This window comes from Budorcas taxicolor, chromosome 10, assembly GCF_023091745.1.
Source record: "Budorcas taxicolor isolate Tak-1 chromosome 10, Takin1.1, whole genome shotgun sequence".
Lineage (NCBI taxonomy): Eukaryota > Metazoa > Chordata > Mammalia > Artiodactyla > Bovidae > Budorcas > Budorcas taxicolor.
The window spans coordinates 73,849,647-74,138,004 of NC_068919.1; the positions used below are offsets into that span (position 1 = coordinate 73,849,647).

General features: G+C 39.7%; 2 protein-coding genes across 3 annotated transcripts; both read right to left on the bottom strand.

Annotated features, from left to right (window-relative positions):
- Positions 1-11,217: 11,217 nt before the first annotated feature.
- On the bottom strand, positions 11,218-163,486 carry PPP2R5E (protein phosphatase 2 regulatory subunit B'epsilon). The gene is made up of 14 exons (XM_052646303.1): positions 163,246-163,486; positions 160,899-161,062; positions 81,172-81,368; positions 50,965-51,066; positions 43,887-43,979; positions 27,215-27,345; positions 27,003-27,062; positions 25,561-25,669; positions 24,050-24,103; positions 23,896-23,946; positions 22,115-22,234; positions 18,864-18,991; positions 16,693-16,794; positions 11,218-11,754 (listed from the first exon to the last, which is right to left on the bottom strand). The coding sequence occupies exons 2-14, from the start codon at positions 161,053-161,055 to the stop codon at positions 11,655-11,657; spliced, it is 1,404 nt and encodes a 467-aa protein (XP_052502263.1). The 5' UTR covers positions 161,056-161,062; positions 163,246-163,486; the 3' UTR covers positions 11,218-11,654.
- A 44,992-nt stretch (positions 163,487-208,478) lies between these two features.
- WDR89 (WD repeat domain 89) lies at positions 208,479-256,596 on the bottom strand. Of its 2 annotated transcripts, none has more exons than XM_052647106.1 (3): positions 256,549-256,596; positions 237,934-238,058; positions 208,479-209,777 (listed from the first exon to the last, which is right to left on the bottom strand). In XM_052647106.1, the coding sequence occupies exon 3, from the start codon at positions 209,745-209,747 to the stop codon at positions 208,587-208,589; it is 1,161 nt and encodes a 386-aa protein (XP_052503066.1). In that variant the 5' UTR covers positions 209,748-209,777; positions 237,934-238,058; positions 256,549-256,596; the 3' UTR covers positions 208,479-208,586. The 2 variants fall into 2 exon arrangements, with proteins under 2 accessions (XP_052503066.1, XP_052503067.1); XM_052647107.1 differs by having other exon boundaries at positions 237,994-238,058; positions 256,549-256,584.
- Positions 256,597-288,358: the final 31,762 nt, after the last annotated feature.

The following is a 288,358-nucleotide window of genomic DNA, read 5'->3' on the forward strand; positions in this document are numbered from 1 at the left end:
GAGTGCAGGGCAGCCACAGCCATTGGAAAGTGAGGGTAATATCACAGAAAGGACAGCACTAGAGAGGAGAAGCCAAAATTTTGTGTGCATAACCTAACCCAAATCTATGACCAACACCTGACCCTCACACGCAGGAAACAAACTCCAGAGAAGGATAAAACAACTGAACAATGATATGAGCTACTTACCAAGAGATGGAGTTTGCAGAGTCCCACCAAATTAGTTTTTGCTACAACTAATTAATACTCTTCAGAGAAATATTACACAATCCAGAGTTCCCAAAACATAATATTTAAAGTATCCAAGAAAAAATTCAAATTTACTCAACATACTAAGGACCAGAAAAATGTGACAAATTCTCAAGAAAAAGACCATTAAGAGAGACAAGTTCCAGATATTGGAATTTGCACAAAGAATCTTATGATAGCTATGATAATGATATACAATGATATTAAGGAAAACATACAGTGAATGAAAAGACAGACATCTCAACAAAGGAATAGACTCCAGAAAATGAACCATGAGAAAATTCTAAAACTAAAAAATATAGTATCTAAAATAAAAATATTTGTTACATGAGCATAACAGTTAATAGAGATGACAGAGGAAAAAGAACTTGAGGAAGATCAATATATTATCAATTTAAAAAGCATTGAAAAAAGATATATTTTTTAAATGAACAGAACATCGACTAGGATGACTATAGATAAATCAACAGAAAACAACTAGCATTAACAATGAGGTAAAGAAATTAGAACCCCCATGCATTGCTCAAGGAGTGTAAATTAGTGCAGCTACTGTAGAAAAAAAGTCTGACAGTTCCTCAGAAAATTAATCATAGCATTACCATATGACCCAGAAATTTCACTCCAACCTTATTTACTGAAAGGAACAAAAACTCATAATGATCACTCATCACAGCACTATTCACAATAGCCAAAAGTTGAAAACAACCTAAATATCAATAAATTGATAATAAATAAAATGTGGTCTATCATACAATGAAATATGCAGCAATAAAAAGGAAAGAAGTACTGATATATACAACATGAACTTCAAAAGGAATATGCCAAGTGAGAGAAGCCAGACAAAAAGGTTACACATTATATGACTCCATTTATGTGAAATATCCAGAACAGGCAAATGCATAAAGACTGAAGGCTAATTTGTGGTTAACAGGTGTTGGGAGGGAGGAATGGGAAGTGGTTACCTCAAGATTATGGGGTTTTCTTTTGGGATGGTGAAAATATTTGGAATGATATAGAAAAGAAAGCTGTACAATATCTTTAATGTACAAAATGTCAGTGAATAGTATATTTTTAAATGGCCAATTTTAAAAAGTAAATAAAATGATTAAATTTATGTGAATTATATCTCAATAAAAAGATAATTAATAAAAAATGAACAGTACCTGTGATATATGATACTATAACAAAGATTTAAGTACCTGTAATTAGTGTTCCAGAAGAAAGAAAGAGAACAGAACAGAAAAAAATCTGAAAAATAATGACCAAAATATTTACCAAATCTGGTAATAGGTAAATACGGAGAGATTTAAGCAGCTCAGTGATCTCCAAGCATGATAAATATGAAGCAAAACATGAGGCACATCAGAAGCAAACAGAAAACAAAAGATAAAGGAAAATTTGAAAATAGCCAGAGATGTGCACAAAAAAATAATCCAAGATGAATCATGAGCCTAAACATAAAAGCAAAAATTATAAAGCTTTCATAGGGGATATATAAAAGAGTATAATTTGGACTGGCAGGGAGGGAGGAAAGGAAGTAGGAAGAGAGAAAGATTTCATAGGACATAAGAAACAGTAATCATAAAAGAAAAAAAGTTAAATTATATCTCATTGATATTTACATCTTTTGCTCATTAGGTATGGAGAAAATATTCACAAAACATATATCTGGCAAAGAATTATTATCCAAGAAACATAAAGATACCCTACAATTCAATAATAAAAAGGTCAACAACACAATAAAGCAAAATGGGCAAAAATTTGAACAGACACTTCACAAAAGAAGATATACAAATTGCCAAAAACACATGAAAAAGGTGTTTAATATAACTGGTCATCAGGAGGATACAAATGAGAACCTCAATAAAATATCTTTATATGCATTCACCAGAATGGCTAAAACTATTTAAAGTGACACCACTACATGTTGGCAAGAATGTGGTGCAACTGGAATTCTCATACCTTGTTGTTTAGAGTGTGAAATGTCATATCCACTGTGGAAAATGGCTTAGGAGCATTTTTTATTATTGAGGTAAAATGCACATAAAATTAAATTTACCATTTTGATCATTTTTACATGTACAGGTCATTTGTACACTTTAGTGTGCAACCATCACCACCACCCATCCTCTTAACTCTTTTCATCTTTTAATGCTGGAACTCTATACTTATTAGAAGATAACCCCCATTCTTTCCTCCTCTCAGCCACTGGCAACAACCATTACACTTTCTGTCTTTATGGTTTGGACTCATCTAAGTACATCATTTAAGTGGAATCAAATACTGTTTGCCTTTGTGTGACCAGCTTATTTTCATTTAATATAATGTTCTCAAGGTTCATCTATGATGTATCATCTTTCAGAATTTCCTTCCTTTTTGAGGCTGAATAATATTCCATGTGGGGCTTCCCTGATAGCTCAGAGGTTAAAACGTCTGCCTGTAATGCAGGAGGCCTGGGTTCGATCCCTGGGTCAGGAAGATCCCCTGGAGAAGGAAATGGCAACCCACTCCAGTATTCTTGCCTGGAGAATCCCATGGATGGAGGAGCCTGGTGGGCTACAGTCCACGATATCGCAAAGAGTCGGACACGACTGAGCAACTTCACTTTAATATTCCATGTATATGCCACATTTTGTTCATCCACCCATCTGCTGGTGGGCACTTGCGTTGCTTCCACATTTCAGCTATTGTGAATAATGATGGGTGTAAAAATAACTCTTTGAAGCCCTGCTTTCATTTCTTTGGGGTATATACTCAGAAGGGCAATTGTCAGATCATATATTTTTATTTTTAATATTTTGAAGAACTTCCATACTGTTTCCAAAGCAGCTGTATCATTTTACATTCCCATCAATAGTGCACAAATGACCCAGTTTCTCCACATCCTTGCCAGCTCTTGTTTTCTGGTTTTCCGATAGCAGCCATCCTTATCGGTATGAGGAGGTATACCTCACTGAAGTTTTGATTTGCAGTTTCCTAATGATTAGCAATGTTGAGTATCTTTTTATGTGCTTGTTGGCCAGTTATTATCTTCTTTGGAGAAATATCTATTTAAATCCTTGCCCATTTTTGAATTGGGCTGTTTAAGTTTTTTGTCATTGAGTTTTTTAAAGTTCCCCATATATTCTTGATGTTAAACCTTTTACAGACATATAATATGCAAATATTTTCTCCCATTCATGAGTTGCCTTTTTACTCTGTGGATAGTATCTTAGGATGCACAGATTTTTAAAATTTCATGAAGTCTAATTCATCTATTTTTTGTTACCTGTGCCTTTGATGTTATGTCCAAGAAGTCATGTCAAATATTGTACAATGTTGTACAATGAAACTTTTGTCCTATGTTTCTTTCCAAGAGTTTTATTATTTTGGGTCTTACATTTAGGTCCTTGATTCATTTTGAGGTTATTTTTGTATATAGTGTTAGATAAGGACCCAACTTCATTCTTCAAAGTGTGGATATCCAGTTTTCACAGCACTGTTCTTTGAAAACACTTTCCTTTCTTCATCAAATGGTCTTGGCAACCTTGTCAAAAATCTTTTGACCATATATGAGTTTCTCCTGGGTTCTCTATTTTATCCCATTGGCCTGTATAGCTTTATGCCAAAACCACCACACTGTTTTGATTAATGTAACTTTATAGTAAGTTTTAAAATCAGAAAATGTGTCCTTCAGTTTTGTTCTTTTTCAAAATCGTTTTGACAATTCATGCTCCCTTGAGAGTCCATATAAATTTTAGAATGGATTTTTTTTTAATTTCTGCAAAAAATCCTTTTATCAATCAATTGGGATTTTGATAATGATTACATTTTCTGTAGATTACTGCAGCAGCATGGACATCTTGCCAATAATAAGTAATCCAATCAATAAACATGAAATATGTTCCCATTTATGTCTTAATTTCTTTCAGCAATGTTTTGTAGTTTTCATTGTACAAGTCTTTCACCATTAATTACTAAGAATTTTATTCTTTTTGATGCTAATAGTATATGGAATTGTTTTTGCAATTTCCTTTTCAGTTTGTTCATTGTATAGAGATGAAACTGATTTTGGTGTGTTGACTTTGTATTCTGCTACTTTATTAGTTGCAACAACTTTTTGTGGAGTCTTTAGTTTTCTACATGTAACATCATACCACCTGCAAACAAATTTACTTCTTTATTTCCAATTTGGATGCTTTTCCTTTTCCTTGTCTAATTGCTCTGATAGAACTTCCAGCACTATGTTGAATATAAGTAGTGAAAAAGCGTGTATCCTCACCTTCTTCCTGATCTTAGATGAAAAGCTTTCAGTCTTTCACCATTGAATACAATGTTATGGACTTTTCACATGTGGCTTTTACAACATTGAGGTAATTGCCTTCTATTTTGTTGAGTGTTTATCATGAAAGGGTGTTGAATTTTCTCAAATGCTTTTTCTGCATAAGTTGAGATGACTATGTTGGGTTTTTTTCCCTTCATTTTGATGATGTGGTACATTACATTGACTCATTTTTCTATGTTGAACCATCCTTGCATTCCAGGAATAAATCCCATCTAGTTATGGAGAATAATGCTTTTAATATGCTGCTGAATCTGTTTGCTAGCAATTTGCTGGATATTTTTGTATCGATGTCTATAAGGGATATTGGTCTTTACTTTCTTATAGCATGTTTTTGGTATCAGGGTTATACTGACCTGATAGAAATGGGTTAGGAAGTGTTCCCTCCTCTTTGATTTCTTGTAAACATTTGAGAGGCATTGGTATTAATTCTTCTTTAAATGTTTGGTAGAATTCATTAGTGAAGCCACCTGGGCCAAGATCTTTGTTGGGAGATTTTTGATTACCAATGCAATCTTCTCACTAATTATGTCTATTCAGATTTTCTATTTCATGGTGATTGAATCACTTCATCTAGACTACCCAATTCTTTTTTTTTTTTTTGGCAAACAAATGTTCACAGTGCTCTTGTGTTTTATTTTATAGAATCAGCAAAGATATCTCCACTTTCATTTCTGATTTTTAGTAATTTGAGTCTTCTTTTATTTAGTCCATCTGGTTAAAGGTTTGTTAATTTTGCTGGTTTTTTCAAAGTACCAACTTCTGGTTTCATTTTTCTCTGTTGTTTTTCTATTCTCTACTTTATTTCTGCTTAATAATCTATATTACTTCCATTCTTCTGCTGTGGGTTTAACTTTTGGGTTTAATAAAGTATTCATCAAACATAGTATTTTTCAGGTTACCATGTGTCACACTTTATGCTATTTTACATACACTGCCTAATAGAATATAACAACACTGAAAAATAAGTACCACTTTACAAATGAATTTGAGGCTTAGCTCAGTTTTCCCGAAGTCACACCGCTGATAAATGTCAGAAGCCAAATGATCCCAGGGGCCTCTGTCTTCCAAGTCCCTGGTCATCTTGGGCGACACTGGCTGAAGACACCTTGCCTTAGGACAAAGGGGGCCGTGACTGATATCCATCTGGTTCCGAGGCCCCATATCATCCGGTAGCAGCAAAATCTGACGCAAATCGTATAACTCAGACTGTGAACAAAATTAAATGAGACAATAAAGAGGTAGAAAATGGGAAAACGGAGGATGGGCAAAACTCTGGACAGAGGTAATCCATTAACATTGGTCCAGTCAATCGATGAATGTACATGACTTTTAATGGTCTTTTTGGTACGAGGAGTAGCATATAGGTATTCAATGTGTTTCTTAAAAATCTTCCTTCTCAAGAATATACAATGAACATGTATCATAATCAGAAACAAGCAAATTTTAATTCCCCTAATCCCACAGTCTTGGTCAGCTATTCCATACTTTTCCATACTTAGTCTCGGCTAAAACAAACAAAATCTGGATTATACATTTGTTTTGCTTCATTATAAGACAGAAAGCAATGTTATAGAAAAGGTTAGATATTCCATGGAAATCAACTCATATTTCTATGAACCCTAAAATTGTTTGTTACAAGTTTCTTCTTGGTAAGTGACTTACCAAGGTGATCTTCAGATGTAAAACTGTCATGCTTGGAAACACAAAACTACTGAATGTACAAGGATTTTCTTTCCCCTCCCAACTTAGTTTAACTGAACATGAAACATTAACTAGTTAGCTCTACATGGTTCCAAGTCTAATTAGCCAGAGAGAGTAAACCACACCTAAATCAAATGCTTTACAAGGAAAGTATCCCATGGCTGGCTACAGATGACATTCCTCTCATCACATAGCAATAGGGCCCACATCCACTGCACTTGTATCTGAGCAGACTTTGTCACTGAGCAACAGAATATGACAGAAATCATGCTGTGACAGCTTCTGGGCCCAGGTTTTAAAGAATTGGCAGCATCCACCTCCCGTCGATTAAAACGCTCGTTCCTAGTTTTCATACTTTGAGGAAGTAAAGGAAGGCACCCCCATACGGAGGTCTGTGTCAAGAAGAACTGAGGTCTCTGGCTGAACCCCAAGTCAACAGCCAGCACCGACTGGCCAGCCATGCAAGTGAGCCATGTTGGAAGGGAGTGCTCCTGTCCCCCTTGACAAACCCAAGCTGACACTCGAATAGCAAAGACAAGAATTCTTGCCAAGTCCCGCCCACATCATACATTTGTGAACAAAATAAATAACTTCGATTTTGCCACGAAGTTTTGGGGTATTTGCATATCCAGCAATAGACCCTGAAGCCCACCCTAATTACAAACTGATTTTCTCAAGTTGAAAGCCTGAACATACCAACCTGTCTCACATTTATATTGATCAAATCTACCATTCGTATGGTTCAAAAAGGTCACAGAGGTCAGAAACAGATGAACAAACACACATAGCCAGGCGCCTGAGAACTCTTCACTGCTTCTTTATTAGGACGCACCCACAGTACAGGACCTCTCACACATCTGTCAAAGGGAAAGGTTACATTTTCCTTTGGGAGTACCTTCATTTTTGTTTCTGTTACCACTCTGAAGAAGGTAAATCATTTCCAAAGAAAGACATTTTAAACTCCAAGTGTTGTTTTAAGATTCAGCTTGCATTTTGTTGTGTTTGAAAAGGAAGTAGCATATTTTAGCTAGTGCCAGAAGATTCTTTTGTGGCCTTTTAACTTTCATGTGGATCAGAAGTCTTCACTGTCTGGTTGAATCAGTCTATAATTTCCATATGCAAATTTTCATATAAAAAATGTTTCATTTTTTTACCTCTACCCACAAACAGATGCTGTTTAAAAAAACACACACACAACTAAATTTAAAACCAGTCATGAACCACAGCATTTCTAACAGGGAAAATGAACTTTTGCTGCCCTCTCCTGCTAAAACAATGAAATACTAAAACACCAAAAGATGTATGAAGCTAAAGCGAAATCCTCAAACCAAAAGCAATGGACATGTCATTCTCATTATACCTCAATCAAAAATCAGACAACAACCAGAAAATGTATTGGTAATATTTATATTTGAAAGTTCCCCATTGATACATGAGGTCTGGATTACAACTTATATACAATAAGTGATTTCCAAAAACGTAAAGAAAAGAGAAGGGAAAGAAGGAAAGACGGGGGAGGGAAGGGAAAGAGTGGAAAAGGAAACCTATATCCATAGACGTCATAATCTGGGATGTTTATTTCCAAGAGAGATGCTACTGCTGCAGTCGTGCACAATAAGCAGCACAAATGAACATTCCACTAGATTAAGATTTGCTCAGCTTTCTCTCAAGATGCACCATCCTTTTCGAGTTTCAAAATTAAACACTGAGAAATATAAAATGCGTTCCCAATATAGCTACTACAAAAATTCTTTGTGGCTCATTCCTTAACTCCACTCAGAGAAGCAGCTGAGCCAGAATATAAAAATAAAAATATTGATGTGCAAATAAAATATCACTGATCATGTCTGGTGCCACCTTTTTTGTTCTAGGTGACTGTCATTTGTCATAACATCGGTAATAGCATCAAAAGAGAGAATCTCTTTATTTCTTGGGCCAGGTCAGTGCATCCAATTGAAGGGAAAAAAAACAATACAGAAAGGGGGAAAAAAAACCCACCTCTGAACACTTAAAAATGCCAATAACATCCATACATCTTCCCTTTCCCACCCACCACCCCCCAGTCCCGACAAAAAAATAAAAAAGCTTTTAAAGCTCTAAATATACTTTTTTTTTTTCTTTCCATAGTGTGATTGAGCCTAGGGCTATACATTTAAGTATAGCAGGTGCAATTATAAGCAATTCCTGGCTCCGCACCCTGGACTGTCCCACGCATAGAAGGAGGTACAAAATAAATTAAACCCTTCCATTTAGGCAAGTGAGCCCAAGATGAAGGAGTATAACCCTGCTTGTGAGTATCCAGAGGCATTGAGGATAGTACTTATATCTCACTTTTTTTATTTTTTATTTTATTTTATAAAAAACATGTTAGGGAGAGCAAAATATAATAAAATTTCAAAGGACGAAAACTAAACACTGAGGGAAAACTGGGGACACTTGCACAATGAGAAAAGGAATGCATGCTTGATTCAAAGTATGAGATGGGTCAGTTCACTCACATGGTTGTTCTAGGCCCACAACCTAAGGCCTCAGCATCCTTCTAAACCACAGGGTTTTGTTTTCATTTTTTGTTTTTCTTCCAAAGACACTCTTAATCCTACCCCTGAAACCAATATGGTAGGGATAAGGTTGGAGTGATCATCACTCACTAACTACAATATCTGCTATTTTAAAAATATATTTATATATAGTTCTGGAAATTAGGAAGCAAACAAAATATAACACAGAGATGCATTTGTCACAATTAACTCGAGTTGCAGCAACAGCAGAAATGTGGGAAAGGACAAAGAGAGAGGGCTGCTGCAAATGCAGCAAGTACGTCCTTAAATATGTCACATAGTGCAACAGTCAGGTTACCTCAGTTCCTCTGCGTCACTGGATACAACATGAACAGATGTCACATTGTCACTTCTGGTTAAAATAGAAAAGACAGTGTTTCTTCTCAGAAGTTGCCCAATGAATTTTAGACATATATCTATAATAGCTTCTTTAAATATGTCTAAAATTTGGCTTTATTCTTCTCAGTTTGGAATGCTCAACATACGAAATTGACATCAAGGGTATCGGTACAGCTTTCACCTTAACTCTGAGGACAGGGTAAGGTGCAATAAAGAATCCTGGTCTTTCTCATTTCAAATGACTGCATTTCATTCTAACGGGCAGAGATATAGTTCATAAACCTGTGACCTTGATAGCAAACAAAAGTTCATATTATCAAAATTAAATATAAAGCAAAGTCAAAACTCATGGGCTAAAATCAAAAGGGCTGAAGGAGATGGTTTGTTACAAATTTATTTTTATCTTTAGCATTTGAATTTGCACCTTTGCTCCAGCACTTTTAAAGTAAATTCTTTCATCTTTGGCAGCCTCTGCCAGCTTTACATTGAATCCCCATTAAAGTTCTTTAAAAAAAAAAGAAAATCTATTAATTCCACTAAACCATGTTGTGTTTGATATTGCATATGACTCTTTTACTGCTGTTTCTTTTTCAGAATTAACAATGCCAAGTTTTGTTTTTGTTTTACAAAATTATTGAGATGACAATGTCCATAATTGGCTGACTTTTTATGCACAAACTGTGACCTGATAATCCTGAAACACTTGATAGGGGAGAAAGGTCAGCGGCTTCTTTTTTTTCCCTTTTTTCTTATAAAGAATAAAACTGCATATTCTATCTTATATTTTAAATGGAAGGAATAAAATATACAAGCCCATACTGATACCATATTTCTATTAAGAGCAACAACAGTTCATATGTTCCTGTTTGTTACTATCACAATTCAACACATGAACGCAGAATCAGCTCCATATCACGAATACTGCTGGAAGGGATGGTTTAGGATTATCAACTCACTGCTGCCATGTCCATAACAAGCAAAAGCATCCTGGAAATAAATCCCAAAACACATATCTTTCAGTACATGATAATGCAACTGCATTAGGTTAAGTACACAATGTACACAAGTTTTATCAGCATTTTAACTCCCCAAGATGTAAGATTCCTCTTTCAAATACAAAGCAGAGAGCCAGTAAGATATATCTATAATACAGCCCTAGATTTTGGTTTTTTTTTTTTGTTTTCTTAAACAATTTGGTCACAATGCACCTTTGATATAAAAGCATTTTTAAACTTTATTATTAACACTCAGGACATTAGGAATTTCCAGATTTTTTCAGTAGCATTTGTAGAACCACTTTTGGTAACAAATACAGTAGTTAGGAATACGCATCCAATTCAGAATGCATAATAATGTTTATCCTGAATCCTTTCTGGCTAAAAACAGGGCTGGCGCTGTGATGGGATACAGAACGAGAATCTACAAAAAAACACTGTAATATGTTTGTTTGTTTTCCCCAGAGGCTACATCCTCTTTTTGCTGGAATACTTTATAAATACATATTAAAAAGTAAGGCAACAACTCCAAACAGTCCAAGCTGTTTGCTCAACTCTATTCCCAATTAGATTCACAATCCTGGCAATCAATTTCATGGCTGCACTGTTCAGTGTTTGTCTTTATTTCCAAATGGTCCGAAAGGATGTCTCCTGACATTTTAAAAACATCTCTGGTTTGTGTGTTCAATGATGTACATAACTAATACTGGTCAGGTACTGAACCCTAGCTTGTCCCAGCGCCTGTTTTCAAAGGATTCAAGACATTGATCTGGATTCACCATAAACTCAGGCATGAATCCAAAATTCCCTTCCCTACTATGTTTATCACCTGTTCTCTTTTACTCCTAATTTTAAAACTAAAGGAGTACCAGGACTACCTGGTTACTGGAAAGATGTTCATTCCAGTAAACAAAACTTTTAACACGGGACCTTTATAATTCATAGCCCCATTCCACATTCAACTCATGAAGATGTGCAAAAGGAAAAGATGTCAAATTACAGTCAAGTTATCCAGAGGAGGATGTTATACAAACTTATAAGGAAATGACAGTCTTTTTTTTTTTCCTTCCTTTACTATAAATACATTTAACAGCTTAGCAGAAAGACAAGCTAAATTTAAGATTGTTCACATTTGAAAATTGTTTCATACTCTCTGCTAATGATAAATAAGGAACTCCCAATAATGGAATCTTAATATAGCAATTTCATCAACAGACCTCTGAAGACTGCTTTTTTTTTTTAAAAGAGGGTTAGAACAATAATTACGTTTGCCAAGTTCTGAGAAGTCCATCTACTGTCCAAACTTTGGATTGAAGTCCTTATTTTTTTTTTTCCTTTACTTAGAGACAGGTATATACAGTGCTGTTGTAATAATGAAACAAATGTGAAATCTACTGTAAAGTTGCACAATACAGAAAACTGTTGCTCCATCTTCTACTACATAAATGTGTGACTCCACAGGTTAGTAATGTTGTTGTCGTTATTTTCGTTAAGTTGGAATTATTCCATCACGTCTAAGACCTCTCTTTAACTCCAGATCCTCCAGTTTTTTCCACAATTCTTCACGTTCCTTTTCTTTCTTTTTCTCACTAGGGGAAAAAAAAAATAGAATATAAGGTAAACAACTGAGAAAGTTTAAAAAGATTATCCAACTATAACTGCCCCTTGGACATACTTTAACCCAGTCTTTTAAATATCTCTGAAAACTCTGGCATTAAACTTGTAGGTGTTTCATCTTTTGGGTTTTCTGCTCTTTTTTTTTCCTTGACACATATGTAGAAACAACACAGAGTAGGAAATGACAAGAATATTTTAAGATTTCATTTCACATTAATATTCCTTTACACTTAGCTTAATAAGAAAGATTAACTTCAAAATACCAAGAAAAAAAAAAAGACCAACATTTTTAAGTATCTGTTACCCTAAATCCAATGGCATGTTTACTTTGGGTCTAGTTCAAATCTGATTTTTTTTTTTCTCTCTTTGAGTAGTTTCTCAAATGGGTTGCTAGAGATGACACTGATATAGAGAACATAGTAAGTCAAGAAAACATACTTCCTCTTTAATTACAGCCCATTTTTTCTATATTATATGTATGTAAAGTCTTTAGCAGAATCTTGTTCTTAAAAGTATCAAACCACAGAAACCAAATTATGAATTTTATACCTATATATAAAATTAAACATCCTTTCTTCTATAATTTCAGTTTTAATTCTCAACAGAACTTTGTTAGTATTATCAGTTATTAAATTTTTAATGTTCCAAGCCTTCGAATTTGGCTCAATATCAATTTGTGACTTACAGACTTCAGATTTCACTGTTTGGTTAAAATTTTCCCAAAAATTAGATGTTCAAAATAGGGTAAATGAATTTTATTTTGCCAAGGACATTTTTAGATTACCATACTTTTATAAAAGAAAAGATGTTAACTTTAATATCAATGAAGTAGTAAGTATGCAACCCAGGAATACATGGGTACACTATAAATTCATATTTATTAAAAATAACTCACTACACTGTCCCTAGTTTCTTCATGTTGTGATGAACCAGTAAACTGCACACCTGATAATATTTGTGAATCCATAAATTCAGATAATTCCTAAAAACAGTGGCTCTACTTCACTTGGGAAGAATTTGACTTCACTTAGCAAGACTTTTGTACTTCACTGTAGTACAGTATATTTATTCAGGGAAGGAAATCCACATAAGTGAAATATATATATAATTCCACTGCCTTATATTTTTTAAGTCATTACCAATTTTTTTAAGTTGTACTGATTGTCTACAGCAACAGAAATTAATCTTCATCCCCCCCACCAAAATACCTCTAGAAATATCTAAAGACTTTTACATCCCCATTCCATCATTTTATAATTAGTATTTTGGCAATTTAAGCCATTCACTGCAACTAGTTTTAACTGGCTCAAATACATTTGATACAATATGAATTTTAGTAGGCATAATAGTTTTTTAAACAACTACCTACTTGGTAACTTTGACCCTGAAAAGTTTTATTTATAGGGCAATAATTCTCCAACCATTATGGATCCTAGGTATCTAACTGCAAAGCAAAACTGTTTGGTAAATTATCACTTTTGGTTTCTCAGTACAATCTGGGGATTAACAGTAGGTCTGTCTAGAGATTCATTATCTATTTATTATTGGCTGCGCTGGGTCCTCGCTGCCGCGCAGGCTTTTCTCTAGCCGTGGTGAGCGGGGGCCACTCTTGGTTGTGGTGGAACAGGCTTCCCAGCGCAGTGGCAGAGCACAGGCTCCAGGCACCTGGGCTTCAGCAGATTCAGTGTGTGGGTTCAGTCACTGTGATTCGGGCTCTAGAGGGCTGGCTCAGCAGTTATGGCACACGGGCGTAGTTGCTCTGCAGGATGCGGGCTCTTCCCAGACCAGGGATCAAACAGGTTTCCCTTGCACTGCAAGGCAGATTCTTAAACAATGGACTCCCAGGGAAGCCCAACATTAGGTCTAAATAAATGTTATCATAGAATACTGATTTGAAAGTAAATTCTGCTGATCCTGCTGAGTTTCAATGCATATTGATCTTTTTACTTGGAAGAGGAGGAAGATAGTAAGCAAGGGCTTCAGAGACTTTATTCAACTAAAAAACAGCTTCAATATATGTTAGGTTCTTATTGCCCTAATTTGCAGTTTAAATGAAGAGCGGACATGATTAAACACTCATAATCTTGTTACTGAGGCATTTCACCAGTCTCTGATCAAGAGTTGTATAGCAATCAATGCAGTCTACCCTATGGGGCTTTTCTTCCAGGTAAACTTTTTGCTGAGTTATCATACATCTTTTATACTGACAGCTTTATCTTCAAAAACCCTAAATATTTCCGATATAGCTTCTGTCACCCCTATTCTTTCCCACTTTTCTCTCTCCCTGTAGGTGGCAGTTTAAAACTTCACTACGCTGTCATACTAGGGATAATGTCAAACTCCCTGTTACAATTTCACAGAGCACTAATGTTGACACATGTATCCGTCAGTGTTAGTTACTTATTCCACCCACCATTTTCAGATTTGTAATACTTTAAAAATGTTGATCTGAACTGCAACAGTTACTAACTTCTTGCCTTCTAGAAATAAATCTTTTCATTTCTCATTGGGACTCTTTGTGACCCATGCACTCACTGTAGCCCACCAGGTTCCTCTGTCCATGGGGATTCTCCAGCTAGGAATACTGGAGTGGGTTGCCATTCCCTCCGCCAGGGGACTCCTCCCAACCCAAGGATCAAACCCAGGTCTCCCACACTGCAGGCAGATTCTTTACCATCTGAGCCACCAGAGAAGCTCTTGTCGGACAATACCAAATAAATCTCTTTAGTCTCTTTTTCTCTTCCTATATCCACGGAAAAACTAGTATATCCATCTACTAAGTATACTCTTGTATTGCTCATTAGACAAAATACTAGTTTTTGAATAATCCTTCTGTCATAAAGAAAGTCCACTAACTATAAATCACTTTAAAACACCAGACTGTCATAGTCAGCTTCATAGTGTTTATTTGCACTTTATTATCTTTTCCAAGAGTCTGACCTATTTAGTTTAAATGATAAATGATCATAAAACAGTTTTGAAATTCAATAAAAATGAATGAAATTAATTCAAATGATTTGAATATTTTAGAAATAGGTCTTCAGTAGTCTTAATGGATTTCTACAGATTTAATTCTTATTCAACTAGGAAAATAAAAATGGGTTTTTAGTTACTATAAAAAGAAGGATATTATGTACAATGCACTCCTTACTGGTATATCACAGTATGAAAATTTGCCCTGTATTTCCTTCACTTAAATAACATTTTTTAAAGATTTTAAGTTTGAAACATGGAGGGTTATTATAAATTTAATGATTTGAAACAACTACAAATATAGTAAATTAACAGTTAAGTCTGGTACAACATATCCAATAACTGATTTTTACCTCAACGTGGTATTAAAAAAAAACTCAAGTCTCTTCTCTCTATTATTAAATACTTTTCGTATTCCATAAAGTTGCTCTGGTAATTTTTTTAAAAATCACTATGATGATCCTCTGTCCCCTGCCACCAAACCTTTCCCTTCATTGCTACTTTTATCTAAAATCCAAGTAACATATTAAAAGTCAGGAAAAGGTGCAAGGGAACCACAGACAGTCTTTCTCAGGAGGTTTAGCCAGGTCCTGAGTATGAACACTGGGATCCTTCAAAGTCTATGGTTTTATAATATACACAAAGTTGACATTTTCTTCTGGATGAGAAAAGTCAACCCAGTGGTTCAACTACTAACTAGCTCTCCAGACTTTCCTCAACCTCTCCAAGTACATCAAGTCAGGGTCTGAGTATTTGTGTGCCCCCCAAATTCACATGTTGACATCCTAAACCCCAGAGGTGATGGTATTAGTAGGTGGGGCCTTTGGGGGTGATTAGGTCATGAGGGTGGAGCCCTCATGAATGGGATTAGTGCTTTTATAAAAGAGACCCCACAGAGATCCCTTGCCCCATCCACCTTGCGAAGACACAGTGACAAGGTACCAGATCTGAATCAGAAAGAGGGCCTTCATCCAACTATGGTGGGGCCATGCTCTTGGGTTTCTGGATTCCAGAACATTTGTGTTGTTTGGAAGCTACCCACAAGATACCTATAATGTGGTGTAGCAGCCCACACAGACTAAGACACATCTTTTGGAAAGGTGAATATACTGAACGAGAAATAACAAAATTGAAGAATCACGTAAATGAAATCAAGAAAGACCCATGAAACCAGAAGCATTTACTATAATGAGTTCAACTGGTTTCTGCTCCCTTTTGACCTTAAATGTATCAAGATTTGCATAATACTCTTTATCTCCTTGTTCTTTGCACTGCCCTCTAAATCACGGGAATGTGCTGAGTTCTAGTATAGAAAGTTAAGTTCTAGGTCAAAGAGCTAAAGAAAAACCCATGCCCCATCTCTCTTGCTCCTGGTAGTAGTTAGTAGTTTGTCGCTCAGTCGTGTCCGACTCTTTGGGACCCCATGGGCTGTAGCCCACCAGGCTCCTCCCTCCATGGGATTCTCCAGGCAAGAGTACTGGAGAGGGTTGCCATTTCCTTCTCCAGGGGATCTTCTCGACCCAGGGATTGAACCCGGGTCTCCCGCATTCCAGGCAGACACTTTAACCTCTGAGCCACCAGGGAAGCTGCTGGAGTGAAGGACAAATCAGCCCCATTCTAGGTCAGAATGGGAGTGAATCCAGATGGCTATCAACCTGATGACCCCCTTATGTGGGCCTGAAATACCAGTTATGAGGCAGGCTTCTAACCTGGACACAGAAGAGAAACATTAGGAAAGGAAAGGAGGAAAGCAGCCTTTACCAAAATGACACTTTGTTACCCAGTGGCACACTAATAAAGACACAGCTAATGCATATGCGAAAATGAATATGGAAATAAATAAAATTGTGCTGCTTAGGATTTCAGGTACAAAGAGGCAAATTCAGCAAAGAGCAAAGATTTTATGCAGAGCTGACAAAAAAGCTTTAAAAAGTTACCGCTGACGATCTGACTTGTATGTGGCTGTCAGCTCATCAAACATGGTGCTGTTCATTTCCATAAACGCCTTCAACACATTGTACACTAACGCCACAATAGCCCTGGAAGCAGAGAGAGGAAGGAACGTGTTGGTCAGTCCTATGTAACGGGTTGCTGCCCGAAGAAAATGGATGTACAACCTTTACCTGAGTGAGCTGCTCACACTGCCTAGTTGCCATCCCTTTTTTAGTTGGAACAACTAGAAATGACCTACAATTCATTTCCACATGAAGAGAGCTACATTCTTTAGACAAGAGATCTTTCTGAGGGGTTGGCAGGATTAGAAAAAGAAAATCTAATTTTGCCCTTCTAATCACTGGTACCCAGAATAGACTTGCCTATGGGCACTTGTTAATTTCAATGAATAAAAAGGCAACTATAAAGCAACTTCACCCTAAAAATGAACACTTGTGGCAGGACCAACCTTTGAGACCTGAATTTGCATAGAATTTTATTTCTAAAGTGATAAAATACATAATTCATCAAAATCAAAGGCTGTTTCCATGGTAACAAATTTTATATATCTATAATTCATATTCAAAGATGATACCAAGCCCCCCCACCCCGTAAGTTGGGCAGCTTAATATGAGTTACATTTCTAGTAGTGATTTGCATCAGTCCTCCTGCTGCCTCAACGCACAGGCTGAAGGTAACTGGCTAGCTGGTGATGGCTGCTATCAGCGGATGGAACACTAAACAGCTCAAGAGCCAAATGGCTGCCCATGCTTATCAAGTCTAAGAATAAGCTCTTGGCAATGTGAGGACTCTGCCATGACAAGCTGAGTATCTTCAGACTAGAATCTAAATAACACTTCCCTGTGCAAAACTATACAACATTTCTTCCATTTTGCGTGTTTTCCAACACCAGTGAAAAAGGCATTCCTTGGGTTTGAAGTTTCTAAAACATTTATAAGTGGATTTACTGTATTGCTTCTGCCCTGTGTTCATTAAAAGAGAAACTTCAGCTGTCTCTTGTTGAAAAGAAAGACCTTCTCAGATATGACAGTGAGGGAACTGTGATGGAGAAAAGGCAAATACAGTCTGCTTAGCGGTTAAGGACACGTGCTAGAACCACTCTAGGTTCTCAAGAGGCTACTTACATAATGAGATTTAACTGTTTGCCAGCTCTTTTATTTGTATAAGCTTTAGTCACAAATTTGACAAATGTGAAAAGTGAGAAATATGATATTTTACAGTTGTATGCAAAACTCGTAGACAAACATACTATGGAAATACTGAATTATATTTCATTTTTAATGCCACATTTAGTTTTCTATGTCATAGAGAAACATGTAAAGTCATTCAAATACAAAATGCTTTAACTTTCATAAAACTAGATGATAAAAAACATTCAAAAATGTTTTTTCCCTCTACAAAACATGTATAATGACTGAGTAGTTGGTTTGTAAAAAATGGATTTTGCTAAAATGCAAATCAATTCAGACCACTTCCCTTCCTACAGCTCTCTAGTGTTTCCTTAGTATTTACTTGGTGAAGACTCACGTGGGCACTACTCTACTTTCTGACCCAGTCTTCCAGCAAACTTCTCAAATGACCATGTGCTTCAGCCCTCCCAAATTCACAGGCCTCAGAACACGACAGGTGCTTCTTACCTTTTGTGCCTTTTTAGGTGACGGGTAAATCCACTATCTGAATGGACTAACCCCCATCCCATCCACTTGCCCAATTCTTTTAAGATTCAGTAAGAGCATCATCACCCCATCAATATAATACAAATCTCTCTACTTGATCCAGAGCATCCCCAGAAGATCTTAGCAATATTCAAAGACAGGTTGAGATGCCCTCAAATAAACAGATACGTGAACACAACAACACTTAAAACACTGGTTTATAAAAAATCTGTTTCCTTGTGGGTCTCCCCAACCAGTCAGTGAATTTCTAAAATGTAGACATTTTACCTTTTCACACGCGTTATCTTCAGCAGCACGCACAACATCTGACACACAGCATGCATACAAGACATTTTATCAAGCAGAAGAGACGAAGGAGGGAGAAAGGCCTAAGGAGAGAGGGAGTGGGGAGAGAGCGGGGAGGAAGGAAGGAAGGAAGAGGAGGAGGGGAGGAGGGAGGGAGGAGGAAAGAAGGGGAGAGGGAAACTGTGAAAACCTACGGATTCCAATGTTCTTTTGAAATCCTATAAAGACTGGAAAACATGATGGGAAGGATGACGTTAGAGTTTTCTTCTATCAAACTCATGATGTATTCATTATTCCAATAATAGAGTGCCCTTTCTGCCACCTTTGAGAAAAGGAAAAAGAAAATGTTAACAGAGAGAAAAAGACAAAGATAAAACAAAATTATAACCTCTTCCAAAAAAGTATTAAGACTATTTTAGTATCATTCAAACAAGTATAAAATTAAGTATTAATCACACTTTACATTTTTGTGGGTTTAAAATCTTTCACAAAGTTCCAAACTGGTTAATCAATTTGGGAAAGAAAAAGATCTGCTACCTGCTTATTTTTATTCTCCTTTTAACACATTTATTCTCCTGATTCCACATTTTCCCTACATAGCTCACAAGCATCAGACACCTTCACCCTGCTTCTAAATGCCATGCTGTTTCCCCGTCACTTTAATTCCCTTCCTGGCTCACCTCTTTCATCCCACACACTTCAGATCAACCACAGGGCCCAGCATGCAGCTGGCCTTCAGTCAATAGCTGCTGTAGAAAGCGCAGCTGCCCATCCCTGAAGAGCAGGCACATTTGCTAAACACCTCCTTTGGCCAGAGACTGTGCCCAGCCTGCAGGCAGAATGTGTCATCCTTACCACCACCCAAGGAGTGGGTACCACTGTACAAACGAGGGCACTGGGGTTCAGAGAGATGGGGAACCTGGCTACAGTCACACTGCTTGTCAGTGATAAACTGAGACATGAGTCTAGTGCCCAGACTCCTTCCAGAGTTCATTTCTGGTCCCCTCCTTTGACCTGGGTAAGCCAGGAGGAAGGCACTCAGTTGGACTTAGGGCTGTATGTACATGCACTTGCTATCTCAGATCTCTTTTTCCTGACTGCCACATTTACCAACTGAATCTCTGAATTCAAAGGAATGCTTAAGAAAACCTAAAAAATCTAAAAAGCAATCTAAGATAACAATAATAATTCAAGTAAACCAAAGTCTCAAAAGAAAAAAAACAAAACCCAAAAAAACACTAAAAACTCTAAGAGCAGTTATATGGGGAAAGGGAAAGAGTTGCTTCTTTCATTTATACCAATTAAGAAATTATGCTTCATTTAAATACATTTAATAAATCTGTCCCCACCCCCTGCACAAAATTCATTTGCTGAAGCCCTAACCTCTAGTGTGAGTGCATCTGGAGATAGGAGGTAATTAAGGTTAAATGAGGTCATACGGGTGAGGTCCTAATCAGATAGGCTTGGTGACCTTGTATGAAGAGGAAGCGAGAGATTTGCTTCTTTCCTCAAGCATGCAGCAAGGAAAGGCCATGCAAAGACACAGTGAGAAGATGTACAAGCCAGAAAGGACCCTCCCAGCAGCAGACCATGCTGGCACTCTGATCTCAGACTTCCAGCCTACAGAACTATGAGAAAGCAATTCCTATCGTTTAAGCCACACAGACATATGTGTGCTCAAGTCATGTCCAACTCTTGGTGACGCCACGGACTGTAGCCTGCCAGGCTCCTCTGTCCACAGGATTTTCTAGGCAAAAATACTGGAGTGGGTTGCTATACCCATCTCCAGAGGGATCTTCCCAACCCAGGGATCAAACCCATGTCTCTTGCATCTCCTGCATTGACAGGTGGATTCTTTACCACTAGCGCCACCTGGGAAGCGCTATGGAAGTCTGCTGTGGTCTAAATGTTTGTGTCCTCTAAAACTCCTACATTGAGATCCTAACCGCCAAAGATGATGGAATTAGTGCCTTTTCAGAGAGACCCCCAAGAGCTCCCTAGCCCCTTCTACTACGTGAGGATATCACCCAAACATGCTGCCACCCTGATCTCAGACTGCCAGCCCCTGGGACTCTGAGAAAAGTTTTCTGTTGTTTATAAGCCACCCAGTCTGTGGTATTTTGTTAAGTGGTCCTAAGACACAGACCCAGTGGACTAAGACACCCTGTCTCCCGTTGATGCTTCTGAGCGTCACTTGAGTCTAGGTCTTCCTGATACCGCTCACTTGGAAAGAGACTCTGGCTCCTTGCCCTCCACTACCCCAAACACATAATAAAAACTGAAAAATAAGGTAAACAATCCAAGTTTTTGAGCACCACGGACCATGTGTAATACGTAAAACATCTACAGAGGGTCCTGCATTTTCAAAGAAATCCAGACATGTGTCATGTCATCTGAATGTGATGCCTCATAGAACGGTTTCTTTTTTCCCTTGGCTCTGCGGTACAACTGCAAGGTTCTCATTAGATTTACTGACTTGATATACTAAAGATGTCTTTAGGTCAAAAATTAGACCAGCAGCAGCCAGTGTCTCTAACTATGCAGGATAATAACAGCTCAGAGGGAAGCCTACCATCAAGTCCATCATGCTAGCGGTGGGGCTTTGCGCTGCCAACTGCAATCTGAACAATCTCTTCCAATCAAAAGGCAGTATATAAACAGTCAATTCTCTAGGTCTGTGATCTGGACCTTTGATGAGACAGCCAAATTAGAAACCCTAATGCGTTTCACCCTGGACCGCCTTCTTCTCTCCAGTGTGGGTTCCACAGCACAACTTAAATGGCCCCAGTGGAGAAAAGGGTTGCCCAGGCTCACCTTCCCTGTAATCTCTCAGAGTGGCCACAAGGAGGCAGACTGGTGCCACAGAAGGTCACAGGTTTTCACAAGAAGCTATGCCATGTGACTCCTCACTCCCTCTTAGGAACTTCAACAGATCCTTTTCTGAACTTCCTTTTTCTCATCTAGAAAGTGGAGCGGGGGAGTCTCATAGGATAATCTGAAGTTCAGGAGTAATGTATGTGAAACATCTAACACAGTAAAGAAGGTCAGCATTCTTTTTTTCTCTTAAGCTTTATTCACCATTCTCTCTTACACACCATAGGAGCCCTACCTGTCCACCTCTTATTCAGCCATTTTATATGAGACAAGTTCTTGTACCACTCTGAAGGTCAGTGTTTACATCTGTAAAAATCATAATGCCCTGCCTGCAGAGTGGTCATGAGAATTCAAGCTACTAGACAAAATGCACCATCACAGTGGATGTCGTGTAGCAAGAGTTCAAGATGAAGGTGGTGATTATCAAAAGTATGATTATCGTGTGAAAAAAGAGCGAATAACAACATTAGGTAGCTCGTATCCATTACATTTCTTCCAACAGAAATAAAACTTGACCAAAATAATACATGTTGTACAAGCCACTCTGGCTCGTGCCCTCTTTTTAACTAACCTGAAAATGGGGGCTAGACACACACTTGGCGATTTGTTTAAACAAAGGTTCTTGGATTTTAACAAATTGCGAAGGTTCAATCACATCCAGTATTTCTTCCAGCTCCCCAAGGAACATGACCTAGAAGTAACATGCAAAACACCAAGTGTCAGGTGCTTGATTAAAAAATCTATATGGACAATGAGGAAAACGAGAGTTTTGCATGGTTTTAATACAGTGAAAATTTATGCATAAAATTGAACATGAACAAATCAGAATTTAACTTATGTTAGATGTTTATTTCATAAGAAATTCACCAGAGGGTACTTGTTAAGAACAAATTTCCTAGAGCATTGAAGATGTGATTCTATTTACTTTGGAAAAAATACTCTACGTGCTACATCTATTACATAAAGCAGGGGGTACTTACACACTGCAGCAGGGCCCTGCCTGGGAACGGGACTGTCCCAGTGGGGCTTGCCTCCCCTCCTCCATATTTTTAAAACGGTGGGCGAGTGGCCCTCTTGCATGATGGACAAAGTCCACTGCGGCACATGCAGATATTTGCCAAACATTTACAGCCCCATGCTATGAGCTAGGTGCTCCTCTAGGAGACACCGGTTCACAGAACATATGAAGTCAGAGACACACCAGTGAGCAGATTTAGTCACAGACAGATGCCACGTTAAACTCCTCAGCACACACTGACCCATTCTCCACGCTTACCCGTACATATATACACACTCGCTCGCTATTGAGCACAACAAATCTTGTTGCCTCAGTACCCTGTGCTTCCCAAACCAGAGCTTTTAGATCACAAAATGGAGCCAAATCAATAGTACAGTTACTTGTTTTAAATATAATGGAAAACTGACAGAGAAATAAAAACCATTTTCCTATTTAGGTATGAAGAAATGACTGCCTAGAAAAATATTAAGTATGCAATTAAAATATGAAAAATGATCTTTTTGTATCTTAAGATGCATCTGGGTAGCAATGGCTAGTTTAATTTTACCTAACAGGTATTAAGAAATTAGAAGAGTTTCCGAAAATGTGTAAAGGAGGGCTTTGGCAAACTGAAGCTGATTTGAGAAGGAGGGTGTTTCCATCAAAAAGTGAAATATAGTTGAGCCTTACCATTTGTTAAGAAACATTCTGAATTTCTTCTAAAACACTCTCCAAATAGAAAACCAACTGCTGACCTTTGTTTCCGGGCCGTTTTCCACATGGTTTCTAACCTTTCAGAAAAGGTGGTATAGATCTGGTGCTCAGCTAGGCTCACTTCGCAAAGAGACTCGCTTCCGCCACAACCTCACACTGCACGTGCCCAGTGAGGTCTTGGCAAAAGTACAAATGATTATAAATCAGAGATTTCCAGGGCCACTTGTGAACAGCTGAAACTAAAGGTCTGCGATATATTTTAAGATTGTGCATAGTAAGATCTCACCCACATGATGCTTTAAAGTGGGTATCTGGGCAGGTTGCATCTATCAACAGTGACAGCAAAACCTCCATCCTCTGTAGGTGGTCACTAGGAAGCAGACATCAGTGAGCAGACCAGGATAAAAGCCCAGGCTGCAGGAATCGGGGGGGAGGGCTCTGGCCTAATCACCTAAACTCAGCATACCCAGGAAGGCTACTTAACCCCTAAACATCAATTTCATAACTAGTAAAATGAGAATATTTACAGTCCTGCCTTATTCTGAGTTACCGTGAGGATTAGCTAAGATAATGCCTCTTTACAGATGCCTATTATCTCAGTGCTCTAGTAAGCTATTAACACACTGACACTGAACACTTACCTCTTTTTGACTACATGTTTTGGGCCAAAATTTCATTAATCCCCTAATAACCTAAAATGAAAAGAAAAAAAACAAATTGCACTTCATTTTTCTTATATACTCCATGAAAAGTGGTTTTTCTGAAGTTTTTCAAAATTGCAGAAAAAATACTTACTGGTTCTGTGAGTGAAGGATCTTTCTCCAGAAATTGTACTATACAATATGCCAGCTGGAAAAACAAGCAAAGACAAGACAAAATTAGAAATTCTACATGCTCAGGGCTCAAAGATGTATTATTAAAAAGCCCTAAAAAGCTTCCAGAGTCTGGTTTTAATAACTTCACATTCAATTCATTTAAAAAATAAAATACATATAAAGGAAAATTAGAAGCTACTTTTTCAAGCCAAAGATTGACACTAATAAGGCAGCAGGGAAATTTTTTTAAAAAGAATGTTGGGACATGAAGTAGTCAGTTAATGAAAAGCAGAGGTGAAATACCACATCCAGTATATTCTGAAAGTATCTCATCTACACAGAGTTTGAGCTACATCTCATGGGTTTCTTTTCTCTTTGCTGGAACATTAACAATATGGGATTTTACGGTGGTTCCAGAAAAGTCCTATCTGAGAAGCAGGCACTTAACTGAAAACATTGCTGACCACCCGAAATGGCACATGCAAGTTGAAATAGTTTCATGGAAAGATTAAAAAGGTTGTACCTGCCATGGATAGAACCCTGAATAAACACGAAGAGTTCTACATCTGATGCTAACTCACCAAGATAAGAACTGTTTTTTAATGATCATGAAGTGTGATATCCTATTTCAAAAACTCAAGGCAAGATCAGCAAAGGGGCTCGGAAAGATTCTTGGACAAGAAATTCACTCTTGTGAAACAACATTTTGATGGTGTTCTAAATTAGAAGCATATGGGCTAATTTTTCCTCGAAACACACTATTTCACATTTAAAGAGGAACACTACTGTGAAAGATGTGTTACATTTTTATGAAAACTCAAAACATTCCCATTACAGGGAGGGGGCATGTCAGAGGTTTGAAATGCTAAAACTAAAATGCCATGATATCATGTATCTACCTCCTAGTGACATGCTTACCATGTAAGGCAGTGTTAGCAGGGAAATTAGAATGAGGGGGACTAGACAGGGTATGCTTTTAAAGTAATGGAGGCTAAAGTGAAAATACTGATTGATTTGTTTTCTTGAGAGTGTTATTTGTATGGAGGTGAGAAAAAAAACGGTGAATGACCTAGAAGAGGGGGTAAAAGGGGCAAGGACAGACTTGTAACGCAAGATGAGGATGGGCTAAAAGATTTGAGAATATTCCAGAATGATTACATACCTCCAAATGTCTAAATCTGAAAAGCCCATCTCCATGTTTATCACATGCAACCCACTGAATATATGATTATGAACTTGGGCAACTATCTAAGTTCTCTCTGTAAAATGAGATGATTAAGCAACTGCTGTTCCCACTTAAGAAATAATTCCCAATAATTCCCATGATTCTCCTACACACAGGCAAATATATACACATTTTATTTGCTTTGGGGAATATTTTTAGCTTTCACAAGCCTTTTGTTTGTTTAAATTAAGTAAATAACAAGAACAACAAAACACTGGGTTTACAAACTTTATTTTGCTTCCAAAAGTAGTTGGACAAAATCCTACCTGGGCATGGAAGAGTGATAAGCTCCTGACGGTGTGTAAAGGAATCAACACTTTCACCAGGAACTGTTTGTGTTCTGCCTTAAGAGGCAAAGCAAAGCCATTGATAATACTGGGAAGAGGAAAAGAGACAGCAATTCATGATGTTATTACCACAACAAGCTAAACTGAGATGCTGTTCTTATGATATCAGGCTATATCCAAATCAGTTTATGTTTGATCCAGAACAAACCAAAACCCACCCCAGTGGCATTCAAGTCCTCTCAGTTGCTTGAAAGAATATCTTTAAGTAGAAAGAGAATTTAAAAGAAAGAAATCTGCTTCTGATCTCCCAGCAAAGGCTCTTGAGCTCTTACACTTAGATACATAGTTCCCAAAAGCTTTTGTATCAAAACTCTTTATTTTTCCTTCCCCCTTATCGTTCCCCAAATAATCGCTGACCTGGTTCACTGATGACCCTTTCCATTTCCAGACAGCGTTTCTTTCTATCCCTGAAATCTGCTCATGCGAAGAATACCCCAGGGTATAAAGCCCACCCATGGGAAGTCCTAAAGGGAACCAAGTGACTCCACCTTCTCTCTCTCCTCATATTAGGAGGAGAGACTAAGTAATCACATTGTCCAGCTACATTAGACTCCCTTGTGTGTGGAAACCCAACAACAGCTGTCTCTCCCCAATTCATTTCACTACTCCGGGCAGCAGCCGTTCAAGAAATACACCTGGTACATGGACCCTTTGAAAATGGCAATCTTTCTAATTTTTCTAAAATAATGTATTTATTTGTTTTTGGCTGTGCTGGGTCTCCCTTGCTGTGTGCGGGATTTCTCCAGTCGCAGTAAGCGGGGGCTGCTCTTGGCGGCAGTGCCTGGGCTTCTCTTTGTGGCGGCTTCTCCTGTTGCGGAACACAGGCTCTAGGGTGTGCAGGCTTCAGCACTTGTGGCATGGGGGCTCAGCAGTTGCAGCCTGTGGGCTCTACAGCGTGGGCTCAGGAGTTGTGGCCCACAGGCTTTAGTTGCTCGCACCACGTGAAATCTTCCCAGGCCTGATCAAACCTACGTCTCCTTCACTGGCAGGCAGATTCTTACCCACTGTGCCACCAGGGATGTCCCTCTAGTTTATCATAAACCTGCTTTCAAAAATTATGGCAGAGAAACGAAACTGATAAGAAAAACATGTTTGAGTAACTGGTCTGACGGTGATTAGATGAATAATGATTCAACTGTTGGCTCTTTCTGTCATTCCAAAATAATCAGCAATGCATAATTATGAAAGAAGGGGAACACAAAACTAGGTTTTGTAGAGTCAGTTGGGAAACATGCTATAAGCACAATTGAGACCTGATGTACATACAGTAAGATCTGGGGCAGCGGCTCCCCGTGCCATCTGACCCTAACCATCACAACAACACTCACCTGAGATTAGCAATGAGCTGAAAATGTGCTTACCTTCCTAATATTTCCAGCAGTTCAGCTACACCATTGAAGTGTTCTGTTTCATAAACAAACCTAAAAAGAGAGAGGAAAGAAAAGGGGAGGGAAGGGGAGAAGAGGAGAGGAAAGAGAAGGAAAAAAAGAAAAAGTATGCTATGTTCAAATATTTGAGGTTTACTTAATACTTCTATAAAACCATCAACTTTGCTTCTCCTCCCTCCACTTACCTTAGAAAAATATTGTTAATCTGTTTTCGGATAAATGCTCTAAGACCAAGAAACTTGCCATAAATTCTGTGTAAGACTGTTTTTAAGTAGTCCCGTTCCCGAGGGTCTTCGCTGTCAAACAGCTCCAAAAGCTGTTGTAAAAAAAAATAGTGTAGCTGTCAAAGTGGTTTCAGCAAAGGATTTAGAAATTCTGCCACTTGTTATTTAAAATCTCTTCCTTCCTTCTTCAAAACATTATTAAAAATCTATTACGTGACAAGCACAGCGCTATTCTCTAGGAATGCAGGGATAAGTAAGTCAGACAAGGGGCTCATACTCTATAGAGAAGGGATGCACAAAAAGAACAATAATCAGAACAGTAATTATAATATTAGGTAACACACATATAGCACTTAGTATGGTCAGCAGGCAATTTTCTAAATAACCTACTTACATTAATACTCTTTATAAGGTAGTCTTATTCCCATTTTAAAGAAGAGGAAATTGGAGCACAAAGATGAGAAGTGGTAGAACTAAAATTTGAACCCAAGCAGTCGGGACCCTAGAGTCCATTATTTCAATCACCACACTTTTGTGGCATAAGCCATTCACTGAACTTATGTTTGAAAGATACAGCTAGGCTTTCAGCTCTCCCAGAGCATACAAGTAAACTGAGATACCCTAAACCAAAGCAAACATCAAAAAGTTCCCCAAAACACTGGCAACACTCTCTTCTAAGATCCTGGATCTTACTACATGGGTATGTTCACTTTATAAATACTCACTGGTGTGAACATTTATGATTTCCGTATGTATGTTATACATGAATAACATTTTTCAAGCTTCCAATCATTTATAATCTAAAGACAATAACTGAATGCTGATAAGATCACATCTTATCAGAATTGAAAACATATGCCAACACAAAAACCTGCACATGAATGTCCACTGCAGCACCATTCATGACAGCCAAAAAGTAAAGTAACCCAAATACCCATCAACTGCTACAAAGTGTGCCACAGTGGAACATTATGCAGGCATGAAAAGGGATAACGTACTGAAATACATCACCACATGGACATGCCTCTCAGACATCATGCCAAGCAAAAAAAGCCAGACACAAAAAGCCCACATAGTGTATGATTTCACTGAAATATCCAGAGTAGGCAAATCCGTAGAGACAGAAAGTATTTGAGGAGTGACCACTAATGAGTATGGCATTTGTTTTTGAAATGATAGAAAGTGTTCTGCAATTATATGACAGTGATGATTAAACTCTGTAGAATATATTGAACATTAAATTATAAACTTTAAAAGGCTGAATTTTACAGTATATGAATCATATTTCAGTAAGACTGCTTTCTTTTTTTTTTTTTTTAATGATAATAGGAAGGTTCCTCTACCTGAAGAACAAACTTGGAGACTGGTTTGAATTTTAATTCTTCATACCTTCATTATCATTGCAATAAAACAGAACTCATAGTTCTAATGTTAACTTTATAGCAAAACATTTCATGAGCGTATAGACACCATACAAATGAATGCAGACTACCCAATTACCAAAAAAAAAAAGCTGTCAAGACACACTTAAACATGATTTCAGGTGATTAAAGACTGAGGCTGGGATTGACAGCAGAAGAACTTGGTGGGCAGTAATCAAATAAATTATCTACTTTTGTCTGAACAAAAGACAGAGTTACAGGGCAAAAAACCATAAACTGAAGAACAGTCTTCAAAACTGAGCAGTGAGATAGACAAAATTTTTGACTGTACAATGTCATCTGTCCATCCATTCAAAAATTGAATACTTCAAATGAGCATGTCGCCAGCCACTGGGCACAGTGTCAGGGACAAAATGATGAGCAATACAGACACTACTTTTACAGAACCTAGTGTAATGAGGAATACATGGCAAGTGACTCAGGATACTAGATAAATACACAGCAGCAACATCTACTCGAGTTGAGAGAAGTGGAGCGATCAGGTAAGACTTCTACACGAAATGACATCCATGTAAAAATTAGGAGCCAGAGGTGAAGAAAGTGTTCATGGCAGATTCAACAGTACATACCTTCGCCTGCAGCCTATCCAAATAGAAGATGTGGTTAAAATACCTGCCATCTCTCTGCTTACTTAGTCATACAATCAACCAGTCAGTCAATCAACCAATCTCTGTATATACCAGGGACCATGACCATCTCCTTTGCTGGGTGCATGCACACGTGCACACACACACACACACACACACACCAACAAACCTGGAGCCCACAGGAAAGCAATGAGAAAGTCAACTACACATTTCCACAGGAAACAGTAAAAGAAAGATGTGAGCCCTATGGGCAAAAAAGGCCCCATGGGTTGGTTATTTCTTACCTCTACCTGCAGAAAATGACAGATTTCTAACTGACCCATTCCATTCCGTGTTAACAGAAATAAGTAACCTTTGAGTTCTATTTTTCAATTTGGTTTCTATTTTTAAGTGTTGCAAAAAGGCTTAATGAGTAATTTGTAACTAACACAGAAGAAGGTTTGAGGGGGTGTAATGCTAGCAAAACTTGAATCAACCATGCTTATGTACTGTTCATCTTAAGAGTTTGATGAACATATAATAATTAAACAAAAATTACTTAACTAACGCGTTTTCATTGGCTTCCCTGGTGGCTCAGAGGTTAAAGCATCTGCCTGCAATGCAGGAGACCCAGGTTCAATCCCTGGGTCGGGAAGACCCCTGGAGAAGGAAATGGCGCCCCACTCCAGTATTCTTGCCTGGAGAATCCCATGGATGGAGGAGCCTGGTGGGCTATAGTCCACGGGGTCGCAAAGAGTCGGACACGACTGAGTGACTTCACTTCAATGCGTTTTCATTAGGCCCTCAAAGAAAATGTATTACCAGGCACCTAACCTGAGCCAGTCTTAAAGGCACAAATAATATATATATACTATGTTCTTTGAGAAAGATGAATTGTAGTATACAAACTACTTTTCTGCAGCGCTACGGAACACACTCAATGATTTCATGATATAGGAGGCAAAAGAAAAGGTAGAATCGTGTGTAGGCCCAAAAAGAAGGGAGTGGGATAAGTTTTAATTTCCCAAACCAAGTAATATTTGTGTGCATAGTCATATATAACTTCCAAATACTCCCCACATAAAAAAGCTATGAAAAATATAATCCAGTATCTGTAAATGCCTAGGTAGACTGTGCTCTCTACAATGTAACAGGCAACTTGTTGTCAAAGAAATGAAGCTGGAGAGTTTCCAAGGTGATTACAGAGCAAAGACAGACCTGTCAACATGCTGTCTCCCACTTTATAAAACCAGTGCCCAGTGACTTAGCCCAACAAACTCCTTTGAACCTCATCATAAATCTACAGTGAAACGTAAAGGACAAATTGCAAAAGGTAGTCAGGGTCTGTCAGTTAGACTAGAGGGGTTGAACCTCTGTCTTCTTAAACACTCCCTGAAATGAGAGTAAAGGAATAAAAATGCAAGAAATCCACGGGGCAGAGAGGAGTGGGGAGCAGATCAGACAAATCTGCACACCTCTCAAGGATGGAAAGTGGATGGCAAGAGGTAACTATCTTAGATTTCCTCTTTCTCCACTCTGCTAAGTGTTTTTCCATTCTGCCAGCAGGGAGGGAAGCCAACAAGAAGCAAGCCAGTTCACACCAGAGAACCCTTAAAAGGCATAAGAACTGAAGGCACCAGATATATTTGATGGCAAGGTTGTGAGGAGCTAGAAACAGGAGAACTGATTGAAAGTTTGGAGGAAGTGTAACAAGATCTCCCAGATCCTCTGTCCCATGCAGTTTACTGAAGATTTACAGTCAATGCCTGGAGAGAATAAATGAGCAAGTCTAGTCTTAAGGACATCAGATATAGGCTGAAGTAAAACACTTATTAAAAACAATGGGATTTAATAAAATTCTGCATGCTGAAGAGTGTTACCTTTGCCAGGCCCTTCCCTGACTAAGCTCTCAGTTCTGACTGAGGCAGGAGGTTAGAAAGTTCCTTATGAGGGAAATGGACAGTCCCAAGAGGAAACAGCTACAGATATACTAATATCTGAAGGTTTCTTATCTGAAGGTTTCTCAATTAAATGGCAAGGCCTCTCCCCAAATTGCCAAGTGTTTTCTACTTATGCATGTGTGTACACATGCACACACACACAGAGATACAGATTCTAAGAGGTCTTTTTTTAAAAACTAACGTGTTAATTATGAATATAGGGCTTCCCTGGTGGTTCAGTCATAAAGAACCTGCCTCCCAACGCAGGAGACGCAGCTTTGATCTCTGGGTTGGGAAGATCCCCTGCAGAAGGAAATGACAACCCAGTCCAGTATTCTTTCCTAGGAAATCCTATGGACAGAGGAGCCTGGTGGGCCACAGTCCACAAGGTCACAAAAGAGTTGGACACGACTTAGCAGCTAAACAACAACTACGAATATAGTCTAAGATCACCAAAGATTCTAACATAAAAGATACAGAACCCCCCCCCAAAAATCATAAAGAATCCAGAGGAAACAGCACAAGAGTGGAAAAAACTGAAAATAAAAGAATCTGCAACATCCTCAAAATAAACAAATCCACTAGATCTTTGAAACAAAAACAGAATGCTATTACAGATGAATATTCAGGAGATAAAATAGCATGCTTAGAAATTCACAGGTCTGGCGCATTAAAGTGAGCAAATCTAGCTTGAAAGTATAACCAAATGATAGAGTATACAGAAGAAAGAAGATAAGAAAACCAGCAGATCAAAATGTCAATCAAGTTATGTGGGCAGAATAAAGACATTTTCAGAGAAGTGGATATCGAAAAATGTACATCCCATCCATGCTTTCCTCGGAAGCACCTAGAGGATGTAGCCACCAAAATGAATGGAAATGCAGCAAGTAAAGACACAGTCAGAAAGGGGCAAAGGCAAGCCCCAGGATGGCCACGGTGGACACAGCCGAAAGTGCCACCTAGAGCAGGATGACTTGGGCTCCGGGAAGGCGGCCTCCAAGGAAAACACAAAGACAAAAGACTAGATACCAGTGTGGGCCAGATTAAGAGCTGTGTGACACTCTCACAGAACTGACGGGTGAACTAGTGACCACTACAAAAGGAAGCAGGCAAGTGAAAAATCACTAATTCTAGGGGGTTAAAAAAAACCCTACAAGAAAACAAACGTCATTATGGCATACTGTGTGCCTCTGCTCTGAACAACATGTACACAGTCCTGTTGTTTGACTGTAAAACACTACAATTTGATTTAATTAAATTTTCTGACTGTACTGGAAAGATGGACAGGAGGGAGATATAGAGGGAGACATGTAACAGCTTACAGTAGGAACAGATTTTAAACAATCAAGAAACAACATTAAGAACGCTATTCTGAAGTACTGAGGTACATACGAGGAAACAGCTACTTGAACGTGGTTACTTCCAGGGAATGAGACTTTAGGTTGGGGAAGGATCAGGCAGGAGTTACTATTTTTCTTTATAAAATGTGTGAGCAAAAGACTTGAAACAAAAAGCCATTATCCTCTTCTCCAATAAAGAAGCAACTGCCCAGCTCTATTTCATGTAAAGAAAGAGTATAATCAATGAAATTAGTATTCTAAATGTTTCAAACCTAACTAAAATCAGATCTCTACATGTTAGGCTTTACTTAAGCTATTCTGCTACGTTGTTATTTGGAAGAAAAGCTATGACAAACCTAAACAGCATATTAAAAAGCAGAGACATTACTCTGCCAACAAATGTCTGTATAGTCAAAGCTATGGTTTTTCCAGTAGTCATGTAGAGATGTGAGAGTTGGACCATAAAGAAGGCTGAACGCAGAAGAACCTATGCTTTTGAGCTGTTGTGATGGACTCCAAGGAGAGTCCTTTGAACTACAAGGAGATCAAGCCAATCAATCCTAAAGAAAATCAACCCTGAATATTCATTAGAAGGACTGATGTTGAAGCTGAAACTCTAATACTTTGGCCACCTGATGCAAAGAGCCGATTCATTAGGAAAGACCCTGATGCTGGGAAAGATTGAAGGCAGGAGAAGAAGGGGAAGATAGAGGATGAGATGGTTGGATGGCATCACTGACTCAATGGACATGAGTTTGAGCAAGCTCCAGGAGACGGTGAAGGACAGGGAAGCCTGCTGTGCTGCAGTCCATGGGGTCGCAAGGAGTCTGACATGACTGAGTGACTAAACAACAAATTCTGCTACATGAAAAAATACTATCTTCCTAATACCTTCACCTCGATCAAGTAAAAATGCACCTGGAGAAAAGAGCCAAGAACCAAGAAACAAGAGCCAGCGGCAGCCTGACTCCCATGTATCATAACTCAAGAGGACCAACATATGAAATGGACTAACTATGGGGCAGTCAGTGTGCAAGTACAGTGAGCACAAGCTTACATTATAAGCTTATAGCAATTCTGACTTCAGGAACTTTGTAACTCAGTACAAAAATTTCAAAGATATAAGTCATACAAACATGAACAACTCCACCGAGTCACATGCTTTTATTTTCCTCATTTCAGCACTTTTCCTACAAAGTAGAGAAGCCCATTCTTTCTCCCTCAAGCGTTTATCCTGACTCAAGAAAACCCTGCGATTTAACATTTTAAGACAATCAATCTGGTGGGCATCTCAAGAAAGAGTGGCTATGCTACATAATGATGCACTTAGTGGGACACAGGCAGGGACTAGCTACATAATTTGTGGGCCCAGCGCAAATTGAAAATGCCTTACTCCTTGCTCAAGAAGTGTTAAGAATTTCAAGACAAGAACAGCAAAGCATTAAACCATGAACAAGTGCCTTCTAAGCACAGGGCCCTCTGCCCCAGCATGAGCTGCATCCCCACCAAGCTGGCTTTGGATGCAGGAGTCAGAACAGTAAAACCCTTTTTTTAGGTTTCTGAGTTACAGGTTGGACAGATGAGATACGGTAATTTACTGTTCATTGGTAATGGCTATCTGATAAAATTTCTGGTAGAAATAAATAAACTCTCAAGTTTTATTTGCTAAAGACTCTGAGAGATAAATGTAAACATTTTGACACACTCAAGGAACTTGTTTAGAAAATAGTTCTTTGTATTAGGGCTGAGATTCAAGGTTTGTGAATTTTATTTCATGTTAGAATCTAAAATTTTTTCACAAGTTGGTTTTATGTTGTGTCCAATTTGTCTTCAGTTTTTAAAACACAATAACAACAGGTCACTATCAAGGACAGGCTGGGAGATTTGCATAATTTGCATGAAAATTACAGCACCTTTCAGCTAAATATAACTGCACATGTGAGGAACAAGTTATTAGCCAGCCATCTCCAAAAGTACATATGTTTATGGAGATACCTGAATAGTATGTCTCTTAGCAACCACTGACTACTTTTCAGACTTGCAGAGTGGTTGAAAGCAGTCTTTAGAAATTCACTACTCAATTCCTGCCACAATAACCCACCCAGTGAAATAATTCAGGGTTTGGTGATTCATTTTTGGTCTTGGGGGTGGGAAGGGTCATAAACGAACCATTTGCCCAACTAACGCAGGTAAAATTTATCTTTATTGGGAACAGACAAGGTTGTTTCATAAGTCTAGGCAAGCCCACACACTTATAGCTTAAAAAGTTGCCTAAGTCGAAAATCAACATTACCCTGGAAACAAGTGCACCATGTAATCAATCGACTATCTTTGAAGTCTCTGACAGCTTCCTTATGTAAAGATTTAGATTAAGTACATAACAAATGCTAAAGGTTATGTACACCTAGATTTAACAAAAATTAGTATGAAATTTAAGCTAGTTAATATGTCATTCTGAGTATGTCAAGGCTATATATTGTCACTGTTTATTTAACCTCTATACAGAGTACATAATGCAAAATGTAAGGCTGGATGAATCACAGGCTGGACTCAAGACTGCCAGGAGAGATATCAACAACCTCAGATATGCAGATGATACCGTTCTAATGGCAGAAAGCAAAGAGGAACTAAGAGCCACTCTGAAGGAAGGTGAAAGAGGAGAGTGAAAAAGCTGGTTTAAAACAACATGAAAAAAACCTAAGATCATGGCATATTGTCCTATCACTTTATGGCAAACAGATGAGGAAAAAATGGAAATAGTAGCAGATTTTATTTTCTTGGACTGCAAAATCACTGTGGACAGTCACTGCAGTCATGAAATTAAGATACCTGCTTCTTGGAAGAAAATCTGTGACAAGCCTTGACAGCGTATTTAAAAACAGAAACATCACTTTGTCGACAAAGATGCACAGAGTCAAAGCTGTGGTTTTTCTAGTAGCCATTTATAGGTGTGAGAATTGAACCACAAAGCAGATTGAGTGCCAAAGAATGGATGCTTTCGAGTTATGGTACTGGGGAAGACTCTTGAGAGTCCCTTGAACAGCAAGATCAAACCAGTCAGTCCTAAAGGAAAGCAACCCTGAATATTCACTGGAAGGACTGGTGCTGAAGCCGAAGCTCCAACACTTTGGCTACCAGATTTGAAGAGCTGACTCATTAGAAAAGACCTTGATGCTGGGAAAGATTGAGGGTATGAGAAGGGGGCAACAGAGGATGAGGCGGTTGGATGGCATCACTGATGCAATGGACGTCAGTCTAAGCAAACTCCGGGAAATAGTAAAGGAAAGCCTGGCGTGCAGCAGTCCACAGGGTCACAAAGAGTTGGACACAACTTAGCGACTGAACAAGTCCATTATGAAATAAAAGAACAGCAGATCCTTCAAAGGTACAAGTCACAGATACTTCTGACTGGCCCATTAAAAAATCTAGACTTCCAGGTTTTCCTAAAAAAAAATCAAAAGAATCTAGCAATACTTGACCCACTTAGCAATTAGCCAGCAGTTGACCAGAGTGGACTGGCAGCAGGGTCCAAGCTCTCGGGGTCACCACTGTTTCCATCAACTCCTCTCTGTCAAACCGTGACTACTACATTCTATATCACTTGTCTGGCCTCTATGAAGATTTGAATGTGCTTTCCCTGGTTCTCACATACTAAAAAGTACACGTTCCTGGCACCAAACAGTTACTTCTAACACTGACTGGAAGAAATCAGCTGGTGAAGTGGAAATGATAAGAATTCAAGGACAAGAGACCATATTAAACATCTTAAAAAAAAAAAAAAAAAAAACACCAACAGCCAAAGAAGAATCACACAAGTAGAGTCCAGAGGGCTTTTTGATTTTTCAGATTGGTAAAAGTTAAATCTCAAAAAACTGGTAACATGCTAGGTAAGACATCACAAATTACTATATAACTCTGGGGACTGAGGCTGTTCTAGAAAATAATCACAAAGAAACTTCTCAAAACAAGAGGTGATCCTAACAAAACAGTAGTGACAGCAGCAGTGTAACGTTTACTGTATAGTTACAGTGCTCAGAAATTGTTCCCCATACTTACACATGAATATACTTTTTAAATCTACACAACAACCTTTTAATTGCTATCTTATGGATATTTTGGATCTACTTTCCAGGGGAGGAAATTGAGGCACAGAGCAGTTATATAATTTGCCCAAGGTCAGACACTAGAAAATGGCAAAGCCTGCATCCAAACCTCTTCATACAGTTAGCCACTAATCTATTTTGCTTCCTGCTGAGGAATTATCAATTAAAAAAGAGTTACTGAAAGAGGCTTTTGAGGAAACACAGGAAGCTTTCCACTGAAATTCAGACTTTAAAAGGACATACACAGAAGATAAAAGGATGGACACATAAAAAATGTTAAGTGTAAAAGAATGGCCCAGTCTTATAAAAGTAGCCTTAGGAAAGTTAATACACAGAATCAGCTGACATTTATGAAAAATGCAAGGCAACAAAATGAGAATGTAGTTGCAATGGAAATATTTTGACTCTTCTTATTAATTACAACATACATGTTCATACTTTAAAATGAAAAAATAGAGAAATACCAAAATTAAAAAGTAAAGATCATCATACATAATCTGACACCCTAAGAGATAATTAACAAAAATGTACTGTATCTCCTTTCACACTTTTTATTGCACAGACAAATCATCTTTTCTCTAAAATAACAGACTCAGGTTCACAATATTTTACTGTTCCACACTGTGCATATTCCACTTAAAAACAGATCCTGTGTAACTCTATCTCATTCTTTTTACTCAGTGATCTGTATTTTGTTAAATGAATGTCCACAGTTTATTCAATTGACCCCCTACTGAGGAACTTTCAAACTGTTTCCAATCTTCTAATAATCATTAACAATGATGCATTCACTATCCCTGTATATTTTGCTTTGTGTACATATCTATTTCTCATGGAACTGCTCAGTCACAATCTGCATCAAGAGAATACCATCAGATCTCCTCTTCATGGCACCCCACTCCAGTACTCTTGCCTGGAAAATCCCATGGACGGAGGAGCCTGGTAGGCGGCAGTCCATGGGGTCGCAAAGAGTCGGACATGACTGAGCGACTTCCCTTTCACTTTTCACTTTCATGCATTGGAGAAGGAAATGGCAACCCACTCCAGTATTCTTGCCTGGAGAATCCCAGGGACAGAGGAGCCTGGTGGGCTGCCATCTATGGGGTTGCTCAGAGTCGGACACAACTGAAGCAACTTAGCAGTAACAGGTACCTATCTATTCATTTGTGCATTTTTATGAGTTTTATGGCATACAGGGGATCTTCCCAACTCAGGGATCGAACCCAAGTCTCCCACATTGCAGCTGGATTCTTTACCATCTGAGCCACCAGGGAAGCCCTAACAAGAAAAAGTCTTTTCTACCCAAATCTCTATTATATTCTAGTCTCCTGTACCCATACCATACTTTTATAATTAATATACCTTTATAGTATGTTTTCAGAGAAGGCGATGGCATCCCACTCCAGTACTCTTGCCTGGAAAATCCTATGGACGGAAAAGCCTGGTAGGCTACAGTCTATGGGGTCACGAAAAGTCAGACAAGACTGAGCGACCTCACTTTCACTTTTCACTTTCCTGCATTGGAGAAGGAAATGGCAACCCACTCCAGTGTTCTTGCCTGGAGAATTCCAGGGACGGCGGAGCCTGGTGGGCTGTCATCTATGGGGTCGCACAGAGTTGGACACGACTGAAGCGAGTTAGCAGTAGCAGTAGCATAGTATTTTTAATGTCTAATAAAGTATCATTAATTTCCTTTTTCAAAAGTGTTTTATTTCATGAACTCTGAAATTTTCAAGTAAAGAAACTACTGAAATTTGGGGCTTCCCAGGTGGTGCTAGTGGTAAAGAACCCACCTGCCAATGCAGAATGCATAAGAGATGTGGGTTTGAACTCTGGGTTGGGAAGATCCCTTGGAGGAGGGCATGGTAACCCACTGCAGTATTCTTGCCTGGAGAATCCCATGGACAGACAAGCCTGGTAGGCTACAGTCCATAGGGTCGCACAGAATCAGACACTACTGAAGTGTGTGTGTACACACACACACACACTGAAATTTTAATTAGAAGTGCACTAAATGTGCAGATTAATCTGTAGATTCTATGGACATTTTTTTGATGGCAAGCCTTCCCACCTTGGAATGTTACATTTCTGCATTTATACAAGGCTTCTTTATAAATTTTTATTATAAGTTTCTCATAAATTTTTAAATTATTTCAAAAGGTGGAAATTATAAAACTAATATTAGAATCAAGAAAAATAAGATATTCTGCCAATGTGGACAGGTAATATAATGAGGATGTGAAAAGAGGAATTCATACTTAATGAGCAAATATTAGGCCTCCTATATGATACTAGCAGACATTTATGTAAGTCACATTATTTTAGCATCATAACAGCCTGCTACTTTGTTTTAACTTGCTATAAGAGAGACGACTGTTATTGTCACTTTACTGAAGAAAATACAGGCTCAGAACAGTCAATAATCTGCCCAAGTTTTCAGTACCTATTTAAGATTGAAGGTAAGGAGCCTGTGTTCGTATCTGTAGTGCCAATACAATTAAGAAAATCTAACAGCTGTCAATTTGGGGTATATTCTATTTTACCGAATAGTATCTCACTTATTCCATTATCCCTATGTCATGAATGAGGAAATCCATGCTTGGTAGCAAGTATATTAACTTGCTGAAAGTTACATTGCAAGTAGGCAGAAAAGCCAGGGTTTGAATACAGTTTCTTCTTATGCCACAGTCATATTCTCAGCTCCTAAAATATAAGTAGATACACAGGAGAGTCAGGGTTCAAATCCAGAGCTTTCTAGCTTTCTTTCCATTACATCATGCTAAAATAGCCCAATTCTTATTTTGCTTTAGGGGATGGAGGAATCAGACTGTAAAGAATCGAGCTAGCTACTACCAAATGTATAAATCTTGTAACTAGAATAAATTATGTTTAACTGAATAAAAAAGTTTTGCATTAAGATCACCAAAACTCTCTGAGATCTATGAGAATTCACAGAGAATAAGATATCTGCTCAAAGAAAAGGAATAAGGTAAGTGTCATTCTGATTTGCAAAAGGGAAAAAATTCCCATGTCACAAGAGAAACACACTAGAACCAGGCTGCACCATGCAAGTCCGTGGGGTAGAGAAAAGCGAGGGTGTGCAAAATGAATAAGCTGACAACAGAGCACAGACGTACAAAGGACCTGCCAGTTCAAGAACGGTTAAGGCTTGGTGGTCAGAGGAAGAGGTAAGGAGGGTGGGACAGGGGATAACAGGACAGAATCTCAGCAATAATGTCTCAAACTCCAAAAGGCTCACCATTGCCAGAAGGTCCCAGGTTGGGGCCAAAGGTCAAAGGAAGGAATGTCAGAAGCAGGTAGACGGTGAGTCCCTTCTCCGAGAAGGTGCTGGGCAAACTTAGGGAAGGAAAAGGAACGGGAGGCCAATTGTACAGGTTACCAACATGAATGAACAGGGTAATATGGAAGATGGAAGCTGATAGAATGACAGCTCATCTCTAACATGATGCAATGGTTTGAGTCACATGACTACGTTCAAATACCACTCAGTGGTGACGTTTGATCAGGGATCAAACCCGGGCCCTCAGCAATGAGAGCTCAGGAGTCCCAAACACTGGACCGCCAGAGAATTCCAGCTTTCCTTTTTATGATAAAGTTCCAAGGCCCACAGAGGAGGGGAATCCTGTAAACATGAAGTCCTGGCTTTTACCATTGCATCGGATGAAATCTCTCTCTGACTCTCTTTATAAACAAAAATTTGGAATCAGAGGAGGAGGAAATTCTACTGTCGATTTCTAACTGGCTCAAGGATGGAATTCAAAGACTGCTGATTAATGAATCTGTGCTAAAATAAAGGGAAGTTGCTAAAGGCACGCCACAGGCTTCTATCCTCCATCCTGCCTAGTTTAACAATTTTAATCAGTGGCTTTAATGAAGCCAATAGCTAGCATATTTAGAAAGTCACAAATGTGATACAGATGGAAGGCAGAGTGAAAACGGTTGATGACAGAATCAAGACCCAGAAAGACTTCAGAAGGCTGGGGAGATAAGATATTCCCTAGGAATATATGTCAGATCCTATATCAAGATAGAAAAGCTAACTGCAAAACGAACAAGAACCAGGGAAAATGAAAATGGGCTTATGACAAAATGCATGAAACTAAATTGGAAGTCAGTCAATTATGGCTGTGGTGGGGGCGGCAGGGAGAATGATAGGGAAAACGGATAGTTAAGGAGTTTGGACACTGCTATATTTAAAATGGATAACCAACAAGGACCTACTGTATAACACATGGAACTCTCTGCTCAATGCTATGTGGCTGCCTGGATGGGAGGGGGGTTTGGGGAGAATGGATACATGTATATGTATGACTGAGTCACTTCACTGTCCACCTGAACTATCACAACATTGTTAACTGGCTATATCCCAATATAAAAAAAGTTAAAAAAAAAAAAGTCAGTTAAGACCATAAGCTTATCAACCTAAATTAACAGTGTCATAGAACAGCAAGAAGAGCTAATGAGAGGACTCCTTTAAGAACCCTAGCATCCAGACAAGGAATGCAGACCCCGACTCTAAGTTCCATTGGACTGACCGAGCTCAGAGCTCTGTGTTCAGATATAGATGTCATCCTTAAAGACAAATGGACACATGTCGAAGACTTCAAAAACTAACAAATGAGACAGATACTAAGGACTCAGTCTAGAGCAGAGAACGCACACTGACAGCTGGAAGGCTAGATCCACGAGGCAGATGGCTTTAATTCACTCTGAATAGGATTTTAAAGCTATCAGAAAATTTCACCAAAAAAACAAATTGGGGAGAAAACAATTTCTCTTGGAAAAAAACATTATTTAGCAAGAACTGATGAAAGAGGTATAGTCAAAGCTCCCTTCAGTAACAGCTGGTCTGCCTCCTATTGTCTGAAGCCTACAAGCATCTGAGTTGTAACTGCTGCTTTAGAGAAAAAGTGGTGAGGGGTAAATACAAAAGCTGTGTTCTAGGACCTCAAAGGTTATGCCTGGGCTAGTGATACACTAAAGGACTCTAAAATAAGGCCAAAGGCATATGAGGTATAGGGAGATTCAACATAAAAAACAACTTTCTAACAAAAAGGGAAGAACCTGCCTAAGTATGTGGCCCTTCCTCACTGAAAAAGAGCAGGCAGAGGTTACCCCTCATCAGGGTCTCAAAGGAAACTGATTCAATGGATAAAGAACTAGAAGAGACAAACCAAAATGTCCCTTCCAAGTCTGGGTTTTTTTGATGTTTTAATTTTAGGAGCTTTATTATCATCAGTATCATCGACCACGGAGAGCACACTGACTGGGCCCTGCGTGTTTTCCATGTAAGTAAAGCACTGACTTTCATAGTAAGATTGCAGGATTTACTGTTTCCATGTCAACTAAACACAGTGTCTACTGCTGAATAATTATCTGATCCTCTTGGGCACTTTAATTCACCATAAATATAAGAGAACCTTATCATTTCGTCAGTGTTGAGAGATGGGGGCTACTCCTGCCTTGAAGTCATTCCAAGTTATAGTGAAGGGACTCACAGGGAGGCATCATGGTGTAAGAGACAGAAACCTGAATAGAACATGTGTGTGGGAAATCTGGTTGCCTTTTTTAGACCTCAGATTTATTTATCTACAAAATGGGCATAAAACGTAGCCATATCTGCTTTAGATTATTATATATATCAAATTAAATAATGCATATAAAGGTGCTCTGACAACTATACAGTGCTGTAGAAATGCAAGGACTTTCCAATACAAACACAGATCTGTTACGTTTTGTTTTTTTGTTCTGCCTGAAATGCATTTTACCTCTTTGGGATAAGGACCTGGACCAATCTACCTATTGCCCAGTGAACCATCAATCTGCTTAGTTATCTACCTCTCTAAATATCAAATGCTGGGAAAGACTGAAGGCAGGAGCAGAAGGGGGCGACAGAGGACAAAATGGTTGGATGGCATCACCAACTTAATGGACATGAGATTGAGCGGGCTCTGGGAGATGGTGAAGGAGAGGGAAGCCTGGCATGCTGCAGTCCATGGGGTGAGAGAGTTGGACACGACTGAACAACAAATATCAAATCTCACTTTTCCAAAACTGCTCAGCCTCATATGTCCAGAATTCTAAAGGTGTTAACTTCAGAAAGGGGAATGAGGTCATTACTTGAGTCATCAACCTTTATCCAGTAAGACACAGAAGATCAATTTCCTGCCAAAGAAATGTTTTATATTTGAAGTTCTGCATATTGACTCACTGCTGCTGCTGCTGCTGCCGCTGCTAAGTCGCTTCAGTCATGTCCGACTCTGTGCGACCCCACAGACGGCAGCCCACCAGGCTCCCTGTCCCTGGGATTCTCCAGGCAAGAACACTGGAGTGGGTTGCCATTTCCTTCTGCAATGCAGGAAAGTGAAAAGTGAAAGTGAAGTCACTCAGTCGTGTCCGACTCTTCTTGACCTCATAGACTGTAGCCTACCAGGCTCCTCCGCCCATGGGATTTTCCAGGCAAGAGTACTGGAGTGGGGTGCCATTGCTTTCTCCAATATTGACTCACTAGGAGATACTTATTTTTTTCTACATAAGGCATCTCATTAATCACTTAGAGAGAAGCAAGCTACAATAATCCATACACCAGTTGGCTCAAGTATCCATTTTTACAGATGACTGTCAACAAGAGCACCATGAACGTACTTCAGGTCTGGAGTAAACAGATATGATCCATAATTATAAAATGTAAAATGACATTCAAGAAAAATATGTAGGAAGTTCCAAACAGATAGGTGACAGTTAATCTCTTCATGGGAATCTTAAGTGTTAACCTGTGCTACTTCCTAGCTATGAAAGCTTACTAGTACCCTGACTTTGATTACTTATTAAAGCTTACTTATGCTCTAGACCATGCCTACTCAGTTTTAACAGATGCATGAAATAGTTTAAAATCCTTATGCAAATAGAAGTTTTCAAATTATATAAAGAGTCACAAACTAGAGTTATATAAGTGAAATTCCTTTATAATTACATTTTAAGAAAGAAAATTGCAGGGATTTAGGCATTAGCATCTCCTGTTGTTTAAAATGTAATTTCCAGTACAATAAATTAAAGAGGTACCTGTTACTTTTAATGGGCAATAATAAATTTATGTATATATATTTGTTTATGGGTTGATATAACTGTCACCATAAGATTTTTTAACAAACATCTACAGCAAATGAAATAAAGTGTTATCAACTGAAAAACAAATACATACAATGACAAGAATACACTTACCTGTAATACAAATTTCTGATCTATGTATTTTTTGGCAATGCTGGGTTGGAATTCTTGGCTTTCCAAAAACCGTATGAAAAACTCATATACAAGCTGCAAGAAATGGATTATTGTTAATTTCAGACTATAATTCACTGAGAACAGTATTAAAAACCATAAAAAGCTCTAATACTAAAACTGACAGGGGTTTAGTGTGTTTTAGTATCAATCAACTAGCAGTGCTAGCCTTTCTTGCAGCTCACAGTTGCTGTTATGATTTTTAGCTTTTTAAATTTATAATCTGAAACACAGCCTAAGAAAGCAAATAAAAACCTCCCCAAATCCAATCATTCAGAGTTAACCACTGTTAACATTTTAATGTATAAAACTATCGATTTTTTATAGCTCTATAACATATCAATGTACTATAAATATATGTATGTATGTATATACATACACACACACACATATATAAAATATAGTTTTAAAACTATTTGTACCATTTAAACAATATATTGTGGTCAATTTGTGCCAACAATATCTACGCCACCATTCTTAGTAGCCAGAAACATAGTCCACTATAGATAATTTATAATAAATAATTCCATTATTCATAATTACTTTAACCAATACCCTCTGCTTAGACATGTAAATAGTTCTTAAATTACTACTCTATTAAATTACACCACAATGTACCTTATATAACATATATCAGTGTGCACTTGTTAAATTATTTCATGAGAAAATATTTCTAAAGGGGAATTGTTAGATCAAAAGATATCCAAACATGTCAGGATTATCAACATTCATTACCAATTTCTTTTCAGAAAGTTTACAGAAATTTAAGCTCCTCTAGCAACAACAATATATAAGAGCGTGTCAGGATGTTCTCATCTGCAAAGAGTTAAGAATATTCTCATCCACAGAGTCAACCTCAAATAACTTCTGATAAACAGCGTGGGATCACTGTTCACACGCTTTACAAAATAAACCTATGTTAAAGTATACATTAAATCCTGGTGTAGCACATATACCACAGTATGTTAAAACCAGAACTTTCAAGAGACAGATACTGGGTTGAAAACCTAGCTCTACTCCTTACTGTGTAACCCTAGTCTGTTGTTTCAACTGCACAATGCAAATGATAATCCCTAAGATTAAATGTGATAATATATACATAAAGCCCCTGCACAGTGGCTAACACATACTACTACCGTCATTACTGCTTAAAACAGGATTCTCAAACTTTTTAGTCTCACCCTTTTATAATGAAAAATGACTGAAGACTCTAAAACGCTTTTGTTTACATGAGATATAGAAGTAGAAATAAATACAGAAATTTTAATATCTTTTTATCTATTTTATAAATGTATAATCATAAAATTATATTTTAATATATTTATTACTCAGAATAAAACACATCACATGTTAACATAACTAATATATTTTTGTGAAAAACTTTACTTTTCAAAAAAGTTACTATGAAAAGGAATATTGTTTTTTGTTTTTATAAATCTCTTTAATGACATATTAGAAGACAGATTCTTATCTATCTTCAAGCTGTTAGAATATGTTGCTTTGGTTAAAGTATATCAAGAAAATCGAGCTATACACAAACCTACTGCTGTGAAAAAGAGAGAGTACTTTCACAGTTTTTTGTTTTACATAATTGTGGATACTCTTTGATACTATACCAGAATGACAGTCATTTCTTAAAGCTGCATTTAAGAATCTGAAACCATATCAACAAATTTTTCACACTGTTACACTAAATTCCAATCATCAATCTTGCACTTTGGATGATATTTACCCATGCATGGTTACTTAACATCATTCATTGGTCAACTGGAAAACATTAGTTCACTGAGTTACTGCAAAATGTTGACACATTTTATTATACAGTATCAATAAAAGTCCTTAATATCTCCATTAATATCTCCAAGGAATTAACATTCCTTAATATCTTCAATTTTTTTTTAAGTCTTTAAGCTTTGGGGAGCTATAAAGCTCAAGGTGACAAACAAAGGACAGATACAAATTTTCCAAAGGACAGACACAAGATTTCCAAAATCCTAATTCTAAATTTTGCTTGAATGCTCTAATTTTATTAGTGGGAAAACAATTGTTTTCTTTGTTTGTTTCACAGAAAACATTTACTAAATACCCAAGTCGGAACAACCACAGTTTGTCAAGTATTCTTTCAGGTAAAAACGATACTTTATGAATAGTTACTTTAACTTGCAGCTCAGACAATCACACAAATGCTTGATTCAGCAGGCTTTATGCATACTTTCCATTTCACCATGAAGAATCTTATTTTTAATGTGTACTCAAAGGTCCAGATTTAATAAAATTAATAATTTTTGCTGCTCTTCAAGGACATTCTTAATTGAAATTGGATTTTTTAAAATTCTAAGTGCATGGCAGTAGAGAAGGCAACTACTAAGTCAGTTTGACATTTGATTTGTGCTAGTAAGGAAACCACCATCGCTTTTACAAATATTAGGGCAAATGCCAACACAGTAAAAAGAGAGAATAAAGCAGTATTATTATAAAACTAATTTTGACTTTGCAGGCCACTGAAAATCTTATCTCAGGATCCCCCTAATGGTCTGCAGATACCACTAAACTAAATGTGTCACATAGGGATCTTGTGACTTTAGACTCTAACGTAACACTTACATCAGCATTTTACGTTTTACATTTACATTAGTATTTTAATTTTCTATTAAATTCTGTTTTGCTCTCTGAAAGTCTAGATTCAGAAAAACTTCCTCCCTATAATCTGAACACTGCCAAGTCGTACTTCTAGTCATACCAATGCCCGAGTTCAAACATGCCCTGGAAGAATTGTTCTTTTCTTCAATATACTAATCTGTCAACTTATAGTTTTACCAATAGTTTTACATCGGCATTATTCAAATAACTCATGAAAGAGGGTTTCAACTCTCTTTTGACTCCCACAGAATGGAGAGATTTCCATCTTCCAGGCCTGACTTGTGGGCTGGCAGGGCTTTCTGGTGGGATTGGCAAAGTGTCCTCTCCCTTCTTGAAAGCAGCTATGGTTTAAAAAAGTTTGGTGGAAATACTTCAGACACATTTATTAATAAGCATAAATGCTCTCTTTTTTTTACCAATTTTACCTCAGAATCAAAAATCTTCCTTGAGTTTCTAAAGGAAAAGACTAGGGACTGGGGAGAATAAATTACTTTTCAAGGTCACGTAAGTGAATTCTCCAAGGAACGTAGAAAGTGAAGTCGCTCAGTCGTGCCCGATTCTTTGCGATTCCATGGACTGTAGTCTACCAGGCTTCTCCGTCCATGGGATTTTCCAGGCAAGAGTACTGGAGTGGGTTGCCATTTCCTTCTCCAGGGGATCTTCCTGACCCAGGGATCAAACCCAGGTCTCCTGCATTGCAGGCAGATGCTTTACCCTTAAGTATTCCAGATTTTCAGTCTCAAGTGTAAAACATTACAAATAACCCCTTAATTGTAAATGGAAGTCCTACAAAATCATATTCTACTAGAAATATAGACCAAATTTCAAAAAATATGCAAAGAATAACCATGGTAACCATGGGATGCCAGATACCAATTGTTATTGGTATCTTTTAAAAGATACTGTTGAAAACATCAAACAAAACATATAGGGTAGATTTAACATTTTTTCTTATTTTTAAATATCCTCAAAGATTCATAATTTGTTATGAGTAATACTGTATAAGCCAAAATTAAAATCCAAGTGTGATGGAGCAGACAATTAGTGAAAGCAATGAACACAGCCAACCACCCAACAACCACAGTGTAATTTTACTGGTGGTGCAGAGGTTAAAGCATCTGCCTGCAATGTGGGAGACTTGGGTTCGATCCCTGGGTCGGGAAGATCCCCTGGAGAAGGAAATGGCAACCCACTCCAGTATTCTTGCCTGGAGAATCCCATGGACGGAGGAGCTTGGTGGGCTACAGTCCACGTGTCGCAAAGAGTCGGACATGACTGAGTGACTTCACTTTCACTTTCTACTATTGTCAGAGATTTGGTAATAAACACTGTTCTGAGTGAACTCTGGGAGTTGGTGATGGACAGGGAGGCCTGGCGTGCTGCAATTCATGGGGTCGCAAAGAGTCGGACACGACTGAGCGACTGAACTGAACTGAACTGAACTGAACTGAACTTCCTGTGTTTTGCTTCCCTGGTGGCTCAGACGGTAAAGCGTCTGCCTGCAATGTGTGAGACCTGGGTTCGATCCCTGGGTCAGGAAGATCCTCTGGAGAAGAAAATGGGAACCCACTCCAGTACTCTTGCCTGGAAAATTCCACGGACAGAGGTGCCTGGTAGGCTACAGTCCAAGGGATTGCAAAGAGTTGGACACAACTGAGCAACTTCACTGTGTTTCCTTGTAAAATGTGGTCCAAAAGCAGCAGCACACTGCAAATGCTGGAGTTACGAAAAAGTGAAAAGGTTGAAGAACATGCAGTTTGGGTTAGCAAAAATCAGTTGTCTGATCAATCATAAAGTAAGATGTTGAATAGTAGTGATGGATCACTGCAACAAGAGAGACCCATCATGGACAGAAAGGGAGATTTCTGAAACATCCATCTAGGGTCTTTCAGTGTGACTGATTCATGGAGTCAGAATGCACAAAGAAAACAGAATTCATGAGACAAGTCAGGAACCAGTACAAAGGCATCCAGAAAGCCAAAGAGAGTGAAGGCAAGAGTGCCTACTGACTTGACCTTTGCTATGAATGAAGGTTGCTTCGTGAATTTTAAGAGGTTTCTTTTTCTTTTTTAAATTTTATTGGGGTATAATTTATTTACCATGTTGTGTTAGTTTGAGGTGTATAGCAAGATGATACAGATGTTACATATATAACATATATATGTTACATATACAGATATACATATACATACATTCACTCTTTTTTAGAATCTTTTCTCATGTAAGTTTCTTTGTGTGTTTGTGTGTGCTCAGTTGTGTCTGACTCTCTGTGGTCCTTTGGATTATAGCCCATCAGGCTCCTCTGTCCCTGGGATTTCCCAGGCAAGAATACTGGAGTGGGCTGCCATTTCCTTCTCCAGGGGATCTTCCTAATCCAGGGATTGAACCCAAGTCTCCAGCATTAGCAGGCAGATTCTTTATGACTGAGCCTTCGGGGAACCTGATCCAGTCTAAGTCATGTTTCCCCCTGAGCTAAAGAAGGGCTGAGAGGACTACAGGCTGAAACATGTGTCAACAGAGATGAAACCAGACTGTTCTGGAACACAGTTTGCTACTTTAGCTCTCCAAGGACACAGATTTCAGCATCAGTCTTCACTGTTGCTTTGGTTTTAAGAGTTTCAGATGAACTAATGGTTAATGCTTCTGTACTAATGACACGGTGTAAGCTTGACATTTGTGGTGGTGGAATTCAGCTTAATAGCTTTAGAAATTAATTTAGTCCCACGTTTTATAGAGTCATTAAGCTTAGGAAGGATTAACTGAAATACTGAGTTAAACTTTATCATACTTTAGGGGAAATTTATATCTATGGCGATCATAATTTAGAGTATTCAAAAGCTCTTGCAAATGGTAAAAATGGTCTACTGTCTCTTCTTCAGAATGTAGACTAGACAAAAGTTGAAGCTCTGAAGGCATTTCCCTCCTTGTCTTTTCTACTACACGATGAAGGACTTTTCTGAGAAAATTATCTTTTTGTTTAATTTGTTTTTTAAATTTCTTCCAGACGATATTGCACCTCTGTGACCTGATGCCAAGCATGAAGAATAAGACATGACAAAACACTCATCCATTCAAGAGTTATTGGGTTTTTTTTTTTTTTGGTCACAATCTGGGATCCACCACGAAAAGCACAAATAGTCTCCCAAATTTCTTAGACTGCAGAAAGTATGTCTGGCACCTTAAGAAAAAAAAAAAAAATCAAGCATCTAAGATGATTAAATCAACTATAGGGTTTTAACTAATTTACTCCACTTGGCAATCATAGCAGGAATATATATGTATGACATGCCTAGGTGAGAGCTGAGAAAACACAGCCCTGAAAGCTCTCCATATAACTAGGCGAAAGAGCATTACATATATATCTGCAGCAACCTTGAGCTGCCAAAGCAGGACAGGGAAAGTTGCAAATGTATGTCAAAAATTCTGAAGCAGGGAAAAAAATAAACCCTTAGAATATCTCTAGGCCTTCTCTCCCTGCTACAGTTTTCTGCCCTTCAGAAAGTCAACCAGTAACCATAAGCACACTGCTACAAAGACACAGTGGCTTCTGCCTCGGGTTAAAATGTACAAGGTCATATTTCTTCTCCATCATTCCCTCCCTCCTTACTAGCTGTTACCCAGCCTTGGAGAACAACCTAACTGAATGGAAAAACTGGCCTTAAGGTTCACTGTACTCACATTTCCTCATTTTATTCATTTGAGAACGTCTGGTCTTGAAAGAAGGCAGCCAGGGAAGGAGGATGGTGAAGGGCTGGTGTGGATAACTCAACACAGTATAAATGGGCTTAATGCTGGGAAAGAAGATGCAGGGATGGTCCTCATCTGTCCTGGCACATGAGGGCAATTGGAAACATGGCCTTCTCAGTGCAACAGAGCAAAATTGGCCTTCACACAAGCTTTTTCTCAGCTATTGCTCCTCCTTACGACACCGTGAAACAGCTAATGCAATTTGTTTTTGTCCTTCCAGGCTAAAGAAATGCATTCGTGGTTATCATGAAGACAGGCATTCAAAGTCCCCAGGGTACCTAACTGCTGAAAATGAGGTATGTACTCTGTGACCTAATCACATCTAACTAATATTAACGTGAAATAGTTCTGTTCTTGTTTGAGGCTCTAGCGGGAAGATCACAAACACTAATAAAAACTGCTGGCTGAGTGTGCAACCCAGGAGGGGCCACCCTAAAGCATTATAATACTTATTATTTTATTCTTTTGGCATCCAATTATCAAGAGTAAGAAACATAAAAAGCATTCTCCAGCTTTCCAGTAATGTACTCTTAATCTGATTTCTTGGTGAATAAAGGCTGTCAAAGAATTCCCATGCTAATGAGCTCATGGATTAATGGATCTTTCTTTTAGAACAAATGTTAGCTCAAAGTACCTGTAAGTGTGGCCACGATGCCTCAAGGGTAGGTTCATCTTCTTCTGGATCAAATTCATTGCTGTCACTAGGAGGAAGAGTTCTGAATATATTGCAAGATACCTAAAAATAAACAAGTAGCAGAGTTAGCTGGAATGGAATCACCTCCTTGGCAGCCTTACACAAGGTCTTTGCGGCCAGCCAAAAGGAACCCAGATGACAAGAACACCACCAAAGTGGAAGGAGACCCAGCTTTGAGGCCAGGACCAGCTCCAAGAAAAGCTGGGAAATAGAGCAGTACCTTCCACCCTCTTGAACAGTATTCCTAGTGCTTACAATGCTATCTCCACCCCAGGCCCCTGTGATTTTATGCCTTCCATCAAAGCTTGTGCTTCATTTACTTTCCAGTCAAGCAAGCTTCTCATTAATCAATTTACACTAAAATACAAATAACTGCTAATGGGCTTCACGTATTTCCCTTCTCAGGCTTATTCACAACTTGCGGGTTTACAGTCACACTAATGGTAAATTTCAGGCATTTACAGAAAGCAAATCGGAAAAAATGTTTCAGAACCTAGAGTCCTTACAATCATATCTAATCTGCTCTCAGCTGGTTTGTAAAATAGTAACAATGACCAGGGTAAGGTATCTGTGATACAAACTTCTATATACCAGGTATTCCTTTACCATAGGAAATTTCCAAATTAAATCCTGGAGGCTCAAAGAACGGCCATGAGTTGACAACTGTTGAAAGTGGGCCATGAAGAGATAGGAATTCATTATACTATTCTACTATTTCTGCACATAATCCAAGATTTCTATGGTAAAATGCTTATTTTTTTTTAAATGCTGCTGCTACTATTTTGCAATGACCTTCCCAGGGTTCCTTCCAATTTCTGTTTCTTGTTCTATTACTTACCTATCCTCTCCTAATGACTCAAATGCATCCTCAGATTTAAAAAATAAAGCAGGGGTGGGGAGGGAATTCACTGGTGGTCCAACTGTTTGGACTCTGAGCTTTCACTACAGAGCACAAGGGTACAATAGTTGTTTGGGCAACTAAGATCTTGGAGCCTTAGGGCCAACAAACAAACAAACACAAAAGAAACAAAGCAGGGATGGGTAGATATTGTACCAGAAGCCTTTGCTGAACTTTCTATATAATATAGAAAATACTAGACTATTATAATATGTTGTTCCGAAAGAGGGAAAAAGGCTCACATAATCTGAATGTGTTTACTCATTCAACAAATAATTGTTAAGTGCTCATTACAAATATACATTGTTCTGGGCACTGGGACAATAGAAGTGAATGAAGTAGATAAAAATCTGTGCCCTCAGGAGTTTATACTCTAGTTTAAAGTCACAATTATCCCTATTTTCTAGATATGGTTGGACTTCCCTGGTGGATCAGATGGTAAAGCGTCTGCCTACAATGTGGGAGACCGGGGTTCCATCCCTGGGTCTGGAAGATCCCCTGGAGAAGGAAATGGCAACCCACTCCAGTATTCTTGCCTGGAAAATCCCATGGACAGAAGAGCCTGGTAGGCTACAGTCTGTGGGGTCACAAAGAGTCGGACACGACTGAATGACTTTCTTTCTTCTTTCTTCTAGATATGGTTCCTGAACTCAGATGTGTAAGCTATAGAAAGACTTGGTTTTACTCTAAGTGCAGTGGGAAGCCATTAGTGGATCTTAAACAGAAAAAGGATACAGTTCAATTTTTACTTTTAAAACAATCCCTCTGGCAGCTACGTATAGAACAGACAGGAAGGGGGCAAGTTAGAAGCCTATGAAAGAGGCAAGACATGACGATGGCTAGCAGAGAAGACAGAAATAGACTGATTCAAATATATTCTGGAGGTAGTATTTGCTGCTGGCTTGGAAGTATGGGGTAAACGAAAGGAAAGACTAGAGAATGAGTCATAGATGTAAGGTCATTTATCCAAGATGAAAACGACTGGGAAAGGGAAATGTTTCCTTTGTTTGCTGGCTTTAGTGGGGACATCCAGAGATCCAGTTAGAAATATGTTAAAAGAGCAATATCCAGGAGCCAACCAGACACGTGAACCTGTAACCTCAGAGGCAGACAGGTCAGGACTGGAGATCTATACAGACTCATCAGCAAGTAAAGATACTTGAAACCATGGGATTAAGAGATCTTCTTGAAAGGAATAAATAGAAAAAAGGGAAAGGACCCTCAGATTCCCAACATTTAGAAACCAGACATGGGTGTGAGGGAGACAAGAAAGACAAATGGAAAGGAGTGGGAAGTAGGAGAAAAAAAAAGATTTGAGTTTGAGGATCTTAAGAGCTAGGAGAAAAGAGTGTCTTAAGGAAAAAAAGATGACCAAACAGCAAATGCTGCTTAAGGAGGACCAAGATCCTCCTCTAGAGCAGAATCTACTGGATTCAGAAGCCCTATAAAGTGCGTACTATCATTACCCTCAATCTGCCATTGAGGAAACAGAAGCACAGGTGTTGAAAGCTGAGGTTATCGTTAGTAACCAGCAGTTATGACTGAACCCAAGCTGTCAGGCTCCACCCCAGTGTTCTAAAAAAGTGGGTAGACCAACTCTTTTGCTCTTCTTTAGCTTAAATGACTGAAAAATAAAATTATCATTCTAGAATATTTTTGCAGTGACTAACTACAGCATGTATAGCACACACAGTTACTTTACTTTCATCCCTTCTAATGATTATTAGAAATTATGTTTACAAAGAAACCAGTGACTTTAGTTACTTGCTTTCGAATCTTCATTCAACTACGGGTTTATTGCAGAAGCTGAGTTTTCCTCTCACCTACGTCATTCATATTTATTGTACTCTGTAACAAGTTTTATTTTCCTTCCCACAAGATGCAAAAGTAAAACACAGAAGGAAAGAAAACTACATTCCAGTAAAAATTAATTTGTAAAAAGAAAGAGAAAGGAGAGAGAAAAGAAACACACTTTCTGTAGTTTAAAAAAAAAAAAAAAAAACCTGGGTAAAAAGACACAGAAACTTCTGTTCCTCTGTATTCTTTGACATTCAAACTCTTTCATGGTGAGGAAATATTGGGCTGCAGCAAATATTTGTTTACATATTTGTCTCTTCCCACTAATTAGGAATATGCAATGTCATATTCACATTTGTTTTCTTGGCACATATGAGTCTTCCAATAAATGCTCACAAAATAAAGTTTTGGATATATAATACAACTGTATGTTTTTGCTTTAACCAAATTTCAATTTAAATTTTTGAGTGATTTAAATAAGCCTAGGTTATTTAACCTAAGATGTTTAGCTTTGCACAGTGTTCTAAGCCTCTCTTTTGGTCAAAGCTTCATCTCTCAATTATTGTCACATCAAAACAATGCTGAATTGTGTAAGCAATCCAAACAGCAAAGAGTACTAAAGGCATGTACATGTCACTTAGTCACACAATGCCACTTCTTTAGATCTGCTTTCCTTACAATGCTTTACTTAGTACTCCTAAACATTCACCATGAGTAATGAGGAAGCAAGGATCTATTGGACTGGACAATTAATAGCCAACTCAACTAATTAAGTAGCTGTCTAGAACAAATGGAAAGAATGTCAAAGCAAATCAAGTCAGCCTTTCACTCTGCCTGGCACATCATAGTTGCTTAATAAAAATGTCATGACTGAATGAACCATTGTTCCCATCCTTGAGAATCTATCCTAAGAAACTAATCTAAGACAAGACTGAAAAAACTATTTAAAGTAGTCATTTGCAACATTCTCCAAAAAGTATAAAACTGGAAATAACCTTTAAGTCCAACATTAGAGAAGCATGTCAATTCAGTAGAACACTGCACAAGATTAAAGACAATCACTATATTGAAGCACAAAGAGAAGTCAGAAATACAGACTTGGGGGAAAGATGATGTGACCATAAGGAAAGTGAAAGTCGCTCAGTCGTGTCCTGTTCTTTGCAACCACATAGACTACACAGTCCATGGAATTCTCCAGACCAGAATACTGGAGTGGGTAGCCTTTCCCTGCTCCAGAGGATCTTCCCAACCCAGGGATGGAACCCAAGTCTCCTGCACTGCAGGAGAATTCTTTACCCACTGAGCCACAAGGGAAGCCCCAAAATACTGGAGTGGGTAGCCTATCTCTTCTCCAGCGGATCTTCCCAACCTAGGAATTGAACTGGGGTCTCCTGCATTACAGGTGGATTCTTTACCAACTGAGCTATAATGCTGTCAACTATAACTATACAGATAAGAGCAGATACGGATAACTCAAATGGTGCTAATAATAAAGAATCTGTCTGCCAATGCAGGAGGTACAAGAGACATAGGTTCCATTTCTGGACCAGGAAGATTGCCTGGAGGAGGAATGGCAACCCACTCCAGTATTCTTGCCTGGAGAATCTCGTGGACAAAGGAGCTTGGCAGGCTACAGTCCATGGGGTTAAAAAGAGTCGGAAACGACTGATTACACAGCACAACAACTAAAAAGAAGTTAAGAAAAGCTGTATTAAAGCAAGAGGAATATGGATGAAACTCAGTAGCTGCTGTTCATCCTCTTGGGATACACCAAGTAAGTTCTAAATGTATAAAAAGCCCAAGTTAGAGACATGTGGTATGTGCATTATGCCTTTAATTTCAAGATAAAAACAAGCTCTTGAATTTGAAAAAGATTATGATTGTCAGGAGAGTTAAAAATCAGAGCCTCTCACAATGTCTAGGATCTACCTCATGTATGAATGGTTGAAGGACTGAATGAATGGACCAGGTGAACTATACAGCTGAGCTGCAAAATCATGAGTTTAAAACTGGGCCATCCTTGGATGAAAGTGAGGAGGACAGTTCTCTAAATTCCTGAAGTCTTAGCCAGCACTGCATATGTGTTGAGTCCAACTTGGGAAAAGACCCAGTTGCCTTCATCATATTTCCAAAAGACTTTCAAACTCTAAAATGGTTAAAAACCACTGTTCAAAATAATAAATATGCTTCCATTAAATCTTCCTTTATCATGGCAGTAACTTCTGATTTACACACCAGGTTTTAAAAGGATTATTAAGTAGGTAACAATTAAATAGGTACCTAACAGAAGCTTTGTCAACAAAGGTCCGTCTAGTCAAGGCTATGGGTTTTCCAGCAGTTATGTATGCATGTGAGAGTTGGACTATAAAGAAAGCTGAGCACCGAAGAATTGATGCTTTTGAACTGTGGTGTTGGAGAAGACTCTTGGGAATCCCTTGGACGGCAAGGAGATCCAACCAGTCCATCCTAAAGATCAGTCCTGAGTGTTCACTGGAAGGATGGATGTTGAAGCTGAAACTCCAATTACTTGGCCACCTGATGCGAAGAGCTGACTCATTTGAAAAGACCCTGATGCTGGGAAAGATTGAGGACAGGAGGAGAAGGAGACGACAGAGGATGAGATGGTTGGATGGCATCACTGACTCAATGGACATGAGTTTGGGTGAACTCTGGGAGTTGGTAATGGACAGGGAGGCCTGGTGTGCTGTGGTTCGTAGGCCCACAAAGAGTTAGACATGACTGAGTGACTGAACTGAACTGAACAGAAGCAGAAGATATTAAGAAGAGGTGGCAAGAATACATAGAAGAACTGTACAAAAAAGATCTTCACGACCCAGATAATCATGACGGTATGATCACTCACCTAGTGCCAGACATCCTGGAATGCAAAGTCAACTGGGCCTTAGGAAGCATCACTATGAACAAAGCTAGCAGAGGTGATGGAATTCCAGTTGAGCTATTTCAGATCCTGAAAGATGATGCTGTGAAAGTGCTGCACTCAATATGCCAGCAAATTTGGAAAACTCAGCAGTGGCCACAGGACTGGAAAAGGTCAGTTTTTATCCCAATCCCAAAGAAAGGCAATGCCAAAGAATGCTCAAACTACCACACAATTGCACTCATCTCACACACTAGTAAAGTAATGCTCAAAATCCTCCAAACCAGGCTTCAATAGGACATGAACTGTGAACTTCCAGATGTTCAAGCTGGTTTTAGAAAAGGCAGAGGAACCAGAGATCAAATCGGCAACACCCACTGGATAATCGAAAAAGCAAGAGAGTTCCAAAAAACCATCCACCTCTGCTTTATTGACTATGCCAAAGCCTTTGACTGTGTGGATCACAACAAACTGGTAAATTCTTCAAGAGATGGGAATACCAGACCATCTGACCTGCCTCTTGAGAAATATGTATGCAGGTCAGGAAGCAACAGTTAAAACCGGACATGGAACAACAAACTGGTTCCAAATCAAGAAAGCAGTATGTCAAGGCTGTATACTGTCACCCTGCTTATTTAACTTATATGCAGAGTACATCGTGAGAAACGTTGGCTAGGTGAAGCAAAAACTGAATTGAGGCTGCCAGGAGAAATATTAATAACCTCAGATATGCAGATGACACCACCCTTACGGCAGAAAGCAAAGAACTAAAGAGCCTCTTGATGAAAGTGAAAGAGGACTCAACATTCAGAAAACTAAGATCATGGCATCTGGTTCCATCACTTCATGGCAAATAGATGGGGAAACAGTGGAAACAGTGACAGACTTTATGTTGGGGGCGGGGGGGCCGGCGGCTCCAAAATCACTGCAGATGGTGACTGCAGCCTTGAAATTAAAAGACACTTCCTCCTTGGAAGAAAAGTTATGACCAACCTATACAGCATATTAAAAAGGAGAGACATTACTTGGCCAACAAAGGTCTGTCTGGTCAAAACTATGGTTTTTCTAGTAGTCATGTATGGATGTGAGAGTTGGACCATAAAGAAAGCTGAGTGCCAAAGAATTGATGCTTTTGAACTGTGGTGTTGGAGAAGACTCTTGAGAGTCCCTTGGACTGCAAGGAGATCAAACCACTCCATCCTAAAGAAAATCAGTCCTGAATGTTCATTGGAAGAACTGATGTTGAAGCTGAAACTCCAATACTTGGGCCACCTGATGAGAAGAGCTGAGTCATTTGAAAAGACCCTGATGCTGGGAAAGATTAAAGAGGGGAGCAGAAGGGAACGACAGAGGATTAGATGGTTGGATGGCATCACTGACTCAATGGACATTAGTTTGAGTAAACTCCAAGAGTTGGTGATCAACACGGAGGCCTGGCGACACGACTGAGCGACTGAACTGAACTGAACTGGCGGTTGCATGCTTATGCAAATGTATCGTGACCACAACTAGCCACCAGCATCAGCCCTCACTGCATAGAAATTTTTAAAGCATCTATGTAGCTAGATTAAAATGCATCCAGGTATTTATAAAGTCACAAACTGTCACTATTAATACATTTAAATGTATGAGGTTCTAGCCCTAAGCCTTCTGTTTTATTTCTTTCATAATGAATTATCAGAAATGAACAAAAGTTTTTAAAGTATACTATCTCTATTTTATTTTAATCTATACTGGGGTCAATGCAACAAAAAAATTAAGAAACAAGTGTTTTTGAGGTAAGTCTAATTCATTTTCATTTCAACAATATTAAAATAAACACTGAAAGTTGGACCAAACTAAAGGCTTTGAAGGCACTGGCCTGGTCTCTAGAAGGCAGTGATAAGGACAGAAAGCAAAGCTGGGAATGAGAGAAACAGGCATTAAATCCGGATGTTAAAATTTCTCCTCAAAGACAGAAAACCTAGGGTAGGTGATTCCACTGAGATGCTTTTAGAATCAGATCTTGTTAGAGACCAGTAAGGTGACAGAATTCCAGCTGAGCTATTTAAAGTCCTAAAGGATGATGCTGTTAAAGTGCTGCACTCAACATGCAACAAATTTGGAAACTCACCAGTGGCCACAGTACTGGAAAAGGTCAGTTTTCATTCCAATTCCAAAGAAGGGTAGTGCCAAAGCATGTTCAAACTACCAGACAATTGCACTCATTTCTCATGCTAGCAAAGTTAGATTCAAAATTCTTCAAGCTAGGCTTCAGCAGAACATCAACCGAGAACGTCTAGATGTACAAGCTGGGTTTAGAAAAGGGAGAGGAACCAGAGATCAAATTGCCAACATTTGCTGGTTCATAGAGAAAGCAAGGGAATTCCAGAAAAACATCTACTTCTGCTTCATTGACTACGCTAAAGCCTTTGACTGTGTGGATCACAACAAACTGTGGAGAATTCTTAAAAAGATGGGAATACAAGACCATCTCATCTGTCTCTTGAGAAACCTGTATGCAGGTCAAGAAGCAACACTTAGAAACTTACATGGAACAGATAAGTGGTTCAAAATGGGGAAAGGAACACAACAAAGCTGTATATTGTCACTTTGTTTATTTAACTTAACACACCGAGTACATCATGTGAAATGCCGGGAGAAATATCAGTAACCTCAGATGTGCAGATGATACTACTCAAAGAGCAAAAAGTAAAGAGGAATTAAGGAGCCTCTTGATGAAGGTGAAAAGAGGAGAGTGAGAACGCTGGTTCAAAACTCAACATTAGAAAAACTAAGATCATGGCATCCAGTCTCATTACTTCATGGCAAACAGATGGGGGAAAAGTACAAGCAGTGACAGATTTTATTTTCTTGGGTTCCAAAATCACTGCGGACAGTAACTACAGCCACGAAATTAAAAGATGACTGCTCCTTGGAAGGAAAGCAATGGCAAACCTAGACAGTGTATTAAAAAAGCAGAGACATCACTTGGCCAGCAAAGGTCTGTATAGTAAAAGAAGCTACAGCTTTTCTAGTAGTCATAAACAGATGTGAGAGCTGGACCATCAAGAAGGCTGAGCTTAGAAGAATTCATGCCTTCAAACCATGGTGTTAAAAAAGACCCCTGAGAGTCCCATGAACTGCAAGGAGATCAAACCGGTCAGTACTAAAGGAAATCAACCCTGAATATTCATTGGAAAGACTGATGCTGAAGCTGAAGCTCCAATACTTTGGCTATCTGATACAAAGAGCCAACTCACTGGAAAAGACCCTGATGCTGGGAATGATTGAAAGCAAAAGGAGAAGAGGGCAGCAGAGGATGAAAGACTGGATAGCATCCCCGACTCAATGGACATCAGTTTGAGCAAATTCCAGGAGAAAGTGAAGGACACAGAAGCCTGGCGTACTGTAGTCCATAGGTTCGCAAATAGTCGGACATGACTGAGCAACGTAACAGCAACAAAAAAATCCAGTTCCACTGTAAGAAATCAGAAAAGTGAGGTCCTAAGAGTTCGCGAGTTTTTCAAGGTAAAAGTGCCATGATCTGTCAGAGGGTTCTTGGGGTTCTTTGTTTGACATCTCACCTCTACCACCGCCCCTGACGACCATGTATGGACCTGCCTTCTTTACATCTTTCTTCCCTAATTCCCCTCACCAGTTTTTGTTTGTTTACCATTTTTATTACTCTGTTTTCCCATCACCCCCTTCTTAGGTTTCTGGTCTGCCAGTGGCCCTCAATGACATGCACGGACTCTTTTTCTGAGAGCATTCAGACTCAAGCTGATGCCCTTACCCGGCACTAACACAGAAATAAAGCAAGCTCTGCATCCCTGATGTCGGGTTCACAGCCCCATCATTAAACACCTGGATGACTCCAAGTTTCCTCTCTGGTGTTCCTGCTCCTCACATCCCTTCTCACCTTGCCCAGTTAGCTTCTGAGTCCCTCTAGGGCTCTTTACTCATTTCTGAAAGCATGGGCGTGTGTGGTAAGTCGTTCAGTGGTGTCCAATTCATTATGACCCTATGGACTACAGCCCACCAGGCTCCTCTGTCCATGGCATTCTCCAGGCAAGAATGCTGGAGTCGGTTGACATTCCCTTCACCAGAGCATCTTCCTGACCCAGGGATTGAAGCGGGGTCTCCTGCTTTGCAGGCAGATTCTTTACCACTGAGCCACCTGGGAATCCCTAATTTCTGAATGCCTAGAACCTAATATAGAAAAAATGGAAACAAATAGGGTTTCCAGATAAAATATAGGTTACCAGTTAAGTCTGAGTTTCACATAAACAGTTTTTTGGTCAAATATATCCCACACACTACATGGGGACTAAAAAAGGTTATTCACTGTTTATCTGAAATTCAAATTGAAGTAGGTGCCCTGTATTTTTATTTCCTAAATCCAACAACCTTAAAATAATACTAATGTTAATTAAGAATCTCTACCAGTTACAACTCAGTAGCAACTCAAACTGGCACTGTAACACACTGGGGAAGAGGATGAAAGCAGGAGATGCCAGGCAAGGCCTAGGACCCGACAGCAGCTTGCTTGGAGGGACTGGCTGCTCTCTTATTTTTTCAGTTCTTTGGTTTCTTGCTGATTGCTGTTAACTTCAGTATAAAGAAATAAAGTTAGAAGTCTTGACCAAATGTGAAAGAGAAGACTAAAATGTTTCTAAGTACATAGCCCATCTAGCAAAATAAGTGTTAAGGCATATTTTCATCAGTTTCTGATTAAACAACTTATTTCATTTTAACCTGCAATATTAAAATACAACTACTAGCATTTTAAATAATTTATTAAATTACTGCAGGAAAACTCAATATCCTCAATCTCTTTCTCTCCATAGAAACTACTAACTTTACACCATGGTTTTTGTTGACATCTTGCTATTGTTATTGCTTAAGGAAAATAACTAGCCTAGCATAAAAGAACAGAATGTGGACACACCTAGTAACTACTCACTAAATATCTCCCAGTATTAATAATGAACAAAACAGAAGGTAAGGATAATACAGTTGAGTACTGCTCAAAAAAAAACAAACACCTATTTAACTTGAACGAATATTAAAAAGTACTTTTTAAATGTATTAAAGGAGTACTTTTTATTTCCTTTGGTTATATATTTGTTAGCACTATTAATATTTAAGGCCTGGGAAAACCAGGCATGTAATGTGATCAGGGACAGTTCTACCACAGTATAACAAGGTAACTTCAATTATCTTCCCTGTGCTTTAAAATAATACTTTCTAAATGATTAAGTGTCATCTTTCTTCGATAAAAGCAGGTAAGCTAATTAACATCAGAAAGGTTTCTCCCCCTTTCATCTGTGAAACTGTAGTTTCAAATACTTATGCAATACTAGCTATAAATACAAAAAAATGACATCGTAACTATAAAATAAATTTTCTTGGGATTACATCTAAGAAGTAAGTTTTCTAATAAAAAAGAGCTATATGAATGATGTTAAGCAGAGAACATTCAAGCAAAATTCAAAACGCCATTATTCCTCTGGCACTCCTCTAGCAAAATTTGTATCAAGACCTCACGTAAGTAACAATTTCAATAATATCCCTGAGGTTTTTATCCAGTTCTTCATTTATCATTCCATAATCTATCATGTATTAAAAAGAAACAAATGGTTTAATCGAGTATTTATAAGCAGAGGCAGGACCCAGGAAACTCAATGTTGAAACTAGGTCATTATGCATTATTCTCATAGTATTCTGTGGTAGCCCAAAAGATATATCTAAACAGATATACTAAAACTAAATTTTGAAAGAAAATTCATAGTAGTTCATCAACATCTGCCATAGATGCAACTTTTAAAAATAATCACATCCAAAATATAAATGTAAACTGAAATAAAACGTACTTTAAATCTATAAATCAGACATTTGAACAGAGAAGACTGATTTCCAAACATACTAGAATTTGTATTAAACATTCAAACTGTAAGAAATGAAATTCTAACAAAATTTGCTTAGGTACACCTTGCTATGCTATATAATTTTTGTAACATGAAAGTAACAACATATACATATATAATGTCAAGTTACTTTTGGTAACACCAAATTTAAGAATTCTTAGTGATCCCAATTATAAAGAACCTTCCAAACCTGACTCTCAGCCCCTTTTAATTACAGATAAATAAAAACAAAGGGGGAAATCCCAAAGCCTTTGTAATTATGCTCAAGGAAACTGCAGAAGATAAACTAACTGATGCTCTGATTAGGAAACAAATGGCAACATCTTAAACTTTCAATTAGCACTTAATTTAATTCACTGGCAATCCCTTCAATCAATGTTTTGAAAGGCAAACTATGTCTTTTAATTATAATAAATCTCCTGTAGTCTCTACTTCAGACTAGGTACAAATTTCCTTTTTAAACCTCACTGTCTACATGAATGGACAAGGCTATTTAAAACTTACATCTAACTCATGGAATCATTAAAATCTTATTCTAACATAAAGACAAGTCCTTAGCACTAATTCTAAAGAGGAGAAATTTAATTAAATCAGTATAACAACTTCTTAGATTATGAGCCATCCACTACAGGTGTCATTTTATTTTCTAATATATTAAATATGGTAAGTGTCAATGAAATTAGAAGTTTCAGACAAGTATTTCCACAACTTATCATTCCAGACATGCTCACTAGAATATGATTCCCTGAACCAAAACCACCTCCACACAGATCACAAGCACAGGTCTTAGCAACACAATAAGGACTGAAATACTGTGATACATAGGTGTATCAAGCTATTCCAGTAAGGTTGTTCACATTTTTATCAGAAAATCATCTTTGTGGACAAAGCTCTATACCTTTCAGAACACATTCACCAAACCAGAACCAAGACAGAGAGCATTGTTTCCATGTGACTAAGAAATATGCCCGTGAGACAGTTGTGCAGTTTGTTTTACAAGATCCAGAAATCTAAAAGAGGATTTAAAAGATTTCTAAAGTCAACGATTACAACCTAATTATTGTTACCCATTCACCATCATATTTTAAATCTGTATTAATAGGGCTTTCTAGGACACAGCAGCTATTTTATTAAAACTGATTTCTGAAATGAGGCAGAAAGAACATTTTTAAATGATAAAAAAAATTTAAAAAGCAGCTTAGCAATCAGTTGAAGAAAGAGAGTAACAAATAACAAAACAACAAAAGGAAGCTTAAAAACTTATACTGCCCAATTCGAGTTTTTTAATACATAGCCAAATTCAAAAGATTAGAGTAATAGAAATCTTAGGCATTTTCCTAACTCACAAGGATACCAACATTTCTACATATCAATATTTCCTTAATCAAGTTTTCCTTTCAAAATCTACTAGGTACACACACTATTCAGATTACACAGACTAGGGGGAAAAAAAACAACCTGTTTTCACTGATGTTATTACTGCTGCTGCTGGTGGTGGCAGTAACTGATAACTGTTATGATCAACAGATATAACTGGATTTTTCTGAAAATAATTTGACCCCTTTAGACGATCGGTTTCTAGAAGAATCAGAGCACTGACAATTGTATAGGAAGAAAGGAACCTGTCCATGAGAGATCAAGGACAGACAGTCAACAGAACTTGAATACAGATCAAATACAAGTACCAGGTACAGTTTTGAGGAACAACATCAACACTTAGCCACAAGGAGACAAAAGGGAGAAAGTGTGTGAAGGACAGGCCGTTGCTTTTTTGCTCCACTCTGCCTGACCTACGCTCATCAGAAGACTGAGAAGACCAGTGGCAGGAAAAGAGACTTGGAGGGTAGGGGGGTGCAAGGGAAAGAGGAAGACATCTGAACTAAACCCCTCCGTGTACATTTACATAAAGTTCAAAATCTTGGAAAACTAACCTGAAGAGAGGATTTAAACCCACAAAATTGGTGCTCTTACTCAGCATCGCACCCAGTCGTATTAAAATGGGAGACCTGTATAAGAGGACGGCACTGGGCAGTGGGCTTCTTCCCCCACAGTGAGACTGGCTGGGCTACTTCCTTACCACAGCCATCCTTCCACCCACCCAGGAACGCTCCTTTTATTGGTGCCTTTGGATCTTTTCTCTCAGGCTTATCTAAGTCTCCAGAGAAGAAGCATCCACCTCCAGAATAATGGCATAAAGGAACTGGGAGCTGAGTGGGGAAGAGGGTTAAGGATCTTTTCACTCACACTTCCCTGCTTTCAGAAAGGTACTGCTGCTTGGAACCAATGCCCCTGAGTTCAGATTCCTTCCAGTTTAGCCTCTCCAGAGTCTTCTGCTGCGGGTTGGGAGGAGCAGTCATCTGGCTGCCTGGTTTGGGAGAAGCAGTTCCAGCTATATCTTACACAGACGGTCCACCAAGTCTGTTTTCACCCCGAGCACCCTTACTTTGAAAAGTACCTTTCTGCACCTTCTGGAGTTAATGCAGTGTGAGCTGGCAATTTCCAAACTATCGTTGCTATGGACCAGAATTCAGCTTTCTCTAATCAGCCTTGGTGGTGATCACCAGGTCATTTGCTTTATGGTTTCCAAAATGTTGATTCTGAGATCTCTCCGTTTCACTTTTTTCCTGTGGGTTTTATTTCCTTTTAGTAATTTCTGTGTGGTTTCAGAGATAAAGGAAGCAGACGTGTTCAGTTCAGTCACTCAGTCGTGTCTGACTCTTTGAGACCCCATGAATTGCAGCACACCAGGCCTCCCTGTTCATCACCAACTCCCCGAGTTCACTCAAACTCATGTCCATCGAGTTGGTGATGCTATCCAGCCATCTCATCCTCTGTCATCCCCTTCTCCTCCTGCCCACAATCCTTCCCAGCATCAGGGTCTTTTCCAATGAGTCAACTCTTCGCATGAGGTGGCTGAAGTATTGGAGTTTCAGCTTCTGCATCAGTCCTTCCAAAGAACATCCAGGATTGATCTCCTTTAGAATGGACTGGTTAGATCTCCTGCAGTCCAAGGAACTCTCAAGAGTCTTCTCCAACACCACAGTTCAAAAGCATCAATTCTTCAGCACTCAGCATCCTTCACAGTCCAACTCTCACATCCATACATGACCACAGGAAAAACCATAGCCTTGACGAGACGGACCTTAGTCGGCGAAGTAATGTCTCTGCTTTTGAATATGCTATCTAGGTTGGTCATAACTTTTCTTCCAAGGAGTAAGCGTTTTTAATTTCATGGCTGCAGTCACCATCTGCAGTGATTTTGGAGCCCAGAAAAATAAAGTCTGACACTGTTTCCACTGTTTCTCCATCTATTTGCCATGAAGTGATGGGACCAGATGCCATGATCTTAGTTTCTGAATGTTGAGCTTTAAGCCAACTTTTTCACTCTCCTCTTTCACTTTCATCAAGAGGCTCTTATTTCCTCTTCACTTTCTGCCATAAGAGTGGTGTCATCTGCATATCTGAGGTTATTGATATTTCTCCCGGCAATCTTGATTCCAGCTTGTGCTTCTTCCAGCCCAGTGTTTCTCATGATGTACTCTGCATATGTGCATGTGTTCAATTCCTGCTATTTACTCAAAAGTTAGCCATCATTTCCTACAAAATTATTTCTTCCATTCTTCAATAACTTCTGCAAATTCAAGTAATTTCCTTAGGCTAATACATCAACCCTCCATTAGTGGGAAAGAATCCAGTAGAAGGTCAAGAAAATTAAATGGCACCTGCTCTGACCTCAGCCAAAGAAAAGTGAGAGATCCCCCCACATCAAGTTTGCTTTCTCAGAATTAGCACCAATTGCAGTAAAAGGTCTCAGTGTGAAGCAGAACAGAAAGCAAAGTACATTCTGGGTCTTGGAATATTAAATAGAGAAGTCAATGAATGCCTCAAAGTCATCAATTTCACCCAAGGAACAAGTACACACATCTCAAAAGAGAGATCATCACTAAATCTCAAGGTGGAGCAAAGCTGAATCCTCAGCAGGAAGTTCCCGTCTCAGTTTTCTGTCACCTTCTCTCTGTGATTTCTGTTTCCAAGGCACTAGGATATCCTTAACTCCATTATTTCCAACTGTATACGAAGCAGTTCTCAGTAGATCTCAAATTCACTCCAGTCAAAAACAATCACATCCTCCACTTCCCCATAAAAGAGAATTCTCCTTTCACCTTCCTCATTCTAACTCTTGAGAATTTTCTTTAACTCTTCCTCTTCGTTATCTGCCTTTATGCAACTTATCGAGAAGTCATTTTAGTTATTCCTTCATAATGTCTCTTGGAGTTAATGGTGGTGTTACTTCTCATAGTGGAAATGTGCAAGCAGTTTAAATGTCTTCCAAATGGGAAAACAGCTAAGTAAACAATGGTATATCTACAAGATGGAGTATGAGGCAGACATTAGACTGATGTTTTTAAAAGATATTTAACTACATGAAAGCATGCTTGCATCATAATTCTAAAGAAAAATTTTAATAGAAATTATATATATAGTAAGATTAGAAAAAAATTTAACAAGGGAAAACATGAGAGGAAACAGGAAATTTTCCTTAGTGACAGCAATGTTCTAGATTTGGGGTTAAGGTTACTGAGTAAATAGAATTGTTAAATTCACTGAACATTCACTGCCTAAGCTCTATTCTTAAAATTATATTCCATATATCTTAAAAAAATTAAGGGAAAAATCTTATTTAAAAAAAACTGATAGGAGGAAACTGGCCAAAATGTTGGCAATGACTGAATTTAAATAATGAACTATAGATCATTTTTCCCTCTGGTTTCTGAACTTTCTTTGATGAGCACAGAAAAAAAATAGGGACGATGGGGAGTTTCTTTACATGCTCTTCTCTAGTTCCTCTTCGTTTGCCACCATCGGACAGGACTGGGACAACAGTCCTCTGCCACTGGCCATCGTGGGCTGAATCGGCCCACCGAGAAGCCACACAAAGGAGCTGGCAGGAAGCTTTCCTTGTGGGGTAGGAGAAAGAAAAATCAGTATATCATTTACATTTCACCTCCTATTCAAAAACCTTAGCAACTTCCTGCTTGCTATCCATGAGATTAAGCCTACTCTCCTCTGCTTAGCCTGCCAAGACCTCTGTAATCTAGAGCCATCCCTACGGCTCCATCTCATTTCCTACAAATTCCAACCATGCACCCTTCACTCCCATTAGGCTTCTATTTCAAGACTAGACTTTGCTCAAAAAGGCAACTTTTTACCTGCTGACATGCTGACAATAATGTCAAATTTATTCTCTCTAGAGTCTATTATCCCCACATGAACCATCACAGGGAAATATTTCCCACAGAGAGACAACTATATTGCACCAGTCTCCAAAATTGGAAATGTAGCAGTGAATCCAAAAGTGAAGATTGTTGATATTAAATCTTGGAATCCAAAAATAGAGGTGTAAACACTGCAATAGTCATGGTGCTTGCTGTGTATAAATACAGAGCAGGCTGTCTTGCTGTTGGCAGTCGAACGCTCACACCCCACACTCAGGCTCACCCTGTGACACCAGGTTTTCACTACGTTTCATTCATTCTGCATGGACTGCAGGTCCTAACATCCCAGAAAGTTATTAAAACTGCTAAGTTAAGTGATTCCAGTAAGAATCACAGTGCCCAAGTTGATAAACAATAACAACATGGGGCTTTTTTTAGAACACATATAGTCTTTTAACATCTGCTTTCAACGATTTACTTTCAAAATCAGCCAGTGCTAAAGGAATAATTAAACCTCTTGAATTTTGAATTAAAAAAACACACAAAATACTGGAGGCTCCTAAGGGGGCATTTCTGGCTACTGTGTTCTTACATAAAATTACTGAAGATAAACAGGAAATTGCCCAAACTGTCACTGCCCCTTACTCTGTGTCTGTGTGTAATTCTCTTGTCTCTGTGACCCTTCATTAGTAAAATAAAGCCCTGAGCTAGAGGGTGAGCAGTGAAAACAAAACACACCTGACCTACCTCTGACCAGAGATGAACATCACTCTTTACCAGATACTACTCTCCATAATAAACTGAGTAAGATACGCCACTCCAGCCAGGCAGCCCCCCTCACCAGCCACACAGAGGCGTGCCAGCCTCGTCTCGGAGCGGGAGGCAAAAGTGTGCATGTAAGTTCCTCAGAAAAAAAACAAGAGAGGGTTCTAGGGGCACTGTCTACCAACCCTTTTAGCTTCCATTTAAAATGTGCTCTTAAAGACCACTGCCTTCCAATTATTTTATCCTTCAAATTACTACGCTTGCTTTCCAGAATAGGGCATAAGAGACACCCCGCGTTGTTCCTGACAATACAAAACTCCATTTTCTAGCACCTTACTTACTGTCTAAATTTTTCTAACTTCTCAGAGAAAAATCCAAAAGTCCCACAAAAGAAAGAGGCTGGGGTTATTCCAGAATGTTCTACCCTATTCTCATAAAAGGCTTAACTTCTTCAGGAAGGGAAAATCCATGGTATGCTCATGTAAGCACCTGCCCAGCCCCCCTACTCTGTTTTTAACCTACATTTCTGGAGGGCCAGGAAATATCATACTCTCCAAAATACCTTGCTTGTCCATTTTATGAAAAAATAAACTTGCTCTCCAACTTACCAGATAGTTATGCCCAGTCCTATTTCTACATCCTCTCTTCTCTGTGTCACCCCTGCCCGCCTCTCCTGGCATTGCTCTTCCCTGAATTCTGCCTCAGGCTCTGCTCTTTCCCTTAGTTCCTCCTCCACTGACAGGCTAACCCCCACCACTTCTCTATTCATCACTGTAACCACATAGAATAACGTCCCTTATCTTCCCATCACTTTTCAGAGGCAACTTTCTCTGCAGAAGTCACTAGATAGGATATTTCTTGTTTTCATCTACAGATCAAGTTTGGCTTTTACTATTGGTCAGAGGCCAGCTCCCTTTTGGAAAGGACCTGCTCATTGTTTTCTTGCCAAATTCTTGCCTCAAGCATCACTGTCTCTCAGAATTCCACATGGAAGACACTCATTTTCTCCACTTTTTCCTGCTAATAATGCACTGCTTCGGTGTAATCGGCGTTTCCCTTAGAGAATCAACCAATAAACCCCTCTCTCTCATTTCTGTCCTCCTTCAGTAAAGAGAAGTCTGGGCCATAGAAACTAACATCGATTGAGTTGCTCTGCTAGAGGTAAGGACCCACTTAAATATACGACCAGCAGGACTTTCCAATCATTTTGTCATCCATTTTCTTGGCAGGTTTTTCCAGAAGTATTGCTTACACAACTAACCATATTTTCAGTTTCTAGGTTAAATTACAAGGTGGGATAAAAGAGAAATCAAAACTTGAATGCTGTACTGTAACTTATCCTACAGACTCTGCTGCCAGCCTGGGGGCAAGGAGGGAGGAGACAGAAGAGGAATATTCTCATCTCAGTGAAATCATAGTATTGGATAGTTCAGCGCTAAACAAGTCACAGCTGTCAAACCATTTTAAGTATATTGAAAACTCTCAACAATCTGTGAAGCAGTTAAGCCAGAGGGACTACAGCTTGTAAATGAAGCTAACAGCAATCATGAGTAGCTCACTGCTTCCTAAGTTAAAACCTGCTCCTCAGAATGTTTAAATTAAACTAAACCCATTGAAATCCCTATCAGATATGTTAAGAGACAATGTTTGCAGAAGAGAAGTGGTAAATTATTAATACAGTGTGGATAAGTAATATCAGAAAAAAATGTTATATAGGTGAACTAAGGACAGTACATACATATGTATATATTGTGTTGGCCAAAAAGTTTGTTCAGGTTTTTCCTATGACGTTATGGAAAAATTCAAGCAAACGTTTTGGACAACCTAATATAATTATATAGACATGGGCACTTGCAGATTTACAGGGCCATATCCCATCCCAAAAAACAGACTTGAAAATAAGATTTCCCAGAGAGAATTAAAGTTTAAAATCAATAGTCAAAGATGTGAAAAGCCACCTTAATGACACAAAGAGCTTTCATGCTAGCAAGACTTCATTGTAACCAAAAAACTGATTAATCCATTCAAAGAAAAAAGTAAGTCTAACAGAGGTGGCAAAAGTAGTACCATAAATGATAACAATAGTCACATCACAATAACTTTATAAAGTTACAGTGCGTAACGATCTTAGGATGAAGATTCAGCTAAGATCACACAGCTAAGTAAGTAGCCCAGGTTATTCCGTCTATATCACTGACCCAGGAAGGACCACAAATAGGCAGGCTGTACAATTATAAGTAATCGTAAATACTTCCAAGGATTAGGGGCCATAGAGATGAAAGGACATTTAAATATCTAACTTCCTAGCTCTAAATCCAGGCTAACCAAGCAATTTCAGGATCCCCTGGTTGCGGATATGGCCCTCGTTTCTAATGAGGAGAGAGGGGGAGGACTGCCATGCAGGCAGCACATGAACTTAGGGGATATGACCAACTCAAGGACTGTGGTTTGGGTGGAACAGAGGAGAGTTCGGAACTACAAAGCTTTCCTCCTGAGCCCCTCCTCACTCCCAATGATCACTTGTCTACTGGGAGGCAGTGGTCGGGCAGGGGAAAAAAATTAATTTGAGAATAACAAAGGCAACGTAGTTATTACACAGGGTAGTGAGGTTTGGGGTGAGGGGTGGAGAGGGAGTAAAAAGGAATGTTCCTTAAGCAAAAAATGAACATTTAACCCCAGAGCTTATTATTTGGTAAAATAACAAGCAAGGAAAAGGTTCCAGGGAAAGCATCAAAGCTTATTACTTAAGTAGAGGGGTTCAAGGAAAATGACACAGTACTGAGGCAAGAGTCCGAGTTTAGAGATTTTAGTCTCCATTCCTATTAGAAAGACTGATCCCAGGAGAGTATTACAGCACAGCAGTCAAGAGGATGAGCTCTGTAGCCAGACTGGGTTCAATTCTCAGTCCTGACAGTTACCCAGATGAGTAGCTTCAGGAAAGTTTCTTAACCTCTCTCTACTTCCTTTGCATCATCTATAAAATAACACGTAATAATAATATAACACATAATACAACAGGGTTGTTGTGAAAACTTAATTTACTCACACAGTATTTGCAGCAGACAATTATGCTGCTAACACTGGAATTGTACAGGTGCTGGTCATCTTTCATTAGTACACATCTTTATGAAGAACCACTAAGGATTAAGTAATTCAAACACAATTCTTAACTGTGAAACCATTATAAAAACCAACAAAAACTGACACAAGAGAAAACAAAAAACCTGAATAGGTCACATATGTTTTTTAAAACTTGAAGGGGTGGGGGAAGGATGGATTAGGAGTTTGGGACTCAAGGACTTTGGGACTGGCAGATACAAACTTATATAGAATGGATAAGCAACAAGGTCCTACTGTATAGCACAGGGGGCTATATTTAATATCCTATGATAAACCATCATGGAAAAGAATATGAAAATAATGTGTATATATATATTCATCTATTCATAATTGATGTTTATATAGAGAGATACATATAATTACTATCAGTAGAAATTAACAGAACATTATAAATCAACTATACTTCAATACAATATATTTTTTAAAACAATGAATTCACTGCCAGAAACCTTCCCATGGAGAAAACTCTAGGCCCAGATGGTTTCACTGGTGAAATCATTCTAACAATTTCATCTTCATCTTTAGTTACTGCCATAAATAGGAAGACCCTGCTCCCCTCTAATCTCATCCTATATTTTAGGGAGCAGCACCTAGCAGAGCACTGCACATGTGAAAATTGAGCTTAAACCATTCTGGAGTCAGACTATGTCTCCAAATTTAACCAACAACTACAGATCTTCTCCCACAAAAACAGGCAAAACACACAAAATTCTGTGCTCAACATCAAGAGGTCCACTGACCCCCACGAAAATATTCAATGGACACACAAACATGCTAAACAACACTATTAAATGAGCATTAACAGATGCAGCACAGAGTGACAGCTTAATAACAGGACAGAGTGCCTGCCTGCCAGTTTCTCTACCCTCTGATACATTACAAACGCTAACAATCTACTCCTAACCTTGAGCAGTGATTTCTTCCTGATCTCATTCTAAAAATATCTTTTGGCAATCTTCATCATCATAACCTTACAGTCTTTACAAAATAACAAGAAATTCTTTTTTTAAAATGTTTAATTGTGGTGAAAGTCCACAAGGTTTATTATATTACACATAATATAAAACAAACTATTTTAACCATATTTAACACTTCAGTGGCACTAGTACATTCACAATGTCGCACAACTCTCACCATCATCCATCTCCGGAGTTTTTCACATTCCTCAACTGAAACTCTGACCCCATGAAACAGTAACTGCCCATCCCCCTTGCCCATTCCCACACCACCCCCTCAGGCCCCCTGGCTTCTACTTTCTGACTCTATGAATTTGACTATTCTAGGTACCTCGTGATAAGTGGTATCAACAGTTATCTGTCTGCACCTACTGTATACTCATGGAGAAGGAAACGGCAGCCCACTCCAGTATTCTTGCCTGGGGAATTCCATGCACAGACCAGGTGGAGGGCTGCAGTCCATGGGGTCGCAAAGAGTCGGACATGACTTAGTGACTAAACCACCACCACTGTATATTCAAAGTACCAATGAATCATTACCTTCTAATTTACTAGGTCCTATCTTTTAGACTTCTCCTATCCTTAAACATTTCCCAGTAAATTCATCACTTCCTAAATGCCTTTCCCAGATGTTACTCAATTCTCCTCCATTATTTATATTTCTAATCATGGTGGGCTGCCGTCTATGGGGTCGCACAGAGTTGCACAGGACTGAAGCAACTTAGCAGCAGCAAGCAACCCCACCTCCCCTATCCCACCACACCCAATGGCTCACACCTATAGATCTTATCTCCTCTGGGTCTAAAGAGTCACCTCCAAGACAAATCCAGCCAGGATGTAGAGCTAAATCTTCCTGCATCTTCAGATGCAGGAAGATGAAAAATGGAAATTTCATGCTCCCTCTGGTAGTTATCATTCCCAAGGCTACTTTTAGATGGCTGGTATTTTATGAAAAGAAATCTCCCACGGTTCAGCCTAGAGAGGATGCAGTGAACTTAACAAAGCACCCGTAAGAGTCCATGTAGGGAGACCCTCAGGTCTTTAAATTGCGCACTTCATATTTTTCCACAAAACTGTTTTAGTCTATTAAGAGGCTAACCAGAGCAGTGATTTCCAGTTAAATCATAGAACATATAAAAGATAAAAATAGGGACTTTTCTGGTGGTCCAGTAGTTAAGAATCCACCTGCCAGGGCAGGGGACACAGTTCAATCCCTGGTCCAAGGAGATACCACGTGCTGCAGAGCAACTAAGCCATGAGCCACAGCTCCTGACCTACAGGGCTCTAAAGCCCAAGAGTCACAGCTACGAGGCCACATGCTGCAGCGGAAGCCCGTGCAACCCGGAGCCCACGCTCTCCAGCAAGAGACGCTCCTGCAAGGAGGTGCCCAGGCACCACGACAAGAGCGGGCCCTGCTGGTCACAACCAGAGAAAACCCACAGCAACGAAGACCCAACAGGGCCAAAGAAAACACAGAGCACTTCGATAACGAAGTAACAGGGCGTAATTTCAGAGTGGGCAAAACAAACCAAATGTGTGGACAAGAAACAATATAAAGGACTCAAGTAGAAGAAGAAAATGTTGTGTTTTATCTTAAAATTACATTCACTTTGGCAAACCATGTATTCTATAATTTGAGACAGATATTTAACCAAAATGAAGCAGAAGTGGAGCAGACTCTAAAATCAAGAAAAGCCAAAATATATAGAGAAAATATGAAAATAATAACAATAAATGACCAATGAGATAAAACATCCTTCACTCAGGAAAGAAGGGATAGGATTTTTACTCTAATGAGGTTAGTACACCCAAGATCCCACTACTGTGTGTGCAATCATTATCCACAGCCATCACTTCAACTTCCTGACACTTCACATACAACCCACTAGCTCCCCCTGAACCACTGCACCGAAGCACAATGATTCTCTGCTATCACCTGGGGTCCCAGCATTGTTCTTTTTCTCCCCTGCCCTACGCTCAAGCTGATAATTATGAATAACCATCTCTAACCTTCCCATCAATGACTCCTCTAACCTCAAAGATAATATATCAAAACTCAACTCAGCTTCCATCCAAAACCTGCTGCTAATCCTGCTGTACCTTTCTCAAATAGCAGCTCCATAGACTACCTGTTTTCCAAAGCTATCCGAGATTCCCTTCTCTCTCTCTAAACATCAATGTAAACGCTAAGTGGCTTCAGTTTTACCTCGTAATGAGGGTGGTGTGCACCTGCACTGGGGCTTCACTGAAGCACATGGACTTCTATTGTGGAGAACAGGTTCTACAGCACACGGGCTCGGTCGCTGCAGCAGTGGGTGGGCTTCTATAGCTGCAGCACACTGGCGCGCTAGTTGCACTGCATGGGCTTAGCTGCCCTGCAGCATGCGAGATCTTAGTTCCCCAACCAGGGACCAAACCCATGTCTTCAGCACTGGAAGGCAGATTATTAACCACTGGACCATTATGACTTTTAAATGCCATCCTTGCCTCCCCTGCTTGATGAAAGTGAAAGAGAAGAGTGAAAAAGTTGGCTTAAAGCTCAACATTCAGAAAACGAAGATCATGGCATCTGGTCCCATCACTTCATGGCAAATAGATGGGGAAACAGTGGAAACACTGACAGACTATTTTTGGGGGCTCCAAAATCACTGCAGATGGTGACTGCAGCCTTGAAATTAAAAGACGCTTGCTCCTTGGAAGAAAAGTTATGACCAACCTATACAGCATATTAAAAAGCATTACTTTGTCAACAAAGGTCCGTCTAGTTAAGGCTATGGCTTTTCCAGTAATCATGTATGGATGTGAGAGATGGACTGTAAAGAAAGCTGAGCGCCAAAGAATTGATGCTTTCGAACTGTGGTGTTGGAGAAGACTCTTGAGAGTTCCTTAGACTGCAAGGGGATCAAATCAGTCCATCCTAAAGGAAAATCAGTCCTGAATATTCACTGGAAGGACTGATGTTGAAGCTGAAACTCCAATACTTTGGCCACCTGATGCAAAGAACTGACTCATTTGAAAAGACCTTGATGCTGGGAAAGATTGAAGACGGGAGGAGAAAGGAACAGAGGATGAGATGGTTGAATGACATCACTGACTGAATGGACATGAGCTTGAGGAAACTCTGGGAATTGGTGATGGACAGGGAGGTCTGGCCTGCTGCAATCCATGGGATCGCAAAGAGTTGGAGACGACTGAGCAATTGAACTGAACTTTCCTCCCCTTCTCTACTTCCTCCCTGTCCTTGGTTCAGGACCTCTAAAACTTCTCTCATACAACAAGCCCCTAATCAATTCTTCTCTGCCTTCTCTCCAATCCACCTGGCCCACTGCCACTAGAATACAAAACTGACCGTCTCACTCCCCTGTTCATAACTTTTCAATGGTTACCTACTATCTGTAGATAAACCAGAGGTTCTTTCAGGTCCTTCTGGTCCATACCTACATCTTCAACTGCCACCATTCACCTCTTCTCACTCCCCAGCCCCCCTCCCCACACACACACACACACAACGCTACAACAACACAGCACTGTTTGTGTTCCTCTGACTATATCATGTGGTTTGGGAATGCCTTTGTATCACGTAATTCTCTTTTTCATTTCAACATTATTTCAACCACTGGAAAATATGTTTCACTGTTTTCGATAGTTGGGCTTTCCTCACTTTGTAAAGCCATCCCTGACCTTCCTACCTTCCCCCTTTCTCTCTGCTCCTTTGTTGCCTTCTACAAACTTCTATTAAAAATGGATGACATATTATTTGCTCACATGGGTGCCCTTTCTACCAGACTTTGACAGAGCAAGGCCCTGTCTTTTTTTAATCATTAAAATGTGAAGGTGTGGCTCTAAACCACTCAACAAATATTACCTGGGGCTAATTAAAACAATGCCTTCACCCGTAAGATTTCCTCTCATATTTGAACTATTTCCCAGAGATGGTTTTGAAAAGGAAGATGTATGAATACAAAGAGTATAAAAGACAGAGTTTAAGTCTGAATAAAAAAATTAACCCAAGATTACTTATTGTTCAGTGGGCAAGTCATGTCCGACCCTTTGAGAGAGCTAGAAATGCTAAGAAATTTCTCAAATGGATGCATGGCAACAGAACCAGAAAAAAAACATGAGCATAAATGTGGTAAAAATACTGCCTCAAGGACAGAAGCCTGACACTTGAAATGATACAAGCAAGGCAATATGTGCCAAAGCCTAAGGAACTAACAGTCCTGGTTCTCGTTCTTCCATCAGATATGACCCCATGAGAAAGAAAAACATGGAAGAAACCACTGACAGAATAGAAGCAACTACTCTGGACAATATTCGGTAAACTTTAAGGATGGCAGGATCCATTCTAAATTTCTTAAAATGTGTTGGTAGTTTTTGGAGCTGGATGGACATGAGAGACCACCACCAACTCCCTTCATTTACAAGGGGAGAAATGGGGCTTAGAGGAGCTTACCCAAGTCTCACAGTAGTTAAGTGGAAGATAAGAAATGAGGACAGTGGCTTCTACTTTATCTGGGGCTATTCAAGTTACATGCTACATTGTTTTATTTTGTTTACACATGAAGAGTCATTTTTCTTTCTTAATTCTAACAGTCTTTAGACTTTATTTAAATGTTAGAAATGGGTTCCCCAACTCCTAGATTACTTGCATCTGCCACTCTTTTCTTACCCTAACAGGAATAGCAGCTCTCAGAACAGTCCCATCAGGCTTTGGTGATAATGCTGACAACAGATAATGCTATCTTAAGTCATCAGTCACACTCGTTTGTAAAACCCAGCTATCAACTTCACTGATATTTCATTAAAAGTACCACCATTTCTCTCAATCCTTCTGAAGCAATTTCATTTTACAGTAATAAGAAAGAGGAACAGGTGGGGACAGTGACTATTCAACAGGCAGGATTGGAATGAGAGAATCTGAGGACCAGAGGCAGTGGGATAGAATACATCTAGCCAAGAGAGCAAACAGGAACTCTGGGCTCCTCCAATGCTTATAAAGTCAAGTGCCTAATAATGAAACCATCCAAGTATAGTAATAGTATTAGTGACTAAACGCTGGCCGTGTGTTAGGGACTATTGTTGTTGTTCAGTCAGTAAGTCATGTTTGAGTCTTTGCAACCCCATGGACTGCAGCCCACCAGGCTCCTCTGTCCATGGGATTTCCCAGGCACGAATACTGGAGTGGGTTGCCATGTCCTTCTCCAGGGATCTTTCCAATCCAGGGATGAAACCCCGTCTTCTACAGTGGATGTGGATTCTTTACCATTGAGCCACTGGGGAAGCCCTTTAGGGATTATACCAAGAGCTTCACATACGTCATCTCCAATCCTCACAAAATAACCAAAAGGTAGGTAAAATACAGATGACGAAAATAAGCAGTAATAGCACCAGGATTTCTACACACGAGGGGCTCACAGGTGGCAAAATGGAAGGGAATAGAAGATAAGGAGGGACTTAGTTCCAACCCTTCTTATAGAGGTAAATCCCTGTTTACTAGATTGTATGTGTATCTGAGGTGGTGAGAACCTTGATGTACAAACAAAGCATAACAATTTTCCTTAGTGGACTATTTATGGAGCAGGGTGGGAGGGACTGTAGCCACTCTTCCCTCCATCCTACCCATCTCTTGGCACCTCATGTAAACTGAGGACATTAGAGATGGAGGGCTCGGTCCAAGGTGATGCAGCAAGTCAGTGAGCCAAGAGCTGGCATTTGAACTCAAGTTTGTGTGGTTTCAAAGCCCTTTCTCTTTCTACTCTACCATACTACTTCCTTCTCTGTAAATCCCAGACTAAAATTAGTAGCAATTTCACAAATCACAAGATGTGAAAAATAAATTACACCTCCAAGAACCCTAAACTATCATCTAGAAAGTCAATTATCTAACGCCCTAGAATAGCAGGCATGCTACAGATTCAATACTTCCTAAAACAGGACTTAAGTACTTTTTAAGGTATACATTCAGAAGCAAATGACAGAAGTCATTTTTTTGTTTTTTTTACATTTTTTTGTTGAGGTTTGAGGGTTGTGGTGGTGGCGGGGGGCGGGTGGCGCGGCACAGATGGATGGTAAAAGAGAAGAGAAAATGGTCTCTCCTTTGAGATTCAAGCTGCTTTAGGACCAAGATGATTCACAGGAATGAATGAAATTTTTTAATTATGCCACATACTGGGTTTAAAACTGGATATAACCCAATAAATCCAATATCTTCATCATAATTTGAGAGCATGAAATGCCCATATTTTAAGAGGGAATACGTTTTCATTCACTCATTCAACAATCTCCAGGTAGGCCTGGACTAGGATATTACAGAGGTCACAGGGATGTTCCTAACATAGTTCCTGCTTAGGAGTACTCAGCAGTCCCCAGTCTTTATGGCCAGGGACCAGTTTCATGGAAAACTATTTTTCCATGGACTAGAGGGCGAGGGGGGCGGGGATTGTTTCAAGATGATTCAATTACATTACATTTATTGTGCACTTTATTTCTAATCTAATGCTGCTGCTGATCTGACAGGAGGTACCAGTCTGTGGTCCAGAGGCCAGGGACCCCTACAAGTACTTATAATCTAAATAGAAAAATCAAATAAATGTTTGAAAGGATTAAAGAGCAGCCAATAAACAAATTCTAAAGGCTGGGTTGTCAAGAAGTAGTAGAACTGAAGGAAGGAGAAAACACTGGACTTTTCAGGAACCAGTGGTAGCACTTTAAGCCAGCTCTTGAAAGCAAGCGTGGGGAACCATATTAGAGGAGGGGGCCAGGGAATTCACAAAAGTCCAGGAAGAGGGGAAAAGACAGGCTATTAGAGAACAAATCCACAAATACATAGATGTTCTCACACAAGGGCAAACTGAAATGCGTACAAAGATATTCACGTGGTTATGGTTAAACACATTATGGCACATCCACACAATGAAATGCAGCTATAAAAATGAATGAGGCAGGTTGGTATGTACTGATGTACTTACGTAAGCGAAGAAAGCAAGATACAGAGAGTGTGTATAGTATGCTACCATTTGTGTGTTTACAAAAGATAATATTTATACATATAGGCTTGGATATGCTTCAGTATTCACAGACTAGCCATGGAAAGATGCAGAAGAACGTTATAAACAGTGGATAACTCTGTTGGCTGAGAACACAGGTAGGTTAAAACCAAGGGACTATGCTCTGAAGAAGCAGGTGGACTAAAGAAGATCCTAGTATCAGGGTAAGAGGGCTGGAGAACAGGTCAACTCTAGAGCCAAGGTTTCTCACCAGTGGCATTACTGACATTTGAGGCCAGATAATTCTTTGTTACGGGGGCTGTCCTGTGCATTTTAGGAGGTTTAATAGCATTCTTGGCCTCTACCCCTTAGATGCTGGTAGCACCCCCCCTCCCAACCCTGATTGCAGCTCCCAAAAATGTCTCCAACGCCAAGGTGCCCTGGCAGGGAAAATCACCCCTGGTTGAGAACCACTGCTCAAGAGCCACAATGTAAACATGTAAACAGTTAATGTACAAAACACTGTTTTACATTCCTGTAAATAAATAAATGCAATAGACACTCCAATATGAATCTGAGGACTATACTGGACACTGTTTTGAAATGACCTTCATATATGTGTCACAGTTTCTCAAGCTGTGATAATTCAGGTCCCTTCCCAAATCTGAAAACTACTCATTTTTAACCAAAACTACTCCATCTCAGATGTTTCTTTTCTGCATTTGTTGAATATGAGTGATACAAGTTACACAAAAAGACCAAGTACATTTTCAGCAGTACACAGAGGGTGAGCCAGATCCCCAGTGGGCTTCCCAATGATGCAACAACCCCCTCAGATCTCTTCAGCATAATTTCAGGAGTTAGTAGACCAGCACCACCACCTCCAAATAGCTTATGCTCTCTAGACCCAAGATGTTCTAGGAGGCCAAGAAAGGCAACCCTCTCACAAAAATCTAACAGCAGACTGTATTTTGGCTCAGCTTTTGAAAATCTAATATAATTATTGATACAATAAGAACATATTTCTTATACTAATAATGTTTCTTCTCATAACTCTTTAACGACCACACAAAGTACAAGAAGCTGTTCAAAAATAATGAAAGACATCACTCCTGACTGTAAGATTATGAAGTGAATGATCAGTTTATAAAGCCAAGAGAGGCTTTATCTAGGTTCTACATATCACAATTTCGTTAAGTTTAAAGCCATTTCTAATATACAATGAATGGCGGGGGGGGGGGGGGGGGGGGGGGGGTGTGGGGAATCAAGGCATCCAACAGGCTTGTATATTTTTCGAACACAGATCTAAAACTTTTGTTGATTCTCCTGTGTCTTTTCTTTTCCCAATACCAGAAATCCAGTAACACTCTGGCAATCTTGGTTTCGTATTTTGAAGTCAATGATTCCTCCAATATTGTTGTAGGTGAAAAGTTCTGGATTTCATTCTCATGAAATCATGCTCTTCAGATTCTAGTATTGTGCCGACTACTGGTGCTTAGCTCTCAGGAGGTTGACTCTCATTTGTGGAGGTGACCTCCTGTGACCTGACTCTGCAGTAAATACACCTGTGCGTCCTTATGGAAGGTGCTTACATGTGTCCGCGGCGAAAAAAAGAAACTCACCATTCTAACTACTTCAGGGTAAGTCTGCTCTGTCAAACAGCCTCTGCTTATTGTAATGTAGTCCACCAGTTCATTAAGAGTGGAGCGCTTGTATTCTTTCATTTTAAGATCAGATAGCGTGTCCATGAAGTCAAAAATGACACAGCACTGCTGAAGTTTCTTTAGGAACAGTTCAGGCTGCTCTGAGGATGGAACGTCTAAGAAAAAAAAAGGAAATGGTGTAAGTCTGTCATCAATTTCTAGGTAACAGGAATTCTCTGTGAAAGTTAACTTCAAAAGCAAGCTCAAAAAAATAAGAATTTGCATGACAACAGTGTTCTTTTAAAACAGTTACACATGGACAGGAGGAGACACCACATCCATTACTGCAGAGACCTTGTCTTCAGAACCTGCAGGTTCCAACACAATGGGCAGCATTTGCTATTCCGCCACCAGAGACCAACCAAGATCCCAGAGCCCTTAGAGCGGGGAAGCAGATTTTAACCAAAAACATCCCAATGTCTACACTCTTAAGCCAAAAACACTGAAAAAGGTCAAACGTTCCATTATAAGGTAGACACAGACGTTTTCACTGTTGGTTTAAATTAATTTTACTAAAAAAATTTCAAAGCAGAAATGTCAGTTGATTCACTTTAATTTCACGCTGACATCCTTGGTATTTAAGGCAACTGTTGTTGAGTGTTTATATTTTTTGTTTTGTTTTGGCTTGGTATCTGTGAAGCTTTCTTGTCAAAGACACTCAAAAGATCAACAGAATGAAGCAATATAGACTCTCTCAAAAAGGGCACATCCATAATAGGACAATGCAAGCAAACTCTACCTAAACCTAGGCTCTCCTAGGCTCTCCCTCTTGACCCACCTTCTTCTCTTACAGGGGTGAAAACCACTAACATGTTCATTAATGTGTTTAAACATCTGTTCTTTTCCTACAAACAGCAGGTCAGACATTTGGTTTGGTGTCACTAAAAAATATGTAGAAATTTTATACTAAATTCCCCAGCTAGAATGGAAACCTGACCCAGAGTTGGACTTGAAAGACACCAACATTTAATGGTAAATAGTTCATCCCACTTCTATCTACTTTCCACTACTTTATTCCACCAAACTGGAGCTTCTCTGGAAAGGCAATGATATTATGACAAGAGAACTTCTGCTGCCTTCATCCAAGGCGATTAAATCATAATCCTAAGAATACTCTGAGGTAAGCAGGTGGCATCATTATTATTATTCTCCATTTTTCACAAAGAAAATTAGAGACAATCATGGAGGTTCCACAATGAAGAGTTGTGAAGCTAGGCACAGCACCCGAGTCTCTAACCATACTCCCATCTTTCCTCTGTACGATTCAAGAAGGACTCGAACAATGTTTGTCCAGTCACTTGCAACCACCCTCAGTTGCCAATCTCCCAGGAAATGCACTACAACGGCCTCGCAGCACAGGCCACCTGATTCCTGGAGGTAAATGCGAAGACTAACAGCACCCATCTTACACAGTCACCAGCAGCCCCAGCAGAGGGTGGACAGAGCTAGACTGCTCGTCACAGGATCTACTTGGTCCCTCCTCCCATGCCCCCTCTCCTCCTCACAACCCACAACCCAAGTGCCAGCCCATGTACCCGGGACCTCATGGATCATTGCCCCCAAAACTGATGTCAACTTTAGGTGAAGCGTAACGGTATCTGAAAGTATCACATTTCTCTACCGGATGTAAGGGAACAAGAAATAGCTGATCATTTTTAAAGGTATACAGCACCACTGCTATTCTCAGCAAAAACAAGTTACATATTTAGAAAGTATTCTCAACCAGTTGCCCCTCTCACCACCACTCCCCAAAGTCCCCCCAAAAGTCTAACATATTCACTTAAAGTGAAGTCGCTCAGTCGTGTCCGACTCTTTGCAACCCATGGACTGTAGCCCACCAAGCTCCTCCATCCATGGGATTCTTCAGGCAAGAATACTGGAGTGGGTTGCCATTTCGTTCTCCAGGGGATCTTCCCAACCCAGGGATCGAACCCATGTCTCCCACATTGCAGGCAGACGCTTTAACCTCTGCGCCACCAGGGAAGCCACGTCAAAGAATTTGAATTAAACCATGAGATGTCTTATTCTATTCTCTTAAACTTAATCACTTTCAAAACATCTAAGCTTTATAAGGACTAAATTAGACAAACCAAGCATTCTCTTTAATTGCTATCTCCTTCAGGTGTTTATATAAACAAACAAAAACTAAACAAGGCTGCTTATCAACATGACTCTATATCCTTAACCAATGGCTAATTAAATGAACAATACCATCATGGCTAATTACTGAAGTCTTCTAAGTTCTAAATCAGATCCCACACCTCAAAGTGGAAGAGGAGTTTTGACGGTGCACAGAGAACAAGAAAAAGCTTATTAATGTATTAAAGTCTTCAGGACAAATTTTAATGAATCCTATTTTTGATACAATAATTTTGATAAAGCTTAAAAACCAGGCCATGTACAAGGAGAACTCCTTAACTCAGCACATATGAATTGTAAAAGCATGTATAAATGACAGTTTTTCCTCCAAAAAGCAAATCATCATTTAACAATGATTATTCTTTGTGGTCAGTGCAATGATACTCAAATAATTCACATTTGGCTATTTATAAAAATACAGGCAGTTAACATTTAGTCCTCTTTCTTAATTTTAAACAACTGAAATTTATTCTCTTTTAATCCAAATTGCTATAATGTCAAAGACAAATGTGAAGCAGGCTATTCAGCTGCCCAATAATGATAATAGCTCACATTTATTGACCACTATTGGATACAAGTACAGGGTAATATTCTAAGCATTTTACATGTTTTATATCTCACTTAGTCCCAACAACAACCCTATGCAATAGGTACTATTTCCCACTTAATAGATGAGAAAACCAAGACACAATGAGATTCAGTGACCTCCGCAGAGTCTTAGAGCTAATCAGCAGTGGAGAAAGGATTCAAACTCAAGCTAACTGACTCCAGGGCCTGAACTCTTCACTCTGTGCAACAATCAAACTCAATGAAATGCTGGAATAATACCATATTCCACAGAGAGGGTATGCACAAAGAGAAAAGAGGAAGAACACAGAAAGAAAACAACGAATTAATTTCCAACATGCCCTCAATATAAAGTATGATGCTGAACCCCTCTAGCCCATTTCCCAGAGATTAACACATACAGCAACAAGCTATGTTTATCCTTTATCACAGACTAAATTCCTCTAAAATAACCTCTTTCCTCTAAATTTAAGAACTTAAATAATCAAGACTGAAGAAACAAAGGAGAGTCAAGACAAAGAAAAAAGGGGAATGGTGTCCTCAAAGAACCAATCCCATTATAACAATATTTAAAAACTGTGTTTTCATTTGTGCTGAAGGATGCCCTAACTCACAACGGTCCAAGCATAGGGCTCTTCGTTCGGCACTCAGACTGCCCCACATGGCTGTGCTGCTCCTACCCCCCTGCCCTCATCCTCCCTAGTTCCAGCGGGATATAAGAGTAGAGTGTGAAACGGTGGGACTGGCCAGGATCTGAAATGAAACACTGAGTCGTGCAGACGGTTCCAGTGATGTAAGTTTAATGCCTACAGAACCAGTCCCAGACGCAGATACAAATATTCTTTTCTAAAGAAACGTGTAAAAAAAGGATCAGGTACTAGGCCATAAAGAAAACCTCATAAATGACAAAAAGAAGAAATCAGACAAGCAGTACATTTTGGCCACATGCAGTAACACTAGATTTTAACAACTCAAAACTACCCACCTCCCAAATTGAAACATTCAGTAACATAGATGAAGAAAAAAAAAAATTATAGACATTTCAAAATAAATGTAAACTAGAAAAACTAAGGGTCACTGCAGAGTCCCAAAGCACACCAGGCAGTGGATGCTTGTGTCGTCTCTCTTCCAGTGGAAACCTCTGTCCTGCACAGACTGTCCCTACCCCCAGGAGAGGGATTCCATAAAATCATAACCATAAATAATGAAAAATCAGTAAGCAGTTATATAATACCATGAAGGTCATTAGCACAACAACCCATCCATCCAATGTTGGTATCTGTTTGAAGGGAAGAGTTAACTGATCTAATGATCTTAGCTTGATAAGATTTCATAAGGTCAGATTCCACTATTCTGGAACAACTTGTAGAATTTAAGCTGATTTCCAGAATATGTTCCTCACCCAAGAAGATAATGACCAGTTAAATGGTCGATCTTGACACTTGCATTTCTAACTGCAGTGTTCTTGTCTTTCCTTTTCAGCATTAAGTCTTTTTCTCACATATGCTTTTTTCTATCACCATCTCTCAGCATCCTATCAATTTTCATTAGTAAGTTGAAATGATTACTCTCACCTCCAAGGTGTTCATACCCAAAGAATTTTAAAATTTACAAGCCCCAAAGTATTGGGAAAACAGGCACAGAATTCAACAGTAGAGAAAGGATGTAAGTTCAGAATAAGAGCCAAAGATTCTCCTTATATCTAAAGAATAGTCAATGGGTGTCACACACACTTAGTTATACATGTAATACACGCATGCACACACACACACACACACACACACACTACTCACCCTCATTATGATTTCAAGGGATGGATGTTTATTATTTGTTTATAAATGGAAGAACACTCTTTCCTCCCTAATCAAGAGCTTCCATTATTCCACCCCTTCTAAAGTCTGGGACACAGAATCATGGACCCAATATCAGCCCATCTTCTCTGAGGGACTGACTCAATTCTGGACTCTGCAAACAAAAAAGCAGCAAAGGCAGGAGAAATGAAACATGAGCTCAGTGTCCTTTGGGTTTGGTACTCTGGGATGCCAGTTAAACGAAACTGTTGAAAATCACTGCAACTTGCAAATAAATATGCCAACTGAGTAAATAAAGCCCACATCATTAAATTCATTAGCCACAATATCACAGGAAGAAAGCAGATTGGTTTTTAGAAAATAAAATAAAATAAGAGATGTGGGCTGATAATGCATTTACACATAAGCTGTTTAAATGTATGTAGATAAATATTTCCATAAAATGGTCATGTTTGTATTGGAAGTTAAGCAGTAACATTGTTTGAGCTCCTAATGAATAATATTTATAATCAGTTATGTCCATTCAAAAGATCTGGGGAAAAAAATTCTAAATTAACAATGCTTTCACCTGAAAACACCCTAAGCTATTACTCCTTTAGCCCTTTTACATCTATTTCCCCAACTTGAAAAACAAGAACAACAAAATTGGAAGTACTCAGCATGTCAATGTGATCTCTGATCCCTCCACCTCCTCCTTTAGAACTTTCCCTAAGGCAAATACATCCCCATCCAAGTATGCTATCAGTCCCTTACACGTGACCCTTCAAAGCTTCAACAAAGTCACAGCATTGTATCTGTATGGGTATATGAGAATATATTTACAGAAAACTAGTCTCAGAGCACTGAGAAGAGCTTGCCTGAGCGTTGAAGACTAAAGTGCGGTTTGTTGGCAGATGTGGTAAAATACCTAAAGTAACTGTTAGTCTCTCAGTCATGTCCAACTCTTTGTGACTGCATGAGCTGTCGCCTGCCAGGTTCCTCTGTCCGTGGGATCTTCCAGACAAGAATACTGGAGTGGGTAGCCACTTCCTTCTCCAGGTTTCTTCCCAACCCAGGGATCAAACCCAGGTCTCCTGCAGTGCAAGCAGATTCTTTACTACTGAGCCACCAGGGAAGCCCCCACTTTTGTCATACCTACTTCAAAAACAAACCTAAAACGAATCCTATTTTATTCATGGAACTATGCTTCTATTAGGAACTGCTTTTGATACTTGAAAAAAAAAAATCAGATATAGCCAACAATATTTCATCAAAATAAGACCACTATAAATCCTTATAATGAACCAAATGATAAAAGTAGGCTTCATGTCCTATAAACTGAACCCAAGCATACCATGTTGGTGTCAACAAGACAGTCCCATATAAATAAGCAAATAAGAAACTGATGTGAGCTAAAATAAGTATTAAGTATCTGACCATCCCAATTACTTTATTACTGTGTTCCAAGCAGGGGCTCCAAAAATGTTTATTGTTGATGATGCTTCCACTACAAGGTATTTATATGTTATAAAAGTGTCTCATGTGATTTCAATGTGTGACCACAGCTGAAGACCACTGTTTTTAAAGTAATCACTTTAAAATCCTTCTTTCATCTCCTTCACCTTTGAAATTTGCCCTCAGTTTATTTAAAGCTAACAGTAAAAACGTTTGGTTTTTAACCAAAGGTCCCTGGCAACACCTACAACAGTGCAAGTATTCCTTCTTGCCCCTGGCTATAAATACGTGAATGTAGAGTTGGCTGCTTTCAGAACTCTTCACAATCTATTAGGAAGGTCGAAAAACACTTTGCTGATTATTAGCACACACCTTTTTTTAGCTTCAAAAACACAGAACTACTACACCAATAAAAAAACAGTAACAAAAGACGACCAAGGTGTTAAGTATTAAACAACAAACTGAAAGGCAGTTAAGACCAGTACTGATACTTTAAGGTTAAAAGAATGATGACAATGATAAGGAACATTTACTATCGCAAAGCACTGTACTAAGCTCTTGACACACATTATCCTATTTAATCCCTAGAATATCTTATGAATGGCCACTATTAATATCCCAGTTTTTCAGATGGAAAAAAAAAGCACAAAAAAACAAAAAATAGAGCCTAGACAGCTAAGTCACCTCCCAACATCACCCACTACTAAGGGTTGTAGCTAGTATCCAAACCTAGATAGTCTTAATCCAGCGCACACACCAATAGCAATGACGATGACTGGGATTAAGAAAAGCAATTCACCACCACCACCACCACCACTGGCGCAATGGGTGAACTATCATGACTGCTTATTTGTTTAAGAAAAGTATCTAAAAGTAAAGGAAAATCTGATACACTTTTCTACAAGTATTTTTAAAACTTTAACATAAGCGAACAATGGCAGGTGGATAAGTTTTAAATAATAATAAATTAATTATTCTTCCAAATTTGGACAATCAACATGTGTTATTACTCTTTCATGGATCTCTCCAGTTATCCTTTCCCCAAAGCTGACAAATATACATGCTAGTTTATAAGCAATACCCAGAGGTCTCCACTAATGCAGAAAAGTGGCCTCAGCACCAAAACCACAGGATTCAGGGCTACCATATTGTTTCAACACTGTGTTCTAATCAGAATAAATGGGAAACACACACGTGCACCCACACATACAAAACTTCTAATAAATATGTTTCCAATTCTTCACAGTTCTCCCTCATGCTTGACCTTCTAATGCACTGAAACTTGTCAGGACAAGAAAAATAAAACATTTAAAAATTCCTAGTTACGGATGTAGACTACGTTTCTGTCACCAAACTTATTCACAGGGTAGAAGGCACCACAGCCTCTGACTAACACAGTCTCTCTACTATCAGTCCATTACCATTTGCAGAGATGAGACTAGGAAAATAGGAACCAAGGCCTTTTCAATAAAAAGAATTCCTGAAGCATGCTGGGCTATGTCAAAAAAATGAAATAAGAGCTGCAAGAATTATAGAATGTTCTAAAGTATCCCTGACAGTGGCTCCCTCTGAAGATTTTACCAGTAAAATTATTAAAAAGAAGAGGTTGACTTTCTTTTATTTCAGGAAAAGACACTAAAATAATAACTAGACATCACTTATTTCCACTATAATTTCCTAAAATGAAAGGACCTTTAAGGATAGAAAAAGAAGAGAAAGCTCAAACTTAGAATCAAAAATAATCCTTCCTCAAAAAGGAGGGTGGCAATTCTCCACACATACGTACACACATGCATACACATCTGCACATGTGCGAGCGCACACACACGCACATACACACACACGCGCGCGCACACACACACACACACACACACACACACACACAGAGTCATGTATTCTCTCTCAATCTGCTTTCCCCTCTACTTGTTTTTTCATTTTGCCCAGTACCAGCAACAACTCTTCCACTGGTCGTCCACGTTTGGGAACCTCTGGGCCACATCACTTCTTTGTTCCAACATTTCTCTAGTAGCATGGATAACAGTCTCAGCTGTAATGACAGTACTAATTTCAATTGTATTTAGATGGTTGTAAACGCTGAGAAGATAATCATACACCCTGCATGAGTATAGGAGTATCTCACTTTATAGCAGCCATGAAGTCCTGAAATCCCATAACATAAAAATCCCCCATAAAACTTTATATATATAACTCCATTCAAGGACTTGCCACATTACATTAGGACCGCTTTTTTTTTTCCAAGCCAATGAATCATGTGTTTTGTTCCTCTTTTAATGCCCCCCAAAAGAAGTTTCTGGAACATGATAGGTACATAATAAATGCAGGTTGACTTTATCAACCGAATCTTATTTTCCTCTACTTTCAAAGGTAAACTACAGCTTTATTCCTCTAGAAAAAAATTATACTGAAGAGAGGAAAGTTTAATATATTAATAGAATAAATTATTTCCTAATATTTTAATAATACCAAGTCACAAAATGCAAATTTTAAAACTAAAATGGAACAAGTATAATAAGTCAGACAGAAAAAGACATATTGGAGGTTACCACTTACATGTGAAATCTAAAAAAGTCAAACTCAAAGAAACAGAAACGAATGGTGGTTACCAGAGGTGAAGGGGTGGAGGAAATGGAGAGATGATGGTCAAAAAGTATTAACTTCTAGTTATAAGATAAACAGGTTTTGGGGATCTGAAGTACAGCATGGTGTAACACTAAATAAGGATATATTATATACTTGAAAGTTGCTAAAAGAACAGATCTTAAATGTTCTCACCATAAAAAAGAAATGGTAATTATGTGACCAGATGAGGTGTTAGCTAACACCACGGTGGTAATCAGTTTGCAAAATATAAGTGTAGAAAAATCAACATACCATACACATTAAACTTACACAATGTTATACATCAATTATATCTCAAGAAAACTAGAAATAAATACAATTTTAAAACTAGGCTGGTTTTGAATGACACAATATTTATGAATTAAAAAAAAAAAGTACAGCTTACTTGACAAAGACCTAAGTTCTTTGAACCATCTGCCCCTATTACTATCCAAAATGATTAAGTGTCACTTTCTAACACTTTCTTCAAAAAAAAAAAAATCTGGCTGACTTTTAAAATCAAACAGAATGGTTCATCTTCACAGAGGAGAGGAAAATACAACAGAAAAAAATATTCAAAATGAAGATGAATGCATGAAACTAATGAAGTAGTATTATTTGGAATGCCCTTCATAGCAAGCATAAATCTAGTAATCTTGTCAAGTATATCATTAATAAATGAAAAGTGGGAGATCTGGTGCAAATGTCAGGCTTTGCATTCATTCTCCAAATATTCACTGAACACTCACTGAGGTCCAAACACTGCAGGGATATCACAAGGAGGAAAAGTGACAAAAATCCCTTCTCTCACAGAGCTTTACATACTAGAAGGAGGAGACAAAATAACTGCAACTAAAAATAATAAACACATTGTATGGTATATGCTGGAGACAGGCAGAATATGTAGGACAAGGGGGATGAGGCCTGTTGGGTTGGAGAGTATGATTTTAAGTGGAATGTTTATCTGGAAGATGCTCTCTGCTGTGCTTAGTTTCTCAGTCATGTCCAACTCTTTGCTACCCCATGGATTGTAGCCCACCAGGCGTGGTTTTTTCCAGTAGTCATGTATGGATGTGAGAGCTGGACCATAAAGAAAGCTGAGCACTGAAGAACTGATGCTTTTGAACTGTTGGAGAACACTTGAGAGTCCCTTGGATGGCAAGGAGATCAAACCATTCAATCCTAAAGGAAATCAATCCTGAATATTCCTTGCAAGGACTGATGTGAAGCTCCAATACTTTGGCCACCTGATGCAAAGAACTGATTCACTGGAAAAGACCCTGATGCTGGGAAACATTGAAGGCAGGAGGAGGAGACACAGGGGATGAGATAGTTGGATAGCATCACTGACTCAACGGACACCAGTTTGAGCAAGCTCCCGGAGTTTGGACTCTCCAAAGGACAGGGAGATTTTTCCAATGGACAGGGAAGCCTGGCATGCTGCAGGCCATGGGGTCACAAAGAGTTGGACATGACTGAGCAACTTAACTGAGACTCCTCTGTCCATGGGATTCTCCAGGCAAGAATACTACAGTGGGCTGCCATGCCCTCCTCCAGGAGATCTTTCCAACCCTGGTATTGAACCCAGGTGTTGCACATTGCAGGCAGATTATTTACCGTCTGAGCCACCTGGAAGATGGATTTTGAGCAAATACTTGAAGATGAGGTAATCAGCGAGTATCTGAGGGGCAAGTGCCTAAGCAGAGGGATAATAAACCCAGGGGACCATGGAAGCAGGGAGTGCAGGTGAATCTGAGTATCAATCAGCAAGGAGGCAAACAAGGCTGGAGCCTGAGTGGAAAGTGGGGTGATGGGTCAGAAGAGTAAGGAATGAGGGGCTGCAGGAGATCATGTCGGGCCTTGAAAAACACAGTAAGGACTTTGGCCTTGACTCCAGTCCCTGGAGTAGGAAATGGCAACCCACTCCAGTATCCCTGCCTGGAGAATCTCATGGACAGAGGAGCCTGGCGGGCCACAGTCCATGGGGTCACAAAGAGTCAGACACAGCTGAGCATGCACACAAGGCTTCCAGTTCTGAAGTGCAATCACTCTTTTATAGTTTATAAAAGACACTGGACAAGCCACTTACTTTCTGAGCATTAGTCTCCTTATCTGTAAAATGTATTGCATAGGGTGGAGAGAGGAGTAAATGAATTAAGTGTCCTGTAGGCTGTTCAGTCCTTTCCAAAAGCACTTTCAAAAAGTTACCATTTACTTCACAAACGTCGTATCTACAGCATACAGTATCGAATAAATTCAACATTTAAAATCCTATTAAAACTATCTTCTGTATAGAAGGGCTTACATTTGCTTTTTTGGCTCATCTTCATTAATATTTTAAAAACATATACCAAATACATTCTGAAGTGCTTTCAGAAACATTAATTTTTGAAATTTTATTCTAATAATATCATACTTCAATTAAATAAAGGCTGTCTCTTTAAAACCCTAAGATAACAATAATTTGTCTTTTCTATATTTGGATTTTAAGGAGTAAATCATGAAAATCATACTCTGATAAAAAGTAACTAATAGAACAAACTTCCGGGATATGTCCAAGAGTCAGCACTGTTGATGCCCAAATTTCAGCCAGGTTCAAATATATGAGCAACAAAAATCTTCTAGAAGACTATTTTCATTTATTCCATGATTATAAAGTAAGAAATAAATTAATGGGATTATAGCTTTTTTCAACAAGCACTTACCCTTCAGCTGGCCCTCCCCCACCAAAAGAAAAAAAAATGCATTACTTCAAGTATTCAGTTAATTGAGCACCACCACCCCCCACCTCTTCCCTAGGGATTACTTCTACAAGGGATAAAAAATGGCCTATCTACTTTCCATTTGTTTTGAGGATTAACATCAGTGGGAATCAGTTCAGAATGAGATGAACCTCAGCTATTTTAATGGTATGATATGAAGTTAAAAACAAATTAAATAGATAGACATCACATTAATATCAATTAAGCCCATGTCTGCTATTTAACCACCATTTCCTCTATTTCACAACTTACAGCTGACACCAAAGACATCATTAAACTTGAAAAAAAAAAAAAGATTTAAAATACGAAAAAAGAATCAATCCAATGTTGCAATGCCAGCTTAGAGATGCTATTTCTGAACCTCAGCTGGGAGTTTTAAATATGAGACCTTAAGCTCCTGAGAGTGACACAGGACTGAGAGTACAGTGAAATGACCTCTAATCCCAAGAGTAATAAAGAGTGTATATGCATAATTAAAGTCATAATCTGGACAATAAAATCCAGCAATGGCATGTAGTATACCTCACTAACTGTGGAATGTGCCTATACTTCATACAAAGGATATTACTTAATGAATAGAAATTAAAGATAAATGTAAAGCCCATATATATGTATATATAAGGTTGGGGAAATCCAAAATTCAAATTTGAAATACCATACTGAGAAAAATGAAGTCAATTTTGAAACCTTATTTCCTATTATGTATAAAAACAGTAGTCAAGTATAAAACAATGAACAGGAATTTACATGTATGTATTCATGTATCATGTACATATGTATGTATAAACACAACTGTGAGTGCATGATTCCAAAATGGAAACTTAGAAAACAGTAATACAAAGATTTTATAAAGACACAGAATGAATCTGGAAAGCTTAACAGCTTCAGAGCAGAGAAACATTTTAAAACACTGAACAGTAAGATATACCAACTAGAACGAGGATATTTACAACATAACTCCCTTCTTTGCTACTGATTTCCTGGCCACAAAAATCTGTCACCAAAGGTAGCAACAGTCACTGACACCTAAAGATAAGCATGCTAATGATGAAACTCTAAGCACGTGTTTTTACTGAATCTAAATATAATTCAGCATTCTACAACCAATGCAGTACTCTAGGGCTTTGCTAATGTCACTGGGTAGTAAAAGATTTTCTCTTCAGTTATACTAAAAACGACTTTTAGGAAACATATTCTATAATTGTATCTTCCACTTAAGGAGGCAGACCAAATGTGAGACATAAGATCTGGCGTTAATAAGAGTGATATCACTAAACTGGACACTTAAAGTCTACTATCTCAAAAGTCTGTCAGTTGTAATTCTGAAGGAACATTACATAGATGTTTACAATTTCACATTACGCTGATTTCCTTCAGCACAAATGGAAACTTTCTACATTCAATATACCAGATGGCTGAGATTATGCTGCAGGTTCCACGCTCTGAAGTCAGGGGCCTGGGCTCTAAGCAGACTCCACTGTTTGCCACTTGTCAGTTTGGAGCAGTTTGCCAGTTTGTCAGTTTGGGTGACAGTTAAGGCAATGGACTACAAAATCAGACTGCTGGATTCCAAGCCTGTCCTTGCCACTTCCTAGCCAGAGAATCAGAGGTGAGACTCAGTCTATCGACTCCCTCAGTAATGCGGGCATAATAGTTGTTATTGTTTAGTCACTAAGCCATGTCCAACTCTTTTGCAAACCCACAGCAAGTAGCCCACCAGACTCCTCTGTCCATGGGATTCCCCAGGCAAAAATACTGGAGCAGGTTGCCATTTCCTTCTCCAGATCTTTCCTATCCAGAGATCGAATCAACATCTACTGCATCTCCTGCTTTGGCATGTGGATTCTTTACCGCTGAGCCACTAGGGAAATCCCTTAAGAGTAGTTATTGTTCAGGCGCTAAGTTGTGTCTGACTCTGCAACCCCATGGACTGCAGCACTGCAGGCTTCCCTGGCCTTCACCATCTCCCGGAGGTTGCTCAAACTCATGTCCATTGAGTTGATGATTCCATCCAACCATCTTATCCTCTGCTGTCCCCTTCTCCTCCTGCCTTCAATCTTTCTTTGCATCAGGGTCTTTTCAAATGAGTTGGTTCTTCGCACCAGGTGGCCAAAGTATTGGTGCTTCAGCTTCAGCATCAGTCTTTCCAATGAATATTCAGGGTTGATTTCCTTAGGATTGAATGGTTTCATATCCTTGCTCTCCAAGGGACTCTCAAGAAGTCTGCTCCAGCACCACAGCTCGAAAGCATCAATTCCTCAGTGCTCAGCCTTCCTCATGGTCCCACTCTCATATCCATACATGACTACTGAGAAAAAAACCATAGCATTTCTAGAAAGACCTTTCTTGGCAAAGTGATGTCTCTGTTTTTTAATACACTGTCAAGGTTTGTCACAGCTTTTATTCCAAGAAGCAAGCGTCTTTTAATTTTATGGCTGCAGTCCACCGGCCGCAGTGATTTTTGAGCCCAAGAAAATAAAGTCCGTCACTGTTTCCACTGTTTACCCCTCTATTTGCCATGAAGTAATGGGACTCTGATGCTGGGAGGGATTGGGGGCAGAAGGAAAAGGGGACAACAGAGGATGAGATGGCTGGATGGCATCACCGACTCGATGGACGTGAGTTTGAGTGAACTCCGGGAGATGGTGATGGACAGGGAGGCCTGGTGTGCTGTGATTCATGGGGTCACAAAGAGTCAGACATGACTGAGCGACTAAACTGAACGGAACTGAATGGGACCAGATGCCATGAACTTTGTTTTCTGAATGCTGCATTTCAAGCCAGCTTTTTCACTCTCTTCTTTCACCTTCATCAAGAGGCTCTTTAGTTCCTCTTTGCTTTCTGTCACTAGGGTAGTATCATCTGTATATCTGAAGTTGTTAATATTTCTCCTGGCAATTTTGATGCTAGATTGTGATTCACCCAGCCCGGCATTTCACACTGATATACTCTGCATGGAAGTTAAATGAGCAGGCTAACAATATACAGCCTTGATGTACTCCTTTCCCAATTTTAAATCAGTCCACGGTTCCATGTTCGGTTCTGTTATTTCTCAACCTGCACACAGCTTTCTCAGGAGGCAGGTACAGTGTTTCCATCTGGTATTCCCATCTCTTTAAGAATTTTCCACAGTTTGTTGTGATCCACACAGTCAAAAGCTTTATCATAGTCAATGAAGCACAAGTAGATGCTTTTCTGAAATTCTGTTGCTTTTTCTATGATCCAACAGATGTTGGCAATTTGATCTCTGATTCCTCTGCCTTTTCTAAATCCAGATTGAACATCTGGAATTTCTCAGTTCACGTACTACTGAAGCCTAGCTTGGAGAATTTTGAGCATAACCTTGCCGGCATGTGAAATGAGTGCAATTGTGCCAAACATTCTTTGGCATTGCCCGTCTTTGAGACTGGAATGAAAACTGACCTTTTCCAGTCCTGCAGCCACTGCTGAGTTTTCCAAATTTGCTGGCATATTGAGTACAGCACTTTAAGGGCATCAAATTTTATGATTAGAAATGGCTCAGCTGGAATTCTATCACCTCCACTAGCTTAAGAGTAGTAACTAACTACCTCATATGATTGACTTAAGGATTAAGTGAGTGAATAAAAATAAAAACACACAGAACAATGTCTGGAACACTTTAGGTGTTCAATAAACTTTAGCTGCTACACTGCTGTTGCTAAAAATCACTGCTGAACCTTAAAATCCTTTGCAAAATGAATCTAAGAACAGTAGCTTTGTCACAGTGAGAGCTCAAGCATTTCATGAGATAATACATAAAATGTTTCACACAATGCCTGACACATGGAAAATGTCCCAAAATATCAGCTTTTTTAAATATACCTAACAAATGAAAAACATAAATTGATGATAACACGGAGGATTCCTTCCCTCCCCTTCTGCATGTGTGTGTGTGTGTGTCTGTGTGTCTAATTGTGCAAGCCATATTTGTAGAATATAATATTGAGCTTTTGATCTACTAATATCCAGTGAGATTACTTCAAAATAAAATTGCAATTTGATTAGAAGAAAGGTGAAGACGCTGACTCAATTCAATACGTGAAATGATTCAGCTGTCAGGACATGTTTCAGCAGTGTGTCACAATCCTGGAGGGTGAAGACAGTCAGCATTTGATTGAATGTATGAGAGCCTAACAGACATCAGGGACAGAAAATCAAGAAATTATGAGAAATACAACCATCTGGAGAAGCACTGCCCAGACCCGGACACACCCAGTTCTCACACATTCCCAAACAATCAGGTTCGCAAAGGAAAGAAAAATAAACAATGTTGCATAGTGTTGTCCTTCAAGCCTGAATTTTAAAATAACATTAGTACTCACAGATGTTAATACTTATAAATATTAGCTAGAAGCAATAACAGTAATTTATACTTAAAGATACAATAACATATTTATAACAAACATTACTGACCTCCCACAAAAATAACATTGAGTACCAAACCACTTCAAAGTACCTTGTAAACCTTTTTTCTTTTCCACATACTCTGTTATTTAAAGGTCTAAGGTGTTAGTTAAAATTCTGCAAACTTTTTATAGCCTCCTACAAGGCTTCAGGCTAAGTCTGGAAGGAATATGATAGGTAGTTTCAGCCTTCCCAGAACAGAACTGGCTTAGAATCTAGTATGTTTAATTTAATAATCAATCATTCATTCATTCATTCCACAAATATTTACAGAACACTTTTTATATGCCAAGCACTAGTTCAGGCCTTAAGTACACATTTCTGAGGATGATCAAACAAGATTCTACTCTTCAAGAAGCTTACGGACCAAAAAGGAAGAAAATCTAACTAAACAGTCATGTAAATAAATACAAAACAGGTTGCACAATGAAGAAAAGGTACAAGATACTATAGGAACATAAACTACAGAGAATAAAAAAGAAATGATGCTTGTCCTCAAAGAAATTCAGCCTGGTGGGAAGAAAAATTAACATATGTAAATAAGAACAAAAAATGTAAGAACAATGCAATTAAGTGCCTAAATTTCACGGACTAAGAGACAGAAAAGTAAAAAGCATTCAGCTAGGGCCTAAAATATTCCAGCCAGGGTCCTTCCATGAGTTCTCTCTTGAAATCTTGCAAAAATCCTGAAAGGCAGGCGTTAATAATCCCATTTTACAGACAAGAAAACTGAGGCTGCAAGCTATTCAGTTTCATTAATATAGGCCAATAACCATGATGTAAAAGCAGTTTCATTGTACAGAACCAAAGGTATGAAAATTTTACATTAAAATGGAATCTTTCTTTGACACTAATTTGAACAGATACATGTGGCAGCAGGAATGTGGAGAACAGATTCCTCTACTTCCTCTTTTATAGTCCATCTCCAACCTCTGAGGCAGACAGGATTTTCACATAATCACACCGTGCACTCATGACCTTTCCACACCCGCAAACATCTGCCTTATCCTCTGAAAAATATGGTGATTACCCTGAATGCTAAAGGACTAACAGGTTTACACCCATAAAGAAACATATTTATACTACTGCAAAGATTTCATAAATAATAACAAAAGGGCCTCACTTGACCGTCTAATTTTAACAATGGACATTTCAAACAAAATGGGCAAGATACTTGGAGCCCCCTCCTCCCCAGTTATATCTACACCACTCACATCATCATAAGGCAAGTCTTATCAACAGATCTTGGGCAGGAAAAAAAAAAAAAGCACATCTTGATAAAAAGAGAAAATATGTTTCTTTTCTTCCAGTTTTACTTATATATGATTGGACATGTCTAAGGTATACAGTCACTGAGTGGCATCACTGACTTGATGAACATGAGTCTCAGCAAGCTCCAGGAAGTGGTGATGGACAGGGAAGCCTGGCACTCTGCAGTCCACGGGGACACAAAACGCTGGACACAACTGAGCAACTGAACTGAACTGAAGGTATACAGCGTAATGATTTAATTTATATACATCATGAAGTGATTATCACAATAAGTTTAGTGAACATTCATCATCTCACACAGGTACAAAGTTAATGAAAGAAAAATATTTTCCCTTCTTGTAACAAGAACTCTTTGGATTGACTCTCTTGACAATTTTCACATGTAACGTGTGTGTTAGTCACTCAGTCACATCCAACTCTGCAACCCCATGGACTGCTGCCCACCAGGCTCCTTTGTCTGTGGAATTCTCCAGGCAAGAATACTGGAGTGGGTAACCAATCCCTTCTTCCCAACCCAGGGATTAAAACCGGGTCTCCTATATTGCAGGCAGATTCTTGACTGTCTGAGCCACCAGGGAAGCCCATAACACATATAGTGTTCATTATATTTATCATGTGTATATTATATTCCTAGTACTTACTTAGCTTGTAATTTTAAGTGTGTATCTTTTGACTGCCTTCACCCAATTCTCCCTTCTCTCACCTGTGCCCCAGTCTTAAAAAGATGAAATATCTATTCTGAAGTTCAAACAAACCACATTGTTTGTTTATATCATTCATTTCAGTCGCTCAGTCGTGTCCGACTCTTTGCGACCCCATGAACTGCAGTACCCCAGGCCTCTCTGTCCATCACCAGCTCCCGGAGCCCACCCAAACCCATGTCCATTGTGTCGTTGATGCCATTCAACCATCTCATCCTCTGTCGTCCCCTTCTGCTCCTGCCCTCAATCTTTCCCAGCATCAGGGTCTTTTCAAATGAGTCAGCTCTCCGCATCAGTATTGGAGTTTCAGCTTCAACATTAGCCCCGCCTATGAACACCCAGGACTAATCTCCTTTAGGACAGAAAGTTAACCAGGCAATAGCTTGAGTCATTGCTCCTGAGCCATTGCTCCTCCTGAAGTCCAAAGTCTTAAAAGAGTTACCAAGCACTGCAAGCAAAGGATAATGTCTCTCTGAAAGGGTTTAACATGCAGCAAGCTCAGCAGAGTTTTGAATGACATTCATCCGGAGTTCAGAAACTCTCATATTACGTAAACTGGGAAAATATGCACCAGATTCTCTGTGGGAATAGAAAGCACATGCTAAAATGTGTATGTTTCCAGCTTCCGATGAAACCAGATGCTTTATCTGTATAGCTGGTTCACAGATCCAGATGGGCCAGAAGAACCTCATTCACACCCCTCATTAGAGTATTTTTCAGAATCCATCTTCTATTGAAAATACCATAATCTCCTAGAGACAATCTGCCCTTTTAGGATCTGTAACACTATAAACAATGTCAAAAAATACTTGTTCATGAATGAATAAAGCAAAATAAACAAGAGTCACCAAGGACAGGTCAGGTATGAAAAAAAAAGACACTCTCAAGAGCCATTTCCTGTTTCACAATAAATACTTCTTTCTGAAAATCTTCAATGAGTCACCATTTCCCAGCCATATCATATATATATAATAATAGTAAAAACTTAGTAAGCACTTACTCTGAGACAGTAACTACTCTATAAGCAGTTTACATGTACGGCAGAGGAAACAGAGATCAAATTGCCATCATCTGCTGGATCATGGAAAAAGCAAGAGAGTTCCAGAAAAACATCTGTTTCTGCTTTATTGACTATGCCAAAGCCTTTGATTGTGTGGATCACAATAAACTGTGGAAAATTCTGAAAGAGATGGGAATACCAGACCACCTAACCTGCCTCTTGAGAAATCTGTATGCAGGTCAGGAAGCAACAGTTAGAACTGGACATGGAACAACAGACTGGTTCCAAACAGGAAAAGGAGTACGTCAAGGCTGTATATTGTCACCCTGCTTATTTAACTTATATGCAGAGTACATCATGAGAAACGCTGGGCTGGAAGAAGCACAAGCTGGAATCAAGATTGCCGGAAGAAATATCAATCACCTCAGATATGCAGATGACACCACCCTTATGGCAGAAAGTGAAGAGGAACTAAAAAGCCTCTTGATGAAACTGAAAGAGGAGAGCGAAAAAGTTGGGTTAAAGCTCAACATTCAGAAAACAAAGATCATGGCATCCGGTCCCATCACTTCATGGCAAATAGATGAGGAAACAGCGGAAACAGTGTCAGACTTTATTTTGGGGGGCTCCAAAATCACTGCAGATGGTGACTGCAGCCATGAAATTAAAAGACGCTTACTCCTTGGAAGAAAAGTTATGACCAACCTAGACAGTGTATTCAAAAGCAGAGACATTACTTTGCCGACTAAGGTCCGTCTAGTCAAGGCTATGGTTTTTCCTGTGGTCATGTATGGATGTGAGAGTTGGACTGTGAAGAAGGCTGAGAGCCGAAGAATTGATGCTTTTGAACCGTGGTGTTGGAGAAGACTCTTGAGAGTCCCTTGGACTGCAAGGAGATCCAACCAGTCCATTCTGAAGGAGATCAGCCCTGGGATTTCTTTGGAAGGAATGATGCTAAAGCTGAAACTCCAGTACTTTGGCCACCTCATGCGAAGAGTTGACTCTTTGGAAAAGATTCTGATGCTGGGAGGGATTGGGGGCAGGAGAAGGGGACGACAGAGGATGAGATGGCTGGATGGCATCACTGACTCGATGGACACGAGTCTGAGTGAACTCCGGGGGTTGGTGATGAACAGGGAGGCCTGGCGTGCTGCGATTCATGGGGTCGCAAAGAGTCGGACATGACTGAGCGACTGAACTGAACTGATAATATTGTGCAGGAGGCATTTTTATCCTCATTTTACATACAGGAAATTTAGTCTCAGAGAGATTTAGTAATTTGCTCCTGGTCACACAGCTGGAAAGGAGCCCTACTGAGACTTAGACTCAAATAATCTGGCACCTGTACACTCTATCACCTCTGCCAGAGAGTAATATGAGTTGGCTTATCAATAACCACTTGTTTTTTCATCTCATACCTACAATATAAACTAAAGCAGGGGTCCCCAACCTCTCGGATCTAATGCCTGAAGATCTAAGGTGGAGCTGATAAAATAGTAATAGAAATAAAGTGCACAATAGGAACGTCCCTGGTGGTCTAGTGGCTAAGACTTCACACTTCCAATCCACATGCCACAATTAAAGATCTGGCATGTCACAATGAAGATCGACAATCCTGAATGCTGCAACTAAGACCCAGGGCAGCCAAATAAATATTTTTTAAAGTCCACAAAAATGTACACTTGAATCATACTGAAATCATCCCCCTACCCTACCAACTCCTTAATCCATCGAGAAATAGTCTTCCACAAAATTGATCCCTGGTGCCAAAAAGGTTGGTGACCACGGCGCTAGAGGGACAAACTGAAAAGGTTAATCCTCTTAAATAGATTCTTTAATATAATGTCTAATAAAGGCACAAGTTCAGTGATCTACCTCCACTTGGACCAAACAAAATGCAAGTACCAGGAGTTATACAGATTCTCTAGCTGGACTGTTATTTCTATTAACATTTAAAGGACCCCTTTATGTTGGTGTTAAGTCTCTCAAATGATTACTACAAGTGTTCTCTGGCCTTCCAACATCCTCCTTTGCACCTGAGCTGCTTTACCTTTAAGATTTCAACATTCTTTCTGTTTGGATTTAATTTACTTTTCAAGGAAATGTAAGGACACAGAGGTTTAGCTGTTGCATTTTGTTCTAGAACACCTGACATTTGTTGATCCTTCATGTGTTTTGATAAGATGAGTCAAATTGAGTGTTCAATCCTTTGTTATCACTGGCAGGGCCTAAGGTCAAGAAGACATCCGGCAGATTGAGGGCAATGGAACTTAAGGGAACCATGAATGGGACGAGGAAAAAACAAAGGAAGGGGAAGAAGACATTTTAGGCAAGAAGAATATAGTGGTTAAGATTGAGCACATTATATGGGAGATATAAGAAGATGTTCATGACTGTGGAAAATTCTTAAAGAGATGGGAATACCAGACTACCCTATCTGCCACTTTGCTTATTTAACTTATACGCAGAGTACATCATGCAAAATGCTGGGCTGGATGAAGCTCAAGCTGGAATCAAGAATGCCAGAAGTATGAATAAACTTAGCTATGCAGATGACACGACTCTACAGGCAGAAAGTGAAGAGGAACTAAAGGGCCTCTTGATGAAGGTTAAAGAGGAGGGTGAAAAAGCTGACTTAAAACTCAACATTCAAAAAATGAAGATCAGAGCATCCAGTCCCAATACTTCATGGCAAATAAATGGGGGAAAAAATGGAAAAAGTGACAGACTTTATTTTCTTCGGCTCCAAAATAACTGCAGACAGTGACTGCAGTCATGAAATTAAAAGATGCTTGCTCCCTGGAAGAAAAGCTATGGCAAACCTAGACAGCATATTAAAAAGCAAGATATCACTTTGCTGACAGAGGTCCATATAGCCAAAACTATGGCTTTTCCAGTAGTCATGTACAGATGTGAGAGTTGGACCATAAAGAAGGCTAAGCACTGAAGAATTTATGTTTTTGAACTGTGGTGCTGGAGAAGAGTCTTGAGAGACCCTTAGATAGCAAGGAGATCAAACCAGTCAATCCTAAAGGAAATCAACCCTGAATACTCACTGGAAGGACTGATGCTGAAGCTGAAGCACCAATGCTTGGGCCACCAGATGCAAAGAGCCTACTCACTGGAAAAGATCCTAACTCTGGGAAAGACTGAAGGTAGTAAAAGGAGAAGGAGACAGAGGAGAAGATGGTTGAATGGCATGCATCACCAACTCAATGGATATGAGTCTGAGCAAACTCAGAGTCAATAAAGGTTAGGGAAGCCTGACATGCTGCAGTCCATGGGGTTGCAGGGTCAGACAGGACAGAGCGACTGACCACCAACAACAATGTACAACTGACTGGATAGCGGACATAGTTGACTGGGAAGAGTAGGAAACCAAAGTGAAGAATTAAAACAGACCAGGCCTCAACTGGCCTTGAAAAATGCACAGTAATCTGAGTTTCATGCAGGTGACAACAGAGCTCTGTTAAGCAGAGGCAAACACAGTTAAGTGTTTCAGAGAGGTGTGAAGGAAGGTTAGCAAAAACACTGTCACTAAAACCAAACATGAAGAGCTATGACAGCCAATACTATGCTGATGGCAACTGACGAACGGAGGAAAGTCTGAGATACATTCAAAAGACAGGAACAAAGGGGTCAAAGGATTTTTTTGTCGTACTACGTGTAACGCAAAGGAAAGATAGTCAAAGATTACTAATGTCTCCAGGTTGAGAAAATGATGATACTGGTGGTAAAAACGGAATCATTAGAGAGGTTAATTTATAAAGGGAGCTCATGTATGTCATTGTTGGGGGACAATGGAGTATGAGATTAACTCCAGGGCATGCAAGGGAGGAGAAATTCATGATGGTACTGGAAACATGAGGCTAAGCTAGAGAATGGAGATTCCAGAGTTTTCCCATAAAAGTGAAAGCCAGAGAAATAAATAAGCTCAATGACACAGTAAGGGATGAACTAAGCACAGAAGGTTAAAAATGGAACCATAAAGTGGCTGCTGCTGCTGCTAAGTCACTTCAGTAGTGTCTGACCCCATAGACGGCAGCTCACCAGGCTCCCCCATCCCTGGGATTCTCCAGGCAAGAACACTGGAGTGGCTTGCCATTTCCTTCTCCAATGCATGAAAGTGAAAAGTGAAAGTGAAGTCACTCAGTCGTGCCCGACTCTTTGCGACCCCATGGACTACAGCCTACCAGGCTCCTCCATCCATGGGATTTTCCAGGCAAGAGTACTGGAGTGGGTTGCCATTGCCTTCTCCACATAAAGTGGCTAGAAACAAGATAAATAAAACTCAATGACAAGGCAGAAAGCTCAGTATGGGAGCTGAGAACCAAGAAGATGAAGTGTCACCAATAACAATAAGCAGAACTTCTAAGCCACATCCAATGCCAACAGTTTATGACAGACATACCGGTGGAAAACACTTCTCCTATAGCCTTAAAGAAATTCTCCTGATGCTAATGAAACAAAACAAGTTCCCAAAGAGGTCTGAGAGAGATGCAATGAACTCAAAAACTTGGGAACTGGGACAGGGCCAGTTGTAATTTGCTTTTGATTTGGTTTTTATCAAATTAAGAGAAGAAACAAGAGGAAAAAGAGACAAGATGAAAGAGGAAAAAATGTCAAGTCCATTCAAGTTCTTAGGAACTCAGCAGGTTTAACCCACATGCTATTGATTTTAACATTACATTTTAATTAGTAATGTCAGGAAAGCTGTATGAAAAAAGCCAGGGTGAAGAGCGAAGAGCAAAAGGTGAAGGTTAGGACTTTGTTTTTAATTCCAGATGCAGTGAAAACCCATGGCAATGTTAAAGCCCTGAGGGAGAGACATAGCATACAATTTCTATCTTTAAAAAGACTTCTCTGGGCACTATGAGCTGAATGAATGGAAAGGGGGCAAGAGAAGCTGGGAAACCAGTCAGACCACCGGTATATAAAAGGCTACTGCCGTGGAGTCACCAGAATGACTGGAGACAAGTGGACTTCGAGATATATACTGGGTGCAGCATCAAAAGCACTTGCTGGCGGCAGCCGCTCTTTGGGGAGGGTATGAAGGCAACCTGAAAGTGAGAAACAGGAATCAATGGTGAGTACTGGTTGTCTACTTTGAACAGCTGGGCGAATGGACGAGTTGTCAAGTAAAAAAGGGAAGAAATAGTTGGGTGGGATGTGTTAAGGTAAAGGTGTTTAGGAGACATATAACCTGAAGATGTCCAGTCAGTAACTGGACATACAAGACCAAAATCTGAAGTAAGGTCAGAGCTGGAGATAGAAACATGGAAGCAAACAGCACATAAATGTTCTTAAAGCCAATCAAATAGATGAGACTACCTATGGTGAGTAGAGAAGCCTGAAAAATCCAACACATGTAAGTATAGGACGGAAGGAAGAAGCAGCAAAGATAATGAGAAAAAATAGTCAGAGTTAGGAAGAAAATGTCCAGAGTGTCACAAAAGCCAAAGGAAAGTATGTTTCCCCAAGGAGAATGGGGACAAGCAGCAGATGCTGCTGACAGACATGTGTCCATCAAGATTTGGAGGCGGCCTTGATGAGTAATTTCAATAAAGCGACAGTAAAGGCAGGACCACACAACACCAAGAATTTATGGAATCCTACCCTGTGGCCCCACCATTAACATAACTTTTTTTCAATTTATTTATGTTTAATTGAGAGATACCTGCTTTACGATATTGTGTTGGTTTCTGCCATACATCAACATGAATCAGCCACAGGTATGTTTTCAGCCTCTATTCCTGCCTTCAGTTGCTCTGTGCCAAGTTCAAACTTAGGGATTCTGACTTTGGTATAACACATCACTCTCATCTGTTGGGTAGAGCCTCTGGGTTGGATTCCTTCCTGCCTGAATCAAAAGCCTGCCTATTCATTGCATGGTCTTGAGACCAGACCACGAGGTTCTACATGACGTCCATTAAGAGAGGGTCTATGAATATAATGGGCATTTTAAGTCTTGGCCTGTCCCCCTAATACATTGCACTCTACTTAAATTTGAAACAAAGATCATGACTTTCCCTGGAGGTTCAGTGGTTACGACTCTGCGCTCCCAATATAGAGGGCCCAGGTTTTATCCCTGGTCAGGGAACTAGATCCCACAAGCCATAACTAAACCTGAGCACAACCAAATAAATAAAAAATTTTTTTAAAAAATCAATGAATATTTTACTGATGAAGGTCAAAGGAAATTTTAAAATTGTAAGTAGTTTAGGTTTTCTTAATTTGGACTAAGTATCCAGGTGTTCAAGACATCATTCTTAGACCTTATCATTAATTGATAAAAACAATTTACATCCGTTTAACTGGGATAATACAATGAAGACAGTGATCATTTTAAGTGGAAAAACTACAACAACAACAAAAAAACTACTTATGAATATAGAGTGAAAATATCTAATACATTTTTAATTATTATAGAAAGAAAAATACATACATGTATTTTAAAACCTTTACAATAAAACAAAGTACAGGAAAAGTTTTTAATAGCATGAATTCACTCCCTATTTTAAAGAGAAAAAAAGTTTCCAACCAAAACACTCAGGCCTCTATAATTTCACCCCACAGGAAAGCCAAGCTAAAATGAAAAAAAAAAAAAATCTAATGGAAAGTTTACAGTGGAAACTCTGACAAATGCTTAACTATAGTGTTATAAACAGCACTGCTATCATTACTTATGCCTACACAGCCAGACACAAATTCATACATCCTTCATTTCAATCAGTGGTCAAAAAAAATAGAAGATCATGATACTTAAAGCTTATACTTGCCACTGATGAACCTAAACAAAAAATTAAAACCATAAACACAAGCTAGAGTCAGAATACTCTCAAACAATGCCTTTGCATTTGAAAGGAGGACTGACATTAATTTATATTTGTATAGTACTCAGAAGCATTTTAAGGCATCCCTAAAAGACAATACTTCATTTAGTGATCCTAACAAAACTATGAGCTAGGCTAAGTTTGATACTAATTTTGCAACTGAGGAACCTGAGTTGCACCAAAGAGGCACAATTTGCTCAAAATTACACACATAAGAGTTAACAAGGACCACATTCAAATCCATGTCTTACAGGTTTCAAGAGGTCCACTTCTCCCTCCACCAAAGTTTACAGTAATATAGTCTTTAATTAAGGGGTTTCAAATCCCTGCCAAAATTGGTTCAAATATCACATAAAATACTGTGACTTCTCAACAGACTCAGCTATTCGCCCAAGTAATAACCAAGCTTTGATGATTAGTTCTGAGGCATTAGATGCCCAACTACACTGATGTACTACCAGAAAGCCAATTCTGACAGTTCATTCATTATGCTATTATTTTTCCTAATGAGCACACAGAAATCATTGTAAGACTGTTGGTGGTCACTGTGTTTCCATCCTTTCTTAGAAGTTCTACTGATTTCAAACCCATTAATAATTAGCAGTCATAAGGTGGCTTAGTGGGTAAAGTGTCTGCCTACAATGCGGGAGACCTGGGTTCGATCCCTGGGTTGGGAAGATCCCCTGGAGAAGGAAATGGCAACCCACTCCAGTACTCTTGCCTGGAAAATCCCATGGACTGAGAAGCCTGGAAGGCTACAGTCAATGGGGTCGCAAAGAGTCGGCACGACTGAGCGACTTTCCCTTCCCTTCCCTTCAAAGTAATCTATAAATTACTCATTCATGACATTCATGAATAAGATCATATATTTAACACAAACTTAACTAAGTAATAGCTGAAAATTAAAGAACAAGGTGAACCATTTAGACTGTAAAGTATCAGAGTTTGTTTTGTGACTTACACACACCAAAAAACCAACGAACAAACAAAAAATCCAACACCTCTTCACTTTAAGATGCTTATTAACAAGTATCAAATCTTTCTTTTAATTTTAATAAGACATTTTAACCCAAATTTTCTAAATATTATCATTCACCACATAATCAGTGTAAAAATATTGAGATCTTTTGCATTCTTTTTTCATATCTAAGTCTTCAAAATTCAGTGTATTTTTATACTTCCAGAGCATCTCAATTTGTATCAGCCTCACTTTAAGCATTCCATAGTACCATGTATGTACTGGCCACCATATCAGAGCACAACTAAAGGATCAAGAAAGGCCCCAGGCGAAATTAGAATGTGCCAGAACTTTGTCCTTAATGCTCCTCTTCTTCTCTCTGTTCTCCACTGAGATGCCTTCTTGCTTCCCTTTTCAGGGCCCCATGCTTTGCTATTCACATTCTCTCTCTAGGAAAATAAGAGAGCACAGGGCATGGAAATACACTGTGATTCAAACAGCCCTAGATTTGTAACCTGAAATGCCACTTCACCAGTATCTCTTCTCCCCACTTCCCATTTAATTCAACAGGCTGTTCTCCGGAGTATCCTTTATGAAGTCCACAATATCTACTACATATCTGGATCACAGGCATGATCCAGCGTCTGCATCATTTCATAAGAAAAAGAAATTTCACCTAGAAATTAAGATAGCATTTAAACTACTATTTCACCTCTGCCTCAGCCAAACTCAGTACACCACCTAAAAGCAAATATGCAATAAAACAATATTAAATAATATGAATAACTACCATTTACTGAACACTTAATATATTCTAGGAACTGTCAATCTGCTTTAATGATAACAACAACATAGCAGATAATGTTCTCTGTGGTTTAGAGAAATGACCTCCCTAGTATTCTTGGGCTTCCCTGGTGGCTCATCTGGCAAAGAATCCACCTGCAATGCCAGAGACCTGGGTTCGATCCCTGGGTTGGAAAGTCCCCTGGAGAAGGGAACAGCTACCCAGTATTCTGGCCTGGAGAATTCCATGGACTGTATAGTCCATGGGGTCGCAAAGAGTCGGACACGATTGAGCGACTTTCACTCATACTCATACATACACCCCCCTTTACAAAAGGAGAAACTAAGATCCATAGAGACTACGCATTTTGCCCAAGGTCACACTGGCAGTTAGGAAGAACCCAGCACCACAGCTTCTGCTCTCTCTTCATCATGTGTGAGTAAAATGGGCTAATTTAAGTAAAGCACTCAGAACAATGCCTGACACATGATGAATACTCCATAGATGCTAGTAACTGTTACCAGTATTACTCAATCTTCCTAACAATCAAATAAACTCTTAAAATAAAAACATGAGAAAAGAATATGGAAAACAAGAGGAAACTGAGAAGAGAGAAGGTAACAGATCCATAAGCGAAACCTCAGGAAGAAACAAGTCAAAGCTTCCAGAAAGAAAGGCCAAGTTCAGTGATAACTGTCCAGAGTTTTATCTCTTTGTAACAAATGTCATCTTCTATTATTTTACGGATTCTTTTTTTTTTTTAATGCAATAATACTAAAAGGAAATGGGAAGGGGAGAAGAAGGAATTAGGAAAACGAGGGAAAGAGAAGTTAGATACATTATCTGTAAAAACTAACTGCCAAATAAATCCTCTTTTTAAGGCAGGCTCTTTCAAAGAAAATGTAAGTGTAGGTTAGCTAAAGGTTAAGTCACTATCCACTACTGACTCCTACAGAAAAAAAAAAACACTTAATTAACATGCATACTAGAGTTAAAAATCCAAAAATTTACATGAGAGAAACAATGAATCCCAAGTGATATTACTCTTATGCAAAACATGGGTAAATGAATCAATATGATTTAGCTTTGAGATCCTTCAAACACTCTAGAGGCTGTTTTCCCATCTCAAAGGTGGAAATAATAACAACAAAAAAAGACAGAGCTCAATTTAATTTAATATCTGGCTTATTACCTGATCATCTGTCGATACTACTAATAAAACAAAAGAAGGAAAAATGAATAAAGATTTGAATACCACTGATGTGGGCACCTACCCTGTAGAACTGAACACTGAGACCATTGTTTTCAACTTGCAAAACACATAAATGGCAACTTCTGGTCTTCAGCAACTTAATATCCAACATCCAACCTTTTTTTAAGAGTAAGGAAATTGAAACCTAGAGGGGTTAAGTCTAAAAAAGCCAGATGGTCAGTGGAAAGCAGGGATATAAAGAAATGTCATACTTAAGAGTACAATCCAAGTTCCCTCACTGACTAAGTGTTGCCTCACTTCCCTCATCCAATGGGAGAATTATACCACTCTCCTAGCAAGCTGATAAGAAATAAAGAAAACAGAATGTACATTAGCAAGTAATAGGCGCTCAGTAAGTGGGAGACAGTGGTTTTAGTGTTAGGCCAATCTCCTTCCAAGTGGCTCAGCAGGTGACAGTTATCACAGTTACTATTATGAATACAACCTTCTAGGCAACAAGGACTGCATCTGCCTTAGACAGTGGGTAGAGCCTGGCACAGAGTAGCCATAAAATGCTGGAGGCAGGGAGGAAAGATTACACAAATAATCAACAGAGGAATTGATACTCAACACAGTTCTTCAAAATTCCATCTAGAAGGCACTTAATACCACATGTACAATAACAATATGTACCATTTCATTGTTTTTTTCAGTCTCAACTTAGGGAATTGCAACAGCATATATTTGTAAATGAAGCAGAATAGAAACAATATAAACAAGTGCATCTAACATATGAAATATAAGTTCTACTTCCTTTAACTTTTATACTGGTTACATGTACCCTGTTCCATTTATGGAGAGGCCCATATATTGCAGCCAGAATGCAAATGAACCTTTTACTGGAGGTGGCAAAAAAAAAATCAGAAAACCACCATCTTAGATTTTCTAGGATAGTTTCATTCTTATGTGAATTGTATTTTTCAATAAAAGTAAAAGTAAGTATATTAACTAAATAGTATCTGAGTTTTATACATCTGTGTATCAAATACCATCAAGAAAAATTAAATATTAGCCAGACCCTAACTTCCAACTGGACTCTAACTGGATTATCAAAAAAGCAAGAGAGTTCCTGAAAAACATCTATTTCTGCTTTACTGACTGTGCCAAAGCCTTTGACTGTGTGGATCACAATAAACTGTGGAAAATTCTGAAAGAGATGGGACTACCAGACCACCTGACCTGCCTCTTGAGAAACCTATATGCAGGTCAGGAAGCAAGTTAGAATTGGACATGGAACAACAGACTGGTTCCAAATAAGAAAAGGAGTACATCAAGACTGTATATTGTCACCCTGCTTATTTAACTTATATGCAGAATATATCATGAGAAACACTGGGCTGGAAGATGCACAAGCTGGAATCAAGATTGCTGGGAGAAATATCAATAACCTCAGATATGCAGATGACACCACCTTTATGGCAGAAAGTGAAAAGGAACTAAAAAGCCTCTTGATGAAAGTGAAAGAGGAGAGTGATAAAGTTGCCTTAAAGCTCAACATTCAGAAAATGAAGATCATGGCATCTGGTCCCATCACTTCATGGCAAATAGATGAGGAAACAGTGGAAACAGTGTCAGACTTTATTTTTTTGGGCTCCAAAATCACTGCGGATGGTGACTGCAGCCATGAAATTAAAAGATGCTTACTCCTTGGAAGAAAAGTTATGACCAACCCAGATAGCATATTCAAAAGCAGAGACACTACTTTGCCAACAAAGGTCCATCTAGTCAAGGAAGGCTATGGTTTTTCCTGTGGTCATGTATGGATGTAAGAGTTGGACTGTGAAGAAAGCTGAGTGCCAAAGAATTGATGCTTTTGAAGTGTGGTGTTGGAGAAGACTCTTGAGAGTCCCTGGGACTGCAAGGAGATCCAACCAGTCCATTCTAAAGGAGATCAGTCCTGGATGTTCATTGGAAGGACTGATGCTAAAGCTGAAACTCCAGTACTTTGGCCACCTCATGTGAAGAGTTGACTCCTTGGAAAAGACTGATGCTGGGAGGGATTGCGGGCAGGAGGAGAAGGGGACGACAGAGGATGAGATGGCTGGATGGCATCACCGACTCGATGGACGTGAGTTTGAGTAAACTCCGGGAGATGGTGATGAACAGGGAGGCCTGGTGTGCTGCGATTCATGGGGTCACAAACAGTCGGACACTACTGAGCGACTGAACTGAACTGAACTTCCAAGTATTGCTTTGGAAAATACAAACATGGAACCTACATGAAACCTAGAACTTGAAACATACATTCAAAAGTTCACCAAGGAACTCACCTTACAAAACTCAAGCAACAGTAAAATCATATGGTCTAGCAATTCTAAAGCATAGTAACTTTTCTTCCCAACCAAAACACAAAAATTTACTATAATGAATAGTAAATTCACTACTTTACTATAAACTCAAGATAGATTCTGAGCATAATTATTCTTTTGTGAGATACCACAAAATAATCGTATGTCTGAGATTCTCTACAGTGAGGCCGAAGTATTACAGCAAATTGTACCATGGGCAAAGCCCTCTACTGAGCTCTCTAAAAAGAAAATTCAGAGGCTAGAGCTATATATCACAAAAGCCAGAGTTTTGCTATAATGTATGCCATATGATACCTAACTAGGCAAAAAGAACAAAAAAAATGCATTAAATGCTTAATATTTACCCTACGTTAAGTTAAAAAATATGTAAGTAACACATTTAACTAGAGGGCCAGGAATCTCTTGGGTGACAACAGCGAAGCTGGCTAAGGCAACAAGCACACTCTGAGTAAAACCAGTCTAGGGTATGAGAATCCATGAGAACTTGACTCTATCCCTGATTTAGCATAAGAGCAGACTAAATCACTTAACTTCTCTAGATCCTAATCTCCTTCTGGCTAAAGAAAACATTAAGAACAGTATCTGTCTCCAGTCTGTTATTCCCATACTTCACAACAAAGACAAAAACACACAGAGACATACAAACTCTGAGCTCTTTAGAAGATTAATTTCCCTCTAAAGTCTACTTGTCAAGTACTATTCAGGTGACAGCTCCAGCTGTCTGGCCCCAAACGGTCTCTTCTATTCACTCAACACCTCGCTAAATGAACTGACCCGTCTGTTTGCCTACACTTAGGAATCAAGAGCTGAACAAAACGTAGTCTTTGATACAACAGAGTAAGACACGGTTACATGTCAATCTAAATAACACCTAGCACCACACTGACATCAAATTAAAAACCCTTTTGACAAATTGTAACTAAAAATACTGTCTATAAGGATTAAAGAGCCTGGAAAAAATTCTCCCTGAGCCATCAAGCTAGTAAAATGAAATTTTCCAACTAGAAAAATGAAACGTGTGAAGAGAAAACCAATACATAGGATCAAATATTATTAGTTTGAATTAAATAAAACAGTAATTTTTTTAATATGTCAAAATTTATCCTAGGTCTATATGAAATATAGGCAATTTCACTTGGTTCACCCTAAGAGAATGCCTTAATTCGTTAATAGCACTAAGACTAATAATATTAGTAGCATCAAAGGATAATGGGCTAAAACCAGAATACACATGTGAAAACACTTTCCACAGAGAATTTTTGCTTTGTCTAGTTTTACTTTGTGTTTTGTATTAAAATATACTTAAAAGGAAAACAGTATAATAAATCCCCATATACGCATCGTCCAACTTCTCTTTCTGACATTCTCTAAATGTCACTATTTACAACATCCTGGAAATTACACGCTATGCAAGTGTCTAAACATACAAGATAAACTTGTCAGAATCAATTCAAAAATTCAATGTTCTACAAAATTCTGTCAGGTTTATAGAGCAAAAATACTTGAAAACTGCTGCCATCAGGCATGTGTGATGCTGGATGCCATATAGATGGTATTCTCAAAGCATGAATTTTGGTGAAATATTTTCTTAGTTGTTTAGTTGTTGAGTTTTGGCTTATATAAGAAAGAGGGGTAAATATATGCTGGCACAAAATATCTCTCATCGACAAGGACAAAGAAACTAACAGAGTAAGTCAGCCATTTACAAAATAAAACAACTATTTGAACACATAAAAATCCTGAAAGGTATTTAACTATATTTACTTCTATGTACCACACAAAGGCACAGGCATATACCTTCTGGCAAGTCTAACAGAATACACTATTCATCAACAGTTTAACTTATCCAATGCCTGCTGTGAGCTGGACCCTGGCGTATTTCCTTCAACACATATTTCTTGAGTACTTCCTGTGCATTGGACACTGCTCTAGGCAGTGATGATACAGTAGGGAACAAACAAGATGACGATTCCTGCCCTGACGGGGTTTATGTTCTAGCACAGATACCATTATAAACATGAAAATTAGCTAGTATTCTAAAGGGGGATAAGTGCAACAGGAAAAAGGAAAAGAAAGCAAGGAAAGAGCAACAGGAAAGGCAGCAGGGTTACAATTTTAAGTAGGATGAGCTCACAGACTTGTGGCCTAGACAGACATTTACCTAATTATGACATCAATGTGATAACACATACTATGTGAGATCTGATCAAGGCTCAGTGGGAAGGAGGAGGAGGCCCTTAATTCTGCCTCCCAGAGGAAGGAACATCTGAACCAATTTTTGAGAGATCAAGAGAAGTTGGCCAGAGGCATGAGATGACAATGGGCTCTCAATGCCCAGAGACCAGCATGTGCCGTGACCGGAAGAGGAGAGCTAGGAGCAGGCAGCCTCCCAGGATGAAGCCACGGCTGACGTGATGGGGGAGGAGGCAGCTGTGAGAAAGGCAGGCAGGGGTCAGAGCAAGGGGGTTCCACCTTCGAGGGGGTGCTTTCTACCATGGAGCTGTGCTACAGAAAGCTCACACAGGCAGCTCTGAAAGGCAGCTTCGTGTGGGGCCAGGAAAGAAATGAAAAAGCAGAGGCAGTGATGGGGAAACGAGAGGACAGGACAGACTCAAAACATCTACTGAGCAGCTAGAAGCAGAAAGACACGGGGCCCAAACAGACGCAGTGGAGGCCACGTTGGAGATGAAGGTACCACCCCCTAAAATGGGGACATTCAGAAGAGACAAGATTTGGGGCACGCTCAATGTAAGGGACCTGTGAAAGGGACCATGGAGTAGTGAGAAACACAGATCTGGATTAGAAAAAATTCTAGCCTGGAAATATAAACTGAAAAGTCTGGGAGGTGCAGCTGAAGGTATCAGAATAGATACTATCAATCTTTTTCTCTCTCCTCCCTTCCCCTCCCTCTCTCTCTTCTGCTCTCTCATACACATAATATATACATACATAAGTATATCAATTATAAAGAGAGCACCGAAATCTTCTAACCATTCCCTTTTTCAGAAAGAAGCAGCCTGCAACAGCACAACTACTAATATATTTTTTTATCTGTCCTAAGTGCACAGTGTCAAACACAATTACTCAAAAGCAAAAAAGGAACTTCTTAAGAATGAGGCAACTACAAGAAGGAGACTATTACAGATAGTTTCCAGAACCACAAGAAACAACGTTATAATTCAAACCAAAGAAAAGTATTCAGAATCTACTCAAAAGATCAGGAAAGCCAGACACAACAAGGTTCTAACTAGGTCAAGTATATTTGCTGGGTCCTTCACAGTGTTCTCAAACTAGTCAAAGATACAGGAAGTTTAAAAATACTACCAGGGAACCACCAAGTTGAATTTTTATAGCCTAAGATTTCAATAATTCATAATAAAAATAGATAAGCCAACAAACTGTTTTAAATTTGCAGGAGACCAAGGCAGCAAAGAGCTGCCTCATCTTTCTCAGTGGGAGCACCCCTGAAAACAGTCCTGTAGGAGGGGACAATGTAACCACATTTCTTATTTTAAAAATAAAAACTTTTCAGCACTTTAAAAGAAAGGACAAAATAATTTTTCTCCTAAAGCCATTATTATATCCAAACTCAACCATTCATTTCCTTCATCAGCCTTTTCACCTGCTTTGCTTTCATAAAAGTAAATGTTCCGTCCAAAGGAAGCATCAGCTCCTTTTGTAAGATTTTGGCTTAAATCTTTCTGCCTCGCAGAAGAGAGCTACTGCTACGGTATTCAAGTAAAAACATTTTTTTTTTTACATACCTAGTTCAACAAGATGACTATGAAATGTGAGTGCTCTTTCCATGTTTTTCTTACTTTTTTAAAAAGCAGGGGAAAAAAATCTACAGGTGTTTCTATTATTAGTGATATATAACTTGTGATGCATATATGCAGATGATACCACCCTTGTGGCAGAAAGTGAAGAGAAACTAAAGAGCTTCTTGATGAGAGTGAAAGAGCAGAATGAAAAAACAAAAAGCTGGCCTGAAACTCAACATGAAAAATACTAAGAACATGGCATACTGTCCCATCACTTCGTGGCAACTAGAAACAGGAAAAGTAAGAAAGTAACAGATTTTATTTTCCTGGGTTCCAAAATCACTGTAGACAGTGACTGAAACAAAGAAATTAAAAGACGGCTTACTCCTTGGAAGGAAAGTTATGGCAAACTTAGATAGTGTATTAAAAAGCAGACATCAGTTTGCCGACAAATGTCCATATAGTCAAAGCTATGGTTTTTCCAGTAGTCATGTACAGATGTGGGAGCTGAACCATAAAGGAGGCTGAGCGCCAATGAACTGATGCTTTGAGTTGTGCTGTAGGAGAAGACTCTGGAGAGTCCCTTGGACTGCAAGATCAAACCAGTCAATCCTAAAGGACATCAACCCTGAAATTCAATGGAAGGACTAATGCTGAAGTTGAAGCTCCAATACTTTAGCCACCTGATGTGAAAAGCTGGCTTACATCAGGAAAATACCCTGATGCTAGGAAAGATTGAAGGCTTACATCAGGAAAAAGACCTGATGCGAGGAAAGACTGAAGGCAAAAAAGGTAAAATGGGGTGGCAGAGGATGAGAGAGGGTTAGATAGCATCACTGACTCAGTGGACTTGAATTTGAGCAAACTCCAGGAGATAGTATAAAGGACAAGGAAGCCTGGCATGCTGCCATCCATGGGGTCGCAACGAGTCAAATGAGAGCAACTGAACAACAACTTGTGAAGAATCTATGGTTGTGTAAATACTGACAAACATTTGTAGTAGAGAAGCCTCCCAAAGGCACTTCCTCTAAAAACTATGTCCTCGTCACACTTTGGTATTACCTATTCTCTCCAACTCCCCTTCTCACTTTTCCCCTCTCCTCCTCACCTTTCTCCCGCTTGTGCTCTCCTCACTTCTGGGTCTTCCACTCTCTCTTTCATAAACACACACATACACACACTTTAAACATTTTCACCAGGAAGCAATTTTTCTTCCATGATGCTTATAAGTGAAAACATTTGCACAAACAATAGGTTCTCTAACAAATACCAAAAGACACACACTTCTCGGTAATAGGTCTCTCTCTTTCTTCTCTCTACCTCTCTCTCATACAAAAAGATCTATTATCTATATATGGCAACATTCTTATCTTGAGATGTATGCATGTGTGCATGTTAAGTCGCTTCAGTCGTGTTCGACTCTTCGTAACCCTATGGACTGCGGCCTGCCAGGGTCCTCTGTTCATGGGATTCTCCAGGCAAGAATACTAGAGTTGGTTGCCACGCCCTAACTCTAGGGGATCTTCCCAACCCAGGGATAGAACCCACAGATCTTAAGTCTCCAACATTGGCAGGCAGGTTGTTTACCACTAGCGCCACCTGGGAAACCCCTTGAAATGTATACTAAATTACATATTTAGTTTATTTGTGCAAATACACTAAATTCTCATCACAAACTGCTTACCAACACCATCATTTGGGATATATCAGAGTCTGAAACTAGAAATCATGAGATCCACTATGCTCTACCATTTCCTTCCCCTTTCATTTTCTTTCCTATCCTATCTCTGCTTTCCTGCCTTCCTCTCTCCTGTATAAACTCTAAGCCCCAAACTGTTACCTGTGTTTCAGCTAAAAGACCTCAAGCAAGTCTTCACTCTCCTCGTTTTGGTCCCATACCCCTCCAGGCTCTATCCCCATCCATCCTTAGATGTCCCTCTCAAATGTCATTTTCAAAGGTCATGAACCTTTCCTGGTGATTTGCTCAACCTGATGTCCTCTTTCCCTGCCTTTGAAGTGCAGGGGCCCCTTGCTTGTAACTCTCTTACTGCACTTAAGTAGATTACAGGATGCAGTAATATCTGCCCTCTTGGAATTAGATTTAATTGTATTTGTGCCATGTAGCCCCTATGAGACCAACACACAACATGAGTAGAGCTGAGCTGTCTCAAACTCACTTTTGTCTGTAACAAATAATTTATTTTATACAAGTATTCTCATCTCTCTCTCTCTCTCACACACACACACACACACACACACACACACACACCAGTAACTATGTGCGGTGATGGATATGTTAACTGCCTGACTGGTAATTTCACAATGCTTAAGTATTAGAATGGCACATTGTACACTATAATTATACATATAATTTCTATTCGTCAATCATACTTCAGTAAAAAAACAAAAACAAAAAACAACTGTGCAGTCCAATACAGTAGCCCACATGTAGCTATTAAGCATTTGAAATATCAGGTGTTCTAAGTGAGGTGTACTATAAATGTGTAAAAAAACACATGAGATTTCAAAGACTGAGTATGAAAAACAGAAATAATTCATTTTATATCATATAGGTATTAAGATGATATTTTAGATACCTTGAGTTGAAATCAAAATTAATTTTATCTGTTTCTTTTTCCTTTTTTAAAAATCTAGTTACCAGAAAATTTTCAATTATGTATGTGACTCACGTTGAGGTCTGCATCCTATTTTTACTGGGAAGCACTAAACTAACACAAGAAACAAAGGAGACAAATTGCTAAAACAAAAAGCAAAGAGGAAAACTTGCCATTCCTTTGGACCTGCAATAGCCCACAACCATTCTACTCTGTGATCATAAAAGAAACCCAGTCATTCTCTGTTCTTCAATAACCTGACTTACAGCTTGCTACCTCTGAACAAGAAGTGCAGGCAACCTTAAGTAAACAGCACACTGAACTGTTACACCTTCACAGACACTCCGTACACTTAGCTTAAACCTAACTTGTCACAGAAAAATAAGAAAGAAGAAAATATCTTATTTTTCAATCAGAGAGCTTTCTTTTTATTCAAAAGACAATGTTGCCATGAGAGGCTCTACCCTAAGCAACTGTTCTTTCCTGTTAAGGACTCCAAAATTCCTATCTGTTTTTCTCTTACATGATGGTTAATCATGTAAAAAATGTGGCCAAATATAAAGGTGCCCTTTAGAAACTTCTACTACACAAGCAGTATTCCACGTTATTATGACTCTGAGGCCTCTTGTGAAAATTTTTAAAGGGTCACAACAGGTTTAAATTAACCCCACAGAAAGAATCTGGCATTTTAAAAGGATCTGATGACTCAAAACATTCTTTTGGACTCTCCCAGCCTCTTCACTGGAAATGCACACCGGACAGTCACACCAGTTTGTTTTCTTTTACGCTAACCCAAGTCAAGTACAAACTTGAAATGTGAACTAAAGATAATTACTTTAGGCTCTCTCCTTCTCAGGTGTTTTGTTCTTGTTTATGGGGGGATTTTTGTTTGATTGGGTTTTGCGTTTTTGTTTGTTGCGGGGGGTGGGGTGGGGGGTGTTTTACTTATCCATTTAAGTGGAAAATAACAGCAAAATAAAAATAGCCAATTCCAAGACAGAAACTACCAGAGTCTCCTCAATGGAACTTAGAAGTCGACTCTTTATACCAGGCTTTACTTGGCCAAGCTGTGCCTAATTCTGCCTGTCTCTACCTCTGAGCAAAACATGACGAAGCTAGACATTCTAACAACAAAGTCCCCAAAGGTGGCTAAGGGCTAACCAGATGGTCATCCGCCCATCAGCCACTCTAAGTAAAAAATTCTGATACATTAAAGACAGACTTGGCATGAAGCAGCAAGAAATGGGGGTACAGTATTAAAAAAATCAAATAGCTGTTAAGGCTAAACACCCTAACTTCTTTGAATAGAGCTGGGTTTCTCAATTTCACACTACTGGTGTTCAGGGCCAGAAAATTCCTTACTATGGGCAATGTTCTGTGAATTGTAGGATACTTAGCAGCATCTGTGGACTCTCCACCCCCTGGATGCCAGCAGTGACCTCCTTCCCACATACCCACACCACGAGCTGTGACAATCAAAAAGGTCTCCAGACATTGTTAAAGGTCCCTTGGGAGACAAAAAAAGTCCCCAGTCAAGAATCACTGGTAGAGAGCAAAAGCACCTGAAAAGTTGCACCAAATCAGAGGCAACTTTCCCCGTGTGTAGGTAGGGTGGCAAGTTGTACTCAAACTGCTGGTCTTGCACACCTGGTAAGAAGTACTTCTGAGAAACTCTCTGACATGGACAAACATGGAGGGTCACAATTTAATGAAGTACACTAGCGATCGGAACCAGCCAAGCTTCAGACACAAGATTCTTCAACTACAGTGGAACTAAAGCTTCCTGTCTTAGTAACTACTTTAATTGATAAACATTTTTATTAGATTAACCAACAATGATTATTCAGAAGACATGATGTTCTAACTCCTAAACTCAGATGGTTACTGTCTTAATATGGTTTTAAATAAAAATAAGATACCACAGAACTGGAAAAGGTCAGTTTTCATTCTAATCCCAAAGAAAGGCAATGCAAAAGAATGCTCAAACTACCACACAATTGCACTCATCTCACACGCTAGTAAAGTAATGCTCAAAATTCTCCAAGCCAGGCTTCAGCAATACGTGAACCGTGAACTTCTAGATGTTCAAGCTGGTTTTAGAAAAGGCAGAGGAACCAGAGATCAAATTGCCAACATGCACTGGATCATGGAAAAAGCAAGAAGAGAATTCCAGAAAAACATCTATTTGTGCTTTATTGACTATGCCAAAGCCTTTGACTGTGTGGATCACAACAAACTGTGGAAAATTCTGAAAGAGATGGGAATACCAGACCACCTGACATGCCTCTTGAGAAACCTATATGCAGGTCAGGAAGCAACAGTTAGAACTGGACATGGGACAGACTGGTTCCAAATAAGAAAAGGAGTACGTCAAGGCTGTATATTGTCACCCTGCTTATTTAATTTACAAGCAGAGTACATCATAAGAAACGCTGGGCTGGAAGATGCACAAGCTGGAATCAAGATTGCTGGGAGAAATATCAATAACCTCAGATATGCAGATGACACTACCCTTATGGCAGAAAGTGAAGAAGAACTAAAAAGCCTCTTGATGAAAGTGAAAGTGGAGAGTGAAAAAGTTGGCTTAAAGCTCAACATTCAGAAAACGAAGATCATGGCATCTGGTCCCATCACTTCGTGGGAAATAGATGGGGAAACAGAAACAGTGTCAGACTTTATTTTTGGGGGCTCCAAAATCACTGCAGATGGTGATTGCAGCCATGAAATTAAAAGATGCTTACTCCTTGGAAGAAAAGTTATGACCAACCTAGATAGCATATTCAAAAGCAGAGACATTACTTTGGCCAACAAAGGTCCATCTAGTCAAGGCTATGGTTTTTCCAGTGGTCATGTATGGATGTGACAGTTGGACTGTGAAGAAAGCTTAGCGCCAAAGAATTGATGCTTTTGAAGTGTGGTGTTGGAGAAGACTCTTGCGAGTCCCTGGGACTGCAAGGAGATCCAACCAGTCCATTCTGAAGGAGATCAATCCTGGGTGTTCTTTGGAAGGAATGATGCTAAAGCTGAAACTCCAGTACTTTGGCCACCTCATGTGAAGAGCTGACTCACTGGAAAAGACTCTGATGCTGGGAGGGATTGGGGGCAGGAGGAGAAGGGGACAACAGAGGATGAGATGGTTGGATGGCATCACTGACTCAATGGACGTGAGTTTGAGTGAACTCCGGGAGTTGGTGACGGACAGGGAGGCCTGGCGTGCTGCGATTCGTGGGGTCACAAAGAGTCGGACACGACTAAGCGACTGAACAGAACTGAACTGAAGATACCACTTTGTGACCCATATAGTTTATGCTTCCCTGGTGGCTCAGTGGTAAAGAATCCACCTGCAGTGCAGAAGACGCAGGAAACAAAGATTCAATAAGTAGGTTGGGAAGACTGTCTGGAAGAAGGCATGGCAACCCACCCTGTATTCTTGCCTGGAGGATCTCATGGACAGAGGAGCCTGGCAGGCTACAGTCCATAGGGTCGTAAAGAGGCACTTCACAACTGAAGTGATTTAGCATGTGCACACACACACAACCCATACAGTTAGCAAAAAATAACGGGGCTAACATCCAGGGACTTGGGAAAACAGGTATTCTCTAGGAATGTAGACTGCAAGTTGTAAAGCAATTTGGCAGCATCTACCAAACTTTATTTTTTACTCAAAATTCCACCTCTAGGAATCTACCCTACAGGTATACTCACCTCTACACAAGGAGAGGGTTGCATAAAGCAGTTCCCACAGCACTGTTTACATCAACAACAAATTGGAAATACTTCAAATGTCAATAAGGAAATAGTTTTAAATAAATTAGTGTATATTCACACCTTGGAAGACTGTATAGCCATTTTTCTTTAAAAAGGCAATAAAAAGACAAACTTTTAAGTGGGAAATAAATGGACAAAGAAATATATATAGTGAGAGAGAAAGTATGGCTTCATGTACGTGTGTGTGGGTATGTGTGTGTGTGTGTGTGTAGATACAGACAGAAAAAAGTCTGAAAGAATATACACCAATTTGTTTTGATTTTTTCGACAAGTATGTGCTCTTTTAAGCCACTAATAATTTTCAAGACACAGACTTAAAGTTAGACTTGGGCTATCTTCATTTTTCAAATTTAAGGCTTATTGAAAACTGTTTTTTCTGTATGTCACTTTTTTGAAAAATCAAGCTTTGTGGATAATTCTGTATCACACACTGGGATGTATCAGAGTGCAGTTCGTCGACCACATGTTGACATTGCTGAGCCTTCAAAGCAGTCACGTAAGGCTTAATTCACTTTGCCAAGTCAACTTCAAAGAGGTAAGAAATCTCACCAAGATGCCCTCTTGAATTATAGTCAGTTGATAACTAAGAACATAGAGAGGAGTATTTTAATTTAGCACAATATTTTAATTTTTATGAAATGTTAATAAATGTTCTATTGTTTAATTTAGCAGACTCTGATCTTATATAAATTTAAATTTTATTCTAATTTTACTTTTCAGTTTATTGATCTAAATGATCCATACTTATTGATGTGGCTTTTCCTCTTCTACTTAAATCTTCAATGAATAACCAAACATCTGAAGGACTGACAGAACTGATAATAAATAAAAATTAAAACCTCAATTCTAGATTTAGAGTAACAAACTATTTTATCTGGGTATACAGCAGGAAAGGTACTTTTCCAAAAAAATTTTTTTTGGTTCTAAAATAAACGAGCAGACACTTTTCAAAACAAAATGTCAAGCATGAACCATAATAGCTATGGCCTTTAAACCATCTTAGCACACCACCCTCTACCCTCAGCTCTAACCAGTTTAACTGCTTTTAAATGGAACATTCTAAGTTGTAAAAATAAACTGTATTCCCTCCTGTTTAAGTTTTCCCATTTTTTCACAATAGTTTAACCTTTATTAGAGCATTTATCTCAAATACACTATATCCATAGCTCAGTCAGTAAAGAAGCCACCTGCAATGCAGGAGACCCAGATTCAATTTTGGAAGATCCCGCTGGAGAAGGAAACGGCAACCCATTCCAGTATTCTTGCCTGGAGAATCCCAGGCACAGAGGAGCCATTGGTCACAAGAGCTGGACACGTCTTAGTGACTCTAACGATGATGATATGATTATCACTTCTAAATTACTTTATACAGAGATGCATAAATGTGAGCATGATACTATTCCCTTTCCACTGAAAGAACAATATAATAAAGAACCTTGAAGGTCTTTATTCAATTAGAATACTGGATCTGAAGACTGGATCCATGGGATTTCATAAAACCTGGGTCTACATCAAAAGGCTACATACAATCCTCTTCTTTCTTGACACCATCAAGGTAAAGCACCATCTGTAGATAAACCACACTCCTTCATTCTCCAAAAGTAACTAACAGTGTACAAGGTAAGGAACCGGGTGGGTATAAACACAGGAAATGGCACAAAGTTCACCCAGAAACTGGAAAGGTAACTCGGGATCACTGCAACCTGTCAAAAAACACTGCTTCTTTCATAGCCAAAACACACTTGGTTTAATGGTACCACCTGGTATTGTTCAATATTTCCTTCGTCACAAATATCAATAAATCTCATTTCCTTACTCACTTAGAAAACAATACATTTGGTGAACTTTGGGCAATAACTGAATTCAGTTTCTATGGCTTATGTCTTATTTTAAGTACAATATCATTTGGTCAACAAAATAATCATCTTAGAAAAGAAGTTAGTATTTTTTCCTTATGAGTTAGATGGCTTTTTTAGTTAGTATCAACCAAGTCTTGAGAGCTTTTTTGAATGTTTGTCATTTTGTCTTGAGACTCAATGCTTTAAATCCACTAGAGAGACAAATACTGTGGGTTTTATTAAGTGAAAAGGCAAAGCTTGCTTAAGTTATTTTACTTAAGACAGAAACTGTTTAATACACATATTTATAAACAAATATGTATTATCAGATGGTTCATCTAAGCATTTCACTACCTTCTTTACATGGTTTTTCCAAGCTTCACATATATGAATTTTTACAAGGCTTTACAGTGTTTGGGGATCTTTACATGCTAGTAATTTTATCATTCAGGAAAATACAAGGACAAAGTTTTTCTGAATTCAATATGTATTTTTAAATAAATCCATGCTTTATTAATCACAAGCACCTATAAACATCTGAAAAATACTAGTACAATACGTTTATACCCAAGGCCTATTTATTTAGTCTGTAGCTTAGGGGTTTGCATAGATGACTGAACCCCTTACAATTACTACATATCCCTCATCTTTTGAAGGTCACATTTGGTGAACCATTGGCAGAGAATAGGAAACACAAAACTGCCTAGGTACAAACAGTATAGCTCTTTAAGTATTTGGAATCTGAAGTGACAGTTTATTGCATGTCAGGCATGAATACGCTATTTCCCTCTAAAATTGCAATTCTGAATTTAAATTAAAAATTAGTCACAAAAATAATTTACATACAAGGGTTTTCTTCACAGGCAATTTTTAAGAAATGTAATTACTCATAGAAAGGCCTCAGGACACTCTAGAACATGGGACATGCCAGCTTCCGTTTCCACCACTGAGAGAAGGTTGATTTTAGTCCTGAGCTATGCTGCTCAGCCAGACCATCTGTAACTAAAATCTTAACAAGACTTTGAAGGTATCACAAGTCAGAGCTGCTAATGAGAGAGACAAACACACTGCAGAAATGCATAAATACAAATCATAAAACAGCCACTTCACCATGAAACTAGAAGAAAGGTGGCAGCAATTACAAGAATGGGGAAAGAGCAGTAACAACACACATTTAGTCATTTCTCTGCCCTATCCTTCCCTTATAGCGCACAGGAAATTGATCATTGTTTGCTAGCATCTTGTCTGTTACTAATGAGAAATAAACCAAAGAATTTTCCCTTTGGATAAGCCCCAAGAGACCATCTTTTCGGGACCCACTGTCTCATTTTACAAATGAAAAAAACCCAAAGAACATTAAGTGGCATGTTCCAGGTCATTCAACTGACTGATAGACCAAGTGGTAGCCCCAGAACTGGTTCCTAGCCTAGCATCTCTAGTGTCTTATCTGGTATTTCATAATCCCTCTTGAATGTCCTAATCTAGATGTGATTTGCATTTATGTTGACAATTATTTTGACAAAGATAACTACTTTAAACAGACATTTCTCACGCTTCATTTTACTATCCTACAGATCATTTCAACTGAGCCTCAGAGTTTACCCATCTACGGAAGTGGTGGTGGTGGATATGCTTTTTGGGCACTGTGAATTTTTCTTATACGAACATATCTCCTCTTGGATTTTGGAAGTCTATGAAAAATAACTGTGTCCAAAAAATCAATTTCAAACACAACTTTCCAAGAAACAAACTTCCTTTAATGAAGTCCAACTTGGTTTTCAGAAACCAATACCCAAGATTTACTTTACTTTAAAATCAGATGGGTGCATCATCTCCCATCCAAATAAACACATCAGGGTGCCAAATGAAGATGCATAATTACACTGCAAAATGTTGCAGGTTTTTTATGTTTGGGGGAGTTGTTTTTTTTTTTTAACCAACTAAGTCTTTGTGACAGGAAATAGTTTACAACTAAATTCTAAACTCTGGAGTTAAAACTGACCTGAATGACTTTTATACACTAACGTAAGTTGTTAACAGCACATAAACAATAAATACTAATACAGAAGACTGCAAAATGAATTAATTAGAAATATGACAGATCATACCACAATAACAACAGCTAAAATTTATACAGTATTTATTGGGGACAGGTACAATTTTAAGTACCTTCCACACATTAACTCATTTAATTCTTAAAACCCCGTATGTATGTACTATAATTATCTTTTATTTTACAAACTAAAAAATCAAGGCTGAGAAATTAAATGACAAGTTCACGGTTAGGTTCTAGTAAGGGACTTAAATTCAGGAAGTGAAGCTCTGGAATCTGTATAGAAAATGCTAACAAGATACAAAGATGGTAGAAAATGTACATGAAATGTCCAGAATATCTAGACAAATCTAGAAGAGACAGAAAGTAGATTCGCGGCTGCCCGCGGCTTAGGGAAAGGGGTAGAAAGAAGAAAGGACAGTGACTGCTAATGGGTATAGGGTTATTTTTGAGGCGATAAAAATGTTCTAAAATTAGACTGTTGGTGATAGTTACACAAATCTGTGACTACACTTAATACTAGTGAATTGTATGGGTAAACTATATGGTATGCATATCACAGTCAACCCACGGTACCCTCAGGGAATTGGTTTTTGGACACAAACCCCATCTACCTACCAAAATCCATGTGTGCTCAAATTCCTTATACAAAATGGCATAGTATTTGCATATAACCTATGCACCTCCTCCCTTATACTTTAAATCATCTCTAGATCACTTATAATAAAACGTAAATAGCTATATGAATAGTTGTAAATACAATGTAAATGCTATGTAAACAGTTGCCAGCATGTAAATTCAAGTTTTGCTTTTTGGAGCTTTCTAGAATTTTTTCTTTTTCCTGGATATTTTCAAACCACAATTGGTTGAATCTGCAGTTTCGGAACCTCAGGTTTATCTCAATAAACTGTTTATCTAAATAACGCTGTTTCAAAAAAAGAAAAAGATGAGACTTCCCTGGTGGAGCAATTGATAGGAATCCACCCGCCAATGCAGGGAACACAGGTTTGATTCCTGGTCCAGAAGATTTTACACATGCTGTGGGGCAACTAAGCTCCTGAGGCTCCACAACTACTGAACCTGAGCTCTAGGGCCCAAAAGCCACAGCTACTAAGCCAATCACCCTAGAGCCTTTGCTCCACAACAAGAGAAGCGATCACAGTAGGAACCCCATGTCCCCACTCTCCACAACTAAAGAAAGCCCATGCACAGCAACGAAGACCCAGCACAGCCAAAATAAATAAAATAAAATGAAAAGATGGTGGTGAAATATTTATTCAAAACTGAACCATATTCATTAGAAAAAAATGGAGATGATGGTTATATAAATTGCTAGTATTAGGGAAAGCAATTTGAATTCTCTACTTTTGCTACTTTAAATCTAAAATTATTTTAAGTTCTGTTTTGTTTTTTGTTCTTTTTGTTTTTAATGGAAACATCAACACATCATAAAGTAGAGGGTACCACAGCTAGAGGCAAGAGGGCCTGCCTCCTAACACCTGTAACTTCCCTTACCTAAATAATAATGATAATAATCCTCATCTTCCTCACTCTCTCACATGCCATGAAGACCAAATGAAACGTGACATAAGGAAAGAGAGCCAGGACAACAGAAGAGATGACCACTGAAGCAGACTCCAATAGATGAGTTAACTGTGACTCAAAAGGGTTATGCTCTTGCTAAGGGTCATGCACAGGGCAAAATCAGCAAACCTCCAAAGCCTGTTCTCTTCCACTACCCTGGACTCCTTCTATGAACCTAAGAAATCTTTGTACTGGCATCAGTCAGCAGTTAACCTGGATTTCTTCTGCCAGGAAGATGGGAAGGTAAGAAGGGAACTGGAGAAATGTACACATTAAGTCATAAACCATGATCCTCCAAAATGCAGAGAAGCTGAGCACAAGCACTCTTTTTCCTCAAACTACAAGCAAAATGTTCCGGCTCAACTTCCAATATTAAAAAAAAGAAAAAAGTCAGTGGTTCCCAAAACGGGTAGTCTTTTGAAGCAGAAGACAATGACTGAATATTCCAGTAGCACTGCTTTATATTCTTTGTATTTCAGTCTTGTTGCACAATAAGCACTGAACTAACCAAGAGACATACTACTAGTTGGCTAAGTCAATTTCTTGATGTGACTTGAAAAAAAGGCAAATTAACATAAATTACTTATAGTTGTGGATAGGACAGAATTAGCCCTTACCCCAAAAAATGGGGGATCAATTTAAAAATTAATTCAGAATGATCTGTAAGACCATGAGCCCATATAAACAGTCACCCGCCCAACCAAAAGCTTGAAGAACATAACAACAAAATGTTTGATATGGTAACCATCTCTGGAGCTGAGAGTAGAGGTGATTATTTTTATGTCCTTCTATAATGTTCATCTGTATTTTCTATAATGATATATGTGTGACTTATCTAACTGAAAAAGTTGCCATTTTTGTTCTTCTTTTTTATTTTTCAGAAGAAGACCAAAAAACACATTCAACTATTCACATAGGAATAATCTGTATATCTGGAAGGTGGTGGAGGGGTAGATTTGGAAAAACTTAGCGTAAGGCTTCTAACTGGAATCATTACGTAAAAATAATCTTTAGCAACTGTATATTTCATAAGACAACATTCAATCAATAGTTCTTTAATTTTAATGGCTATTAAAACATTACTCATCACATATTAAATTATAATGAAAATGAAGCAATGGTGGCAAAAGAACTCTAAAAACTAAAAAAGAACATTCATCAAATTTAAGACTGTGACTAATCCTAAATCATTTGTTATTACAATTATTTCCTAAATAAAAGATAAAACAGTACCACCGTATTTTTGCTGTATGAAATTGATAAAAATATCAGAAGAAATAGGCAGAACATAAACAGTTAACTAGGTACTATGGAGAACTTAAAAATCTAAGATTATTCCTACTTTCAAGGAACTGAAAATATTAATAAGAGAAATGGGCTATTTTTTGCACTAAAACACTGTACATTATGCAGTGAGTGTAAAATCTGCAAAGCTCTATGTGGGAGCCCGAAAGAGTGTGCTAGGAAGGCAGTCCAGTATATGGGAACGGTCCAATGACCAATACATACCACATATCAAGAATTACATACTCAAGGAGCTTGGGCAAGATGGCAGAGTAGGAAGATCCTGCTTTCACCTCCTCTCACAGGCACACCAAAATTACAACTATTTACAGAGCAACTATGATGAGAAAGACCAGAATCTAGCGGAAAAGATCATCTACAACCGACAGTGCAAGTAAGAAGGAGGGGCAGAGCTGCAGTACAGTCAAAACCCATCTAGTCAGAACCCATACCCCTGAGTGGGCAACACACAAGCAAGAGGATAATTACAATTCCAGAGGTTCTCCACATGAAGCAACAGGTCTGAGTTCCCACATCAGGCTCCCCAGCCTCAGGGATCCTGCACCAGGAAGACAAGCCTCCAGAATGTTTGGCTTTGAATACCAGCAGGGCTTACTTTCCTGAGACCCAGAGAGCAATGGGAAACAGGGACTCCACTTTTAAAGAGCACAAACAAAAACCTCACACACTCTGAACCCAAGGCAGAGGCAGTAATGTGAAAGCAGACTGGGTCAAACCCACCTGTTGATCTTAGAGAACCTCCCAGAGACACCGGAGGCAACTGGAGTCCCCCTGGGGACATAAGACACTGGCGGCAGTCATCACTTAGCTCATTCTCCTGTGTGGACACTGGTGCTGGCCAGCAACATTTGGAATCCTCCCTCTAGCTTAGTAGCACTGGGGACCTAGCCCGCCTACCAGGCTGTCTGCACCAGTACTGAGCCAAGCAATTGGATGGGCAGGGATGCAGCCCCGCCCACCAGTAGGCAGGCTGCCTTAAATCCCCCTGAAACCGTAGCTCTGAACATGGGCCCTGTTCACCATAGGGCCCAGGACCCAGCTCACACACCAGTGGACCAGGCATCAGCCTCAAACCCCACTGGGCCTCAGCCCCACCCATCAGTAACACACCAATTCTGCAACCCCCAGGTCTTATAGTCAGAGACTCCGGGACCTGGCTCAGCCTACCAGAAGGCCAGCATTACACCAGGGACCAACCTCACATATCAGTGGGCAGGCACAAGCCCAAGACCACCACAGCCCCACAGCCTGCCTTACCAGGACCCATCCAACATGCCAGCGGGCTGGCAAAAACCCTAGGACCCCCAAAGCCCTGATCTTGCCCACCACTAGGCCAACACCAGCTCTGGCAAACCTTGGGTCCATCAGCCAGCGGCCACAGCCACTAGTGGGTTAACACCAGCTAACATCAGCTTCAGGACCCTTAGGGCCCTGCAGCCAGGGGATCTTGGAACCTGGACCCACCTACCAGCGGGCAAACACTAGCTCTGAAATATCTTAAACTCCTCAGCCAGTCACCCCAGGACCCTGCATACTCACCAAAAGGCGAGCACTAGCATTGGAACTCCCAGAAACCTGCAGTCAGCCATGACAGGAACTGGCCCACCCACCAGCAGGCCAACACTGGATTCAGGAACCCTGATCCTATAACCCCTCACCCCAGAACCCAGCTCTGCCTTCCAGTGAGCCCACACTAGTTGTAGGAACCCCTGGGGTTCCACAGCAAGCTACCTTGTGACCTGGTCCCACCCACCAACCAATGGCCATCAAGGCTCCACATAAGGTAAGGCCTGGCAACCAACCAGGCTGGGGAGCCAGTCATGCCTACCAGATTGCCCACAGTAGTCAGCCCACCACAAAAGAAGGACCCATGCAGCCTACACAGGGGATACTCCTAAAGCAAACAGCCCTGGTAACCAGAGGGAAATGAGTTGCTGACATGCACAGGACATCTCTTACCACTTCTCCAAGGTCAGGAAACATAATCAACCTATCAGATACATAGAAATAAAAACAGCATATCAGACAAAATGAGGTGACAGAGAAACATGTTGCACATGAAGAAACAAGATAAACCCCCCAAAGAACTAATTAAAAAGTGGAGACGCAATCTACACAGTAGAGAGTTCAAGGCAATGATGGTAAAGATAATCAAAGAACCCTGGAGAAGAATGGATGAACAGAGTGAGAAGTTTTTAACAAATAGTTAGAAATATTAACAATAATAAATTTTAATAATAGTTAAATATAAATATAAAGAAGAACCAAAAATAGATGAAGAATACAATAAATGAATTTTTCTTAAAAAAAAAAAAAAAAAAACAGAAAGAATCAACAGTAGATTAAATGATACAGAGAAATGAACCAGCAAGCTGGAAGGAAGATAAGAGTAGTGGAACTCACTGAAGCTGAACAATGACAAAAGAGAATAAAAAGAAATGAGAACAGTTTAAGAGACCTCTGAGACAACATCAAGGGTACCAACACTCACATTACAGGGGTCCCAGAAGGAGAAGAGAGAAAGGAACTGAAAATATATCCTTATTTGAAGACACAATACCTGAAAACTTCCCTAACCTGGAAAGAAAACAGACAGAATGCCCCAAAATGGATCAATCCAAAGAAGACCACACCAAGATACACTGTAATTAAAAAAGCAAAAATTAAAGATAAAGAGAATAATAAAAAGCAGCAAGGGAAAAGCAACAAGTTACATACAAGGGAACTCCCAAAGGCTATCAGCTGACTTCTCAGCAGAAATTTTGCAGGTCAGAGGGAGTGGCATGATATACGTAAAATGCTGAAAGGGAAAAATTTACAACCAAGAAATTTCATTCAGATTTGAAAGAGAGATCAAAAGTTTTACTGATAAGCAAAAGCTGAAAGAGTTCAGCACCACCAAACCAGCTTTACAAGAAATGTTAAAGGGACGCCTCTAAGCAAAAACGAAAAGGCCAGAACTAGAAATGTGAAAGGTACAAAAGGAAAAAGCTCACTGGTAATGGCAAAAACACAGCAATTGTAGTAAATCAACCACATACAAAGTTGGTAGGAAGATTAAAATACAAAAGTAGTGAGAAAATACAAAAGACCCTGAACAGCCAAGCAATCCTGAGAAAGAACAGAGCTGAAGGTATCACATTACCTGACTTCAGACTATACTATACAAAGTTACAGTAATCAAAACAGTATGATACTGGCACAGAAACACACACATAGATCAAGGGAACACAACAGACAGCCCAGAAATAAACCCACTCATTTATGGTCAATATACGACAAAGAAGGCAAGATTACGCAACAGGGAAAACTCTTTAATAAGTAGTGCTGGGAAAACTGAACAGCTACATGTAAAATAATGAAATTAGAATATTTTCTCATACCAGATACAAAAATAAACTCAGAACAGATTAAACATCTAAAATGTAAGACTAGAATTCATAAAACTAGAAGAAAACATAGGAAGAATACTCTTTGACATAAAACATAGTAATACCTTTTTGGATCAGTCTCCTAAGGCAAAGGAAACAAAAGCCGAAATAAACAAATGAGACCTCGTTAAACTTAAAAGGTTTTGCAAAGCAAAGGAAACCATCAACAAATCAAAAAGATGACCTATGGATTGGAGAAAGTATTTGCAAATGATACAATCATAGTCTCTGTCCTCTTAGGTATTAAATAATGAACCGGTGAGAACTGCATGAGGGCTCTGAAAGCCCTTATTAAAAGCAGAATGCAAGGAAAAAATATTGGGAAAACCCCAATACAACTTAAACAAGCAAACAAAAAGATTCTACTTTACTAAGAAGGGCATTGCCCTGTTTTTAAAAGCAAAACAAAACAGAAAAACTCTTTGAAGTTCTGATTTAGCATGCAATACCAAAGTCACATGCCAGGATCCTGAGTCCAAACTTTGAATACAAGTTCCTTACTAGGAAATGAAATCTGGGTAAAAAGCCCAGGAGTTTAAGTTATTTCCAATTTTTTCTTCCAAATAAAACTCAACTACAGGTATAGATTATTCCTATCACATTACCTACCTTACTACTTGTAAGACCTGGACACATTGTATAGATTATAAACTTCAAAGTTCTGATTTATCCAAACAGCTCATGTGTTTTCTTGGCAAGTAGAATTTTTCTTGGCAATCAATCAAAAGAACCCTATCCAAGAAGTCAATCAGGTAATTCTTGCAAACTATTTATTCAGCGTATTAAGATGACTGAGGGAATGAAATACAAAACACACAACTTACCATCTAATTAGGGAGAGCAAACCAACACCCATGAAAAGCAACAACAACCGGTGCAACGTAAGAGCTTTGCCTGTATTATTCATACATCATCCCCAGGACATAGTATAAAACATATGCTCAATAAATGCAGTTAAACAGATGCTGTTTTAGTCATCTTGGTCACTCCAGCATCTAGCACGTTCCCAGGAGAAGGTCTACTGAATGAATGAATGACAGGGTGCAGTACACATAAATATGTCTTGCATGACTTAGGATAAGAAGACAGAGATCACTGAGGACTAATCTAGAAATATTTCAAGACAAAGTCTTGAACCATGAAATCTCAGAACTAGAAGAGATCTTATTATAGCATTAGCAGGATCACATAATCTGGTTACTCCCAAGGAAGTTTCTAAAGAAGCCAAAAGCAGCTTTACACCCCCCTAAGGTTAAAAAGATAATTAAACTCTTCTTTAATTATCTAAGAAGTAGTAACTTCTTTAGAATGGAGGAAATCCACATAAAGGGTGGGGATTAGAGAACCCTAATAATAACCACCTATCTACTCAAGTATTCTTCCCACTCACTCCCCCAACTTCTCCCCCACATTCAAAAGACTAGGCAAGGGAGGCTGGGTCCATGGAGCTGGCTTGTCTCCAAACAGTCTCTGTCAAAGTCTGGAGGAGTATTTTTGGCTGAGAATTTAACTCCTCACATCCTTTTACACCAGCTTTACAATCATTCTATAACCTGGTTCATAAAAGCTGAGAATCAACAGTCTATATACCCTCTTACACTTTACAGAGTTCCCCAGAGAAACTCGTCCCTTCACAGCAACTTACCGACCACCTTAAGCTATCCTGCTGCACTTGGCAGAAACTCAGCTGGGAGCATAGAGGACATAGCCCCCGCTTCCCAAGGGATCACTGGGTGGGACAGAAAAGTATCACAAAGTACAAAACTGTGGGAATATCATGACAGACATAAAAAAGTACATGCTCTAGAAGTCTGAAAGAAGAAAGTACAATTTTGAATAAAGTCTGGTAAGGCGTTCAAGAAAAGGTAATGTTTCATTCATTTATTTATTCAACAATTATTTACTACATATGTACTGTGTACCAGGCACTGCATGGGCACAACATTGAACATTTGCCGTAGATCTTGAAAGACTAAAGTAGGGAGTTTACTAAATAAAGAGGAATATGGGATGGAGAAAGATTTCTCAGTCAAGAAAAAAGCACACAGAGTTATGAAGCAGGAAAAGGGTATGACAGATTGAGATGCAGGTGAGACTATTCAGCATAGATTGAAACACTGATGAGGTATTCAGCATATCCAGAAAGATGTGTGCTAAAGAATAGAGGACCAACTTTAAATAAATGTCTTAAATATTTAGACTTAATCCTTTATGGACAATAATAAACAGACATTTGTGAAGAGGGAGGTTACATGATCACCGTGGAGTTTTTAGAAAAAGATCTCTTGTGGAGGACAGACAGTTGTAAGCAGAGCAAACAGACAGTGACTTGCCCAATGTCAACCAGTTCATTACTGGTAAAATGGACTAAAACCCAGGTTCTCTTGTTCCTATCCCAACAAGCTTGGGATTATAAAGCAGGAAGAAAAGCACAAGCAGTGAAAGAGAAAAACAAATAAGTGGGACTTCATCAAGATAAAAAACGTTTCTGCTTCAAAGGACACCATCAAAAAAGTGAAAGACAACCCACAGTACAGGAAAAAATATTTGATAAGAAACTTGTGCTCAGAATATTACAGCAAGTCTCACAACTCAATAACCAAAGAAACAAAAATAGGCAAATGATTTGAACAAAAATGTCTCCAAAGAAGATATACTAATGACCAAAAAGCACATGAAAAGATGCTCAACATCACAAGCCATCAGAAAAATGCCTATCACACCCAACAGGATGGCCCTAATCAAAAAGACAAAGAATAAAAAGTGTTGGCAAGGATATAGAAAAATCAGATCCCTTATACATCACTAACAGAAATGCAAAATGGCACACCCCTGTGAAGAAGTTTGGCGACTCCTCAAAAGTTAAACACAGAATTACTACTACGCCTAAAGTATTTACCCAAGAAAACTTGAGAACATGTCCTTACAAAAACATAACATTATCCATAAAAGTCAAAAAATGGGAACAACTCAAATGTTCATCAAGTGACAAGTGGATAAGTAAAATGTGTTACAATGGAATATGATTGACCATAGAAAGGAATGAAGCAATGATACATGTCACAACATCATGAACTTTGGAAACTTGCTAAGTGAAAGAAGTCAGTCACAAAGGACCACATAATGTATGATTCCACTTACATGAATAGAAAAAGCAAACCTATGCACAGAAAATGGATTACGGTTGCCAAGAATTAGGGGTGGCAGGGGTGGGGGCAAGGAGAATGAGTAACTGGTAATAGGCACAGATTCTTTTAGGAGGAATAAAAATTTCCAAAATTAGAGGGTGGCAATGGTTGCACAACTCTGTGAATGTACTAAACACTGAACTGAACACTGTAAATGGGAGAATTGTATAATCTATAAATTATACCTCAAAAAAGGTGCTTGAAAAAAGCAATAAGAGGTTGGATATTTTAAGCCAAGGGAAGAGGAAAAAAAGATGGGGAAGCAGTAAGCACTAGAGCATGGTCAATGAACTTTCAAAGATCCCAGAAAAAGAATTTGGGGCCTACAAGGTCTGGAAGAAGAGTAACGAAGGCCTGCCTGCTGAGAGTGAAGCCCTCCTAAAGGCCCTTGGTCCTCACATTCCAAATGCCCTATTTGTTAATTACCTTGCTCCTGGATTGATCCAAGAAGGGCAGTGCGAGTGTCTTCCAGAAGCCATAGGATAAACATGGCACATCTCCCTGGAACCATAAACTTTACTAAAAACACCCATTTTGAGAATTAAAAGAAGCGAAGATCCTACGCAATGCAAAAATCTCTGAATTTTTAAAGTAAAAAACAAAACTTCAAAGAAATTGCAGGATTGTGGCAAGGGTAATTCTCTTATGCCTAGGTACCTGAGTGGACACACTCAAGCATGATCCTTACACCACTGGTCTCATGCCAATAGGGGAGCCTTAGTTTGTACCATCCCTCCTAGTAGAGGCCTTGCTTGAGTGGCTCCTAAGTGTCTTTGGAATCCAATGCAACTGCCAGATTGAAGCCTGCAAGTCCTTACTGCACTCCCTGCCTTCCCACCCCTGTCCCCTACACACTGCTCACACACCAGTGTCCTCCTCCTGCTCTGTAGCTCTGTCCCCACTATCATGCGCGTGTTCTTCTCTCTTCACACAACCTCACACTCCTCTCTTCAGAGCCACTTTGCACACATCAAAGGCCCTGCCCATTCCTTGCTAAAGCACTGGCTACCCACCCCAGCCACAGGCCTTGTGAATGCTGTGACCCCCTGCCCTCTCCCTGTCACCCCTCACCCTGTCCCTCTCACAGACTAACTGCACATATTCAATATTTTCATAGGGCCCTAAACGTTACAAAAGACTATAGCCTGCTGCCCATTTCTAAACCCTTCTGATACCATCACTTGTCTAGATACTTGAGAAAGTATGCCTTCTCTATAAATTAGCCAGTACTTGATGAGTATATATTATGTGCCTTTTCTAGTATTAAGTCTTTTGCATATATTAACTTCATTTATTCCTTACAACAAGTCTAAAATACAATTTCTATGTGCACCCTCCTTTTTATTGCAAAGGAAACTGAGATGTAGATTATTAAGATTAGTGATCTTAATAACTTAAGGTCACTCCAATGTGTGCGTGTGTGCTAAGTCGCTTCAGCTGTGTCCGACTCTGTGCGACCCTATGGACTGTAGCTCATCAGGCTCCTCTGTCCGTGGGGATTCTCTGGGCAAGAGTACTGGAGTGGGTTGCCATGCCCTCCTCCAGGAAATCTTTCTGACCTAGGGACTGAACGCACGTCTCTTAGGTCTCCTGCATTGGCAGGTGGGTTCTTTACCACTAGCGCCACCTGGGAAGCCCAAGATCACTCCAACAGTAAATGGCAAAAACTAGACTAAAACTGCAGCCTGTCTCCAAAGTGCATATTCTTCATCCTGGCCATTCCATCATAAGAAGCCACAGTGAAGAAAAGGCCCCCAGTCCCTGCTGCCATTATGAGCACTCTCTTTTCACTAAATTATTTAAAACCCCATCTTGTTTTGCTTGCTAGCTTCCTAACTCAATCAGCTTTGGGGCAACAGAAATTAGTATGTACCCACCCACCTTCTAGGATGGGAGAAGATGTTTCCACAGAGGACTACCTGAATGGCCAGAAAGAAGGAAGGTGAAGTGAAACCTCCTGTCTCAACTTTTCCTCTTCCACATTCCCACTGAAGATTGTGATGACAATCAAATGCAAGTCAGTCCATACCTGCACCCTTTCAGGTCTTCATAAATTAAGAACACTCTATACAAAAATCAATGATATTTTCAAATCAAAGCTTTCAGGAAATTTATGAGTCCTCAGGTTCTTTAGGTCAGCCTTCAAATTCTGAGTCAAATAACTCTCACAAAGACTTTGCTGCTTACCATTCTTAGCTTTTTCTGTAGCCCTGTTGTGAATGGTAAATATTTCCATTACGGCTGCTTGCACAGCCCATTATGTCTCAGTTATATATTAGTGTATCATACGCACTATAATTTAAGAATCATATAATTGTCTTTATTTTTAAGTATTCTGTAATTCAGAGGTTTCACTAAGCCAGATGCCCTTCCTCCTACTCAGCCCCGTCCCATCTCATTATTCCAAATTAGAGGTTTGACTCTACGTTACAAACAAATACCTGCAGATGGTAAACTCCTGTGGACTAACTGAACTCAGTTTCAAAGCCTAGAGGCGGCTACAGGAAAGCCATTTGAGACAAATTACACTCAAAGGACAGCAACCCTATGCCTGGGTCAGCTAAAGTGCAGGGGAAGTGTGGCTCAGTAGGGCCTGAATTTGGTACACAGTCCTAACAGAAGGGGGCTTGGGGGTGGAAGGAATTCCCAGCATGCAAGAAGAAGGGATTACCTGGACAAGGAAGTGGCAACCCACCCCAACACTCTTGCCTGGGAAATCCCATGGACTGGGGAGGGGGTCACAAAGAGTGGGACACAACTGACCGCACACACATGGCTCTCTATACATTTCTACTGGACTTTACAGGTTCCTCAAACTCCTTAGGCCCAAAACAGAATACAACTCTCCCCAAATTTCTTTCTTGTTTTGTATCCCTCCCAGCTTGGGACTTCGGAATTACCCTAGACTTCTTTCTCATTCTCTGCATCCTGGTAGTCTTCAAGATCTGTTATGTCTCTTGAGAAGAACTTATGGGCCCTATTTCATTCTCCTGCTTGATTTTCTTAATAAAAATATCATGTTGTTGATTTTTTGCCATTTTATTTCCCAGGTTTAAATGTACTGTTTACAGAAGTAGTACTTTCTTTAGACAATATGAACATATAAAGAAGGTAGTCATTCATCCCACCAGCAAATGATAGTTTCAATGATATTATTTCAATGTATTACTTGTATTTGAAAAAACAACTTATATATTCTTGGAAACAAAAGTATGGAACTGCTATTTCTTTATTTGTTTTGTCACTTAAGTAGGAGCGTTCTTCTTGTCATTAACAATTCTCAGGAAGTACTGTCACTCTCTGTGAGGGCCTCCGAAGTTTCTGACAAATAACTCTGACAATTATCTTTGGGAAAAAAAAAAAGGTATTAACACCACAACAGCTGAACTTCCCCGTTTAGCCTAGAGAGTTTGCTGTTTGCCACCTTCTGCCAAAAAAAAAAGAATGAATGAATATTTATGTATTTATATAAACCATCAGGATAAAAGAGAATGATTATCTTCCTGAGTCCATACAGGTATTTATAAAGAAAAATGATCCAAAAATCATTATATTTAGATTGTTTAAAATTTTTTAAGGGAAACTGAATGACTACTTCATTAAATATCATTACACTGGTCCAGCTGAGCATCAGGCAAGGGGAGGAGAGAGGCTGCTTCCAGCCCAGAAACAACGGGGCACAGATGACACTAGGTCTAGTGAACGGCCATCAACAAGGCCCAGTGATGAATATCACCTAATCGTCATTCCACTGAGGCTCAGGGAGCATACACCCTGCTCCAGGCACTGTTCCAGTCATTGGGAATAAACACTCAATCTTGGCCCTCAAGGAGTTTACATTCTACCTGGAGGAGAGAGGAAATAAACACACGTCAGGTGATGATAAGAGCTGGGGAGCAAAATAATGCCAGCTGGAGATTGGTAGGAAAGAATGCTAGTTTATGTGGGGATATCAGTGAAGGCCTCTCTGCAAAGACGATATAAACGGAGATCTAACAGAAGTGAAGAGAGGAGCCGTGCAGAATATCTGGCAGAGAAAGAGCAAAGATAAAGCCCTGAGACAGGAACAAGTTTAGTGTATCTGAGAAACAGCCAGAAGGGCAGTGGAGCTGGACAGGGTGAGTGAGCAGAGTGAGGTAAGAAGAGGTCAGAGAAAGGGCTACGTCGTGCAGTCTTACAGCCACAGTAGGGAGTTTAAATTTTGTTCTGAAAGAGAAGAGAAGTGAATAGAAGGTTTTAAACATGATTTGACTCTTATTTCGAAGTCTGCTCTGGCTGTTGTGCAGAATATAGGGGCAAAAGTGGAAGCAGGGGACCTCTTAGGAGACAAAAGGTGATTGTGGTCTGGACTCGGAGGTAGGGCCAGAAGTGGTGGTAGATTCCACAACCAAGACCTGAAGTCCTCCAATTATCTTTCACAGACTGCAAAAATGCCACAAATTCTTCTCCTCCTTGTATTCATGACACTGCAATACAACGTTAGAGCTCCTCCCACAAAGGGGTGGAGTCTTTCTCCACCCTTAGGATTTCAGCTTGCTTGTAACTTGCTTTGACCAATAAGACAACAGCAAAAATAATGTAAGAGATTTGAAAAGTACTGAAGCATTAATGATTGCCCTCTCTCACTGCTTCACAGCACCCCACAATCCACCACATAAAGAAAACCAGGCTAACCTGCTACATGGTGAGAGTCCACACAGCCCAGACACCCCTGCAGCCACAGCCAGTCAATGGTCAGCCAACGATCAGATATGCGAATGACACTATTACGCACCAGCTGACTGCAGGTGCAAGAGTGAGCCCAGCAGAGGCCAGGACCATCACGTAGCTGAACCCGACCCCAGCTGCCAAACCAAAGAATGGTGAGCTAACTAAATGGCTGTTTTAAGCCACCAAGTTTTGGAATCATTTGTTAAACAGCGAAAGCTAACTGAATACCTTTTGATCCCCCAAATTGAAAGCAAACCACTAAGCTCTCCTGGTTTCTCTAATGGCATTACACGAAAAGAAAGTTTCAACTGTAAAGTAAATTGATACAAAATGGGTATGATGTTGATGAGTGATAAGCTGATTAAAAAGGAGAGAGCACAAGTCACAAATTACTGTGTAGCTCATTAAAGTGTGGTGTTATGAGACTTAGGGAGCTGAGTTCTTTGTGAAATAAAATCACCAAGATAAGCACCTCAGAAAACCGTGAGAATAAAAGATTTCACACCAATAGACTTTTTCTTTGCAATGTCCTACACACCATTTCTGAAAATTACAAAGTACTTTACCTCCCTTCTAAACATTAAAAATGATACTTTTTCAAGGTTGTCTAGACAGATGAATAATTAAAACTCTTTCCTTATAGAAAAGAAACCAATTATATTAAAGAGATCACAACTTGAGATCACTCTTTCTTGACTGATACAGATGGGTAGATAGAAGGTGGAAGGATAGGACAGACATACATACGTACAAATAATACTTCGACTATTAACTGCTTTCAGTAGAAGCATTTACGCTATATGGATAAACTCTTATACATGTTTTCTCGTGTTACAACTAACTATATAAAGGCTTAATCTAACGATCACCAATGTTAAATGGATCATTTTATTCCCACTTGCTTACTTTCACTAGTTTGAAAATGTCAAGGTAGAAAGTGAAACCCTCTTATTTCCCCAAGGATAATCACTGTTAACAATCCACTCTGCCTCACAAAATTTTTTTTTTTAATCTGAAAACCTAAGGATTTAATGGGAGGGGGCAAATTACCTTTTTTGGAACTGAAACAGAAACTGTTTGGATGGTTAAAGGAAAGCACTTGCCAAAGTTTATGGGCTTAGTTTATATTTGACGTTTGGAAATGTGTCTCCGGGAAGAAAGGAAATTCCTGGGGACAAATTCTGATTACCTCTGTTTCTGAAGCTACGCTCACCAAAGAAAGGCCTCCCAGGGTCACAGGCTGGTCTATTCAGAATATATATTGCATCTCCTTTCAAGTATAAAGAACAAGGACAGACACCCTGAGTCTTATCAAAGTATGCACAGAAAAATGAACAGCCCAGAAAATAAAGTTTCTAGTAAAAGAAACTGTTCCCAAATACTGTACAGATTTTCAAAAATATGAACCACTCAGTGTGCTTCTCTTGTTACTCAAAAATTTAGCAAGCCACATCAAATCCTTTCGCCTCTTAATTATACTCCCTAATGAAGGGACAAAAACATGGAAAACCTAAAATTCACTTCTTCCTGAGTTATTAAAAAATATACTGATGGTAGGGCGTGGGAGGCAGGGAGCACAAGTAGGGAGGGCTTCCTGCAATAACCAACAGAAACTTTTCCTTTTTAATTATGTTAGCTTAAGGCTAGAATTAAAATAAGCTTTTTAGATTTCCTGAACACACACCAAACAAACGACAGACTGGGTGAAGAAAAAAAGTCCATTAAAGAGAAAAGAGAAACTACACAGAGGAGCAGAGTAGTAACTCTTACAGCACTTCTTCTCATTAATCACAAATGAGCCAGAACCAGTGCATCTGAGATGACATAAATACCTACAAGAAAAGTGGGCCAACACAAGAGCAAAGACGAGAACATACACACTCTCTCCTGCAGCTCCCTCTTTCACTCATACAGCCCCCACATATCCACCCAAAGGAGACTATACACATGTGACGCTTTTCAGGCCCTAGGTGCTAACCCAGTGGAAACTTCTCTATGGTGAATTTTAAGGAGAGCAGTAAAGTGCCGGGTTAGTGTCAGCAGCAACTGCTGTAAACCAGCAAGTCTGTGTGGTCTACACTTAAGATGTGACAGGAAACTGAGGTGGTTTTATTGTCAAGAAGGTACTAAAAGTCATTTAATGTTTGCATACTCTCTCTGCTTTGCAAAGATGATTAAATAAACAGTGCCCAATGAAGATCCCACAAAATTCTGATATCTGAACCATCAACATATTCATTCACTCTATAAGCACTCACGCTATGTCTCCAACACACCAGACACAGACAGCTCTAAATCACAGCTGAAGAGACTGAAGATAAAACCAGAGAGGAAGCCTTTCAAAGCACTTGGTAACTTTAGATAATCCTTTCAGAGACTGCGCTCTAGCCAAAGCAGCACCTTTTCACCTAACCAGGGCAAGCATAGTCATAAACATCTGTCTTTAAAGCAATGTTCAGTTATTAAACAACTATGTTACATAAAAGTCTCATTTAAAATATATACGTACATTTGTTTAAAAGAATATTTAAGAAACAAATCAGAAAAGAAAAAGGAATGAGTCAGCACTCCTTTACATACATAAAGAATTCCTTTCCTATCTGAAGGATGGCTTCAACTCAACAGGTACTCAGTCAACAGGGACAATGTGATGGGACACTACCCTAGACAGTGGGAATACAATCACAAATGGACATGGCCCCTGACCCAAAGACGGAAACACCACGACAAGAGCCAATCAGCAAGTGTCCGCCACGCGTGAGGTACTGGTCGAGGCATATCGTAGACATGGCCGCTCAAACCAATCCTGCAAGGCAGATATTATCAACACTTTACACATGAGTACGCTGAGGCTCTGAGTCCAGTCAAGGCTATGGTTTTTCCAGTGGTCATGTATGGATATGAGAGTTGGACTAGAAAGAAAGCTGAGCACTGAAGAATTGATGCTTTTGAACTGTGGTGTTGGAGAAGACTCTTGAAGTCCTTGGACTGCAAGGAGATCCAACCAGTCCATCCTAAAGGAGATCAGTCCTGGGTGTTCATTGGAAGGACTGATGCTGAGGCTGAAACTCCAATACTTTGGCCACCCCATGTGAAGAGTTGACTCATTGGAAAAGACCCTGATGCTGGGAGGGATTAGGGGCAGGAGAAGAAGGGGACGACGGAGGATGAGATGGCTGGATGGCGTCACCGACTCGATGGATGTGAGTTTGAGTGAACTCCGGGAGATGGTCATGGACAGGGAGGCCTGGCGTGCTGCGATTCATGGGGTCGCAAACAGTCGGACACGACTGAGTGACTGAACTGAACCGAACTGAGGCTCTGAGAAGGTTATGTGCCCAGAGTCACCCAGTTTGCAAGGAAAACTGGCCAGAATTCCAAGACGTCAGGCTGGCTGGCTCACAAACCTGGCCTCTTCCCATAACCGTACCTTGCTGGCTATGCAGCATCTTTGTGTCTTGATCATCAGTCTCCTTAGCTTCCCGTGCTATCTCTGTATTTATGACCCAGTCACAGCTAGTTCTATATGGCCTCAAGTAAACTCACCTGAAAGACAAAAAAAAAACTAAGCAAGAGAAACCGAGTTGGAAAAATAAATGTCAAAAATGTGTCTTAAAAATTTTTTTCTAAACAGATGGCGGGGAAAAAAGTCTAGGAACTGTCTCTTGCTTGAACAAAGCTGAAGTCAAACAGTATAGTATACACCTAAAGTGCCTTGCCTTGACTGAAGCTTTCATTTCTCCAAGTTTGAGTCTTTACTTTAAATATTTAAGATAAAAAGTAAAAAATCAAGGTAGAACAGAATCATCAGCATCTATCAGTTCAAGGAGAAAGGTCACTCGGAAGAGAGAGTTCTTTTCTGAATGCATTCCAATTTGACTCCACTTACTGAACTTTGAACTGCCAGTAATTTCTTAGGGCCTTGGTTTCCCTCATTATATACCTACTTCAATGTACGTACATACTGTTTTCATGAACATTTTCAATTCACAGTCACTTATTTGAATTCATTATTTCTCAGCAGAAACTGAAGACATATCAATGGGAAAACTCATCATCATGAGACAAGTACGAGAAACGAGTGGTCAGGACATTGTAATAACCATAGCTTCCCATAGGAAAGAAAAAGGGGAAAAACCTTCCAGGCTTCTGTTAGTCTCTCAGTCAAGTCTGACTGCGACCGCATTGTAGCCCGCCAGGCTCCTCTGTCTGGAATTCTCCAGGCAAGAATCCTGAAGTAGGTAGCCATTTCCTTCTCCAGGGGATCTTCTCCACTCAGGGATCGAACCCACGTCTCCTGCGTGGCAGGCAGATTCTTTACCATCTCATGAGAAAAGAGTGGTCTGAACATTGTAATAACCATAACTTCCCATGGGAAGGAAAAAGGGAAAAAAAACTTTCTAGGTTTAGGCCTGAAGAAAGACTAAATACAAGTTCCCTGCTAATCAAAATTATACACACATAACAAATCCATAATCTCAGTTCATAAAAACAGCTTTACGTAAAAACTCACAGATGAAGGAAAATTTCTAACACACCTGAAATTCATACTCTAAACTACCTACTCCAAAGATACTTTTGCAAAACTCCTAGCAAATTCTTTAGATTTGGGGGGGTTGCTTTGGTTTTTTACGATTTTCTAGTGTTCCCACGAAATGAAAGATGTTAGGTTGATAACTATTTCCTATCTGTCCAGGTAGCATCCACCAACGTCCTAACTCCATTTAGCAACCACCTCCGATCCCTCCTGATGCTTCACATGACAGTGTTCAGTGTCATCACACATAAGCAACTCCCCAAGCCTCCCTCCCCTCCGAACACCGAGCACACCAGCTGGGGAAGCCAGGTGAGCACAACGCTTCAGCATCCATCATAAGGCAATGCAGCTCACTCCTGGCTAGACTAGTCCTTGGGTTCAGTAATCTTTTTTTTTTTTTTTACAGCTTCCAAATATTTCTTCACTCAAAAACTCATTTTAAATGTTCTTTAAAGTTCATTAGTAAATGTAATACATTTACTAATACACTGTTTTGCTTAAACAATTTTGTCTATGTATAGACTAAATAGATTTCAAAAAACAAAACACCCACTTCCTAAACATGGTATACAAAAATAGATCATCTTCACAGGATTCAATTGAAACCCAAGCCTTAAGATACAATTCAGTACTATTTATAAACAAATGATAATAACAGTAACAACAATGACAAAGCTAGCTAACATTTATATAATACTTGGCATGAGCTGGGCCCTACTCAGAGCATTAGCTAAATTAACTCCTTCAACACTCAAAACCATCCTGTGGAGAAGTTCTTGATCTCTCATCTTTTCCACATGAGTCAAGCAAAACATTACAACTATCTCACTAAGCAGGGCAAATAACTACACAATTATCCTTGTATTTATGGAGAAATGAGTATCAATTATTAACTACGATGCTCTGATGTGAAGAAATTATTCCCTTAAGAGATAGTACAGAATAAAAAGGGGGTGTCTTTCTAGCCAGGAAATATACGAAGGTAAAGTGTTATTTTAACAACTAAAAGAAAATATTCCAGTACGTAAAACTGCAAAGAAATAGAATTTCACCAAGAGCATGCTAACACTAAATATAGATTTGCACTTAGAGGAGTGTACATTGATTCTAAAATCATTTTGAAATTCATTAACCACTGATGCACAAGAGTGCTCCTTCAAGTTCTGACTGTCAAAGTCTCCAAACTCTACAGTTCTTTTATTTATTCTGTTGTACACTCCCACAAGTCGGAGTCTGAGACATCACAAACTATCACAAATCCAGTTTTGCTTCAAGCACTGGTACTGAAAAGCACTCACTCCACTCAATTTTCACCACCCACAGAACGCAGCACAGATAACACCCAATAATTTAAATCATAATAGCTCGGGAAAATCTAAAATTAGCAAGTGATAAAGAGGTGGATTCAATTTTTAACTTCATTCAATCTGTCAAATTTAAAATACCTTCCAGTATTCGTTTTTCCCAATCTTCACAGTAACCATAATGCTTACCAGTGTTAACTGCTTTGCCTAACTGTGGTTCACTGTTGCTTACGTTCTCATTTAATGAGCTTCAAGTGGTGTTGACAGTACATCTAGCTCTACTCTTTCTAAACCTTTCTTCTATTAATGAATTAAATCTACTGCATCATGTCCCCCACTATTCCAAGCAGCAGTTCATGAAAGAGTGAATGAAAACATGAAAACTTAGAACCACGCACTTTAATAACACAGTGCCATCTATAGAGCATGCAGTTGGACCTACAAGTGGACTTTATCTAGTTTTAAAAGGACTTTTTTTCCATTTTGTGCATTTCATGTTTATAGTCTGAAAGTAAACTGGTAAAAATTTTTAAAAAGCAAGTAATGATTAAGTGATTTGTTTTCAAAGAAACCTCAGTGTCAGAAAATGACAAGCATGATGTTACCATGACAAGAAAAAGAACTTTATAAAATTCCAACTCCAATAATAAGACTACCTCAAAATAATTACAATGCTATTAATCATCACATGTAACCAAAAAAAAGTTAAAGCATAACACAAGAATATTTAAACATGAAAGACTTCCCTAGTGGCCCAGTGCCTGCCAGTTCAGGGGACACGGGTTTGAACCCTGGCCCAGGAAGATCCCCACATGCTGCAAGGCAACTAAGCCCACAAGCCCCAACTACTGAATCAGTGCGCTCCAGAGCTCGAGCACCACAGCTAGAGAGTCCGTGGGCTGCAACAGAAGACCCCATATGACACAACCAAGACCCAATGCAGCCAAACAAATAAATGACTTTTTTTTTAAGGGAATATACAGACGTGAGGGGAAAATACTCCTCGTGACTGACTGAGTAGGAGGTTTATTTATGGGTGATGTATATATTCTATCATTGTATATTTACAGCTATGTACAAATACCCCTGGGCTTCCCCGGGGGCTAAATAGTAAAGAACCTGCCTGCCATTGCAGGTAACACCCTGGGTTGGGAAGATCCCCTGGAGAAGGAAATATCCTGGGAAATCCCATGAACAGAGGAGCCTGGCGGGCTACTGTCCATGGGGTCACAGAACTAAACAACAACAGACAACAAATACCCTCAGGATCAAGGACAAACTTTAACCTAGCCTGAATTATTTGGCCCAACAACCTGAAGAGCTCCATCAGTCTCTGACCTCCAGCTACAATAGCCTTTTGAGAAGAAGCACCTCATCAGTCTTCTTGTTTTGCTCATCACCATGTTCCCAAGACAGTGCCTAGTACATCACACCACAAAGTAGAAATCTGATGAATGAATGAAGGAATAAATGAACGAAATTAATTAAACAGCCCACAAAACAACTTCAAAAATGAGAATTTAAGTCCCTTGGATGTGACTGATTTAGCCAGGTCAAATGCAGACTCTTTTCATAGGTATTTGCTTCATATACACATTGAAAAATACCTGCACACAATTTATTTCATTCAGATCTCACCGAAATTCAAGAGCATGAGTACAGGACCTACCACTCATAAGCCAAGGGTATTTAAAGTATACACCATTTCTAGAACATACCACTAAACCAGAAATGCCTAAATAAATTCCACCGTTAGCTAAAATGCCTTTTACAATGTTAAGTTATAAGTCTAAACACAATAAAATGTCTATTCAAATCTTTAAGAAATAACTAAGTTTAGGTAATAAAGCACAAGCTTTTCTCAACAGCCAAAGGTTACGCCAAGATTCCTCATACCTGAAAAGTTATAGACAGACCTCCAAGATCCAGTCACATCCCAGACTGAAGTGACTGAGTTTTAGAACTTCATCTTAACTGTTATTGATTAAAACATCTTTAAGCTCTCTTAAAGAAAAGGAGGAGAAGGCAATGGCACCCCACTCCAGTACTCTTGCCTGGAAAATCCCATGGATGGAGGAGCCTGGTAGGCTGCAGTCCATGCTAAGGGTCAGACACGACTGAGCGACTTCCCTTTCACTTTTCACTTTCATGCATTGGAGAAGGAAAATGGCAAGCCACTCCAGTGTTCTTGCCTGGAGAATCCCAGGGATGGGGGAGCCTGGTGGGCTGCCGTCTATGGGGTCACACAGAGTCCGACACGACTGAAGTGACTTAGCATAGCAAAGAAAAGGAAAGAGAAGTCGCTCAGTCATGTCCGACTCTTTGTGACCCCATGGACTGTAGCCTGCCAGGCTCCTTCATCCATGGGATTTTCCAGGCAAGAGTACTGGAGTAGGTTGCCATTTCCTTCTCCAGTGGATCATACTGACCCAGGGGTCAAACCTAGGTCTCTCACCGTGAAGGCAGACTCTTTACCAACTGAGCCACCAGTGAATCCTTTCTTAAAGTGAGATGTATTTTATTTCTAAATCACTGTTGTTGCTGCTGTTGTTGAGTCCCTAAGTCATATTCGGCTCTTTGGGACCCCAGGGACCGTAGCCCACCAGGCTCCTCTGTCCATGGAATTTCCCAGGCAAGAACACTAGTGAAGTGAAAATCACTCAGTCACATCCAACTCTTTGCAACCCCATGGACTATACAGTCCGTGGAATTCTCCAGGCCAGAATACTGGAGTGAGTAGCCTTTCCCTTCTCCAGGGATCTTCCCAACCCAGGGATGGAACCCAGGTCTCCTATATTGCAGGCAGATTCTTTACCCACTGAGCCACAAGGGAAACCCAAGAATACTGGAGTGGGTAGCCTATCCCTTCTCCAGAGGATCTTCCCAACCCAGGAATCGAACCAGGGTCTCCTGCATTGCAGGTGGATTCTTTACCAACTGAGCTATGAGGGAAGCCCTAGAGTAAGTTGCCATTTCCTTTTCCAGGGATCTTCCCCAACCAGGGATCGAACCCACGTTTCCTACATTGCAAGCAGATTCGTTACCTCTGAGCCACCAGGAAAGCCCTTCTAAATCACTGAAGTGAAGTGAAGTCGCTCAGTTGTGTCCGACTCTGCGATCCCATGAACAGTAGCCTGGAGCCTGGTAGGCTACAGTCCACGGAATTCTCCAGGCAAGAATACTGGAGTGGGTTGCCATTACTAAATCACTGCTGCTGCTGGTGCTGCTAAGTCGCTTCAGTCGTGTCCGACTCTGTGCGACCCCACAGACGGCAGCCCACCAGGCTCCCCCGTCCCTGGGATTCTCCAGGCAAGAATACTGGAGTGGGTTGCCATTTTCTTCCCCAATGCATGAAAGTGAAAAGTGAAAGGGAAGTTGCTCAGTCGTGCCCGACTCTTAGCGACCCCATGGATTGCAGCCCACCAGGCTCCTCCGTCCATGGGATTTTCCAGGCAAGAGTACTGGAGTGGGGTGCCATTGCCTTCTCCGACTAAATCACTAGGTACCATTAAAAATAACAGTTGGTTCTATCACGTGTAGATGTAGCTGAAGAGGCAAACATTAATGGATGCATGGAAGACAAGGTGGAACAGAGAGTACTGAAACTTCCTTTTACTTTTAGAAAGTCCCTTGTATCAATGTGTTTTCAAGTCATTTTGACTTTTGCTCACAAATTAAGGTAAAACACCAGTCCTTCTGATTCATCACTATAACTTTCTGAAAACTTAACTTGATGAGTCAAAAGGTTGAAACAGCCTTCTGACCCTTAAAAGAGGCATGATTTTTGCTACAAATGTCCTTAAATTTCAAAATACTCATTCAAAAAAAGTGTTACAATTTTACAATGTGGAAGGTACAGTCTGGCCGTGATTTCCAAACTGCTAATGCAAGAATACACTGAGAGCTCCTTGGGAGCCTGGAACCACGCTGAACCCTCACTATATACCCTTATAAGGTATGGTTAAGGTGCAACCCCTCAATGGAGGGGGTCTTCTGGGCATGTTTCAGTGAAAGGCTAATTTCAAAGCCTGTATCTTTCCTGTCAGAAGACAGCACTTTTCCTGAAATGGTAGCAAGTCCCAATTTTCTCCAAGTTCTTTTTCATGCTTTAATGTTTTACTTTGAACCATGTTCCAGACACTGGTAACCACAAATTAATTATATTAAGATGTAACCTCACCTTAAGATAAAAGTCTTTTGACTTGCGGATACAGCTAGCGGGGCAGGGGGGACAAATTGAAAGAGCAGCATTGAAACATATATATTACCTTATGTAAAATAGATAGCCAGTGGGAATTTGCTGTATGGTGCAGGGAGGTCAACCCAGTGGTCTGTGACAACCTAGAAAAGTGGGATGGGGTGGGAGGCAGGTTCAAAAGGGAGAGGACATGTGTGTGTCTATGGCTGATTCACACTGATGCATGCCAGAAACCGATACATTGTTCAGTAATTATCCTCCAATTAAAAATAAATAAAATTTTTTAAAAAGACAAAAAGTCTTTCATGGTGCCTACATAAATGGATGGAATTTTGCCAGATCTCCTCCTTCACAACACTGTGTACTCTGAAACATGATGCAGGCCCACAGGAGTGACTCAAAGAAAGATCAATGGCAAACAGAAAGCAAGCGAAGGACTATTTATTAAGCCACCAACCACACATTAGCAGTTTACCCACACGAACTCATTCCTCACAACCACCTTGGGATGTACGAGTCCCCCTTTACAAAAATGGAAGCTGAAGCTCCAAGGAGGTTAAATACCTGATCTCAATTCACAAAGCTAGAATTATCACCCGAGGCTTGAACCCAAGACCCTTTCCTACAATATGCTAGTTCCCAAAGATGGGAAGATGAATGGTTAAAAAAAAACAAACACTGCCAGGGACTTCCCTGGTAGTCCAGAGGTTAAGACTCCACCCTTCCACTGTAGTGGGTGCAGGTTCAATCCCTGGTCAGGAAACTAAGATCCCACATGCCACTGTGCAGCCAGAAAAAGAAAAAAGAAAAAAAAAACCCACCATGGCAAGAGTGCTACCTGTTTATCAAACTCTAACTATCTGGACTTCACGGTGACAGTGACAACAGGGGTCCAGGGAGGCATCTTCCCTCTCCCTGCCACCGTGAGGTACCAACTACCCTTTCTGTCTGCCTCTCGGTGGCACTGCCTTGGCGTTTCCAAGGAGCTGAGTCTGGGAGGCCTGCTACTAATTCCTCGACTCTTCTCCATCACCGCAGTGCTCCTCTCAGCCTGGCGGCTCCCTGCTTTTCTATTCTCTGCTTCTCTTTCTCATCACCTCATCTCCTCACAATTTTCAGGGTTCTTACAAGAGGCAGTAAGATGATTCACTTAGGAAGTCATCTTAGCATAGCATGAGCAAAAAAGTTGTTAGGTCCAGGGCCCACCTGTGTTCATCTACCACTAATGCATATAATGGAGAAGGCCTTGGCTTTGAAACCAGATGGGCTTGGGGCCCCAACTCGGGCTCTCTCTACCCTCTACCAAAGGCAAACATCCCATGCTCTTTGGGTTGTTGCAAAGCATCAATGCAACACCATGTGGTACGTCGCCCGACATAGGGCAGAACCAAGAGAGAGTGCTTCTCTTCTGCTTCACTGGTTACTACATTATTCACCAGCAAAGATAACCTGAGCTTCTCCACCCAGCTTCTTCCTGGTCTAAAACTGTTCCAGAGAAAATGCTGTTTTACAGGCACTCTCAATTTTACCAATGGTAGTTACATTCATTCATCTTAATTTTTCAAAAGACACTGATCAAAAGTTTTCCAACCAACCACACTGGAGTCACATAGCAACTTCTACCTTCAAACATCTTTTAAAATTCTGTTTGATACCAAAAAGAATTAAAAATCAGAAGACACAGGCAGGAGAAATCTCTTGACATGAGATCTCCCTTCTATAGAAAGGGGTCATATGACAAATTCTCTCTCTGCTCTAAGCAAATGGACACCCACTACCCAAGGCAATGGTTGCTAGCTAGCCTTTGGGAGAAACTCCTTTTGAGAATCTGATGAACACTCTAAACCCTATGCCCAGAAAAATGTCAATCTGCACAGAGACACAAAATACTGCCTGGAATTTCACGAGGGTTAAATTCACAAGCCCTGTGAAACCTACCCATCAACAGCAAAGAGCCCTCAACAAGAAACCATCTACAATATTCAAACTGGCAAAATCATCCATTTAGATTTTGTTTCTTTAAGGTGCAATAAACTCAAAAACCTCAAGAAGATAAAGAAAGAAGTGTTCACATTCAACTCTCCACATCTGGGTTCAGTGTCAACTCTTTCTGGCTCAAAAAAAAATGCTATAAATTTAACAAGGCTCAAAACCTAAAAAGAAGGTTCTCTCTTTAAAGCAAAACATCAAAATAAAGAGATACCAAGGCCAGTGAATGTGCTGGGAGGGTGCGCAAGGGAAAAGGAGGTTAAAAAATGAAGTATTAAGAACATCTACACATTATATTTTTCAGTATCATCCTTTTTAATTTTCTATGTCTGTGTATGTTCTTAACGTGCATTATATATTTACATAATAGCACATGTATATATATATAATATATAAACAGAAATACATGTTATTTTTACTGACAGGAATAAGTGATCAGAAAAAAAGTTTGTAAATCCTGTCCTACTAGACAGCTTCCAAAATTAGTTTACCTAACAATAGTTTCTCCTGGGTAACTCTCCACAAATGGAATTTCCCTTGAAAATAATCACATTAGCCATCTTCTTTACTCCTGCAATGAGAAGTTGGTTTCAAACTGACAACAATAATGCTGAGATTGTTCCACAAGAACCAGTTCCCTCTTTTGCTTTTAAAGTCTAATTCTCATAGCTCTACTCACTCCATATCTTTCTACCTAAGTGGAAATAATCCAGGTAATGAATTAAATAAACAATCAACTGAATACACTGATAAGCATTTTCCACTACGCAGTTCTTACCATAATTGTGATAGTTAATACTCTTCAATTCCTACAATGTCCCCAGCACTGAGCAAAATGTTTTACCGCCTGATGGTACTTAATCTGACTCTCTTAGGTGGGTTCTAATACACTCCCAGTTTTGAAGATATAAAGCCAATGCTCAGAAGTCACATGGCTGTGAAGGACCTGGAATTCAAACCTACGTGTGTGTGACCCCAGAGACCATTCTTACCTCAGGGAGGGTAACTGCCTCCCTCAAGTAACATATGTTAGGTATATACTTTTATATATTAGGTAACAATAATAATATACAGTTAACATATGCATAAGTTCTTTATGCATAATTGTACTATAAAATAAAAATAAGATCCCTGGTTTTTTAAATAAAATGTTACAATACCAAAAGTAGAAAAGTATTTTTAAGTGGTAAAAGAGAATGTCATTGGCAAACAAATCAAAGAATTAGTTTAGTTAGCCTTTATGGAATATGGGGAAACTTTACTGTTCTTTTTCAAGTACTACAAAATCTAATTAATATTAAGAGTTAACATTATTATAAAATGAAAGTTTTAAAGATGAGAAAATTTGACCATAAAACACTGCTCTGAAAGTCCATTATAAATCAGACATTCTCTCAAACTATATTAAGAAAGAACATCTGATGATCTGATCAGCTCATAATTCAGTCCCCAAACTCCAGCAGAAAAAAGAAATTTCATTGTACTTAATATCTTAACTTGTGCAAAATCAAAGTGATGAATCCCCTAAGTACAAGGAATGACTCTTAGTCTACCTTACGTATAATCCACTCTATTCTCTCTCCACAAGATACCATTTCTGTTTTTAACCTGAAACACACAGAATTACACAGAACATAAACCCATTCTCAGCATTTTAAGTGAGCACTTAGCAATTTGATCCTTTAAAACTGAAAAATCTTCATTAAACAAGTTTACTATTTTGTGTAAATTACTAGTTAAAATCTGCATGGCCTGGATTTGAGGGGAAGAATTTTAATATTTAGAAAGGAAAAACAAATGTCTATACTGCTATTACTAATAATCTCAATGTTGTGATCTAACAATGTTCATTCATTTGCTAACAAATGCTTACTGAATACCAACTATGTATGAGGCAAACTGATCTAGGCCCTAGAGATAAGCGAAACAAGGTATTCACACTAAAGACTACATTCTCATGGGGGATGAGAAACAGATAACATACAAGTGAACAAAGATGAAATAATTTCAGGTTATAAATATGATGCTAAAAAACAATAAAATGATATAAATGTCAAAGATTATTTTTTAAAGTGATGCAGGATGGTCCATAAGAAGGTCCCATTTGAGCTGAAATTTGAAAAATGATACAAAGAGAAGAAAGTTCTAAGTAGAAAAGGACCACCTCACCTTATGAGAGGTTTTATTTCACAATTTAATTCATTTTTATTTCTTGGATGGGTTATATCCTAGAGATGGGTTTATGATGAATTCTGTTTAAAGCTTACAATATTACTGATAAGTATCCAATGCATCTGTGCACACACAAAGCTAACCTGATACACAGGAAAAACAATAATAATAATAACAATTTCCCAATCTTTTAGTGTAAGCCAGAAGCTCTTAACTCTGGGGAAAGAGCAGTAATGATTACTAAATCTTTTGAGACTCTGATGAAAGCAATGAACTCTGTCCTCAAAAAAAAAAAAAAAAAAAGGCACATACACAGAAATTTTACATAAAATTTTAGGAGGTTCTTAGAACCTTGAAGCCCGTCTATAACACATACACCCTATCCCCAAACAGAAATCCATGAACCCTAGGTTAAGAATTAAGCAGTAATTATCATACTCAGATGGGATGAATATGAATGCAAGCTGCCACTCTACTGTTAAATCATTCACAAATCAGGAATGCTTACTCTCAATTTATATTGGCCCACATAGACTCTGTACAGGAATTTTCTCTATTCTACAGAAACAGACTATTAGGATAGATATAGACATAGTTAGCTATATATAGATATACAGATATACATATATGTATATATAAACAGAGAGAGAGATTTATACATATATGTATAAAGAAAGATAGATAAATTCCCACCTAAAAGTGAATGAAATACCTCTTCACTACAACTACTGTAATCTTTCACACATGATAACAATGTAATTTGAGATTTGGTTTTGTGCAAAATCTTATAATTTCTTCTCCCAAAGAAAAATATTACCACGTTGCTTCAAAGGCTGCAAAGCTGAACATAACACCTATTAACTTACAGATGTTCTCTGGTTCAAAAGCAAAGCTTATGATTATTTTTTTAAAACCACTCACACATACACACACACTACAATTTAGTTGCCTAAGGAATATACATCAATCACAAATTATAGAACAGAAACAGACTCACAGACATAGAAGAAGAACTCATGGTTACCAAAGGGGGAAAAGGGAGGGGGGTAATAAATTAGAGGAGTTTGGGGTTAGCAGATTTAAACTACTATAAAACAAGGAAATAACAAGGCCCTACAGGGAATTATATTTAATATCTTGTAATAAATCATAATGGAAAAGAAAATAAAGAATATACATCACTAATCTAAGGTACAAACTAGATCATTAGATCAATGGTTCTTAACCTTTTTTGATTCCAATACCCGTTCAAGAATTTGAAAAATGCTATACAATCCTCCCATTTAAAAAAAAAATGGACATATGCATATAAAATGTGCATATAATTTCAGTCTGTTCAGTGCATTTCAAATTAAATCAAGGGTTTAAAAAAGCCTATGCCTACAATACAAGTATATTATGGCTGCCTGTTTCTGGGAAGGGGAACTAATTAGGAAAACCAACTTGGAAGGAAGATTTTTCATTACATATCCTTTTGTATTTTTCAAAATTTGAACCATATAACTCTACTATCTACTCAAAACACTAGTAAATAAAAAAATAAAAAAGCATTACACTCAAATATGTGGCAGGAAACCAATGCAGAAGGTAAAAAAATCTTCAGATAAAGATATTTAAAATAACTAGTCTACTAAAGTCAACATATTTGCACACTGTTTCTTCACATTTGGGGATTGAAAGAGGTTCATGACCACAAAACTATGCTCTTGTTTCCTAATTTTCAGAGACATTTCCAGTTTCAACTTTTTGCTATGAAAATATAAAAGGTCAAATAATAATTTCACATTATTCATATCTAACTTCTGAAATCTCAGTTAAGTGACAACAGTTAGTAATGTATTGGATGTGGTATTGCCATATCTCTTGATTTTTATTGTCATTCCCATTTGATAGATATGGAAACCAAGCTTTCTGAAGTTAACTCACTTGCCCTGGGCAACAAAGCTAGAAGTTAGCTAGAACTCCTGCAGGACACAAAGCCTATGTACCTCCTCCCATGCAACATTGTAGCATAACCTCCACAGAGGAAGGTGAACACTAAAATCAAGGACGCTATTTCTTAGGCAATCATTCTCATCATAAATACACTTTAGAGCCCTAGACCATTATAAAAACTGGGAATTCTATCTGCATTTTCCTATACACTACACAAACCAGATACAAATGAAAGAGAGGAATTATCCCATCTAACAATTTTAAAAGCACAAAAACTAATTTTAACTTGAAATTATTTAAGTCCTTACAAACTGTCACCCTATAAAATAAAAATGTATGCTGAATCATAAGCCTAAAGTTAAAAAAAAAAAAAATCAGAGAATGAGTGTCACAGAAATGTTACCCATCTAAAGGTTTCAGTATCAAGAGGCAAAGAGTTTCTTTCTGCTGAACAGCACCTCCAGGCATCAAAGTTTTTGGAATGTTTGATACCAACTGTTCAAACTATAAGCAAAATGCCTCAGAAATGTATGATGAATTGTGAGCCTAGCAACAATGATGCCACTTTCATTATAATCACATTTTCAAAAAGGTGGTAGTTTTCAAAAACATTTCCCTCAAATCTAAATTTATATAATCGTTTAAAGCTAAAAAGAGAAGGAAATAAGGAGTGGGTGGAGAACATAAACCACTTAACCAGAGAATACCTCCTAGTAAGTTATTATTATTATTGCAATTATTATTCATGGGGGTGTGTGTGTTTATCTGCCTAAGTGTTTATCTCGTCCTAGGTACCTGTCAAAGTCTGCTTCATGTCCTGCTGTGCAGGTACCCAGAAAGCATCGAAGTCTTTACTTTCTTATGACGCTCATAAGGCACTCAACCGCTACTGAATTTCCTTACCAGGAAAATGAGGAAAAGTCCTTCAAGCTTAAAAACTTTAGAACCTTCTGAAAATACTTTCAGAAGTACTTCATGGAGAAAATTCAGATGTCTATATGTCAAGGTCTATCCTGCAATTTCACAACTGCAGGAAAAGCCAGGTTACTCTAATATATTAACAGAGACAGAACTACGTGCTGGTGCTGCTTTCTGCAGAAAATAAAATCACTGATACAAATTTCAAAACCCCACCTACTGGAAAAAGAGCAAAAGAGGTGAAAGTTTCCTTTCACTTTTTTACAGTTCTGCAAATAAAGAGACTTTTAAAATGCTAAGCAATAATGGTAGCGTTACTTATGAAGTGAAGTGAAGTCGCTCAGTCGTGTCCGACTCTTTGCGACCCCATGGACTGCAGCCTACCAGGCTCCTCTGTCCATGGGATTTTCCAGGCAATAGTCCTGGAGTGGATTGCCATTTCCTTCTCCAGGGGATCTTCCCAACCCAGGGATCGAACCCAGGTCTCCCACATTGTAGACAGACGCTTTACTGTCTGAGCCAAGTCACTCAAATACTATGATGTCTATAATAAACATTTTTATAGGGCAATCACACAAAATAAGTGATCATTAATGAATACCTAATTTTTGAGCTTTCAAAAATTATGTTAAAAATGTTTCATAATTACAATGTTTATACAATTTCCATTTTCAAACTCCCCTAAAATTAAAGACCTTAAGGACATGTTTTTACTTTATTCTTTAAAGCAACCCCCAAAATTCAACTGTACTTTATATTACACCCCCAAATAAAATTAACTCAAGCCTTCCAAGTCAGTCAAAACAATTCTATAGAAAATTAAATCAGTAGCTAGCCTCTGGCATGCATATATAATTTATTCTGGTTTTTCCTAAGGAATGGCAAAAAAAGAAAAGAAATTCATCTTACATTTTCATTATGTTCATAAACCACTTCCTAAAGTTGTAAGAAGCCACACAAACAAAAGTTAATCCATTGTAAGAACAACAAATGTCATTCAACAAACTCTCTACATTCACTATAATCATCAAGAACATACACACATTTCTAAAATCTGTAAATGACTGTTACTTCTTTGTTATTCTACAGCTATGGAAATCTATCTTACGCAATGCTTCCTAAATATTTTCCCAAAACGTGCTTATTACACAAGAATCACTTTTAGTCTGTCTGGAATTAAGCTTGCAGGTGTATCTAGTATTATATGATCTTGTTGCTCTCCAATGCTCCTATGCTGGCAAAATATACAAGTTCACAAAAATCACATTTTTGGGGAGTAGAAATCTTGGAAATTTTTCAGTACTACTGGACTACGTTTAAAACACAAGAAAAAGAAACACAAATAGCCAATAAACACATGAAAAGATGCTCAGTGTCACTAATCATTAGGGAAATAAAAACCACAATAACTACCACTTTATGCACATTATGATTGCTATTATCAAAAAAAGAAAAGAATAAGTGTGAGAATGTGTAGAAATTGGAAGAAGCCTTGGGCACTGCTGGTAGGAATGTAAAATGGTGCAGCTGCTGTGGAAAACAGCATGGCAATTACTCAAAAAATTAAACATATGACCTAGTAGTTCCACTTCTGGGTATATACCCAAAAGAAGTGAAAACAGGGACTCAAACAGGTATTTATACACCCATGTTCATAGCAGCATTATTCTCAATAACCAAAAGGTGGGAAAACGTAAGTTTTGTGTGCGTGAGTGAGTGTGTGTGTGTGTGTGTATGTGTGATGGAATATTAATCAGCCTTAAAAGGAAAGAACTTCTGACACATGCTACAACATGGATGAATCTTCAGGACATTACACTAAGCGAGATAAGCCAACCACAAGAGAGACAAATATTGTAGGATTCCACTTACACAAGATACCTAAAGTATTCAAATTCACAGACAGAAAGTAGAATGAGGGCTGCAAAGAGGTTAGGGGCAGAGGTAATGGGGAGGCAGTATTTATTTAATGGACACAGGATTTCAGTTGGGGAAAGATGAAAAAGTCCTGGAGATGAGAGATGGGGAAGGATGCCTTCACAACGCAAAGGTAAATGCCCTGCCTAATGCATACTTAAAAACAGGTAAGATGACCAACATTATGTTATATATATTTTACCACATTTTTTAAAATAAGGTAAGAAACAACGAAGTGTTGAAACATGAGTCAAATCTGCCTCATGCATGCCTCTTTCACTACTCACAAGAACCAACATCATGGCTCTGAGTGGTCAGTTAAATTCCAATTTAAATGTTTACCATGGACCCCAAGAAATTAATACAACAAAGTTTAAATCTGTTCTAAGAAAGTTTAAACTGCTTCCTCAGAATAAAGTTCTTTGCAAGACAGAGATGATAGTAGTTATCACCTGTCCATTTCAGAGTAAATAAATTAGTAAAGAACCCAAATATACCTCCCAACTTTGTAGTTCAAGCATGGCTACTTTTATCCCTAGCAAGTTTTTCTTTCATTTTTCTTTCAAAGTCTTATAAAGACTATTTTCATTTTTACCAACAAAATCTTTAGTAAAAAATTCTCTCCACCAAACTCATATGAGCTCATCTTCATTAACTATAGATATATCATCTCTACAGTAATCAATATTCATTTCATGTCCACCAACTTCAAGTTTACACTGGGAAAAACATAAGCATAAATTCCTATGGGAAAAACAGAAGCTTGAAATATCCTCCGCTACATTTTCTAGTCCCACTCCAGCTTTTCTTATGATACCTTTCTTATAATACCTTTGTAACAATTTCACAAATCATTATAGAAATAAATGTGCACTAACTAGCAACCAAGTTTTTTATTTCCTTTGAGCTTAAAGGAAACCAAGTTTTTTAATTTCCTTTGAGAATAAAGTCTAATTTAGAAAAAAAAAACAGTTCTCATAAGAACTTATCCATAATTAATTCCACAAACAAGAATGATCATCAAATCCATTTCCTGTTTGTACTATCTGAAAACAAGAATGCGGGTAATCAATTACTGACCATTTTTTCTCAATTTGAAAAAACGAATTATTTCAAGTATCATTTTCTATATGTAAGTTAATGGTACCATATCCTCTACTACTTCCTGTGATTAAGATTGTACAATTTATAGGTGTCATTGCATACAATGTATACATCTAAATCTCAACAGAAGAAAAAAAGAAAAACACAGAACCAGACATCTTAAAGTTTCTTTGGCGTTTAGTTTTTCTATTTATCAGTGTTAGAGATACTCCTGATAATAAGTTTTTTTTCATCTGTCCATGGCTATTTAGGTTCAACTGAGCCCTCTAAAAGGGGGAGTGGGTATACCTGGTCACAGACCAGTAACTTGTCTAAAACATGTCTGAAAAGTCTCCCATTCCTTCAACTTGCAACAAAGAATTTTAACAAACATGGAACTTACAAAAAGAAAATTATATACAGATATAAAAAGATCAGTTGAAAAGGAATCCATCACCTGGTCATGAGCCTTACCTTTTAGCAGCGGCAGAGGTGTTAACTCAATAGGCTTGCCTTGAGACCTAAACTGTGAGGAACTTTGCGACCTCTTCTGTCTGGCTTTTCTGACGGACTTCCGAGAAAATCCGTCTACTTTATCCACTGATGGAGGAGTAGTTGGTGCTGAGGACATATCCCTACTGAAGAGAAAGAAGTATCATCCACATACCCCCAAGGTGGAAGCAAACAAGTGAGTTACACAAATTCTAAAACTCCCACACACTTTTTTTGAAAATGGGAATGTGGGGGGGAAAAAGCAAAATCAATTAACAGTTCTATATTCAATGGGAAAACAGAAAAACTTGGTGGAAAATAGAATATAAGTACTATATAAACAATATTGTAATGCTAATGCCTTGTGCTGCTTCTACAATATGCGGTAAAGATGTTCATTTATACCTGAAAAAACTCTTCTAAGCCATGTACTCATTTTTTAACTGCACAGCTCTTCTCATCTTGAGATCCTAAATTAATTTTGGAGCTATTCTGCAACTGGAAAACTTCCATCGATACATTTTCCCAAGATATTTAATATTATGAATGGGCTCTGGAGTTGAAATCCTTATGGTACTTCAAGAATCTACACCAATGGATCACAGCTAGGTGAAATTTACAATTTCTGAACTAACAAGGCATGACTTTTTAATGCGATGTCCTAGCTAAGATAAACGACACCACACCACCAATGAAGACAGGCTAGATTACTTTAAACAGAACACATAAAGGGCATAATTAAAATCATTTCAAAGAACTCTTTTTGAAAGAACCCATCTGATGTTACTAAAGCTTAAAAACTATGATGAAATCGTGCACCAAAATTGACCTAAGAACCTAAATTCACAGACTACTTAGACAACAAAGTTGAGTTCCCTTGAAGTTCATCATCAAATATTAATTTTCATTCCATCAAACTAATGGAACAGAACAGTTCCTTGAGATTTTCTTTAACCTTCTCAAATTATTAAAATGAAGGCTATTTCCTAAAAGTAACAAGCATTAAGCTCAGCTTCATTCACCAATTTAAACAGATGCCCTCATTTCCATGGCACAGAGCCTCCACCATGCCTCATGCAAAATAAATGGCAGTCTTTAATAGAAATAAGGCACATAGTGGAAATGCTGAAATGCAATCACTCACCTGGCATCCCTACATAACATGAGTGGTTTTTAACCTCTAAATAAAAGAGTAAGGGAGTTTCTTTCTGAACGTGTGAGAATAAAAAGTTACCTGGATTAGCAGAATTCTGACAGAGCAAAAATAACAAAAACAGAAATCAAGAACAAACAAGACCTTATAGTGCTGAGGTTTGGGATGCTGAAGTCCCGTTTGGCTCTTCTTAAAAAAAAGTTTTTTAGCAATCTACCTAATTTAGCCTCAAATACAATGTGATAGATAATTGCAAAGCATGAATGACTGCAGAAGTAAGATCACTTAAAAATTCATAATGACTGCATCTACAAGAAGCTCCACATCACATCTGTATGTTGTAAATTTAGGGGCAGCTTTCTTTTCCAATCTGGTATGTGAGTTATTTAGATTACATGTAACCCTCACAACACAAAATTTCCGTAAATCCTGTTCCTCCATCACTCGTTTTGTCTCCCCTTTATTCTTCACGTCTCATAGAGATAAGTTACTGGTAGCAAAAAAAAAAAAAATTTTTTTTTTTAATCACTTGACCCTTATGCCCGCGGCCCAGGATAAACGTCAAGGATCTCAGCGCTGCAGAACTGAACGTGTTTTGCAGCGGGTCGGTGCAAAGCCCGGGGAAACAGGTTTCACCCCGAACTAGAGCGCCCAAGCTTTATCATCCTCTGAGCAGCAGGCACAGGGCATTTCCAAGGCTCAGGATAATCCAAAGGGGGTGCTGGGGTGGAGAAGAAAGACAGACAAGGGGTTGGTCTGTAGGGATGCTCACATACTCCCTTTGCTCCCACCCACCCCATCCCCCCACTACCCGAAGCCCTGGAGAAGCTAAGCTGCTACAGAATCCTTCTCACTACACCAATCCCCCTTTCCTCCCCCCTCCGCCTCCATCAGTGGATAAAGGGGGACAAGAATACGCCTCCAGTGCCGGAAGGTGGAGAAAAAGCGGGGGAGGGGGCAAACAGAACGAGAGACAACATCAGAAGCAATTGCAGGTAAATCAGACAAGTGGGACCGACGCTCCCTCTCCCGCGCCTCATTCCACCGCACCCCTCGCCAGCTCGGGCCAGGCCTTTCCCGAGGCCGGTGCCCTGCGGGTTCTCCAGGAGGACGGGGAAGAGGCAAGCAAGGAGAAAAGGAAGCAGACAAGCCGCGAGGCTGGAGGGACGAAGTTACCTTGAAGCTTCTGGAGAAGAATCCAAAGATGATCTGTGGTTTCGGAGGGGCGGGAGACTGGAGAGAGGGCCGCAGCGGGGGCGGGTGGCGGGACAGGGACGTGCAGGGGGAGGTCCGGACAGCGGCAGGGAGCCCGGGGCGACGGCTGTCCGGCGCGGCGTCCCTCCGGTTCCGCGGCGGCGGCGCCTCTAGGCCTCACAGCCGGACCTGAACCTCAGCGCTCCCGCGGCGGCAGCGGCCTCACGATCCTCCCCCGCGGGCCCGTCCCATCAAATCGGCACCGACCCCGTTGCGGCTCCGCCGGTGGCTCCTCGCTCACATTCCCGGCGGGCGGCGCCTCTGCTCGTTGCCTCGGACCCGGCGGCAGAAGCGACGACGAGGGGAGGGGGGAAGGGAGGGAGGAAGACTGAAGCCGCAGCGGCAGCAGGAGAAGGAAGGAGAAAGAGGAGGAGTCGCTGGGGCTGGAGCCGCTGCTGCCAGAGCCTCAGTTTGATACCCGCGGTGGGTCCCCGTCAATGCCCCTTTCTCTCTCCTATTGTCAATATCACCGGGCGGCTGAGTCCATGGCACACGCGCAACCGAACCTTCTCGCCAGCAGCGCCCGCCTCCGGCGCCCACTCACTGGAAACTTCAAACGGGAAACAAAGCTTCATTGGTCGGCGTGCGCCTTCACTCCCCTGTCAGCATGTTCGGCTGAGAGCCGATCGCGGATTGGCGGCGGGGGGGGTGGGCGGGGAAACAGGAGGGTGGGAAGAGAGGAGACCGAGGATTGGACTACGGCGAGAAGAACCCGGATGCAGCCGCGTTCTCAGGCCGCGCTGCCGCCGCTTCCGCCAAACCGTAGGGTAGGCCGATGAAAAGAGCTGCTGCAGCGACTAGGCCTAACTGGAGCTGCTAAAGCTCGGGAGGTGTGTAGCGGACATAAATACGAAGGGTTTCTGTCCAGTGCGGAACCTCTGGGCGGCGGTCGTCTGCAACTTGAGGATTCCGAGGGCAAGGGTCGGGTAATCCCCGGCCCTCGATTCCTCCCTTTTCAGCCGCGAGACTGACCCTTCTGGGCTCGAGTAGTCCACTCGCGACGGGAACCAGCGCCGCTGCTCGTGTAAATGGGCCCTTCGCGGCTCGCGGCCGTAAACCCCCAGCAGTCGCTCTCCGCTCCACCTTGTGGGAGGCCTGGCACCGAAATCCGAACCCCTGGGACCCGGCCAAGGGTTGGATATCGCTTCGAATTCTCTCTCGTCCTCGTCTCCTTTTTCCTGAACCTCTATTTTGAATGTCAGCTCCCTGGAGCTGCTGCAAGCCTGGTTGGGGCCAGGTCGGTGTGGCGGGCGCAGGTGGGAACGCTGTCTCTAAGCCCCGAGATCATTTACTGAGAACAGCCGCTTGGGCTAACCCGCTGCACAGAGCTCAGGGAAGCCCAGCTCCAAACCGTGGGAGTTTGGGAGCTTTTAATTGGCAAGTTGGATCCGAAAGAGTTTGTGGCGAAGGCTTCACTTAACTCTAGCTAGAACAAGTGATTAAATATTTAGAGACATGGTTGCATTCTTAGTGAGCCCTAAGCCAAGTGGTGAAGTCCATGGGGTCGCAAAGAGACACGACTGAGTGAACAGCCGAAGTGGTGCATTACCAGAGAATATTCTTGAACCGTTGCTCTGTTCGAGTGCATGCTACATTTGTCTTTTGAGAGGATGAAAAAAAAAAATTAAGTACAAATGCCAAGGTACCAAATGTTCAAAACTTGGGTAATGAAAAAAAAAAACATTTATAATCATTCAACCCAGAGACAACTACCGTTAGCATTTTGGTGTACTTCCCTCCAGCATTTTCTTCTTTAAAATTGATTGTGTATTCCTTTCTGTAGACTTTGAACTTTTCCACTTGGCATTATATCATGTTTTCCATGTAAGTAAAACTGTCCCATGCATACAACTAACAGCAGGAAAAAGAAATGCTTTTAATTCTCTTGTTTGTGTTGTTTAACACTCAAGTGTTGCAAATTTCTATGCATATCCCCAAAAATGAGTCTTGAATGAAAAAAAAAATTGTCATTAAAAATACAGGAAGCCGAAAAAGTTGGTGCTCTTAGATGGAAGCGGGTTTCCCCTACTGGCTCCAGATGATTGGCCACTATAGTGTCTGTGTTTGCTCTGAAAAATTCCATCTCCCCTAAGCATTATAAAACTGGCTAGAATACCAGTCTCCCTCCCACCTTCAAGAAACTTGCATTTCCACATCTAAACTTCCCATACCAGTCTTCATGAAAAATTCAGTGTCCCAGCCATGCAGTACTTCTTTGCTCAATTTCTGATTAAGGGTAAATGCAGAATTTAAACCAGGGAAGATTTTTTAAACCAACTCAGTTTCCCTTGGCAACAATTGAACTGTCAAAGAGTAGTGCTTGTTTGAAATGCTCACAGCTGTTGCTTAGAATATTTCACATTTTGTAGAGTGGGGATTTTGCTTGCAAATTATGAATCTCTATAAAGACAATTCATTTCAAAACTCTTTCACTTTCTATAAAATGGCTGAGTAACTGAAATGAGTAGGTTTTTTTAAATGGAAAAATCCTTGCCTATGTGAGATTGTTCCTTGAACTGATAGTTTCTAAAGGAGGTCCAGGCATCCAAGGGGTATGTATATTCCAGGAGAGTACAAAGCAGTTGAGAAATGGAGTATTTCCTGCCATATCAATAAACCGTGGAGTCACAACCATCAGCTATTTTGGCTCTCCAAATGTGAATTTCTAAGCCGGGAGGGCCCCCAGGAAACCCTCAGGCTGCAGTCATTCCCTAGATGAGCACTGAGGAGCTGGGGGGGGTGGGGGTGGAGCAGATGGGGGAGGGGGGAGATGCGAAAAATGCAGGATACTGGCCCCAGATAACTGAGATGTAAATGAAAGAAGTGATTTCAGTGAACCCAGACTCTTGCATCTTCCTATATATAGAAAAGCACTAAATTCCTTAACTTGAGATATCCTCAGTTTAGTTCAGTTGCTCAGTCGTGTCCAACTCTTTGCCACGCCGTGGACTGCAGCACGCCAGGCCTCTGTGTACATTACCAACTCCCAGAGTTTGCTCAAACTCATGAGCTATCTGGTTTTCCTTAATTAACAATAATCTTTTGATGTTTAAACCACCTGCTCATTGTTGGAAACTTCTATATAACCTGACTCCTCCCCCACCACCCTCGGAGCAGTTCTCTCAGGGTCACTTGAGATGCTGTTTCCCCGGGCTTAAAGTCCTAAAAATTCCCACCAAATAAAATATGACTCTCAGCTTTTAGGTTGTGACTATATTTAAAGTCAACCCAGTCCATTTGGGCTGCAGGAGTAAAAAGTGTGGGGACATCTCTTATGCCTGCTGCTAAGTCGCTTCAGTCGTGTCCAACTCTGTGCGACCCCATAGACAGCAGCCCACCAGGCTCCGCCATCCCTGGGATTCTCCAGGCAAGAACACTGGAGTGGGTTGCCATTTCCTTCTCCAATGCATGAAAGTCAAAAGTGAAAGGGAAGTCGCTCAGTCGTGTCCAACTCTTCGTGACCCCATGGACTGCAGCCTACCAGGTTCCTCCGTCCATGAGATTTTCCAGGCAAGAGTACTGGAGTGGGGTGCCATTGCCTTCTCCCTCTTTATGCCTAGTTCTAATCAAAAAAGAAAAACTAATATTCTACATATTTTATATATATAATGAAGTGATCCTGCACCCAGTCCATGGAATGATCTCTTGGCCTAGAACAGCACAGATGTCCTCAAGGAAAGGTGGGAGTTACCCATTTTCAGGGGTTGGCAGTGGTAGTCCCACTCTGTCAATCTCTGTCAACATGTAATGACTTACTGCGGTTTGCTCGGTTCAGTTAAGAGAAGTTACTGAATATATTACCTAGGTTTAATGAAACTCATGATGGAGCTCAGCTGCTCAGTCGTGTCTGACTCGTTGTGACCCCAAAGACTGTAGCCTGCCTCTGTCCATGGTATTTCCCAGGCAAGAATACTCGAGTGGGTTGTCATTTCCTAACTAATCCACAGAAAATATCCAAGTTGCTTTACAGGGTTCTTTGCAGTGAAACCACAGGAAAACAAGCAAATGGCAGAACTGACACATCTTATAGTATCAAGTTTTTTGGCAGCTACATTTCAAAATTAATATAATAAATTCAACCAAATTTTGGCTTGAAAAAATACCAAACTCATCAAGAAGATTCTGAATGTGGATTTATATCCACTGTCATTAACAGTGAACTTCATCCCGAACATATAGTATAATTGAGTTATTAGCTAATGCTGGTAGCATATGTATATACTTTATAAATAAATATACATATATGTGGTTAATAATTGCTCCCCCAAAATATGCTGATGGAAATGAATGATCAAAAAAGTTTGGAGACATTTACACAAAAATATAAAAACAACAACAAAGAAATACATTATAATTGTCTGGGAAGCCATCATCAAGTGACAAAACACTGTTCATTGTATCAGATGAAAGCATTCAGTTCCCAGACCAAGGCTGAGCTTATCATGAATCTACTAGTGAGCTGACGATGTGATGAGACTGGAAGATGTAGACTATCATCTTCTGGTGAACTAAAGAAGTTCACCAGACTGACTAGTGAAGGGTTTTAACCAAAGAAGGGTTTTAACCAAAGAAGGGTTAAGATAATAAGCAGAAGTATCATCAAAACAATTATCAACAAGTATAGGAGGAAAGGGCTTCCATGGTGGCTCAGCGGTAAAGAACCCTACTGCCAATTGCAGGAAACACGTGTCCTCAGGTTCGATCACTGGGTCAGGAAGACCCCCTGGAGAAGGAAATGGCAACCCACTCCAGTATTCTTGCTGGGAGAATCCCATGGACAGAGGAACCTGGAGGGCTACAGTCTATGGGTCCCAAAGAATCAGACACGACTGAATGACTAAACTACTACCACAGGAGACAAAGACTTATGCTGATAAGTTTGGTGTCATCTTAGCATAAGTACCATCAGAGGTACATGAGCCCAATTTGTGAGTGGGGGTAGAGGGTACATGAAGCTGGTTGTGAGCTAAAAGGGAAGAATAGTGGAAAAGCCTGAGACAAGAGCTACTGTCTTAGGAAAGCAATAAAAGGATTATATACACAGCTACATAGACAAGAAAATTTGGTGCTATATTTGTTTCAACAACATTTACCTCCACAGGAAACACCCTCAGCAGTGACATTTTCTTGGGTCACAATTTAAACAGTGCAGTTGCATTTTCAGATATACCTCAAAAGTCATAGGTTATGTATGGCTTTTCATGTGATTAATGTGTATAATTATAGCTTGAGATTTAAAACATTTAGCTGTTCCAGTTCCATCCCTAGCAGTGAGAGGTCCCTGGTCACTAATGCATCAAACAGGAAGAGGGACCCTATGTTGCTGATGGGGAAGGAAATTTAACAAAAAAGGGGGGAAAAACAGGGAAAGAGAAAGCCTATGCTTCAAGTGCATTTTCTTTCACATAGGCTAAAAGACAAATTAATGTACTACAAGCAACAATTTTGCTGGTAAAATAGTCAACTTATATACAATTAAAAGGACTAATGTGTGTGCCTGCTCAGTTGCCTCTGATTCTTTGCAACCCCATGGACTGTATAGCCTGCCAGGCTCCTCTGTCTGTGGAATTCTCCAGGCAGAATACTGGAGTGGGTTGCCATTCCCTTCCCCAGGGGATCTTCCCTACCCAGGCATCAATCCCATGTCTCTTGCATGGCAAGCAGTTTCTTTACCATCTGAGCTACAGAGGAAGCCACAAAAAAAATGGACTAAAGTTGTAACTAATTATAATCATAATGATGAGAACACAGACTCTGGAATCAGATACTATACTCGAGGCAGAACTCCAGTGCCAAGAGCCAGCAATTGGGCCAGATTTCTCACTCTTCACAGCTTGGGTTTCCTGGCCTGTAAATGAACAGAATACTTCCTAACTCAGGATAGTCATCAGATTTAAATAAAGTTATACAAAAGAGATCTCAACGACCCGGATAACCATAATGGTGTGATCACTCACCTAGAGCCAGACATCCTGGAATGTGAAGTTAAGTTGGCGTTAGGAAGCATCACTAGGAACAAAGCTAGTGGAGGTGATGGAATTCCAGCTGAGCTATTTCAAAGGTTAAAGTGCTGCACTCAATATGCCAGCAAATTTGGAAAACTCAGCAGTGGCCACAGGACTGGAAAAGGTCAGTTTTCATTCCAACCCCAAAGAAGGGTAATGCCAAAGAATGTTCAAACTACAACACGATTGCACTCATTTCACATGCTAGCAAGATCATGCTCAAAATCCTCCAAGCTAGGCTTCAACAGTACATGAACCAAGAACTTCCAGATGTTCAAGCTGGATTTAAAAAGGCAGAGGAACCAGAGATCAAATTGCTAACATCCACTGGATCATAGAAAAAGCAAGAAAATTCCAGAAAACCATCTACTTCTGCTTCATTGACTACGCTAAAGCACCTGACTGTGTAGATCACAACAAAGTGTGGAAAATTCTTCAAGAGAAGGGAATACCAGACCACCTTACCTGCCTACTGAGAAACCTGTATGCAGGTCAAGAAGCAACAGTTAGAACCAGACATGGAACAACAGACTGGTTCAAAATTGGGAAAGGAGTACATCAGGCTGTATATTGTCACCCTGCTCTTTTAACTTATATGCAAAGTACATCATGCAAAATGCTGGGCAGGATGAAACACAAGCTGGAATCAAGATTGCCAGGAGAAATATCAATAACCTCAGATATGCAAATGACTCTACCCTAATGGCAGAAAGCAAAGAGAAACTAAGGAGCCTCTTGATGAAGGTGAAAGAGGAGAGTGAAAAAGCTGGCTTAAAGCTCAGGATGGGTTTCCTTGTGGCTCAGCTGGTAAAGAATCCGCCTGCAATGCAGGAAACTTGGGTTCCATTCCTGGGTTGGGAAGATCCCCTGGAGATGGGAAAGGCTACCTACTCCAGTATTCTGGCCTGGAGAATTCCACGGACTGTATAGTCCATGGGGTTGCAAAGAGCTGGACACGACTGAGTGATTTTCATGTTCACTTTTCTAAAAACAAAGATCATGGCATCCGGTCCCATCACTTCATGGCAAATAGATGGAGAAACAATGGAAACATTGAGAGACTTTATTTTCTTGGGCTCCAAAATCACTGTGGATAGTGACTATAGCCTTGAAATTAAAAGACGCTTGCTCCTTGGAAGAAAATCTATGACAAACCTAGACAGTGTATTAAAAAAACAGAGACATCACTTTGCCAACAAATATCCATATAGTCAAAGCTATGATTTTTCCAGTAGTCATTCATGTATGGATGTGAGAGTTGGACCATAAAGAAGGTTGAGTGCCAAAGAATTGATGCTTTCAAACTGTGGTGTTGGAGAAAACTCTTGAAAGTCCCTTGGACTGCAAGGAGATCAGACCAGTCAATCCTAAAGGAAATCAACCCTAAATATTCATTGGAAGGTCTGATGCTGAAGCTGAAGCTCCAATACTTTGGCTACAAGGTGCAAAGAGCTGACTCATTGGAAAAGACCCTGATGCTGGAAAAGATTGAAAGAAGAAGGGGGCAACAGAGGATGAGATGGTTGGATGGCATTACTGACTCAGTGGACATGAGTTTGAGCCAACTTGGGGATGGTAAAGGACAGGGAAGCCTGGGGTGCTACAGTCTAGAGGGTCTTAAAGAGTCAGACACGATTGAGGGACTGAACAACAACAATGCACTTACTATGGGCTTCCCAGGTGTCACTATTGTAAAGAACCCGGCTGCCAATGCAGGACACTTAAGAGTCATGGATTCAATCCCTGGGTTGGGAAGATCCTCTGGAGAGGGGCATGGCAACCCACTACAGTATTCTTACCTGGAGAATTCCAGGGACAGAGAAGCCTGGCAGGCTATAGTCCACAGGATGGCAAAGAGTGAGACCACAACTAAAGCGACTTAGCATGCATTCCTGTGTGCACTTACTATAGTGCCTGACACATGTTAACTGTTCAATAAAAGCTAGTTATTACCATAATCATCCACTGTCTTCACATTTCAATACTTTTTATCCATTTAGAAATTTTCCTTTAAAAGGTCTTGTCTTTTTTCCCGCTAAAATTATATTCTGAAATACCCTTCTGGGATAAAAAGAAAACAAGGAACAAGGAAATGAGCCACATGCTTTTCAACCATTTCCACACTAAATTATCATGTACGTTTGGCAGCATTCATTAGCAATAACAGGGATTTGCATTGTACGATATGTGCATACTTTTGAAAGTAATAAAAAATGATCATTTGATTTAACATCATTTCAGAGCTTTATGTTCATTTCTAATTTATATACCTTTAAAAGAGGTGTAGACTATTTTGCTCTGCTGCTGCTGCTGCTGCTAAGTCTCTTCAGTCATGTCTGACTCTGTGCGACCCCACAGACGCCAGCCCACCAGGCTCCCCTGTCCCTGGGATTCTCCAGGCAAGAACACTAGAGTGGGTTGCCACTTCCTTCTCCAATGCATAAAAGTGAAAGTGAAGTGGCTCAGTCATGTCCGACTCTTAGCAACCCCATGGACTGTAGCCCACCAGGCTCCTCCATCCACGGGATTTTCCAGGCAAGAGTACTGGAGTGGGGTGCCATTGCCTTCTCTGCTATTTTGCTCTAAGCTTACCTATTTCTCTTTCTCCTTGTAACCTTCAGAACAGCACTAAGACTGAGGTCCTAGGCCTGTTTCTAGTAATAGCCTAGCCTTGGTGTGGTGGATATTGGCTTCCCATCCGTACCCACTTTTCCTTTGAGAACTACACTCCTCACTTCATGTGGTTTTGGTGGAACTGTTAACCATGAGAGATGGGTACACAACCCAAGGGGATCACCTGGATCTTCTGCAAGATTTACTCTGTGAAAACTGAAAGTAATGCCTCTTTTTCTTTTGGATCATAAACCATAGAAATTATGTAAGTTGGAGCTACTTCTGACCATCTCCCTTCCTCTCCTCCATCCTGGAGGGAGCCAATACTGTGGGGAAAACATTGGCAAATGCTGAGTTTTAACCACCTGACTGGAGCTGCTAAATTCAGCTATGTCAGAAACTAATTTCTGTTGTGTGATTCAGTGAAGTCTATCTTTTGTTTAAGCTACTTTGATATTGAATTTCTATAACTTACACCCAAAAGAATCCTGACTAATAATGCAAAGCCAAGTTATTTAACCTCTCCAAGCCTCAATTTACTCCTTAGGCCCTGAATCTGGGGTTTTCTACGGGATGAAATCTTTAGGTGAACTCTGATCCAATGCATGAGAGAAAATTATTTAAAGTGAACTTCCCAGAAATTCTTTCATAATGTAATTTACCAAGTGAAATTTATTTGTTGGGTTTTATTTTTAAAATTCAAACCAGATATCTTTAAGAATTACACCTATAGAGTTAAGTTTCCTTAAAATACACCTACATGAGAAAATGCAGTGACCTACCAAACACGAAAATAAGCTTTATTCTTAGCAAACTGCTGCTTTTCAGTAGGTTATTTTTTACTGTATCACTGAAGACACCAGGCCATATTTTAGGTAGTGTAGCCTATGTTTGAATATTGCATCCAGGATTCTTACCTATCATAGAGAGCAAGCATTGCTTCCGAGATATCAATAAAATTGGGTAAAACCTATGAACAGGAGGTAAAAGTGAAGAGTGAAAGTGAAGTCGCTCAGTCGTGTCCGACTCTTTGCAGCCCTGTGGATTGTAGCCCATCAGATTCCTCCATCCATGGGATTCTCCAGGCAAGAATACTGGAGTGGGTTGCCATTTCCTTCTCCAGGGGAATCTTCCCGACCCAGGGATTGAACCCAGGTCTCTTGCATTGCAGGCAGACTCTTTAACCTCTGAGCCACCAGGGAAGCCCTAATCACTGCTAAAATGTTATCTATGGGCAAGACAACTAACAGGGTGAGAACTTAAATCTGAAAACACTGTTATCAAAACAAACAACAATAAGGACAACATACTCAATCTTGTATGATACTGGTAATAATAACTGCAAACACATGCATAGCAATTTAGCTCACTTTCCTGTGCACTACTTAATTTGAATCCTATCTCTGTAGATGTATATTATTTCCATTTTATAAATAAGAAAGATGAGATGGGGAAGTTCTCCAGTTCCACATAGCTAGTAACTAGTAGAACCGCAATTTGTATCCAGTTCTTCCAGGGGCCAGGCCTTTTCACACTGTACCAAGTTACCTCTATTTTTAAATCCTTGTTTGCTAATGATATGGCCAAGTAATTGAATACAAGGCTACTATTTTCTCCATCTTACAGAAGGAAAGACTAATAAGACACAGAGATTAAATATCCTATACAGTGTCATATAGAAAGAAATGGTATAAACAATGGATCAAGTATTCCATCATCATCATCAATGTGAACTCCCACTCTATAAGCGAGGAATCACAGCAGACATTTTACATGTATTCTCTTAATTCTTAAAATAACCTGTTAATGCAAGTACTTTTATCCTATTCTACAGATACAGAAATTAAGGCACAGAAACGTTTATTTTCAAAAATCATGCAACTAGTAAATGGCAGAATTTGGGCAGGAGTTAAGACTAGAAGACAGGCACTGAAATTCATTGTTTTACTGCCTGTCTCCCCTGGGAAATGGTCTATACAATCTGGTTTGTATATAGTGCTTTATAGAATATATAGAAAACATGAAAACTTTCTCACTCATTTTCCTTGATAGTCAAGCCTTTTTCCAAAACAAAAAAGAAGCTCCATTCTGTCTTTGGTGAGAAGCGCACTTTGCTGGTGGAGTTAGGTTGCAGTGTGGCTCCAAATCAACCTTCTTATTGAAGAGATCTGCTTTGGAGACCTTAGTCTTAAAGAGCTTTGAAACAGGGACAATGGCAGTAACCACCTCTAATATTTGAAAACGTTCTGTCTGATGGGTTTCAAAGTCAGTAAACCTTATATTCTCAGATTTGGATGGTTAGTGACCCGCTTAACAAATCAGTTGGCAACTGGAACAAACTATTTATGAAAAAGTATTTTTGAAGAACAAGCATTGGAAGAGACTCATTCAAAATATAAAATTCCAGCTGTGTTGACCTTTAGAGAGGAAAAGTTAAAATTAACTAAAAGTCACTGGCTTTGGAGGCAGATGGGAGCAAATGCTTAGCTTCAAGAGAAATCATTATCATCATCAAAGTCAGTACATTTCAATAAGCCTTTCAAACACTTAATATCAGAGAACGTTCCTAACCAAATTTCCATCATTTTACTTAATCATTCCTTTGTGCGTTCATTCCAAATATTTAAGTAACTACTCTGTGCTCAAAGGGAATTCAAATATGAATAAGATATAGTAAGTAATATTACTCTAGTGTATTACAGGAAGTTATGATCAAGAGTTAATTATTATGGGAGCCCAGTGAAGTGAAAAGGGAAGTTTTACTCACTCAGTCTTGTTGGATTGTCTGCAACCCCATGGACTGTGGTCCACCATGGACAGGCTGCACTCTCCATGGGATTCTCCAGGCAAGAATACTGGAGTGGGTGCCATTTCCTTCTTCAGGGGATCTTCCCGACCCAGGGACCAAACCCAGGTCGCCTTCATTGGAGGCAGATTCTTTACCATCTGAGTCCAGTGTAAAACCTTGTCACTAGGAAATGGAAAAATAATAATAATAAAGGAAAAAGAGGGCGTGGTATATAAGCTAAACATTGTGACACTCAGAGCTCTCATCCATTCCCGGCTCGGCATCTTATTTGTTTGCTTGTTTGTTTAAAGTATTCTTTACTATAGCCAGGAAATATCCAAATGAGTCACATAAATTATTTTCATTTTATTAATAAGTGCTCAACTGATGTTGAATTCTTCCTTCCATTCCTTATCCTCTTCCCCAGTCCACCTTCAGAGTTAGGAATTAGGATGCTCATTCCCCTTCACTGTCTGTGTGCTGGGATATTGCAGAACAAGGAAGAATCTAGGTTTTCTCTCTTGAGTCAGAGCAGCAGGGGCCTGGAGGGTGGGATGAACTGGGAGATTAAGATTGATGTGTACGTGCTACTATGTATAAAATAGATAACTAATGAGAACTTACTACATAACATAGGGAACTCTGTTCAATGCTCTGTGATGACCTAAATGGGAGGGAAATCTAAAGAAAAGTGGATATGGGCTTCCATGGTGGTCTGGTTAAGAATTTGCCTTGCAATGCAAGGGACACCAATTCAATCCCTGGTCTGGGAGGATGCCACATGCAGCGGAGCAACTAAGCCCATGCATCACAGCTAGTCTCCGTTTTTCTGCCAGTTAGAGAAAGCCCACATGCGGCAACGAAGACCCACCACAGTCAAAAAATAAAATCAATCAATAAATCTTTTTAAAATACAAGAGTGGATATATGTACACATATAACTGATTCACTTTACTGTACAGCAAAGTGTATACTGCAATAAAAATAAATAATAACAATAAAAGAGCAGCAGGAGCCTTATCAGGGATTTAGCTGGTGTGAAAAGGGATGAATTGTTATTAAAATTCTGGGCGGGAACACAGAGCCTCAGCAGACAGGGACTAGCAGCAGGACTGGAAAGCCTGAGGTCTTTTTTTGTCTCTGTCCCTTGCTGTGATTGTACTCTATTTTTTTCTCTCATTAAAGAGGCACTTTCTTTGAAGACCAGGCTACATGGTGCAAAAAGGCAGATCAAGCTCTCACGCTTTCACTGTCTCCATTTAAGACAGTATCCAGAAGTTAGGCTAGACTCCCTGGGGAGGGGACTCTGGTCCAACCTAGGTCCTCCCCACGGCTGGTCCTGTCAGCCGTGGCCGGGACATCAGAGGATTGTTGCACAAAATGAGCGATGAGGCTTTCTGTTGTCTCCATGTGTGCTGAGAAAGAAAAAAAGAAAAGGAGCCGTTACCCCAGGATACATGCAATGACTATCTGCTTATGACATCTTTGATTTTCTTTCCTCAAATTAAATTTATAATAGTGGAATTAATGGTCTGGGGAGAAGAGTATTTGTTAAGTCCTTGATTAAGTTCTGCCACATTGCCAAAACTATTACTCCCTTTCTCATCTTGTCTAAGTTGATAGGTCCCAAATTTGAAACTAATTATAACTTTCATCACTTTAATTATAGAGCTAGAATAGTTAAAATATTTTCCATATTTAGTAGTCATTTATATTTATTTTCCTGCAAATGGTTTGTTAGTGTTCATTGCTTATTTTTCTATTACAGTTTTAATGCTTTTATGATCTACTTATATGAATTTTTTATATATTGATTTACATACAGGAATATACCAGGTTTCCTTTGGGATTTCTTTCATTGCTAAGCATAAATTCTTGGAAAGTCTTTGCCTTAAAAATTCCTCCCTCTGGAAATAATTCAAACAAAAACACTCCTAAGGTTTACCAGGGATATTCATTGAAGAATTTTAATGACAAAAAAATATAAACAACTTAAATATGTATCAGTTGAGGCATAGTAAAATAAATTATGGTACATTCATACTGGAATTCTCTAGGCAAGAACACTGGAGTGGGTTGCCATTTCCTTCTCCAGGGGATCTTCCTGACCCAGAGATCGAACTCAGGTCTCCCGTATTGCAGGCAGACGCTTTAACCTCTGAGCCACCAGGGAAGCACTATGGAATACTATGTAGCTATTAAATATAAGGGAGATGTATATGCAGTCATATGGTAAGGTGTCTATGGCAGTAAGTGAAAAAAGCAAGAATCATAAAATTTTTTAGATAAGGTAGTCCCCCATTTATATTAGGAGAAACCTGATGTATAGATAGGTATATAGATATCTAGAAAAGATCTGGAAGAATATACCTGGAACTATTAACAGTGAATATTTGAGGGCATGGCTCAGAGGAAGATGATAAAGCTTAAATTATATATTGAGATATTGTTTTAATTTTTATAAAGAATAGGCATCATCTTACATTTTATTTAACAAAACATTTTAGGGAATTCCCTTAAACAGTGGTCCAGTTGTTAGGACTCCAAGCTTTCACTGCTGAGGGTCCAGGTTCAATTCCTGGTCAAGGAACTGAAATCCTACATGCCTCATGACTTGGTCAAAAAAAAAAAAATTACGGTGGAAGTCTCATGTAATGGTCTCCCAACATGTCCTTTCTTTTCAAAGGTTACCATGACCCTGAGTCTGGGAGGCTTTTATTCTCATGATGTCATATTTAAGTACATGTCCCTAAACATCACGTAGTACTTTTTTCATATTTTCGATTCTGTTCAGTCGCTCAGTCGTGTCCAACTCTTTGAGACCCCATGTACTGCAGCACATCAGGCTTCCATGTCCATCACCAACTCCAGGAGCTTGCTCAAACTCATGTCCATCGAGTCAGTGATGCTATCCAACCATCTCATCCTCTGTCGTCCCCTTTTCCTCCTGCCTTCAATTTTTCCCAGCATAAGAGTCTTTTCCAAAGAGTCAGTTCTTCACATCAGGTGGCCAAAGTATTGGCGCTTCAGCTTCAGCATCAGTCCTTCCAATGACTATTCAAGACTGATTTCCTTTAGGATTGATTTAAGATTGATCTCCTTGAAGTCCAAGAGACTGTCGAGAGTCTTATCCAATACCAAGTTCAAAAGCATCAATTCTTCAGCACTCAGCTTTTTTATGGTACAACTCTCACATCCATACATGACTACTGGAAAAACCATAGCTTTGACTAGACGGACTTTTGTTGGCAAAGTAACATCTCTGCTGTCTAGGTTGGTCATAGCTTTTCTTCCAAGGAGCAACCATCTTTTAATTTCATGGCTGCAGTCACTATCTGTAGTGATTTTGGAGCCCCAGAAAATACAGTCTGTCACTGTTTCCATTGTTTCCCCATCTATTTGCCATGAAGTGATGGGACCAGATGCCATGATCTTCGTTTTTTGAATGTTGAGTTTTAAACCAGCTTTTTCACTCTCCTCTTTCACTTTCATCAAGAGGCTCTTTAGTTTTCATATTTTAGGATTGCATATAATTGGTATTACACTGTACTTTATCTTCTGTAACGTAATTATCCACTCAACATGATATTAACCATGTTGACAGAGATGCTTTGGATCATTCACTTTCCCTGCTATATAGCATTCTACTTACACATGTTCTGCCATTTATTCATCCTCTTATTTTGTGATGTTTGGATTGTTTCCCAGCATTTTATATCTTGAACAGAGGTGCTGTGAACATTCCTGGGCACATCTCCTTGTGTACTGTGGTTTCTCCAGTGTGCATATCTGGAAGAGGCATCAGGTCAAAGGGTATATCCTCTTCAACTTCAACCAGATAGGGGCATACTGCTTTCCTAAATGTGTGTACCAATTTACAATCTCACCAGCAGTATACAGGAGATTCTGATGTCCAAAAATATCCTTTCTCATTCAGAAAGTAGACATTTATCAACATTATCTTCTAATTTTTATTCCTCTCATACTATATCCTTTAATTGAGCTTGAATTAATTTTGGCATATGGTATAAAATAAGAACCTAAATTGATTTTTTATAAATAACCAATTTTCCCACCATCATTTATTGTCATGACCAGTCCATTTTCATTAGACTTTTAAGTCTTCTTCTTCCTTATTCTCACCTGATGACTTGCATAGTTGAATTTTGGAATCATGTTATAGCTCTCCTAAATAGCTTATCGAGATTTTATTGCAATTGCATTAGGTTCAAGAATCATTTTAATCTAAAACCCACACTAAACAGATCAAACTTCCACTCTCAAACTGAAATGACTAAACTCTTCACTGCACAAAATCCAGTACCCTCAGCTTCTACTGAAGTCCCTCCCATTATCTATACCTCTTTCTCATCATTCAAGCTCATTAATTCAAGCAGACTTTTTTTTTTTTTTTGGTGGATGTTTATTTTTTTATTTTTTTATTTTTTTAAATTTTAAAATCTTTAATTCTTACATGTGTTCCCAAACATGAACCCCCCTCCCACCTCCCTCCCCATAACATCTCTGTGGGTCATCCCACAGACTTGTATGCTCTTTGTCCCTTAAACTTTTCTCATCTATTTTTATCTCCCAACTTTGCTCAATGAGGTTTCCTCCCGTCAGAAAGGCCAACCCTTCCTTCCATTCCCCAAAGAAGGGGTCCCAGTACTCTAAGAGTCTTAGTAGTTATCCCACTATCTTGCATTGCAATTCTATTTCCTCATGCTTGTATTTAATCTCTCCAGCTCGATGATTGGATTAACTAAAATAAGAAAAGGGAGGCAAGTAGAACTTGCCTGGAGAGAAGTCAGAAGAACAGTTGCTGAGTGACTTCCCTGGTGTTCCAGTGGTTAAGACTCTGTGTTTCCTCTGCAGAGAGTGGAGGTTCAATCCCTGATTGGGGAACAAAGATCTTTCCTGGTGCAGCCAGGGAAAAAAAATGGTTGCTGGTAACAGGATCAGCAACCAGGTTAGGCACTCTATTCTTAAAATCTGTAACCTGGAATTGAAGAAAATAGCAGGACAAATGGAAAAGAGATGCTCAGTTATCTCACACAGTGCCTCAACATCCTTTCAAGTCCAGGTATGGCCAGATGCCACAGTGGGGAAGCCAGATAATAGAGAAACCCATCTCATACCAACTAACAGTGCTTTAGGTCTGCCAACTTGCACAGACATCATCTCACTATATCACTTAACCCTCACAGAACTTTTTTTTTCTTTGAGTTTTTTTGGAAAAACTCACCTTTTTATAAACACTGAAAATTAAATAGTGCAATTTTAAAAATTGTAAGAAGATTACCTGCAAAACTCTTCGAAGTAGTGACATGATTTCCATTTTATCAGGGAGGACACTGTAACTTAGAGGTTAAATGCAAGTCCAAGGTCATAGTCACACAGCTAGGAACTGGCAAGGCTAGGTTTATAACTTCAGTCTTCTAACTGACCCCAACCCACCACTCCTTCTATCATACCCATAGTTGTTTCCATGGTAACCATGTTAACTTTTAAAAATTACCTCTTTAAATTTTTAATTGTGGCAAAAAACTGACATAATACAAAACTTTCCCTCAACTATTTTAAGTGTACAGTTCAATATATTAACCATGATCACGTTATTCTGTAATGGATCTCTAAAATTTTTTTATCTTGTAAAACTGAAATTCTTTAGCCATCAAACAACTCATTTCTCCTTCCCCTGAGTCCCTGGCAACCACCATTTTACTTTCTGTTTCCATGACTTTGACTGTTCTAGATGTTTCATATAAGAGAAATCATACAGTATTTGTCCTTTTCTGACTGGCTTATTTCACTCAATATAATATCCTCAAAGTTTGTCCATGTTGTAGCATATGATGGGATTTCCGTCTTTCTTAAGGCTGAATAATATCCCATTGTATGGTATTTTCTTTAATGTATTTGGAGGATAGAAGCAGGATCTTTTTTAAATTTTTATTTATTTATTTCCTTAATTTTGGCTGCGCTGGGTCCTCATTGCTATGCGAGGGCTTTCTCCAGTTCCAGAAAGCAGGGCTACTCTGCTGTGGCACATGGGCTTCTTATTTCAGTGGCTTCCCTTGTTGCAGAGCACAGGTTCAAGGGTGCACTGACTCGGTGGTTGTGGCGCCCCAGGCTTAGTTGTCCCAAAGTATGTGGAGTCTTCCCAGACCAAGGATCGAACCCGTGATCTCTGCATCAGCAGGTGGATTCTCAGCCACTGGACCACCAGGGAAGTCCCACTGTATGTTTATATCATATTTCCTTTATTCATTCATCGGTCTACAGCTGAATGGTGGACTGCTTCCACCTCTTGACAACTGCATAATGCTGTGACAAACAGAGGTGCCAATATCTCTTCAAGATCCTGCTTCTGATTCTTCTGGAATATATCCCCTTCATGGATCACTGCCTTGTCATGGAGCAGGGGCTTGCATAACGTGATGAAGCTATAAGCCATGTCGTGTAGGGCCACCCAAGATGGATGGCTCATAGCGGAGAGTTCTGACAAAATGTGATCCACTGAAGGAGGGAATGGCAAACCACCCCAGTATACTTGCCATGAGAATCTCATGAACTGTATAAAAGGACAAAAAGATATGACACTGAAAAATGAGTTCTCAGGTCTGAAGGTGTCCAATATGCTACTTGGGAAGAGCAGAGGAGAACTCTTAACAGCCCCAGAAAGAAAGAAGCAGCTGGGCCAAAGCGGAAATGATGCTCAGTTGTGAACGTGTCTGGTGATGAAAGTAAAATCCGATGCTGCAAAGAACAGTATTGCATAGGAACCTAGAATGTTAGGTCTATGAATCAAGGTAAACTGGATATGATCAAGCAGGAGATGATAAGAATAAACTTTGACATCTTAGGAATCAATAAACTAAAATGGACAGGAATGGGCAAATTTAATTTAGATGACTATTATATCTACTACTGTGGGCAAGAATCCCACGGAAGAAATGGAGTAACCATCATAATCAACAAAAGAGTCTGAAATGAAGTACTTGGATGCAACCTCAAAAATGACAGAATGATCTCGGTTCATTTCCAAGGCAAACTGTTCAACATCACAGTAATTCAAGTCTATGCCCCTACCACTGATGCTGAAGAAGCTGAAGTTGATCAGTTCTATGAAGATCTAGAAGACCTCCTAGAACTAACACCAAAAAAAGATGTTCTTTTCATCATTGGGGATTGGAATGCAAACATAGGAAGTCAAGAGATACCTGGAGTAACAGGCAAGTTTGGCCTAAGAGAACAAAATGAAGCAGGACAAAGGCTAACTGATTCTGCCAAGAGAATGTACTGGTCATAGCAAATACCCTTTTTCAACAACACCAGAGACAAATTCACACATGAGCATCACCAAATGGTCAATACTGAAATCCAACTGATTACATTCTTATAGCTAAAGATGGAGAAGCTTTATACAGTCAGCAAAAACATGACCTAAAGCTGACTGTGGCTCTGATCATCAGCATCCCATAGCAAAATATGGGCTTAAACTAAAGAAAGCAGGGAAAACCACTAGACCAGCCAGGTATGACATAATTCAAATCCCCTATGAATTTGCAGTTGAGGTAATGAATAGATCCAAGGGGTTAGAACTTGTAAGCAGCGTGCCTGAAGAACTACGGATGGAAGTTTGTAATAATTTACAGAAGGCAGCAAATAAAACCATCCCGAAGAAAAAGAAAAGAAGGCAAAGTGGTTCTCTAAAAGGGAAAGTCGCTCAGTCGTCTCCGACTCTTTGCAACCCCATGGACTATACAGTCCATGGAATTCTCCAGGCCACAATACTGGAGTGGGCAGCCTTTCCCTTCTCCAGTGGATCTTCCCGACACAGAAATCAAACCAGGGTCTCCTGCATTACAGGCAGATTTTTTACCAACTGAGCTATCAGGGAAGCCCTTCCCTCTGAGGAGGCTTACATATAGCTAAAGAATGAAGAGAAGCAAAAAGCAAGGGAGAAAGAGAAAGGTATATCCAACTAAATGCAGATTTCCAAAGAACAGCATGGAGAGACAAGAAGGCCTTCTTCAATGAACAGTGTATAAAACTAGAAGAAAACAACAGAAGGGAAAAGACTAGAGATCTCTTCAGGAAAACGGGTGATATCAAGGGAACATTTTACCCAAAGATGCGCACAATAAAGGACATAAATGGTAGAGACCTAGTAGATGCTGAAGAGATCAAGAAGAGATGGAGAGACTACATGGAAGAATCGTACAAAAGAACTGCGCAAAAAAGATCTTAATTAACCAGATTACTATGATGGTGTGGTCAGCCACCCAGAGCCAGATTCTGCAGAGTGAAATCAAGTGGGCCTTAGGAAGGACTGCTGTTAATAAAGCTAGCGGATGTGATGGAATGCCAGTAGAACTATTCAAAACCCTAAAGGATGATGCCATCTAGATGTTGCATTCAATATGTCAGCAAATCTGGAAGATCCAGCAGTGGCCACAGGACTTGGGAGCTTAGTACTACCAATTCCCTAGAAGGGTAGTACTAAAGAATGTGCTAACTATCAGACAATTGCACTCATCTCCCATGCTACTAAGGCAATGCTTAAAATCTTGCATGCTAGGCTTCAGCATTATGAGAACCAAGAACTTCTAGATGTCCAAGCTGGGTTTAGAGAGGAACAGCACCAGAGATCAAACTGCCAATATTCACTGGATCATAGAGAAAGCTACTCCTACTGCTAAGTCACTTCAGTCGTGTCCGACTCTGTGCGATCCCATAGATGGCAGCCCACCAGGCTCCCCCGTCCCTGGGATTCTCCAGGCAAGAACACTGGAGTGGGTTGCCATTTCCTTCTCCAATGCAGGAAAGTGAAAAGTGAAAGGGAAGTCGCTCAGTCGTGTTCGACCCTCAGCGAATTCATGGACTGCAGCCTTCCAGGCTCCTCCATCCATGGGATTTTCCAGGCAAGAGTACTGGAGTGGGTTGCCGTTGCCTTCTCTGATAGAGAAAGCTAGGGAATTCCAAAAAATATCTACTTCTGCTTCATTGACTACAGTAAAGCCTTTGTGTGGATCACAACAAACTGGAAAATTCTTCAAGAGATGGGAATACCAGACCATCTTACCTGTCTCCTGAGAAACCTGTATGTGGGTAAAGAAGCAACAGTTAGAATCCTGTATGGAACAACTGATTGGTTCAAGATTGAGAAAGGTGTACAACAGGGTTGTCTGCTGTCACCCTGTTTTTTTATTCTATATGCTGAGGCCATTGTGAGAAATGCCAGTCTGAATGAGTTACAAGCTGGAATCGAGATAAGGTGGGAGAAACATCAACAGCCTCAGATATGCAGATGATACCACTTTAATGGCAGAAAGCAAGGAACTTAACAGCCTCTTGATGACAGTGAAGGAGGAGAATATAAGAGCTGACTTAAAACTAAATATTAAAAAAACGAAGATCATGGCATCCGACCCCATTCAGTTCAGTTCAGTTGATTTCAGTCGCTCAGTCGTGTCCAACTCTTTGTGACCCCATGAACTGCAGCACGCCAGGCCTCCCTGTCCATCACCAACTCCAGGAGTTCACTCAGATTCATGTCCATTGAGTCGGTAATGCCATCTAACCGTCTCATCCTCTGTGTCCCCTTCTCCTCCTGTCTTCAATTTTTCCCAGCATCAGAGTCTTTTCCAATGAGCCAACTCTTCTCATGAGGTGGCCAAAGTACTAGAGTTTCAGCTTTAGCATCAGTCCTTCCAAAGAACACCCAGGACTGATCTCCTTTAGGATGGACTGGTTGGATCTCCTTGCAGTCCAACATCACAGTTCAAAAGCATCAATTCTTCAACGCTCAGCTTTCTTCACAGTCCAACTCTCACATCCATATATGACCACTGGAAAAACCATAGCCTTGACTAGACGGAACTTTATCGGCAAAGTAATGTCTCTGCTTTTTAATATGCTGTCTAGGTTGGTCATAACTTTCCTTCCCAGGAGTAAGCGTCTTTTTAATTTCATGGCTGCAATCACCATCTGCAGTGATTTTGGGGCTCAAAAAAAAATAAAATCTGACACTGTTTCCCCATCTATTTCCCATGAAGTGATGGGACCAGATGCCATGATCTTAGTTTTCTGAATGTTGAGCTTTAAGCCAACTTTTTCACTCTCCTCTTTCACTTTCATCAAGAGTCTCTTTAGTTCCTCTTCACTTTCTGCCATAAGGGTGGTGTCATCTCCATATCTGAGGTTACTGATATTTCTCCCGGCAATCTTGATTCTAGCTGTGTTTCTTCCAGCCCGGCGTTTCTCATGATGCACTCTGCATACAAGTAAGCAGGGTGACAATATACAGCCCTGACATACTTCTTTTCCTATTTGGAACTAGTCTGTTGTTCCATGTCCAGTTCTCACTGTTGCTTTCTGACCTGCACATAGGTTTCTCAAGAGGCAGGTCAGGTGGTCTGGTATTCCCATCTCTTTCAGAATTTTCCACAGTTGATTGTGATCCACACAGTCAAAGGCTTTGGTATAGTCAATAAAGCAGAAATAGATGTTTTTCTGGAACTCTCTTGCTTTTTTCCATGATCTAGCGGATGCTGGCAATTTGATCTCTGGTTCCTCTGCCTTTTCTAAAAGCAGCTTGAACATCTGGAAGTTCATGGTTCACGTTTTGCTGAAGCCTGGCTTGGAGAATTTTGAGCATTACTTTACTAGCGTGTGAGATGGCCACATTATTCATGGCAAATAGAAGGGGGAAAGGTGGAAGCAGTGACAGATTTCCTCTTCTCAGGCTCTAAAATCACTGCGGATGGTGACTGTAGCCATGAAATCAGAAGGTGTTTGTCTTGGCGGGAAAGCTATGACAAACCCGACAGTGTGTTGAAAAGCAGAGACATAACTCTGCTGACAAAGTTCCATGTAGTCAAGAAGACTCTGGTCTTCCCAGTGGTCATGCACAGCTGTCAAAGCTGAACTGTAAAGAAGGCAGAGCACTGAAGAACTGATGCCTTTGAACTGCGGTGCTGGAGAAGATGCCTGAGAGTCTCTTGGACAAAAAGGAGATCACACCAGTCAATCTTAAGGGAAATCAACCCTAAATACTTGTTGGAAGGACTGATACTGAAACTGAAACTTCAGTATTTTGGTCATCTAAGGCGAAGGGCTGACTTATCGGAAAAGTCCCTGATGCTGGGAAAGACTGAAGACAGCAGGAGAAGAGGGCATCAGAGGATGAGATGGCTGGATGGCATCTCCAATGCAATGGACATGAACTTGGGCAAACTTTGGGAAATAGTATCACTGCAGATGGTGACTGCAGCCATGAAATTAAAAGATGCTTACTCCTTGGAAGAAAAGTTATGACCAACCTACATAGCATATTCAAAAGCAGAGACATTACTTTGCTGACTAAGATCCGTCTAGTCAAGGCTATGGTTTTTCCTGTGGTCATGTATGGATGTGAGAGTTGGACTGTGAAGAAGGCAGAGCACTGAAGAATTGATGCTTTTGAACTGTGGTGTTGGAGAAGACTCTAGTGAGTCCCTTGGACTGCAAGGAGATCAACCAGTCCATTCTGAAGGAGATCAGCCCTGGGATTTCTTTGGAAGGAATGATGCTAAAGCTGAAACTCCAGTACTTTGGCCACCTCATGCGAAGAGTTGACTCATTGGAAAAGACTCTGATGCCGGGAGGGATTGGGGGCAGGAGGAGAAGGGGACGACAGAGGATGAGATGGCTGGATGGCATCACCGACTCAATGGACATGAATCTGAGTGAACTCCTGGAGTTGGTGATGGACAGGGAGGCCTGGTGTGCTATGATTCATGGGGTCGCAAAGAGTCGGACACAACTGAGCGACTGAACTGAACTGAAGGGACAGGGAGGCCTGGCATGCTACAGTCCATGGGGTCGCAAAGAGTCAGACGCAACTGGGCAACTGAACAACAGCATATACCCAGAAGTGGGATTGTTGGATCATATGGACCATATTTAGTGTTTTAAGGAACAAATTATCTTTTAAACAAATAGCCCCGTTGTCATGGATTCTCCTGCAATATGTTAAGAGACAGTATATTGCCTTCCCTCTAATAAAATTGAAAATAGCAATCCATGCTCATCTCTAAAAATTAAAATGTGTTTAAACTTTTTACTTAAAATGCATCAGTTACAATGATGGCAAGTGTAAATGCTTCCATTTCCTCCCATTCTCAATTAATAATCTGTTCTTCACTTTTAATACCACCCCCCATCAGGGTCATTAGGTCAGAAGATTCATGATGGAAGGGTCTTTCTGTTTTGTCCAGCACTGTGCCTCAAGTAGTTACTTAAGGCTGCCAGTGGCTGGCATTGAATAAACAGGCAAAAAATGGATAAATGAATGAGTATATGAGTAAAAGACCATGCTTCTGGTTATAGTTTAAAAGATTGAACTTAACCCCAGAAGTGGGTGTTGTCACTGATGAGGAAGAATAGTTTAGCACTTCTTGTTCCAACAAGCAGGAAGTAGAACACAGATGGCAAAGAAACACTCAATGACGTGAATTCTGCCAGAACGATGATAACATCCCTAGGATGAATTCAGACTAAATCTCTGCTGGTAACATAGGATCATATTAACGATGAGGATTTGGGGAGCTCAGAAAACCCTTGGTAGTCTAATAAAATTAGTGAAAGTGTTAGCCGCTACGTCATGCCCTACTCTTTGCAACCCTACAGGCTATAGCCCACCAAGCTACTCTGTCCATGGGATTCTCCAGGCAAGAATACTGGAGTGGGTAGCCATTCCCTTCTCCAGCGGATCTTTCTGATCCAGGGATCAAACCCGGATCTCCTACATTGTAGGGAGATTCTTTACCATCTGAGCAAATAGGGAAGCCCTTGGAATACTAATAAAGTCCTGCCAAATTGACAGGAAAGTGCTTTAGGTAGGAGAAGCCAAGAGAGGGCGCTAATAGTATAGTGCAGTGTAGGTAATAGTGTATTTTCCCTTCTCTTCTGCCAGACAGCAGGAGCCCTGGGTAGAGAGCATCAGAAGCAAAAGCATTGTCACCCCAAATGGAAGAATCTGTGATGACCAGTTTGCTGTGCATTAGGCTGACTGATGCCCTCTGTTGCGGACAGGGGTGTAGAAGCAAAGAGTGTTAAACACACTGAGGGTAATTATTGTCACGTGGAGAAAGCAAGCTTTTACTGTGAAAGGCTGCTGTCCATACATCTTTGGACTTTATATATCTTATGAAAGGAGAAGTGGGATTACACTGCATCAAAGAAAATTAAATTTACGCTTTAAAAATTATGTGAATTTATAAAGGATATCTGCACTAGAACAAATTGCTTGGTAGAATCTATGCTCTGTGCATATCTGAAGAATGAATGAACTGTAGCTCTTTTCCAAATTTCATAGCTCTTTTCATTGTCAAATGAAGAGATGGAATTCAAGAGAAAATTATCTTCTAATAGGCACGTCTCCCCAAAGAGAGGAAAGACAGAGTTAAGTTGTTTAGTGATTATATGAAATTTTTTCCCATTCTCTTAGTTCAGAATTTAAATTCGCACTAGCAAATCAATAAAGAGTGGGACCTTTGATAGACTGCTCTGTAGAAGGGTCAGCATGGTTTAATGGAAAATATGCTAAACTTGGGTCAAAAGACTTAAGTTCTGATATTGGTATTGGTTTGACAATTTTAGCCTTTTAGAATATAATCACCCCCGTGTCTACACTGCCAACTGTTGCTGCTGCTGCTATTTAGTCACTAAGTCGTGTCTGACTCTTTGTGACCCCATGGACTGTAGCCCACCAGGCTTCTCTGTCCATGGGATTTCCTAGGTAAGAATACTAGAGTGAGTTGCTATTTCCTCTTCCAGGGGACCTTCCCAACACAGGGATCCAACCTGCGTCTCCTGCTTGGCAGGCAGATTCTTTACCACTGAGCAACCTGGGAAGCCCCACACTGCCATTTATATCATTTGCTGTTCACTTTGTGTCAAGCAACACTGAATGGTTCATAATTTTCTCAAGCTATAATACAGTCATTCATGCTTCCTCTGCTTGAATACCTTCCTCTCTTCATTTACTTGCAAACTTCCTAAAGTTCCTGTCCCTGGTTAAATGCCAGTCCTCTGACTTTCCTCCTGAAACTCCTACATGTCCACTGACCCTTATCTGCACCTCTGCTGTGACAATTGTACTATAATTAGTAATTTGCACCCCTGTCTCCCCATTAGACACATCCCCTATGCCACACCTTGTACTTTTCTGACCATAAAGTTAATATATTTTTATCATATAAATTTAAACAAAGTGTAGAAAAAGAAAAGGCCTCTCAAAACCCACTCCCAAAGATAGCTCTTACTGACCAGAGCAGGAACCATGCTATCTTTCTATCTTTGAGTTTACAGAACATAACAGTGCCTGGCACAGAACTCTCACTAAGTACGGTTGAATATCTCCATAAAATGAAGATGGCATAACTGACTACACCAGCCAATAGAGTGATGGAATCACACAGGATAATAAATGTGAAAGTTCTGTGAACACTGAAAAACACCGTGGAAGCAACAAATTTGTGTGATCAGTGACGAACGGTCGTGGGCCTCATTTTATCTGACTTCTACTACCTGACAAACTCAGTTCCACTGATGACAATAATGATGATGATAACTAACATTTATCAAGGACTTTTCATGTCCCAAGCACTCTGCTACATGCTTCAATTGTATCAACTCATTAAATTTTAGAACAACCGAAAAGGTAAAGGCTATTAATTGCTCCATTTCTTTTTTCAGATGAGGAAGCCAAGACACAGAGAGATTATGTGACTTGTCCCTCAAACCACAGAAGCAACAACTAATACAGCCAGGACTTAACCCCAGGCAATCTGACATCTGAGTCCACACTGTTAACCACATAGATCACATTACAGCCTCCTACCTACAATCCTGAGAATGTCAGCAGGTCAGAACAGAAGCCAGCTACTTCCCATTCTTAATCTTGGAACCAAAAGTAACTTTACTTCTGCAAATCTCTGTTTTCTCCTGTGTCCTGTTTCCTCTTGGGATTAATGGTTGCTATTGCACAAAGTTGCCTGGAGGATTCTTTCTAAAACTGCTTCAGAGAGCATAGGTCTCTCTGAAGGGTCGGGGATCAGACCTAGATCCTAGAGCAAGTGGTTGATTGTATCAAAACAGGTGTGGCAGGAAAGAGAAGCAAAGGGACCACACTGCTGCAGGGAATAAGTACTCTGAATCTAGGAGGAGCTAAAGATCTATTGTTGGCTACATGTATGTGGTCCTGATGATGCCAAGGACACAGCACTCAAAGTTGCACCTTATCAAAGACTCCATGCCAAGTGAGCAGGCTTGGTGAAGAGAAGAGAGCATTCACAAAACGCACCCCTTTTTTTCTTTTTCTTTTATTTGTCCACTCTGCTCAGCAGGTGGGATCATAGTTCTCCAATCAGGGATCAAACTCGTGCCCCCTGCAGTGGAAGCTCGGAGTCTTAACCACCAGACTGCCAGGGAAATCCCAAGACTCACTTCTTAATAATTCAGTTCTTTGGCTTTGGCCAATACAAATGGTAGCGGCAGTTAATAGTATAGTTAGAAATGTAAACTGTAATCTATATGTAACAGCTGAGGTGTGTGAGCAAACTACAAAAGAAGCAGAGAGAGCCCCGTACTGGCAGGCGCTTACAGTTGGTGCCTGGATCCAAAATAGCCTTCGGGACTCACAAAACTCAACCCAAATTTAAAAGGAGTTGCCAGGTGGAGTGTGGCAGCTCTATCCAGCCAGGTGACAGTAAAATCATGCCAGGTCCAGTGCACTGTGAGACTCATAGCCACTGAAGGTCTCCAAGGAGAGAGTACTGGGTTAAACCTCCTTTTAGGAGCTCATTCAACACCTGAGCCAAACTACATTATTTGCAAAGCCCTGAAGGAAACGGCAACCCACTCCACTGTTCTTGCCTAGAGAATCCTAAGGACAGGGGAGCCTGGTGGGCTGCCGTCTATGGGGTCGCACAGAGTCGGACACAACTGAAGCGACTTAGCATGCATGCATGCATGCATGCATTGGAGAGGGAAATGGCAACCCACTCCAGTGTTCTTGCCTGGAGAATCCCAGGGATGGAGGAGCCTGGTGGGCTGCCGTCTATGGGGTCGCACAGAGTTGCACACGACTGCAGCGACTTAGCAGCAGCAGCAGCAGCAAGGAAATATGTAGCCTTTGTTCCCGCCAAGAGAAGAGAAATCTAAGCACAGAGAGGAACTTTATAAATACAGTCTAGTTTAATCAATGAGGAGGCTATAGGAATCAAAAAAACAAACACAGAATGACTAAGGCTAAATGAGCAGGGCATTGTCCCTAGGCTAGGGACTAAAGACAGAGGGTAGAAAACTAACCAACCTGCTATTAACTAGAAAAGGAAAGCTAAGCACTAACCGCTAAGTTTCTACAAAGTAATCTTGCAAATGCTCTGAATGTCAGAGAAGAGCATGAGCCTTAGAATGAAGAGCTTCTGAATATGCACAATTGCAGGGTGAAGCAACAGTGAGGCCCTGATTTTCTCCAGAAAATATCAAGGGATATTTCTCCAGAAGAGAAATTAACAATTTCAGCTATTATATCGTGTTATTGAGTCCAGAAAAGAGGCTCAGGGAAACACAGCCCTCAGACTAAAGCAGTGAAAAATCAAGACAGAAGATGTGTGATGAACCATCTGCAGAGGTAGCTCACCCCTTGAAATATTTTGTGAATGCGTTTGCATAGAATCTCAGAAAGCCCCTAGTCCAATGCTCATGACTAAAATTAACCATGAATTTTATGCCTCTGCGCCTGTGCACATGTTATTCCTTCTGCCTGATTTATCTTCCTTGCTGTTCTCTCCCCGATCTCCAGTCTATCGGGTAAACTATTTTTCTTTCCAAACACAGTCCAGGCATCATCTTTTCTTAACCTGTGCCTGAGAAAAGAATGAATCACACTCTCCTCCCACCTACTTGTTCACTCTGTACATTTATTATTTTTATTAGAGACCCTGTCTCATCTAGCACAGTGCAAGCCCTATAAGGATGAGACCAAATCTCTTCCTCCAGCATCATCTGCCACAGTGTCCAGTTCAATAGGCATTCATCTTAACTCATCAGTTGAGTCAGCCAGGAGAGGGGAGGAGGGGTATGTCTCCTCTAAGAGTGGTGCATCAGGGTCTTTAGGCAGCAGCGGCGGGGAGTGGGGAGGGGGTCAGGATTAGCATAGTAATACTGTAATAAATTTGAAAGTGCAATTGAAAGTCTCTCAGTCGTGTCTGACTCTTTTCGACCCCTTGGCCTGGGGCCTGCCAGGCTCCTCTGTCCATGGAATTCTCCACGCAAGAATATTGGAGTGGGTAGCCGTTCCCTTCTCTGGGGGATCTTCCCAACCCAGGGATCAAACCCAGGTCTGCTGAATTGCAGGCAGATTCTTTATTGTCTGAGCCACCAGGAAAGCTTTAGGGGCAGTAATAAGTTTAGGGGCAGTATTGGAATCCACATGAGCCATGAGATTTTTATGTTTATTGAGAGAGGATTCCAATTGTTTCTGTTTTGTTTTGAATGAGAAAAAGTGATTTAGTACGGAGACAAAGGTGTAAACTGAAATGTCAACCTGCTATAAAAGTATTGAGAAAAAAAAGATTAAGAACCGGTATAAAGCAAAGGAATGATTACCTCCCCAGGTGGGGATCAGAAAGTTTCAGAGAGGAGAAATGATTGATCTGGGGCTTAAGAACAAATACCAGTTTGCCAAATAAACCCCCAGGCAGGTAGAACAACCTTACCATATCATGGAAATAGTTTTACTGTTGTTCAGTCACTCAGTCCCCTTAGACTCTGTAACCCCATGGGCTGCAGCACGCCAAGCTCCTCTGTCCTCCACTATTTCTGGGAGTTTGCTCAGATTCATATCCATTGAGTTGGTGATGCTATCTAATCATCTCACCCTCTGTTGCCCACATCTTCTCTTGCCCTCAATCTTTCCCAGCATCAGGGTGTTTTCCAGTGAGTCAGCTCTTCACATCCGGTGGCCAAAGTACTGGAGCTTCAGCTTCAGTATCAGTCCTTTCAGCGAATATTCAGGGTTGATTTCCTTTAAGATTGACTGGTTTGATCTCCTTGCAGTCTATAACATTATAAATATTACTTTGCACTCACTCTATTCTCAGACACTGCCTTAAAAGCTTTGACATATGTCAGTTCATGTAATGTTTTGAACAATCTTAAAAAGTTTATACAGCGTTATCAGGTTCCACTGCTTATAACAGAGACCTAAAATAACAGTGGCTTAAATGATAGTTTAATAGGTCCTTTCTCCATAAAACCTCAGGGTCCCAGGTTTCTTTTAGCCAACTACTCTAGGCCTTCATCCTCCTGGTCCAAGATGTTGGCTAGAGCTCCAGCCATCGCACCACATTCCAGATGGCCGAAGGGAGCAAAGGAACTCAACTGTCATTTTGTGGAAGTTCTACATATGTTTCATTAACCCAATTTAGTCTTTTTTTCTGGCCATGCCACACATGGCTTGTGGGATCTCAGTTCCCTCACCAGGGATTGAACCTGGACCACAGTAGTGAAAGCCTGGAATCTTAACCACCAGCCCACCAGGGAACTCCCAACCCAAACTAGTCTTTTTTTTTTTTAAATATATTTATTTTTCTTTCTTATTTATTTGGCTGCATTGGTCTTAGTTCAGCACATGGGATCTTTGATCTTTGTTGTAGCATGCAAACTCTTAGTTGTGGCGTGTGAGATCTAGGGCACTGACAAGGGATTGAACGTGGGCCCCCTGCACTGGGAGTCATAGCCACTGAACCACCAGGGAAGTCCCTCAACAAAATCTTATAACCTCAAACAGTTAAGGAATACTCTGGAAAATACAATCTTTATTCTGGACATTACATCCCCATCCTAAAATGTAGGGGTTCCATACTATGGAAAGGGAGAACAGATAATGGGAGACAATTAAGTTTTTATCACACTGGAAGGAAAGTTATGACCAACCTAGACAGCATATTAAAAAGCAGAGACATTACTTTGTCAACAAAGGTCCATCTAGTCAAGGCTTTGGTTTTTCCAGTGGTCATGTATGGATGTGAGAGTTGGACTAGAAAGAAAGCTGAGCACTGAGGAATTGACGCTTTTGAACTGTGGCATTGGAGAAGACTCCTGAGAGTCCCTTGGACTGTAAGGAGATCCAACCAGTCCATCCTAAAGGAGATCAGTCTTGGGTGTTCATTGGAAGGACTGATGTTGAAGCTGAAACTCCAATACTTAGGCCACCTGATGTGCAGAGCTGACTCATTTGAAAAGACCCTGATGCTGGGAAACATTGAGGGCAGGAGGAGAAGGGGACAACAGAGGATGAGATGGTTGGATGGCATCACTGACTCAATGGACATGGGTTTGGGTGGACTCCGGGAGTTGGTGATGGACAGGGAGGCCTGGCGTGCTGCAGTTCATGGGGTTGCAAAGAGTTGGACATGTCTGAGGGACTGAACTGATCTTCATTTTACACATAACAAAACTAATGCAAAGTGTGGTTACATTATTTTCATGGTGCATTCAGGGATTTCAAGCAGTTTCTTTTGGCTGATGCACAAGTGTAAAAGTGGGAGGAATGAAAGGTGATGAGGCTGCAAAGTTGTATGATTTTAATTCTGACATGTCACATGATCAAAAAGGTAATGGCTAGTGAAAAGCACAAAACCCAGGCAGCACTAAAGTGCAGAAGACAAAAGATGAGTAATCTCAAAGCTAGATAACTGAGAGTTAGCTTGTGGATCTGAGAGATGTATTTACTAATGAGTCAGTAAATTGAATAATAAATTAATTCAAATAATATTACCAACTTCAGAAGCAATCAGTGTTGTAAACTTGGCCAAAAAGACCACAAAACTCATCTGACACATTTTTCAGTTTCTCTTTAAAATTTTATTTTATTTAAGTATTATGGGCTCCCCAGGTGGTGCTAGTGTTAAAGAATCCACTTGCCAAATCAGGAGACATAAGGGATGAGGGCTCGATCCCTGGCTCGAGAAGATCTCCAGAGGAGGGCATGGCAACCCACTTCAGCACTCTTGCCCGGAGAATCCCATGTACAGAGAAGCCTGGCAGGGTCAGAAAGAGTTGGATACAACTGAAGCGACTTAGCAAGCACACACACGTAGTTGATTTACAGTGGTTTGTCAGTTTATGGTGTACAGCAAAATGACTGTTTTACATACATATTCTTTCTCACAATCTCTTCCATTATGGTTTATTAGAAAGTACTGAATATAGTTCCCTGTGCTATGTAGTTGGACATTGTCTGTTTTATATGTAGTAGTTTTCCTTTTAATTTTTGAATGTCTACCTCCCCTCTAAACAATAGTCCAATAAAGATGTAATAATTTGCATTTAATGCATGTTGATTAAACCATGCAAGTTAATCCTTCCCTCACAAATATTGACTCAGTGATAAAATGAAAATTGTTTTGAAATAACACATACACAGATTTGAAGTAGTCTTTCTGTTGAAGAACAACTATTCATCAACCCCAGCCTACTTTTCATACCCTTCTCTGAACCCATGTGCTTCCGAGGAGCATGTGCTATCTTCAGCCCCAAAGGCAATGAATCACAACTGGGCCAGTTGGTGGTGATGACATTCCTCTTGCTAGTGACTGTTTTTGGTTTGGGCACACAATGAAATTTCAGCCAATGACACTTGCTACAAGGCTTCTCAGTAAATATATGTAAACATTAATTAATAAAAAGTATCGAAAGCAAAGTATCAAGTATCAGAAGCAAAGTAAAAAGTATCAGAAGCTGCTCTCCCATTAAACATTGTTGAGTATGGATGTTCTTATTGGCTGATTGTAGTCATCTTGTGAACTTGAACCTGACAAGATGAAAACTGGCAGAGCAGAAAAATGGAAAGAATTTGCATTCTTGCTAGCAACCCTGGCAATGCTTTACTTCTGAACTTAGGCCAGGTAGTATGTTCCTCATTTGGTTAATTTGAATTGAGCTGTTATTTGCAGCCAAAACTATCCTGATATTCTACCACAAGGTGTGAGTGAAAGTTGCTCAGTCATGTCCGACTCTTTGCAACCCCATGTACTACACAGTCCACGGGATTCTCCAGGAGTGAGTAGCTTTTCCCTTCTCCAGGGGATCTTCCCAAACCAGGTATCAAACCCAGTCTCCCCCATGAGGGTGGCTTCTTTACTAAATGAGCTATCAAGGAAGCCCACATATAACAAAAATCAACAATAAAAACAGAAATCTCTTTTCCTTTCTCTTCTACTTTTCTTCTCTAGAGGGGATCACTTTCAACTTTTAACTGTTTTGGCAGATGATTTACTTACATACTTCTAAATATTGATAATATGCTTACCTTGCTATTTTCTTGATTTTTCCATAGAAAGAATGCCAACTTTTTACTGTGGAAAAGGAAGCTAAGCATTTGCACACCCCTTCCACTTCCCTTCCCTGCTGTTAACATTGTTTTACAACTTTTGATTAGATCAATATTGTACTTCCATGATGACTTCATAAATATTATTCACCACTGGGTCAAACAGTATACTATAATTCCGTTTCTTTTCTCATACAATTTTCCCCCTTAGAGTTAAAAATCACCCCCCACCTCTTTTAATTGCATAGTTTTCCATGTGCCTATGATTAGTTCTCAAACCCTTCAATGGGCCTGTTCAGTTCAGTTCAGTTGCTCAGTCGTGTCTGACTTTTTGCGACCCTATGGACTGCAGCATGCGGGCTTCCCTATCTATCACCACCTCCCAGGGCTGGCTCAAACTCATGCCCATCGAGTCGGTAATGCCATCTAACCGTCTCATCCTCTGTGTCCCCTTCTCCTCCTGTCTTCAATTTTTCCCAGCATCAGGGTCTTTTCCAGTGAGTCAGCTCTTTACAACAGGTGGCCAAATTATTGGAGTTTCAGCTTAAGCATCAGTCCTTCCAAAGAATATTCAGGACTGATTTCCTTTAGGATTGATTTGCTTGATTTCCTTGCAGTCCAAGAGACTCTCAAGAGTCTTCTCCAACACCACAGTTCAAAACCATCAATTCTTCAGTGCTCAGCTTTCTTTATAGTTCAACTCTCACATCCATACATGACTACTGGGCAAACCATAGCTTTGACTAGATGGACCTTTGTTGGTAAAGTAATGTCTCTAGTTTTTAACATTCTGTCTAGGTTGGTCATAGCTTTTCTTCCAAGGAGCAAGTGTCTTTTAATTTCGTGGCTGCAGTCACCAGCTGCAGTGATTTTGGAGCCCCCCAAAATAAAATCTGTCACTGTTTCCATTGTTTCCTCATTTATTTGCCATGAAGAAATGGGACCGGATGCCATGATCTTAGTATATTAGTGTTGAGTATTAAGCCAGCTTTTTCACTCTCCTCTTTCATTTTCATCAAGAGGCTGTTTAGTTCCTCTTCACTTTCTGCCATTAGGGTTGTGTCATCTGCATATCTGAGGTTATTGATATTTCTCCCAGCAATCTTAATTCCAGCTTGTGCTTCATCTAGCCTGGCATTTCACATGATATACTCTACATGTGAGTTAAATAAGCAGGGTGACAATATACAGCCCTGACGTACTCCTTTCCCTATTTGGAACCAGTCTGTTGTTCCATGTCCAGTTCTAACTGTTGCTTCTTGAGCTGCATACAGATTTCTCAGGAGGCAGGTCAGGTGGTCTGGTATTCCCATCTCTTTCAGAAATTTCCAGTTTGTTGTGATCACACAAAGGCTTTGGTGTAATCAATACAGAAGTACACGTTTTTCTGGAATTCTCTTGCTTTTTCTATGATCCAGCAGATGTTGGCAATTTGATCTTCTGGTTCCTCTGCCTTTTCTAAATAAAGCTTGAACATCTGGAATTTCATGGTTCATGTACTGTTGAAGCCTGGTTTGGAGAATTTTGAGCATTCCTTTGCTAGTGTGTGAGATGAGTGCAATTGTGCAGTAGTTGGAGCATTCTTTGGCATTGCCTTTCTTTGGGATTGGAATGAAAACTGACCTTTTCCAGTCTGGTGGCCACTGCTGAGTTTTCCAAATTTGCTGGCATATTGAGTGCAGCACTTTCACAGCCTCATCTTTTAGGATTTGAAATAGGTCAACTGGAATTCCATCACCCCCACTAGCTTTGTTCATGGCAATGCTTCCTAAGGCCCACTTGACTTCGCATTCCAGGATGTCTGGCTCTAGGTGAGTGATCACAGCATCGTGTTATCTGGGTCATGAAGATTGTTTTTCTATAGTTCTTCTGTGTGTTGTTGCCACCTCTTCTTAATATCTTCTGCTTTTGTTAGGTTCATACTGCTTCTGTCCTTTATTGTGCCCATCTTTGCATGAAATGTTCACTTGTTTTCCCTGATTTTCTTGAAGAGATCTCTAGTCTTTATCATTCTATTGTTTTCCTCTTGTTTCTTTGCATTGATCACTTAGGAAGGCTTTCTTATCTCTCTTCGCTATTCTTTGAAACTCTGCATTCAGATGAGTATATCTTTCCTTTTCTCCTCTGTCTTTTGCTTCTCTTCTTTTCCCAGTTATTTGTAAGGTCTCCTCAGACAACCATTTTGCCTTTTGCGTTTATTTTTCTTGGGGATGGTCTTGATCACTGCCTCCTGTACAATGTCAAGAAACTGTCTACAGTTCTTCAGGTACTCCATCAGATCTAATCCCTTGAACCTATTTGTCACTTCCACTTACAATCGTAAGGGATTTGATTTAGGTCACACCTGAACGGTCTAGTGGTTTTCCCTCCTTTCTTCAATTTAAGTCTGAATTTTGCAATAAGGAGTTCACGATCTGAGCCACAGTCAGCTCCTGGTCTTGTTTGTGCTGACTGTATAGAGCTTCTCCATCTTTGGCTGCAAAGAATATAATCAGTGTGGTAGCAGGAGCCATGGCTATCTGTTGCAGGGGTCCTTGGTTCACGGTGTGGTTGTTATCAGGAAGGTGAGGCCGAGGTCGTGGAAGTCTGGGGCAGTAGACAGAACACTTACATGTATGTGGTTTGTTGTGTGGGTTGCAGTTGCATTTCTGGGCTTGGATGGGGCTTCATTGCAAAGAATGAAGTTGTGATGGAGCTAGAGATTGATGAAAGGACCAGAGCCTGAAGCTCTGAAAGTCATGAGGGGCATAGGTATGGAATAGGAATGTCCTTGGAAGGAAAGCTGCAGCTACATGGTGACACAGCCTGTGGCGTAACCCCTTTGGAGGAGGTTGTCATTAACCCCACCCACCATATAGCTGCCAGCGGATGACCCACAAACTGCAGAAATGGGGTTGTAATATCCCATCAATATGATCTTTTCTTTCCTGTTAAAATTATTGTCTTTGCTTTCTCTCCTCCCTCTCTCATTCTCCCTGTTTCTGAACCCTCTTCCATTACTTTCTCCTTCCATACTAAGCAACCACCCTATGGTGATTAACACATATAATCATCTGTATGTGCTTGCAAAATGGGAATTGCTTTTTGTATATTTTAAATTTATATAAATGGTTTTCCCACACATGCATTCCATTTCTTACTATTTTCATTGGGTACTATATTTTTATGATTAAGCCATATGTCTGAAGTATATAGATCTAGTTGGTGGTTTGTTAAGTGTTGCAGAATACTTCATGATGTACATCCATCACATTTTTACCTGTTTCCCAGGGATGCATATCCAGATTTGCCTACTACTCTATGACAGCACAAACAATGCCCAACAATGAACCTGGATGCAAATATCTTTGGGCTATCACATCGCAGAGTGTAATGGCTAGGTCAGAGGGTACATGAACACGTGCTTTTGCTCTCCAGAATAGCTGTATCTGTGTGTCTACACTGCCATCAACACTGCAGTAGGGTTCCTCTGTGCCCATGTGTCTCCAACATTTTGGTATCATTTAATTTCCTAATTTTTTTAATTCTAAAAGATATGATTAAGTCCAGAAAAGTTTTTAATTCTAAAAGGTGATTAAGTCTTCATTTTTCTGATTGCCAAGAAGTTTGACAATTTTTGTGGGTTTCATCTGAAATTTGCCTATACATATTTATTGCTAATTTTTCCATTGGTATTTTCCCTTATTGATTTGCAGAATTCCTTCTATAGTCTATTTACCCACTCATTGACTCCAAGTAACTTTTCTTCCATCTGTCATTTATCTATAGATCTTTTGTGACCAGAATGCCTTATACTGTATACTTTTGAAGTGTAAGAAGCCATTTACCATCTCTAAATTAGAGCTAGTCTCATTTAAGATCATGGCAGCTGGTCCTATCACTTCATGGCAAATAGATGGGGAAAATGTGTCAACAGTGCCAGATTTCATTTTCTTGGGCTTCAAAATCAAGGCAGACAGTCCCAGCAGCCATGAAATTAAAAGACACTTGCTCCTTGAAAGAATAGCTATGACAAACCAAGACAGTGTATTAAAAAGCAGAGACATCACTTTGCCAGCAAAGTCCATATAGTCAAAGCTATGGTTTTTCCAGTAGTCATGCACAGATGTGAGAGTTGGACTGTAAAGGCTAAATACCAAAGAATTGATGCTTTCAAACTGTGGTGTTGGAGAAGACTCTTGAAAGTCCCTTGGAGAGCAAGGAGATCAAACCTGTCAATCTTAAAGGAAATTGACCCTGAATATTCATTGGAAGGACTGATGCTCCAATACCTTAGGCACCTGATGTGAAAAGCTGACTCATTGGAAAAGACCCTGATTCTGGGAAAGATTGAGGGCAAGTGGAGAAGGGGACAATAGAGGATGAGACGGTTGGATGGCATCACTGACCCAATGGACATGAGTCTGAGCAAACTCAGAAAGATGGTGAAGGACAGGTAAGCCTGGCATGCTGCAATTCACGGGGTCACAAGAGTCGGACAAGGCTTATCAACTGAATGACATTTATCATTTAAGAAATCTAGTTTTGTTTTTCTGTATATAGTAAGCTGCTGCTGCTGCTAAGTCACTTCAGTCGTGTCTGACTCTGTGTGACCCCATAGACAGCAGACCACCAGGCTCCGCTGTCCCTGGGATTCTCCAGGCAAGAACACTGGAGTGGGTTGCCATTTCCTTTTCCAATGCATGAAAGTGAAAAGTGAAAGTGAAGTCGCTCAGTCGTGTCCGACTCTTCGAGACCCCATGGACTGTAGCCCACCAGGCTCCTCCGTCCATGGGATTTTCCAGGCAAGAGTACTAGAGTGGGTTGTCATTTCCTTCTCAAATATAGTTAGCTAGTATCCTTTAAATAACTCAATGAAAAAACTTTCCTTTTTCATTATGTCACCTTTATAAAATATTAAGTTGCCATATCAGTCAGTTCAGTTCAGTCGCTCAGTTGTGTCCAACTCTTTGCGACCCCATGAATCACAGCACGCCAGGCCTCCCTGTCCATCACCATCTCCCGGAGTTCACTCAGACTCATGTCCATGGAGTCCATGATGCCATCCAGCCATCTCATCCTCTGTCATCCCCTTCTGCTCCTGCCCCCAGTCCCTCCCAGCATCAGAGTCTATTCCAATGAGTCAACTCTTCCCAGGAGGTGGCCAAAGTACTGGAGTTTCGGCTTTAGCATCGTTCCTTCCAAAGAAATCCCAGGGCTGATCTCCTTCAGAATGGACTGGTTGGATTTCCTTGCAGTCCAAGGGACTTGCAAGAGTCTTCTCCAACACCACACTTCAAAACCATCAATTCTTCGGCGCTCAGCCTTCTTCACAGTCCAACTCTCACATCCATACATGACCACAGGAAAAACCATAGCCTTGACTAGACGGACCTTAGTTGGCAAAGTAATGTCTCTGCTTTTGAATATACTATCTAGGTTGGTCATAACTTTTCTTCCAAGGAGTAGGCGTCTTTTAATTTCATGGCTGCAGTCACCATCTGCAGTGATTTTGGAGCCCCCCCAAAATAAAGTCTGACACTGTTTCCACTGTTTCCCCATCTATTTCCCATGAAGATGGGACCGGATGCCATGATCTTAATTTTCTGAATGTTGAGCTTTAAGCCAACTGTTTCGCTCTCCTCTTTCACTTTCATCAAGAGGCTTTTTAGTTCCTCTTCACTTTCTGCCATAAGGGTGGTGTCATCTGCATATCTGAGGTGATTGATATTTCTCCCAGCAATCTTGATTCCAGCTTGTGTTTCTTCCAGCCCAGCGTTTCTCACGATGTACTCTGCATAGAAGTTAAATAAGCAGGGTGACAATATACAGCCTTGACGTACTCCTTTTCCTATTTGGAACCAGTCTGTTGTTCCATGTCCAGTTCTAACTGTTGCTTCCTGACCTGCATACAGATTTCTCAAGAGGCAGGTTAGGTGGTCTGGTATTCCCATCTCTTTCAGAATTTTCCACAGTTGATTGTGATCCACACAGTCAAAGGCTTTGGCATAGTCAATAAAGCAGAAATAGATGTTTTTCTGGAACTCTCTTGCTTTTTCCATGATCCAGTAGATGTTGGCAATCTATGCTTTATCTCTGAGTTCTATTTATTTGCATTGTTCTCTGGCCATATAGTAGCCTCCCTGGTAGCTGATGAAGAATCCACCTACAATGCAAGAGACCCTGTTCGATTCCTGGTTCAGGAAGATCCACTGGAGAAGAGATAGGCTACCCATCCCAGCATTCTTGGGCTTTCCTTGTAGCTCAGCTGGTAAAGAATCTCCCTGCGATGCGGGAGACCTGGGTTTGATCCTTGGGTTGGGAAGATTCCCCTGGAGAAGGGAAAGGCTACCCATTCCAATATTCTGGCCTGGAAAATTTCATGGGGTCACAAAGAGTCAGACACCACTGAACGACCTTCACTTTCACTTTCAAATAGATATCCTGTAATCTTGGTCAATTCTGGGATAGTTTTTAACTTTTGCTTTTGTTAAATGATGTTTGGATTTTTGTAGACTGACCGTCCTCTGGCAACTTCGCTGAACCTCTTTATAGTTTGAATAGTTTGCTAACTGTTGGATTTTTCAGGTATTTTTTATTTGCAAAGGAGTTTTTTTCCCTCCTCTCTTCCAGTCCTTACACATTATAGTTTTTTTTAATCATTTCTTATAGTATTAGCCAGAATCTATACTACTACACTAGGCTTCCTCATTGCATTCCGGTCTCAATTTCTCAAAGAAAATGTATTTTAATCTAACATTTCTCCACTAAGAATTACATTTAGTGCATATTTTTTATATATGAATTTTAACCAAGTTAAAATTATTCTATTGATAGCTTGAGGTTTAGATTTTTCATAAATAGGTATGAAGCCTTACCACATGTTTTTCTATGTCATTCTTCGTCTATCACTCTGATAGATTTTCTGATGTTGCGTCACCCTAGCATCCCTGAGATAAACTCTATTTGTCATGTTTTTAAAAAATACACCATTAGATTTGGTAACTAATATTTTAAACTGTGAATATATATTCATAACAAGCAAAATAAGCCTTTTTCTTCATTTTCATCTGATTTTGGAATCAATGCTACATTTGTCAATAATTACATTTGTAAATTCCATTTGTCAATAATTAAGACTGCCGCCTAGCTTTTTGGTTCATATTTGTTTGGTGTATCTTTTTTTTTTTTGCAACAGCTTTATTCAGATGTACTTCACATATAATTCATTTATTTGAAGTGTACAACTTAATAGTTTTTAATATGCCCAGAGTTATGCAACCATAACCACAATCAATTTTTGAATATTTTCATCATCCCCCAAAAGAAATCCTATCAGCAATCAACCATCAACCCTTCCATTTTCCCCCCACCTCCCAGCCCCAGGCAAATACTGTATATATGTTCTCTTTATAGATTTGACTATTCTGAAAATTTGATGTAAATGGAATCATACATATGTAGTCTTCTGTGGCTATCTTTACTTAGTGTGTTTTCAAGATTCATCAGAGTTGTAGCATACATTAGTACATGGATGAATATTTCTTCCCTTTTCATGGATGAATAATATTCCACCATATGCGTACTTTTATCCATTCATCAACTGATGGACATTTGAATTTCCCACTTTTGGTTATTGTGAATAACTGTTATGAATATTCATATACAAGTTTTTGTGTGGATTTGTCTTCAATTCTCTTCAGCATATACCTAGGAGTGAAACTGTTGCATCAAATAGCAACTGTTTGAAGAGTTGTCAGACTGCAGCTGTACCATTTTATATTCCTAATAGCAGTGTGTGAAGCTTTCTCTACACTCTCACCAATACTATTTTTTTTTTAAATTATAGCCATCCTAGTGAGTGTGAAATGGTATCTCACTGTGGTTTCAATTTGCATTTCCCTATTGACTAATGATATTAAGCATCTTTTTGTGTGTGTTTATTGACCACTTGTATATTTTCTTTGGAGAAATGTCTATTCAGATCCTTTGACCATTGAAAAAATTGGGCGGTCTTATTATTGTCATTACACTTGACACTCTTGTTGGGCCTTTCAACCTGAAGATAAGTTCTGGGATAGCCTCTTATTTCATTTTAATAATTGAATTTTTTCCCACTTACAACATAGTCAGCATTACCTCATATCCTAAATATGTTAAAAACATGGCTTTTCATTTTTACATAGTCCTCTATCAAAAGATCTAAATGTATCAGAGATTTTAAGCAGCATGCTGCTGCTAAGTCACTTCAGTAGTGTCCGACTAAGTGTGAACCCATAGACGGCAGCCCACCGGGCTCCCTCATCCCTGGGATTCTCCAGGCAAGAACATTGGAGTGGGTTGCCATTTCCTTCTCCAATGCATTAAAGTGAAAAGTGAAAGTAAAGTTGCTCAGTCGTGTCCGACTCTTAGCGACCCCATGGACTGTAGCCTACCAGGCTCCTCTGTCCATGGGATATTCCAAGCAAGAGTACTGGAGTGCGGTGCCATTGCCTTCTCTGTTAAGCAGCATGAGGCATTATCAAACCTGTGTTTTTGATGTTCAGTCAAGAAGAGTAGAGAAAATGAACTGGAGTAGATAAGAGTAAATAATCTTGAGAGAAATGATGGAAGTCTTATCTAAGGCAGTAGTGGTAGGGGGTAAAGCAAAAAAAAGATGACAAGTTTCTACTTCTATTAGGAAGTAGAATGGCATAGGACTTGGTGGGTGATTAAGAGAAAAAGGAAAACTACTAAGTTGCCCTGAGGTGTATGGTTTGGATAATACCAAGCATAGTTGAATTTCTTGAAATAAGAATCATGTATTTTTAATATGTTTCATAGTTACTTACCTATTGTTTGGACTTCCCTTGTGGCTCAGCTGGTAAAGAATCTGCCTGCAATGCAGGAGATCCAGGTATGATCCCTGGGTTTGGAAGATTCCCTAGAGAAGGGAAAGGCTACCCACTCCAGTATTCTGACCTGGAGAATTCCATGGACTATATAGTCCACGGGGTCGCAAAGAGTCGGACACGACTGAGAGACTTTCAGTTTCACTTATTGTTCAGTCTTACTTGAGTTAAGTGAGTAGGTAAGTGAAGCAGCTCAGTCCTGTCCAACTCTTTGCGACCCGGTGGACTGTAGCCTACCACGCTTCTCTGTCCATGGGATTCTCCAGGAAAGAATACTGGAGTGGGTTACCATTTCCTTCTCCAGGGGATCTTCCCGACCCAGGGATCGAACCCAGGTCTCCCACATTAGAGGCAGACACTTTAACCTCTGAGCCACCAGGGAAGATAAGTGAAGCCGCTCAGTCGTAAGTTAAGTTAGATCATATCTAAATGTAAGTTACAAATGTTCCATAAAAAAAAATTTCCCCCAGTGCTACACTCTCATAGATAAGGTACAAAACCTTTAGAAGGATCAACTTTTTAACTAAGATTCTTTGGAGAAATAGTTAAAAGGAAGTATGGAAAAATTAGCAGTAAACAAAAATTCAAGTTTAAAATTATGGATGGAGGAAACACTTTAGAAGAAAATTTTATCACAAAATATTGGAATCTTTAGAAAATAAAAAGTTATTCCACTATTATAAATACTTTCATTTTTGTATATTTACTTTGAGTTTCAAAACGAATTTTATAAGATATTTTCCTTTTCATCAGTGAAACAACTGTTTAACCAGTAATATTAAAAGTATTCATGCAAATTTACTCAATATATTTTTTCTCAAAAGTGCAAATAGTATTAAAAGTATAACTGCAAATTTACTAAATATATTTTTCTCAAAAATGAAAATCACTATTTCTGAAAAAGTTTAATTCTATTTAGAGTATTTATATTTAAATGTCAGTGTATTTAAATATAAATAGGACAGAAAGAGTAAAGACCTAACAGAAGCAGAAGAGATTAAGAAGAGGTGGAAAGAATAGACAGAACTATACAAAAAGAGTCTTAATGACACAGATAACTACAATGTTGTGGTCACTTATCTAGAGCCAAACATTCTGGAGTGTGAAGTCAAGTGGGCCTAAGGAAGCATTACTACAAACAAAGATAGTGGAGGTGATAGAATTCCAGCTGAGCTATTTAAAAACCTAAAAGATGATGCTGTTGAAGTGCTGCACTCAATATGTCAGCAAATTTGGAAAGCTCAGCAGTGGCCACCGGACTGGAAAATGTCAGTTTTCATTCCAATCCCAAAGAAAGGCAATGCCAAAGAATGTTCAAACTACTGTACAGCTGTGCTCATTTCCCATGCTAGTAAGGTTATGCTCAAATCCTTCAAGCTAGGCCTCAGCAGTACATGAACCAAAAACTTCCAGATGTACAAGCTGGGTTTAGAAAAGGCAGAGGAACCAGAGATCAAATTGCCAACATGCACTGGATCATAGAAAAAGCAACAGAATTCCAGAAAAGCATAAACTTTTGCTTCATTGACTACACTAAAGTCTTGACTTTGGTACTAAGTCATGTACCGACTCTTTGTGACCCCATGAGCTGTAGCCTGCCAGGCTCCTCTGTCCATGGGATTTTCCAGGAAAAGATATCAAAGTGGGTTACCATTTCCTCCTCCAGGGGATCTTCCCAACCCACGGATCGAATCCATATCTCTATGTCTCCTGCATTGGCAGGCGGGTTCTTTACTACTGGTGCCACCAGTCTGCTTTTTGTTGACTGTGGGGATCACAACAAATTGTGGAAAATGTTTCCCTGGTGGCTTAGACAGTAAGGAATCTGCCCACAATGCAGGAGACCCAGGTTCAATCCCTGGGTCGGAAAGATCCCCTGGAGAAGGGAATGGCGCCCACTCCAGTACTCTTGCCTAGAGAATTCCATGGACAGAGGAGCCTGATAAGCTATGGTCCATGGGCTCTCAAACACAGGTGAGACACAACTGAGTGACTCACACACACACTTAAGGAGATGGGAATACCAGACCACCTTGTTTCCTGAGAAATCTGTATGCAGGTCAAGAAGAAACAGCTAGAATCCTACATGGAACAAATGACTGGTTCAAAATTGGGAAAGGAGTAAGACGAGGCTGTATATTGTCACCCTGCTTATTTAACTTATATATAGAGTAAGTAAGTGTTAGTTGCTCAGTCGTGCCCGACTCATTGCTATCCCACAGACTGCAGCCCACCAGGCTCCTGTGTCCATGAGATTTCCAGGCAAGGATACTGAAGTGGGTTGCCATTTCCTTCTCCAGGGGATCTTCCCGACCCAGTAATTGAACCCAGGTCTCCTGCACTGCAGGCAGGTTCTTTACAGACTGAACTATAAGGGAAGCACATATTTAGAGTACATCATGTGAAATGCCAGGCTGGAGAAAGGAGAGTGAAAAAGCTGGCTTAAAATTCAACATTCAAAAAACTAAGATCATGGCATCCAGTCCCATCACTTCAAGGCAAATAGAAGGGGCAAAAGTGGAAACAGTGACAGACTTTATTTTCTTGGGCTCCAAAATCACTGCAGATGGTAACTGCAGCCATGAAATTAGAAGACACTTGCTTCTTGGAAGAAAAGCTATGACAAATCTAGACAGCATATTAAAAAGCAGAGATATCACTTTGCCAACAAAGCTCTGCATAGTCAAAGCTATGGTTTTTCCAGTAGTCATGTACGGATGTGACAGTTGGACCATAAAGGAGGCTGAGTGCCAAAGAACTGACGCTTTTGAACTGTGGTGTTGGAGAAGACTCTGGAGAGTCCCTTGGACTACAGGGAGACCAAACCAGTCAACTCTAAGGAAAATCAACCTGAATAGTCACTGGAAGGACTGATGCTGAAGCTGAAGTTCTAATACTTTGGCTACCTGATGTAAAGAGCCGACTCACTGGAATAGACCCTGATGATGGAAAGATTGAAGGCAAAAGGAGAAGAAGATGAGAAAGGATGAGATGGTTGGATGGCATCACTGACTCAATGAACATGAATTTGAGCAAACCCTGGGAGACAGTGAAGGACAGGGAAGGCTGGCGTGCTGCAGTCCATGAGGTCGCAGAGTTGAACATGATTTTGCGACTCAACTACAATGCTAGTGTACTCTACATGTATTAAGCAAGTAGGGGCTTCTCAAATAAAGAAAAAACAGTCTTATTTGGGTTTATAAATAATAAAGATGATTTAAAAAGTTAAAAATTGAGCTTAAAAAACACAACCCAAACCACCTGTTTTTAAAAGTCACACCAGCCGTCTACTTCTAAAAAACCCTTATCAAAGCTATTTCTTCAAACCCAACATTTACTAATTCAACAGATGGGTTTTTAAAATGAGGAATGTAATTTTACTTTCAACTCACTGATTATATACTCAACTGGCAGCTTTAAAAAAATAATTTTAGAATACACGAAGACTTGAATTAAACCATTCTCAGCATTTTCCCAGGATTGTTTGCTAACTGGCTTGTTTTTATTTATATATGAGCTTTTATATGTCTACCACAGGTAGTACACAGAAATAATTATTTGCAACTATAAAACCTATCAAGTAAACGCCCAATGTAACATCATTGCTTTTTCTTTCTCTTATAAGAATCATTACTGTGAATGCGAACTCGCTGGTATACAGAGGATGCTATTTTCATGCTGTCTTTCTTTGTAAATGTCTTCTCTACTGCTCCAGGTTTCCAAAGTAACAACTGTGCGTCTTCTCCTCCAGTTAGCAAAGAATCATCCTGCATATTCCAACAGAAGGACCGGACTGTAGCAGCATGCCCTCCTTGAAGGCTGGTCACATGGACCAATCCTGATGTCATACAGCTCATTATGTGAATGATTCCTGTGTTTGTCCCTCCAACAACAAATAATTTGTCTGTCTTTTCATGATATAGGCCACCAATCAAATAGTCCAAAATCCCTTCTTTCACGTTAATTACTTCTCTGACATCTGGAATGTTCAAACATGTAATTGGTTCATCTGTATCCAGATGATTAAGATCCCACCAACAAAATCCCTCATCATGTGTCATGCAGTAAATCTGTTTATAATCTTTCCCAGACCAACCAATAAAGCTTACTGATGAAACTGAGTTACAGGTTGTGACCAGTGCATCGTCTTCATTATCTGCGCTAATATCAAATACATTTACCAGGCCATCAGTTGAACCTGAGACTACCATGTTTGGATTACTGGGATGGAAACATACTTGAGTGATATCATCACTATGTGTCTCTGAATATGCACCAAGTGGCTCTTTGGTAGTAGACAAGTCCTGAGAATTAATTCTGGCATCCCAAAATACCAACAATGCATCATCATCAACTTTTTCTGTACCAGCACAAATGACATGATCATTAGAACTGATATCAAAACTGATAAAAATATTGGAAGGGTAACCCTTGAACAGCTGGACAGGCTTTCCGCTGGCCAGTCGAGCATCCCAACACTTTACAGTGCCATCAGTGCATGAGGAATACACACTGTCATGGGAATTTGCAAACTTGACTCCATTAAGTCCAGGACATCCTCTAAATTCTCGTATTACATTTAACCTTTCTTTATCATATATTCTGATTGATCCATTAGAACATAAAACAGCAACCAAGCTTCCTTTTTCTGTTTGTACAGTCTTTGATGTGTCTATGCCAAGCAGGTAAGTAGGCTCTTTAGTTTCTGAGGAACGTTTAACAATGTTCAAGTTGGCAAATTGTTCTTCAATCTTCTCCATATCAGGAGTGCATCCAAGGGTAGCAAAAATCTGTAATAAAAACAAAAATTGAAATTAAACCCAAAGCGTCTCTACATTGTAATTAAATCAAGAACATTTCCCTCTGAGAGCTGGCACAAGAAAACAGAAATAAAATCTAATATTTTAATCATTCCCCTACCATGATGTAACTAAAACTCAGCTGCTTCCTTGTAATTCAACCACTTTTTATATACTGAATCTACTGCCAGTAAGAGATTATAAAAATGTATGTACATGTACATACATTGCTTAGTAATTCCTTTCAGCTCAAACCTAATTATTGGTCCTACTCATGGTCCTCAGCATTAGCCAGGATCTCTACTTTGGGATCATCTTCTCCTGGCCCCAGCTACCTTATACAGTTATAGAATCTAATAATGTTGGCAGAAAAATAGTCCCTCAAAGATGTTCATGCCTTCATCCCAGGAACCTATGAATATGTTAGGTTACATGGCAAAGATGAATTGAGGTTGTAAATGGAATTAAGGTTGCTAATTAGTTGATATTAAAATAGATTATTGAGGATTATCTGGGTGAACCCAAAGTAATCACCAGTGCCCTTAAAAGTAGAAGCAGGCGGAATATGAGAATCAATGGGAGATGTTCCTGTGGAAGAAAGGTCAGAGAGATACATTACAGATTTGGGCGAGGGAAGCCAATAATTGGGTGGCCTCTAGAGAGTGGAAGAGGCAAAGAAATAGCTTCCTTTAGAGCCTCCACGTGAAAGTGCAACCCTGCTGATCCTTGATTTTAGCCCAGTGAGACCCACTTTGAACTTCTGACTTCCAGAGCTATAAAAAAATTTATGTCATTTCAAGCCACCAATTTTGCAGTAATTTGTTACAGCAGTGATTAAAAAAAAAAAACTAATAGAGGTACCCAGTAGGAATTGCAGAGATGTGCTTCTCAGGCAGGAGCAGCTTGCAAATGGTGGAGCTGGAATTTGAACCCAGGGATTTTGGCTTCAGGAACGGTGACCTTTACCACCACACTAGATTGCTTCTCAATGGTAGGTTGTATATAGAAGAAGTTTCAGGCCAGAAAAAGATGCATAAAGTCTAGTGACTTTATCCCAAGTTTTTCTATCTTGGTTTCACCAAATGAATATTCTTGCCAGCCTCACAAATTCACATTTTCATTCTTAAGGTGAAATGCTTTTTTTTTTCTGTTGCTTTAGTGATAGCTTTTTAGCTGTCTTTTCATCTTTACAAGGAGAAATGAATATGAACTCAAGAGTGGTTAGAAAGATTAACTGAAATAATGTGTCTGGCAGATCATGGTGCACATTCAACAAATGTTACATAAAAATGACCAGGATTACCATTACCAATAACACTAACACCACATGGTGGAGAATTCAAACCATCAGAGTGGCTCCAAACAGCACAATTAAACCAACAGGCAAAATATATTAAAAGTTGGATTGAGGTTCAAAAGAAGAATAAGCATCTTCTCCAACTTTAAATTTTGAATACTTTAAAACTTACAAAAGTTGAAAGAATAGTACAATGGACACCCACACACATACACACAGTCTTTCACCTCCGAGGATCACCAACTTGCTTTCTTCTATCTCTATAAACACAAACACACGCATTTTTGATGAGCTATTTGAAAGTGAACTGCAGACAAAATATCATTTCACTTCTAAATACTTTGACACAGAGAACCTCCCCAATCTTCTGTTTTCTTAACACTGAATTTTTTGAAAAGTCCGGCCAGTTGTCTCATAAAATGTCCTATATTCTAGATTTTTCTAATTGTCTTCTCTTTGAGATTAGATTCCAGTTTAACATTGTTATCAGGGATACAGTTTATGTGATGCTGCTGCTACTGCTGCTGCTAAGTCACTTCAGTCGTGTCTGACTCTGTGCGACCCCATAGACAGCAGCCCACCAGGTTCCCCCGTCCCTGGGATTCTCCAGGCAAGAATGCTGGAGTGGGTTGCCATTTCCTTCTCCAATGCATGAAAGTGAAAAGTGAAAGTGAAGTCGCTCAGTTGTGTCCGACTCTTCGCGACCCCGTGGACTGCAGCCCACCAGGCTCCTCCGTCCATGGATTTTCCAGGCAAGAGTGCTGGCGTGGGGGGCCATCGCCTTCTCCGTTACGTGATGCTGGGGACTTCTTATTGCATCACATCACAGAGGCTCATAATAACAACTGTGATCACTTCCTTAAGTTGTTGGTGCTCAAACTGTCTCTGACCTGACCACTGAGAAACTCCTTAGGCCAGCTTCTGTGTGCTTTTGATATGTCATTATCACAATTAGGCTGTAAGTCCCTGCACGGAACAACTCTGTATAAGAATAAGCTAAGTCTGAAAATGCTGAGCTTTAAGTATTCAGAGACTAGAAGACCATTTACCTCCAGAGCATAACTGTTGGTTTTAAAACCAGATAGGTTAAATGGCCTTCTCTCCTTGAACGCGTCATGCTTCTGTCTCAGGACTGCGGCAGTAGCTGCTTCTCTGTCTGGAATACTATCTATACATTTTTTGTGTGAGTAACTCCTGCCTGTTATTCAGGTCTCAATATGTTACCTCCCCAGAGAGAACTTCCCTGATCAACCAACCTAAAGTGGCCGGTCACTCCCTATCATATTGCCCATTTTGTTAAATAAAAAATTAAAAATGCTTTAATTATGAACTATTTCAAATGTACAAAGAAGTGTAGAAAAAAGGAAACATACTCAAATACTGTATTACCTAGATTTAACAGATGTTAACATTTTGCCACATTTGCCTCAGTTTTTTATTTAAACAAATGAAACGACAGATACAACTTCTATGATTAAGAAATTCTAAAAATGGCATCACATTTATATGTATCTTTGCTACAATTTGCTCTTTTCACTCAATATTTTTGAAAAACTTGATTTTACCTGACTTTCTTGCTTTTTTGTTATCAATATGGTTGCTGAATCAATGAATGAATAATTGATTCAGCTTTCATGCATAAAGAGCTGAAGAGCTCCAGGAGAAGCAGAATAAACCTAAAATGATATGTCATATGTCTGTATGTTTGCAGGGAGAGCTCTGCTTATGGAAATTAGTAACATAATGGCATTCTTTAGCAGTACTTTAAATAAAGCACAAAAAGGAAATAAAAAGACTTTATATTTGTGAAAGAAACATTATTTAACATAATTTTTTTTTTTTACTACAAGCTATTCAACTACGTCCTAAAACGTGTGTTCACTTTAAGAGTATACTGCCTACACACTTCAAGTAAAAAATCCTTCTAAATTCCAGATAAAAAACAACTACCCATTCTTGAAATAATCAAAGTGTTAATAAGATTACAAAAGAAACAATTCTTTGCTACTGTTTCATATTGATCTCTGCATATGAAATATCAGATTGATGAGAATTTTAAACAATAAGGAAGTTGAATGCAACTTTTAAGTTAACAGTAAGTTATAGCACTATGGCTGTGCACTGCTACCCCCAAGCAATACAGCCGTGCTGTACTCCTCCCCTAACAGTGTTGCCCAGAGTCTGTTTCGCATTGGAACAGTCCCCTGCAAGGCTTTAATCCAAAGGATTCTGGGATCGATGCAGGCAGAGTGGGCCCCAGATGGAATGCTACAGCAAACCAACATTTTAAGACAGCAGTAATGGTAACAATCTCACTAGTGTTCCACCTGACACACTGTTTAAATGAAGTATAGTGCTTCAAAAAAAGAGAAAGATATTAGAAGACAGGTAGATCCCACAATGCTCTCAATATTATAGAGTTTATATTCATTTGTCCACAGGCACAAATATTACTTTAATCTCCTTGGGAAAAGATGAAAACCTCTGACTTACGTTTTAACACATTAATATGCCTATGCAAATGAGCCATATTTGAAATATAGCTTCCAAGGTTACACAGTTAATCTTAATTTTACATACTAATGAATCACTGTAAAATGATTAATAAACCTTTTTACTTCTATGTATGCCCTTATCTGAAGGTTGTTTTTTTTTGGCATGATCCTCTTCCCACTGTCAAGATAAGCCATAGTCTCTCTTTTCTTCTCACTCAGTAACCTCACTGAAATTCATGTTTTCAAGTGCCACCTACATGCCAATGAGCTCATCTATTTACAAGTCCATTTTTCCAAGTGTCAACTAGCCATCTCTCCTTGAATCCCACTACACCTCCAAGTTAAACTGATTATTTATGCTTCCCCTCCATGAAACATTCTCCTTAAAAATAAAACCAAATTATGCTTTTCGATGTTCTCCATGTTGGTCGATGGTATTGGCACCATAACAACACTCTCATCTACTCAGTTACCTAAGCCAGAATCTCTGGGGAATATCCAGTTCTCCTACTCAGGCTCTCATCCAATCCCTTTTCAAATCTTTTGCTGCAGGCTACTAACTGAAGTATAAGGTTCAATCTATTTCTGGAGATCAAAACAATATTGACAACTTCACACGGTTCAACCTAACAAAAATGTATAAAGAGAACAAATAAGATTAACCATAATTTTAATATTTTCTCCATTTGTTTCTGTTAGATACATAAAAGGAAGCTAAGTTAGCATTTTAGATCTCAACAGGCTAGTGAGAGCTGAGGACGCCTTTCTTATACTAATGCACACACACAAATGAAAAAGGGCACAAATAGAAAAGAACAGAAAAGAATACTGAAGCAAAGAATAGGGAGGAGAAAAGAAGAGAAATGAAGATAAGCCCAAAGAGAACAGAACAGAAAAGAGAAGGGAAGGCAGTTACTGCCACCACCTCTTAATTCACACTGCACTTTGTACTTTCCCAATACTGAGATGAGACAAGGAGGAAAAGTCCAGATAAAGGAAGTTCAGCAGAGTCTAAAGCCGTGTTCGCTAAAAAGTTTTCATTAAGCCATCTTGAAACACATTAGATAGAAAATGCTCATTAATCTCTAATCTGAGGAACAGTCCTTAGATAACAGAGAGCTGATTTACTTGTTAACAACATCCCTAAACATTAAGTATTTCTTCTGGGGCTTTTGCCTTAGTAAGATTTAAGTAATCTTTATCAATCAAAATGTTATTTTACTTCCTATTAAAATAAACCCAACAAAGTGTTATTTCTATATATAAAGTACATTCAAAATACATCAAACTGCAATTAGGCATTCCTCTTATTCTTGAATTGACCAAGTTTGAATATGAAATCTAAAGGACACCCTCACTTCACTTCAGTTCAGTTCAGTCGCTCAGTCGTGTCCGACTCTTTGCGACCCCATGAATCGCAGCACGCCAGGCCTCCCTGTCTGTCACCATCTCCCAGAGTTCACTCAGACTCACGTCCATGGAGTCCATGATGCCATCCAGCCACCTCATCCTCTGTCGTCCCCTTCTCCTCCTGCCCCCAATCCCTCCCAGCATCAGAGTCTTTTCCAATGAGTCAACTCTTCGCATGAGGTGGCCAAAGTACTGGAGCTTCAGCTTCAGCATCATTCCTTCCAAAGAAATCCCAGGGTTGATCTCCTTCAGAATGGACTGGTTGGATCTCCTGGCAGTCCAAGGGACTCTCAAGAGTCTTCTCCAACACCACAGTTCAAAGGCATCAATTCTTCAGCACTCAGCCTTCTTCACAGTCCAACTCTCACATCCATACATGACCACAGGAAAAACCATAGCCTTGACTAGACGGACCTTAGTTGGCAAAGTAATGTCTCTGCTTTTGAATATGCTATCTAGGTTGGTCATAACGTTCCTTCCAAGGAGTAAGCGTCTTTTAATTTCATGGCTGCAGTCACTATCTGCAGTGATTTTGGAGCCCAAAAAAATAAAGTCTGACACTGTTTCCACTGTTTCCCCATCTATTTCCCATGAAGTGATGGGACTGGATGCCATGATCTTTGTTTTCTGAATGTTGAGCTTTAAATCAACTTCTTCACTCTCCTCTTTCATTTTCATCAAGAGGCTTTTTAGCTCCTCTTCACTTTCTGCCATAAGGGTGGTGTCATCTGCATATCTGAGGTTATTGATATTTCTCCTGGCAATCTTGATTCAAGCTTGTGTTTCTTCCAGTCCAGCCTTTCTCATGATGTACTCTGCATAGAAGTTAAATAAGCAGGGTGACAATATACAACCTTGATGTACTCCTTTTCCTATTTGGAACCAGTCTGTTGTTCCATGTCCAGTTCTAACTGTTGCTTCCTGACCTGCATACAGATTTCTCAAGAGGCAGGTTAGGTGGTCTGGTATTCCCATCTCTTTCAGAATTTTCCACAGTTGATTGTGATCCACACAGTCAAAGGCTTTGGCATAGTCAATAAAGCAGAAATAGATGTTTTTCTGGAACTCTCTTGCTTTCTCCATGATGCAGCGGATGTTGGCAATTTGATCTCTGGTTCCTCTGCCTTTTCTAAAACCAGCTTGAACATCAGGGAGTTCACGGTTCACATATTGCTGAAGCCTGGCTTGGAGAATTTTGAGCATTACTTTAATAGCATGTGAGATGAGTGCAACTGTGCAGTTGTTTGAGCATTCTTTGGCATTGCCTTTCTTAGGGATTGGAATGAAAACTGACCTTTTCCAGTCTTGTGACCACTGCTGAGTTTTCCAAATTTGCTGGCATATTGAGTGCAGCACTTTCACAGCATCATCTTTCAGGATCTGAAACAGCTCAACTGAAATTCCATCACCTCCACTAGCTTTGTTTGTAGTGATGCTTCCTAAGGCCCACTTGACTTCACATTCCAAGATGTCTGGCTCTAGATTAGTGATCACATCATCATCATTATCTGGGTCATGAAGATCTTTTTGTATAGTTCTTCCATGTATTCCTGCCACCTCTTCTTAATATCTTCTGCTTCTGTTAGGTCCATACCATTTCTGTCCTTTATTGAGCCCATTTTGCATGAAATGTTCCCTTGGTATCTCTAATTTTCTTGAAGAGATCTCTAGTCTTTCCCATTCTGTTCTTTTCCTCTATTTCTTTGCATTGATCACTGTGGAAGCCTTTCTTATCTCTTCTTGCTATTCTTTGGAACTCTGCATTCACATGCTTATATCTTTCCTTTTCTCCTTTGCTTTTCGCCTCTCTTCTTTTCACAGCTATTTGTAAAGCCTCCCCAGACAGCCATTTTGCTTTTTTGCATTTCTTTTCCATGGGGATGGTCTTGATCCCTGTCTTCTGTACACTGTCACGAACCTCATTCCATAGTTCATCAGGTACTCTTATCTATCAGATCTAGGCCCTTAAATCTATTTCTCACTTCCACTGTATAATCATAAGGGATTTGATTTAGGTCATACCTGAATGGTCTAGCAGTTTTCCTTACTTTCTTCAATTTGAGTCTGAATTTGGTAATAAGGAGTTCATGATCTGAGCCACAGTCAGCCCCTGGTCTTGTTTTTGCTGACTGTATAGAGCTTCTCCATCTGTGGCTGCAAAGAATATAATCAATCTGATTTCGGTGTTGACCATCTGGTGATGTCCATGTGTACAGTCTTCCCTTGTGTGGTTGGAAGAGGGTGTTTGCTATGACCAGTGCATTTTCTTGGCAAAACTCTGTTAGTCTTTGCCCTGCTTCATTCCGTATTCCAAGGCCAAATTTGCCTGTTACTCCATGTGTTTCTTGACTTCCTACTTTGGCATTCCAGTCCCCTATAATGAAAAGGACATCTTTTGGGGGTGTTAGTTCTAAAAGGTCTTGTAGGTCTTTATAAAACCGTTCAACTTCAGTTTCTTCAGCGTTACTGGTTGGGGCATAGACTTGGATAACTATGATATTGAATGGTTTGCCTTGGAGACGAATAGAGATCATTCTGTCATTTTTGAGATTGCATCCAAGTACTGCATTTCGGACTCTTTTGTTGACCATGATGGCTACTCCATTTCTTCTGAGGGATTCCTGCCTGCAGTAGTAGATATAATGGTCATCTGAGTTAAATGCACCCATTCCAGTCCATTTTAGTTGGCTGATTCCTAGAATGTTGACATTCACCCTTGCCATCTCTTGTTTGACCACTTCCAATTTGCCTTGATTCATGGACCTGACATTCCAGGTTCCTATGCAATATTGCTCTTTACAGCATCGGACCTTGCTTCTATCACCAGTCACATCCACAACTGGGTATTGTTTTCGCTTTCGCTCCGTCCCTTCATTCTTTCTGCAGTTATTTCTCCACTGATCTCCAGTAGCATATTGGGCACCTAATGACCTGGGGAGTTCCTCTTTTGGTATCCTATCATTTTGCTTTTTCTAAATAATTCCATAATGGAAATGAAAGTCGCTCAGTTGTGTCCAACTCTTTGTGACCCCATGGACTATACAGTCCATGAAATTCTTCAGGCCAGAGTACTGGAGTGGGTAGCCTTTCCCTTCTCTAGGGGATCTTCCCAACCCAGGGATAGAACCCAGGTCTCCTGCATCGCAGGCGTATTCTTTACCAGCTGAGCCACAAGGGAAGGTGATAATGGAAGAGGAAGTAGCTTTCTTTCCCATTTAAACAAGATGAAATAAAGTATTAAAATAAAACACACATTTTATACCTATTTAGAAACTATTGATTACAAAAGGCAGTATACTAAAAATCTTTGGCCATGTATTATTGTGTAGGAATTCAGAAATGAGGAGCATGTTTAGAAATAGATGCATTTCTATCTTTCTGGTATGAATGTTCATCATACTTGAAAGATTTGACAACATAAGCAACAAATACTACTACATTTTTCTACTACAGAATAACAGTTGTATTTAAACTATATGTTGGATAAAGGACTCGTTTTCTTTTGAAACAATTTATCAGACTTGGGTCAGAAAACCAAATTCCCCACAGCTGATACTTAATATTGCCCATTGACCACAGGGAACTCTGATGACCGTAAAATGCAGAGATTCAGCTAATGTCCTAAATGTAGGGAGAAGCTAAATGAGAAAAGTCATTCAGAGATGGTCTTTAACAACAACACAGTCCACATTAATAATGTAACGACAATAATACTGAAACAACTAGCAAGGTGGGCTAGGACGACAGAGGCTTGTAGAAAAGAAAACAATCATAATTAGAGTTCAACAAATGCTAGACTGTGTGCTGGAAACTTACATCTAGTATTTTTTTTAAATCTTAATCATTTAACCCTATGAAATAGGCATTTTTATCACCATTTTACAGAAGAAACTGAAGCTCAGAAAAACTGAGTAACTTGCCAATGCTTTCACAGGTAATAAGCAGAAAATACAGGGAGAGTTTGATCTGAAACTCAAACTGTAACTTCAAAACCTGTGAACCTGTCTTCATTTCAATTCTATGCTATTCTTCTTCTGTGTAAGTACTAAAATATTAGTGTTGACTTTAATTAAAGAATATGCCTATTAGGCTTTGAGAGGAGGAATTACACATCAGCATAAGCAGATGGAGAAAAAAGGGAGCAAGATGATTGCAAACACACACACCAACATGGAAAAAGGCTATAGTAAGTGAAAGTGAAAGTGAAGTCGCTCAGTCATGTCTGACTCTTTGCGACCCCGTGGACTGTAGCCCAGCAGGCTCCTCCGTCCATGGGATTCTCCAGGCAAGAATACTGGAGTGGGTTGCCATTTCCTTCTCCAGGGGATATTCCTGACCCAGGGATCAAACCCAGGTCTCCTGCATTGCAGGCAGATGGTTTAACCTCTGAGCCACCAGGGAAGCCTGATACTGAACCACTGGCTAAAATCCATGAGCCTTATTCTTCTACCATGAAAATCAAGAGTGGACAAAGTGCTGCTCTGAGCTTAGAAGGGGACAAATTTACTCTTTTCCATCCCAGCTGGACACACATCAGAATTCTCTGGAGCTCAAAAACACAAAACTGGCCATTCTCCCCCACCCCTAACTACCAAGTTAGAATTCCTGTTTAAGAGGGAGTGGACCTTTATTTTAAAGAGATTTGTATAGATTTTGTTGAGAACTGCAGATTGAGTCATTCATTAGCTCACACTAAGAACTTTGGCAGGTATTTCACATACATTTTTCTATGTTTTATGACTGAATTCAGACAGGTTTAGTCACAGAAACTATATGGTGGACAGGAGAGAGGAAGAGCTCACCACAGGGAGATTCTAAAAGCCTGCCTGTCCAGTGTTCTTGCCCATCCTGATGTCTTCTCACCTTGCCACTCTTCCTACTGGGCCCTCTGACTCTTCCAAATTAAGTTACAGGTGAATCCTCCGTTAGCTAAGTACAGAGCAACACAGACATGTGCACAGAACCTCACTGGAGCCCCCCCTGTCCCCAAAAAAGATTTTTATTTTTCTATTTTTGTCACCACAAGTTCCTTGTAAACATAAAACTTTTGTAATTTGAACAAAAACCAAACCCATAATTCTCTCCTAGGATGAGTTTGATGCCGTAAGGATAATACCAAGTAAGTGCACAAATGCCACAAGATGCAAAATAAACTGAAAACGGTCATTCTTCCTGAAATTTCTCTTAAAACAGCAGAGAAGTAAAAGCAATGCTGCCACCTAGTAACCATCACTTTTCATTTTTTGGGGTCCCATTTTTAATCACAGACTTTGTATGGACTAGGGAATAGTAAAAGAACCCCTATGCAACCTGTTATCCACCACAATTACACTCCTCAAAAGTTATTATTAGGGGCAGAGGGGTCATTTATATATCATATTTTATTTGAAGGGCAATTAGGAAAGTCTAGAGGCCATCTAGTATGAGGGAAACCCTCCAACCACCCCTCTTCCCTCTCCATGTGGCATCAACATGGTTTCGGGGTTGACCACAGGCCCAGAACTGAATTCTGATTAACCTAATCATAGCAATGCCATTCCTTTTAACCTGTAATTGGTAAAGAAATCTTACATTTTTGCCAATTCAACACATGTATCCCCCTCTCAACTATAATCTGTTCACATGTGAAACACAAATTCGAAAGTGCACCCAATCCAACCAATGGAAAGAACTTTTATTCCATGTTTATAAGATTCAGCATTTCCTGACTATTTAAGTAAATTTGCAGTAGAGTTTTTGTTAATGCAGTCAGAACCACCCAAACTAATTAGAGATAAAGTCTTGGGTTTTATTACCAAGACTTCATTGTTCATTATTCTGACTTAATGTAAGAGGTTTCTAAAAGAAAGACTTAGGAAATGTATTTTAAAAAGTTAAATTTCACTCATTTTAAAGAGAGGGATTTTGAAAATTTGTTCCCTTTAGAACATTCTATCCTCTCCCTTTCCTATCTTTTTACTTGTTTGTTTGTTGTTTTTTCCCAAAAATAAAAGGGAAAAAATAGGATACAAAAAGGAATTGTCAGAAGACTATAAAAATCTATGCCAAGTAATACTGGTAGGATCCTTGATTCTAAAGACATCAACAACAACAACAAAAAATGAACCACTGAAATGATACAATATTTTAAAACTTAATATAAAACTCTATCTGCTAAGTTTCTGTGTATTTTTAAATTAATCTATTTTTGAATATCTAAAATAGCCCCATATCAAACATATCAAATTGAGTGAGTGTTTTTTTAAGATTGTTTCATTTCATAATGAAAAACACATTTCTAAACAGCAAATGAACTTCAATATGTTTTAGAAGAGAATATACTTTCACTGAAGTGAAACTCAAGTTCTCAGTCAACTTCTCCAAGATTCTCTAAGTGAAAGTGAAGTCACGCAGTCATGCCCGACTCTTTGCGACCCCATGGACAGTAGCCTGCACCAAGCTCCTCCATCCATGGGGTTTTCAAGGTAAGAGTACTGGAGTGGGTTGCCATTTCCTTCTCCAGGGAATCTTCCCAACCCAGGGATCAAACCCAGGTCTCTCACTGAGCCATCAGGGAAGTTAGGTACCAATTAGAGAGGCTTAATATCTATCCTATTAAAAATACCCTTTGATCTCCTTGGAAAAATGGCCTGAATCTAGGTCTCAGACAGGGAAACTAGAAGATGAGCCTAAAGCAACAAATAGTGCCCAAAAGTAAAGAAGTGATTAAAAAAAAAAAAAGATGCAAGAGCTATGATCTCCCACTGGTCACTCTAGACCAATTTGAGCAGCAAAATAACACTGGGTTATAACCTAAAGAATAAGATAAAAAAGAATAAATAGCCATGAATCCATATTGATAAAAATAAATGACTCTCCTCTCCTGGAGTATAGGCTGGACTTAATTATTTGCTTCCAAAGAACAGAGTAAGGAAAGAGTAAAAAGACTTTAACTAGAGAAAACCAGAAGATACCGCCTTAAAAAACCAATCAAGGTTAATATCAGTTCAGTCAGTTCAGTTCAGTCGCTCAGTTGTGTTCAACTCTTTGCGACCCCATGAATCGCAGCACGCCAGGCCTCCCTGTCCATCACCATCTCCCGGAGTTCACCCAGACTCATGTCCATCGAGTCCGTGATGCCATCCAGCCATCTCATCCTCAGTCGTCCCCTTCTCCTCCTGCCCTCAATCCTTCCCAGCATCAGAGTCTTTTCCAATGAGTCAACTCTTCGCATGAGGTGGCCAAAGTACTGGAGCTTCAGCTTCAGCATCATTCCTTCCAAAGAAATCCCAGGGTTGATCTCCTTCAGAATGGACTGGTTGGATCTCCTTGCAGTCTCCTTGGGACTCTCAAGAGTCTTCTCCACCACCATAGTTCAAAAGCATCAATTCTTCGGCGCTCAGCCTTCTTCACAGTGCAACTCTCACATCCATACATGACCACAGGAAAAACCATAGCCTTGACTAGACGGACCTTAGTCGGCAAAGTAATTTCTCTGCTTTTGGTTAACATCACTGGTGGTAAATTATGTTGATGTCACTTGCCCCCTGATGTGATGTGATGACATTCTGTGACATTCTTCTCAAAACTTCACGTGTGTCTGAGTGCTAAGTCACTTCAGTTGTGTCCGACTCTGCAACCCTATGGACTGTAGCCCACTGGTTTTCTCTGTCTATGGGATTCTACAGGCAAGAATACTGGGGTAGGCTGCCATGCCCTCCTTCAGGGGATCTTCCCAACCCCAGGGTTGAACTTGTGTCTCCTGCAGCTCCTGCACTGCTGGCAGATTCTTTTTTTTTTTTTAATTGGAGGCTAATTACTTCACAGTGTTGTAGTGGTTTTGCCATACATTGACATGCAGGCAGATTCTTTACTGCTGAGCCACTGGGGAAGCCCCCCAAATTCATAACCCCAGTCTATTCTTGGGAAAACATCAAACTCAACTGAGGGACAACCTATAAATATGTGGCTAGTACTCTTCAAGTTTCAAACCCATGAAAAAGAAGGAAGGTCTGAGAGATTGGTGGTATTCTTGATTAGATTAGTGGTATTCTTGATTAGATTCTTAACCAAAAATAGAAATCAGTGGGAAAACCAGTTAAATCCAGATAAATTCTGTACTTTAGTTAATAGTATTATACCAGTGTTAATTCTGGTTTTGACAAATGTATCATGGCTATGTGAAGGGTACAGAAGGGTGAAGGAGGGCTGCCTACTATATTTCCAAGGTCTCCACACTGAGTTTAAGACATGAGAAGCAGCCCACAGGAACAGATATATCTGGGATTTGGTACAGGACATTCATGGGATCCCAGAAGGGAAAAGAGTCCAGGTTCCCCAGCAAAGATTGCCTCAGCCCTAGCCTGTGATGACTTTTTGCCAGTAGTAGTGAAGCAATGGTTTTATTTGGGTCAGGTGATCAAAAGGTGATGCCTTCTTCACCTTCTCTTCATCCACCTGCTGGCTGGATGCAGAGGATTCCAAGGCCCTGAAGAATGGTTGAGTCAAGCTTCCCTGGTGGTGCAGTGGATAGGAATCCACTTGCCAGTGCAGGAATCATGGGTTCGATCCCCGGTCCAGGAGGATCCCACAAGCCACAGAGCAACTAAGCCTGAGTGCCACAACTACTGAAGCCCGCACACTGAGAGTCTGTGCTCTGCAACAAGAGATGCCACCGCAATGAGAAACCCGAGCACTACATGGAAGGCTCAGTGCAACCAAAGAAAAAGAATGGTTGAGTAATAAAATGAAAGGAGTCTGATTCTGCCAATCGCCACAGAAAAACCTACATCTGACTGCATCAATTAATCAGCAATGTGGATGCTACCTGAAACTTTTTAATCTCATTCATCTTTTCTTTGGGTTAACTCAAAGGGACTTTGCAAAGGAACTCATATTAAAGAAACACCTAAATTCTAGCTATTTCTTTCATTTTATGTTTTTGTTAATTAAACCCAAGTTAAATGAAACACTATTCAGAGAAAATATATACTAATAAATATTATATAAAATATATAAATATTATATTTAATAAAATTATTCCTATTAATGCATGCTTCTGTTCATCTTATTTGTATATACACAAGAAAGGTCTTGGAATAAAATGTATTTCAAGTATCTGGAGTGTGTGTGTGTATGTATGTGTGTGTGTATGGAGGGAATATGTTGCCTTCTTTTCAGTACTTTTTCTATATTGTTAAAATTTTTAACGATGATATAATCCCATAAGTACTATATGTTCATTAAACTGGTAAGAAAAGCACAGCTAACATGCAGCTAACCTAGAGGGTGGGATGGGGTGGGAGGTGGGAGGGAGGTTCTGAAAAAGCTGGCTTTTGAACTCAAGTATTCTTGTTCCAGAGCCCTACTACTACTACTAAGTCACTTCAGTCGTGTCTGACTCTGTGCGACCCCATAGACGGCAGCCCACCAGGCTCCCCCGTCCATGGGATTCTCCAGGCAAGAACACTGGAGTGGGTTGCCATTTACTTCTCCAATGCATGAAAGTGAAAAGTGAAAGGGAAGTGGCTCAGTTGTGTCCAACCCTCAGTGGCCCCATGGACTGCAGCCTTCCAGGCTCCTCCGTCCATGGGATTTTCCAGGCAAGAGGACTGGAGTGGGGAACTCCTATACTATACTATCTCTATCGGAAGCGCTTAGCATTTTAGAAATAGGTGTAGGCTATGTTGCTGCTGCTGCTGCTAAGTCGCTTCAGTCATGTCCGACTCTGTGTGACTCCACAGACAGCAGCCCACCAGGCTGCTCGGTTCACAGGATTCCCTGGGCAAGAATACCAGACTGGGTTGCCATTTCCTTCTCTGTAGGCTGTGTTATCTGTATAATAAACATATACTATACTTATTTTTTAAGGGAAGAGGTGTTAGCAGAGAATTTGGAAGAAGTAACTGCTGATATCTCATGACATGTGCTACTGGCAAGGTCGATGGCAAATGGGGAAAATCTAATGGTAGTTACAAAAGTTCTATACTGGACATTAAAGAACAGTCACTCCTATGCATTACCAATACGTCCTAGAGAATATCTTGGGATAAAAAGCAAGCACTGGTTTAATGTCAGGTAAACGTTTCTCAGAAAACTTTCATATAACAAATGTAGCGAAATTTGTGTGTATGTTTTAAACTAACAGAGAATTGGCTTTAAAACAATTTATCAAGAAACCATTTATTTTTTAAATTTTTTTAAAATTTATTTTTAATTGAAGGCTAATTGCTTTACAATACTGGTTTCTGCCACATGTCAACATGAATCAGCCATAGACATACATACATCCCTCCCTCTTGAACCTCCCTCCCTCCTAACTCTCACCCCATCCAACCCTTTCCGTTGTCAAAGAACCATTTGTTTTAAATTGGGCAGAAGTGCTACATATTTAATGGAAGGTATGCTAAACCGACATCTGCTACAATTTCAGTGTAATTTCAAATATCACATTCATTAATGACTGAGACTTAATGTCTTTGTAAATTAATCCTGCTTAGTGAGACTGAATATGCTATTCTTACTCACACGAATGTTCAAGATAACTGGTTGCAGCAACATATGGTACTACATGCATTAAATACACTAAAATTCTTAGGGAGAGCACAGTTTTTAAAGTACAGGAATTTGTTGCCAAGGGAAAGGGGGGAGGGGGGAGGAAGGAATGACACACATACACTCTCTCAAGCAGTATGAAGATTATCCTTCAGCTCCCAGATATAACATTGAAAGTATCTTTTAAAAAAACAGGCATTTTTCTCAGTAACATCTTGAGGTGTCCAGTTTCTCAAGTAAATCTTCCACCCCAAATCCATCCTTTATAGTAAGTCTATGAACACCCAGCTTCTTTCAAGAAGAACAATAAATTGCTTTTGCCTTTCCAGAACAACCAGCTGGTGAACCAAACAGAGAGGAACCAAACTTCCCCAATCACCAGATGTCTTAATTTGGAACAGACAGTAGCAACGTGGAAGAGTTCAAATCTTGAATTGGTACTCTATGTTTACTACCTCTTTTTATAATTCTCAATAGATGCTTTTAAAAATTAAGTAAACGTTCTCTTTAATAACTGTGAAAAGAAAAAGGAAGATAGGAGGGAGAACAAAAAGAATCATGGCTTATAATAGAATGATGGTAACATCAAAGAATCAGTCATTTGAATACTGTTACAGTTGGAAACTGATGAGCAATATCATTAAATCCTTATTCAGTAATTCAGAAATAATTCTTGAATGGCTGACATGACAGGCCTAAAACACAATGGATTTAGCAAAGAACACAGGCAAAGTCCCTGCTCTCAAAAGAGGGTGGTGAAGAGACAGATATAAATAGATATATAGCTGACTATAACAGAAACCGTGCGTGCGTACTAAGGCACCTCAGTCGTGTCCGACTCTGTGAGACTCTGTGAGACCCTGGGGACTATACCCTGCCAGGCTCCCCTGTCCATGGGATTTTCCAGGCAAGAATACTGGAGTGGGTTGCCATTTCCTTCTCCAGGGGATCTTCCCAACCCAAGTATGGAACCCGCATCTCTTATGTCTCCTGCATTGGCAGGGAGGTTCTCTACCACTAGCGCCCCCTGGGAAGTCTTAACGGAAACAGTGATAAATATTATAAAAAATAATGTGTAAGTCAAGACATGAGACAGGAAGTGCCTTTTATTTTAGAATTTTTTTTTGATGTGGACAATTTTTGAAGTCTTTACTGAACTTGTTACAGTATTGCTTCTGTTTTACGTTTTGTTTTTCTGGCCACATGGCACATGGGATCTTAACTTCCTGACCAGGGATGGAACCTGAACCCTTTGCCTTAGAAGGTGAAGTCCTAATCCCTGGACTGTGAGGGGAGTCCCAGGAAGAGCCTTTTAGATTTGGTCATTAGAGGCAAGCTTCTCTCATGAAGTGACATTTGAGCTGAGACCAGAATAAAATTCAGAAGCAAAGTATTGGACCATGTGAGCCAAGAGCCTCCTGGGCAAAGAAAAACAGCAGGTGCGCCAGAGCAGCTAAAGCTGTGTCAGGGAAAGAAAGTGGTAAGGAATTATGGTTGAAGAGGTAGCTGGAGTTAGAGAAGAGCTTTGCAGGCCACAGTGAGGACTTCAGCTTTTACTCTCAGGTAAGGAAGCAAGCCACTGCAGGTTGACAGTGGGTGAGAAACGTTTGTGACCGATTCCTTGGCTGGCTCAGCCTGGAGAACACACCTTTGGGTAAGAATGAGGCAGTGAAAAGCCTTGTTGCACAACTGTGGACAAGAGATACGAAAATAGGGAGAAGTGGTTGGATTGTGGCTGTAATTACGAAAGAGGAATCAACAGAATTTTCTCATTAGACTTCAAGAGGAGTATGAGTAGAGTCAAAGATGGCTCTTAGGTTTCTGACCTCAGGGACAAGGCGGATAGACCGTTGGCATGTTACTTTTAGGATAATTATAAGCATTTAGGACAATTAAAAGATGATTAATTAGATAATCAATCATCCAATTGTTTAAATAGTCTTTATAAACTGTGGAGCCTATGTGCGTGCTAAGTTGCTTCAGTAGTGTCGAACTCTTTGCGACCCCATGGACTGTAGCCCACCAGGCTCCTCTGTCCATGGGATTCTCCAGGCAAGAATACTGGAGCAGGTTGCCATGCCCTCCTCCAGGGGATCTTCCTGACCCAGGGAAATCTGCATCTCTTATGTTTCCTGCATTCGCAGGCACGTTCTTTATCACGTCCTTTATCACTGCGCCACCTGGGAAGCTCATAAATTGTGTATAGAGTTATACACAGCAAAGAAACCAGAAACCAGAAAGCCACAAACCACCAGTACATGCAACAAGGTGGATGAACCTCAGAACTGTTTAATGATAGAAGCCTGGCACAACAGGGTGCTACAGGATTTCACTGATGGAAAGTTTAAGAACAGAAAAAACAAATCTGTAATGGTAGCAACTGGAATACTGCTTATCTTTTGGTGGGATCCAGACTGAGAAAGAGAGCAAGAGGACTTTTGAGTGGTGATTATACACAGATGTGTACAAATTTGAAAAAACAAGCCATCATGGAGGAGAATGACCTTTGGCCTCCATCAAGATTCTCATTCTGAGTAAAAAGGAACAAGTCTACTGCTGGTGGAGAAAGGGTGAGGTGAGAAATCCCCTATCTGGCACAGCACAGCAGTGCCTGCCTAAAGTTATGAGTGGAGGAGGGACAATGAGGAAAGCCCTCCAGCATCCCAACACTGCAGGCTCAGTCCCTAAGTCGTGTCTGACTCTTTGCAACCCCATGGACTGTAGCCCACCAGGCTCCTCTGTCCATAGCATTTTTCAGGCAAGAATATTGGAGTGGATTGTCATACCCTCGTTCAGGGGATCTTTCTACCCTAGGGATTGAAGCTGCATGTCCCACCTTGGCAGGCGGATTCTTTACCACTGAGCCACCTGGGAAATCCCATGGACAGAGAAGCCTAGTGGGCTACAGTCAATGGGGTTGCAAAAGAGCTGGACAAGACTTAGCAACTAAACAACAACATACTAACTTACAACCCAACACTGTGGTGGCTTATGAATATCAGATAAAGGAGAGGTCTGAACAAGGACTATTAATTCATTTAAAATTGTCATAAACCTAAATGTGAGGGCAAGAACTACAAAACTTCTAGGAAAGAAGTAGAGAAGTTATGACCCTGGGTTAGGTGAAGATTTCTTAGAATACAAAAGCACAAACCAGCAAAGAAAAGGTTGACTTAATTAAAATTTAAAACTTTTGTTTTCTGAAAATTGGTTAAGAAAATAAAATGTCAATCTAAAAGAAGTGAAGCTCAAGTTACCAGAAATCAAGTTTATTTGGGAACAGTAGAGAAACTGCAATTCGGGACACCAAGCTGTAGCAAATTACAGACAAGCCTGTTAAGGTTTAGGGTGGGTTGCTTTTATGAACAAAGTGTGCAAAAGGGGACAGTCCAGCTGGGAGATATGCAGAGAGTTCACTGGCTCAAGGATGGGAAGAAAGTTTTGGAGGATGCTCATTGGTCACAGGTTAAGTAAGTAAGTGTTAGTCACTCAGTCATGCCCGACTCTTCGCGACCCCGTGGACTGTAGCCCATCAGGCTCCTCTGTCCCTGAGATTTTCCAGGCAAGGATACTGGAGTGGGTTGCCATTTCCTTCTCCAGGGGATCTTCCCAACCCAGGGATCGAACCCGCATCTCCTGCACTTCAGGCAGATTCTTTACCTACTGAACTACAAGGGAAGGTCACAGGTTAAGCTTCAATAAATCTGTAAATCTGATAATCCTCTATACAGCTTTATACAGTCAGCAAAAACAAGACTGAGAGCTGACTGTGGCTCAGATCATGAACTCCTTATTGCAAAATTCAGACTCAGAACTATGGATGGAGGTTCATGACACTATAGGAGGAAGTGATCCAGACCATTATCAAGGAAAAGAAATGCAAAAAGGCAAAATGGTTGTCTGAGGAGGCCTTACAAATAGCTGAGAGAAGAGAAGCTAAAGGCAAAGGAGAAAAGGAAAGATATACCCATCTGAATGCAGAGTTCCAAAGAATAGCAAAGAGAGATAAGAAAGCCTTCCTTAGTGATCAGTGCAAAGAAATACAGGAAAACAATAGAATGGGAAAGTCTAGAGATCTCTTCAAGAAAATTAGAGATACCAAGGGAACATTTCATGCAAAGATGGGCACAATAAAGGATAGAAATGGTCCTTTGGACAGAAATGGACCTAACAGAAGCAGAAGATACTAAGAAGAGGTGGCAACAACACACAGAAGAAATATAGAAAAATGATCTTCATGACCCAGATAACAATGCTGTGATCACTCACCTAGAGCCAGACATCCTGGAATGCGAAGTCAAGTGGGCCTTAGGAAGCATCACTACAAACAAAGCAAGTGGGGGTGATGGAATTCCAGTTGAGCTCTTTCAAATCCTAAAAGATGATGCTGTGAAAGTGCTGCACTCAGTATGCCAGCATATTTGGAAAACTCAGCAGTGGCCACAGGACTGGAAAAGGTCAGTTTTCATTCCAATCCCAAAGAAAGGCAATGCCAAAAAATGTTCAAACTACCACACAATTGCACTCATCTCACACGCTAGCAAAAGAATGCTCAAAATTCTCCAAGCCAGGCTTCAACAGTACGTGAACTGTGAACTTCCAGATGTTCAAGCTGGTTTTAGAAAAGGCAGAGGAACCAGAGATCAAATTGCCAACATCTGCTGGATCACTGAAAAAGCAAGAGAGTTCCAGAAAAACACCTATTTCTGCTTTATTGACTATGCCAAAGCCTTTGACTGTGTGGATCACAACAAACTGTGGAAAATTCTTTTAGTATATGTGCTGCTGAAGTGAGCACTGGAAAATTCTTAAAGAGATGAGAATACTAGACCACCTGACCTGCCTCCTGAGAAATCTGTATGCAGATTAAAAGCAGCAGTTAAAATTGGACATGGAACAACAGACTGGTTCCAAATAGGAAAAGGAGTAAGTCAAGGCTGTATACTGTCACCCTGCTTATTTAACTTATATGCAGAGTAGTACATCATGCAAAATGTTGGGCTGGATTAAGCATAAGCTGGAATCAAGATTGCTGGGGGAAACATCAATAACCTCAGATATACAGATGACACCATCCTAATGGCAGAAAGCAAAGAAGAACTAAAGAGCCTCTTGATGAAGGTGAAGGAGGAGAGTGAAAAAACTGGCTTAAAACTCAACATTCAGAAAACTAAGATCATGGCATCTGGTCCCATCACTTCATGGGAAATAGATAGGGAAACAATGGAAACAGTGACAGACTTTATATTTTGGGCTCCAAGATCACTGCAGATGGTGATTGTAGCCATGAAATTAAAAGACGCTTGCTCCTTGGAAGAAAAGCTATGACCAACCTAAACAGCATATTAAAAAGCAGAGACATTACTTTGCCAACAAAGGTCCGTCTAGTCAAAGCTATAGTTTTTCACGTAGTCATGTATGGTTGTAAGAGTTGGACTATAAAGAAAGCTGAGCTCTGAAGAATTGATGCTTTTGAACTGTGGTGTTGGAGAAGACTCTTGAGAGTCCCTTGGACTGCCAGGAGATCCAACCAGTCAATCCTAAAGGAAATCAGTCCTAAATATTCACTGGAAGAACTGATGCTGAAGCTGAAGCTCCAATACTTTGGCCACCTGATGTGAAGAACTGACTCACTGGAAAAGACCCTGATACTGGGAAAGACTGAAAGCAGGAGGAGAAGGGGACGACAGAGGATGAGATGGTTGGATGGCATCACAGACTTGATGGACATGAGTTTGAGCAAACTCCAGGAGTTGGTGATGGAAAGGGAAGCCTGGCGAGCTGCAGTCCGTGGGGTCGCAGAGTCAGGACATGACTGAGTGACTGAACTGAACTGATAATTCTCTAAGTCAGGTATTTATGGGAAATTAGTCTCTCAGTCTTTAAGTTTTGCTTTTCTGAGGGCACATACATGGGTCTCCATTTCATATCCTCTGGTTCCATTTTAGATTAAAATCCTTTTACTTTTTCCTCATTTGAGCAAGATCTTTCATAGAAAAGTATTGATGATCAACCTTGGGTATTTGTTTAGTCTGAGATGTTGCTAGATGTTGGGCTGTGTATCCCTTGAAGCTGCAAAGAACCAACCTAGGATGCTCTGTCCCACAGAAGAGGGCATGACAAGTAGATTTTTTGCCTCATTTAAACATGGAGAATTTCAGTCACACTTCTCTAAGGGAGTCAATTTGGTTTCATGGTCAATTAAGCCTTAGGATAAGCCTTATGAACTTTATTTTGTACATATATCTGAGAGAAAGGCATTTGCCTATTGAAACAAGACAGTAGAAATTTCATTAGAAGGATTATACCCAGGGTCAGAAGTCCAATTATAGCTACTGACTGGAACAAACTTCTCAAACAGTTTCCCCAGCTACCTATACTTAATAGCTTGAAAATGTCTTAAGTCCTAGGGCTTGGCCTATTTTAGTTAAGAGATTGATAATGTCCATAATTTTTAGTTCGTGCACTGTGTTTCCCTATTTGTTAACATAAAAATAGCATTCTTCCCAGAGCAAGGCACAGGTTCCTCCCTACTGTGCAGTAAGGAGGTTTAGGGCTCTGTGGTTTTGTAAGACTACTTTTGCTAGGCTATCTATCTGGGTTTGCTGCTATTCAAAAGCTTTAAGAGAAGCACTGAAGGTAGTTCCCATGACTATGGAGAGGTTTCGACTTGGTTTTTCACAGTCTATTACTCTAACCCAAGGGGGAAAAGACAGCCAAAGACACACTCAAATCCTTTTCTAACTACTACAGGGTTATTAGAGGGCATCCACCCAAAATTATATCCATCCTAGTTTTTTTGTTCGTTTTCACATTGATTTTTTAGTTTTCACATTTTATTAAAATTAAACCCCTACAACAAAGATAATATGGTGTGTTAATTTTTTTGCATTGTGAATTACTCAAAGCTTTGCAGATTAAAACAATAAGCATTCGTTATTTCACACATTTTCTGAGAGTAAGAGAGGGGCTTAGACGAGTGTTTCTGACCCAGGGTCTCACGTGAAGCTACAGTCAAGATGGTGGCGAAGACTGTGGTCAGTGGAAGGCCTGACTGATGCTGGAGGACTTTCTTCCCCAGAATGCTTCCTCACTGTGGATGCTTCCTCACCTCTTTACTGGTTATTGGCAGGATGCCTAAATTGCAGATCAGATGGACCTCTTCACAGAACTGCTTGAGTGTCCTCAAGATGTGGCAACTGACTTTCCCCAGAAGATGTGATCCAAGAGAGAGAGAGAGATAAAGCACACACATACACACACACAAAGCCACTATGCCTTTCACGATCTGGTCCTGAAAACCACACTGTCACTTTTGACACATTTAACTTGATAGATGAGAGTCACTAACTACAGCCCACTTAAGGTAGGACAATTGGGTTCCACCTATTGAAAGGAAGAATATCTAAGAATTTATGGATATATTTTAAACCCACAACAACTGCTTTACAACTTTAACTGAACAAAAGGTTCACATGCTCCTTTAAGTTGTGAGGAGAAAGAACCCAAGTGGGTTCTTCCAGTGGAAGGGAGGGTTTTCCTGACTCTGGCATCAGGAGTGAGGGAAACAACTCCGCAGTGTCCCTTCCATTCAAGGGGGAATGTGGAATGAGTATTCCTTCGACACAGAAAGACATAACCAGTGTTTTCTGAATAAAGGGCATAAGTGGACCCTTTAGCCCAGGTATTTTTTTTTCCGATAAAAGAAGAGCTCTCATGACCCAAAACAGTCATTTACATATAGCTCATGATAGTCAGCATGGTGGAAATGGCTATAAGAACATCTTAAATTTCTATATATTTGGAATAATGGGAGAGTTGGAGTGTTGTGGGTGAGGTTCTGATGGAGTTCTGGGGACTCTCCAGGGAGAAGGTACGTTCCCACCACTTACTAGATTTCACATCAACCAAATTACCACTGAATGGAAGGACATCCACTGTCCATCCTCCAGTACCGTTATAATTTCTGTTACCCCACCACAGAGTTTTTATCAGTCCCATTAACGTTTTTGAAACACAAAGGAAGATTATGGGTAAGAGTCCAGACTTGAGTGAGCGGCATACCCTTGTGGGTGGGGAGCAACCCAATGGAGTGTTGTAATGTCTGATGCCAATTTGCCAGAAGGAAGAATGTGTAACAGTTCAAAGGGACCAAAGGAAAATACTACATCTCTGCCAGAGAGACCTTGCCATCCTTCTAAGGATAATACCCAGGCTACCAGTTCAGGTTCATCACAAGTGTTATTAGCTCTGGCACAAGCCAAACTATCAGTAAGGCTGGTAGAATCTGGGAGTTTTTCTAAGCAGAGAACCAAAGGATGTGCTAAAGCTAAATGTGGGGGCAGCAAGAAATCCAGAGAAAGGACCATTAGAACTTTAAGCAACATGAAACAGGCCTGGTCTGGTTATCTCAGGAAAGCTGTCTATTTGTGATGTCATTGGCTTCAGTCATTAGAAAATTTTACCTTTGAATCACCAGTTAGGTTGCAGATCCACTTTTTATAGAAGAGACGCACGAATTCAGGAGTCCACCCTCGGAGCTTAGTAACACAGGCGTTAGTCAGCAACACCTGCGAGGGGCCCTTCCAACAAAGTTGGAAGGAAACTTTATAGAGATGCCTTTTCCAATAGACCAGGCTGCAAATGTGGTATTTGACATCTTTGTCTCCTGGGAGCGTGCCATAGAAAGATGATTTTTCCAAAGCATTATTATTCTCAGTGGATTTAATTACACCTTCGCAAAACTGAAGTATGTCCCCTATTTATTATTTGTAGGTCAAAGGAAGCAGGGACTGACCTGTAATTATTTCAAAGGGTAAGAGCTTATGAATTTTGTAAGTCATCTTACATCTTTCTTCTTTCTTCTTACATCTTACATCTTTCTTGTAAGTCATCATGAGGGGTCAAGAGGTGATCCATCAAAGTCAAAGAGACATGGGGAATTTCATCATTGCAAGAGGGAAGAAGGAGAGCAGGGTTGAGACTGTTAGAGTGAATAAGAGTGACACAAGGGGAGGTAAGTAAGAGGATTTCATAGGTGGTAAGATGGCTCGCTGAAAGATGTTGAGTGTGGCATGAAATTTAAGAGAGGCTCAACAGGCTAAGGTACAAAGATAAATAAAGAGGATCCTATAACGATTTCTTCAGTAGCTTTTGCTAAAGGAGTGGAAGCAGGCATAGCTCTCAGGCATGGGAGGGAAGGAGGTATCCTCAGGTCACTGCATCTAATTGTTGGCTGCGCAACCTAGAGGTTGGTGATAGCCCCATGGTTTTAGGTAAGTAATCTGAGGGTATTCCCTTCTTTCTCATATACAAAAAGGGAAAAGGGTAGCTGACAATTTAGGTGTCCAAGGGCAGGTAGACTTATTAAGCTTTCCTTCAAGATCTTAAAGGCCAAGCTATCTTGATCATCCCAAACTATGAGGTCAGGCTGGTGTTCTTTAGCAGGGTATACAGGGGCTGAACCAACAAAAAGAAATTTGGGATCCAATTATGCCAATGGCCAGCTAGCCCAAGAAAACCTCACAATTAACATTTGCTTTTGGGAGTTCCCTGGTGGCCTCGTGGTTAGGATTCTGGGCTTTCCCTGCCAAGGTTCAGATTCAGCGCCTGGTCGGGGAACTGATATCCCACAAACTGCATGGCATGGCCAAAAGACCAAAACCAAGAAACATTTGCTTTTATGGTTTGAAAAGTTTAAAAAGTCTTGAAGCCTATCAGCATCTAGGTATAGCACCTGTTTTGAGATTAAATGTCCTCAAGGTTGAACCTGAGTTTGGACAAATTGTAATTTCTCCTTCAAGACTGTGTGTCCCTTAAGGGCTGAGATTTTCAGCAAATTGCAAGAAGTATTAGGAGGGCAAACAAAAAAGAAGCTCATCCAAATGTAGTAGTAAGGTGGAGCCCCTAGAGAATTTTATGTCATTTAAATTAGCCTGTCAAAATTGTGAGAAGTAAGAAGGCCTCATTAGAGCCTTGAGGCATGACTGTCCAGACGTACTGTTGTCCTTCTCAGGTAAAGGCAAAGAGACACTGACTATCCCTTTCAACAGGGATACTAAAAACTCACTGCCTAAACTGATTAAAATGTAAAAGGTGCTTCCAGCATGGATGGATACTAATAGCACGCAGGGCTTAGAAAACACAGGATGGCAGAGAATTACAATGCTATTTATTGCCCTGTGGTCTTGCACAAATCTCCATTCTCAGCCACTGGTGTTTTTTTTTTTTAACAGGCAAAATAAGGGTATTATTAACACAAGGATAGTACAAAGGATAGTAAGTGCCTGGGCCTTATAGTCCTCTATAATTTGCCTTATGCCCTGTAAGCTTCCTTATTCATGGGGTATTTGTTTATTCTTAGGAGAGGTTTTGCAGGGTCCACCAGGATCATAATGGGAGGGGCACTATGAATTGTGCCTATTTCAGTTAAGGATTTTACCCAAAGATCAGGGAATTCCAGGTTTAATAGAGCAGATGAGCACAAAGTTTGGACTGCCTTGGTTTGTAGAGTGCAAATAATGGCAGTGGGGGTTGAATTTTCCTGAGTGTTGAACTTAATCTCAAGAGATACTTCCACCTTTTGAGAGAAAAAAATGGCAGCATTGTGTTTCTTCAGAAAATCTCATCCCAATAAATGTTTGGGACCCAAATCACTGAGAAGAAGTAGACATTTGCCTTACAAAAGGTCCAGACCAAAAAATATGGGCTGAGAAATAGGAACACATTGCAGTTTACACTGCAGTTTACTTAAGACTCCCACTATTTGAACATATATAGTACTCCAGGGAAGGGACTGTTCAATTGCAGTGGGATGGAGCACTGACAGGAGCAGCCCCTGTGTCAGTTAACACTGTAAGGAATTTTTCCGTGATCTGGAGAGTAGTTTTCCCCAGTCTATTTAATGGCAGAACAGGAACAGTCCCCGTGTGTCCTTGAAGCCCCATCATCTTCCTGGATTTGGCCATGGTTCTGAGGTTGTAACTATTTGGAGTTCAATTTGTAGCAATCCTTTCTCCTGGTCAGGTTTTCTACAATGACACATTCTTGTAGGATGGATTTGCTTTGGAGTTTCCATCTATTGGTGTTGTAGATTCAAAATCTTGGTTATCTTTTTTTTTTTTTCTTTCTGGAGTCATCTTATATGGTGTGAGCTAATTTATTAGCTAGATTGACAAGGTCAGGGGTGAACACTCTCTCCCCTTTGATACAGGTTCTTTTGACAAACAAAGATAAGTCCTTATGTAGGCCATTTATACACATGGAATTAAAAGCTACCTGAGAGGACTCAACAGCTATAGAGAGTCCAGAATTTCCTTTGGAAATGGTTTGGAGTTTGTTGTAATGGTCATGGAAGGATTCAGCAGGCTTTTGGATGCATGCCTGACTTTAATTCCAGTCCACAGGTTTTGGGAAGGCTCCAGGGATGGCTTTGTGTAGCCGTTTGGCTCTGTCATGAGGTTAACCATATAAAAGGACTAATGGTTGGTTTAACTTAAACCCTAGAAATTGTTCAGGGTTTCCCCAAGCTGCAGTTTTAATCTACTGTGGGGCTTGACCTTCTCCAACAAGCAAGTAGACTAATTAACAGTGATTAGAGAGATGAGGTTGGTGGGTTTGGGTTATAGCCTTGAATTCTTCAGCAAATATATTGGGGTCTTCAGTTACCGAGGGGAAATCCTTTATTATAGCCCTTATGTTGCCCTTTGTCCATGGGGTTGTACGAAATCTAGGGCAGTTTTTAGTAGGATCCTCAGAAGGTCTAATTTTGAAAAAGAAGGTCTTAATGGGTTCTGTTTGGTAAGGAAAGTAAATTCAGAGAAGAGACTCAGGAAGGGTAAAGGGAGATATGGAGGAGGTAGAATAGTGGGGTTAGAAAGGACCTTAGTTAGCCCTGAGGAAGAGACCTGGGATTTTTTTAATCCATCTTTGGTTGTTTATTTGCTTCAGTTAATTTAGAAACAATAACAAGGCAATTTTAGAATCATGAACATTTAGTAGCCTCTAGATACCAATTAAAATAACTATCCTACTCAGATTGCTTAATATTGTAGCCATGGTCTTCTAACTAGTTCAAAGAAAACAAGTTTGCAGTGATGAAAGTTTCCACATAATGGCCATTGGAGTTCTGTGTCATCCTTAGTAAAATTGGTCTATTTAGTCAAACATGCACATGAGGAAAGACCATAAATTTTTTTAACGTAAAACCAGCTAGGATCCCTCAAGGTGGTGGTTGTGGGGGAATACTTTAGTACATTCAGTACTAAATGTACCTTTAGCACATTCAGATGACTAGATACAATCATCAGAAACAAGAGTACTTACCAGAAGGGCAATCTGTCTCTATCTAGATCCTAAATAAAATAGGAGAGCTCAAACAAAAGAAGGCAGCTTGAGCTCTGAGGAGACTTACCAAAGTTAGAATGGCTCACAGAAGCTAACAGTGCAAAGGACTCAAGTACAGGAAACTCACTTGATTCCAGAGGTTCAAGTGGTTGGTGCCTTCAGATCCCACTTATGACACCATGTAAGGTCAACCTAAAAGAAAAGAGGTAAGCTGAGGCAAACTCAAGATACCAAATGTGTGTGTATGTTAGTCACTCAGTCATCTCTGATTCTTTGCGATCCCATGGATTGTAGCCTGCCAGGCTCCCCCGTTCATGGAATTCTCCAGGCCAGAACACGAGTGGATTGCCATTCCCTTCTACACAAGATACCAAAAATCCAGTTCATTCTGGAGTAGCAGAGATATTCGGAGAAGGCAATGGCAACCCACTCCAGTGTTCTTGCCTGGAGAATGCCAGGGACGGGGGAGCCTGGTGGGCTGCTGTCTATGGGGTCGTACAGAGTCAGACATGACTGAAGCGACTTAGCAGCAGCAGCAGCGGAGATACTGTAATTCAGGACACACAGCTGCAGTGAGCTATAGGTGAGTCCACTGAAGAAGGTTAAGAATGGGTTGCATTCATGGGCAAGAGTGTAAAAGGGGAGAGCCCAATTAGGGGCCATGCAGAGTTAACTGGCTCAAAGATGGGGAGCAATTCATTGGTCAGAGGTTAAGTTTCAATCTTTTATAAATCAGGCATTTATGGAAAATCAGTCTCTTAGTCTTCAAGTTTAGCTGTTCTGAGAGCTAAAGTGTGACATTCTCCATTTCATATCCTTTGCTAAGTCACTTCAGTTGTGTTCAACTCTGTGTGACCCCATAGACGGCAGCCCACCAGGCTCCCCTGTCCCTGGGATTCTCCAGGCAAGAACACTGGAGTGGGTTGCCATTTCCTTCTCCAATGCATGAAAGTGAAAAGTGAAAGGGAAGTTGCTCAGTCATGTCCGACTCTTTGCGACCTCATGGACTGCAGCCCACCAGACTCCTCCATCCATGGGATTTTCCAGGCAAGAGTACTGGAGTAGGGTGCCATTGCCTTCTCCATCCTTTAGTTTCATTTTAGATTAAAACCTTTTATAGTTTTATCCACGTCAAGCTGGAGGGACATGTGGGGGTAGGCAAAGGAGGATGTACAGCAGACATTTGGATACATTAGCTTACAACTCAGGAGGAAAGTATAGAATTGGATCACTGACCTATAGGAAGTAGGCAGTAGTTAAAAACTAGGGAAGTGGATGAACCTCCTGAAGGGGAATTATACAGAATGATATACAACAGCAGGTCAAGAATGGAACCCTGAAACACCAGTTAAAAGAAATGGGCAGAGGAAAAATAAAAACTCTAAAGGAGACAAAGAAAAAAAGAAACAGACGAACCCCCAAAAAGTAGCCAAATAAGTATTAACTGATCATTGATATCTAGGATCCTGAATCAGTCTCTTCACAAGCATTGCTTTATTTAGTCCTACCAATCAGTAACTCTAAAAAATAATCTTTTTATTACTGCCCTTTAGGTGAGGAAACTGAGACTTAGAGAAATAGATACTGTACAATAGTTAAGAGGATGAGTACACCGCCAGACTGTCAAGGTTCAAATTTTGGCTTCACTAGCTATGTGTTTCAGCTTCTATTCTTTAAACAGGGATTAACAGTTCCAACCTAATAGGGTTGTTATAAGACAACCTATTAGGGTTGTTATAAGATACAAACTAACTACTACATATTAAGTGATTAAAATGATGGCTGGCCCATAAGACTAGTAAGTGTCAACATAGAAAATTTCAAAGAAATGCAAGTGTCAAATGATAAACTTGCAGAATAACTTATTAGATTTTACGCACATATATAAACACACACACACACACATACCTATGCTGTTAACAATGTGTTTGTGCTAAGTCACTTCAGTCATGTCTGACTCTTTGTGACCCAATGGACCATACATAGACTGCCAGGTTCCTCTGTCTGTGGGATTCTACAGGCAAGAACACTGGAGTGGGTTGCCATGCCCTCCTCCAGGGGATCTTCCAGACCCAGGGATTGAACCTGTGTCTCTCGTCTCCTGCATTGGCAGGCGGGTTCTTTACCACTAGCAGCACCTGGGAAGCCCATGATTAACCATGACAACTGACATCAAATTGAATATACACACTGTAGGAAGAACACCTTAACATTCTTTTAATTTCCACTGTTAATCAGTACTTAAAATAAGATTAAGCCAGAACGAGGCTTCCTGATACTGGAGAGCTTATAATCATGTCACCATATCTCTCATTCAAAAGGCTATATTTTATAAATATTTATAAATTGATAAAGACATCTTTTACATTTCAAAGTTTAGGTGAATAGCCAAAAGGGATCTGTTGAAATAGAAATCAAAAGAGTGGTAAAAACCCTTAAACATAAATATTTATAGTTTTATGTTTGTGTAAAGATTCAATAGGACAGACCAGTGTTCTTAATCACTCTGTGCCATATCACAGGAAGATAAGAACGTAGTTAAGTTCTAAACTCATTTCCTTTTCTCTGAACATAGTGAAAGATCCTGATATCAGAGAAATAACCAACAAAAGGCCTAATTCTTGAACCATCCTGCAAAAGCCGGATATTAAGAGAAAAAAAAATTCCACACTTACTATATAGATCTGATGTGAAGGATAAAAAGGACTGAAAATAATGTACTGTCAATTTTAACTTTACTAAACATGAAAACATTTAGCTTGGACTTAAACTATCAAATTCTTTTTTAATACTTGCCTACTTTGCTCTTGGCACCAATGACTAGCTCCATTAAGCAACAGGTGCACAAAGAAAGCAGAATTGAAAGAGACACATGAACCCCAATGTTCACTGTAGCACTGTTTACAATAGCTAGGACATAGAAGCAACTTAGATGTCCATCAGTACATGAATGGATAAGAAGTTGTGGTACATATACACAATGGAATACTACTCAGCTATAAAAAAAAAAGAATGCATTTGAGTCAGTTCTAAAGAGGTAGATGAAACTGGAGCCTATTATACAGAGTGAAGTAAGTCAGAAAGGGAAATACCAATACAGTATATTAATGCATATATATGGAATTTAGAAAGACAATAATGATGACCCGATATGCAAGACAGCAAAAGAGACGCAAATGTAAAGAGCAGACTTTTGGACTATGTGGGAGAAGACGACGGTGGGATGACTTGAGAGAATAGCATTGAAACATGTATATTACCATATTTAAAATAGATGACCAGTGCAGGTTCAAGGCGTGAAGCTGGGTACTCAAAGTCGGTGTTCTGGGAGAACCCAGAGGGATGGGGTGGGAAGGGAGGCGGGAGAGGGGTTCAGGATGGGGGGACACGTGCACCTGTGGCTGATTCATGTTGATGTATGGCAAAACCCATCACAATATTGTAAAGTAATTAGCCTCCAATTAAAATAAAGTAATTTATTAGGGAAAAAAGCAACAGCTGCAAAAATTAGAGAATGACAAAAACATCATTTAGGACTTAACTACAAAGTATCTAAACAGAAGAAATTTAAACTGTTCCCAGGACAACTAAGACTTTCTTAGTTGTTCTTTTCCTCTCCCCTGGCAATAATAAATTACTACCTCTATGCGAACTCCTAGCTTTTATCCTCAACACTGATCTCTCTTCAAAATTCTAATCCTGTTTTTCTAATGTCTGCCTAGACCTCTACCCCTGAAAAGTGAAAGTGAAAGTGAAGTCGCTCAGTCGTGTCCGACTCTGCGACCCCATGAACTGTAGCCCACCAGGCAAACATGCTGCTAAAACTTGAAATTAAATATACTGAAAAATGTAACTCAAACATATATTCTTCATCTCTGTTAACTGCACAGTCTTCTCAGTCACCAAGACTCAAAATCTCAGAATAACCTTTGACTAAAGGGAGGCCAAGGACAAGATTCCACCAGCTAATAAAGCCTACCTTGAAAATCGCCCTTCACATCCACCTCCTCACTGTTCGTCCTGCCACTGTCTTCCTGTTTTCCATTACCTCTCGTCTGCAACTGTAATAACTTCCTCCGTGCCTGATACAGAGCACGACAGGAAACACTTGATTCAACAGCTAACTGACTCCTGAACAAAGACGGCAAGAATGGGAAAATTTCTTACTTCTCACAGGAGAAACAGCATGTAAGCATTTTATTCTTAGATGCCAACTTCATCTTGTAAAACACATTGACATTCAGTATATCAGAAATAAAAGCAAATACATAATTTCACGAACATTTCTTAAGTTCATAAAACTAAATAACTTTCATAAAGTATGACACACATTCTATTGTTGTTTCACATGGGCTGCAGACATTTGAACATGTGAATTATACAATGTATTTTATAGCAAGCCTAGGCTCAACAACATTTTAATAGGCAAAATATTTTCTCCACAATATAGCTGCTAAAAGAGTTGCTACTCTTCCCAAGAATCCTACATCATTTTGAGTTACCTAGATAATACCCATGCTTTAAGATCTAGCTAAAAGTTCACCAGTACTACAAAATCCTTCTTAACTCAACCTAAAGTGTTTCTACTTACTCTGAATGCCAAACTATCAACTGTTACTCATTCACATACTACATATACTAAAATGTTATTTATCCCTAGTTATATGTGTTATATATTTATATTTGCTTCTTTCCCCAGTATAAAGTATAAATTTCTTAAGGACAGGAACTATATTTTTCAGTCCTCTAATATCAATCTTTTATCAGCTGGAGACTAACTCTACAGCATGCCTCAGGAAATCCTACTTCCCATGAGAGGTGTGTAAAAATACAAGCACATACGAAACACATTCAAGAAAGGCAGACAAGGTGGCAAAGATAAGGAACTACCCACAGATGTAAAACAATGATAGCCAAAGACGGGAAACACACACACACAGACCAGCCTTTAGAAGTAGCTATCCCTTTTCTAGAGAAATTAAATAGTAATAATCTTATCAATAATGATTAAACAACAACAACAACCCATAACCACAGTTTTGAGGTCAATTCACTTGACCTCCTAGAAAGCACCATGAAAGCACAACTGAAGAATGGGCTAGGATTTAGGAACAACACCCTATATGTAGAAAGTATTTAGCAAACAAACACCTGATGATTTGAATGTAATTTAATAACTAGTCCTACACACCCAAATTTGGAGCAAAAATGTTCAAAATGCAACTCTTCCTTCACAAAACATCTTACAGGATCAAAAAAAAAATCACAATTCCAGTGTAGAGCACTAAATACTACTTGGTTTGCTCATATGATATAAACATGTTTTTGATGCCAAAAAAATACATCCAAATTATAATCTTTCAAAATTTTCAAAAATAAACTGATGATTCACAAATTGCATCCTTCCTATTTTTAGAATGGCTCAGGGTATTTGTGTGATTTTCAAGCTCCTTTCTTAGTTCCTAAGAATTAACTTCAGTTTGACTTTATAATTGCAGGGCAGGGTGGGGAAGGGTAAGTTTAGAAAGAATAAAATAGCTCTGCAAAAATAATTCAGTGCTACATGAAATACAAATTAACGATAGGCTAATGAAGTCAAATGTTTTAAAATAAACTATGAAAAATTCCGTTTCGATATCTATTCTCCTTTCTTGAAAATAGATGCCTGTCATGCATGCCGCAGGACTGACGGATTCATGGAGAAAGAGAAGCAGTCTGACAGAGTTAGAACCAAGATAGAGATATTCTAACAAGGAGCCGAGAGTTGGAAACACAATGGAAAATGAAGGAACATGTCTCTTCGATGTACCTAGTCATTATGTGTGAGCAAAAAGGTGTTAACGGTAAAAAAGGAGACACTCTTTTCATGGGAAAACATCTGCACTAGAAGTGAGGGGCCTTACTTTTTTCTTTTTGCATGTGACCCTCAGTAAATCACAGATTCAGTCTGAATCTTAGTTTCCTCACATTTCTACTTACTGTGTTTACCAATTCTTCTTTATACATCAGTGACATTAACAGTAACTAAGGATAGACTGAACTGATGCTATAATCCAGGCACTGTTCTAAATGCCTTATATGAATATCTCATTTACCCTCCCAGACAACCCTACAATGTAGATACGCTTACTTTCCCTATTTTATAATTAGGAAGTAAAGCTTGAAAGGGTAGGTGACATGCCAAAGGTCACTCAGCTCACAAATGTAGAACAGGGATTGGAACTCAAACCTGGCTTCAGAGTCCACAGTCTTAAATACTTCCTTATACTACCTCTCAAATGATATAAAGAACATATTTCACAAAGCATTTAAAAATGGCCATTCAGGATTTCCCTGGTAGTCCAGGGGCTAAGACTCTGTGCTCCCCATGCAGGGGCCCAGATTTGATCCCTGGTCAGGGAACTGGATCCCACATGCTGCAACTAAAAGATTTTGTATGCTGCAATGAAGACTCAGCATAGCCAAATTAAAAATAAATAGTTTAATATAAACTGGTGCTATTATAATTCTTACTGGCACTAACAAAAATGAATTCATACAACCAAATGACATACAGTTAAAATATTTAAAGCATATATATGTGGAAAGTCTTCATACTAAGGAAGTTTTTAAAAAGATGGTGGCAATATCAATGATGTGAAATCCAGTGCCAATTTTAGATGCCTAGATGAGCAAATTTCCAAGTATTTATAGGCTTAAAGAAAGATTTAAAATAATGTTAGGTACAAAATATAATTTAAAATATAAGCCATCATCTAGAGCTTCTTCTCTTCTTGCAATTATTTCACATTAATACTTGATGAATGATATATGAATAAAATCCTCAAGGAAGGAATTTACTTAATAGTGTGTGTCAGCCAATATAGTATACTAATGCATATATATGGAATTTAGAAAGATGGTAACGATAACCCTATATGCAAGACAGCAAAAGAGACACAGATGTATAGAACAGTCTTTTGGACTCTGTGGGAGAAGGTGAAGGTGGGATGATTTGAGAGAACAGCATTGAAACATGTATATTATCATATGTGAAACAGATCGCCAGTCCAGGTTCGATGCACCCTGAGACAGGGTGCTCAGGGCTGGTGCACTGGGATGACCCTGAGGGATGGGATGGGGAGGGATGTGGGAGGGGGGTTCAGGATGGGGAACACATGTATATCCATGGCTGATTCATGTCAATGTATGGCAAAACCACTACAATATTGTAAAGTAATTAGCCTCCAATTAAACTAAGTAAATTAAAAAAAAATAGTGTGTGTCAGGCACTGTTTCAAGCACTTCACAAATATTTACTCATTTAACTCTCCTAACAGCCTACAAAGTAGTTATAATTGGAGCCAGTATTCAACTCAGGTAGTTTGGTTTAAGAATCTGTGCTCTTAACCTCACTAGCTCTGTTGAAATTTAAATGGTGTTATTTGCAGATGACATGATACTATATGTAAAAAACCCTAACGATGCCACCAGAAAATTACTAGAGCTAATCAATGAATACAATAAAGTCACAAGATATAAATATTATACACAGAAATCCTTTGCATTCCTATACACTAACAATGAAAAATCAGAAAGAGAAATTAAGGAAACAATCCCATTCACCAGTGCAACAAAAAGAATACTTAGGAATAAACCTACCCAAAGAGACAAAAGACCTGTATGCAGAAAACTATAAGACAGTGTTGAAAGAAATAAAAGATGACACAAACAGATGGAGAGATATACCATGTTCTCGGATTGGAAGAATCCATATTGTCAAAATGACTATACTACTCAAATCAACCTACAGATTCAATACAATCCTTGTCAAACTACCAAAGGAATTTTTCACAGAACTAGAACAAACAATTTCACAATTTGTACATAAACACAAAACACCCCTGATAGCCAAATCAATCTTGAGAAAGAAAAATGGGGCTGGAGGACTCAAACTTCCTGACTTCAGACTATATTACACAGCTATAGTCATCAAGACACTATGGTACGGGGACAAAAACAGAAACATAGACCCAAATATAGACCCATGGAACAAGACAGAAAGCCCAGAGATAAACCCACACACCTATGGGCACCCTGTCTTTGACAAAGGAGGCAAGAAAATACAATGGAGAAAAAATAGCCTCTTCAGTAAGTGGTCCTAGGAAAACTGGACAACTACATGTAAAAGAATGAAACTAGAACACTTCCGAACACCATACACAAAAATAAACTCAAAATGGATTAGACTTAAATGTAAAACCAGAAACAATAAAGCTCTTAGAGAAAAACATAGGCAGTACACTCTGACATAAATCACAGCAAGATCCTCTTTGCCTCACCTTCTACAATAATTCTGCTTTATTGACTATGCCAAAGCCTTTGCCTGTGTGGATCACAATAAACTGTGGAAAATTCTGAAAGAGATGGGAATACCAGACCACCTGACCTGCCTCTTGGGAAACCAGTATGCAGGTCAGGAAGCAACAGTTAGAACTTGACATGGAACAACAGACTGGTTCCAAACAGGAAAAGGAGTACGACAAGGCTGTATACTGTCACCCTGCTTATTTAACTTATATGCAGAGTACATCATGAGAAACGCTGGGTTGGAAGAAGCATAAGCTGTAATCAAGATTGCCAGGAGAAATATCAATAGCCTCAGTTATGCAGATGACACCACCCTTATGGCAGAAAGTGAAGAACTAAAGAGCCTCTTGATGAAAGTGAAAGAGGAGAGTGAAAAAGTTGGCTTAAAGTTCAACATTCAGAAAACTAAGATCTTGACATCCAGTCCCATCTCTTCATGGCAAATAGATGGAGAAACAGTGGAAACAGTGGCTGACTTTATTTTTCTGGGCTCCAAAATCATTGCAGATGGTGATGGCTGCTGCTGCAGTTGCTGCTAAGTCTCTTCAGTCATGTCTGACTCTGTGCAACCCCATAGACGGTAGCCCACCAGACTCCCCCATCCCTGGGATTCTCCAGGCAAGAACACTGGAGTGGGTTGCTATTTCCTTCTCCAATGCATGAAAATGAAAAGTGAAAGTGAAGTCATTCAGTTGTGTCTGACTCTTAGCGACCCCACGGACTGAAGCCTACCAGGCTCCTCGATCCATGGGATTTTCCAGGCAAGAGTACTGGAGTGGGGTGTCATCACCTTCCGGCAGATGGTGATTGCATCCATGAAATTAAAAGATGCTTACTCCTTGGAAGGAAAGTTATGACCAATCTAGACAGCATATTAAAAAGCAGAGACACTACTTTGTCAACAAAGATCTGTCTAGTCAAGGCTATGGTTTTTCCAGTGGTCATGTATGGATGTGAAAAATGGATTATTAAGAAAGCTGATTGCTGAAGAATTGATGCTTTTGAACTGTGGTGTTGGAGAAGACTCTTGAGAGTCCCTTGGACTGCAAGGAGATCCAAACAGTCCATCCTAAAGGAGATCAGCCCTGTGTGTTCACTGGAGGGACTGATGGTGAAGCTGAAACTCCAACACTCTGGCCACCTGATGCAAAGCGCTGACTCATTTGAAAAGACCCTAATGCTGGGAAAGATTGAGGGCAGGAGGAGAATGGGATGACAGAGGATGAGAAGGTTGGATGGCATCACCAACTCAATGGACATGGGTTTGGGTGAACTCCAGGAGTTGGGGATGGACAGGGAAGCCTGGCATGCTGAGGTTCATGAGGTCGCAAAGAGTCGGACACAACTGAGGGACTGAACTGAACTGAATTACAATAATGGAAATAAAAATAAAGAAATGAAACCTAATTAAACTTGAAAGCATTTGCACAGCAAAGGAAACAATAAGCAAAATTAAAAGACAATCTTCAGAATGGGAGAAAATAATTGCAAGTGAAACAACTGACAAAGGATTAATCTCCAAAATACATAAGCAGCTCATACAGCTCAATATCAGAAAAATTAACAGCCCAATCAAAAAATGAGCAGAAGACCTAAACAGACATTTCTCCAAAGAGACATACAGATGGCCAACAAAACATGAAAAGATGCTCAACATCATTATTCAGTTCAGTTCAGTTGCTCAGTCGTGTCCGACTCTTTGCGACCCCATGAATCGCAGCACGCCAGGCCTCCCTGTCCATCACCAACTCCCAGGGTTTACTCAAACTCATATCCATCGAGTCGGTGATGCCATCCAACCATCTCATCCTCTGTTGTCCCCTTCTCCTCCTGCCCCCAATCCCTCCCAGCATCAGAGTCTTTTCCAATGAGTCGACTCTTCACACAAGGTGGCCAAAGTATTGGAATTTCAGCTTTAGCATCAGTCCTTCCAGTGAACGCCCAGGACTGATCTCCTTTAGAACAGACTGGCTGGATCTCCTTGTGGTCCAAGGGACTCTCAAGAGTCTTCATGAGCAGAAGACCTAAACAGACATTTCTCCAAAGAGACATACAGATGGCCAATAAAACATGAAAAGATGCTCAACATCACTATTAGAGAAATGCAAATCAAAACTACAATGAGGTATCACCTCACACCAGTCAGAATGACCATCGTCAAAAAATCTACAAAAAATAAATGCTGGAGAAGATGTGGAGAAAAGGAAACTCTCTTGCACTGTTGGCAGGAATGTAAATCGATACAGTCACTATGCAGAACAGTATGGAGAGTCCTTAAAAAACTAGGAACAGAACTACACATGTGCATACGTGCTCAGTCGTGTCCAATGCTATGCCACCCCATCAACTGCAGCCCACCAGCCGCCTCTGTCCATGGAATTTTCCACGAAAGAATACTGGAGTAGGTTCTCACTTCCTTCTCTAGGCAATCTTTCCTGCCCAGAAAAAGAGTCTCTTGAGTCTCCTGCACTGAAGGTGGATTCTTTAACAACTGCATCACCTGAGAAGCCCCAAACTACCATATGACCCACTGATCCCACTACTGGGCATATACCCTGAGAAAATCATAATTGAAAAACACACATGTACCCCAACGTTCATGGCAGCACTATTTACAATAGCTAAGACATGGAAGCAAACTAGATGTTCATCAAAGGGTGAATGGATAAAGAAATTGTGGTACATGTATAAATGGAATATTATTCAGCCATAAAAAGGAACACATTTGAGTCAGTTCTAGTGAGGTAGATGAACCTAGAGCTTGTTATACAGAGTAAAGTAAGTCAGAAAGAGAAAAAAAAATATTGTATATTAACTCATATACATAGAATCTACAAAAATGGTATTGATGAACCTATTTGCAGTGAAGGAACGGTGATGCAGATATAGAGAATGGACTTGTGGACACAGTGTGGGAAGGAGAGGGTGGAATGAATGGAGAATGTTAACATCAACATAGATAGAGGACCATATGTGAAAGATAGCTGGTGAGAAGCTGCTATGTAATACAGGGAGCCCAGCCTGCTGCTCTGTGATGACCTACAGAGGTGGGATGGGGGTGGCCGGGAGGGAGGCTCAAGGAGGAGGTGATATATATATATATAGTTATGGCTATATTGCATTGTTGTACGGCAACACAACATTGTAAAGCAATTTTCCTCCAGTTAAATAATAATAAAAAAGAAATAGTGAAACCCTTTTTTAAAAAAGCCAATAAGAAGTAATAATGATCAGAATGAACATCCACAGAGAGAACGGCACCATCACTTACCTCAGTATATATACCAATACAAAGGACCATGTAAAAGAAATATATTAACTGATATGAGAAACTAATCTACTACCAGAGAAACAATTTTAACTATAATGGCACAGAGGTTGCTCTTAGTTTTCCCACGAAATTCTATTGTTAGCAAAACAATGAAATTTGGAGACAAATATTAACTAACACTAATATTAACTTAAAAGACTTGACAGACAGCATTTTTATTGTATTTTGGTCCAGTCAACTTATGAAACAGCAAAATTTCAAAAATCACATGAATTAGTGGAGTTCACAATAGAATCAGTGTTATATTTGAACTCTTTCAAGGCATTACCAATACTTAATATAACCTATTTTATGAAAGAACCACATTTTTCTAAGGACTACAGTATTTGTCATTTCATCTACTTCTCAAAACCCTGAAATAGGACAAATACTATTATCCTTATTTTAATAAGAAAACGGAACTCAGAGAAGTTAAACAGTTAACACGGTCTAGATAGATCTGACTCCAAGTGCTTCTTTTATCACATTTTGCTGCCAAAATTTTAAGCTTTATACTTTTCAAGTTGCTTTATAGCCAAGAAAAGTTGGAAAATGTACAGTAGAAAACATAATGAAGTTTTATGGTCTATTTGCTAAAAATCTCATTATTGTATGATGTACAAGTTATCTCACTGAAATGATGAACTAGTTAATTCAGCTAAAATAAACTTGGAACCCAAGAAAACTCTGCATTTAAAGCTAAGTGAGGATTTCCTTGGTGACCTAGTGGTTAAGACTCTACAATTCTAATGCAAGGGAACTAAGATCTCATATACTGCGTGGCATGGCCACAAAACAAAAAATAAAATAAAGCTAAATAAATCCAATTTTAAATGCATAAATGTGAAATAATGTAACTCTACAATAATACTATCTTCTAGGATTAAAAAAAAATAACACTTCTATCATTCATCTCAATCACTTAAATGTTAGCTTCCCATAGATTATCAGTTTCAAAGACAGTTTCAAAAATATTCATTTCTCTATATTTATTTCATATGAATTACTATAGGGCAAAGAAACAGAAGACTAGTGAACCAAAGAGAAATATTTAGTAAGTGAAATACGTTGCATGTGTGCTAAGTTGCATCATTCATTTCTGACTCTGTGCGACCCTACGGACAGCAGCCCACCGGGCTCCTCTGTCCACCGGATTCTCTAGGCAAGAATACTGGAGTGGGCTGCCGTTTCCTTCTCCCAAGCGAAATACCTTAGGTTTGGATTTTTTTTTTAATTCAAACTACTGGGAGATTAAAAAAATAAAAGTTAAAATTACCAAGAAAATACCCAATAAACTGTACCTTAAGTGTACAAAAATATATTAGAGTCTGACTGTGTACTATACCCTCACAGTCCTAAGTTAGGAAGCAGACCACTCACACTGGACTTGCAAAGAAGGTAGCCTAAAACTAATTTTGTAATCAGTAGCATGACATGCATTTTAAAGAATAAAAGCACAGAAGAAGATGAAAAATAATTTTTTGGAATAAGTTATTTGTGGAAAACTACTGCGGAATTTTTTCTTCATGCCTACTTTTATGAGAGTAGCTCAGACCTTGATCTGGTACCCTGCTAACTGTTGATACAAGAGCCATCCCTAGAAAGGTCCAAGAGACTGTGGCTGGATACCTGCTCAAACAGAACGAGGATAAATGGCTGTACTGCAATGCATTATTTTCAGGGCAAAGGATGTGAGGTTTTTTCCTATGGAGTTGATGATGGCACAGGAAGGGAGCCAACTTAAAAAGGACTGGGGCTTCCCTGGTGGCTCAGATGGTAACGAATATGCCTGCAATGCAGGAGACAGAGTTTCGATCCCTCGGTCAGGAAGATCCCTTGAAGAAGGGAATGGGTGTTGGTGATGGACAGGGAAGCCTGGTATGCTATAGACCCTGAGGTCCATGACTGAGCAACTAAACTGAACTGAGTTCTTTCATATGTTATCTTATTTCAATATATCTATACTTGGATGGTAACACACTCATCAGATTCTGTCTCTTGAGAATTATTAATTCCAACCAGACATGAGAGCAACAGATTGTTACCTTCTGAAGATACGAGTAAAAACTGAAGTCATCAGAGTTACTGTCTCCTTGCTGGGGGGACTGGAGGGTATTAATGATGAGGGACTATCAGTCCAGGTCTCCATGAAGACTCACGCATATTCCAACCTTAGGAGGAATGACACTGAGTCTTTGCTGACTTCCTTATTATACATCTCCATCTTCTGAGGTCATGCTTCTTAAACTAGGGGACACACCTATGACTACAGTAAACTGGCTATTATAAGAAGTTACAAAATAAACTATATTCTCCCTAGAATAGCAAGATTATGATATGGCAACAGTTCAAAACAGTATCAAACACAAATATTATGAAACTGAATGCCAAACTCACATTGACTTTTACAGCAGATTAGAACTCAAAGAAATTTCACTTTTCTAAGGGATTAATTCAGGCTTTGTATTCACATTATCACAGGAATACTCATTTACCTCTTCTATTCCACAGTAGAAAAGCTGAAGCACTTTTCACAGCAATCCAGAAGTCACTTAATATTTTTTCTTTCAGCGTATCCTACTAGTCTTTACGCTGCACTAGTATAAAACCTATTTTACCCTTCTTTATACCCTTTGTGGCAAGCAAAATAATGCACCCCCAGAACATCCTTTCTCTAATTCCTGGAACCTATGAATGTTTCCTTACAAGTTAAAGGGATTTTGTAATTAAACTAAGGATCTTGAGATTGACAGATTACTCTGAATTCTCTAGGTGGATTATCTGCCTACAAGACCTTCTAGAACTAACACCCCCAAAAGATGTCCTTTTCATCATCAGTTCAGTTCAGTCGCTCAGTTGTGTCAACTCTTTGCGACCCTATGAATCGGAGCATGCCAGGCCTCCCTGTCCATCACCAACTCCTGGAGTTCACCCAAACTCATGTGCATCAAGTTGGTGATGCCATCCAGCCATCTCATCCTCTGTCGTCCCCTTCTCCTCCTGTCCACAATCCCTCCCAACATCAGGGTCTTTTCCAATGAGCCAACTCTTCGCACGAGGTGGCCAAAGTATTGGAGTTTCAGCTTCAACATCAGTCCTTCCAATGAATGCCCAGGACTGATCTCCTTTAGAATGGACTGGTTGGATCTCCTTGCAGTTCAAGGGACCCTCAAGAGTCTTCTCCAACACGACAGTTCAAAAGCATCAATTCTTCGGTGCTCAGCTTTCTTCACAGTCTAACTCTCACATCCATACATGACCACTGGAAAAACCATAGCCTTGACTAGATGGACCTTTGTTGACTAATCATAGGGGACTGGAATGCAAAAGTAGGAAGTCAAGACATACCTGGAATAACGGCAAATTTGCCCTTGGAGTACAAAATGAAGCATGGCAAAGGCTAACAGAATTTTGCCAAGATAATGCACTGGTCATAGCAAACACCCTCTTCAAACAACACAAGAGAAGACTCTACACATGGACATTATCAGATGGTCAATACTGAAATCAGATTGATTATATTCTTTGTAGCCAAAGATGGAGAGGCTCTATACAGTCAGCAAAAATAAGACTGGGAGCTGACTGTGGCTCAGATCATGAACTCCTTATTGCAAAATTCAGACTTAAATTGAAGAAAGTGGGAAACCACTAGACCATTCAGATATGAACTAAATCAAATCCCTTACGATTATACAGTGGAAGTGACAAATAAATTCAAGGGATTAGATCTGAGAGAGTACCTGAAGAACTATGGAGGTTTGTGACACTGTACAGGAGGCAGTCATCAAGACCATTCCCAACAAAAAGAAACGCAAAAAGGCAAAATGGTTGTCTGAGGAGGCCTTACAAATACCTGGGAAAAGAAGAGAAGCTAAAGGCAAAGGAGAAAAGGAAAGATATACCCATTTGAACGCAGAGTTCCAAAGAATAGCAAGGAGAGATAAGAAAGGCTTCCACAGTGATCAATGCAAAGAAATAGAGGAAAACCATAGAACAGGAAATTCTAGAGATCTCTTCAAGTAAGTTAGAGATACCAAAGGAACATTTTATGCAAAGATGGGCACAATAAAGGACAGAAATGGTCTGGACCTAACAGAAGCAGAAGATATTAAGAAGAGGTGGCAGCAACACACAGAACAACTATACAAAAACGATCTTCATGACCCAGATAACCATGATGCTGTGATCACTCACCTAGAGCCAGACATTCTAGAATACAAAGTCAAGTGGGCCTTAAGAAGCATCACTATGAACAAAGCTAGTAAAGGTGATGGAATTCCAGTTGAGCTATTTCAAATCCTGAAAGATGATGCTGTGAAAGTGCTGCACTCAATATGGCAGCAAATTTGAAAAACTCAGCAGTGGTCTGGACTGGAAAAGGTCAGTTTTCATTCCAATCCCAAAGAAAGGCAATGCCAAAGAATATTCAAACTACCACACAACTGCACTCACATAGTAGTGAAGGAATGCTCACAATTCTCCGAGCCAGGTTTCAACTGTACATGAACCGTGAACTTCCTTCCTCTACTTCTGCTTTATTGAATATGCCAAAGTCTTTGATTGTGTAGATCACAACAAACTGTAGAAAATTCTGAAAGAGATGGGAATACCAGACAACCTGACCTGCCTCTTGAGAAATCTAGGTCAAGAAGCAACAGTTAGAACTGGACATGGAACAACAGACTGGTTCCAAACTGGGAAAGAAGTACATCAAGGCTGTACATTGTCACTCTGCTTATTTAACTTATATGCAGAGTAGTACTTATATGCAGATTATATCATGCGAAATGCTGGGCTGAATGAAGCATAAGCTGCCATCAAGATTGCCAGGGGAAACATCAATAACCTCAGATACACAGATGACACCACCCTTATGGCAGAAAGCAAAGAACTAAAGAGCCTCAATGAAAGTGAAAGAGGAGAGTGAAAAAGTTGGCTTAAAACTCAACATCCAAAAAACTAAGATCATGGCATCCGGTCCCATCACTTCATGGCAAATAGATGGGGAAACGATGGAAACAGTGAGAGACTTTATTTGGGGGGCTCCAAAATCACTGCAGATGGTAACTGCAGCCACGAAATTAAAAGACACTTGCTCCTTGGAAGAAAAGCTATGACCAACCTAGACAGCATATTAAAAAGCCAAGACATTACTTTGCCAACAAAGGTCCACCTAGTCAAGGCTATGGTTTTTCCAGTAGTCATGTATGGATGTAAGAGTTGGACTATAAAGAAAGCTGAGTGCCGAGGAATTGACGCTTTTGAACTGTGTTGCTGGAAAGACTCTTGAGAGTCCCTTGGACTGCAAGGAGATCCAATCAGTCCATCCTAAAGGAAATAAGTTCTGAATATTCACTGGAAGGACTGATGCTGAAACTCCAATACTTTGGCCACTTGATGTGAAGAACTTCTTCCTTGGAAAAGACCTTGATGCTGGGCAACAATGAAGATGGGAGGAGAAGGGGACGACAGAGGATGAGATGGTTGGATGGCATCACTGATTCGCTGGACATGAGTTTGAGCAAGTTCTAGGAGTTGGTAATGGACAGGGAAGCCTGGCATGCTGCAGTCCATGGGGTTGCAAACAGTTGGACATGACTGAGTGACTGAACTGACTGATCTAGGTGGGACCTATTTGTAAACACAAATGGCCCATTAAGAGGAAGGCAGAGGGTGCTAGAGATTTCAGAGATGTGCTTTTAAAATATAGGAGCCACAAGTCAAGGAATATAAGTGGCTACTAGAAGCTGAAAAAAAGCAAAGAAATGGGACTTCCTCTCAGAGTCTCTAGAAGTAATCAGAACTCAGAAAAGCAGTTAAATGAGCTGAACTATTTTTGCTTTATGCTGTCTACAGCAGTGCAAGATAAGAATACAAACCAGATAAGTACCATTTCTGCATAAATAGGGAATAAGATCCTGAACCCTGGATAAGCAGCTAAGTGGGCTACATAGGCTTAAGACGTATTTCAACTCAAGTGGTAATAGGCTGCATGTTATCCACTGTATTGTGTGTGTGTATAATATTTTAAGTATATTATATATTGCATATTAAAGGTAGTCTAGCTTCTACGGGAAAGAAACTGAAAATCAGAGTCCTAAGCAATTAACATCAATAGTTTATATTCATTATCTCATTTGATCCTCACAACTCTAGGAAGCAGTCAAATCTGGTACTGAATTCAATTCTGCAGTGGAAAAAGCAGCAGCGTGAGAGGGTGACTTGCCCAGTTAAAGGTTAGTAAATGGCTCCTACTCCGATGTCTTTCTACTAGATTATTTTACCTCGACAACAGCAATCGATCTACGTCTAGGTATGTTGTATTAACTTCTAAAATAACTTCAAGTTAGAAAAGAAAACAAGGCCAACATTTTACAAGCAATACCATAATTTAATTTTACGTGCATAGAAACCGAATATCACACGCAAGTGGTTAGAAAGAAGCTGAAGAGAACACGTAGACGAGTAATGTGTTTCTCCGCATGAAAATGAGTATCTACCCTTCTAGGTGTTGCTGTGTGGATTAAATGACATAATACACGTAAAGTGCTTATCAGAGCAGCTAGTCTCACAGTTCGTACTACATACTCCAGGACGTCTCTTCCCTGAGGAGAATCTGCTTTTCTGACCCCGAAAATTAACCAACCCAGGCGGTGGGTAGGAAAGAATGCGAGGGGAGGGAGTGCGGCTGGCGGAAAAATAGGTCCCAGCTACCCCTCCTTGAACACTTGACCAAGAGGCGCTTACTTTTTACCCAAACAGGACGGCTTTGGCGACACCAACCTAACCCTCAGAAGATCGGCGGAGCAGTGACAGCACGGGTATGACCTAGGGGCTCGGATCACTGCACCAGAAGTCCCAACACGTGGCTCCCTCCTCTCACCGCCTCCCCTAATTTCCTTCTGCCCCTAGTGCTACGGGCTCAGCGACTTCGGTTTTTTAGAGTCAGCTGGCACTGTCGCCGACCGTCAAGACAGCTACCCATCCCAAGAACCTTACCCACCCCAGGCCTGGAAAATATACCTGACCAGGAAGCCCACGACTGGTGCGAGAACGAACTCGAGCACAGACTGGTAGCCGAGCGGACGACCGGAACTCCACCCTCCATCTCTCTGATTGGGTAAACGTGCAAAGGAGCTCGCAGAGGATTGGTCAACAGCAGAGAGGCGGGCCATTGCCCAGGGGAGGGGAAAGAGGTGGGGCGGGGAGGTGAGGAGAAACGTCGGGAGTTGGCCTCTTTCCGGATTGGAAGAACGCTAGACATCTGCGCAGACGTAGACCCAGCTTCCGTATAGGGACGGGCAACATCGCCCTTTACGTTACGGAAGTACGTTACGTTAACGGAAGTTTTAATAACTCATTGGTTGTAACGAAGACGTATGTCTCCTGGCAGCGTGTCCAAGAAAGGGCAAGAAGAAAGCGAGTTCCGCCTCTTCCTTGGGCGACTGGGTCCTTCCGTTGACAGAAGGCGACGTGAGTTCCTTTCAGCGTTTAGACGCTAGAACTACCACCGAGCAAGACTCGGGTAGACAGTTGGTACGTTGACCATTAAGTTTCTGCGGGTGAGAAATACTTAGTACTTCGAATCGGGCCCTGAAACACCCATATACACTCAGAACTTTTAAATAATGACTTCAGTATTGGAACGCAGAGGAGTCTGGCCTTTTCGCGGTCTTTGACTTGGCTGTGTCATTGGCTGAAAAAGTTATCAGTTTGAACGTAGCTCCGCGTCCACCCCAGGCAATCCTGGGATTTGTGGTCCTGGGGGCAAGTGTCCCATAGCTTTGAATGTGATTGTTGTTGCTACTTCTTCCATGTTAACAACCTCTGATAGTTAGCGTGGTTTTCTTGTTTTCCTTTGTGCTTTCTTATCCTTTCGCTTATCAGCAGTATTAAAGCCAAAGGACACTTAGGAAAACTAGAAGGTCTTCATGTATGTAAAGGTAAATACTAGTATTTAAAACATTTTACTACTGTGCCTCTGCTGATGCTGCTTAGTTGCTTCAGTCGTGTCTGACTCTGCGACCCTATGGGCTGTAACCCGCCAGGCTCCTCTTTCCATGGGATTCTCCAGGCAAGAAAGAATACTGGAGTGGGTTGCCGTGCCCTCCTCCTCCAGGGATCGAACCCGGGTCTCCTGCATTGCAGGATGATTCTTTACCACTGAGCCACCAGCGAAGCCCTCTGCTAGATGTTCGTGATTAACATACAAAGTGGATAGTAAAAGTCTTGGTTTTTTTGCTTTTACAGCAAAATGGTATTTGATTTTCATGTTCGTGTTCACTCGACAATATTTGAAAAATGCTTTAAACTTGACAGTTATATATACTGTTTCGTCTGTTTACGTAAATCAAGTGTTATGATAAAAGCAGAACTGGCTACTGTGTTGATAAGAAAATAATGCTGTAGTTAAAATGTCAAACATGACCAGTTTCAGGAGGCACAAACACACTGTATATTATTCAACGTTGTATTATGAAGTCCGTTTTCAATCTTATTGGAAACACGCTGGTTTAAGGCAGTTTCCTTGATTTTAGGACTTCCCTGGTGGCTCAGATGGTAGAGCATCTGCCTACAATGTGGGAGACCCTGGTTTGATTCCTGGGTCGGGAAGATCCTCTGGGAAAGGAAATGGCAACCCACTCCAGTACTCTTGCCTGGAAAATCCCATGGATGGAGGAGCGTGGTAGGGCTACAGTCCATGCGGTAACAAAGAGTCGAACATGACTGAGTGACTTCACTTCACTTCCTTAGTTTTATTGAATCATGAACTCCTTTCACTTCTGTAAGCACATTTAGTAATATTTCATTGCTTTGTGTTTAGCAAAAGTGAAAATCTATAAACACCAAAAGTTTTTCTGAGTGACCCTTTACAACTTTTTTTTTCTATTTAATATGTAATACAAACATTCATATGTGTAAGGAAAAATAGGGCTTGTTGCTGGACAAAAAATTAAGTACAATTTAGAGGATTTAAGCCAAGCAGAAACCGCTTTTATAACTGATGCTTGCAATAGTTGCTTTTACAATTTTTTGTAATTTTTTGTTTCTTGTAAATGATGACAGAAGGTCTCAGGTTTTCTTTGTAAATGAAACATGAGAAACATAAGTGTTTTTTTTTTTTTATAATTCTCTGTACATAAAGAGCCAAACAGAATGTAACCACCACTATATTTCTCCTTTAAATATTTGATATGATGTACTCAGTGAAATATATTGGTATGAAAATTACCATAAGAAAAATGTAAATTTGTTAGTTTTAATGCTTTCCTTTAGCTAACATTTTGAAAATATTTTTCCTTTTGCCCCCTATTTTAAATCAGTGATCCATTTGGAATATTCATTAAATTTGTATTACTAAGAATAAAAATTGCAGATATCAAGACTGCTACTATGATTAGCATGGTTCAGCAGAGTGACAAATCAACTAAATAACTGAATCCTGGGCACATTTGGCTGATCTGTATTAACTGTTCTAAGTTCACTCTTTTGGAGTATTTCGGAAGCACTCAAAGTATTCCATTTAAAGAGAAATATCTTGAATAGTTTTGTTTTTTTTAACTGAGAATTTAAAAATAGAAATTGCAGCAGTCACCACTACTTCCCTTTAACCCAAGAATCATCTTTGTACACCATCTGTTGGGAAATAGTTTTAAGAAATGACCTCAAAGTGAGAGAAATGCAAGATGACTTTTGAGATACAGGAAACGAATATTACAATCCCTGCTTGTGTTTACTTTTTGAAACTATTTATTTACTTGTTTATTTATTTGGCTGCCCTGGGTCTTAGTCATGACAGGAGGGACCTTTTAGTTGCAGCACACGGGATCTATTGCCCTGACCAGGTCAGACTGGGCCCCCTGCATCAGGAGTGTGGAGTCCCAGCCACTGGACCACCAGGGAAAGTTCCTGTGTTTACTTTTTAATATCAACACTTTTTTAAAAAATCTTTTTTTGTTTTTTGCTTTTTTCCTTTTTTCAAACCCTTGTGTCCAGGACTGACGTTCAATAGATCATAGCAAGGGAGCTGCTCTGCTGCCTGTGAAACCCCAACCCAGAAGCAGGTCATCTACCAATGGTTTAGCACCAGGTTCCCCACAAACCTGTGGTGGTGACAGGCGAGAGGGCAGCTGCCTTTCTGACTGTGGCCCTTGTCTTAGGATGAAAGGCTTTCTGCACCAGACCCGGTCCTAATACATGACCTGGTCCCAACATGCAGCAGGGCACGCCATGCTGTGCACAGAGGGACATGGGCGGCAGGCCGCTGGCAGGGATGGCAGGGCACTGGCTGTCTGAGGCCAACCAAGGATTCCCAGCGCTGCCATATTGTTCTGCCTGGATGGGATTCTGACTTGGAGGCATTCAGTCATAATCCCACAGATGGTAGCTTTGACCCAATTACTCCTCAGCCAAGCACATACACCAAATGTCTGAACCCGCAGTTCCTCTCCTACTGAGCAGGATTATCATGGCAACAACACATCAGTAGGGTAAAACTAATCTGTCTCACCACAGTCTAGTCCCAGCTCACGTTCCCAATTAGTGGGTGAACACCCCAACGCTTGGGGAATTCTGCTTCAAAATGATAGAAAGAGCCGACATCAAAGGATCAAAAAGCAATGTCACTATGAACATTTGGCCACCACAAGCCAATTATCCCTGTGGTAACTTTTCTGACACTTCCTGCTTAAAACCCCAAAGGTCAGAAGGATCGTGAGGATCCACTTTCATGGTCTGTATTTGTACTAAAAATCAAGATCAAGTGAGCTTTTGCCCTTCTGTTCCATGGGAGGTTTCTGTTCTCCCTGAGCTCGCCTTAGGACACCATTTGCAGGTGTACGGCCTCAGTCAAACCCCCCACCTGGCACTGGCCCCGGTGGGGCACTTGGCACCAGAAATGAGAGCCTGTTAGGGCTTGCAACTGCCACACACTCCGCTCTCCCCACCCCTGTGCCTCACTCGGTCAGTGAAAAAATGATCAGAATATTTCACTGGTGGCCTGCAAGGGCGGTGCACCCCACCCCACTCCCTCGCAGGGACAGGGGTGGTGGGGCACCAGGGGCCCTCCCACTTATTCTACACCTCTCATTTCTCTTCACCATGCTAGACTAGAATCAGTCTCAACAGGGTTTTCTCTCCCTGCTGATTCAGCCAAGCCCATTCCCTTGGCTGTGGTTTCACTGGATAGTAGGTAGGGACAGTGAGAATCTTATAACACTTTTCTTTATATATATATATATGTCTATATATATATGTATTTTTAAAAATTGTGAACATGATATAGCAGGATAAACTTTGAAACCTAATCACATATATGTATATGTTTACATATGTATGAGTGGTAAAAAAAATTATTGAGAAATACATGATCAAAAAAGCCTGAAGTGTTAAAGAAAAAAATTATTCATGACACTTTTTAAGAAGGTAAGGGAGACTTTCTTCAAGGTAGGTACTGTTGTAGGGTTCTGTAAAAAGGGAGAGAGATTAGAGTCAATTCTGAGTCCAACAGGGAAAGCAGGAATTTATAGCCAGGGGGATAGGGGGGCAGTGGGTGGAAGTTTAGGGAAATGAGGAAATTTCAGGGTTAGGGGGATTATTGCTACATTACTCAACAGTTCTTACTAAAAGTTGGTAGGTATAATTGGACATCACCCGGGGGATAATGAAGGATGAGGCACTCAATCAGATATTGAGAGAGGGCGATTCTGGTTTAACTGCCTTAGCAGGATTCTTGCTATAGGATTCTTGAACACTACAAGGAAGGACATGGGGCTGAAGGTCAAGCCTAGTCAAAAGAGCACACATATATATATACACTCCACACGTACTCTCACTCCTGTTGTTATTTAGTCACTAAGTTGTGTCCAACTCTTTGTGGCTTCATGGATTGTGGCATGCCAGGCTCCTCTGTCCTCCACTATCTCCTGGAGTTTGCTCAGATTTATGTCCGTTGAGTTGGTGATACTATCTAACCATCTCATGCTTTGCTGCCTCCTCCTTCTTTTGCCTTCAATCTTTCCCAGCATCAGGATCTTTTCCAATGAGTTGGCTCTTTGTATCAGGTGGTCAAAGTGTAGGAGCTTCAGCTTCAGCATCAGTCCTTCAAATGAATATTCAAGGTTGATTTCCTTTAGGATTGACTAGTTTGATTTCCTTGTAGTCTAAGTGACTGTCAAGAGTATTCTCCAGCACCAGAGTCTGAAAACATCAATTCTTGGGCTCAGCCTTCTTTATGGTCCAACTCTCACATCTGTGCTAACTACTGGAAAAACCATAGCTTTGACTGTATGGACTTTTGTTGGCGAAGTGGTGTCTCTGCTTTTTAACACACTTTCTAGGTTTATTATAGCTTTCCTTCCAAGGAGCAAGCATCTTTTAATTTCATGGCTGCAGTCACCATCAGCAGTGACTTTGGAACCCAAGAAAATAAAATCTATCACTGCTGTATATACACAAAAATATTTTTATTTGCTATTGTTAAAATATGAAGTCTGAATTACACGTAATACTATTTGGAAATATTCAGGCTCAATCACTGTACCAAGGCTCAATGAGAGAAACAGAACCAGCTGGAGATCTATATTAAGGATTTTTTTTTTTTTTTTTTTGCAAGGAATTGACTTAGACAGTTATGGGGGCTGGCTAGAAGACGAGTCTGAAATCTGTAGAGCAGTGTGTCAGGAGAAGGAGTCTGGAAATCTCAGGCATGCGCTGAAGTTGCAATCCACAGGCAGAATTTCTTCCTATTAACCTCGGTTCTACTCTGAAAGCCCTTCAGCTAATGGAACTGGGCCTGGCCAGATTATCTAGGATAACCTTTATTTAAAGTCTACTGATAAAAAATAAATAAATAAATAAAGTCTACTGATAATGAATAGTAATTACATCTACAAAATACCTTCATGGCAGCACACAGATAAAGAACTTCAGATCTTTGAGAGTTGAGGTTCAGGCTTGCAACTCATTCCCAGAAACTATGTTTGACATTGTGTCTTGTATTTTGGGAAGAGCGTTAGTATAAGCACACAGGATATACAAACCAATTCCACTTCCACTCTCTGGTAAAATGTGTCTAAAAGGAATGGCTCTACCTTCAAACTCCATTCCAGTCTGTTTCTCTAACTTTCTGCCTCTTTGGCTATTCCTTGAGATGTTGGCCTGACAGCCTACGTTTGAAGCCTTTGGCTTAATTCCCTATCACCAGGAATATGTTGCCCAACTCTTGAATCACAGAGGTTTCCCAGTATAAGGCCCGCCTGTAGGCATGTCTGCCTTTGTATGAGAAGGACTTCCTGGCAAGCTACCAGCTCTGGAGCTTTTGAAAGTGTCAACAACATTGCCCTTGAAGCCACAGGATGGAGTGGTGGCTAGAACATCCTGTAACAGGTGCCAGTTGGTTTACTCCAGTCACCATGCCAATTTTTCAAGATAGTGGCAGTATTTTAATTCCTTCAGTTTTAAGATGGACTTGCCTATAACCCCTTTAGACAGCTGAAAGTTGAAGAAGAGGCAGAGCTGGTACTGCAACTGATAATTATATTGACCAAAAACACCACCTACCTCCAGAAAACCTCCCCACAGAGCTGCTCGAAAGTGGTGAATTGAATGGTTTAAGCTGTTTGTTCTCTTCCTGCTCCTTTGAAGTTAAAAAGAATGAACAAATAGTAAAATAGCACACTAAATGGAGTCAAGAGGAGAAGAAAGAAAGACTCGAGTATTTGACAAATGGTTGGTCCTTGGGTCTTCTATTTAAGTAAGAATTAGGACCATAGTTTACTATACAAGTGTGGTTAGGATCAACAGGAGCAGCTTAGAATCTTTATAATTACTTTGAAAAAATTTTTTTCTTCTTTGACTGTGTTGCCAGGCTTGCAGGATCTTAGTTTCCCAACCAGAGATCGAACCTGGGCCAGCAGTGAAAGTGCCAAGTACTAACCACTGGACTGCCAGGGAATTCTCATCACTTCTTTATTAAATAAGTTATGGAAGTACCCATTTACCCATGCACGTTAAAGTTGATCCAGGGCTCTTCCTCCAGATCAGCTCTAGAAGGATACAGCTGAAAGAGTTCTTGAATTGCTAAGGTGAACACTACTACAGATTTGTTGTTGTTCATTCGCTAAGTTGTGTCTGTCAACTCTTTGTGACCCCATGAACTGCAGTACCCTTCACTGTCTCCCAGAGTTTGCTCAAAGTCATGTCCATTGAGTCAGTCATGCCATCCAACCATCTCATCCTCTGTCGCCCCCATCTCCTCCTGTCCTCCATCTTTCCCACCATCAGGGTCTTTTCTGGTGAGTTGGCTCTTCACATTAGTTGGGCAAAGTATTGGAGCTTCAGCTTCAGCATCAGTTCTTCCAATGAATATTCAAGGTTGATTTCTTTTAGAATTGAGTGGTTTGATTTCCTTGCAGTCCAAGGGACTCTCAAGAGTCTCCTCCAGCACCACAATTTAAAAGCATCAGTTCTTCAGCGCTCAGCCGTCTTTGTGGTCCAACTACACGTTTACACTTTCTTTTTTATTGTAATTCTACATTCCAGGCTACTTACTGTTAAAAACGTCAGTGTGGGAAAGTTCCATCTTATACAAAAGTAGAAAAAAATGGTATCATGAACCATTATGTATATGACCCTATCACCCAACTTAACTGATGGCTAAACTTGTATCTATGCTCTCACCCACTTTCCCACCACATCTCCTATCAGATTATTTATAAGCAAGTCATTTCATTTGTAAATAGGACTCTTTGTATCTCTAAATGATGACTCCCCCACCAAATACAACTAAAATAAGCAAATATTTTAATAAGGACTATTACTCAAAACTGTATGATTTTTAAGAAGTTATTTAATCTCTCTAAACTTCAAATTATTCATCAGGTGACAATATATTCCTTTCAATGAGATTATGAAAATTAACACAATGTAAATAAAATACTCCCCACAGTGCTTGCCACAGTATAGGCATTCAGGAGCTACTGGTTCAAATTCCAGCACTTGGTCGATTTATACCACTTGCTCTGAGTGAGTCTAGGAAGGATGATAAAAAAAGATGTTTGCTGAGCCCTTTACTTGTTAAAAATTATCCTTGAAAAAAAAAATTTAATGATAATACTAGGAGAAAAAACAGCCAAGAAGTGGAATCAAGGTTTAAATGATGAAGTAGATCAAAGTTACAGGCAGAGTAGAGTGTAGTACTAAAGAGACAAGATATGAACTTATGTGAAATACAGACTCATTGGCTCATATCATATCCTTAGGATTTTTCTTTTTTTCATGTGATTTCCAATTGGTTTATATAATGGTGTAATACAAAATTATTCATCTGAGGTGTAAAAGAAATATGAACACCATCTTTTCTTTTGAAAGATTTCTGGAACTTTTGGTTCTCAGACTCAGATACCACTGGTAACCCCACTCATTGTCTACCCATTGTTGGATTTACATATAGTTTGATTCTCATCACTATCCTAGAAAAATATTTAGTAGGAAGTTGGATTTAGTTTTCTAAGCATTGTATTACAATAAATAAATTTCCATACCAGATGACACAAAATCCTAAGCTGTGCCAAGAATTGTAAAGATGGATCTCATCATGATTGCCAGCATCTTAATATCTGAGCAATAATAGCACATTGAAGCAAAATCAAGTTTTCTTTCCTTTAAAGAAATACATTGTGATAATGGTGATAAAATACAGAGTCACAGTGAGAGTCAGAAGCTTGACTTGAGAGTCATCAGTTTGTAATCAGACGATTATAAATGATTACAGATGATTGCTCTCAGGCTAATGAAGTGAAAGGTTAAAAGAGGAACATTAAATAAAGTCTCAGTCATGAATATATTAATCTAATTAATTAGTATTTTCTCACCCTTAAATTCCCAAATTGAAAATCCATTCAGGGTAATTGTGATCCATACAGTCAAAGGTTTTAGTGTAGTCAGTGAAGCAGAAGTAGATGTTTTTCTGGATGTCCTTTGCTTTCTACATGATCCAAAGAATGTTAGCAATTTGATTTCTGGTTTCTCTGCTTTTGCTAAACCCAGCTTGTATGTCTGGAAGTTCTTGGTTCACATATGGTGAAAGCCTAGCGTGAAGGATTTTAAGCATAACCTTCCTAGCATGTGAAATGACACAGTTGCACGGTACTTGGAACATTCTTTGGCATTGCCTTTCTTTGGGAAACTGGAAAATTCTTAAAGAGATGGGAGTACCAAACTACCTTATCTGTCTCCTGAGAAACCTGTATATGAGCCAGGAAGCAACAGTTAGAACCAGACATGGAACAACTGACTAGTTCAAGATTGGCAAAGGAATACAACAAGGCTGTATATTGACACTCTGCTTATTTAACTTATATGCAGAGTACATTTTGCAAAATGCCAGGCCGTTGGAGTCAAGATTACTGGGAGAAATATCAACAACCTCGGATATGCAGACAATACCACTCTAATGGCAGAAGGTGAAGGGGAACTAATGAGCCTCTTGGTGAGAGTAAAAGAGGAGAGTGAAAAAGCTGGCTTAAAATTCAACATTAAAAAATGAAAGACCATGGCATCCGGTCACATCATTTCATGGCAACTAGAAAGGGGAAAAGTGGAAACAGTGACAGACTTTATTTACTTGGGCTCCAAAATCACTGCAGATGGTGATTGCAACCATGAAATTAGAAGATGCTTGCTCCTTGGAGGGAAAGCTATGTATGGCAAACCTAGACAGCTATGACAAACCTCTGTATTAAAAAACAGAGACATCACTTTGCCAATAAAGGTCCATATGGTCAGTTCAGTTCAGTTGCTCAGTCGTATCCGACTCTTTGCAACCCCATGGACTACAGCACGCCAGGCCTCCCTGTCCATCACCAACTCCCGGAGTTTACTCAAACTCATGTCCATTGACTCAGTGATACCATCCAACCATCTCATCCTCTGTCATCCCCTTCTCCTGCCCTCAATCTTCAGATGAGTCAGTTCTTTGCATCAGGAGGCCAGAGTATTGGAGTTTCAGCTTAAACATCAGTCCTTCCAATGAACACCCAGGACTGATCTCCTTTAGGATGGACTGGTTGGATCTCCTTGCAGACCAGGGGACTCTCAAGAGTCTTCTCCAACACCACAGTTCAAAAGCATCAATTCTTCAACACTCAGCTTTCTTTATAGTCCAACTCTCACATCCATACATGGCTACCGGAAAAACCGTAGCTTTGACTAGATGGACCTTTGTTGGTAAAGTAATGTCTCTGCTTATTAATATGCTCTCTAGGTTGGTCATAAGTTTTCTTCCAAGGAGTGTCTTTTAATTTCATGGCTGCAGCCATGGTGACTGCAGTCACCATCTGCAGTGATTTTTGGAGCCCCAAAAAATAAAGTCAGCCACTGTTTCCACTGTTTCCCATCTGTTTACCATGAGGTGATGGGACCGCATGTCATGATCTTAGTTTTCTGAATGTTGAGCTTTAAGCCAACATTTTCACTCTCCTCTTTCACTTTCATCAAGAGGCTCTTTAGTTCTTCACTTTCTGCCATTAGGGTGGTGTCATCTGCATATCTGAGGTTATTGATATTTCTCCCGGCAGTCTTGATTCCAGCTTGTACTTCCTCCAGCTTAGCGTTTCTCATGATGTACTCTGCATATAAGTTAAATAAGCAGAGTGACAATATACAGCCTTAATGTACTGCTTTCCTGATTTGGAACCAGTCTGTTGTTCCATGTCCACTTCAAACTTGCTTCCTGACCTGTATACAGATTTCTCAAGAGGCAGGTCAGGTGGTCTGGTATTCCCATCTCTTTCAGAATTTTCCACAGTTGGTTGTGATCCACACAGTCAAAGGCTTTGGCATAGTCTATAAAGCAGATATAGATGTTTTTCTCAGAGAAGGTGATGGCACCCCATTCCAGTACTCTTGCCTGGAAAATCTCATGTATGGAGGAACCTGGTGGGCTGCAGTCCATGGGGTCGTGAAGAGTTGGACACGACTGAGTGACTTCCCTTTCACTTTTCACTTTCATGCATTGGAGAAGGAAATGGTAACCCACTCCAGTGTTCTTGCCTGGAGAATCCCAGGGATGGGGGAGCCTGGTGGGCTGCCGTCTATGGGGTCAGACACGACTGAAGTGACTTAGCAGCAGCAGCAGCAGCAGATGTTTTTCTGGAATTCTCTTGCTTTTTCGATGATCCAGCGGATGTTGGCAATTTGATCTCTGGTTCCTCTGCCTTTTCTAAAACCAGCTTGAACATCTGGAAATTCATGGTTCACGTATTGCTGAAGCTTGACTTGGAGAATTTTGAGCATTACTTTACTAGCATGTGAGATGAGTGCAATTGTGCGGTAGTTTGAGCATTCTTTGGCATTGCCTTTCTTAGGGATTGGAATGAACACTGACCTTTTCCAGTGCTGTGGCCACTGCTGAGTTTTATCAGTTTGCTGGCATATTGAGTGCAGCACTTTGACAGCATCATCTTTTAGGATTTGAAATGGCTCAACTGGAATTCCATCACCTCTACTAGCTTTGTTCGTAGTGATCCTTCCTAAGGCCTACTTGACTTCACATTCCAGGGTGTCTGGCTCTAGGTGAGTGATCACACCATCATGATTATCTGGATTGTGAAGATCTTTTTTTGTACAGTTCTACTGTGTATTCTTGCCACCTCTTCTTAATATATTCTGCTTTTGTTAGGTCCTTACCATTTCTGTCCTTGATCAAGCCCATCTTTGCATGAAGTGTTCCCTTGGTATCTCTAATTTTCTTGAAGAGATCTCTAATCTTTCTCATTCTATTATTTTCCTCTATTTCTTTGTGCTGATCATTGAAGAAGGTTTTCTTATCTCTCCTTGCTATTCTTTGGAACTCTGCATTCAAATGGATATATCTTTCCTTTTGCATATAGTTAAAGCTATGGTTTTTCCAGTAGTCATGCAGATGTGAGAGTTGGACCATAGAGAAAGGTAAGTACCAAAGAAGTGATGCCTTCAAACTGTGATGCTGGAGAAGACTCTTTAACAGTCCTTTGGACAGCAAAGAGATCAAAGCAGTCAATCCTAAAGGAAATCAATCCGGAAGATTCATTGGAAGGACTTATGTTGAAGCTCCAATACGTCAGCCACCTGATTCAAAGAGCTTTATTCATTGGAAAAGACCCTGATGCTGAGAAAGATTGAAGGCAAAGGAGAAGGGGGAGGCAGAGGAGGAGATGGTTAGATAGCATCACCAACTCAGAGTACATGAATTGTGAGCAAACTCCAATAGATTGTGGAGAACAGAGGAACCTGGCATTCTGCAGTCCATGGGGTTGCAAAGAGTTGGACACAATTTAGCAGCTGAACAGTAGCATGGTAGTTGTTGGTTGTACTACAAAACTGATGACTTTGGTAATTACTTCCCACTTAAGCTTGTAGCAAGTATTAATTTTTCCTATAAATCTTCCATACTAAGAAAATACATATTTCCAAACATGTATTTGACTGTACTTAGAGCAGCATGAACAGTGAAGGGAAGCAAATGGTTTCTTTCAAAGTTATAAATACCAAGACTAAGTGACCTCAATTATGTTTTTTGTCCCTCACCTCAGAGAGAGTGCTCTGTACAGGAGAAAACAAATCTCCCTCTTTGTAAATGCCTTGACTGACTATTTGATCAGCTAAGATAAGGAAGAGTGGGCTTCCCTGGTGCCTCAGTGGTGAAGAATCCGCCTGCCAATGTAGGAGACACAGGTTCAACCCCTGATCCAGAAAGATCCTACATGCCGGGGAGCAGGTAAGTCTAGAGTACAACTAATGAGTCTGTGCTCTAGAGCCTGGGAGCTGCAACTACTGAGCTCTGTGCCTCAACTACCAAAACCTGAGTGCCCTAGAGCCCACGCTCTGCAACAAGAGAAGCCACCACAATGAGAAGCCCATGCACTATAACTGGAGACTAGCCCCGCTTGCTGGAACTAGAGAAAAGCCCAAGCAGCAAAGAAGACCAAGCAGAGCATGCTGCCTACACACACACACACACACACACGCATACACACACACACAGATAAAAGAGATAAGGAAAAGCAAGGACTTCAAAGTTTTGTCTGATCTTTCAGTAGATAGATGGTGAAATAGAGGTAAATGACTATAACATGAAATGTTTGCCATTATGATCCTTTCTTCTGTACAAAGAAGCCTCTGGGCATAATTAGGAAACTGGAGAATAAAAAGTGAGAAATGGAAACCACTCTGCAAAAGCAATATAAAGAACTACGCCTGTATGGCCAGGAATTTACAAAAAATGTGCTTTATTTAGAAAATGTTTCTCCTTAATATGAGTTGATTCATTCATTTAACAAATATTATAGATCACCTGTTATGTACTCAGTATATTTTACCTCCTGGAGTTGTAGTGTTAAAATAAGGTGCCTGTCTTCACACAGTTTACTTTCTGGTGGGAGGACACTAGAAGTATAATTTATATTTTAGAAGTATATAGTGTAATTTCAGCTAATGACAAGTACTATGAGACTCCAATACTTTGGCCACCTGATGTGAAGAGCTGACTCATTTGAAAAGACCCTGATGCTGGGAAGGATTGAGGGCAGGAGGAGAAGGGGATGACAGAGGATGCGATGGTTGGATGGCATCACTGACTCAATGGACGTGAGTTTGGGTGAACTCTGGGAGTTGGTGATGGACAGGGAGGCCCGGAGTGCTGCAGTTCATGGGGTCGCAAAGAGTCGGACATGACTGAGCAGCTGAACTGAACTGACGCAGGGTGAACATGCATTCACAATAATGAGGGAGTGGCCCATGGCAGAAAGAGCCCTTATCCACCATGCTGGGAAGTCAGTGTCTAAAATTAATTTTTAAAATAGCCATTTAAGAACATTGATTAGAAATATGGCTGTAAATTCGAGTAAACAAGAATTGAGGATATTTGCTTAGTGAACAGGACTGGGAGAAGAGCGGGGAACTACTCTTTTAATTGTAAAAGAGTTTTAGTACTATTTCTTGTGTTAGTACTGTTCTTTTTTTTTAAATTGTAGTTGATTTGCAATGTTCTAGATGTAAATAAAGTGATTCAATTATATATATACACTATATGTATATTATATATAGCACATATTCTTTTCCAGATTCTTTTCCATATAGGTTATTACAAGATATTAAATATAGTTCTCTGTGGTATACAGTGGGTCCTTTCTGTTTAATAGATAAATTTTATATATAATCATGTATATCTGTTAATCCTAATTTATCCCTCCCCTCTTTTTCCCTTTGGTAAACATGTTTGTTTTCAATGTCTGTATGTATGTTTCTATTTTGTGAATAAGTTCATCAGTATCATTTTCTTAGACTCTATAAGTAATATGTATTTCTCTTTCTCTGACTTACTTCATTTGGTATGATAATCTCTAGGTCCATGCATGTTGCTGCACATGGCATTATTTCATTCTTTTTTATGGCAGTACTATGTCTTTTTAAAACTATAGACTTGTATTACTTTGGAAAAGTGTATGTACTGTTAACAAAAAACCTTCTTTGCTTCCATGCTTCCTATTACCTACAAATAAGCCTTAAATCCCAGAGCATGCTTTTTAAAATCAAGCTCCACCTACCTTCTGATTTCATTTACCACCCCCTTCTCCCCAGCCTTACACATCCTGCACTCCAGTCACGTACTCCTTTAAGAGCATGTATTGAGCACCTGCTGTGAGCAAGTGGGTATAAAAAGATGAATATGATACCTTCCTCATCCTCACTGCACTAATGGTAGAAACAGATGCATAAAAAATAAACGCAAGTTTTATAACAGTTTTTAGTTGTGGATGGGGGAAGGAGGTTGGAGGTGTTCATAAAAGCTGAACGCAGCTGCTTTTGTTATTTTCCGTGGAAGTTTCTTTCATTACTGATTGTTCAAGAACTGTGAGGTGGCCATGTATAGCCTGTCTCCTTGGACTTTCTTGGGCTATTATATTCTGATGAGATGCGCAACTCCTGATAAACATAAAACAGTTTATTTTGCCCAAATAAAAAATTCCTATAGTGTTCTTGCATGCCTCAGGGACCTCAGTCTGCTTAGTTTACTGTAGTATTCTAAGTGTTGAGAGCAGTGGCTGATGCGTGAAAAATTCTATATCCATATTTGTTGAATGGATCAATCTAGGTGTTGCGACTTTAAAATGAGAAAGTTGAAGATTTAATAAAATGGTTTTTGTTTTTCTATTTAAGGATTTAATAAAATTATTTTTATTTACCTTCTACCAGAATAAGAACAGATAATAAGTACTGGTACTTATTATTATATCATTTTATTTTGTTTAATGGCTCTTCCTCCCTCTTCCATCTTTCTCAAAAAAAATAAAAAAAACTCACTTCAGTGAGTTTGATGTGTGAATGAAAGTATAGACAGTGACCTATTCTATGAGAATCTAAGAGAAGTAGCAACAACTTGCCCAAGTTTGTGCCTCATTCATAGCTTCATGCCCTTGGTGATGCTTGTTTGTGTGTTTGGGCTCTTTGTGACCATATGGAAGGACACCAGGTAACTTTTACAGTTCCTACCCAACCGTTCCTCCCAGAAAAAAAGGCTTTTTTTTCTTCCTTGCTCCCCAACCACTTTGCCCTTAATGCTCTCATTCTGTTTCACTCAGGAAGTATCATAAGATAATAACTGAAAACTCCAATGCTGGGAGTCGAAGACTCTAGCACTTGCTGGATACATGACAGAACAGGTGACACATCCATTTAGCATCCACTTGGTTCATTTCTTAGACAAGAAAGTAAGAAGTAAGGCAGCTGACATAATAGGGTTGTGTTCAGCATTACATGATATAACACATTTTACAACACACACATGCTTAGAACGTAGTATTGATTACGGTCATGTCAGTCTTCCCTGTTGGATACAGGGATTGTGTTTAATTTGACTTTTGTCACCAGTGTCTAGTCCAGAGCTTGACACTTGATCAGGTACATGTTTGCTATGATGATATAGGAAGAAAAGAAGATATTTGCAGATTTGATGGAGAGTACTCTTGCAGAGAAATAGAGGAAGACAACAGAATGGGAAAGAGTAAAGATCTCTTCAAGAAAATTAGAGATACCAAGGGAACATTTCATGCAAAGATGGGCTCGATCAAGGACAGAAATGGTATGGACCTAACAGAAGCAGAAGATATTAAGAAGAGGTGGCAAGAATACACAGAAGAACTGTACAAAAAAGATCTTCACGACCAAGATAATCACGATGGTGTGATCACTCATCTAGAGCCAGACATCCTGGAATGTGAGGTCAAGTGGGCCTTAGAAAGCATCACTATGAACAAAGCTAGTGGAGGTGATGGAATTCCAGTTGAGCTATTTCAAATCCTGAAAGGTGATGCTGCGAAAGTGCTGCACTCAATATGCCAGCAAATTTGGAAAACTCAGCAGTGGCCACAGGACTGGAAAAGGTCAGTTTTCATTCCATTCCCTAAGAAAGGCAATGCCAAAGAATGCCTAAACTACCACACAATTGCACTCATCTCACATGGTAGTAAAGTAATGCTCAAAATTCTCCAAGCCAGGCTTCAGCAATACATGAACCGTGAATTTCCAGATGTTCAAGCTGGTTTTAGAAAAGGCAGAAGAACCAGAGATCAAATTTCCAACATGCTGAATCATCGAAAAAGCAAGAGAGTTCCAGAAAAACATCTATTTCTGCTTTATTGACTATGCCAAAGCCTTTGACAGTGTGGATCACAATAAACTGTGGAAAATTCTGAAAGAGATGGGAATACCAGACCACCTAACCTGCCTCATGAGAAATCTGTATGCAGGTCAGGAAGCAACAGTTAGAACTGGACATGGGACAACAGACTGGTTCCAAATAGGAAAAGGAGTACGTCAAGGCTGTATATTGTCACCCTGCTTATTTAACTTATATGCAGAGTACATCATGAGAAACGCTGGGCTGGAAGAAGCACAAGCTGGAATCAGTATTGCCGGGAGAAATATCAATCACTTCAGATATGCAGATGACACCACCCTTATGGCAGAAAGTGAAGAGGAACTAAAAAGCCTCTTGATAAAGTGAAAGAGGAGAGTGAAAATGTTGGCTTAAAGCTCAACATTCAGAAAACTAAGATCATGGCATCTGGTCCCATCAGTTCATGGGAAATAGAGGGGGAAACAGTGGAAACAGTGTCAGACTTATTTTTCTGGGCTCCAAAATCACTGCAGATGGTGACTGCAGCCATGAAATTAAAAGACGCTTACTCCTTGGAAGGAAAGTTATGACCAACCTAGATAACATATTGAAAAGCAGAGACATTACTTTGCCAACAAAGGTCCATCTAGTCAGGGCTATAGTTTTTCCCGTAGTCATGTATGGATGTGAGAGTTGGACTGTGAAGAAACCTGAGCATTGAAGAATTGATGCTTTTGAACTGTGGTGTTGGAGAAGACTCTTGAGAGTCCCTTGAACTGCAAGGAGATCCAACCAGTCCGTTCTGAAGGAGATCAGCCCTGGGATTTCTTTGGAAGGAATGATGCTAAAGCTGAAACTCCAGTACTTTGGCCACCTCATGCTGAGAGTTGACTCATTGGAAAAGACTCTGATGCTGGGAGGGATTGAGGGCAGGAGGAGAAGGGGACAACAGAGTACGAGATGGCTGGATGGCATCGCTGACTTGATGGACATGAGTCTGAGTGAACTCCAGGAGTTGGTGATGGACAGGGAGGCCTAGCGTGTTGTGATGCATGGGGTCACAGAGTCGGACACGACTGAGCAACTGAACTGAACTGAACTGAACTGAACTCTTGCCTGGCAAATCCCATGGACGGAGCAGCCTGGTAGGCTGCAGTCCATGGGGTCACTAGGAGTCGGACATGACTGAGCAACATCACTTTCACTTTTCACTTTCATGCATTGGAGAAGGAAATGGCAACCTACTCCAGTGTTCTTGTTTGGAGAAACCCAGGGACGGGGGAGCCTGGTGGGCTGCCATCTCTGGGGTCACACAGAGTCGGACACGACTGAAGCTACTTAGCAGCAGCAGCATGCAAACTAAACTGGGGTTAAAATATGAGTAATATCTAGCTAGGCAGTGAGTTAGCCAGTACAAAAAAATTTGTCATTGGGACAGAGCACGTGGAAGCCTGTCTTGAAGAGAGAGGGTATGTTCTGAATTCATTGGAGATAAGGTTGGTAAGTGGGATAAAGTTGTGAGCATAAACACAAACAAAGGTGCTTACAACTGAGGTGGTAAACAGAGATTCTCTAGGCTCTTGAGCAAGAATAATATAACACTACCAGTACCCGAGGAAGCTTGGTATATAAGTCAGCAAGAGGCAAGACTGAACTCCTGGCCTATTTTCTTTTCACACTGTCACCGACAGAAGTCCACACTTGGCATGGAGCTTGCTAAAGTGAAAAGAGAAGTGAAGAGCTTGCTGAGAAGTTCTTAATCTGAGAAGGTAATGAAAGGAAATAGAGAAGTCAGTGGCTACCTATAATGAAAAACAGAGTCAAATAAAGATAAATTTGAAAAGGAGAACAGATTTAGACGAAATGTGGGAGACCAACATTCTTTTTTTTTTTTTAATTTTTATTTTTACTTTATTTTGCTTTACAATACTGTATTTGTTTTATAATACATTGACATGAGTCAGCCACGGGTGTACATGAGTTCCCAATCCTGAACCCCCCTCCCACCTCCCACCCCATATCATCTCTCTGGATCATCCCCGTGCACCAGCCCCAAGCATCCTGTATCGAACATAGACTGGCGATTCATTTCTTACATGATAGTATACATGTATCAATGCCATTCTCCCAAATCATCCCACCCTCTCCCTCTCCCACAGAGTCCAAAAGTCCGTTCTATACATCTGTGTCTCTTTTGCTGTCTTGCACACAGGGTTATCATTACCATCTTTCTAAATTCCATATATATGTGTTAGTATACTGTATTGATGTTTTTCTTTCTGGCTTACTTCACTCTGTATAATAGGCTCCAGTTTCATCCACCTCATTAGAACTGATTCAAATGTATTCTTTTTAATGGCTGAGTAATACTCCACTGTGTATATGTACCACAGCTTTCTTATTCATTCATCTGCTGATGGACATCTAGGTTGTTTCCATGTCCTGGCTATTATAAACGGTACTGCGATGAACATTGGGGTACATGTGTCTCTTTCAATTCTGGTTTCCTTGGTGTGTATGCCCAGCAGTGGGATTGCTGGGTCATAAGGCTGTTCTATTTGCAATTTTTTAAGGAATCTCCACACTGTTCTCCATAGTGGCTGTACTAGTTTGCATTCCCACCAACAGTGTAAGAAGGTTTCCTTTCTCCACACCCTCTCCAGCATTTATTGCTTGTAGACTTTTGGATCGCTGCCATTTTGACTGGTGTGAAATGGTACCTCATTGTGGTTTTGATTTGCATTTCTCTGATAATGAGTGATGTTGAGCATCTTTTCATGTGTTTGTTAGCCATCCGTATATCTTCTTTGGAGAAATGTCTATTTAGTTCTTTGGCCCATTTTTTGATTGGGTCGTTTATTTTTGTGGAATTGACCTGCAGGAGTTGCTTGTATGTTTTTGAGATTAGTTGTTTGTCAGTTGCTTCATTTGCTATTATTTTCTCCCATTCAGAAGGCTGTCCTTTCACCTTGCTTATAGTTTCCTTTGTTGTGCAGAAGCTTTTAATTTTAATTAGATCCCATTTGTTCAACATTCGTTTTTTAATTCAGCAAATACTTATTGGAAAAATACTCATTGAACTTCTGTTACATGCAAAGCACTGCTGAGTACTGTAGTGAATACAAAGAGTTCCATCTCTTCAAGTAGAGGGAATAATACAGATATCTGTGTACCAAAAGGAATATGATAATGCTGAAGGAGAGAGGAGAGAGAAAAGGTGGATGAAGAAGACAGCATTCTCTAGACAGTTCTAGACCTTCTAGACAGTTCTCAAACATTTTGGTCTCAGGACCTCTCTATACTCTTAACAATTATCTATGACCGCCAAAGTTTTTGTGTATGTGCATTATTCATTGACATCTATACTATATTTAAAATTAAAAATTTAAAATATTTACTTATTTTAAGTAACAGTATCATTAAACACATTACATGGTAATATAAATAATATTTTATGAAAAATATGTTTTCCAAAACGAAAGAGTAGTAAGAAGAGTTGCTCTGTTTTACATATTTGCAAATCCACATACGCATATATCCTTGTTCATGCCTCTTTATGCACATACACAAGTATATCTTTTGCATAAATTAGAAACAATTGTTGGGTCAAAGGATATGTATTTTACATTTTGATTGGTACTGCCAAACTTGATTTCCATGAAATATCTATAAACGTGTTTACATTTTAGTGAACTATTTCATGCTCATTTCCTTGTTGGATCGTTGTGGGTTTTTTTGATTTATAGAAACTTTTTATTTAGAAAGGCTGTGCTGAGAATGAGAGTTTCTGGCAAGCCTGTAGACATACAGTATGAAAACAGCAGGCAAACGTAGGACAGGGCATACACATAAGAAAAAAGACACTGAAAGGGGAGGTAAAAGGATGTAGAGTACCAGATTTTTCACGTGTTTCATAGGTCTCATGTCCTTGTTTTATCGGCCTGGGCATTAGAGTCTGGTACAGTGATCTCCAAGGTAGAGTTTGCAAGGTGACTTACTGAGGTTCAGAAAAAAAATATTAGAACTTGGATTTGTCTCTATTTTGTCTGAAAATAGGTTAATTTTTACTCATCTGTGGAATGTCACTTTCATCATTACTCAGTCTGAATGTCAGATGGTCACATAAGGTCGTGGGTATCCACCAACACAAGCAGGAATTCTGCAACTGTCACCCTCTTGTGTTTATTAATCCTTTTCAGGACATTGTGACACATTGTACAGTAGCAGAGTAATAGATTTACCAATCGTGACACCTAGTTTTAGCTAAACTAACCTCACAAAATGGATATTGGTACCCTGCCAAGATCCTCCTTACTGGTCATTGCATTCTTCATATGTTGTGACTCTTGGCTGCTAACAGCTCATAGCTATACCTTTCTGCTTGGCAGGCTTGTTCTTAAATGATGGGAGTTACCTAATCAGGGAGATCAGAAATTACCACCAACCTCTAACTCCCAACTCCAGGTGGCCTATAGCCAATGACTCAATGATAAAGGGATATAAAAGTCTTGCCTCCTTTCTTGGAGGTGACACACACAACTCCATGGTGCCATCCATGCACTGGAGCTTTTTGTAGGATCAGATTGAGGATAAACTTCAGTAAACCCACAGCTTTGCCGAGCCCCTTCCCCTGTGCTGTTCTATTTCCTGCACTGCCTTATAGGTTTCATCTGACATCCCTCAGTTTCTCCAAAATTCACTGGCACAAGAATCCTTATCTCGGACTCTGCTTCTTGAGAACCTGACATGAGATAGTAAAACATTTGATGTTAAAACAGTTATGCAAAGAAGACAAGACAAAAAGATCAATAATAAAAGCAAAAACTAGAAGGACTAGATTTTTCCTCCTTTCAGGACAACCTCTTATCCAAAACATGTGATAAAAATGACAGTTTTTTAAATGAGATCTAACAAGTCAGCCAAAAGAATTAGAAACTCAAGACTATTTGGGTCTTCCTTGGCGGTACAGCTGTACCAACTTCCAGTGCAGGGGACATGTGTCTAATCCCTGGTCCGGGAAGATTACGTGTACTGTGGAGCAACTAAGCCTGTACACCACAACTACTGAGCCCATGCTACGAGTCTCAACTACTGAGCCTACACTCCAGAGCTACTAAAGCCCGTGCACCCAGAGCCTGTGCTCAACAGGAGAAGCCACTGCAGTGAGAAGCCCATGCACTGCAATGAAGAATAGCCTCTGCTTGCCACAGCTAGAGAAAGCCTGTGAATACCCAGTGCAACCAAAAATAAATACTTTGAAATACAGATTTCTATCCACTTTTCTAGCAAATGAATCTTGCCTTAGTGGCTATAATGGATTGAGGTATTAGCTGGTGGTAATATAAAAACACTATTTGCAAGGTACTTAAAATTGATACATCCAGAATATGAAGTTAAATCTCAACAATCTTTTGAATGATATTTAAAATTATGTGACATGTAACACTTTATACAATTGCACTAAACTAAGTGGTAAATGTTTAGATTTCTAAGTTTTCTTACTTCTGAGGTTTCTTACTTAAAAGTAGAAGACAAAACAAGACAAAAATGGCAGTAACTAAAAAGAAATCAATTCATACACCACTGGAAAAATATACCTTTCCTGCAACAGTTAAAATAGCTAAAATAAAAATTTTTTAAAGAGACAAACTAAAATACATTATTCAGATAACATATACTAAAGTGTATATGTATAGAAAATATTGTGCACAGTTGAAGATTCAACTATTAAATTATGCAGTGTGGGGGGCTCCTGTTAATTTGGATGAAAGTGTTTCTCATCTGATTCAGCTTATGGTGTTTGTTAAATTCTGAGTTAACGATGAAATATAGGAAGAACTATTTCTCTTGAGTCATTAAAAAAAAGATATTCCAAAGAGGTTATGTTTTCAATAATAAATGACTTTGCTAATAAAAACAATTTTACATAGGAAAACAAAACTGATTTTCCTAGTGGAGCAACTGATTTCCCCAGGATAAATTAATTCTCTGGAACCTGGTTACAGTGCTAATGACAAATGTGAAATCAAATAGTTGGATTCTTCGTTGGTAAGTTAAATGACAGGGAAGTTGGCACCAGACTGAACTTCTGTAGGATATCATCTATTTTAATAAAAAATAAGACATAAAATTTTCAGTGTAAGGTCTTTACAGTAGTTTTAAATTATCTGTAGAATGAGCATAAAAATATTTAATACAACAGAGAGAGGTTTACTGATATTTGTGGCAGAATCCTTAAAAGAGTGGCCAAAGTGAAGATGAGTTTCACATTTTCCTTTTACTAAAAGGAAAGTTTCAAATTTCCTGTCCATTCCTGTGCTGACAAGTGACTGTGTAAAATGCAATGTTGGCAGATATTTTGGGGAATAGAAAAAAGGAACACTTTATCTGTTCTTTCAAGGTAACAGTGACCTTTTAACAATGAATGGGAAAGTAGCTGCTTATCAAAAACAAGTACAGTTTGAAAACATGTTTGGCAATGTTTCTAAAAGTCTCTGACTTTATTGCTGAAAATGATTTGTCATCTGTAAAAATTCAAGTATGCTAATATTGGGAAACAGAACTGTCAAACTTGTTTGAAAATTTTCCAAATGAAGAGTGACAGTAGATACTTAATCCATATGTCAGATACAAATATATAACATCTGACTGATATTAGGGAAGATAGATATTTCTAGTGGAATTTCAACAAAAACCTTTCCATAATTAGGATATACGTAAGAAAATGAGAATCCTGAGTTTGTACCACTTCCTTTTAAATCTTGGTACCTTTGAGGTATGGTTTTTAATACGTTCAGTTCAGTTCAGTTCAGTTCAGTTGCTCAGTCATGTCCAACTCTTTGCGACCCCATGGACTGCAGTACACCATGCGTCTCTCTGTCCATCACCAACACCCAGGGTTTACCCAACTCATGTTTGAACTTCCCTGGTGGCTCAGACAGTAAAGCGTCTGCCCGCAATGCAGGAGACCTGGGTTCAATCACTGGGTCAGGAAGATCCCCTGGAGAAGGAAATGGCAACCCACTCCAGTACTCTTGCCTGGAAAATCCCATGGACGGAGGAGCCTGGTAGGCTACAGTCCATGGAGTCGCAAAGAGTCGGACACGACTGAGTGACTTCACTTTCTTTTCTTTCATGTCCATTTGAGTCGGTGATGCCATACAACCATCTCATCCTTCTCCTCCTTGTCCCTCCTTGTTGTCCCCTTCTCCTGCCCTCAATCTTTGCCAGCATCAGGATCTTTTCAAATGAGTTTTTATAAATTCAGTTCAGTTCAGTTCAGTCGCTCAGTGGTGTCCAACTCAGTGACCCCATGAACTGCAGCAGGTCAAGCCTCCCTGTCCATCACCAACTCCTGGAGTTAACCCAAACTCATGTCCTTCGAGTTAGTGATGCCATCCAGCCATCTCATCCTCTGTCGTCCCCTTCTCCTCCTGCCCCCAATCCCTCCCAGCATCAGGGTCTTTTCCAATGAGTCAACTCTTCGCATGAGGTGGCCAAAGTATTGGAGTTTCAGCTTCAGCATCAGTCCTTCCAATGAACACCCAGGATTGATCTCCTTTAGGATGGACTGGTTGGATCTCCTTGCAGTCCAAGGGACTCTCAAGAGTTTTCTCCAACACCACAGTTCAGAAGCATCAATTCTTCAATGCTCAGGTTTCTTCACAGTCCAACTCTCACATCCATACATGACCACTGGAAAAACCATAGCTTTGACTAGACGGACCTTTGTTGGCAAAGTAATGTCTCTGCTTTTGAATATGCTATCTAGGTTGGTCATAACTTTTCTTCCAAGGAGTAAGCATCTCTTAATTTCATGGCTGCAGTCACCATCTGCAGTGATTTTAGAGCCCAGAAAAATAAAGTCTGACACTGTTTCCACTGTTTCCCCAACTATTTCCCATGAAGTGATGGGACTGGATGCCACAATCTTAGTTTTCTGAATATTGAGTTGTTTTTTTTTTTTCTTGAATATTGAGTGTTAAGCCAACTTTTTCACTCTCCTCTTTCACTTTCATCAAGAGGCTTTTTAGTTCCTCTTCACTTTCTGCTATAAGGGTGGTGGTATCTGCATATCTGAAGTTATTGATATTTCTCCTGGCAATCTTGATTCCAGCTTGTGCTTCTTCCAGCCCAGCATTTCTCGTGATGTACTCTGCATATAAGTTACATTATAGACATTAAAACCAAGAAGTGAAATAAATTGAGAGTATTACAAAACTTTCAAGATGCTTTATATTCAAAATGTAAAACTAAGATTTTTTTTAATGTAATTATAGTAATTACTGCTGAAAGCAAAATATTTGAGAATTATTAATAAGTAAAGTAAAAATTATTTTAGAAATCTCACCTTTTAGCAATTCCATGTAAATATTGTAATACAAATGACATTATAATAGTACATACAACAATATATGTATAATTAATATATATAAGTACATATAATTATATAATAGTACATATAATAGTGGATGATTAAGTAAACTTTAGCAATAGATACTTAAATTTTTTTATGATGAATGTGCAGTCAATGAAGTTTGGTGACTGTTGGATCTGGTGAGTAATAAGTACTTCATGGACAGAATGCTCTTTAATCAAACTCAGGCTGACACCATTAAGTATTTTATTTTCCATTAAGTATTTAATTTCATTTTAAAATAGGTGAAAATACAAGATATAAGATATCCAGTTTTTTTCTTGGCCTAACAGTTTTACACAGTGAAGTTACACAGTGTGTGGAACTCAAGCATCCTGTTTATAGCAGGAGAGCTATGTCAACAAAGCAAACATGTGAAACAGTCCTGCTGCAGAGTGGACTGGGATCTGCCTTTCTCTTTGACTATCAAGAGCCAAGAGAGATGGGTCACCTTTCACTTGTTAATTCTATTCAATGCAGATGTCATATTCTCACCATCTCACCAAATAGATAAATCACTCTTACATTCACAGAGGTGAATGTAAAACTTCCCAAAGAATGAAAGTTTTGGCAGACATTCCTATCTTACTAGCTGAGGCAAAATGTACAAAAAAAAGAGAATGAGTTCCCTCAAAAACAGTTGAAAATTCCAAGGCAGCTATTTACAAATTTAATATACAAGTTCAATAGCTTTCCCATAAATAGAAAAGACCCAGTTAGAAAGTAACTTCGTTATACAGCAGAAACTTACACGACATTGTAAAGAATTACACTCCAATTTAAAAAAAGAAGAAAATGAAAAGAAGATACCATATAATACTATTTAAGAGATTTTATACTCTGGGGAAAACCTAATGTTAGGCGAGTGTATGCTCCTCGGTTTTTGTCTCGTCGCAGTTCAGCAGGAAGTAGCCAGAAAGACCTCGACGCCCCTATTCCCAAAGAATTGGGCCTCCCATTTCTTGAGGGGGGAATGCTAGGTAGGTAGAATAGGGAAAAGGAGTCCAACATGGCAGTGGCTAAAAGACAAGGAAGGGAAAAGCCCGCAAAAATAGAACAAAGGAAGGTCAAAGAAAGGTTTGAGGACTGGAGTGAGGACTTCAGGTAGAACAGCACTCCTGGCTGAGCCCAATTTGCATAGGACAGGCCCGGGGGAAGAAAACATATAAAAGGAGGAGCCAAGTGCACGCGTGCGCGCGCGCTCTCTCTCTTTCTCCCCCCCACCCCCCCCCCCCACCCGCCGTGTGTCTGTGCTCTTTCTCTTTCTCTGTTTCAACCCCCACCCCCCACCCCTACCCCGCACGTGCATGGCCTTGCGCTCTTCTACTCTCTTCTCTTCTTCGAGGATGGATTCTCCTGCTATCTTTTAAATAAAATTGAGCTGTAACACTGATTTGTCTAAGAGCTATGACACGGTTTGTTCAAGACCTGAGAGCGGTGACATGCTGAGGGCTTTAATGTCCATCGCTCCAAATCATTGTTGTGATGAGACAAGAACCGAGAAGCATACACTCGCCTGATGCTAAGAAATGTGCTGGGTTTCTTTGAAGCCATTTGGAGGATACTGAAGGTGATTTGAGTATATTTGAGTACGATCTGAGTGAGCTTGATTGTCACGTCTTCAGGGAAGAAAGCCACACCCCCAAGTTGAGATCAAATCCCTTAATATAGGCCCACTATGTATCTCTCCCTTAAAGCTTGAAATTGCACAATTTTGTATGTGCAATTGTTTGCTTAGTCTCTCCCCTACTGGATTTAACCCCCTTGACAGAGGAGCCTGAAGGACTACAGTCCATGGGGTTGAAAGAGTCAGACACAACTTAGTCATTCAACCAACCAACCAACATGATAACAGATACAGTACTGTAGTTATATTTGTATCTCTAGTGCCTAGTAGAATGACTGGTGTAATAGGCACTCAATAGATGTTTAAGTTAGTGTTTAATGAGTGAATGAGATGGAAAAACATTGTGCTTGGTTAGAAAGACTTAATGTTGTAAAAATAGTGTTTCTATGTAAATGAATCTATACATTGAGTATAATAACAACCAGAATATCAACAGCATTATGTTTTGGGACTTGAACAAGTATTATTAAAATGTGCCTAGATTCCGAGGATGAATGGTGTTGATGGTTGTGCAACAATGTGAATATGCACAGCAAAACCATACACTTAGAAACAGTTAAAATGGTAAATTCCATATATAGCTTACCACAATAAAAAGATCTGACTGCCTCCCAAAAGTCTTCTAGAAATATGAGAGTAGATGGAAAAAAAAATTTTTTTAAGAACTAATAAAGGATTAGTTTCACAAGAATTTTAAACTGTTATAGCCACAGTACTTGAAACTCTTAGCAATCAGATAAATCAATGAAGCTGAATAAAGAATCCAGAAAGAGACATATTTATAAGGGAATCTAGTATATGACAAAGATGACATTTCAGAATAATGAATAAAAGATGGTGGATTCAGCAATAGTTTTAGAAAAACAGTATAGCCATAAAAGAAAAGGACTGATTTAAATTATCTCTCTTCTTTAGAAAAATTATGAACTTTGAAAAGGTGATTCACATTCATGATAAAAAAATATTGAAACAGAATAAAAGTATATACATTACAAAGTGAATATGAAGCAGGTGCTTGCATATACTATTAGTGGTGCTATAAATTTATATAACCTATCTGAAGGGCAGTTTGATAAAAAAATTCACGGAAACTTTGACTTGTCAATTATACTTTGCATAAAAGGATTAAAATATGTATACAAGGATAGTCACTGTATCTGTGTAATTTTTAAAAATCTAACAATATCATATTTGTAAATAGAACACTGGTTAAACTATGCTACAAGAATACAATAATATGGGACTTTTTCCTGGTGGTCCAGTGGTTAAGAATTCTTCCAGTGCTGAGGACATGAGTTCCATCCCTGGTCTGGGAATGATGACCGCACATGCCACCAAGAAACTATGCCTGCACACCACAACTAGAGAGCATGTGTATTGCGATGGAAGATCCTGCCTGCTGCAACTAATTATTTGTAGCCAAATAAATAAATACTTCTTAAAGACGAGTACTATAATATGTAGCTATTAAAATTAGGTAGATCCTTCATACACATTTTTAAATGAAGAAACTGTACAAAAAAAAACTGTACAGAACCATATATAGAGCTCATTTTTATTTAATTGTCAAAGGGATTTTTATGCTACTGTATACATTTAAAAAAAGTCTACAGGGTCAACAGTGGTTATTTCTGAGAAGTGAAATTATTTGACCAGAGGAAGACTTCTATTCTTCTCTTTGTATCTGTTATATTTTAATTTTTCATGAAACTAGAAGTGAGTGTTGTAGCCATGTGTTCCGGGAAACAAACTCACTCAGAAGGACAATGCAGATAGTGAAGTGCAGTTTATTACACCGGCCGGCCCAAGGCAGGGTCTCCTCTTAGCCAAGGACCCCAACGATTTTTTGTGAAAATCTAATATACCATAAGTGTACGTACCCAAACCCACCTCCCCAAATTCCCTGAAACTAGTCTGAACAAAGGAAGAGAAAGATACAGTCAAAGTTAACCCGTGATTCATATGCCTTAAGCCTAGGTAGTTAACAGTGGACAATTACCAATAGGCCTGTGGTCATACCCCAATAAGCATAGTAAAATTTATGATTCTATTTGGTTACATAGATAATTAGGGTATTTTTTTTTAGGTAATGGAGAGTCTAGGTATGAGCCCTGGGGTTCTTCCATCCGGGGGGTCTGGTTTTCCAGTTGGTATGTCATTTCCATAGATACTGGGCATATAGTTCAAGGTCCACAGTCCAGCCCAAGATGGAGTCCTATTTTCAAGATGGAGCCTGTTCTGTTTCCTCCTTCATAAGTTTTACTTAAGTTGTGATAAACATAAAAAAAAAATCAATGTACCAAAATGGCCACTTAAAATGGCTACATTAAAATGTCTTGTACCCATTTAGAAATCTTTGCTGCAATCCCCGTTTTAGAAAAAAGCAGCCTTTAAGCTCCAAGAGCAGAGTGTCTGTATTGACAGCGATAGCTCATGAAAACTTGCTCTTCCAGATATTGACTGTAGGAGGAAGTTATGCCTCCTACAGCATTGTTAAAGGAAAATTTAAATGTAGTTACAAAGTCATAGAAGTAATTTATGTGTAAATTTTAAAACTTGCATCAAAAAGGTCTTTCTTTTAAACATCCAACTAATTCTTTAAAAATTCAATTGTTCATCTGAAAGCATTAGGGTGAATTTTGTTTAATTGACATTTAGATGTAAAATAAGACTAATATATTGTTTTGAATAGCAACAAGAAATAGGGAACTTCTTTCTCGTGAAGAAACAACTATTGTTCCTCTCTTCTGTGGTTCTACGTATTACTAAATTTTGAAGTATAAATGTAATTAGAATTCTAATAGGAGCACTCTCTATAAAATACTGTGAATACTGTTCTTGAAATACCACATACAGAAGTAGAATCTTTTTAAGAAATGCCAACTTATATCATCAGAATTTATATTGGATACTTACTTGAAACATTTATATATTGAGAACCTTGAAAAATGTAGCATATGTAGGTTAATAATATTCCTGACAATGTTATTAATGATACATTAATAGGTATATAATATTGGAAATCACTATCTTACTCTCCTTTGAATATGCACAGGAAGATCTGTGTAAGTCTGACAATAAAGATTTCTAAGCTGGTAATAATACATATTAGCCTTTTATAGTTTGAATTGGTAATTATTACCAACTGGGAACTTTTCACCTTCTTGTTGATTTGCTTTAGACCTGGAAAAACATTCCTCACCTCTATTCCAATAGCAAAAGAGGTATGGATTTCTTTCCAGCTGTTTTACCCTTTTATAATTATTATGGTACTAATTTATGGGTTTTCTCTCCTGCAATAGAAATGTCTTTAAGTGAAGTATTTCAAATTTAGGATTTTACGGAAAGTTTGCATAACAGAAAATAAAATGTTAATTTCAAAATCTGGATAAACTTAAGGCAGTAGTCAGAAATTTCAGTTCAACTTACTCTTGAAGAAACTGAGTTTATTAAATACACTTTATAGAATGTACTAGATGTATCTTTATATGAACTTTCATAAATGTTCTTCCTTTTTCCTTTCAAACCAAAGCATGATTTATAAGGAATATTATTTTTGAGGCAGGAGAAATTATTTTCATTTCAACAGTTTTTCAACAAAATACTGTCAATTTAAATGCTGACAAATTGAAACATTGTCGTTAATGCTATTGCATGATTATTAATAAACATTAGTGATTTGAGATTTTTCATTCCACTATTTGGAATGTGGATTAATAGAGGATAATAATGGACCTGCATTTATTTGGTAGCAATGAATTCAAAATTTGGAAAACTTTTCAATGAATAACAAAGATGCTGAATATGTGAATTTAAAACAATCATAAACATCATCAGTCATTTCAAGGTAACGTGATAATTCTGAAACACAGATTGTTGGAGATTTGTACAGTTACGAGATAAACTAAGGACAAAGTTCAGAAGGAGAAACAAAGATGTCACTCTTAAGGTTATTGGTAAAAAAAAAGTGCTTTGAGGGCTTCCCTGATGGCTCAGAGATTAAGGATCCGCCTGCCAATGCAAAAGACACGAATTCGATCCCTGGTCTGGGAAGATCCCACATGCTGCAGAGCAACTAAGCCTGTGTGCCACAACTACTGAGCCTGTGCTCTAAAGCCTGGGAGCTGCAACTATTGAACCTAAACACTGCAATTACTGAAGCCCGTGCACCCTGGAGCCCATGTGTGCAACAAGAGAAGCCATCACAATGAGAGTCCTCTGCACCACAACTAGAGAAAAGCTCAAGCAGCAACAAAGACCCAGCACAGTCAAAAATAAATTAAAATTATTTTTAAAATGCTTTGAAACTGATGATGCAGATATCTATTAAACTCATGCTATAAGTTTTGCTATAAACAAAATTAGTAAAGGTCATTTATAATTTATTAAAAAAACCACTGAAAATAAATGTTCTTGGCCAGTTTTTACAAATATGAGACATGCAGTTATTGATCTAAATGGTGGGGTTTGGTCTTAGACTTTCCCTGGCATACACAGGGCTGGCAAACGTGAGGCTGCCACTTCAAGCCTCATGCCCATAGTACAGATTGACCAGTGGAGGTAATCAGGACCAAACCATAGTAAGAAAGTAAGAGGGCCTTGAGTAGTGAGCACAAGTTCAGTGGAGTTAACACTGCCTATAAATACTGCCTAGATAATCGATTTTCAGACACTGGGTTGATATTATACAAAGAAGCCAGGTTTTAATTACCTTAGGAAAGACCTTCAATAATTACAAGCCAGAACTCAGAAGGAGAAGCACACTTTCAAGAAGAAGGGATCTTTTTAAAGGATCTGATTTTTTTGAAATGCAGTATAAAATTATACTATTATGTAAAATTATATGTAACACAGCAATGTCATAGATATACAAATAAACTGTTGTTAAAAAAAAAAGGGGGCGGGGAGGGAAAGGTGGCCCAGTGGTTAAGAATCTGCTAAGGATCCTTGTTCAATCCCTTTGGCAGGGAACTGGGATCTCACATGCTGCAGGGTAACTAAGCCCAGGCACCACAGCTACTGAGCCCACATGCCACAACTAGGGATTCGTGCACTGCAACAACAGATCCCACGTACCACAAATAAGACTTAGTGCAGCTAAACAAAAACAAAATGAAACAAAAAACCTGCCACA

Coding starts and splice junctions, on each gene's coding strand:
- PPP2R5E (XM_052646303.1), bottom strand. CDS start 161,055: ATGTCCTCAGCACCAACTACTCCTCCATCAGTGGATAAAGTAGACGGA. Junction 43,980..50,964: donor CATCGTGGCCACACTTACAG/GTACTTTGAGCT, acceptor CATTTCTTGCAG/CTTGTATATGAGTTTTTCAT. Junction 11,755..16,692: donor TACAAGTCAGATCGTCAGCG/GTAACTTTTTAA, acceptor TTTTTCCCCTAG/TGAGAAAAAGAAAGAAAAGG.
- WDR89 (XM_052647106.1), bottom strand. CDS start 209,747: ATGGAGAAGATTGAAGAACAATTTGCCAACTTGAACATTGTTAAACGT.